The 288,358-nt window shown below is 38.7% G+C and overlaps 3 protein-coding genes across 5 annotated transcripts; 2 read left to right on the top strand and 1 right to left on the bottom strand.

Annotated features, from left to right (window-relative positions):
• The first annotated feature begins 49,024 nt into the window (after nt 1–49,024).
• SSBP2 (single stranded DNA binding protein 2) lies at nt 49,025–238,517 on the top strand. Of its 3 annotated transcripts, XM_030466777.1 has the most exons (17): nt 49,025–49,114; nt 92,732–92,804; nt 97,678–97,739; nt 99,412–99,496; nt 172,951–173,040; nt 190,003–190,062; nt 193,781–193,847; nt 194,038–194,108; nt 197,932–197,999; nt 204,087–204,135; nt 206,074–206,109; nt 210,337–210,391; nt 213,278–213,348; nt 214,642–214,720; nt 217,541–217,569; nt 223,241–223,339; nt 226,011–238,517. In XM_030466777.1, the coding sequence occupies exons 1-17, from the start codon at nt 49,056–49,058 to the stop codon at nt 226,038–226,040; spliced, it is 1,083 nt and encodes a 360-aa protein (XP_030322637.1). In that variant the 5' UTR covers nt 49,025–49,055; the 3' UTR covers nt 226,041–238,517. The 3 variants fall into 3 exon arrangements, with proteins under 3 accessions (XP_030322637.1, XP_030322639.1, XP_030322638.1); XM_030466779.1 differs by lacking the exon at nt 172,951–173,040; XM_030466778.1 differs by lacking the exon at nt 206,074–206,109.
• Nucleotides 238,518–242,362: 3,845 nt separating this feature from the next.
• ACOT12 (acyl-CoA thioesterase 12) lies at nt 242,363–269,235 on the top strand. Its single transcript, XM_030467629.1, has 15 exons — nt 242,363–242,498; nt 244,950–245,019; nt 250,066–250,126; nt 251,137–251,238; nt 253,412–253,544; nt 255,402–255,552; nt 258,942–259,061; nt 260,564–260,714; nt 262,404–262,459; nt 262,867–262,927; nt 264,450–264,533; nt 265,403–265,536; nt 266,923–267,051; nt 268,128–268,254; nt 269,086–269,235. The coding sequence occupies exons 1-15, from the start codon at nt 242,363–242,365 to the stop codon at nt 269,233–269,235; spliced, it is 1,665 nt and encodes a 554-aa protein (XP_030323489.1).
• A 4,872-nt stretch (nt 269,236–274,107) lies between these two features.
• On the bottom strand, nt 274,108–280,220 carry ZCCHC9 (zinc finger CCHC-type containing 9). Its single transcript, XM_030467239.1, has 5 exons — nt 279,709–280,220; nt 278,484–278,634; nt 278,136–278,228; nt 276,969–277,037; nt 274,108–274,894 (listed from the first exon to the last, which is right to left on the bottom strand). The coding sequence occupies exons 1-5, from the start codon at nt 280,192–280,194 to the stop codon at nt 274,779–274,781; spliced, it is 915 nt and encodes a 304-aa protein (XP_030323099.1). The 5' UTR covers nt 280,195–280,220; the 3' UTR covers nt 274,108–274,778.
• Between the last annotated feature and the right edge of the window lie 8,138 nt (nt 280,221–288,358).

Below are 288,358 nucleotides of genomic sequence, written 5' to 3'. Positions count from 1 at the left end.
TTCCAGTTATTTTCCTTCAATCCATGTATTAAATTGTTATGCCAGCTAATTGTGGCCTGTGTGTAGTGAAAAAACACTGTTTATCTTAGCTGTATCTACAGCACCACCGTATTTCTTTCCTCCACAGCAATACTGCAGTAGATTTATCTTTCTACTCTCATGCAACACGTTCTCTACATCTACCTTATTATTAAATACATAATGACATAATGCATTCAATACATATAAAAAACATGCAGGGCATGGTAATATAAATACACCTGAATGTTTGTCATAAGGAGAGTAAAGAAGTAACAGCGTGAAAATACTTAACACTGGATTGAAGACCAAGACACTGCAATCATTCCAGAGATCACTTCAACATTTAAACTCTGGTTTTGAAGGGAAAACTAAATAAATGTATAAAAGAAAAAGTGTGCACTTAAATGCTAACTATTGAACAGGATAAGAAAGCCATGTTTACTGTCTTCTGGTCCACCTTGTGTGAACTTGATCTCAGTTGGAGCTGATGACCTGCTTGTGTGTATGAGCAGCAAAGTTTATGTGCCCTGAAAAAAAATGGTAGCAAGTGGGTGGAGTAAGACTATAGGCATTAATTTGCCACTTTCAAATAAATACGTATAGGCAGCCTCCAACATGCCTCAGCAAAATTAGATGAATGAATGGGTCATCTTAGCAATCACTGACATTATGTAAGTCCACATGAAACCACAGAATCTAGTCATTAATTTTCAGTTATCAAAATGCTTCTGTAAGTGCAGAGCAGAGAAGGAAACCCTTAAAAGTCTCAGAAGGAAATTTCTCCCAATGATGAACATGTACCTTGTAAGACCTCATTCAGGAACAGCTTTGATAAACAGCTTGATCGAATAATTTGTGCCTCTCCAAGAAAGATTTAAAAAGTCAAACAAAAATGTCACTGTTTTTCTGAAATGCTAAGGCATTATATTATCCACAGATTTCATCACTGCAGACCCACTGCAGTCAACTGAGGCAACAGCCTTAGGAGAGCCCAGGGCCCAATCCATCAAGGTGCTAACCACCTGGTGTAAAAAGAGCCCTATTGCTCCCAGCAAAAGTCCAAGAACTGGAAATATCAGCTTTGCCAGAGGCCAGAACAGCTCACAGGGTGAGGTATTTAAATGGACCAGTAGTCTCATTAGAGTAACATAAAATCAAATTCATCTCAAGGATCATACAGCACAATCTCTTAGTTGAGGTTCGTGTGGGAATCCCCAGTTCCAACAGGAAGGAACATATTAAGATCCCAAAGCCAAACAATTTCCTTATCGGTTCCGTGAGCCAAGGGTTGTATCCATAGGATGTTGTTTTAAAATACGCCTTAAAATAAACCTTTTTTGGAACAAAATCATCTTTAATTTGGAAAAAAAAATCGTATAACTATAACCTATAATTAACATGAGACAAAAAGTTCCAGGAAAATATCAAGTTAATAATATATCTTCATTATTCTCAGCAGCCATCTTCACAGACCTGTACTTGGATGTCTCACTTGGCCCTAAACTGACTAAGGCATCTGACACCACCATTTTTAATTTATTATTTAATTTACAAGCAATTGAGTCCAAATGAGTACAGTGCTCAGAATTTTCACAGTCTAACACATTTCACTTAAGAGACCAGAGAATAAACGTTGGAGAAAACTGCAATTAACAAGGTTAAAGTAAGACAAAAGTGCAAAACCATGCATATTTCAAATGTGTAGAGCCATACTGTCATCCATTATTTTCCTGAGTCAGTCAGCAATTTTTTCAGCTTTTAAAGACCAGGCATACTTCTCATTGCTGGTATAGTTTGTTGTGGTTAGAAATAAGGACCAGTGGAAATGTGTCTTGGCTGTGTATCTGGAAATTCATCCTAAAGCACTGTTGCTTATGTCTCATCTGTGCCTTTCAGCTGGCAGAGCCAGAAGCATATACTGAGCAAATTATTATAGGAACTCCAACTCCTTTTCCCCAGAACACAACTGTACTAACTAGAAAGAAAAAAAAAAAAAAAAAAAAAGGAGGAAAAATAGGTCAGTATGACCATTCTGGGCACTAACACAGTATTTTACAGAAACTTTGTAAGATTTTTCTAAAAAAGCACTGAGACAATCTCTGCTTTTTGTTCAGGCAGCTCCAGACATTCCGAAAACAATCATCCATCTTCCGTTTGTGTAATCATAGTTTTTATTAAAAAAAAACAAACCACAGCTACTCACCAATTCTAATCAAAGGAATTTTACAGGCTCTTAAAATGTATCTGTGACCATCCCAAAATAAGGAGGAAATAGATTTGAGCAGCCGGAGACAAGTATTCCCTCTCTGCTGATTGGGAAAATTTTTCTTTGCTATTTTAAGATGAACAGCATTCAGGCAATCTATAATATATCAGTTTACAATGTTTTTATAGTTAATACAGAATATACAACTGCTACCCCATTCAAAAAGTTGATCAAGATTAATGTTCTGTCTACAGGGCGCAGAGGAAAGCCGATCAGCCTGATCACTCCCTCAATTAACTGGTTGCCCTCAGCCAGCCCTCGCAGTACTGCTCACACCTTCTTCCCTGACACACAAACACCCATGGGCATGTTCATCTCAATATTAATCTTCTTCTCCTCGTTCTTTTCCCCACATCAGGGATGCCAAGAAGGGCTGAAACACTGCTGCATCCTTATTAGATACCACAAGATCTCTGTGGGACAGATGCTCCACGTGGCTGCAAACAGGCAGAACATTTGGGGCAGTAGGAGCAGAGGGGTTACTACACAAACAGTAGCACAATTCCTCCCTTTCAGGACCATATCCTGCCAAAGCAAGAGGGACTCCCCACTGGGTGAACATCAAACATCTGCTTTAAACACTTCCCTTAGTGTCAGCTGCACTGATGGTCAGCACGTTGCAGGACAAAGCTTTCCAGCTTTTAGGGTTTTTTTCCATAAGGAGGAGGGCACTGGTGCAGGTATGCTTGCATGTTTTCTGCTCACCAACGCTCTGATGTTGTAAAACATAAAAGTAAAAAGGCGGGGGGGGGAGGGAAGAGACATTGCTGGTTGTTTCAAGAGTTACTGCTTCGCCCGCTCTCCTTCCTCCCTTTAGTCATGACCCTCAGGTACCTCAGGTTACAGTGCTGCTGACGAGGCCCCTCATTTTTAAGATGCTGGCGCTGCAAAAGCGCTGTTTTGTGTGGAATGTGCATTTCGAGCCCTGCAAAGAGTTAATCTTCCTTTCACAAAGCCTTCAGAGGACTCGGAGGGCATGAAGCCAACAGAAAACCACCCCCCAGAAACCTCCAAACCCTGAAGATTATGCAGAAGCAACTTCAAGCAGCTTTTGGTCCAGCGTGAGTGGAAGGCATCGACTGAAGTCTTTGGCTTGCCTGACAATAAAGGTGTGGGCATACCTACTGGCACACCATGTGGGGATGTGTGTGTTGACACATTCAGCATTCCTCAGTTCTCCTCGGTGTCGGTAAGCAAGGACAGACATTTTTGGCACCTCTCTTTGTTTGAAGGATGGCCACAGAAGGAGCAGATGCCTACAATCTGAACACCCCCCTACCCCCCAACTTTGCCAAGCTGCCCTCTCCAAGTGACAAAAGGGAAACGCTGGGGAGCACTGTCACCTTCCTCACATATTTAAAAAAAGAAAAATTAAAAAAGAAAAATTAAGCTAAACTTAAACCCAAAAACTGATGGCTAAAACTGGGCTGCCTGCCCTTTTCCCTGCCACCAGGCCACTGTCCTCACAGACCACTGCACCCCACAACTCCCCACATGGTGCACTGCCTCACACCCCACCCAACAGGACACCCCACCGCACCCCATCTCACTAGAACACCCCACAGCACACTGCCTCACACTGCACACCCCACCCAACAGGACACCCCACCGCACACCACCTCACCCCACAGCAAAACCCCTCACACAGGACACTCCACCCCACCCCATAGCATAGCTTGCCTTGCGGGCAACACCACCTCACCCAGGACACTGCACAGGATGCTCCACCCCACCTCACACTGGACACCCCACCCGAGACACCCCACAGCACCCTCACCTCACACCAGACACCCCACCCAAATCACCCCACCCAAATCACTCCACAGGGCACCCACACCTCACACCGGACATTCCACCCAAGACACCCCACAGGGCATCACCACCTCACACCTGCAACACCCAAATCACCCCACAGGGCACCCCCATCTCACTCCAGACACCCCACCCAAGACACCCCCACCTCACACCAGACATCCCACCCAAGACACCCCACAGGGCTCCCCCACCTCACACTGGACACCCCACCCCAATCACCCCACAGGGCACCCTCACCTCACACCAGACACTCCACAGGGCACCCCCACCCCACACCGGACACCCCACCCAAGACACCCCCACAGGGCATCCCCGCCTCACACCGGACACCCCACCCAAGACACCCCACAGGGAACTCCACCTCACACCCCTCACACACACTGCCGGGGGACTCGGGGCGTGGTGGTGAGGGGGGTGAGAGCCCTCTTTGAGGGGCTTTACTCTTCCCCCCACACCCCCGGCACGGAGCCCCACGGGCGGACGGTCGCCCCCTTCCCGCCGGCGGGCGGAGCGCTGTCAGGGCGGGTGCAGCCGCCCGTCTGTGTCAGCACAACTTCCAGCAGCAGAGGCAGCGCCGAGCGGGGCCGGCGGGAGGCGGCCGCCGGGACGGAACAGCAAATGCTATTCAGCCCGAGCAGTTTCAAGCCGCCCATGCTGGGGAATTACTGTAGTCGAGCTACGGCTCCGAGCGCTGACTCTGTGCGTGTGCGAAGAGTGTGAGCGTGTGTGCGTCTGTGTGTGTGTGTATGTGTGTGAGGGTGCGTGTGTGTGAGGGTGTGTGAGTGAGGGGGTGTGCGTGTGTGTGTGTTTGAGGGTGCGTGTGAGTTGAGGGTGTCTGTGAGAGTGTGAGGGTGTGAGCACGTGTGTGTGGATTTTTATATGTGTATGTGTGTTGGACTGTGTGTGCGTGTGTGTGTGCGTGTGTGAGGGGCGGCAGCTCGGGAGTTGCCGGGGGTCTCGCGCCCGCCTGAGGCGAGGGGCGGCAGGAAAGGGGGAGGCGAAGGGGGGAAAGGGAGTTTTGGGGGGGGGGGAGGGACACCCAACTTCCACACATCACCCACACCCTCCACCCAGGACTGCCTTTTTCTCCCGCCCAGTTGGACTCTCCGGTTTTAAATTTTATAAAAAGTAACAATAATTAAAAAGATTAAAAACGAAGCAACCAAAAACAACAAACAAACAACAACAACAACAAAAAAGCAACCCCAAACGTATTCTCGGGCAGACTGACAGCCGGGGTCAAGAAACAGCTGCTGGAGTTAATGTTTCTTCCTCCCACTCCGTCTGATGGCGGTGCCCTGCCAAGACTAAGTGGGAGCGGGAGCGCGGCTCCTGCCTGCCCGGGCTTGGGGCGCGGGTGGCGGTAGCGGAGGGGCACACGGCGTCCCTCAGGGCGGGCAGCGGCCGCCCGCACCGGGCCGGGGTCGAGCCCGGGGAGGCAGAAGGGGTCAGGGGCCATTGGTGGTGCGATCTCCCGGTCTGTGGGGTTTTTCGTTTCCCCACCTTCTCCCTCCTCCGGGAACCCGGCAGGCGCGGGCAAGGCACTGCGTCTGCTGGCGAGGGCTGATTCACGCTGCAGATCGCTGCCCGGAGAAGAGCTGCCGGGCACACAGCCCGAGGAGTTGAGGGATGGAGCCGGGTCCGGCCCGCTGCCAACTTCGGGGGCGGCCGCTTGCCCCCACGGCAGCTCGGCTGACCCAGCGACAGAGCCCGGCTCTCGGCAGGGTATGTACTGGCAGAACGTTCTCCCCGCCGGGCACGGGGTTCTGTCGCCTTCCCCCTCGGATGCTGTCCCCCCCTACTCGGGGTCTGTCTGCCTCCAGAGGTCCGCGGAGAGTACGGGGGGTCCCTGAGGTGCTGATCCCGCTCATGTCATGAGCTCTGTCACCCCGGTTCTGCCCGGGGAACTGAAACCTAGCCACCGGTCTCCAGCTGTTAGGCAGCAAGCGGGTCAGATCTGACTGATGCTGGTGGATCTGGAGGTGGTTGGTGGCCCTCCTTGAAAGCACGGCGTTTCGAATTCCAAAAGTATTTTTTTTCTAGATACATGTTCAGAGGCCCACTTTGAAGTCTAAAAATGTCCAATACCTAACTACCTAACAATTCCCACCCACCCAGCTGCTCGGGGGACCTACCTTTGAGCACCCACACTTAGGGTCAGTATTTCATGTCAGCAATGTTACCTTGCTCTCGTTTTTCCCCACTACAGAGGAGGCTCAGATCTTATGCACATCAGATCAGCCCCACTATCTGCAGAGTTACAGCTGCTGCTAACTGCAGTATCCTGACACTTCATCACCACACCAGCCCCCTCTTAACGTCGTGACACGTTTTGCCCAGCTTCATCCCATCATGGGAAGATGTTGCATTGACTGTTAGGGTTTTGTGTCTTTGGAATATTTATGCGTTCACCATTGCCACAGAGATGTCTGTTCATAAATAAAAGAAATGCAGTGTGAGTACTATTGACATCCTACAAACATGGCTTGCGAGAGACTCATTAAAATGAGAGCTGTCCAGTAAGCCCTGCTGCCTCCTGGCAAGCTGGCCTATTTAATTTCTTCCTTAATTCCCTGTCCAGGATAGTTCACTATTCCAGCCTATTGCTTTATATCATTCTGTGAACTCTGCTCTCTCTGCTGCTTTTTCCGAACTGGTCCACTCTGCTTGCAGCTGTATTCTCCACACAGCTCTTTGCCCAACTCCACTTTATGCTGCTAATCTTTTTGCTAAAAAAGATAGCACTTTGGTTAGACACATATACCAACATTAACTCCTCTCTTTTCAAAGAACAGTTGACATGAAATACAGAATCCTAAATATCAGTTCAAAATTGCCATTGAGTTCAGCAAGCCTGTGATTTCACTTGTGGTACCCAGTGTTCTGTACCTGTAACATCTGCTCATCAAACAGATGGGTGCCCATTGCCCTAATTATTTAATTCTTCCTTCAAATGAAATACTTATTTGGTGGGATTTTTTGGTTGCTTTTTTTTTGCTAAGCAGGGGCTTTTCTGAGCCAAATCCTTGCCACTGCAACCTGCACAAATAATATTTCTTTCTTTTTTCAAATTTTTCTACAACCTCAAAAGAATTAACGTGTTGAGTCTTGCTATCTAGGGACTTATTTCAAGCACTCAAGTTGCAGTTCGTGAGAACTAGCTCCTTTGCTTTTCTCAGCCATCTTCTCCTTCTTACGCAAGTAGCTTCCAAGCATTAGCTGCTCAATGTCTAAATTTTTCTCACACACGAAGAACATGGAAAAATATCTGGAGTTGAGTAAAGAAAGGGTTTGGTCCAGAAGCTCCAAGAAGGTCTGCAAGATCTCCAAAGAACCTGTAAGTCATGGGAAGAAATCATCCACTTCTAAGGCTTAGTGTCACAGCACAGTGATCTAGCACATCGAAAACCTGAGTCTGGGAACTGGGAGTTGGAAATAAGGAGGTATTTTCATTCTCAGGCTGGGCAGAGACAAGCTATGACATGTAGTGTTTCAGTTTTATATTTGGAGGAGCTCTTTGCAGTAGCTTTTTGATAGTGCTGGAAAAAGCCAGATGTCCTACAGGAGCCTGCAGATCAGTGCATGAGCAGGCACCTCATTTGCAGAGTGAGAAGGGTAGACTGATGAGAAATTAATGCCTGAAGCCAAACAATTCTTCATGTTACACCTTTAGCAAATGGCATAGCACATCTGAAAAGTTATGGGGGCAGAGTAGGACCTATTTCAAGTCTTTATTTTTTTGTGGTTTTCTAAATCTCTAAGAGTTATTCATCACTGAAAATCAATCACTTTAAGGTATTGTTTCCAAAAGATATATGATCTTTTTGATGCACCGGCAGTAGCCAGGCAGCATTTTGGACAGTTACGTCTGCATAAAGATCACTCTGTCCTTACTTGCTATGCCAATGCTGATTTCATGGTTTGTTGCAGGGGAAAAAAAAAAAAAAAAAAAAAAAAGATTGAGAGCTTCTGTTCCCACTGTTTGATACATAAGGGCAGTGGAACAGTCTCTGAAAATGGAACTTTACAAATTCACTACCAATGAAAGAAAACATTTTATCAACATTTTATCACATGACTTCAGATGAAGGAACACATTGCCGCAATAGATAACTAGGGTCAAGTAGTTTCCAAGCTACAAAAGAAAGCAATGTTTTTTATGAGTAGCAATAACATTCAAAACCATAATAGATAAACTAAAACAAACATGTACAGAAGGAGATATAAAACCTCAGATTCCAGACGATCACTCAACATGTGAATAAACAAGGGAGATAAAGGCAGATAGTAGGCAGATTACTACCCATCTTTACTGACAGTTCCTTGAACTTTTATTTGAAACATCTGATTCTAGTGACTACTGAAAGAGATTAAAGAATGTAAGAGAACAGGAAAACTAATCCGTAAATGATACACCTATGTTTGTTTTGATCTAAGAAGAAATTGCAAATTAATTACTTGTTCCAAACTGTGTGGTCACTTTCATCATGCTGGAAAATACCTACCACGGAGACATACTCTTTTAATTGCTGTTGTTGGTGTATGTGACTTGGGTTTCTCAAACTGAGATACTAGTATTAACCCATTTTACATCCATCAAAACACTTATTTATGTTGCATGTTCTCATTTTACAAACTTGGTTCTTACTTTGGTGGGATAGAAAGTCATTCATCTCTGTTTCTGGACAGCTGCAGTCTCACTTCCACTGTGAGGCATTGGAAGTCTTGGGATTGTCTTGGGATAAGAACACACAGACAAGTCACTGCACGGTGAGTTCAGGGACTGAATGTGCAAACCAGTGATGGTTGTAGCTACCTTGAACTTCTTCACTTTTGTCCCTGAGGAGAAATGTGCACACAAGCTGTCACTGTGGACTCAGTAGCACACTTTAGATCCAGAGTTTCATTTTTCTCTGTGGTCAAGGCCAGGATGAGATTTTTCCATCCCACTACCTGATGGTAGGGGGATGGGTCTGACTACCACACCTCACTTAAGGCTGCTGGCAAAGGCTGCAAACAACCTGGTTTCATTCCTTCTGCTGCAGGACAGAGCAAATAGCCAATGGCATCAACCCATTGAATCCAGTAAGGAAAATCATGGTAGCCTGAGACAACATTATATCCAACCACTTGCCTGCCCTGGTGCTCAGGTCCACAGCACAGCTGTATCACCAGCTACCCTGTAACACAGCCTGGAATCCACAGTATGTTGCTGATGGGGTGTCCTGGTTTGGGACAGCTGGCTAAAGATCAGGAGTATTTTTGCCCCTGTGCAGCCCACTACCTCCCTCATCCCACTATTGTTTGGCTGTTCCTCTCTCCAACTGGCCCTGCCCACTATAGGTTGTCTTGGGTGTACAGCCTGATGTCATACAGATGAACTACAGTATTATTGAGGAGCAGCTTGTGTACCCTTCCAACTTTTACCCATGTTTACACCAAGTAAAAAACAACAGAGAAGTGAAAACAGCTAAACACAGTGTTTTTCAGTAAATCAGACTATGCTGTCCATTTTTACCCCAATGCAGAAAACCAGAGAGTGCATTTTAGCACTCTTGAAGGAAAGCCTATGAAGGTCACTGTTACAGTGCTCAAGGTTGTTGCTTCTCAAATCCAGGCAGTCGTCATTGAAGTTTTGGCTGTGACTGTGCAGGGTGACAGGGCTACATAACTTCTATTACTCCACTGATGTGGAGTGCACACATGCAGAGAGTGTGCACCACACTCCAGTACATTTCTACCAGCTCAGAGCTTGCTCAGGTGCCCATAGATTTGTCTCCTACTGGCCTTAGTTCTGTAGTTTCACCCAGTGTCTGAACTTTCATCAGTGCACTTAGACACTAATTAGTCCTCAGAGTGGACTGATACGACCCAGAAGTCACAGCTGGCCACAGGTTGTTTTATCCTCCTGTTCTCCTGAATCTGCCCCAAGGAGGGATGGGCAAAAGTGGCAGAACAGTTGAGCTGAAGGAAGGAATGGAGGCGATTTGAAATGCACCTAAGGAGCTTTCAGCATGCATTTCTTCAGCATTCCAAGCATCCCTCCTCATTCCCAGCCCTTGTTCCTGTACCACCCACTGCATTGCGCTGGCACAGCTGTCTCTTTGGCCGTGGGCGGCCCAGGGGTGGGAAGAAGCAGCTGGAGAGGTGGGAGAGCTGCTTGTGTCAGCTTCAGCAAACCCTGCCACTGAAGGTCCCTGGAAGGTGCTCAGGAGCAAAGACCCTCCAGTCTTCAGGTCACATCCTGGTCACCCCTCTATTTTTTGCTCAACATTTGGTAGGCAATGGTTGTGGCACCCCAGGTGACATTGTATGGTAAGTGTTGGTAAATGTTGGCTTATTCTCAGCAGCTGCTATGTATCAGTTTTCTCTACACACATAACATAAACTGGAAGAACTGAAAATCAGCCACAGCAGCAATTAGGCGTGTGATCATCACAGAGTTTGAGAATCATGCTTCAGTAAATCCTAAGTAGAGAGAAAACAAATTCTTCCACATGAATATTATTTGCTTTTGCTTTTGCTAAGTGATGGCAATTATCAGTGGCATTATAATATATTATTTTTATATTTTTCACATTATTTTGCGACAAGGAGGGTTTGCACTTTATAAACAACATCTTCTGCTAGTCTTAAAAACATCGCCATATTGTAGCTCCTAATGTACTGGAAAAGGACCAGAAAATACGAACCTGTCTCTCAAATTGTTAGAAAATTTCCTGAGAAGCTTCCAAGCCCAGGCCCTATAATCTGGAGAAAAAATGAAATTAATTAATAAAAGTTCCTCTTAATATTTGATCCAGAGAAAACGCTTAAGGGGCTTTCAGAAGACGAAGATTGTTTTGCAGCTGATGATTCAATGGAATCAAAATATGCTTTTTTTTTTTCTTTCTTTACAAACATCTGGTAGAACATGTGCTTTCACAAGATGCTGAAAGGCTTTCTTAAATCCCCTCATTTTTTTTCTAATAGCTTCTGTAAGTATTTGTAGAGCTTCAGTAACAGAGAATTTTCATATTATTAAATAGCACAGATTTTCACATTTTTTATTATTTCCTATAAACTGGCCCATGCTTGAAAGGCATTTCAAAAAAACATCTTTCAGTTTAGCCCCTAGTTTAGCCAACTATTTTATATACATTTTTCAATGGGTATCTTGGTGACTTCTGGTAAAATTAGTTTATTTTAAAGGAATCTTTGTGATTACCTCCCTTTGCACATTTCAGAAAAGTGAAAGAAAAAAACAGCACCCATCTTCAAAAAAGTAGAGAAAAGGCACACCAGAATTCATGATCTTTCACACAGCTGGTGCTAGTTGTGGATGGGTCAGAATGCTGCCACTGGCATCCCATTTTGAGTTGATGATGTGGGGCTGCATTCAGAGGTTTAAACAAGACACTTGGGAGCTCACCAGGTCGTGCTGCAGTTTAGTGTGTTTCAATCTTTTTGCCCCTTTCAGTCTACATTTGTATTATTTTCCAGATTTGGTCTAGGTCTATATTAGTCTGCAGCTTAAGCATACCAATCCTTTAGAAAGCCTAAATATCAGCTCAATGCTGTGTGCCTCTAGGTTTGAAGAAAAAAAAAGGATTACTTCTGTGTGCAAAAAGGGTGGAAAATGTCTCAGTCTTGAAGCCTGACTCTGCAGTGAGTTCTGATACATGGCACAGCCTCAATGGGGGACTGACCCCCAAAACCAGGCATGGCAATGGGAGGCAGGACAGTGAAACCCCCAAACATCAGGAGTAATTCTTCAGCCCATCCTGGGGAAATCCCATCTCTCCTTCTCTCAAACATGGCCAATGTATTCGTACCCCAACGAAATGCATGCTTAAAATTTCCCCTTTGCCACTGTAATATGCAGAAACCGGGCAGGAACTGCTCGCTTAGCAGTGGAATAAAGTGTTTGGTGAAGAAAGGCCTCAAAAAAAGTAGTTTACACACCTATTTATCTTATCTAGACCTCTGTCCTTCCTGATTGTAACCCAGACGTTCCTCTGTGTCGCAGCCTGGTTCCCTTGAACAAGTGACTTCCTCCATGGGAAGGCTCAGTTTTAAGCCTGCCAAGTTTACTTGACCTCTTGTTTTAGCCAGCCCTTTCCTCTCCTGATTCCAGCCACCTGCGAGTTAGCTGGAGAGGAGGAAGTGCCTTTAAAATTATTTGGTCTGATTTGTCTGTGTAAATTGGGATGGCATGGGCTTGCAACCCTAGTTACAAGGACATTGAATTAGAAATAATGAGAATTTGTTATAAGAATGCATGCGGCTGTTAGAAAACAAGGAGTTCAGTTCCGAGGCATAAAAATAGAATATCTTGGGATATTCATAATGGGGTTAAAGGAGGAGGACAAGTAGGAAGATGAAGCCATCTACACAGTATCTGGCGATTCTGTACAGCAAAAAGTAGGGGGGATAACCAGGAAGAGCTGAAACTCTCAGTGCATGATCAAAACTGCGAGTTAATTGGCATAGCAGGCACTTGTTCAAGTAATTTACATGACTGGAATATTAATATGGAATATATAACTTGCTCTAGAAGCACAGGGAGGCCAAAAGAGAGGTAGTGTTTTCTGGCATGTTAAGAGTTGTACTAAGGTCCAGCATGGGAAAGATGATAGATGGGTTGTAAGTTTGTGGGTGAAAATAACAGGAAAAAATGAGAGCATTGTCAGAGTATAGGCTTTTGTATGCCACTGAACCGGGAAGATTAAGTGAATGATGCTTTTGTAAACTGATAGAATTGTGTGAAAGCACTGAACTTGGTGAAATGCAGATTTTTAACTAGTCTGGACATCTGGTAGGAAAACAGAAAACTAGGAGACAAACCAGCAAGTTTTAGAAATGTGTTTTATAGACTTACGGGGGAAAAAAAAAAAAGGGAAAGAAGGAAAAAAAGGAAGCTCATCCATGTTTTTCTCAAGATGGTCATTGGGGACTGACTGAGAAAGAGAAGGTGTAAAGCAGCTTGGGTGAGACTGACCATAAAATGTCAGAGTTCCTGGATCTTAAAATGGGAAGACAAAACAAAACCGATGGACATCAAGAAGTTGTTAATCAATAAATATAGAGAACTGGAAGGATTTTCTGGGAAAGAAGTCTGATATATCAGGTACATTTGACAGTTCCTGAGAAAACTTAAAGGCTGAAGCATAGACTCTGCTGATGCTGAAGCATCTAGAAATTAATGTAGCTTAATCATGAGTGTTTCACTGACTTAAAACACAAGACAGGACTTTAGGAAGTTGGACACTAGGTCAGATTACCAAAGAAACAAACAAAAAACCACAGCAGGAGGGTATTCTGAAGGTGTTGTTGTAGTGGGAAGAAGGAAATCAATGGGGAAAGTTTACTTCCCAAAATGAAAAGAAAGATGCTGATACTAAAAATGCCAGGTTTTTAAAATTTTCCATCTTAACAACAACAAAACCCATGATCAGACAACAAAGGTAATTAACAGCAAATATAAAGAAGCAAGAACTGAGGCTACAGTGGGGAGGGAAAAAATCTTGGAAACCTGAAAAACATGAGACATATTAAAATGGGTTGTATCTGGTGAAACTGGCCTGGGTATTATTCAGAGATCTAGCTGTGGCAGCTGCAGCATTATTACTAGTTATTTCTGAAAGTGCATTAAGGATGGTTAAGGTCCCAGGCTACTGAAACAAGACAGGGAAGTGAGAGAGGGGAAACTGTCAAAAGATCAGTCATTTTCACTTCAATCGTGGACCAATTAATTAAACTACTTATGGGCTTCTAAAAGGCAACAAAGAAATAAGTAGCAGCCAACGTGAATTTGCCAAGAGCAAATCATCATGTCAAACCTATCTAGTATTCTTCCATGACAGAGTAACAGACATCAAGAATAGGAAGGAGCAACATACATCATGCATCTCTGACCAGTGGTTTTTGACACTGTGGTGTATAATTCTCATATGTAGTATAGAGAAACATGGCTACATGAAACTACAAAGCAGCTTATAAAAAATGTACTTTGAGAGCATAAGTATCAGAGGCTTGTCTTTGAAGTATAGACACATGTCAGGCAGGGTTCCACAAGGCTCTTTTCTGGTTCAATACTGTAGAGCAGTTTTAATAATGAGTTAGACAATAGAATGGAAAACATTTCTTGAATCTGAATATAACAGCAAGTAAAGGGCAGCTGCAGTCATGTTCAAGGACAGGGTGATAATTAAAAAATGTTTTTAAACATTAGAAAAAATCTGAAAGACAGATTGAAATTCAAAGAGGCTAACTGCAAAATTTCACTCCCAGGAAGTAGTAATCAGCTACACAGGGTAGGGACAGACTTTGTACTGCAAAAACAAATACTAGAGCTGTAGTAAATCCAGGTTTAACAAGACTCAGAAACATAAGACTGTTGCAAAATGACGTGGACATTATTCAGGGATGTATATTTGTGAGTGTCATCCTCAAAGCTTGCAAAGCAATCCTGCTTCCCCAGTGCTGATAGGGACCCATCTGCTGCACTCTGCAAATTGGTACCAGTCTAAAGAGGGTCAAGAGACAAGCAGTGAGAATTAAGACTTAGAAAACTTCATCTGTGAGGGAAGAATGAAGGAACTGGTGTTGCACAGTCTACACAGGAGAAGGCAGAAGAAACATGGTAGGAGACTTCAAATTTCTAAAAAGCAGCTGCCAAAGAAAGTCAATGCGTTCTTGTTTATGCTTGCTAGTGAATTAAATTTCAGTTAGGGAGATATAGGTTAGGTATTAAGAATTTTTTTCTAACAGTAAGCCCAGAGGAACACTGGAATAAATAGCCGAGGATGAAGTCTTCATCTCTGAAGTTAGGCAGATCACTTACACAGAATGATGTGTCCAGAACTGAGTCGGCACTGAGGCAGCAGAATTTACTAGAAGATCGTCCAGATGTTTCCTGTGACTTGTCTCATTGAACAACTTTACATTATTATGAAAGAGGTGGAGCCAGTGAATTCAATTTGTGTTCAGAGGCTTTTTTTTTTTTTTACAGTCACTCTGGTTTGGGTTATACCATGTAATCGAAGATTACTGTGGTAACTGGATTGACATACTGTAGCTATTGCAAACCCCTTCCAAATCTGTCACAGTGCCATGAGTGCTGCAAGTTAATATTCAAGATGTTGTATAGTTATTTTTCCCCATACATGGATTCTGAGGTTTTAATAAATTTACCTGACAAAATGCAACAATTTTATTCAATCCAGTTATATTACTCTCATGTATGAGTGCCACAGGTCTCTACAGCTCCTTCTTCTTAACAGTGGTACATGCACTAGTGAATAAAAAACTGATGAGCTTTAGTCCTTCCCCTTTGGTTCCCTTCCCTTCTCCCATCAATGATTTCACCAATGAACTAATGTAAATTTTGCTGAGAAACAGAAACCTGCTAGTCTTGCTGCAGACAATAGAAACATATGGATAGGCTGAAAAGCTGTATGAGGTGCTGAAAAAAGAATACCCAGGTGCAGGGAATTAACTAATGGACAAAAACATGTTTGCTGTTAAGAAATACAATCTTTAGCACTCAGTAGTTGTGACACCTTATCCAGGTTCAGTGGGAGCCAGTATTAAAATGCATTTGATCACTGGTGTCTGCAAAACAACATGACTCAAATTGTATGTGCAAAGGCATAAGCCACAAATATTTATTCTGTTGCCATTTTTCAGTCAGGTAGTGGTGGAAGTTTATAATCCTGCAAGTTTTGTCAGTGAAGAGAGACGGGTGAAGTTTATTTACCAAGAGAGTACACAAGATGAATGAATTAAAAAAAAAAAGGTATTGTTTCTTCACTTTGCCTTTGCACTGCTGTGCATGCCTCTGATCCTGTGCCTGGTGCTGCCTTGCTTGTAGCTTCCCTGCTATTTTTTGCCCATTGTGTTCATAGGCATGAGAACAAAAATCAGAGATTTCTAACTCAGATAATGCCCAGCCTCCACACCCCCCTTTGCTATAAGTACACAGGCTCCTATGGCCTTATTACACACTTGTGCTCTTCACAGTGGCCTCCATTGTTTAAATTACCTGACTGCACAACAGCAATCAGGTAATTTTAACAGTTTCTTCACATTTGCACCACATGGAAGATGCCTCTTAAACTGATCAGCTGTAACTATGCTTAGATGAACCAGCAGCATCATCTCTGGCCTGTGTTTACATGCACCTCAACAACTGTTTGCAACAGCTATGATAAAAAAGCACTGGGAATTGTGAGGGCTCAGGAAAATACACCTGCACTCTTCACCCTGGGCCTGATCCAAACCTCACTGAAGTCAATGGAGATATCCCACCAATGCCAGTGGGCTTTGGAACAGGACCAAGGCTATTCCAGCCTTTGCTCAGATCTTACTCTGCCAGGTCTTCCATTGAAGTCAATGAGATTATTCCCTGGTATAATAGAGCTCACTGTCAGGAAGATTTTAATGATATTCAACCTACATTTTCCATGTCTTCATATCACCCCATTATTCCTAGTTATGTCTCATTATCCTCTTTCTTTCAGGGACCCAATCCTAACCTCCTTACCCAGGCAAAACTCCCCACTGACTTTGATTAGGAACCAGGATTTCACTGTCATCTTTGCTATTCGGAGGATGTAATGCCCCCCCATGATGTCACCATACAGGCAAGCCATGCATGGCATTTTTGCTTGTAAAGACTGCAATATTGAGCCTGCAGCAGAGCTGAAGAGGAGAGAAAAATGAAAAGATTCGCCAGTACAATTTCAAGACATACAGCAACATGAGTTTTTAAATAACATTTGATCTTATAAAAACATTTTATCATCTTTCCATCGGATGTACATCCTCGCAGCTCTATAAAAATCTGTAGTGAAATTATTGAAAGTAGTTTCTTTGATTAAGAACTCAACATTTGTGGTTCGGAATAGCTTTATAATTTGCAGATCGCGTGATACCTCTTCCTCAACAATCATTTATAATGTATAATTTGGCCTTTCTGGATGGTTGGATTGGAATGTGTCCTAAATTACCAGAAGTTAAATACTTACATATACTAAAAATGGTAATTTCATATAAAACAAGCATATAGACACTTGTGGTTTTTTTAGAATTAAGGCAATACATATCTCCCATGGTCTTCATGCAAATAATTTTCTTTTTTCACATTTAAAATTCTGTTCTCTTAAAAGGTTAAGCCCTGGTAGTGGAATGTCATTATTTTCTCCCCTCTGTCTGTGTTGTGCCAGAAAAGAGTATGCAGAGTCCCATCCCCTCCATCTGGTCATTGGTCAAAAGAGTACCAATACAGGGGGGAAAACCAAGGCAAACTGGTCAAAATGCTGCCTGCAGCTGGTGGGCTTCAACATGTTAGTGTAGAGCAATGCTGAGCTCAAAATGCCCTGGTCAGGTGTCAGGGGTAATTGTACCTCTGCTTGGTTTTAAAGTTCTTGGAACAGGAGGCCTTTTTTTTTTGTCTGTGTTTGCACAGTAATGGGCTCTGGGTGATAGGGACTTATGGTAGCACAGTAACACTAGTGATAATATTGATAGTAAATAAAATAATTATCCTAATTAAAATAAAGGATTTTTGTACAGTACATAACAAATACTCCAAAATATGTTCCCATCTCTGACAGCATATGCTTCAGTACTGTGTTCTAGAGAAACACAACTAATTTCTCCAGCATAGATACATGGGACCCCCTCCTGAGAACTTAATTTTTCCAGTTAGGAAATATATTTATATTTCATTTTTTATATACTTATATTGAATTAGTTTACATGATTACACTTTGCTATTTTTATTTACGTGTTTCTTTATATTTATATATTTATAAAAGACATATTTATAACTATGTATTTGCTAATGTAGATACACATTTTTTTCATGATATATAGAAAAATATTTATATATTTCCTAGTGTATATACCCAGACTGCAAATAACTTTTTTTCTACATGCTAGATATCCACATTATTTTATCATATCCTAGTAATTAATCATTGTAGATTTACGTGGGTATTCCCTTTGCTATTAGTTATATTCCTTTTTCTGTAACTGCCCAGACATCACATACGTTAAGATTTAAAATGTAAAACACCTTGTGCTCATTTCTGTTGTCCTTATCTGCCCTGCCTGCTCTAATGTTATGCTGGTTTACAGCAAATGGAGGTCCAGCTCTCAGGTGACTGTTCAAACATATTTCTTTAATAAGACAAATCAAAACACTCATGTGTGTGCAGTTATGGAATTCTCTAGGAGCACTGCTCTGAAATTCAGCATATTCAAGAAGCATTTACTCACTGACTGAAAAAGCAGGCTTCTTTATACCACCCCATCGTGCCTTTTCAGACATGAGGAAGCACAAATAGTAACTAATATTCAGGAAAATACGCTAAAGAATCGTCTGAAGAGTTGATCTGCCTGATCATAGACCACTTTGCTCTCGAGTGGATCTCCCAATTACCCTAACTCACCATTATTTAGTTTGCATCATGAAGCATGCAAATTAGATTCTTTTCAGATAAAGCTAAATCACAAGACAACCCCTTAGATTCCATCCAATTTGCTTCCATGCAGCATCCTGTCCATGGGATCAGACTTGAGCATATCTTAAGAGACACCTGCCATCATATAGCCTGGGCATCAGGTCCACAGCACCATCTCTGCTACTCCATGGATCCTCACCTTGGCTGCCTGTCTCAGACACAGCCTTGCAGTTGCCTCTTCCACTGTGTCTGTACCTCTTGGTATTTAGCTTGATCCTTCTTTGACCCCATGCTGTTGGTGCAGTTCTTTCAATAGAAAAAATTAGACAAAAAAAAATCAGCAGGTAAGGAGGAATTTTTGTCAACAGGGGATCTAGACAGCCTTCTTGATCTGTTTAGATAAGCAGGAAGAATGAGGATGAGGTTCACCCTCCAAGCTTGGATATGATATGTGAGAAGGGCATTATCAGCTTGGATGTTGAGTCATCTCTAATATTTAATTATAAGTAGTGAAATTAGACAGTAGCCTAAATGCATTGTGTGTATAACTTATTAATATGAAGTTTCAAGTCATATACTACAAAAATATCCAGTTAAATTCAGGCGTGTTTGAAAAGCATCTGATGCTGTAATCGACATGGTATGTGTTCTATTTTTATCTGCTATTACATGGGTTTCAAAGAAAGATAAATGCTGGACTGACAGAATCTCCTATTTTCACTAGCCTACTTTTCCTTATTAATAACTGACCTGGAGCAACAAGATTTACCCATGATTTCAAGCAAATAAGACAATCCACTTCTCTAAACCCAGTGTTTTTTTGCTACATTGAGCCTTAAAAGAGTAGGCAGCAACATATCTGCTGCAAACTGTTTACAACTACACAAACAACAGATTTTTACTGCATTTCTTTGGTTTCACTCATTTAGCCACTCTATCCCTAATATGATAGCCTAATCCATGCATACTAAAAACCCTGTCAGTATTTTGGACCTGAAATATTAGTGAAAAATCCATAGAAGTATAAGCTTCATAGAACACAGATTATTAATGTGTATTTAACATAATGGATCCCCATACCAACATCTCCCATATATTCTTTCCAACTGAGACCAGCTTTGTAAATCTCAACTGTGAGGTTATATCTGTTGAAGCAGTAAAGCTACAGTGAAGAACGATGCCCAGAAAATGGTTGTAATGTAATATGAAAATGCTGCTCAGGATTTTAATACACTGTAATTGACCACACAGAATTTTTCTGTGAAAAGATAATTTGGTTTTAAAATGATGCAGTACTTAAATAATGTAATTTTGATAATGACAGTAAAATACAATTCCTGTAGTGCAAGTGAATCATAAACTTTTTCTCATTCAAATGAAGTATGTAATATCTCTGAATGCTGTCACTGTTTCACATTTTAAGAAGAACTCTGCCATGAACTATTATTGAATGCTATTATATTTCAAATACATAACAAAAACAAATTCATAAACATATTGAAATGCCATGTTGCAATTATTTGGGAAATAATGAATCCTGTGCCAGCAAGTCAAACTTTTTGTTCTAGGCAGTTTTATTACAGCTTTGCTTAAAGAGCTGAAGGTTAGGAACTCTTCACCATGTTAAGTTGAAAACTGAAACTGTAAGAGGGTTTGACCTTCCCAAGATTAACATTATTTCCTGTGGATACTCAGGGTTCCCATCACTTCTTGTGTTGTATCGGGCCTCTGAGATAAATGGTTTTAACCTATTAAGGATCTGACCAAAGTGAAATCAAGGTAATGGTAAAAATGCAACTTTACCTGTGGCGTTCATCTTAAGGTATTTTTGCTGCTGTTGGTGCAAGAAAACAGTGTCTGAGTCATTTCTGCATGTAAATTCAGTTAGTTTTTGAACAAATAACACTCCTGCCTTTTTTCTTCCTTGGGGCTCCTTCCTCCTCTCCTGCAGAGGAGATGAAGGCTCCATCTCTGTGAGCAGAACAGGCTCCAGGATGATGCTGGTGCAGTTTCCTCAGCAGGCCGTGCAACCTGGGGCACCACAAAAGCACACTTTGATGTTTTTAACTTCTGGTGATTTTCTCTTTACAGCTGGCAAGAGGAGTGGTGCACACAAGTCTGCACCACATCACGGGGATCTTTGTGTAAACTGAGGTGAGTGTTGGATAGATTATGAGTTGCATTGCACCCCCTTTGATCTGTGGATGTAGTCACATTTGACCCCTGCAGAACACATCCAGCCATGCACCAGGCAGCTCTCTCCCTCCTTTGTATGAAGCTGCTGGATAGTGCACTGGGCATTCTCTTCTGTTGTCTTGAATGTATGTTTGAAGTGGAATATATATATATATAATGTTCCCGTATGCTGCTATATTTCATTTGCAAAGATATGTTTTATATACTGTGAATTTTACTTCTTACCAAAAATACATTATCCTGGAAGCAAACTGAGTCAAGTGTTCTCAGTGTGCCTGTAATTCCTTTGAAATTGTGTGAGGTGTGAAATCCACTTGACTATTCTTACTGAAAGATCTGAAGGGTGGAAGATAAAAAATTGTTTTACTTCTGCCAAGCAAGCATGGAGAAGTATAGATTATGTATATCATTTCTGATGGAGGAGTTGTCATACCAAAAGACATCCTCAAAAGAGAGAGAAAAGGACCTAGGACAAATATTTTCATTTGATTTCACTGTATATATCATATATGTAAAGACAGAGTATTGGTCTTTTAAAACAAATTGTAAAATAAGTGGTTGATTGAGCTTAATTAAAGCTTGAAGTAGAAAAAGTAGGCAGAATGTCCCTGGTACAAACTTCTTTAAATTGGGGATTTCTGTCACTCATGGTAAAAGACAGAAATGGCCTCTTTGGGGGTAGGTAAAATGGTCTTTTTTGCTGTTGTTAAGTGGGCTTAAGATAATTTCCACTCTATTTGTAAATTATGATCCACTCCAAAAATCAGACATTAAATTCCACAATTAAGAAATTTTCCATAAGTTAAATGCGAGTCTCAAAAGAAAATAATCCAAACTGGTGATCTGGTATTTTGCCTTCTCAGTCATTTCCTTGGCGTGGCACTAGGAGGCAATCTGCTATTAGAGGTGTCATCCAACAGACATCAAAGTCCTTGAATATTGTGATATTTCAGAGTCAAATGGCACTGTTCATGAGGCGTTTTTTTCCATGCCAGATCCCAGCCTGTGTTACTACAGCATCCTCGGTGCCTTCCATAGGCTTCTGGAAAAATGGCAGCTTGGTGACTGAGAATGCCTTCATAAGACTGCCCACAGCCATTCCAATGTCTAATGTGCTAAATGTATGAGGTAGAGTAAAGGAAAAATTCATCTCCAGGTCTTGACAGGGATGTGATAGACAAATTTCCTGTGTTGGCAAGACATACGTGTTTCTTGGTACGCCTAGAAGTAGACCAGCTGAACAAAACTTTAACAATGAATATTTATTTATTTTTCAATTGTGGACATCTTTAGGGTAGAAAGCAGCTAAAAAGGGGTTGGGTTTGGAAATGCATATTCTGGATTCAAGTTCCAGTGGGGTGCATTGAAGCTTTTCATGGATATGAGCATGAAGTTGCTAACTGGTCAGAAGAGAGCACATGGACACTCAAATTTGGCACCAAATGTCTTGATTTTTAATTTCTCTTTGCCTTACTATTTTTATAGTTATTCTGAAAAATAGTTTATTAATAATTTTGTGCTCCTAGGTTTTATAAGCATAACAAAATCCTAGGCAAATGTTGGAGAAATTTAGTAGTTCTGTTTTCATAATAGGGTCAAAAAAGTGTACTATGCTAAACATAAGGCTGTGGTCATATATTGAAAAGTAAGGTCGAATAACTATTCATTAGCTTGTAAATCTATTCCAGGGGTTAAATTAACAAGTGGTTTTTCAAAGAAAAATGTAGCCAAAGTACATGTACTGCAAGATTGCATCAGCATGCACATGGGTGGTAACTAAAGCTTCACAGGCAAAAGTCATGGCAGCTCTTCCTGGATGCTGAATGCCTGACTTTGCTATCTTACATTGTTTTATCTTTATAAAAGTTCTTTTGTTGTTGTTTGGGAGTGAATGCATGTTTATAAAATTTGAAAGTCTGTAAAGAGCAGTATTTATAAGTTTTAAAACAGTTGATGTCTATCACAGAGGGACTCTTGAGAGCTGGAAATATGCTTTTTAAAATGCTTCCTCTAGTGTTTACTAAGACAGAAAGCTGAGTTTGATTTGTCTGTGTCTGTGCTCCTTTTGTTTACTTTTTGTGAATATTTTAGCTAATAGCTTCGGTGTTACCATTGTTTATAGGAACAGCACGTTTTAAGCAAGTATTTCCAAAATGTCGGGGACGATGATTTTAGACTGACAAACATAAATGTTTTCATTAGAAATCTAATTATAAGCTTTACTCTTTCTAATCTATGTTTTATTACGTAATCATTGAGTCAGGAACTGTGTCTGTGCACACATCGTTTTACATTTAGTTGGGAACCTCTAACTCCTGGGTTAAATACCAACTGCATGGAGGGCACTGCAGATCACCTACTTGACTCTCAAGAATTCCAGGTATTAAGCACTTTCAACAATGCACTATAAATCCTCAGACCTTCCCATTCCCTTAGATGCTGCACTTTGCATAAACCAGACTGTATTTCGAGTGCTGGGATGTCTTGTGATATTTTTTTTTGTTGGGTAGATCAAAGGATGCAGGAAAACAGTTACTGCTCAGTTTTCAAAGAAAACACAGAATCTTGAGCTGGGATCGTGACGTGTAACAAAGGGGGAAAATTCTAATAATTTCAGGTTTTAAGTCTGTTTAAATGTAATTCTTTATCTACATGTTCTCGCACAGGTTTGAAACCGTATGTAGAATTTTATCTTCTTTTTTAAAATGTCTCCCTTCACCTTCTAGAAGAATACTCATGTTTGTGTTTCTCTCTGATATAAACATAATTAACATCAGTGGTATATGGAATTAATGCTGCCTCTAAGGAAGGAGGCTCACAATTTAATCAGATCTGCTTTTGTACAGTTTGGAGATGTGAGTTTCACTTACAAGGCAATGAGTTTATACACCATCCTTGTTCCATAGATTCTCATTACGTGCCTTGTGTCAGCAAAATTATGTTAGGCAATCTCACCACTTGCATCAGCTCATATTAATATTATTTGTAAGACAAAATGGTCCTTGATATTATGCTTCTACTCATTATCAGAATTCATTGTGCTCCAGAATGTTAATATTAAAGTTTATATACTATAACATTACTATTTGTTTTAATAATTTCCAATGAAAAACAACTACTGTTTTAGTGACATTTTATTTTTTTGTATTTCCTGGCAAGCAGTACATGCCTTTTTAAGGAACACAAAAACAAGTTGGCTGTAGCACAGCTGAGATCAGGCTGATTCCATGAGCCTTGCTTGCTGCAGGGTTCCATTCAAACCAGAGGTCTGGAGAGGGCATCCAGGACAGGTTCAGCTTTTCAGTTTCACTCTCCTGTACTGAAACACTGTTAAGAAGCATCAAGTAAGACTTCAAATAGAACAGAAAATGCCTAATTACAAAATAAAAGTGAGCCAGGGAAGGAGAAAATGACTGAAAAAAAGAGATAGAATACCATCAATCCCACCTGGGATGTGCCATATCAACATCAGCTCATGGAATGGCAGCTTCTTGGGTAGACAACAGCATCCCAGGCATGCATTGCCTACAAAACTGTTAATCAATAGCTACAGGTGTAGAATACTACTACCAAATGAAGGTCTTTCTCTTTGTTTTGTTTTGTTTTTCTGAAGGAATACCTCATGCAGAATAAAGTGCAAGGTCAGATTGTATTTTGGCATAATCAAACACCCATCAGTTTCAAATTCAAGAACAAATTCACTGCCCATGCATAACCAGATCTCTCAGTGAATATAATGCATATGTATTGACACATCATTCCACATTATGTAATATTTGAAATAGTGAAGCCTACTTATGAAAAGGAAATAATGGAAAATGAAAATGTGTTGCTGTATTTTGCAAAAATACATTAGGTTTAGTTAGTAGTTCAGAGTAAATTGTGAACTCTTGAAATATCAAGGATAATTCAGCAAAAACAAAAAATTGTCAGTCAAACTGTTGTAAATTATTTTTTGGCCAGTTTAGCTTATTTTTTATTGGTGATTGTGATTTAGGACAGTAAATATCTTCACTATTATATCTTTTCAGGAAGAAGCATATGATCCAGACCAAAAATTTAGAGCTGTTCTTATTCTGTTCAGATATTACTGAGAACGATATTTTTAAAAAGTATTTTTATTTATTTCAATGCTCTAATTTGGCCAGTCTGTTTTATATTTCTACCTAAAGTGGACAAATTCTACAGTCACTTAAACCCACCCAACCCTATCGACCTCAACCATACTCTTGTCCTGATTTACAGCCTCATTAGGATTTTAATGATGTAAACGAAAGTAGAAATTTGCTCCTAAATCTTCAGCCTAAATTAGAGTCTATTCACCTCTGAATGTGGGATGTGGGAGTATGTGCCTCAAACAGAGAACACACAGCTGAAACTTGGCAGGCAAGGTCTCAGCTAGAGGCTGGATTTTTTTTTTTTTTTTTTTTTTTTTTTTAATGAGGAGCTCACTTCTTTCCTTAGATAAGCAGGCACACATTCCCATGTATCTTGTAAAATCTTTAACAGTTCTACACATGCATGTACAAGTGTAGTGCTGTTTTTACAAGACAGACAACAATTCTTCCCCACATATCTTTCTGATGAGAGAATCAAGTCATCCGTTTGAATATATTGGGTTTTCCTGAAGTTGCAAGACTATGGAAAGAACAGACACCTACCAGCTCTTGGTACTTCGCTGGAGCACCTCTAGTACAAAAATAGGTCCTCCTGCACCAGAGCGCAGTCCAGTCCTAAAAGTCTCTAAGTGAATGGGAAAGTGTATGGGAATAATCTCTCTTTTGTTGCTGTTGTTGCTGTTATTATTATTACTTAGAAATCTTAGCCTTAAAGCCTGACCCAAAGCTCACAAAAGAAAAAGTCTCTTTAACATCCACGGCCTGAAACAGCTCCTGCAACAGAAAACAACATGTTTCTGTCTCATTATCTTCTAAAAATTTATGCCAAAAAAACCTTTACTGCTTTTAACACACCGTATGTTAAACAGTAGCTATGAAGGACTTAATACTTACACAAATCCCATTGTGTTTAAATACATTTTACAGCACAAATTGGGAAGTGCCATAAGCAGCACGTTTACTCAGCCCTTATGGTCTGTGTAACTTGAATGTAGGTGTAACTCCTAGCAGAGTCCCACATTACATGGAATCATCCTCCTCTTACCCTCAAAACTGCACCCATTGCCAAAGAAGGTCCTTGCCAGTACTTGCTCCTGAAGAGTAATTTCCACACAATCTTCTCTTAAAAAAAAAACAAACCAAAAACAAAACAGTAAAGGGGGAATGATGGGAGATCACAGTGACCCTGAGCAGCTGATCTGATTTTCTGAGGCTGGAGTTCATTCAGCTATTGCCATCCAAATGTCAATAAATTGTAAACAGTGTCATGTACATTATATACCATTAGTGGAGAATGATGGGGTGCGTGGTGACACCAGTACCATGGTTGCAGGGTGCCTGGCCAGGAACACAGAAAGACAATTGCAGCAAGATCACTGGCAAGATCAGGCTGCATGGCATATGGGCAGGTTTGAAAAAAAGATGCACAAAAGGAAGAAGTAAGGAATTTCTTGCTTAAAATAAATCAAGGCTTTTCGGTTTTGACTTCATTTCAAAGCATATTGAAGCTTGATTACTTTTAGTAATAGGTGAAGTGCTGCAGAGTTGAGAAGCAGAAGAATTTTAAAAGACCTTACATAACTCTAGTGATATTTTTAAGCATATTAATTGGCAGGTGCGTCTCACAAATAAGGAGGTGACTTTCTGAAGATGTATCTGCCCCTTGAGTACACCATGGCTTATTTTGTAGCTTTTATCAACAGCAGAATTCATCAGCTGTAAAAATGAAGAAGGTTGCACTCTTTTTTAGAAAGAAGCAATCAGGAGGAAGCTTTCCTCTCCAAAACAAAATGAAGCCATGAATAGACCAGACCAGGAAGGGAACACCATTAAAAACTGGGCAATTTTCAAATTCTTTCCAAGTATTCAGGCTCCTTATGCCTCCATAGACCCCCACCTCAACCTGTCAGTGATTGCCAGTGCTTGGGACCCTATTACCATTCCTTGCTGCATCAGTGGGGATGATGAGCACAAGTGGAGCTTGCAGGATTTGGTCAGTGCCTTCAGGGTACCAGTGGTACCCAGTGAGCCCATGGGTGGGCAGTGGAAAGCCCCATCACTCAGCTGCTTGTGGTCTTCACAGCTGAAGAAGATGGTTTGTGAAAAGATGGGGGAAGAAGAACAAAACAAAGCAAAACAAACAAACAAACAAACCCAAACCAAACAAAAAAAATTAATAATAAAAAAATCCCAAGTGTTTAATAACAGTACTGTCAGTAATTGTTTATATTGTTAAAAATGGTTTATATTAATTTTCTCTCTTTTGCTGGATGCAGCTCCACTTAGCAGCCAGCAGAGAAACACTGGGATCATGCTGCATAGACACAGCTGAGCAGGGGGAAGAATTGGATGCTGTGTACTTCACCTTGAGGGTGACAGACAGGGCATTTTACCACAAATGTTTATGCATTAATACGCAGAAACCTGTCTTGGTAGAGTTTTTTCTGGATATCTTAATTCTGCTGATGCAAAGTGAGATTGAAATTACAGGTGCCAGTTTGCAATGTAGAATGCTGATAAACAACTTGCCATTTTGCAGTGGCTGGTCACATCTGGAGCCTTTTGGGATGCAAAAGTACTGGAGGATTATTGCAAAACTTAGAGACACTTATGTTACCACAACTTTTGTTTTTAACCTAAATTTGTGGGGTCTTTTTTTTTTTTTTTTTTTTTCTTTTGGAGGATTTTAGGAGTTATATTATACTTATTTAGCTAACCAGCTAAGTCAGCAGCAAAGCAAAAAGATTCAGACGGGTAGCTCTTGTCAGAAAACTTTTCTAGTTTGACCTTAGACTGAGACAGGCTGGTATAAAACCACGGATCAGTGGATTGTGTTTCATTAATTCCAGCATATATTAAAACTCCATAATCTACAGTCCCCAGCTCCGAGCTAGCACTCCTGACAAAGTTAGTGCCCAGTGTTTGACAGCATTGTTCTGCTCTGGAAAAAAACCTGCACAATAAATTTCTTTTCCCACCTTTAAGTTATCATAATACATCTGTAACATAGAGGTTCAACAGACACACATACAGAGAGAGATAGATGGATCCATGATACAGACTGTGAAGGCTACTTCAGTTAAGAGTCCCTTGCTCTTGCATTTTGTTATTTTTATAGTTATTCCTGCATGGACTACTTTAATATAACATCCAATCCGATTTTATGTATCACTGCAGTCTTCTGCTGTTTTCAAAGCACTCACTTTCTCTTGAAAACCTCTGCTGAAATTTGAAAGGCTGTTATGAATTAATATCTGTTTATAATACTATTTGTCATTTCCCTTTATGTATGGAAACACAAAAGGGCTTGAGAAAGGTTTCTCTCATCATGTTTCTAGTACACAATAGTATTTTGAAACCCTTGCAAAATTTCCATCAGGTCACTGTAGCAATAATTATGCATGTGTGCAGTTAATGTTCCCTGACTGCTTCTGATCTGCTGTGTCTGTTCCCTTTCTGTGCTCTCCTGTTGAGATCATACAGTCTGACTATAACACACAGCAGACTGGTCAGAACTCCACACCCTAGCAAATTTATAAACTATGATCCTGAAAGAAATATTCCAACCCACACAAAATAAAAACCTAAATGGTAATATACATATTTTTTTCCCCTAAAATCGAGTATATATCTCTTGTGCTACAAATATCTGAAATGGCTTTGATGTATTTTCTGTGATTACCCACCATTTCCTGTTATGTAAGGTATCTCTCAGGAGACCTTATACTCAAGAATAGGTTGCATTGGGAATTATAACTAAGATCTGGCCCAGTCTGGTTTTTTAGCTCACCGAGCATTACTGCTGTGGAGAACACTGTATTTTTCCTATGCTGTTTAGTGTGTTTATATAAAATATTCACTCTGAAACGGAGAATGCTCCAAATTTATTCTCTTGTGGCACATGCAATCTTTCATGAGAATCCAGTTAAATATAGGTTTTCTTGCTTCAGAGAAGACACTGTCAAGTTGGGTCTGGCTTTCTCCCACCTTCTGTTTGAAGGTCAATGGTCATTTAGGACAGTTTTCTATCATGCATTTCAAGTTCTGAGGTGGCATTTGTAGCAGGGCCATGATTTATCAGTGAATCTCAGCTTGTTTTTCAACACCTTTCAGGTAGGATGGTTGCACTGCAGGTCCCACTTGACTGTGAACACCTACGGCCTGTGTGGCTTTATTCTGTGGCAACACCACACGCACTCCTTCTACCCCATCGAGAAGCATTTGGTTGCACATGAGTAGCTGTGGGAAGGGAGATCTGATAGTTCTTCCCCTTGACCATATGTGCTGGCTGCTGGTGTCACCTTTAGTAGCTTTCTTGGGAAGAACAGTGTGGGGGAAGTCATGCTAAAGTTGGACACACGCCTCAGAGCTCAGCAGCCCTGCCACCTCCCCCACCCAAGCACATGATCATCCTTCTTCCACTTTTGTGCATTCGTTGTAGCATCTCTGATCTCAACTTCATGCCCGACAGTGTCCTTGACTCTCAGTGTTTCCCACTTACTGTATTCTAATAGCTGCTGCGTTCACAGCCTGCTCTGCTCCTGGCTTCATCTTATTCTGCTCCTCCAGCACAAACCATCTTTGCAGAAGGAGTGGACGTGTGTATTTGGAACTGTAAGTGCACCCATAAATATAAATATCAGCATGCGCAGGGTTATTTCTGTTGCCTCCTGGACCCAAAGCTGCCCTTTTCCCTTTTTCCCATTCTTGATATTTTCGATGCACAAAACATCATGAGTCAACTCCTTCACAGTCTCATGGCTCAGTGCAGAAATATCTATGGCTCTAAAATTTAGCCAGTAAAATGTTTTAAGAGATATTTAAACTGCTAAATGTGTCAATTATATTCAGTTTTATTAACTGAGCCAGCTAATAACATATGGATTTCCTTCATGGTTTTTGCCCTACCCATCTGCAGACAAGAGGGCCCCAGTTACCCCCCTGCTTTTAGTGCTCTCCTTTTCTCAATGCCTGCATTCCAGCATTCAAAAGGGAACAGAGAAACCCTCAGATTCAGTTAGAATATACTGAAAAGCCTGTACTTGAGACCAAGACATACATCTCGATGCAAACAAAACAAGAATAAGAAGTGTCTGAAAGCCTCGCTGTGCCCGAAGGGGAACCAGGCTCTCGTTTTGTTAGGCTGGTGGCTGGTGTAACACACCTACACACATCATGCACACCCCTTAAACAGCACCACATAACCTCATGTTAGATTTTACTTCACTGAGGAATATTTCTGGACCTGATGGCAGCAGTCCAGAGCTCTCTTAACAAAGCACTGGCTCAACAGTGTGCACAGAACCGCCCCTTTGGATCGCTCGGTACATCATCCTGCACTGTCAGCAGGCAGGGAGCAATAATTATAAGGATTTACAGCTCTCTGAATATTGCTAATTCATTGACAAAACCAGAATTAAATTGTAGGGTATCGGTACTATTCATAACCCTTCCACCCCTGTTGCAGGCTGTAATATTTCTGAAGACCCTGGAACTGGTGACAGAAAATGAAGATCACCTGCGTCACTGTGCCCAGCACTGGATCAGAAATCAATAGCAGCTTCTTAGCTCCAACTTTACACTTCTTTGTAAGTCAGCATTTTGTAAACTGCCTAGAAACATGGCACCTGGGTGACTTGATAAGGAGTATGGCATCCAGATTTATGGATGCATTTAAGAAAAAAAAATATAAAAATTGCTGAGAAGATTATTGTGGTGCAGGAGCAATGTCATCTCAGCCAATTTCTTCCTCTTCACTCAAGCAGATCTAGGGCTGGATACCTGCATGTGTACTTGACCCTCCAGTCTCTCCTGACAGTCAGCTGCAGTACTTCTGCTGCACTGGGAAATGAGAGAATGAATATGGTTACAAGGAGAGGGATAAAATGGTTAAAGAGCTGCTGGCATTTCTCCTTTGCTTTGTGGTCTGCTAAGTGTGCAATGTAATTCCATGCCAAATCCAGCACATTTGGGAATCCTTATCAGAAAGAATCTAAACTTGGGCACAGAAGGTTTATGGTGAAATGGGGAACCCTCTAAGAAACATGGTTGAAAAGAATTCACTGGCACCAACACAGTTCATGCCAAGGGCAAAAAAAAAAAAAAAAAAGCTGTGTGGCTTTTAAGCTCAGTTCCCAGGAGGTGAGCCTGGGATGGGTTGCAAGCCCAGGGGCTGTTGGGTGAATCACAGAGTCCCAGGTGGCAGCCAGGTTGCTGACTGGGGAGACCTTGGGATTGCAGTTAAAAATCTGGGGAACTCCTGAGTTTTGAGCTGTGCCCACAAAACTGTTGTTCTTTCTTGTCTGATGATGGACTAAGATATCAAGCTACAAAAAAATGTCCTGGGAGTAAGGTAAATGCCCTGATCACTAGTCATGTTCATCTATTCTACATAATCCTCCTTGAATCTGGTACATGGGAATCTGGGGAGGGAGGTGTGTGTCTTCCATATAGCCAAATCCCTGTGGTTTGTTGAAAAATTGTGGCTACATCTTTACCACTGGGAGGGTTTGGTCCTTTGTAATATATACTGAAAATATTTACCAGGAGCAACAGGGGGAACCTGACAAGACATGGAGTTTCTATACTGCAGTGGAACTTGAGGCAGGGGATGTCAAACCAGGCTTTGCAGTGCCTGACAAAATGATGAGTCAAAAAGGAAGTGGCCCATGAGCCCACAGCTGTCAGCAGCTGGAATGGGGATATTTTAAACAACAACATTCTGCTTAGAGCTTCAGTTCCAACCAAGCCATCTTTCAAGTACCTGCATATGTCCTGAATTTATTGAATATAGCCCACCTAGTCAACATAAAATTTGAGGAATTAAAATGCTGCACAATTATTATTGATATTGTGATAGCTCAGGCAGGATCAGGGCTGCATTGTACTAAGCTCTTCAAGACAGCTAGATAAAAGTCTCTGATCCATAAAGTAGACAAGGCATTAGTATAAATACAACAGATAAAGCTGAAAAAACAAAGAAAGCTATAGCAACAGCTCACACATTTGCCCACTCCAAACAGTTGACAGTCAATCTCCTATGTCATGGAGAAGGGGACAAGGAAAGGTGGCTCTGCTTGGCATCACAGAGCACTAACTGTTATTACAATCACTATCAAAGTGAGAGGAAATTGCATCCATTTTACTGTTGAAACGTACAAAATGTACAGAGCTCTCCCAGCATCCATAAACAGTTAAATATGTTAGAAAATAGAGGACATGAGCTTGCTGTTGTTCTTTAGTCTCAACTTGTATTGCTTTCAGTGGCCATTTAACCTCGATAAAGACAGAAGTATCCAGGCGCAATGTTTTTAATTACAAGTGGCATTTCTAAGCCTTCTGTGGTCAGCACCTAATCCAAAAAAGTGACATCATTCTGGACACAGGCACTATGGATGCTCTGTGTGAAAGGCAGACTGCAAACTAGTTTCCATCCTGCTTTAATAATAGGTTCACAATCCAAAAAGGAACTTTAAACACTTTATTTTAATATTCAGACTTAAAGCTTTCCTTCTGTAAAGGGGCTTATAACCCAGCAATAAAAGGCTGCCTTTGAAAGTTGACTTATAAGGTCTTAGGAAAGCAGTAGATTTTTAGATATAAGATTCTAATACTTAGAAGAAAAAAAAAAAGAAAGATGAACCACACAACAGAGATAAACAACTTGGTCACTTGTCTGACAAAATCTGCCCTGAGTTAACAGCCTTCTCACAGACAAAGCGTGCAGGATGCTCCAATGAAGAAACAGTTTCAGCAGGGGCTCCTGCAAAGTGAAACTGATAGGGCTTGATGTTGCTGGAGAGAGGTTCTGTGGAGCATATCACCAACCAAGCCCTTCCACAACTGCTGACCTGGCCCTTACCAACGAGGGTGAAGGAAAGTAGAGACAGTATGCAAGAAACATGAAGAACAGAAATGAATGCTAAGGTCTGGTATTTGCATGGCATATGGCCAGAGGAAATATTTTTCTGCTGGGTGGATAAGGGCTTGTCTTCTGCTGAGGTGTAACCAAACCCCACTGAGACTCCTGTGAGATTTCAAGGAATTGGCACGGGCCAGGGGAGTCCATGTGGAAAAAACCAGTTTTGATCCAAATTAGATGTAAATGTTCTGATGGATGAGCTATTTACCATTTCCTTTGAGAACACTGTAGGACGTTCACATTTTTCCTTTTTCAACTACTTATTTCTTTTACTGATTTCAACCCAGTTTGCCTAATGATGCCACTTTCTCCACAGTCAGCTATTCCATACAAATCCCAAGGATCCCTCTTTCCCTCAGGAAGGTCCTACTGGACTCAGTGGCAGTACCCCTGAAATGACTGGTAAAGTCCATTTGTCATTGTTATTCTTATGGCCCCGAAGAGCTGGTGCCTTGCCAAGCCCTCATGGTTGCCTTTTACCCGAGCTACTTATACTACATGCATATATATGTATAAAAACATAAAATTTATCATATCAGCATCTGGACATTTTGTTTCGCTGCTTCTCTGAAATGATCTGTTTGTCAATATTTTTTCTTAAGATGAGATTGTGAAATGGGAAATCCAGCAGAATATCTTATATAATGGAACAACACCTCTTCTCCTTGACAAATCCAGGAACAAATCAAACTCGGGACAGTATGTGTTCTTTAAGGATCTTTGTCTCCTTTGCTTTAGCTGACAGATAATGATCCTTTCAAGGGCTCTCTCACCCTTTTCCCAACACTGCAGGTGGGATTTGCTTTCTTTATTCCCTGCTCCCCAGCACCCTTTGAACAGGAGAACCACAATCTTGTCTCTCAGATATCAGCATCACCAGCTTCTTCCAGGAAAGCAGCACGTGGCTCCCAGCGTGACACACCAAGACCCCATCCCAAGTGGCAGACAGGTCTCACGTTCCCTGATCACATCAGCAGGTGAATTTCCCTTCCTCCACTTTAATCAATATGCCCAGGCAGCCAGACTCAGCAGGAGCCCATGGAGAGCCCTGAGGCTCTGTCTCCTCCTGGAGGTCCAAAGGTGATGTCCTCAGAGCACTGAGGTCAGGGGCACAGGCAAATCTCTGCTGCCTGTTGTCATTGTCCTTTTTTTTTTTTTTTTTTCGTGAGTTTTGAGCTCCTTGTCCCACGTGGCAGTATTCTTCTCACAGCTGATCTGAATTAATTTTTCAAGTAAAATTTCATGAGGCAGTATTAAATGCTTTCCTGAAATCCGAATATATTACATCCGCTGCTTTCCCATCATCTGCTAATTTTGTAATTCCATCAAAAATGCAATCAAGTTTGTCTGGCGAGGTTTATTCTTTATAAATCCCATGATTCAATTTACCTACCAGTGGAGGATGAAGGACTGAGTCAACCTTTGCAAGCTTAATCAAACTCATCCAAACCTCAGTGTTCAATAGATTGAGCTGAAAAGTTTTGCAAGAAGAGGCTTTCTTTCAGCATTTGCCTCACTTTGTGGTTTCTAATGGGATGGAAATACTGGAAGAAAGGGCTTTGGCACTGTATTTCAGTACTTCTCCACTGTTTAGTAGCAGGAAAAAGCAAAAAAATAAAAACCAAAACGTTTCTTTTAAAGTAGACAAGTAGACTGTTTCAGACTGTAAAAAGGGTCTGAAGATGAAAAGGAACAACAAACATCATGGGTCCAACTTTACTCTTAACTAGTTGTTTCCATTACCCTTGCTAACCTTGCCAGAAAGAAAGAAAGAAAGAAACAAACGAACAATAAGACAAATAAAAATCACAGAAAATTTGGGCAGGTTTTTGGCACCTGAGGTTTCACAGATACATCTGGGATCCCCTAGGACCCCAACATAAGAGTCAGAAAGTAGACATAGAATTGCACGACAAACAAAGTCTACCACTTAACTCTTAAATTAGCACAATACCTAAGAATTTTGAGACCTTGCTTAGTATACTTCTCCACACTTCAGAAAAAAAAACCCTACAATTTTCCTTTCTAAAGATTTGTAATTTTTTTTCCTAGACACTCACCTTCCCATATCAAAAACTTTATTCTTTCATTTGCTTTCCACTGTGTTGTGAAAAGCATTTCTGTTTGCATTTTTCTGTTTGTATTCTGTGCTTTTATATTCTCATTTGTTTTTATGTATTTGAATTTGAAAAGGCTCTTTTCAGTGTCTATAATACAAGTATTACTCAGGGAAGGGAATTCTTAGGACTTGTAGGGAACTTGGGCACTGAACCCAAGATTCATTAAAGGCTATTTCTATAGACAAACACTGCAGAATGTAATAGTGGGAAAGAAATAAAAATTGAATTTGAATGAGGTTTTAAAGAGAGTGAGTACATTGGATACTATGGAGTGAAATAGGAGGTACCTTAAAGATGAGTCCAGTGTGCTGCTGCATGTGGTTTGATCAAGTGATCAATAAAATAACAAACAGGAAGGAAGGAAAACAGAAAAGCAGTGTGGCTGATAAAAGTGTAGAATATCTGCTCTTGGAATACTGGCTAAACCACTCACAAATGCTCAGCATCTCAGCTTAACACTGAGGGGTGATTGATGCTCCTGTGAGTCTGAGGATGCCCCGTACCCTCCTGGTCCTGGGGAAGTGCCTTGAGATGCCATTTCACAAACAAGTAGAGTGAGAACATCTGCCCCCAGCTCCTCTCCTGCAGCTGAAATAGCAGCACTGCTTGTGTTATGTTGCATCTATACAGCCTCTGCTACAATTGCAGGATAGCTCACTTTGACTAAAAGGGCTTATGCAGCACGTGCTGAAGCAGCTTGCCTGGCAGACCTGGTAGCACAACCCTCAGAGGGGTTACAGCTATGGGCACCCTGCTACAGTGCCAGTTTCTCCAGCTGGTAAAGCTGTAGCTGGAAGAGGATGAGCCCAGATCCTGCACTGCTATCTCCTTTCTGGAGATCTGACCCATCTCTGGTCAGCCTGGTGGGCAGCTGCTGCTTTCCTGCTAGGTCCTGAGTACTGAAGAGATGGTCTGTTCTTTGCAGTCAGATAATTCCTCAGTGCCTTGGAGAGCCACTGTATCCATACCTAGAAACACAGGCAGTCCTTCTTTGGGAAAACTGGTAAGTAATTGTATAATCATTTCTATGGTGACAACGAGTGAGAACATAACTTCAAGACATTTAGAATAATAATGTGCCTAAGCAAGTGCATATTTTAAAATGTGTTGCTTGGGCATGAAAAGGTCCTAGGCAGCTTCTGGCAGTCAGGAGAGACAGTCTACCATAAACCTCCACACAGCAGGCAGCTACTCAGTCTGAAAATTAATTTCAAGAAACACAACTGACCACCGAGCAATTTCAGCAGTAGTTTTTGCTGAACCTTTTGTGGTAAACAATGTTGTTAGCTGAACGTAGAGTGACTGAGCTTCAGAATTAAGAGCCAGGCCTGTAGGCAAGTACAGAAATGCTGCATTGCCTGTGGTATGCCAGAATATCCCTCGTTACAAGGCACACTCACCCCTGAGTGTATACCCACTTATGTGCATCTGCTTGCCTGAGCTGTCTCTGAAAAAATAATTCCTAAATTAATTGCAATAATTCAGTCAAAGATGGGCTTGAAGACCTCTGTCAAAAGATACTAGTGGTTTGTAAGCAGTAAACAAATGCTCTTACTGACTTGGGTCTGAATGTATGGCTTCTTTGGGAAATGCAGTTGACTGAATTAAAAATCAAATTGCAAGAAAAGAGCAAATATATACATATTCAGGGAAAAAAGCATCATGTTATTCTTAAAAGAATAGGAAAGAATGGAGTAAATCCTGTATTCTCTGAGTACTGTACATTATCCTACACTTTTCTCACAAATCTTGAGAGAAAAGATAGTGTCATGAGGAAACATTTAATAGCTTCAGAAGGTTTAGACTGTCAATTGTATGAAAGAAGTTGGCTATTTCTATGCTTTTTGCTTTGGCTTGGTCATTTTTAGCTCAAGTCTTCACATAGTTGGCTTCTAATGTACATTTAAACAATGAATACAGAACACTTTTTAAACTCTAATATGCTTCTCATTATGTAAGACATTTTCTGTGTTTCAGATAGCTTGGACAATGCCACTAAACTTGTCAGATTCCCCTTCTGCTTCTCATAAACTAACACAATACTTTTGAGCTGGGCTTCATACTCCTGCAGGGAAATATCCAAATCCATCCAAAAGATTGTTTACATTGACATCAGAGGGGATGGAAAACAAATTACAACATTTGTATTTGTGTTAGGAGCCAGATACTGCCAGAACCATGGAAATCAGTGGCAACACTCCGATTGGATGCTAGCCTTTATAAATCCATTTTTTATTTTTAACTAGACCTAATTCAGGGACCTCGAAACTGTTTATTAGTCCCGTACTGTTTTGTCTTACAATTGCCCAAGTACTTCTTGAATGAGGAGATTGCTGGGAAAAGTTGTTGAAGATATATAGATAAGTGGTAGACTCAACAGAAGGGGTTAAGACAAAGATTGTCTTTACTGTTTTGCTCATGTCAATCAAAAAATCTGAAGTTTGTTATTTCCTTACTCTGTAGCAATCATGCATAGTCCAGCAGCATGGTAGGTCCTGGTTTCAATGGGGAACTTACTTGTGAATAGACAACATGATCAGACCTGCTTCATCTGAACTTTAAATCGATTGTTTCCATAGACATGACAAGTACCTGTGGGGGTGAAAGGGAAATTCATAAAAGTGAAAGAGTAAAAAAAAGTCTCTGTGGAAAAAAAAGTGTTTCTTAAAATTGACTTCAAGGAATCAGTAGGCAGGGAGGAAGTGAAGCAGTCTCAGATGGACTCTCTTCACTATTGTGCATTTCTGTGCTGGATTAATTTGTCATTTTCATTAACATTTAAGTTACCTGTAATACTGACAGCTTTCAGAAACAGGTCTGTGTTTGTCAGGATTGAATGTGCTCAATCAGCAGTATCAAATGCAGAATAATTCTCATGAGCAGCCACCGACTGGTGATGGAGAGTGGAGTATGTGAGAAGTCACATCATGTACTTACTCTGCTTCCACTTAAGGCAATGAGAAATCAGGGACAAACTCCTAAAGAATGGTAGTCTCACAAAAGAAACACCAGGGAGAAAGCTAATGTGGAAATAAAGTAATTCCCTGATACCTTAGTATTCTGGGCAATTGAGGTATCTTTTTCTAGTCAAACATTTTTATCCCCACATTCATGAGTGACATATTTTCCATTCTAAGATGGGACACTTCAGGCTTGCCAGAAATTTAAATATATTAAACAGAGAATGCCTAAAATCTAAGATATGATCCAGAGTCTTGTCAAGAATAGATAAAATAAGGTAACTTTTCAGAACCATTAATGAATGTCTTGCTAGTCTGAAATATACTTGTTGAACACAACATGCTGGAAAAGACTTCATATTGGGGATAACTAAGAACAGCATTAGGAGGACCAAGCTATGCAGAGAAATTAAAATGGTGTCTTTCAAAAATGGTTTGTGATAGGACAGACCTATCAGTAGCAGGATTGCTGCAGGGCTTTTGTACTGGGCAAAGAGAGTAATAAGAAACTAAAAAACTTCTGGCATTTCAACTTTATTGAAAAAGGGTACAAAGGAGCCACCCCTGGATATTGTAAAATTCACAAATAAATTCTTTACAGCTGCACAAGGAAAGATAACAATGAGAGCCTGATATTTCATTCCTAGCACAGTAAAAAATCCTATTATAGCCAATGCAGTTATGGGTGCACCAGCTGTATTCTGGGAATTCTATATAACTTGTCTGTTTCTGAACCAACCCCCCTGAGGCCAGCTTCAGAGATTAAAAAGCCCTCCTCTATCACATACATGTCCTTCCACATCCCTATTTGTTTACCAGGGTCTGGAATTAAGTAAGTTGTCATAATTGGACATGATGCCCTTCCAGGCCAGGGAGAGACTTCTCAAGAGCTGCCTTCCTACCCTGTACTCTTGTGTATTAGAAATATACATGTACATAATAGTGCACTTCTTCCTTCCTTACTAAAATATATACCTTGTGATGCACAAGTCAGACATACCTTGTGGTGCTGGAAGAATGTTTTGTTTTGTTTTGGGTTTTTTAAGTGCAGAAAAGAATTTTTAAAAAGAAAAGGAAATGGAAGAAATTAAACCATCTCTGCTTCTGAAGCCCACATTTTAAATCACCAGGGGAAAGAGGCTACCACGGGTCAGGTAAGCATCATGAAGCTGGGCTGTAAATTTTGGCCTTGGGTATGAAAAACTATAAAAGAAAGATATTTAAAATAACATAATTCACCTTAAATTTCAGTCTTCTTACTCAGATATCCTAGGAAACTAACACGGCAGCCAGACTACCAGCAGTAAGTATGTGGAGAACTTCACAGGAGAGAACAGATGGGAGAAGCCACTTGTTTCTAATACACCCCTAAGGCATCTCTGTTCCCTTGTTTGGGACTTCATTTTGTAACCTCCCCTGTTCCAGCTGCTCAGACCAGGAATTGATGCTCCTCACAGACCCACAGTACCACCCTTCATTGGACAGAAAGACCACCTGGGGAGAAAGCAGGTGGCTTCAACCACAAGAACCACTCTGCCTGCATAAACAAATCTCCTATGGGCCAAAACAAGAGTTGGGAACTCATTCAGTTCAGCTTGCTAAGTAATACCCCCAGCCTTAGATGAAGGAAATGTAACTCAAGAAATCAGTGGAGAAGTCTTCATTTTGATTCAAATAGAGCATTCATATCCAGAAGTAGAGAAGTGGGAAACCTTGTGGAGATCTCAGATCAGTCCCATAACTAATGTACTACCCCAATAGGCTCTCACATCCCTTTCTCATGCAAAGAATTCTTTTGTACTAGAACTCCCAGAGAAGGTTAACTTTATGGCTGCTTTAGACTTAGCAGTCCCTGGAGACCCCACTGGGGCTGTCCTCTCATTCATCACACTGGATTTCCAGCAGCTGACTTAAATGAGAAAGAATATGAAAAAGTGTCCTAAAAACCTGTGATGTGCTAAACTTTGGCAATTAACTTCAACTTCTTGATCAGCTTGTTTGAAAGAAAAGCCAGAATGCATCTACAGGTGAAAAGCTGTGGAAGGTGTATTAGGCAGAAACCCTGCCAGATACATCATGAAACTGTGGGAGTTCATGGCATCCTTCAAGGCATTCATGCTGCACAGACAGCACAGGCATGGATGCATTCCCTGTTACAACCACTGTGCTACTGTTTGCTTATATTAAAGTTCAATCACTTGTGCCTACTCATTTTCAATAAACATTTAATATTTTTCTTCTTTTAGAAGCCAGGAGTGATTATTTCCATACCTCCTCCTGGCATGGAGATGGCAAAGTATTTCATGAGTATTTCATAAAGGAAGCCTGCAGATTCAGACTAGTTCCCTAGTTGACTAAGTAATTATAAAACCACCAAAGAATAGGATTTTTTTGATCCTGAATAGTCATAATTTATTGTCATTTGACACTCACAGAAGTTGACAAAAGGGGTTTTGAAAAACTGGTCTCTACTCTTGCTTTATAGTTCATCTTGGACTTCCACAAAGGCACTTTCAGGATAGGGACCTTAGAGAAGAAAATTATGAAGCAGAAGTGCAGAGAAGGAAAGGGAGAGAAAGGAGGAGAGTTTGTTCTTTGCATTAATATTAAACTGTCCGTTTCCCAGCTGCAGGCTCATGAAAAGGAGACTTCTTGGTGATTACCCAGTAATTCAAACCTTACAAACCCTCCTCAGAACACACAAAGACAAGGTAAAAAAGGACTTTTTTTATTGCAGTTTCGAGAAATCTGATCCACAGCAGAGCTCGAAGTATTCACTAAGCTTTTGAACACATATGCAGACTGGTATCAATTTCTTTTTTTATTTCTTCGTTACCAGATGAAAAACATAAATGAACAACATTGTGTATTGTGTGTGTGTGTGGTGTGTGTGTGTGTGTGTGTACACAACTGGAAATGCCAAAGAATATAAGTAATAGTCTGGTTTCTATGGAAGGCTCTGCCTCACAAAACAATCTGCTGTACAAACCCAAAACAAATCTCTGAAACGATTTTCACATGTTAGCATCACAGAGTATGCTTGCCTTTTACCTGTTTCACTGTTCAAAAAGAAACCAAGAAATACTGAATCAAAGATCAGCCTAAGTAGAAAATTATCTTCACAGACCCTCAGTACTATTATCACAGAGGGTATTCAGAGACCAAGGGCTCCCTTCCCGAGCTGTGGCACTGCCTATACCCCTGCTTTACACTTCTTTACCTGTAGAGGACCCAGAATGAGAAGGTTGTCATTTGGTCCCTCTGGTGACACTCTGCCTGTAGCACACAGCTGTAACAAGGACTGGATTTGCTGTAGTTCCTCAAATCTCTGCAACCCATGAAGAGCCAAAGGACACTGGCAAAATAAGTTCTGCATCCACCTTAGGTTCCGTGGAGGCCTGTGTGAGAAATAACCAACATTTTTTTTTTTACCAGTTCCACGTTCTATCAAGAATTTTAAAATAAATTTTCGTATATAATTTTGCTGGATTATTGGGAATGTCCTGTGGATTATATTCCAGTAATGGTTCTGTCCGTTTATTAATCTGTAATGTCTTGGAACTTTTAGAGAAATAAAATATGTAAGTACAAATTAATAAATAATGCTGTGGTTTTGCTTTTTAATTTTAACATTGCTACTGGCCAGCTGTTAAACAATCAGTCCAATCTGATGAAATTGATTTCATTTGGTTTGCTATGTGCCAGTGCTTTTAATCATCACCACCTTCTCCCTGGGCCCCAGGTCCAAAACAGGGCAAAATTTCATCATTTTGGATATATCTGTTCTTACTGAAGAAGAAAACTTCAAATTTAAAAAGCAAAAAAAATCTCAGATATTAGTGTTAAAAGCAAGTGAAGAAATACTTGGCTATAAGAGCCCAGTAGCACATTTTGTACTTGGTGAAAAGAAGAGCTAGCAGCCACCCCAAATAACTATTTTATTTTTTATGATTCTTGATATCCAGAGAAATTAACCCCTTTGAATACTAATTCCACAATACAGGTCACAGTTACCTTCATCTTTCCACAGCTGTACAGATCAAAGAAGGCTGAGAAGTTCCACAAAACTGCTGCACATTTGAATGTGTTGATAGAGCATGGCTGATATAATACACCACCCAGATAATACTTAGTGCACCAACATGTGCTTAGTAAATACGTGTAGAGAGAGACAATTTCATTAATCTTTTGTGTTAGGTATGAACTTCGAATGTAAAGACCTACCTAGAAAATAGAACATCACATGTGTTTGGTTTATAAAACTGTGCAAAGTTTTATGATGATAAACCAGAAGCTGTATGATAGCCAGAGCTGTATGATAGCTCTGGCCATTGATTTTCCCACCTTGATCTTCACCTTGAGTGCTAATGCTTCTGTAAGAATCTTTTTTTAAAAGAACATAATTTAATAAATATTAAAATACTGACAGTTCTGAAGAGCTTATTTGTCCTAATCATCGTTAATGCTGGCTAAAGCATTAAGTCTTTCTGCTGTTACACCTGTGCCACCCCAAGCCTGCAGCTCCAGGCCTAAAGCCCACAGTATGCAGCCTCATTGTTATAATTTTACAGAACTGCATTTTGAGTAATCCTAAAACCCAAAGAAACAAATGTGTTAAATAAGCCTGTTGAACTCCACAGCAATCTGCACATTGCAGACCAACTCAGGAATTATCAGCAACTCCATACTGGGTTCACCTTTTTTCTGTAACACACTGCTGAGTGCAGTGACCCCGAAAATAAAAGCAATTTTGATACTGCTAACAGCAGGTTTTTATTCTGCTAATGTGATTTCTGGGTTTTGGGGTTTTAGCACAGCACTAAATGATAAAAGAGGCAGCTATGGGACCATAGCAGTCAAGTCCTTACCCCTAAATCCCTGCTCCCACATCATGCAAAGACAGATCTATCTATGTGGACCTTTGGATAGGACTGGGGTCCAATTCAGCCTCACATCCACCCACATCCCCAGTTTTCAAGCTGTTTTTCTTGTAGTTACTGACACACGTAGCACAGAGAATCACAATCCTGATGTCACACATCACTGAACCAGCACTGTTGATTTTCAGCTAGCCTTCATTTGATTAATAACTGAGGCTACAAACTATTTCTTTTGTAAGACAGAGTTTCAGTCAGCTTATAACAACCAGGTTTAGGCATGCTACCCCAAAGAAAGAGAGTGATCTCCTGTTTATGCCCAGGTCAGTCATAATTTTAATTCATTACCCAATTATCAACCAAATCTATAAATGTTAAAAAAAAAAAAAAAGCAAAAATTCTAGTTCTGTAAGTGAAAATAAATAAATACATGGCTGGGGAGAAGAGGGAGACCACATCTCAGCTTTTCTACATGAGAGGCAACGTGAGTTCAGTGCTTAGCCAGCACCAGAGAAAGCATTACATGACTGTGTGTGAGAGAGGGAGAAAAAGGTTGTGAAAGCCCCTCCAGTGGAAACAGCATTAGGGAGACCTGAAACAACATAAGAAGACAGAGAACAAAGTCATAAAAGCAAATGTGGAGGAAACCAGCATTTTTTCCCATTGCACGAACTAAGATGCAGACTGTGTGTAACTGTGTGCCCTTTACAGATGATTTCCAATATCCTTAATTGCATGTGTACACAAACCAGACACCAGGGTACTCAGTTACATGTGTGGGCAACTGTATCATCACCAGTGAGAGAAAAAAAAAACTAATTAAATTTTATTCTCACCAAGATTTATTTTTAAGCTGAACATATTCAAGTTCTCCCCAGCCCCTTTATGGAGGAACTGTGCCACAGGAGGCTGCAGAGCATCCTTGCTTCCCTTCCAAAGACAAGGAGGACATTGTGGTTCTGATTGGAAAAAAAAAACCAACAAAAAACTTCCAAGGAGGAAGCTAATTGTTGCAGGTTGCTGGTTTCAGCAGTGCCTCTCCCTGTTCTGCAGCTTGAAGATATTCCCAGCCTCCTTCAGCGAGCTGCTCTGCACCTTACAGGAAAAGTGTTCTTCAGCAGGAAAAGATTCAGGATCCCAAACACTGCAGAGCAGCTTTGGCTCCTAGTGTTGGTGGGGAGTCATTCCAGGAGAACTGCAGAAACACCTTTAAAAGAGGAAAAGAGGAGGAAAAGAAAGAACCCCTGCTAGAAAGAGACCTGGGTGACAAAGAGGTTGTTAGTAAGCCTTTCTTTAAGATTTAGTATCATAGCATTCGTGGACTGTTTTGCAGCTGTGAGCCAGGCATTCCTCCCCATCTTCATTTGGCAGTAATGATTCAGGGCTCATCACCTGAGCAATTCTTACTCATCTGTATGGCACAAGAATGAAAGTCTGAAGAATGAGGTTCCCAGATAGAAACCCCACAGAAAGATTAAACAGCCTACAGAGGGAGGAAGGATTCTTCAGGAAGGCTTGAAAGCTTCTCTGGTCATGTATCTATTGAAAAAAAAAAAAAAAAAAGAAAGAAAGAAAAAAACCCCAAACAAACAAAAACCCAAACAAAAGCCTCTCTTTCCCATGGTGTCTTGTAAAAAAATAAAGCCTTTCCAGCTACACAACAATAACTATATATATAACTAGAATTAAAATAAGGGAGTACCATATATGAACTTAATTTCCTGGCTAGAGCTTTGTTAAAAGCTGTGTGAAACCTTCCAGTTGATTAATTAATGATTCTGAAAATCAACAGAATGGGTACAGCTGGATAGTAATTGTACATATTACTGTAAATACGTGAAGAAAATAATTATTCTGTAATAGAAGTTACCCTGTTCAAGTAATTCTTACAGAGACACAAAAGTAATGTTTCACTGCAGACATTCTAAACGTTAATCCATAATGTAACTAGCTGCAGCAAGAGAGAGAGGGAAAAAAACCCACCCAGTTTGTAGCTACCCTGTATCTCAGACAGGGTGATATAACATAACATATGTTTTAAAATGATAAAGATTTCCAAGAATAAGATGCAGTTTCCAGAAAAATATTCATACACGCCCAAACAAAAGCAAAATCCTGTAATAATTGAATAATTGCATCTTTCTGTATCCAAGAAGTTAGAAAAAAAAACAACAAAAAAAACAAAACACAAGAAAAAGAAAAAAGAAAAAAAAGAAAAATCCAGTCCAAACCAGCCCTTTTCAGTGGCTTAGCTGGTCAACACTCTTATACACAAAGCCCAGTGCTCTTCACTAAAACCTAAGAATTAATCAGCATTATGTAAGAGATTTTTATAACACTCTAAAAATACATTGTGAATTCCTTTCCAGTGTCGGACTGAGAAGCTTCAAAGTACTGCCACCCCTTCATCCCCTCATTTTAACAAACACTGGATCTTCATTTCTGATCCCAGAAACTTCAATATGCCTCAGTATTTGTGCCTCAGATCTCATTAATTACAGTACCAGCCTCATGAGATAAAATTGCTGCTGCTAAGAGCAGTGTTTGTGCTCAAAATGATTGGAGCAAGGGCACAGATGCACAGATATACATGTATATACACTTCAAGAAAGAACCAATGACACACAAAAATTCTTAAGACTTTCTGGATGTTTTTATGTCAGTTTACCTGCTTTCTAAGCAAACTTTTGTATCCACAGAATACAGTTTATTTGCATGGTGCTGATAGATAATACACCATGATAGCATTCCTGCAAAGGCAGTGGTAACATTATCCTGGCAAACCTACAGCTGAGTCCTGTGAGTACCTTATTCCTTTTTGTGCTCTATTTTTCATATGCATAATAAATAAGTACTAGCCCTATTTCTGTATTTTCCACTGAAGGATCTCCAAGCAAAATTACAAAGTCATCACCTGAATGTTAATGGTAGACTGGGAACCAGATCTGTAAAGAAAAGGAGTTTTAACACTGTAACTGGGGAACACAGCCCATCCTGCTCATGTCCCAGCATCCACCCCTGCCCTCTGGAAGCTCATTCCACTCCACCCCAAGTCACAATTTAATCTGTGAACATGCAAGGCATTTGCAGTCCTTCAGACCAAAATAAATCACAAGAATGCAAATAAATTACATGAAGAACAGGAACAAAGCATTTTCAGCTGTGAAAATCTTGTAATGGAATGCATAACCAAGGACATTACAGCAATCTCATTGTTGCATTTTTAGGAAACACCTCAACATTGTCCTTTTCCAGAACAAAACTTTTCCCCATAAAAGGCTGACACAACACTGACACAACCATCTTCTCAAAATAAACCCCAACCCTTCAAACCACAAACAAATCAATCAAAACTATTGAGGCAAACAAAATATTTTACAGGAGGGGGAAAAAAAAACAAAAAGATGAAAAGATGAGTGCCTTGCCCTGAAATTATTTCACCATTGTTACCAGTTTCATGTGAAAGCCCTGCTGATACACTGATACCATGGCTGACATGTTGCAGCACAACATCTTGAGCAGGAGGCTGGTGAATGTATCTGATGGGATGACAGTGGCTGCTCCACAAGGACAACCAAATATTTAGATGAAAACCGCGCTCTGGATGACAGTGCTCCTGTACCAAAGTAAATGGCAACTATCCTTCGTGTGTTTGTCCACGGATATCCACATCCAATCTTTTCCTTCCCTCAGCAACTCTTATTTTTTTGATATTTTACCCACAACCACAGTCCTTCTTTGTTCTCCTTCCTGACCCATTCTCTGCTTTTCTTCCTTTGTACCATTTTCTGCTACCTGCATTCATACTGAATGCAGTCGCATGGACAGCCTCCACCTGAACTCCATGGTACAAGACATGTAAGGATTATTAGGTACAAATAAGGGCAAAATACCTCCCTCTGGTTCACACTTCATTAACATGCCCATCTCAGATTTTCTCCCAACAGTCTTTCCCCGCTTTCATCACCTAAATCCATTACTATTTTTTTTTACAATGTTTCTTTTTGTTGTTCTCACCCATAGTCATTTTCCTCCTTCATTTCCTCCCTTAGCCTCTCCTACTCTTCCCATTCACTGTTTCCTCTCTTTTTTTTTTTTTTTTTTTTTTTTTCTGCTGCCATTTCCCACTTACTTTCTTCTCCCACCATCATCTGCTGTTGCCACCTTGCTCATCATTCTTCCTCTGATTTCACTGGGGTAACTTGGAAGTAAGCACAAGCCCTGGTCCCTGCCACAGTGTGGAGTCTGGGTGCATGGGAAGCCTTGATTTATTTCCTTCACCAGACCCACTACAGCCACTCTCTCCTTTTAACACACACACACACACACACACACACACACACACAAAATCTTGGGGGAGAAAGCCCAAGACAGACAGCCAACCTTGGCATGAAATGGCTTTTGGTGTGGTATGCCTTAATCTGATGGATTATTGCAGCAAGGTGCAGGAGTGCTCATCCCACACAACACCCACTGTGACTGGGAATTGCTGATGTGCAGCTACGAGAACCTCCAACCCTTCAGCCTCTTGCTCATTCCTCTCGTCTCTCTCTGCTATTCCATTGCTAATACGTTCCAGTCACTCATTAATACTTCCTTAAACCCTCCCTCCCCCTCCAAACAATTTCACTTCACCAACCTTTCCTCTTCACTCCAGCAGCTCAACATCCAGAGGATATATTTTGGGTTGTTTTTTGTTTGTTTTTTTTTTTTTTTGCCTGCAGCTCCAACAATGATAAACAGATGCTGGTGGTCTATGCCTTGCACAACTTCCCTCCTCGAATTTTGCGTGGTGCTTATTGTTTGTGACCTTTGCCTGCCAATGCAACGGTGAGATTAGTATATTTACAACCTGACCTGACCAAAAAAAGAGCTCCAAGGCTTGGCATTAAACACTGAAGGCCCCCGTGGGCACAGGTCAGTAGGTTTTCAATATCAGTTGTTAGCTTGTTCAGGTAAGCAGGTACCAAGATCTCCAAAATTTGGGAATACAGCAAAAAGGGCAAAAAGCAACCCAGAGACCACCAGGGTACTTTAAAAAATAATAATAATAAAAAAGGAAAAGCAAGCAATAAACGCAATAAATTGTTGCGTGCCAGTGGTTGCTCTCCTCTATCTCTCAATTATCCGCCATGTACCTTTAAAAAAATCAAAGCATTTCCTTGAATTTTCTTTAGACTTTTTTTTTTTTTTTTTTTTTTTTTTTTTAGGGTTAAAAAGCTTTTCTAAGACACAGTGTTTTGGTTCAGGAAATGTTTTCTCCCAACCAGCCTCCCGATGGCTGCAGCCTGGCCTCGGCTCCAGCCCGTGAGGCCCCAAAGTTCTCCTCCTCCCATGGCACAGCAGCCACGTCCCTGCCCAGGGAGCCTCTTCCACACGGGGATCGCCTTCCCCAGACAAGAGAAGCCCCTCTCGGCCCGACCTTCCCCTCCCCAGCCCCTTACAACATTTTGGGTTGGAAGAGGCTTTACAAGACCCCCTGTTTCCAGCCCCCACCCGCCGTGGGCAAGGAGGCTTTGCCCTTCGGCGCTGAGGAAATGAGGGCGCCAGGAAGGTCTCTGAGGGAGGCGGTGGGACCCGGGGGTGCGGGAGAAGGCGGGTGGGCTCCTGAGAGACACAAGGAGGATGGGGGAAGGGAGAGAGGGCTAAGGCGCGGCGGCCCCTGAGGTGACTTTGGGGGTGGCGGCAACCGAGGAGAGGGCTGAGGAGGGGAGCGAGAACACAGCGGGCAACCCAGGAGGGGGACGAGGGGGGGAGCGGGTATGGGGAGGGAGGCGACGGGGTCGTCCCCTCGCCGTCCCGCGGTGGGGTGGAAGGTGGGAGGTGGGAAGGAGGCGGCAGAGCGCGGCGCGCCCGGCTGAGGGGAGCGAAGGGGCCAGCGCGGGAGGGCGGACAGGCCGCGGTCGGGCTGAGGGAACCCGATGCCGAAGGAATCCGGTCCGCAGTTTGCCGCTCGCCCGCCGCTTCTCTTCCCTCGCCGGCAGCGGCGGCGGGGGGGGTGCCGGTCGCTCGGAACAGCCGGTTGTTTAAAATCCTTCTAGAACCGTTTCTAATTCCCCCTTGCGCCGGGGAAGGGAGAACGCGAGCGGGAGGGGGAAGGAGGAGCCGAGGGGGCGGTGGGGAGAGGGGGGGAGGGAGGAGGGTGCAGCCCGTCCGGGTCTGCGCCTGTCCATCAAGGCGCGGGGGGCGTGGCCGCCCGTCCGGCTGACCAATGGGATGTGTGTGTGGCGGCGTCTCCATGGTGACGGGGCTGTTCCTGGGGAGGCTGTGATGGGTTGACAGGTGCGTGACAGTCGGAGCTCTCTGCAGGCATGTACGGCAAAGGCAAGAGCAACAGCAGCGTCCCGTCCGACAGCCAGGCCAGGGAGAAGTGAGTACAGCCCGACGGGCCGCGCCGACGGGCCGCGCCTGGCCCCCCGCGCACAGCCTGCGCCGAAAGTAACTTTGCTGCCGGTGGTGCGGGGCGGTGCGGGGCGGGAGCAACGAGAGGCCGGACCCACGGACCCACCGAGGGGGTTCGGCGCCGCCCGGGCCGGGCTGAGGGGGCAGGGGACCGCGGCAGAGCTACTCGGACCGCGGAGGAGGGTCCCCGCGGCGGGACAGTGGCGGCTGAGCGAGGGGACCGCAGCGGGCGATCCCCCGCTCCCTTCCGCGGCCGGTCCTCGGCGGGGCAGCCGGCAGAGCGGCGCCGGGCAGCCCCCCACCCCCTCTTTCCCAGCCCCGACCCCCCGCCTTCCCCTGTCCCCGGGGCCCTCCGCGGGGCTCGGGCAGCGCAAGGTGCCGGGACAACTTGGGTAACAAAGAGCCTTGAGACAGGGAGAGGGACATTAAGGACGGGGTGGGGGGCGGGAGCCGCCTCCCGCCGCTTCCCAACTCGCCTCCTCGCAACTTTTCCCCGGGACCGGGCAGCCCGGCGGCACCGGCCCCGCCGCGCATTGTTCTCCGGGGCGCACGGGGGGGGCCCCCGCAGTGCTCCGGCTCCCGCCCCGCCGAACAAAGGTGCTGCTGGCATAGGCAACCCCTCCTGTTTTGTGTGTTTCGTGGGTGCGGGTCCGCGGCGGGGCTCCCTCGCACTCCCACGCCTGAATACGGCTAGTGCCGAAACACCCTGCGAAAACTACTTTTTTTTTTTTTTTTTTTTAGTTTAGGGTTTTTTTCGGTTTTGTTTCGTTTGTTTTGTTGCTTTGTGTTTTTGTTTGGGTTTTTTCTTTTTTTTCCCCGGAAAAAAAAAAAAAAAAAAAAAAAAAGAAAGAAAAGGGACAAAATCTTTATCTAAGCGCCGTGAGTGCTGCTTCAATTTTTTTTTTCTCTCCCCTCCCCGCGGCTCTTTGGACCGGGGAGAGACCGAGGGTGGCCGCGGGAAGCCGAGCGGGGCCCCGGGCAGCGGCTGCTCGGCGGGATGCGGCGGCCCAGGGAGGGCTGGAGAGTGCGGGGGATACCCTCCTTCCAGCCACCTCCTCTGCCGTTAGGGCAAGCGGGAAAGAACTGGGGAGAAAGACGAGTTTTTGGAATGGACGGCGTCTCTCTTAAGTTGTCTGTAGTGGCAACTCCCTGGGGCCGGTTTAGCGCAGGGGAGGAGGCGGTGGGGGAGGAAAAAAGCCTGTGTGAGGAGGAGGAGGTGGCTTCAGCCTGAGGAAGGTCGGGGTGAGGCTGCTGAAGGGGGTTTGGAGGTGGAGACCTCCGGACAGAAACCAGGTTTGCACCTTGATCGGCTGCAAAAATCGCATTGCTCTAGAATTGCACTTCTCAATACTCCGGGCACGGCTGATGAGTTTCCCTTCAGGCAGTTTGTCTTGAACCTTCACCTAAAAGTTGTTGGGTTTTTTTGTTTGTTTGTTGTTGTTTTTTTTTCCCCGAGTGTTTTTTTAATTTTAATTTTTTTTTACTTTTTATTTTTAATTTTTTTTTTTTTTTTTGCTACAGTGTTTTAGAGACTTCCTAATTCCAGAGGCTGGCATGCAAGCTTCCTGGAAAAGCAGCAGGCCAGGCATCTCTGTTGCTACCGGAGAGAGAGATGCTAGGGGAAATTTAAAGTGTTGTTATGTTTGGGAATTTCACCCGTAACTTTGCAGTAGATAGGTAGAGGAAGACAGAGGCAGCACTGATATGAAATGTTAATTGCTAAGATGGAGCGGAAGGGACAACTTGGGCACTAAAAATTTAATCAACTAGTGGCACTTCCTATTCCCAGCGTAGGAATAATTTTTAAAATAATTGCCTAAGTGGGTAGTGAAAGCGTTGTTTATTCGGTGTGGCGAAATTGTTCAATTAAACCATATTCTTGTGCTACATAGTTACTGGTGTTTGTCAGTACACATGGTAAGTTCCTGAAGGGTGCAATAGGGTCGCACTGAGGGACGAGATAAATCAAATCTATGGGGCTGCTGTTTGTTGGCTCAGAAAAAGATCATGTTCTATTAAATCTACTTTGTAGAACTACCCAATACAAACCACAGGCAGTACTACTCTGGTCCGAGGGCTCAGGCTTTAAACTGTTCTTTCAGTTGTCTTCTTTCATTGTAGCTGGTTTTTTATCTCGACCTCTGCTGCCAGAAAGCACAGTATATTTCATGCGGTATGAAAATGCTTAATAATTGTCAGGGCAAGCCTGCCAAGCTGACCTATTGCCAAGTAGCAGCTGCCCTCCTAAGTTATGGGGGGCCTGCTAGATGGTGCTGTTTGATTTAAATACACTTGGTCTCCCACTCACTATAGCTAACAGCTGGAAATGCGGAGCTGGAAATGCGGATTCCTCACGTATAGATTCTTCTCATGCAAAACACTGAAATGGGTTGTTCTTAAAGCGTGGACTTGAACTGATCAGTAACTTCTTGGTAGTGTGTATTTATGGATAAGTACACCTGGAAATGTAGAAACACCCTCTTTCTTTCTCGTCTCCCTCTCCGCACCGTGTCCCATCCCTATCCTCTCCTTTAACAAACAAATAAATAAATAAATACATATCTAAAAACTTAGTTTATGGCTGTGGTGTGCCATTACATAGTCTGCAGTTCAGATTTTTTTTGTATTACATCTCTTCAGGTTTCTTTGTAGTAGATCAGATCATGTCAATTGCCAATTTCATACGCTTTCTGACAGCCAAAAAGCTGTAATTACATCTTTTCCACTTTCTTAAGATGTTTTTTCACAGCCATACAGTGCTTCTCCAAAGGTGATGCATGAGTTTTTGTCCTGGTCAAAAGAAGTTGCCATCAAATGAAATATCTACACAAAAATATAGCTCCAACTTCTACGTGAGATTGTGCAAATTTTAAATCCAAAGTGTATGTGCCTGATATATTAAGTATTTATTTCATAAAGAAGAGCAGGAATATAATTATGTTTAATTTGAAAGTTTTTAGAACATTGCATGTAACTTAATTTCATCATGTCTCTTCAAGGTTTCTCTTCAAGGCCAGAAACAGATCTCTGAAATACACCTGAAATAAGTAAGGATTAAAAAACCAAAAAAACAACAAAACCAAAGCACTGCCTTATATTTGGATGGCCTAAGTATGTGTAATGTGTTTTTTCCCAATGAGGATGTGTGCCAGTGACAGGACTGGAGTGTGAAAAGAGTGTTTATCAAGTGTGGAAAAGATGTGTGTTGTTCAGATGTTGTTTGTAATCAACGATGTGATACATTTTGCAGAGCAATACAGTGCCAAATGTGTTTGTAGTGTGGTATCTTGTTATATGCTGCCTTTCTTATGTCCTTTGAGGTTATGTAATTTCTATTAAAATGAACAAGTTTTGCAAGTCATTTATAGTAGCCCTTGGCAAATTTTCATCCAAAGATGGCATTCGTTTTATGGTCTTCCCCTTTGCCCCTTCTGACTGACCCCTGGGGTAAATTATTTGTATTACGTAGCTTAACAACACATGTGAAGTGTGGAATTTCAAAAAAATAATACCTAATTTTATTCCACAGTACAGGACAGACAGGTAAGACACTGAAAATGAAGCCATCCAATACCTGTGAGACTCAAAGAAGATTAATTGAAAAATCACAAGTGTTGTAGTGCCCCTTCCTCTCATTCTGGAACAGCTGTGACTTAATTTTGGGTTCAGGCCATCCCTATTGTATAAAGGACAGGAAAGATGTATTAGCAGTAGCTCTTACACCAGTAGCTGTGCCAGGCTAAATAAGGCTCATCTACATCGTAAAATGGAAAAGACTGAAAATTTTCAGACATCTTTTGTTGTCTCGTCAGAGAAAATGTATCTTTTTCTTTTTCTCTTTTTCTTATTATTCCTTAAAATTTGATTAATTCAAATTAGAGGTTTGGACATGCTGACATAGCACTGAATGGTGAAACTCAGTAAACTTTTAGTCTTTGAGAAAGAACGACTGGATTATATAAATTTACACAAAATTCAAACAGTATTTCTGTAGACTTTTGCAAATGGAACTCTATCCATTTGTAATGATTTGTGTTGGAAGAACAAATATCCTAACGAAAACTCAATTCTGAAATGTTTTGTGTCCACTTGTCTTGATCTTCCAGAGGTCTTCCAAAGTAGTCTTTCTTCCCAAGATGCCCTCACCTTGTTGGGGCTCAGCAGACACGCAGATTCTGTTAAAAAACTGACCATGCACTTAGAGACTATGATTTACTCAAAGGATGCATGTTCAGAATAACAACATACGAGTAAGCATTACGAGCTTGTTAATGGTTGTTTTTTCAGATTGGTGTGGGAGAGGATGTAGAGAAAGTGAGGGGGCTTGACTGCTGCTGTTGTATTTTTGCTCTGTTTTTTTGCATGACTGTTGCAAATGTCTCCTAAACTTTACCTCGGCCAGTTAGTCACCTGGAGCAAAATGGGCATGTAATTTATTTGGTGTTTTAGTTTTTTTTTCAAATTTGGAAAGACAGCATTGCATGAATTTACAATAGATAGGTAACTTTTTTTTTCCACTGTAATATTTGTAAGCTACATAAAAATAAGGTACATTTTAAAATTAATTAGTTTCCATTGGAAATTTGCTGCTCATCCCTGGGAAACAGCTAGTTTTTCAAATGGTGTAAGATATATTGATTTCTTTTTTGTTTCCCTCTGAAAATAAAATTGGTAGCTTAATTGAGCCTATTTTACAGCATTTAGTTGTGATGTTTTATGCACTGATTTAATCCCTCATGTCTAACTTCTCAAACTTGCAGGTGTGCTGTTCTGGGAGCCTATAAACATACAGTTTTTGCAATTTTAGAGAAAAAGCAAAAAAGAGAAGGTTCTGGAACTATTTCCCAGTATTTATTGTTAATCGCAGTGCTTCGGGTACTTTTTTTTACACCGCTCAGGTGTGTTGGACAGCACAGGAAGGCATTTCAGATAAAGTATATGCTGCAGTTCAGACCATTAAGAATAATTGCTTTTGCAGTGTAGATTTAATAGGTAGTTGGAACAATAGCTGTGGTGGAACATAGAAATGTGCTTCGGTGTAGCAGCATTCTGAAAATCACACCCAACCTTTAAGAGTACTGGTTATGGCCGGGATATTTGTTAGTGAGGCACATACAGTAAGTGCTTTATTGGACTGTCAAGAATCAAGGAAAAAAAAAAAAGATGGTTTAGTTTCTGCATTGTTTCCTCTATGTAACTGGTCTGCTTGCAGAAAGTTTGGGTTTTTCTTTTGATGCTTTTTCTTAGTGATGAACATTGTGAGGTGACTGATCCCAGCTTTGGGTGGCTCTGTAGTGCTCAACAAAGTTTTGCTTCTGAAGAGCACGGACTCCTGGAGCCCACTCAGACCCAGTGGGTACAGCAGATACACTCTTGACTGCAGAGAACTTGGTTTTGCTTTGGCTAAGAGATAATTAAATCTTCCTGGAGAGACAGTAATTAACAGAAATGGGTATATATTAATAATTCATTTTGCTTAAATTATAGGCATCCGATAACGTCACAACTATTAAAGTAGCCAAACAAGATTTTCACAACTTTGCAAAACTTGAACCGTTTGGGTGTAAAATTTATTTCTGATTTATTCTGATTGTTCTGATTTATTTTATCTGATTTTATCTGATTTATTGTTCTGATTTATTTTATTTCTCTGCGTGTAAAATTGCAGTTGAAAGGTTTAGGCTGATTCTGAAAATTCCTCAAGGAAGAAATGTATTTTTCACCAGCGTAAAAGTTGTTGCAACTTTTACCACAGAAGACCAGTAGTACCCCTCTCCTTGTTAACACTTGAAAGCAGGTTGAAAAAAGGAAGAGGGATTTTATTCCAGGAATGTGCCTTTTTCCATTTGCATGACAAAGCATCTGAATTTAGCCAAGATACAAGCCTTTTCAAAAAAAAAGAGCAATTTGCATATGCTTAGGGCTTACTGACTGTAATCTCTGGATACTTCATCTTTGCTGGGAGCACAGCAGATAGTGGGATCAGAGGAGCAGCTTGGGGAGAACAAACGGGACTGGGGCTGGTGTGAAGGAGAGTGTGAGTAGGAGCAGTTGGAGCCTGCAGTGGTGAGATGCCAGGAGGTGAAGATAACAGGGCTGGGTTCTTGACTGACAATGGAGGAAGTTTTGGGTGGAAATGGCCAGTCTGGGAAGATGAGACAAGGGATTGTTCCCTAAGGGACTGACACCCATCAGAGATGGGGGTGGGAGCTGGTGCATTTAGAAAACAGACCTGGTGCAAAGCAGGGAACAGAGCCAGGACAATGATGCCTTCAAGGAGACAGGTCAGGAAGTGGAACATTTTTCTTAAGTTGAAAGGAACATGCTGTCCCTCCAGGTACCACAAAATGACAGCAAGGACCTTTGAAGCTGAGGTGTAAAATGCCTTATCTTCAAGTTAGAATCCACAAACACCTACGAAATGCTGACTTCAGAGTTGTGTGCTGGTATGGAAACCTTGGGTGAGATGTCAGAGGTTTGGGAGGGAAGGATAGGATTTGCTGTTCAAAAGCAGCTGGAGTAGTGTGTCTGGATGTGTCTGAGTGCAGTATCTTCTGTTGTGTGGGAAAGATAATATTCAATATTATCAGTAATAATATTGATAATTATAATTATAATAATATTCTCATAACTCAAGAATATTCTCATAACTTTGAAAACATGGATGTATACTAACTCTTGTTCTTACTTTGTCCTCATTTGCATGTTCACTGGTTTAGTTTTCCTTTTCCTTTGGAAAAACTGGTGTGAGGGTTTTGGTGTTTTGTTGTTTGTTTGTTTTTTGTTTTTGTGTTTTTTTTTTTTTTTGTGCAGAACTGAGCATTGTTTTCATAATGAGTAGCTGTTTGATAATTTGCTATTTTGCTGTCACGCAGTATGTGCCTTATGGCTGACTTGCTGTTTCATAATACGGCTGTTCCTAGAGCAAGAATATGTTGTTTCTTTGGTGTCTAGCACCACATGAGTTTCATGAACCTTTTAAAATATGCATTTAGCCACTGCTGCCTGCATGCCAGTTTTAGACGTGGCAGGAAGGTGCAGAAAGGTGAAAGGCAAAAATACTTGCTCATTATTGTGTGCCCTATTTGAGATGCAGAGCCCTTAATTTTATTTCTTTTTTTGGCTGTTAATATACATCACTCCTATGTATATATAACATATGCATGAAACTTCCAGTGTCTCTTCTGCTGCTGGTTCTAAGTATGAGATGACATTTGATCACATCGTATGTCTGGAAAATGAGGAACAGAGAATCCCCTGGGCAAAGTTTGTTTCAGACAAATGGGTTGCAAGACAGTCATCCCGAGGCAGAACCAGAGGTGGAGGACCATTTCAGGTGGTCTCAGAAAGAAGCACCGGCAGCATGGACTACCCACCCCAGGGTCTGCCATCTCTCCTGGTACAGCACTCTGCTTTTTCCTCAGACAGACTGTGATTCAGGGCAGGATGGAAACAAACAGTCCTGTGAGCAGCAGAATGGGAGAAGCCTGATTTCCTGGACATCTGTCTTCTTGAGGTTATGCTGTGATGTTTCCATGAAAGCAAACAGCTGAAGCAGCTTGTAGAAATGTACTGTTTCTTTGAGACTGCTATCTCTTTTTTGAATACGCATGGAACTGGAAAATTAACTCAAAAAATATTGAGGGTGGACAGTTGCATACTTACACACAGCATGACCTCACAAGTCTGCTTTCCTTAAGGAGTGAGACTCCACATACTACATGGCTGTAAGATTCAGGATGCCATTGTAATTGGGTAGTCACTTCATGATGACCATTCCATGGACCCTCAGGGTGTAGGAAAGGGCATGATCCTGCACAGCCCAGTGTGGTTTACTCTGCAAATATAGGTAATACCCACCTGTTTAAAATGTCTGCTTTTAGGATTTTTTTTTTTTTTTTTGCAAAACCTTCGTTGGGTACCAGCAGGAACACAGTTATATGGTGTTTTTTCTCCATGAATATTCAGCAGATACAACTTGAAGTCTTCCCAGCTGTGTTGCTTGGCATTACAACCCCTTGGTGTCTGCTTTGTTGGGGAACAAATAGGACAGAAAGGAGTGCTGGTTGAGGTTGACTCAAAGTTGAAATTTCTTTTTCTGGTGTCTGCTCAGTTGAGCCCCACAGGTCTCTAGGTCCAGATTTTTTGGGCAGTGGTCAGGTAATGCACATCTGCTGTTTCAGCTGCTAAAAGTAGCTCTTCCTTAGAGAGAAACAAGCATGTGAATTCAGAAATATTGATGACCTCCATGCATTCTCTATGCTTTAGGATACCTGTTCCAGGAAGGGAACAGATGAGAGCATAAAATGTAATTTTCTAAGCAATGGAAAGGTGGCAGTAGTAAAGACCATAGTGTCCTAGTTTCTTTCTTTCCCACTTCATTAAATATAAAGATACAAAATAAAAGAAAAAACAAGGTTTTTTTTGTGGTGGGTCATTTTTTCCCCTTTAAAACCTTATGTGATTCTTGCCTCTGTACTCTTTTGTGTTTTCCCCATATTATTAGTGTGTCTAGATTAAAGCACAGAACTGAGGAAAATGAACTAATTACCTCTTTTGTGAGGTAATATATACAACTTGGGTTTTCTGTATAAAACATTGCTACTTATACTCCCTAGAACATTTGCCTGTTTTGTTTGTTTTTTGCTTGTTTTTTATATGTTTGTTTTTCTGGGTGTTTTGTTGGTTTGGTTGGTTTTTTTTCCCTGCTTGTTTGTTTGGTTTGTTTTTTTGTTACTGTTTGGTGGGTTTTGTTATTTTTGGGTTTATTTTAAATAATGCATTTTGCAGTCCACATGCCCTCTAGGTTCTTTTTACAATGTGCTTCCTAGCCAATTATTACCCATTTTGTATGTGTGTATTTTATTTCTTATTCCTGAGCATAGTACTCTATATTTTTCTGTATTGAATTTTCTCTTATTAACTTTGCTTATTCTGTTTCTGTCCCCAAAAGGGCTTGCAGTATTTTCCAGTCTTTCCCAACTTACCATACTTTTGTATTTCTACATATAACTCATTAATTAAACTGTTTCAATGGAGTTGGCTTAGGATAGCAAGAGGCTTCGTGAAACATTCTCTCATTTGTATAAACATACTGATAATGATATTTCTTTTTTTTTTTCCATGTGAGTGTACACCATTTTTTCATTTAATGAAGACTTTCTACTTATGTAGATGACATGCAATAGTATAATAATCAAAACTCACATCTTAACCTCTAGTGAGCCATCCAAAAGCTCCTCCTTACCCACTGTGCAAGCTCCTTTCCTAGTAAATCAAACTGAGCTCATAGTTAATTTCCTGACATATCTTTTTCTTTCTCATCTTTGAATTCTGAAGGCATTTATAAAATTTCCTTCTTGAATGGTGGTCATTATATTTTTGATAGACAAGCTGAAGTCTGCATTTCCCCCCCCCCCCCCTTTTTTTTTTGGTTTTTGTTTGTTTGTTTGTTTGTTTGTTTGTTGTTATTTTTTTTGTTTGGTTTGGTTTGGTTTTTTGTTTCTCCAGTACTAGACTAATGTAATATGTGTAAACACATGTCACAAATGGTGACTCCTGCTCATCATGTGAGCATTTGACCAGTCAGACAGATGAGCTGGACTGTGCATTTCTGCTCACCCTTACCCCACTTGCTTTTCAGTGCAGTGGCAGAGCCTCACCTTAGACTGTGGTGTGAGTTTGAGTTTAATCTGAAGAGCTAAGCAAGTTCAGATTTTTTTTTTTTAGGTTTGTTTTTTCTTGGGATGTGTCCTAACATTTAGAGTGTTGTGTACCGACGTGACAAACATCTTAGCATCACGGTGTCTACAGTGCCTCCTTACCTCTGGCCCTTTGAAGCCTTTCCTCTTTCCTTTGCGTCTCCATTCCCTGCGCCCAGTGACCTGAGCCTCTGTGTGTGAGCCCTTGGCTCCTTCAGATATCAGCTTGAACACAGCTTTGATATCCACTTATTGTTTCCAGCTTAATTTGTGATAAAAAGAGCCAAAATATAAATAAATATAATTTATGCTGCACATTTACTTTCCGTGGGCTTTTTGAAATCCTTGCAGCCTTTGGGCAAGTGTATTGGAGTTTTGGGTCTTAGTTTTAGGCTGGACCAATCTGTGAGAGAAGAGGGACCAGCTGGATTTTCTCCTTCTAAGTGTTCTGAGAAGTACACTTAGGCTGTACACTTCTCCCCCTCCTTATTTCCTGTACAAATATCAATTAGGAAGTTACCAGTTTATAAAAATCTGAGTGTCAGAAATCACACATCTCATAGAGAGTATTGTAGGTCAGTTGTGGTTGAGGAATGTGAGGGTTGTCTGCCTTTTCAGTGCTCCCTACCACTGGATCCACAGGCTGCTGTGCTCCCACCTCTGTTGGGTTTTGGTTTGTTGTGATGTTCAGTTGTTCAGGTAACATTTACCTGTGAGCTGACCATGATATTAACAATACTTTTTGCTAAGTTTGTATGGGTCTAGTTGAAGTACAATCCTTGTTAACTCCAAACTCTTTACAGTATTGATCAAGCCTAAATTGCCAATGAAAGTACGTGTTTCCTATTCAGGCTATTTTGGCTATTTTGTTTCCTTCCCATCTCCCATTCCTAAATAAAAGACACTTTGAAAGAAGAATTTCAATCTTGAAGAAGAAATCAACCCATGAAGGTGTTATTAATAGTGTCCTGTGTTCTGTTGAAATGCCTCTGGCTTTTAGGAGAGACTTCACCATAAAACAAACCACAGTAATTTTTCTAGAAAGAAGTGTTTTGAAAATACAGAAGCAGTAATTTATCATTATACTTAAATTCCAGTGCATTCAGTATTTTTTTCATACTGATACTGAAAATGGCTTGTTACTAGCATATGTTTTGAAAATTAATTGGAAAGTTCCACTGTTGAAATTAAGTGTTTTTGCAGCTAGTTAGAGGAAGGTAAAATTCTATGTTTTCCGTGGTAATCAATTTAACAAAAAGTGGCAACATTAGTTTTGGAAACTATTTCCATAAGTTAAAAGTTACAGCAAAATCAGTGACAACCTGAGATACCCTGTGTTGTCTCTTTGGCCTTTCCTGGGGAAAGAGCTTTCTGAAGAAAATGCTTGAGTGCAGAAGTGGAACTATAATTCCTTAATAAATACGTTGTTCTTGACAGTCTCAGAGCAAAATGGATCATTTGGCTGGCAGGCTGTATGATTGTGTTGTAAATATTATTTGATTTATGAGGCTGGAAGTAAGGATGCCACCCGATTCTCCTGCTACGGAAGTTGTAGTGCTCTATCAGATCCTTGTAATTGCAGTACCAAGATTTGATAAGCCAAACCCCCTTTGCTTTCTCCATGCTGAAAGTTTTATTTATTTTTCTTCTCTCACGACTAACCCTCAAAGAACGTGGACCAGTTTTGGATGGTTCCTTTTACTACTGTAAGGCTCATCCTTTAAACTAAGGTATTGGTCGTGAGTCAATAGAAGCTTTCACATGTCTGAGACTGGATGAGTTAATAACATTTCATCAAGTGCATCTGAAGCTCTCGTGGTGAATTTGAAACTGCCCTGGAAGTGAAGGTTAGGAATCCAATTGACAGCATCTTGAACTGGTCAGCTCCTTTGCTTGTTTATTATTAAAACCCTTCAAAATTGGGATATATTGTTTAATCTGCCTTGAGATGTTAAATGCAAGTGAAAGGCCTTTGAGTAATATAGGGAAAAGTCCCTGAATTTATTGCATCTTCTGTAAAAGCTTCTTAAACTTTGGTAAACTGCTGCTTGGTAGCTTGTTCCAGCTGTCAGTCATATTCAGTGATGGGCAGCAGACCTGCTGGTGCCTCCTGTCACTGTGCAGATGGGGGCACCATCCCTTCTGCAAGTCAAAGATGTTTCTGTGATGATGTCAGTGTTAGTGAAATATTTACAGAGTATTATACATTCAGAGGATGTTTAAAAAACTTAAAGGCATCTATGCTGGCCTGAGGAAAGTTTGTTTTTCCTGTGTGTTTATATGCATGTTGCAAAATAATATAAATGCAAGTTGATCTTCTGGATTGGAATAGGAAAAGTACATGATCAACAAACACCTCTAGCTTGCATACAGGAAAATACAAAGATAGGAAAGATAAAGGAGAGCTTCTGATCAGAAGATGAAGAGCAGCGTGAGAAAAATGAAAATGTGCCTCTAGTAATGGTAATATGATGAGCAGATCTGAGAAGTACAACAGAATGGTGTTTCTTATTTCTGCTGTAGCTCCTCAAATTCAGTGTCACTCCTAATTTCACTATCTGCACATCTAATTATTTGTAAAAGAAAGATGTCTACTCTTATAGGAACAATATTTGTAGACATGTGTAACTGCAAATCCAGTTAAACATATTTTAAAATATTTTTAGAAATAAAATGAGAGACTATAATGCAGCAGAACACAAAGAAAACTATATTTTACACTTTGAAGAGGCAAGACTCAAATAATTTGTACATCTGTATCTGAGGAACCTATAAATACTGAATGGAACAATTATTTTGAATTATTTCACAGAGCATCTTAAATAGATTATTAAAACCAAAATGAGACTGAAGTATTGGATGCAAATATACTTGTATTAATTCTAGTAATGGAGAAAGTAACTTATAAACCTTTCCTAATGTTCCCCAAACAGTCATGTAAATCTGAAGTTATTATTCAAAATTAGAGAGGAAAAAGAATAAAAAGAAGCTTGGAGTTGCCTGGTGTCAGTCTCCAATTCTGCATGACATTGCTCATTTGAAAAAAAAAATTACAATAAAGAGGAAGATTCATTGTCTTAAATCCATAACAAATTTTCCCCTGTAAAATGATAGAACTGAACTGAGCAGTGTTTCACAGATACTATTATCTAGTCGGGCTCTTACCATATACTTTAGAAGGTTGGAAAAGGACTCTGTGGTTTTAATACTCAGGCTGCCAGCCACACAAACGCATTTGAAAATGTGCAGCCATGCCTACAACAGGCTGTGGGTGAACGGGCTCTGTGTTCCAGGCACTCATAGGAACACTTCTGAGGAGGAGCATCATCTGAGAACTGAGGGCTGTAGCAGGGACAAGGGGAAGATTAGCAGTGCTTCAGCAGTTGCTCTTGTTTCTCCCTTTTTAAATACCATCTTGATCCTCATTAGCCTGAACTTATAAAACACTCCAGACATCATCCAGAGCTAAAAACCTCTATTTCCTGCTTTGTTGGAGCAGCCAGGTTTGCACAGGTGGTGCTGGTTAACAGTTGCTCACTAGTTAAGGGAGGTAATCTTGTAGCAAGGTTCATTTTCACAGCCGAAATAAGTGCTTGAGTGCTCGTAATGCTCGAGTCCTATAGCTGGATGTCCTCTAGCAGGCTTTGAAGGGAATCCTGAGTGTTTGTTAAAAGGTAGCAGGGACAAAACAAGAGAAGGTGGTTCCAAAGGGACGTTCTGCTAATGCAGGTGAGGGTTGATAAAGCACAGCTGAGAGGAAACATAAAACTCATGGAAGTGGTTTGATACTAGTTTCTGTTAAATATCTCTTTGCACAGTGTATACATTCAATAGACAAATGATAATTTAGAAGGGCTTGCTGGTATAGTGCAGAGCCTTGCTTCTACAGAGGATTGTGTGCTTAAGTGAGCATAGTCTTCTATTCAGCACAGACACTGTAAATGCTCTTGAATTCAAGATACAAGTGGAAAACTAATTGAGGAAAATGACAGACCTAACCTGTGACAGTACCATATGCCTCAGCTTTTTAACACCTTATTTTGAAGCATTCCAATGGGGCTGTAAAGGCAAACAAGAATCTAAAGAGACCAACAGGGTTATTTGGCAGTATAGTTCCTGTGTATTCTGCAGCATCAAACTCGAGTTTTCTTTCATATTCTCTTTGCCTTTGTGATTCAATTATGGACTTTGTCTAAACTGAAAACGGGTTCTGTGGCAGTTAACTTCTGGCATGGATGCAACTTTCTTGCAATTTGTTTTTCCAGTCCAATAGCATATTTAAATAATTAACGTAACTGAAGAAAGATAACCATTGAATTCTCTCAGTCTGAAATGGAATGTAGTAATTTTCCATATTGTACTGCCTGTGTATGTGTGTGGGCACAGGTCTTTGCATATATTCAGCTTTGGAGAGCAAGGTTAATATCCTGGCTATCACCTGTGTGTCTTGAATCACAGAAGATTAACTGGAAAAAAAACCCACCAACAAACCATTCTGATTTAAATACAGAGTAAAATTAGAAGAGACATTTTCAGAGTTAATGTACTAGCTGCACTCTTGGTCTGAACTTATTTTGTGTAGTCCTGATATGCTCGTCACATCTCTTGGTTTGGAACCAAGAAATTTACTGTTTCCTAGCTGTGGTCTGCATATGCTCTGTTGTGCAATAACTGCACCTGTTATTTTCAGCACCTGTGATTTACTTCTCTTTGGGAGTAATGGCAGGAGTACCCAACAACCAAACTTCTTAATTAATTTCTTCAAAGCAACGTGAACAAAAGCATCTGAAAACAACAAAAGCTGTCTGTATATGTGTTTTTTTTTCTTCTTAGGAATATACAGCTCCCCTAATGCTTATCTAGTAAAACAAGCTTCAGAAGCTTCCATCAGTGTCTCCCTGGATAGCTCCCCTGGCAACTGACACAAGGTTATCCAGTTTTTACTTCCCTTTTGGCAGCCCAAGTAACCTGAAAAAGCTTTTATGCCCCAAAGGTCTGTCCCTTAGTGTTTACCAATTTTCTTGTGTTTGTTGTAGTTTTAATTCCCAGCTCCATTGATTTGGTTTAGTACTTAAAAATTTGGATTAAGACTGTCACGTCCAGCAAGTGCCACACTGGAGTTCAAAGGAGCACCTTCTGAGAACAGTCCACTTGGTTTGGTGAAATTCTGACAGTAACATGAACAACAGGATGAAGTATGTGGTGCCAATCAGTATTGAGGTTGTGCTTTTGACCCCGGTTTGGTCCACAGCCTTACAGCTGTAAGGACCATAAAATAAAAATACCGTATCTTCTATACTAATACATTATGTGCCCAGTTACTCAGAGATGCTGCTTGGATCTGGCTTCCTCTTTCCATTTCTTTCAACCCTCTTCCCAACATGGGAAGCTTCTCAGCATTTCTCTGCGTGTTTCTTCATTCATCATGTAAAAGATAGAAATTCCTATAGAAAGTCCTATAAATTGGTAGAAATTACCATAACATTCAGTGATGTGATTCAGACCATGAGCTATGCTGTGATATTCCTTCAGTAAAGATGTTGCAGTGTTTTTTTCCTTTACATTCAAAATTTCGAATTCCTTGAACTTTCCAGTTCACAGATGCTCTGCCTCTTAGTATTCTCTTTTTGTTATTAAGGGTCCAAGAATATAATTTCCTGGAGTGGCATTGTTATGATTTTTTATTTTCCCTACTGGCAGAATTTTATTTTTTTTTAATGTCACATAGTTTGTAAAATTAAGTAAATTTCAGTTGTTTCTTGGGGTTTCATGCTAATGATGTTCAACTACAGCATCTGCTGAAGGTCAGCAGATTTGCACTGGTATTCTCTCTGCCTTCTCTCTTAAGTAAGTGGATATGCTAAGTGTACAGAAGTATCCTCTTATGTCAGATGCTGCAAGGAAGAAGGTACATGAGATGGTTATGAAGAATACAACCCCTTTGAGTGTCTCTTCATATAGTACAGTGCAACACATGATGTACAAGTTTCAGCTATGAGATGATGACATGGTAGGACTGTAGGATATGCTTTAGCAAGATTATTTCACATTGTGCAGCTCCTCAAAATGAAGTAATGTGGTACAATTGTAGATTTATTTGCTAGTTTAATTTTCCTAAAACATCACAGTTGCTATGTTTCTTTTATAGTTGATATGAGCCCTTTCTCTTCTGTACTCTTCTGTGTGAAAGGCTCTTAAATAGAGGTGGGCAGTGCCTGAGTGCCCATACCTTGGTTGCTCAAAAAAAATGAGGCAGCTGGGTGACTTACCTGTGCCTGCCTGTGAACCAAAACCAAGCTGGCTCCTCTGGGCCTGGGTTTGCTCATATGCCAGTTTGAGTTTGAAAAATATCTAACAAATGAATAATACACCTCACATCTGAAACTCTTACAGGCTAAGAGGTTTATTTAAAATACTTGTGGACTTTCAGTTCCTGCTGTGGGTGTTAGCAGCACTCCAGAGGAGCATCCTCTTCCTTGTGGGCAGAAGGCTCCAGGAGCAGTCATTTACTCAGTTGGGTTATTTACCTTTCTTTGAGGACCTTCAAGTGCTGCAGGCTCCCCTGAAGGGGCAGAAGAGTATGTGTGTATCACAAAACTTGTGGCAGGAGCTGTGTTGTGTTCCTGTGGTGCAGGGATCAGGAATGGCTCTTCTCCTCCCACCAGGACTTCATGGATGGGTTTGCATCCCTTTTCCCCCACCCAGCCCCTCCTTTGAGTGTGTGTTGTGTATGTTTGTTGGGGTGAGTCACCTGTTTTATTATGTTTTGAATACTTTTCTCCCAAATGTAGTTTATTCTCTGCAGGAAAGGGAAATAATACATGCCATCCTGGTTCCTTATTTTCATCAGAACTCTGCTAACAACTTCCAGTTGAGGGAGTTCTTGATATTTTTAGCCTGAGATACTAAGCTGTTTGAGCCTCTTTACATGTTTCCCCAGATATATATTAACTGGTGGTATGTGGAGTGGTTCTTGTCAGTTAATAAATTCATGAGCATGCTTGCCACATTGCCTGCACGTAGTCCCAAGAATATGAACTCTTCAGAATTGGAGGGGGGACTTTTGAGCCCTGGCATGAAGAATTTGAATCAGCCTCATTACCCTGTTCTCTGACTGATGCTCCTGTAGCTGTGTTCTCACTGAGTCTTCATGTTTATTTGAAGAGGTTGTGTGCAGTGTTAAAAAAGTCTGTAATCGATATTCTGTTTAAAAAGATATTTAAAACACTCAGAAGTAAGTAAGTAAAAAGCAGAGAATGGGAAACTTGCATTATGAAGTATGAATTCTCTGAAATTCCTTTTTTTCAAAATATTTTTAAGCAGCAGAATCTTCTGTCTTATTACTATTGTCACTGTTTTATTGATTGCCTAGCTTACAGTCTGATGAAAACCTTAAATATTCCAAGTACCAAACTTGCTAGCACATCTTCTATATACAGCATTTTCAAGTTACTGAATAACCTCACTGTTCCAGGAAAATTTTCATGAATGTTACCTTGAAAGAAAATGCTAAAAATGCTTCACAGTGATCTTTTGCCTTTAAGAACCACTTTAACTTGATTAACCATAATTTCACAAGGCCTATCATCATCAGTTCTTTTCTCTTTCCTTAACAAAGTTTCAGCTTATAGATGAAAAGCTATCTAGGTATTTTTTGGCAGGGCTCTTCCTGTGTATTGAAAATGATAATCTGTTTGAATAGTTATTATGTTTAAGTCACTGGAATAGTACCATCTTTAGTCAAGTTATTCCTCCTGATTTCTTTGAGAATATTATTATTGTTTTTAAATTTACTGGCCGATATAAATATCTGCCTCTGGGAGCAGGGAGGTGGTGAAAGGGCTGGATGATGGAAAAAATGCTCAATGTAAAATCAGGATTAAACGACATTTGCTGTTGGGTATAAATTGTCCACTACCTTTTTCTTGTTAACCCTTCCAAGGTGTTTTTTGTACAAGATATTATGTTGGTTCCACTTCTATCCACTCAGCTCTCCCAAGCAATTCTGCAGAGTGGGGAGGTGAATTTTGCCATCTATGCAGAGTCTTTGTCTTGAGTCCTCTGCCTGCCAGTCTGGTCTGTGGTGTAAGGCAGACCTGCCTGAAGGCTGTCAAGCACCACAGGGTATATTATTTATTGGGACCAGCTGGATACAAGTATGTATTGGCAAGTCTACAGCAGTTCTCCACCACCCAACTATTATTCCTTTAGGGACCTTGAACCTTCCAGCAGTCTTTTGCACAGCTGAAACCTTAAACCTGGCACCTAAAATAGTACTGGTTTGGATTTAGTTGTTTGTTTTTTTCTTTTTGTTCCTTTTTTAAAAAAAATATTTTTATTTTTTAGTTTGTTGTATTTTTTAAATCATAACTCTCCTGCTGCTCCTTGAGACTGGGCAGTCACCACTTCTTACTTATCTTTAAGTCTCTGATTGAGGGTCCACTTTAATACAGGTGCACCACGTTTGTTTGGGTTTTTTTTCCCCTTTAGAAAAATGTTCTTGCCTATAATTCTGAGGGTACGTTTTTCTTAGTAAGTGTAACCATGCCATTCTCAAGCTGTAAAATGTGGGGCCTTTGAAAGACAGGTTCCTCCTTGTACCCTAGATACCAACTGTTTTTTGTGTTTTTTTGCAAAGAGTCTCTATGCACCTTTCAAAATGTGATTTTAGGTAAGCTGCTGTTGTTTGGCACTGTTGGTCTCTGCTGAGGTAACTGATACTGCTGAAAAGCTGTGGAGCAACACTACCACCTCAAATATGTTGTCTGGTCTATTAGGGCTTCTCAGTGGGACTGTCAGATTAACTAAATAGTAATCTTGAGCTTCTTAACACTTAGTGAGAACAGTCAAAATGTCATTACATTTAATTGTTTTGTAACAGGCTAATATAATTACACCGTTGGCATCTTGGTTGGGAATTTATTAGCTTTTTTTTTTTTTCTCCTTCCTTGCCAATTCAATCCTAAATACATTTTTGTGGGGTTTTCAATTTTTTTTTTTTTTAATTTTGCTGACTGAATTTCCTGTGCAACTTCTTTTAAACTGTCATGTGAGTTACAATAACCCTAAATAAACTTGAACATCTGTCTCCTTATTTGTGCCATTTGTACTGGTTGTTGCAGTGGTCTTTCTTGACCATGAAAAGTAATAGAGTAATATACTTGGAGGAGAGGGAAATACTATTAATTAAAAATTAGTGCAGCAGAGAAGCTGCACTAAATGACATCAACTAAATGTATGAAAAGCTTCATAGGCTTCTTTCAAGCCTATACTTGAAATCTCCTATTCTGATTATGTCTAGGCCAAATCTTGCCTTGCTTATGAGGTCTGACAAGATCACCATCCATTTGATTTCATTTGTTGTATTCATGGCAGCCCTAGGGAGAGAAATAACTAGAGCAGGAACAAAGCTGTGCTTTCCTGCACAGCACAGCAGAGCTCTATGGCAACTTGGCCACTAGGAAAAAAAAAACCATCAGAGATTTAAAATAGATAAATAGATTAAGCTTTGTCTTTCTGTGTAAAGGTAAAATTTGAGGTAAAATGCAGAGTCAGATGGAAGCATGAGCTTCAGTCATTAGTGTGGAATAAATGGGAGAGCACCATGCATCCTGGTACCAGGTGGGTCAAACTGAGATTGTTCCCCAATGTTTGGGGAACTGGAGTGCCTTGTAAAACCAGTGGGTACCAAAAATCTCCTCTTCAGCTTCAATTGCAGTTCACCGGGCTTGAAATTTATTCCTAATGCTGTAAAGTTAGCACCTACCCAGAGAGAAGTTGGTGTGAATTGTTTGCCTTGAAGGAGGTGCAGAAAGCATGATGAGGAGCCAGTCTTCCTTTCTTATCTCTGAGAATGCATATGAAAGAGAAAAACAACAGCCTGCAGAGCTGCCAGTTGGCTCTGGAAAGTTGTTTTTCAGAAATAACAGACAAATATTTGGTATAGAAGCATTAAGAGAACCTGTTCTCTGTTTAGGGTGGTGGGTGCTTACTGGATGTTTACTTACTGGATGTTTACTCTGTTTACTGGATGCTTAAGTTTGGGATTGAAATCAAAAACGCTAATTTGAGAGTTCAAGGACAGAATTTTTTGGTTTGTTTGTGTTTGGGAGGTGTGTGTTTGTTTGTTGTGTTTTTTTCCTGTGTGCTAGCTTGATTTGAGGATTGTGAAACCACTTCAACATGTTATCACCCATGTTATGTTCAAATCCACAGAAGCTTTATAGGTCATCGAGGCATTTGATGCATCATGTATTAGACACATCAAACCTAAGGAATGCAGATATATCAAGTTTCTAACAGAGATTAGTAACCTTCTGAAAAAAACACATAAAAACCTTCACAACATTTTAGGAGGTTAGTCTTCACACATCTTGAAATGAGACATGATAAAATTTTTTCTACTGTCTTGAAGGAAGTTCTTTATAAAGTTTTGAGTGAAAAATACTCTTAAAATAAGTTTCCAAGAGACAGGAAAGATCATTCTGGTATGAGGTGACTAATGACGAATTTCTGCCTCTAGGTAGCAGTCACTCTTGCATTGCCTTAAAATTATTTCAGTAATGCAGTAATGTTGTCTAAGGAGAAATATAAAAAGAAGTAATTGATTCCCCATGTATTTTACTCCCAGAAAAAAAAAGAAAATATTCTGATATTTCAATGGTGCAATAGCATTATCACTGCACAGTTGTGATCAAACTCATAAAAGATTAGCAAATGCAGCCTTCCTTTTGAATTTGATATGAGATTTTCCTGTACAAGCTTTCTGAAAGTCAAAAGGTGGGATTACTAAAACAGGGACAGGTACTGAGAAAAGAGTTTTTTCTGGTTTACTAAGTGGATGTCCCAGTGAAATGAAGAGATGACAATGTTTTGGGTTTTTTTTGCATACTTAGATTTTTAAGTGTTGCACTGAAAATTAAACAAATTAAATATAGGTTTTGGTTTCCTGAGGAATACTTGCAGCTGTTGTGCTGACCAAAAAAGTATTCTCAAGCAATCATAAGAAAACGTCCAGCTTGCCTAGGAGGGGCATGGGGATGAGCCCCAGGGCTGCCAGAATATATAGACCAAACCACCTGCATCAGTGGAGGAGAAAGCTTTATGGGCAGGGAATGAAGTCTTTGGTAGCACTCTGTACAGGAGTGCATAAGTTATGAAAGGAGAGCAAACACAGCAAAAGTACCAGAAGGTCTTGGGTGTGCTTTGTGTGTCTGCAAAACAGAAACTATCTTTCTGGGAAAAAAAAAAAAAAAAAAAAAAAAGGGCTTTATTTTGTAAACACTAGCAACAAACAGGCCAACAAACCAACACCCAGTGGTTGTGAAGCGGCTTGTCCCTGTGTAAGGAGATCTGGAGAGGAAATGAAGCAGGAGCTGCCCAGGGAGTTCCCCTTCTTCACTTTTGAGGGAGCTTGGTCTCAACACCCTGAACTTGGGCAGGACTTGAGATAAATGGAGCATCACAGCTTGGATTTGGGAGATTTGTATTCTGCTGTGAGCAGCTCACACCCAAGCCACAGTCAGGGTTTTCTGCTGGGATTGATCTTCAGGAATAAGGATAGCAATGACTCATGCTTAGGATTTGCTTTCCTTGGTCCCTCATAGCTCTGGATGGACAGCTGGGCTCTACCATGCACCAGATAGCTAGCATGGGACAAACTGCACCTCTCCTTCAAAACTACAGTAGAAGAAATGTGTGATCCTGATAACAGCCAGGATTATCTTTCTGAGCACCAGCAGGGTCTTTGCTGTCTGTAAACAGATGGGGTTTGTGTAGTACAGACTTTGTGAGAAGATCCCTTGTGTTCCTTTGGCTGTAATAGAGCTGGCTGGTAAAAATGTTTGGGGGGTTTTGGTGATTAAAGCTTGTTTTGTTTCGTTTTGTTTGTTTGTTTGTTTTTGTGTGTGTAAAGAAGTCTCTGTAAAAGACCTAGTAGAAAGTAAATACTCAGAAGTAGAGGGTGAAAAGCCCAGTCAGACTTTGCTCATCATCAAATCCCAGTTCTCCCATGAGGGTTAAATCCAGTCTAATGGCTGATACTTTGGAGTAAAATAATTTATTAAGAATTATCTTTCTGTTCCATTCTGTGGCTTTTGCATCTACAGGGAGAGTTAGGGGAAATTGCAGGATTTCCATTAGAAGTGTTTTATAAAGGTAGGCTTATGGGGCCACAGCCGCCTTCTACTTTCATCTAAGGAAGTCTTAAATTCTTCTGTCACCTCCTTCCTCCTCTCCTACTCCTCCCCCCAACACCTTCCCCCCCTTTTAACATTCCTGGGAATGAAGAAAGACTGCATAGTCTGTCAGAAAATAGCGGTAGAGATTACCATGTTTCCAAGTGCATCCCTCCATCTGTTGCAGTTTCTGGATTGATGCAATTACAGGTTTACCTACCACTGGTCTTCCCTTACACTGTTTTCATGGGCTTGTCAGTTTAGGTCTTGGGCCTCTTTAATTTCCTTTGGGGTGGAAGGCAGATGAATCCCTGGGTTTTAGGCTGCAGTCCCTTTACTTTTCGTGGTGATTATCACAGCAAGGCTTGAGCTGTCTTGGAAAGAGAGCAGTGAGGAGCCATTTAGTAGCCATCTTCTAAAAAGCAAGGACATTATTTAGGTCAGAGGCACTGCAAAGGGAACACATTACAAAATAATGAGCAGCTTCATGCTGATCTTGCTGGAGTTCTCTGTGTTTCACATTAGACTTGCCAGATCTTTTTTCTCAAGTTTGCCTATTTAGTTGTTATTCCAGTGCATGCATCTCTTTCCCCACATGTCATTTAATGGTTTTAGGACTTGAGACGTAGTCAGTGCTGACTAACTCCTATCTTCAAAGCACCAGGTAGCTGCATAAACAAGTGCTGGAAAGTTGTATTCATCACTCCGAGGGGTGCTAAAGATCTTTTTTAGTGGCTCACATTCCACCTGGACTTGGCTTGTGACCACACAATAAAAAGATTATATCGCATTTATTGTTATGATCATCTCTGAATATTCCCGAGTGCTCTGCAAAGCTATCTCTGCTCTGCTAGCATGTAATTTGCCTTAGTAGGAGAGTAGATGTTTTAGAGGAAGTTGAAGTTCCTTGCACCCCAGCATCGTCACAAGCCTATGGTCTTTCCTGCTACTTTCTTCCACTGTATCTGCTCTTCAAGCTCCCACGTTATCTCCATCCATATCCAGCTTCGGCTGTCTTGGGCTGCATGATGTTGTGTGTCATCCTGTGTTATTTTATTGAATCATAGACTCATAGAATCATTTTGGGTGCAGAAGACCTATAATCAAGTCCAACCATTAACCTAGCACAATGCCAAGTCCACCACTAAACCATGTCCCTCAGCACCACATCTACGCAGCATTTAAGTATCTCCAGGTATGGTGGTTGGACCACTGCCCTGGGCAGCCTGTTCTGTGCCTGAAAACCCTTTCAGTGAAGAAGTTTCTCAGTGTCTGAACTTTCCTGATATTTTATTTTGCCTGAATGTACATAGTCACTGGTGTTTGCTCAGTTTTTAATTTTCCTTGCCTATCTTCTAAAGCAATCATTAGTCTCTTCATTTATGAACGATAGATTTCTTTTCTCTTTTATTAAGATTACATAGTTGTTCTTTTTTCCAGATTGTCTGTGAACTTCATATGGGCAAGAACTCTTTTTTTTTCAGTTTTGTGGTTTTGTGTTAGGAGAGATGGCACATAGAAGACATAATTTAGGCCTGAAAAGGAAATTTTATTATTTAAGCCTTGACTGTTACTTATATTTTCTAACTGACTTATAATAGATTAATAATGTTAAGCTAATGAATTAATTGTGCAGTGTGAGACTCTGGGGTTTTATTTTATTTTTTTTCCCTAGTAAAATGTCTCTTTCCTGAATGAACTCAGAATGCTGGAAACAAGTAGTTAAGAAGCCATGCTTTTTCTAAACTGTGGTCTTGCAGCTGGTTCTTGCTCTACATCAGAACAATCTTTCAAAGATGGGCAACACAAATGATAGGTGTAGCACCACTGATACTTTGTTTTGATGTGCTACCAATTTGCTTTGGTCATGTTAGATGTCCTAGCATTGTTCAGGAGGGATGTCTTCTGTAAGGAAAATTCTGATTGAATTAAAAAAATATCCCACATGTTTAAGCGTGGTTCCAAGGCTGTGGTTGATTACTTGCTTACTGAGCTGGAGAAAAAACTTAAGAAAGTGATGTTCTTTGTGTCTTGCACCTAAGGAACTTTTCTTGCATTTTGCTATGCTGTTAAGTATATGCTTTAAATTCAGTGTTCTCATATGAAAAGAATAACACTTATAGTAGAAGCAAGCCAGTGCAGGGGTCACAGAATGCCTTACATGTACTAAAACTAATAACTGATCTATTACTAAAAAGGTAAAGACTGTCTGCTACTTTGACAGTGAAGATTTGCATTTGTTCCAAATATGTTTAAAACCTGGCAAAATACAGTTTTTGTTCCCTGTTGAGCAAGAAAGGGGTCCTAGGCAGTCTTGGCTGAGATGATCTAGTTAAAAAAGAGTATTTCTAAGACTCTCCAACGTGCAGAGAAGTAGGAGAGATGTGGTGCAGGCTTTATCTGTGTGGGAAGCACCCTTCCACAGAGCTGCTGGCTCTGGAGATTATTTGTGGTAATGACAAGTTACCCAAGGAAGCAGGAAAGACTTCTCAAACAGCATAGAGGAAAACAAAAGGTGGTGATAGTCCAGTGTTGGGGCAATGAAGGGTGAGTTTTGTAAATAACATCTGGGAATCAACCTGGCATCATAGCTGCCTACCTGAAACAGCTCCACATGACCTGACATATGCAGGTCATGGAGCTCTGAGGAGTGGGATTTTTAGAAGAATTTAGCATATGGGTAAGCTGTAGCCATGAATGTGGGATTCAGACTTGCCTTTGGTCTATTGATACTGAGAGTACCAAGGCAGCCCATCTGAGCAGCACTTCCTTTGCTCACAAAACTGGGTGGTTAGGTGCCAAAGGTGAAAAACTAAATTTACCCACTAGTTGCATGACAGAGGGATAAAATGCATCATTTATTGTACCTAAACATGAGTCTAGTTTCTCTTGCCATTGCATTGTAACCAGTTCACATACATTTTTGGGAAATCCACTGCAGACACTACTGAATTCTGTGATAAATGCTAGGTGATGCTATTTGGTTATACTTTTATATGACAAAATGTGCATCATTCTTTAGTTCTTTGTAAGTAGGGTTTACTTCTTAATGCAGCAGTTAAAATGCTGCAGACTCTTTTGTTGTGGAAGTAAAGGCTATTCTAGTCATGTCTTATAAAGGGTACATTTATAAATTGTTTATAGAGGGCCAATAAATAATTAATGTCTGTTATTAAATAGGTTAACAGGCGTGAAGAGTTTGGATTATATATGGCAGTAGAAGGTGTTAAAGGCAATGTTTTGTCTAACTGCTGCACTAAAATCTGTAACAAATGACTCTTTGTTAAAATGTGTTTTAAACATTTACTTTACATAATACAGATTTATAAATACTTTATATTTAATACAAGATATAGTCCTGGGAGTTGACTCTAGCCCTCTAGTAAAACCCTGCTGAGGAGTAAATGAAGCAGGATTGTTTTTTAGAGGTGTCAGTGAAATCCAGAGCTCTGAATGCCTGGTGCTGGTCTGACAAGATGTCTTCCTGTGGCATACTAATAAAAGGAAAATTTAAAAACTAATTACTGTGTTTTCTTAATAGTCATAGGACCAAGTCAAGCATCAGTAATTTGGAAGATAAAGTAGGGTATTATAACTTGAGCTCAAGATACAGAGTAAAATACTGTTTTGGATCAGGTTGAGAGTAAAAAATGGTATCCCTAATAAAAATTAATTTCCATTTTTACTGGCAGTTATGTTTTGTTTGTTTTGGTTTTTAATGCAGCCAGATGCTGATGCAAATGCTGATCTTACATTTAATACAGATTTGTGTATATGTGTGCTTTTTCTTGTGAGCTCTCTCTAATTTTTCCTGTTCTTTAAAGGAGAGAATCTTCTGCAGATACATTTCATATCATGAATTGACAGAGATATCATGAAGCTTTTTCTTCTGGTCATGGAAGAGGTGGCCTTGGTGGTACCCCCTTTTTATCATTTTTTTATTTCATGGCAACCTGTTGTTTTCATTCATTTCAGGCATAGTCTGTCCTTTTCTCTGGCTTAGTTTGCCTCTGCTAAGTGTGAGACAGGTCTGAAGGATATTCAGCACTTAGCCGCTGGGAAACTTTTCCAGTAGGTGTTTGGGATGAGTTTTCCATCAGTTGTTCAGTGGGAGAGGCGATTTGAGCCTCTTTGATGTAGTCCCAGTGTGTCTCATCTCTTCCTCTGTTGGCTTCTCACGTTGAAACAGCTTTGTAGAGAAACTATGTGTGGTGGAAGGGATTTATAAAGACAGGACTCCACTTCTCTGTGGTGTGGAGGAGCAGTATAGTGAACAAGCTGCATGTGATGAAGGTAGAAGGGAAGATGGTGCAAATGCATTGTTTGAAAAAGTTTCTAAAATGATAGAAATGTTGGTTAGAGGGTGATGCTGGAGCTGAAAGGAGGTTGTAGCCAGGTGGGGGTTGGTGTCTTTTCCCTGGCAACTGGGGAAAGAGACCAACTTCCCTCAGCAAGACAAGAGGGCATGGTCTTAAGTTGTGCAGGGGGTGGTTTAGGTTGGATATTAGAAAGAATTTCTTTACGGAGAGGGTGATCAGGCATTGGAATGGGCTGCCCAGGGAAGTAGTGGATTCTCCATCCCTGGAGATATTTCAAAAGAGACTGGATGTGGCACTCAGTGCCATGGACTGGTAACTGCAGCAGTAGTGGATCAAGGGTTGGACTTGATGATCTCTGAGGTCCCTTCCAACCCAGCCAATTCTATGATTCTATGAAGTAGTTCAGAAATTTTGCTTGAAGTGTGTAGACAGTAGATCAGGTCAGACATGGCTTTATGTGGCTGGTCTTGAAAACCTCCCAAGAATGGAGGTTTCCCAACCTCTACCAATAAAGTGCTCTCTGTTTTGCCTAAAATGCAATATAAATGGAATGCTATACCACTGGAAGAAAACAGAGGTGGCATTCAGCTAACTCACTCCAGAGGTAAACTCTGCAGAGATTTTCAGACTGAACATCTCTTGTGTCAATTGCTGTGTTCAGGCTCAAGTAGATTTGGTTTATACAGGACACAGGATAAAGGACCAGAGATAAGGTGGGCTGTTTTTTGTATGTCGGGTGGAAGATCAGTTTCTGTGCAAGACTTTTTCTGTGGTTTCTGAATCTTAATGAAATTGAAGGGTGAGAAATAAAGCTGTTTTGTTGTTAGCCACACTCTTACGTGACTTGGAGTAACTTCACATCCAAACAGTAAAGGCTTTTTACAGACATTTTACAGAATTATTTGACCACCATTCCATCACATAAATATAGTCATTTTTAAGCCCACAAATGTAAACCATTCTTAGTGAGATGTGTTATTATTATCTTCAAGCAAACAGTTGATAGAGAAACAGGGGAGAAAAAAGAATGTTTTCTTTCTTTTCACTTTAGTGGTATTCATTGCAAGTTTAATAGAGTTGGCTTTGCTCACAGTTTCTGCAGTTACTCAAACTTGATTTAATGTCTGGAGTAAGCATATAAGTGTTAAAGAGTATAGATTAATGCATAATTTAAATTTATCATTTAAAGTGTCATGTAACATAAAATTATACCTATATAATAATTTGATAATTATGCATTGTTAAACTAAAGTATTTGTGTAAAAAAAAAAATTTGATGTGTTGAGCCTGTCTTTTTTATGTCTGAAATTGGGGATCATAAATTTATTCATTAATTTAAGCTGGCAAAAAATATATATAGTTTGCTAGAATAAGTAAAAGAATCTTTTTAGCTTTTTTAAAAATCAGCTTGTACTGAAGGAAGTTATAAAATGTTTTTGGAGAAATTATAAAGCTTTTCCTCTGCTCTCCACCTTTCCCTGCTATTTCTAACATTTTATCACAATTTACTAGAGGGAGTGCTGGTAGACTGAAGAAGTCACAGTCATACAAAATACAAAATTCTTACCTTGGAATCTACTCCTAAGTGTTGCCAGAATAATTCAAGATTAATTTCTTTGTTCTTGGTAGCAAACAGAGAAAAGGAAGAAAGGATGAGGAAGGTAATAACTGAAGCATATCTATTCCAGTGTGTGTGTGTAGCCTTGTGGCTTGAGATCAGATCTATTTAATACCGTACAAATAACTCAAGTCAATTTCAAGTAGTATGTAAACAGCCTCTTAAATACAAATATTTGCTGAATATTAATAGTCATATTTAACTGAGAAATGGAAAACACGTTAAAGTTGTCTTAAATCTTTTTAATCAACATTTCTGTGTTCTCAAACAGTTTGATCAGAAGTCTTTAATGTGTCGCTGAGAAGAAATTGAAAGTGCTGCTCGGGCAGTAGTTTGAACCAAAGCAATAAATAGGCACAGTAGTGTTTATATTTCACAGTACATTTTTTTAGCATATTTTGAAGGTTTTTTGTTTTTTTTTTCCCCCATATAACTGACGAGGGTGTTTAGGTAAAATGCTGTATCACTGGTCATATTTTGGAAAATGTTTTCTTGAACTCTACTTCACTCCCTGCCTGAAGTTCCAGCACAGAGTTCACCAGTGTTTTTAAATTGTAAACCTTTGCGTCCATTAAGACATCTTCACAATCCTTTTCGTTTTGGTCACAAGCTGACAGTTTTAAGTACTTTCTTTTCGATGCGTGATAGGCCACTGATGGTAATCCCCAAGGGTATCAATGATTTGAATTGGGCTGCCATAGCTGGGGTTAGGTGTGGACTCACTCAGCTGCAGTAATAGGTGTGCAGTGTTGGGCACATCGGATTATTGAAGCATAAGCCTTGATTCTACTTTTGGAAGCTTAGGTTGGTTGGCTGCCCAAACCCATCTGGTTTTGGTCCCCCTACTTTCTCCTCCACCCTGCTTCTATCCCCACTTTTCCCTCCACTTTTCCCCCCTTTCCCTCCCTCTCCCCGACTTTTTTCCCCTCTTCCTCCCTCTTTCACTCTCTCCTCCCATTCCCCTCCTCCTCTCTACCCCCTTCTGCTCTCCTCTTTCCCCCCTCCTCTTTCCCCCCTCCTCCTTCCCCTCCTCTTTCCCCTCCTCTTTCCCCTCCTCTTTCCCCTCCTCTTTCCCCTCCTCTTTCCCATCTTTCCCCCCATCTTTCCCACCCTTCTTTCCCATCCTTTTTCCCCACCCTCCTTTCCGCCCCTCTTTCCCACCCCTCTTTCTCATTCCTCCTTTTCTCCCCCCTTCCCTCCTTCCCCCCTTCCTCTCTTCCCCCCTTCCTTCCTTCTCCTCTTCCTCCCTTCCCCTCTTCCTCTTTCCCCCCCCTTTCCCCCCTTTGCTCTCTTTTTCTCCTCTTTTCCCCTTACTCCCCCCCTTCTCCCCCACTTCTTCCCCCTTCTCCTTCCCTCTTCTTTCCTCCCTTTTCCTCCTCCTCCCCCTTCCCCCATCTTCTCTCCCTCTCCTCCCCTTCCCCTTCTTTCTTCTCCCCCTCTTTCTTTTCCTCTTTCCCCCCAGCTCTCTTTTACCCCACTCTAGTACAGATTATAGTATTCTAGTAACACCTATTTAAAAAACTGAGTATATAGAATTTTCTGTTTTCTGAAGTAAGCCATTTTTCTGTATTGAATATATACTGTACATGCTGCCAGTCTGAATTGTGGTAGAGTTGGAGTCCTTTTGATTCTTCTGTCCTTTAAATTTCGATTTAGAAGAAAGAAGTGCTCAACCAGAGGTTGTACAAAAAGTATTTTGCATCTTTTCCCAGTTTTGACTATGAAGAAATACAATACCTTATCAGCTTTTTCACCAAACATAATCTGTTAGTATGGAGTCAGTTACTTTTCATCCCTTTTGTCCATTTTCTTTCTTTCAAAGACCATCAAGTAGAAGCAATCTGGGGAGTTAGCATTAGCATTTTCTAGATTGCTAGGCAAACATTTGGTATGATAGCATCTCAAATGCAAGATTTTATTGTTGCTGGAGTGTGGTGGGGTTTTTTTGTTCTTTTTGTGTGTGTGTGTGGTTTTGTTTATTTGTTTGTTGGTTGGTTGGTTGTGGAACAACTCTTTGTTAGGCAGGTTTTCAAATATTTTCCTTTTGTTGATGAAATTTCTGTTTGATAGGTATTCTCACTATGAAAATTGTGGGAGGATATTTAAACTAGCTTTTTTTTTTTTTTAATTTTTTATGACCTGCATTTCAAAAGAAAATATTTTCAACAACTTCCAGCTTGTTGGAGTCTAAGCAAATTATCTGTAAAGGTGCAAAATACATGTATTTGGGCAGTTTGAGAGGGGGGATTTGAAGCTCAGTCAACTTGTCATGCATGAAGTGCAGCTTGTGGCTGGGTGCTGGAGCTTATCTGGAGTTGTAGCTGGAGAGTAAATGTTGAGTAGGCTGGGGGTCTTGGATAATCCTTCTTGGCTGTGATCCAGTTTGGGGAGTAGCAAGAGAATGCCTCCAGCTGTCTGCTCAGCATGTCTCTATCAGCCAAAGGGAGAAATATCAGGCAAATGCTTAAAGCCTTCTGGCGGGCTAGGCAGATGTGTGAGAATTCAGCAGACAGGTGTGATAGGGCTGAGAAACATATGGCACTTGGTGGGTCTGATAGGACCAGCTCATGTGCAATTGACCTGTGGGTGAGCACTGCAGTGATTTCAGGATCAATACAGTGCACAAAGTGCTGCAGGAGCAGTTAATGTGTGCTGAGGATTTCTGTGCACATGCTTAGACTTATACCTGTGCATATCAAGACTTAAATTTTTGCTTGGGGAAGTTGCTGTTCTGTTATTCTATTTTCTATTTTTATTTTAAATGTATTATATATAGAATAGAATGTATTATAATAGATTATAATATATTTTATTTTCTATCCTATTTTTCACTGAGAGGGTTGTCAGGCATTGGAATGTCCTGCCCAGGACAGTGGTGGAATTACCATCCCTGGAGGCATTTAAAAGGCATTCGGACCTGGTTTTTAGGGATGTGGTTTAGTAATTAGCTTATGGTGCTGGTCAAAGGTTGGACTGGATAATCCTGGGGGTGTTTTCCAACCTAAAATGTTCTGTGATTCTATTTTAAAGAAATGCCTTAAGTTCTTCTACCTAAGTCTCCAGTACAGAACCCATACAGCATCACTAGCAATCTCAAAGCCCGTGGGTGACTATTGCTTGGGACCAGCATCATAGCTGCCCATTTTGGAAGGGAACCTCTGTGGTTCAGGTAGGTGCTTAGTTATCATCTGGATAACTGGACCCTAATTTTTAGGAAGTTGAAACAAATAGCACATCCTTGAAAATCGCTTTTCCTGGTGGCTTCAGCTGTCTGATGTTGCTTAAGCCTGCACCATTCAGTGCACTGTTAAACATTTAAGCCACATTCACAACCTCTGCGGTGAAACTGGCACAGAAGGAGTGAAAGGAACTGCATGAAAGTTCATACTAAAGTTGACATTGTGTCATCAGCAGCTCTGGAACTGCAAATCATTCAAAGGCAGTGAGTGGCCCACCCCCTTCAAATATATACAGAAAAGCTGTTCTGAAGTGGGAAAAAAACTTTAGAAAAAGATGATTATTTCCCCCTCATACCTGCCTTGTTAAGGCATTCAGGAGTACAGGCTCCAGCTTTTGCAGTGCAGGGTCACTGGAAAAGTGATGGATTTACTGCTGACTCCAGGCTGAGACCCACATAGACACCTCCTGATATGAGCTGGTTGGTCACAGCCTCTGCCAGCATTGAAAGGGCTCCACAGTTGCCATCCATACATGGGCAGGACAGACCCTGTCCCCTCTTGATGGGAGGCCAGGATGAGGTCAAGGCTGGCCTTCACCTTTCTGGCAGTGTGTTCTGTCAGAGAAAAGATTTGGGTTTTACTGAGGTAGAATTCGTGCTATCTGTTCTTGAGAAATGGAGCCAATGTTGTGGTCACTGCTTGTCTGGTCCAAAAAAAACTTTGTGGTGGTAAGAATTATTTCTGAGTGCTGTGTAAATCCCTGGGCCCTTTCGGTTTTTCTTTTCAGAAGGCATGTACCAGATTTCTAAGTTCTTCCAAGTTCAGAAAATATTTTATCTCATTGCTTAGCACTCACGAGGCAACGTGCTCCTGCCCTTTCTGCTGTAGTACAGCTGTCTTATTGAGCTGCTCTTTAACCTGCTATTTCCTCCTGCTCTGTGCATTCCTGATGTATTTAAGTAGTAATGCCTTATTCTGCTGTTTTGAGGGGGCAGAAACAAAACACCCACAGAGACTTCAGACTTCTGCCTTCTCTGCACAACTTGCACTGAGTAGTGGAACTCCAATTCTCTTTCATAGGCTTTGTTCTTTCTGCCTTTTTAATGTCGTGTCTTCACTGAAATGCACTTGGCACCTGAGCCTTTCTGCTTTTGTCACCTGCATGGTTTTCTTGTTCGTTAATACTGTTACATGCTTTTACTGTCTTTTGTTGATGTTGCCACTTTTTCTTGGATCAGTCAGGACATTAGGATGCAGCCACAGTGACCTCTTACTATTTCCTGCTTTCCATTAATATTTGTAATTTAGTTTATTTAATATAGCCTGACTTGCCTACTGGTTGTCATGCTCTTTTTTCCTTCAGTGGTGTTTTTTTTTTTTTTTTTTTTTTTTTTTTTTTTTTTTTTTTTTTTTTGAGAAATTCCTTCCACAAGATCCCTGAATTTGTTTAGAAACCCTTTCCACTGATTCTCCAATTTATTTATTTATTTATTTGTTTTTTACTTTTGAGGTCTGTTAGATTTACCCTGATGCCTTCAGAGCTTCTTTTTCCAGAAGAAAATGTTATAATTTCATTATCAGTCATACAAATTATTTCCATGACCACTTTATGGATACACAGTCCGAGAAATTAATCCTCAATTTTCTGATTCCTGTAAGATTCATGAGGTGACAGGTTTCTTCATCCTTGTTTTCTCTCCTTTCCTCTTGAGACTAATTCTCCGTTCATGATTGATTGTGGCTCCAGTAAGTTTCCTGTTCTATTCTTTTGTGATCATGTTCATTATTTCAGCTTGTCATTGAGATAATCTTCCAGCCAGCAGTATTTCTGATAGTCAGTCTTCGACCGGTTCTATCAGGAAACTTGCAATGAGATTCAGAAAAGTGTTTGCTCCTAAGGCTGAGATGCATTTCACCCAAACTAGCCACTGAACTGACAAGTCTTCTCTCCAGAGCCTTGAGCATTTTACAGAAGAACCAACGTGCACTAAAAGTGCTACAGCTGTTTGCTGCTCTCAAGTCCTTCAGAACTTTCATAGAATCATAGAATTGGCTGGGTTGGAAGGGACCTCAGAGATCATCAAGTCCAACCCTTGATCCCTGCAGTTCCCAGTCCATGGCACTGAGTGCCACATCCAGTCTCTTTTTAAATATCTCCAGAGACGGAGAATCCACTACTTCCCTGGGCAGCCCATTCCAATGCCTGATCACCCTCTCGGTGAAGAAATTCTTTCTAATATCCAACCTTCTTATTTATGGGCTGCTATATGGGTGCTTCAAAAGGCTGGGCAGGATCAGCTTGGTGAGTTTCAAAGTAGATGACTAGATTTGTGTCTGTTACGAGCTGGTTGTTCCATCAACCTGTAGATACAGTGCCATGAAGGCTGTCATACTCCTAATGGTAATGGGACAGTTTGTGAAACCTTTAAGGGAGCTCTTCAGAACATTCTACCAACCTCTGAACATGGAGTTTGTTCTTAACAGGGTTTAAAACTCTTAACTAGAGCAGGCAGTCAATGGGAAGGAATAACACCATTTATTTCATTAATTCGCTGCAATTTGGTTTAACCATCATATACTCTGAAAGAAGGAAAAAAAAATAATTATTTTTCCACCATTAAGTGTGACTCTTATGAAGGAGATCAGCAGTGTGATCCTCCAGCTTGACTGTGCTACCTGCCAGGTACATTTTTTCTGCTTTTTCAGTCCGTATTGCCACAAGTGAGGTACTGATCTGGTGTGTTACCTTACATCTTTGAAGGGAGGACTTGAGGTTTCAGTTGCAGTGGTTCCTGGTAATCTTCAGTCTTGTAGACCCACACACCATAATAAATATATTCAACCTATAGTTCCTGAGAAAGCTACTGGTAAAAACATGTGTCCATCTGGGTGACAGATACTCAGAAATAATGTTTTCTTCCTATGAATGAAAATCAAGGTACATGGTGCTTGCTTTGTGGAGCTAATGGGCACTGCATATGTGGTTCTGGTCTGAGTCTGGTAGAGATGGCTCTGTGCATCACAGTGCCACCTTCTTCTCTGTGTTCTCCTGGTGTTGCTGTAGACAGGGACAAATTCCTTCTGCTCCAGAGTAGGCAGTTGCTTTAGGAATGGCTGTAATGTTTTAAGGTAATGTTACTTCAGTGCTTTGAGCTATTACTACAGCCATGGCTAATTCCTCACTGTGCAAGGTAAGCCATTGGGGTTGCAGTGGCTGCCGAACCTGATCAGAGGTGACTTGGCTGCAGTGAGCAGGCTGGCAGCACTTCCAGGACTCTTCTGGAGAAACTCCCCCATCTGAGCCCTCAGTGAAGTGTTGAAGGTGGTAGCCTTTCATGCTGTTGTAGCTGGAGAAGTTGTCACCTGCCTGTGCTGTAGGCAAGTTGTGCTGAAGCACAAGTTGTACAGCATCAGTGTTCTCAACAGCCTGTGCATGCTACAAAGGCATTGGCTAGAAGCCAGGCACTGTTTTTCTGTTGGTGAATAAATGCAACTGTACCTTTTCTTCATAGATGATTTTAAAACGTGTAAGTCACTGGCAGATTCTGCAAATTAACTTTTCCTTTGAGTACAGCAGTTGGCAAGTGATGAGCAGTGCAACCCGGTGCTTGAAGTCTTCATGGGTCAGTGTGAGCCTTGGTTTCTGCTGATAGATCTTAAAGCAATTTTCTGTCACATATAATGAGCTGTTTTAACTCTACAAAGAAATGTCATGTACTGGCTGCTCAGCTGAGTATCACTGACTGGAAATCCCCTTGAACGTGTAAAGCTTTAAAGTTTATATTTTGCCAAGGATTGCACCTGTGCTTTGCTCTCTGCCTGTGATTCTCCTTACCACAGCTCCATGCTTCCAGCTTTGCTTACTGCCAGGGCAGGATGCATTGCACTAAACTCACTAACTGTAGCAAATTACATACCAAGGGAAAAATAACATGTAAAAACTGATTACTCTCCCATTGAAAGCAGCAGGGAAGACCAAGGTTAGTACCTGTATTATCAAGAAGAGGTGGAACCTCATGTATTTTTATAAAAGTCTCACCTTGCACTTAAATATGTGTATCGTCTGGTGGTTTTTTTCATTGCCATTTAGGAGATTTTGTAGTTGTATTAAGTTGAATAGTTTGTGTGGTTTAAGCCCAAGAAACTACTTAGAGGTTACCTTAAAAATATATATCTTTTCACAAAAAGCCAAGTTCGGGATTCCAGCCAGGAGAAGGAATAAAAAGTGTGGGCAGACCTGCATTGGCATTCCAGGACTCTTAAAATGAGCATTCCTGCTTGTTGCTGCTCCTGTGTGTCTGCTCTGGCCCTTGGCAGAATGATTGAGCTCACTCATCAAGAAGTAAATTCTTAGACTTTTTTGTCTGGGTTAATTTTCTAAGCCCATAGCTGGGAAAGAAGGCAGAAACTGAGGAGAGGATGTTTTTGGTCGTCAGTGTTTTTGGGTGGTTGGATAAACTCAGCCTTATTTTCTGTGTGTATGGGAAGAAATTGGGCAATTTCACTGTGAATAGCTTGCTGTCCCTGAGGAGAAACCGAAAGGGCAAAGACTACCTGAGCAGCAGGCTGGCTTCAAGAATTATGTGATAAAGGCATTTTACTGCTTGTGGTCTCTGTAAGTCACCAGAGCACCCAAAGGTCTTTGTCTTGCTTCCCATGCTACAACAAACTCATCTCTGGTGACAAAAAATTGCCAGAGATCAACATCAGTTCAGCCAGCCTGGAGTAATCCTCTGCATCCCAGCCCTCGAGTGCAGAGTAGAAGGAAGGGGCAAAGAACTGTAAGGAATGTTACTTCAGGTATATCTAAAGGATTTAGCTTTCTAGGCTGTAACATTGAGGGAGGCAAGACAGTGGGAGAGGAGACTGGGGAAATGCAACCTGTTAAACACAGGTAAGTGGCATCTAAGCAAACTGGAAGCACAGAGGGCAGGCAAGTTAAATAGACACCGAAAATACAAAGCCAGTTTTAGCATGTTTCACTCCCCTTGGCCCCTCTCATTTGCAAATAAAAGCAAAAGGTAGTCTTATTCCTGAGGATTGTGGCTGCAGATGGACTTGAAGTGTTCACACAGAAGTATTGTGGTAATAATGCTGTAGCTCTGGTGGCTCAGGAGAACTAGGTTTGCAAGATATGTTGCTTTGCTACACCAGCAAATACAGCTGGGAGAGAAACAGGCAAACTTTTAAGTCCATAAGCCTTGTTTCCTAGCCATGGATTAGGGAGCCTGAGAATCACAGAATGTCTTTGGTTGGGAGAGACCCTCAAGATCATCCAGTCCAACAGGATGAAAATTGAAATTCTACTGGAAAACTTCTGAAGAATAGAGGTGCACATAGGTGCAAAATTATAAGGATTTTTATTTTAATCTTTAGAGGTCATCAACAGAATCTTTTTTTTTTTTTTTCCTGGAGTATTAGGGGTTTGGAAATCAAGGGAACTCAGAAGAGTGTTTTAACATTGCCATACTTTGGGTACTTAGTAACATTTACAAGCTGATACTCGAGACAAAAACGAGTATGAAACACAATCAGAGTCAGATGAAAGTGGAGAACACTGCCCTGCAACATCTTTAACACAAAGCAAGACATCCTCAGCCAATAAGAATATGTAAACCCATGCAATTAAGTGCTTTCGGGAGAGCCTGCAGACATCACAACATGTATCTGATTTTTTCCAGAAGATCAATGGATACTAGAGAATTAAATGTTTAGTTATTACTGCACAAGTTAATGTGTTGCTGAAAATAGTTGCCTGAAGGGTGTGGAAGGTTAAGTAGTAAGCACATGTGAAATCAGAATGTGAAAACAATTTGTGAACTGCAAGTGTATGGGTAAACTGAAAAAACCTGCTGTTAGGGGTAGTCCTGTTAGACAAAGAGGATACTTAGTGGGTTACAACTGTTTTTAAAATTTGAAATTTAAAATCAAGCGGAGGGTGACCAGACTGAAAGAGACATATTTTCAGGACATCTTGCAAGCAATCAAGTGGAAAAGAGGCTAGAGGTGAATCTACTTACCCAGAACCATGGTAGGAGAAAGCTTCCTCATTCTGCAAAACCGGAGTGAGAAAAAGGATCAGCTTATTCAGAAAGTTCCATCAGCTTTATGCAAGGCATGGAGGCTGCTAGTCATTATAGCACTGGGGATAAGCCCTAAACATTTTGATGCATACAAGGAGAATGTTTCCTGGTATCTACAGAGAGAGGAAAAAATAAATGGATATGAATAATGTTAAATACATACACTTTTATGCCGCCTGTGTTTGCTTGGCTTTGATAGGAGCTCTTGGAAAAGGCAGTGCACATAGCTGAACAAACATTGAGGATCTCCTTTGGGACATACTGTTTCCTCAGAGCAGTGTTTGGGTTTCATTTAATACCCAGGTGTTTCTAAGAAAAATGATCACATTGTTGATAGTATACAGAGTGCTAACATTAACATAGATCATGTTTTGAAGGGAAAAAAAACAGTAGACAGGCATGATTAGAGGCACTTGAAAAGAGCAGTCTGCTTGCCTCAAGCTAAAAAAACCAAAATAAACTGTTAACTGTAGGTGAAATTGCATGCCTAGGAGAGCTGATGTGCTAAGGGTGTGTGTGCAGATAAATCACTGTAATGTCAAGGCCATTGTGAACCTGCCTGCCTTAGCTAACTAAAAGGGCTAACTAATTTTTGGTATAGCTCAAGTTTGATGCTGCATCTGAGTGGACCTTCCCACTGCTCAGGGAAGAATCAGTGACTCTGTGGTCCCAGTTCCCTTGTTTATAGATCATTGACAGCAGAGTGGATCACTGAAGTGCCAGGTGAGATGCCTAGGAAAAGACCAGATGTATATAAGTATGAAAAAACCCCAAAACAAACATGAAAAAATAAATAGGGACACATTATAGTAGTATATAAATATATGGGGGGAGAGAGGAGGAAATTATGATCACTGTGATCAGATAGGGGAAGAAGAATGGCTTTAGCATATAGCCCTTTAAAAAATATGAAACCTTCTAAAAGAAGTGTTTGCCTTTGTTACTTGAAAGATGTCAAACCAGCTCAGCACCATGAACTTCAGAGCAGTTTTAAAAGTACTGGAATTGAAGAAAATCTGTTAAAGAAACCTCAAATCTGAGAAGTTTTTAGCTGCTGTATTGTATAAAAAATACAGATTCTGAGCTACTTTATCTTATTTTAGAGAATGAGGTTTGTATTTTAGATAATAAATGTGTGGGATTCCTAGGAGTCTCTGGATTCAGAATGAAGTCTATATACCTTTTTGGAAAAGATATAAAGCGTCTTCTCTGTATAGGTCAGAGTGGTGATTTTGTAATACTATAGGTTTTCTTAAACACGCAGAAAGATTTCAGATCCTTTCTATGGATCTACTTTTTACATATTGCTCAGCTGCTTCACACAAATTAAATATTATGTATATGTTGATTTGCATATGCTTTCACAATGAAAATTGCTTTTATTGCGTTTTCTTTTATTACTGTTTTAAAGGCTCAGAAGTTAAATGTGTTTCATATGCAGAACTTCCTGTACATGACCAGTTTTAAAAAACAAAGTCTTTACAATCCAAAACTGCTAGATCTATCGTGGTGATGTTCAGATCTTACTGGTGGAGGAGATGGTAGCATCCAGGGATGTTTCTGTGAAGAGGCAGCTGTTGCATATCACAGCAGTATGGTGCCTGTCCGTGCTGCAGAAGGCAGGTAAAATACCTGAACTATGCTTAGACACACTGCCAGAGCTGGGGAGCCTGCAGGCTCTTGCTCCATCACATTGATTTCGTGACTTTCTGGATAAAGATTATACACCAGTGTACAATCACTTAAATTACTTCAATTTTTAGTCATGACGTGTCTAAGAAAACAGTGCAATCAACTGCACTTTTTTTCTCAGCTGCGTGAAGCTGTGTCTAATAGCTGCTTGCTTCTGGCTGGCTTACTGTGCAGGTTTAAAGAGAAAGCAGAAGCTAATTTCTTGGAATTCCTTACTCTTCTAAGCTCAGCTTTTGAACTTCATGGAAAAATGTGGCTGTTCTCCATTTGTTCTTTGTCTCCTTAGAGGTAACAATAAACCAAACTCAGTGCTTGAAGTTCAGACTTGACAGAGAGCAAGAGACCAGAAGGTTGTACACAACTTCTTATGGAATGAAAAAAAGTTACTACTGTTTTACCTTTTATGGACAAAATATGTTCTGAAAGACTTTGTGAAAATAACTTTTAACACATCTTCTGTAGACATTTACTACACACAGTCAATGAAGCTTTCTGGTGCTGTAAAGAGAGTGTGACTTGAAGCACTTAAGTACTTGAGGTTCCAAAACCAGAGGAAGTGAACATCCTTGTGGTGCTTTCAGTTTTTCATTTCATTCTGTGGAGATTTAGGTGTTAATCTTTCGACTTGGAACTGGGAGAGGTGACTATTTAGTTCACATCAATGGATCTACTGCAGCAAGGCTTTGGTTCAAAGTTCTCATTAAGTTCATTGTGTCTTCCACCCTTAAAATGTAAGAAGGTCATTTCCACAGCCCAGATGGAGTGATTGCCCCTTATTTCCCGGTCATATTCTTGGAAATGGTCAACTAGACCCACTTAAATGATTCTTCTCTTTGGAACTCAGCAGATACTATTTAGGATGTATGCCTTGTCCTATTAGAGCAGAGACTTCAAGCAAAAGACACCAGCTTAGCTTAGCAAAATGTGTCTATTTCTTACTGCTGCAGTGCTCTAGACAATAATTTTTTCTTTTTCTTCTTTTTTTTTTTTTTTTTTTTTTTTAATGGAGTAAATGTATCATTAAGTCATAGATGAATGTGTGATCTAATTGTCTTCACAGGGAAGGAAGAACTCTGGCCTATGGCATGTTTCTAACAAAAATTACTTCAGCTTCCAATTACTTCCAATTGATTGGAAATATTTTTTCCTCACATTACTCATGGAATGTCAACAAGTATGCAAAAATTTAACATATGTCTCCTTGCTGCTTTAACAAGGGTTCTCACACCAGTTTAATGAGTAAAAACTGTTTTTTAAAATGTCACTTCAAATCCAGGCCCTTTGTTATTGAAGATGATAATCTCAGTGTTATTTTACCTGTTCCTATTATTTTAGTTTATTCATTAGTTAGCCATATGTACTCGGATTGAAGTTACTTCTATTCTGGTGCTACACTGTATAGCTGGTAATTCTTCTTGTTACACCTTGTTGCATCTTTTGGGGGTTTCTTTGCTGTTTTTCCTAAGGGCATCAGTTTCCATTGACATTTTTGCTGCAACTAACACGGTAAAGCATTAATATCTTTCTTTTGATCTCTGTGGTAAATGCATTTATTTCTGAACGAGGTATAATGTTGTTAACTTTTGTAAAGACTTCCCGACAGCATAATAGCTAGGGTTGGACCAACAATTTAGATCTGATAAGACCAAATCACATTGTTTTGTGTTATGCCTTCTGTCTCACATCTGTTTGGGGAAGGTGGTCCCAGCTTTCCTGTCACAGGAGGCTGGCAGTCCCCTTGCCTGTTGGTCTTGGCTCTTTAATTTGCTACAGGTCAGTCATCTTGGAAGCCTAAAACATGCAATATTTATTGTTTTCCTGAATTTGCCATGTTTATCCACCACACTTAATGCATACAGGTGTTTCACCTCTTTATTTTGGAGCTAGAATGCTTAGACAAAGATACAATAAACCACGTCAAGTGTTGAGGTCAGAGTATGGTTTGGAAGGGGCCTTAAAATGTCTCCTAGACCAACCTCTCTGCAGTGAGCAGGGACATCTTCACCTAGGTCAGGTTTCTTATAGCTCCATCCAACTTCATCTTGAATGTTTCCTGGGATGGGGCATTTTACCACTTTCTCTGTGCAACCTGTGCCAGTGTTTCATGACTCTCATTGTAAAAAATTTCTTCCTAATATCAAGTCTGAATCTCTCCCCTCTCAATTTAAAACCATTACCCCATGTCCAATAAATTGCAGGCCCTGCTAAGAAGTCTCTCCCATCTTTCTCCCACTTCAGTTACTGGAAGGCAGTTTTAAGGTCTCCCAGACCTACCTTCTCCTGGCTGAACCCCAGGTCTTACTGTTTCTTCTTAGGAAAGGTGTTATCTCCCTCTGATAGTTTTTGTGGCTCTCCCCTGCACCTGCTTCAACAGCTCCAAGTCCTTTTTGTACTGGGGGCTCCAGAATGAGATATAGTACTGCAGGTGGAGTCTCACCAGAGCAGAGGGGTCGAATCACCTCCCTCTACCTTCTGGTCACACTGCTTTTGATATGTTGATTATGTCTAATCATCACATTAGTCTAATCATCACACAGTTTTAGAGTGGTCTTTTTTTTTCAGGGTTGAAATATCCTGGATTTTTTTGACCAGTAAATATGAGCTCAGGGTAGTGATGTTAACCTGTGTTGGAGCACAGCTGCAGCATCCTCAGTTTGCAGGTAGACTCTTTGAGTCCTAAACTGAGACTCACAAATCTTTCTCAATATTAAAGTTTTGCTCTGTCAGCTTGGGTTTCATTGTGCAGTATTTGCTAAAGCTTTCAAAAGATGGCAGACTTATGAAAGTGGTGTACCTGCAATAAATTCCAGGGGTTTTTGTTGTTTTGCTTTTTTCTTTGCAGGGTGGAAAGGATAAGATCACGCAAATCCTTTTATCTGGACTGTGGGCTTCACATTTTTATAAGAACAAAATAGGGAATCTCAGATGACAAATGAGGTGCTTTAAAGCATGACTGGGTATTCAAATCATTGTGGCTGCTGTAGGATGTGACTCCTCTCTGTCTCTCACATCTTTTTTAGATCTTAAAATTTGTTTGCAATTTTTATCACTTAAAAACTGAATGGTAGTTGAACTGGGAAGAATTAGGTGGAGAAGGTGTGATTATTTTAATTTATTTTATTTTTTTTTACCAGAGGCTGTTATGCTTTTGGAATGAGAGGCCAAAGGGTGTATGATCTCCTGCCTCTCCACAGAAGCAAATCACTGTGCCCTCTCTGAGCTACTTAGCAGTTGGCACTGGATCATGCTGTGCTCCACCAGAAGAACCAAGTGCTTCCTGTGTAGCTCACTGAGCTCTGCATTTGTTGACCCAGCACAATACAAAAAGATGATTGCTTTGTAAAATACTAAAATCTAAGAAGTGGGCATGGCCCTTCTCAAGGTGCAAACTAAGAAGTTGCATGTTTGAATATAATTTTTTATTTTTTTCAATTTGAGAAAAATGTACATTTTTGCTTCTGAAGCTGGAGAGAGAATAAAGTAATGTGTGTGTGTGTGTGTGTGTGTTAGTTCCATTAGTGCAAACAACTAATGAAAACAGTTTTTTATGGAATGACTCTCCTAGATTTTAATATTTCACACTTTATAGGTTACTGCAGTAATTACTACTCTGTCAGTGTGGTGATGACAGTTATCTAATATTGCATAATGTGTCAAAGAGTAACAGCAAAATAGATATTCTATGCCTCTCTACCTTAGTGAAAGTACATATTTTGGAATATGAATAGAAAAATGTTTCAAATAAGAACAGTGTATCACGAAGTGCTTTAGTTTCTTCAAAGCAGTTAATCTAGCAAATTTTAAAGACTTGCATCCTGACTTTCCTTTCTTGAACTGAGATGTTTTCTAGACAATTTCCAAGCATTATTGTTAAACCATTCTTTGAAATGAGATTTCATTTTAAAAGATTTGAAATGTGCAGACAGTCCGGAGCCTCTCTGGAGAATCAGCTGAAGAATAGGAAGTATGACTTCTTTGGTTTTCTAATTCACATCTAGCCTACATAACCTCTATCAATAGATACTGGTCATTATTACAGCTCTCCTTTTTTGGGTTGCTGCACAGGCTTCCCATCCCAAGTTGTGGTGGATAGTCACCTAGCAAATGAGTCCTCCTTCTGCAGTGAGATCCTTATTTTATTCTAGCTCATTGGACTTAGTTGGATATGTACTTGGGTACTGGAGAGCACTACTTGGGAAGCTCCTCTGGGTGCTGTGAGAGTTGTTTCTACCTCTCTTGCCACTGGAACTTCTAAATGCACAAGTCTGAATAAACCTAAAACTCTGTACTTCACTTGAGATGTGGTTGTACTGCATACCAGGGATGGAAGGTGGGATTACTTTTTCTGGTACAGCCAAAGTTTGCATTCTTTTTGAATAAACATGGGTTTAGGTGTCGTAACAGCTTGACACTTGTCCTGTAAAAAAAAATTATCTGGAAAAATAATAGGTAGTGTGCTCTATTTGTGTATCATATCTACAAGTAAGCATGGTTCAGTGTGGGCAAATGCAGAGCAGCATTAGGTCAGCTGTTTTCTCACTAGACTTTTGTCTCAATGGCATTAAAAAATGTTGACAATTAGTAATTTGGGAAGTTAATGATACTTGATTAATTACTGTTTAAACATCTGTGCTCAGGTTGACCAGCATGCCTAGTTTAAAATTTCTGGTGCAGATAATAGATTTGAGATGTATAGTTGTCAATGAAAGGTTTGTGAATGGAGTGCGCTCCAAACTTTGGATTATCATTTGTTTCTAAAGAAAGAGGAACAAACAACTACACAATACTAAATATTGTCATTTTTGTTTATTTTTCAGATTAGCACTGTACGTATATGAATATCTGCTCCATGTAGGAGCACAGAAATCAGCCCAGACGTTTTTATCAGAGGTACGTTTCCCCATCCCTTTTTCCCTTACACAACTTCGCAGTGTTTGCAAGAGAAATAAATATGCAGCAGTCTAGAATGAACTGCAGTGACAGGCTTGAATTTCTGTTTACACTGATTGGCATAGATTTCTGATTCTGCAGCAGCCAGTTTGCCATGTCATTTAACATGCCTTTGCATAACTATTTTTGCTGTAATTTATCTCTGTTCTGTGACTTTCTGCTACGTTGGGAAAAGATTAATCTGTTTTCTGTAACACATGCATGTTAGAGAGTACAACTACAATATTCTTTTTTTGTAGACCTTCAGACTTTACAATTAGATATATCAATGTGATATGTTAGATACACCCTTCCAAAATACACAGGAACCATGTAACTGTCACACACTTGCATTTCTCATTCTTTTAAGCACTGCTGATACCTCTGTATTCTTATGATGCTTCACTTCTTTTCATCTGCTGAAATCAATTACAACTACAACCATTTAGGGCCTGTTTCCTGATCACTTTCAACTGCTAATGGAATTCATACCTTTACACAATAGGTTTTATTTTTCAGAGTTTTTCAAAGACTTTGTATTTGCCTTTTGAAGATTGAAATAAATTATGTCTCCTTAGCATTTTACATTTACTCTGGGATACAAAAATAGCTGTATGCCAAACATGTTGAGGTCTTTTGGATGCATTATTGTTGTTAATTTTCCTTTGATGAGAACATTTAACTTAAAATAGTCACTGAATAGTGAGCAGAAGTGAAGAAAAAAGTAGTCAAGAAGTTTTACTAGGAAAATTTGCTGCTTCAACTGATACTCCTTCAAAAGCTACTAATTTTGGAGGTGGGACAGGGAAGCATGAGAGTCCGGAGCATTGCTTTGGGGCATCTAGAGAAAATTCATATAGCAGAGAGAAGGAGTAGAATTGTGGTAGGATCAGATTATGTTTGTAGTAAAGTATATTTCTGACAATTGTATTTTTGTCTTTTGTAAAGCAGTGGAAAAATAAGAGAAAAAATAATGGATACTATCATCCTGGCTTTCTCAAAACAACTGTCACTTGTAAATACTACACAGCAGAAGATTCATTTTTCTAATTTTGTTTTTATGATGTACTTGCAAAGTGAGCCATTGACTGAAGTATAACTGGTATGATATTTGGATTTCTAGAAACAATTCAATACTGTGCCTTGAAATTCATTCAGTCTTGTGCTATAGAAAACATCTCAGGTCTGAATGAATGTAATGTGATAATACATCAGATCTTTCAAGTAAAGACTGGTAATAGCCAAAGGAAAGTGAACATGGGGCAGGGACAAATCATAATGTATAGAGTTGGTATGAGGTGTCTGTTAGACTTAACACAGATCTGTGACTTAATTTTCTTTATTAGCACAACAGCAGTTAACATGATGGTAACAGTACTTGGAATGGTTGTCATTCAAATGGAGAAACTAAAAACTTATATTTTGGCAGACAGGTTCAGATTCAGAAAAGTGTACACTAATGTGGCTTGAAGAGAATGAACTGAAATGCAGAAGTTAAACAGCAAGTTGTAAATGTAGCAGAAAAATTACAGTAGTTGGTTGTGTAGTAAAACAGTCTTAACATTTTAATGCCCATTCAGTCTTTGCTGTTAACCACAAGTACCCTGACTCAGCAGTTTCTTAGAGAGCAAGTATTGTCATGTGGGGTGGAAGCAAAAGAACATCAGCTGACAGGTGCAAAGAAGTCTTTAGTGAATTTATGATGTAATGAAAGTTACAGTATTCCCTGTGTTTTTATCCTTGTCTGTCTCATGACTGTTGAGAAGCAACTCCCTTGCTGTGGTGAGCTTCTGAGAATACTTCAGATGTAGAGGACAGCCAGGTGCCACTGAAGGAAGTTTGGATTGGTTTGGGTTCAGTGCCCTCTCTGCTCTGGCAGTCTGCATCTGTCAGAATAGTATGGGTGGACTTCATTAAAGGTAACAAAGGTCAAAGTAGCTCTAGCACTGAATGTTAGGGCATAAAAGAAGATGTCATACATAGACTGGCTGAGCCATATGGCAGATGGTAACATCTGCATGTGTATAAGGGACAGAAGTTAAGAGCCTTCCTTAGTGATCTACCAGGGAATAAAGCTAATAGTACTGGAAGGAAATTCAGAAAAGGAAAATGGAATCCACTCTGCTGCTAGATAACTTAATGTCTTAAGCATTCCTTTATTTTTATAATGTTTTGTTTCCAGTTTAAATTTCATAGAACTGACCCACAGATAAAGGGCTGGAGAACCTGCCCCATAAGGAAAGAATGAAGGAGTTAGGTCTCTTCTCCCTTAGGAGAAGAAAGCTCATCACAGTGTCCCAATCCTTAAAGGGTTACAACGAAGAGGACAGAGACTTTCCCATCTTAAGGAAGCATGTGGGGAATACAAAGGACAATGGGTACAAGTTGTACAGGGAGGGGTTTCATCTTGACATGAGGAAGAGATCTTAGTGAGAATAGTGAGAAAAATCATCACAGGAACAGTCTCCTCAGGGATCTAGTGGAATCCCCATCACCGGAGGTTTTCAAGATGCATCTAGACAAGGTGCTAGGTAATATCCAGGCTCTTTCCCATAAAGGGCTGCACCACATGATCTTTCAAGGTACCTTCCAACCTGAGCTCTTCTATCATTCTGTGATTCCAGGAGACAGTAAGTTTCTGCTGATCTTTTAGTTAGAAGGTGAACTGTACTTCTTGATTCTTGTTGAGTACAGCCTTCAAAGCTTTCCTGTCTTCCTCTCTAAATTGTAGGACCTCAACCTCATCTAGCATTTTCCTGGATCTCTAAGTAGCACAGATGTTTTCAGTTTATTCATGCTCGTGAAACTGATAACTTGGTCTGCAAATTTGCTTCCTTTTAGGAGACATGGCATGAAGTACTGGGTTGAAATAACTCAGCAGCTGTTTCAAACCCTGCTCTGAAGAGCTTATATACTGCTGAGACGTAGTGAGAGCTTTCTACACAGACATGATTTTTACACTTAACTGAATAATTTTCAAGTTCACAAATACTTTGGTATTTGTCTTTCTATTCCTGGTAGTTAATGCAAATCCTTCCAAGCTATTCCCAGTGCATGTAAGGTGGAATCACACCTCAGAGGAGTGTATAGGAAGTGTTGTACCTTCATATTATATACACGTGTATATATACATACATATACATATACCTTCATATACCTTATACCAGTTATACCTTTTTATCTGCCAGCACTTAAGCAGGAGCTTTTATAGACAAATACATTAATTATATATTGACGAGGTAGTGGTGGGGTTAAGTGCCATGAAGTTGTTTCAGTCTTCCAACTTTATGAACAGAGGTGATAGTGCCTCAAGGCTACCTTTTAAAAATAATTTTTAAATAGCATAATTATTTTTGAATAGTGGTATTCATATAATGTATCAGAATTTTGCTAGGTTACATCATATGAGTGTGAAGAACACTCTTAGGTGTACAAATTACATATTCTCGTGCAAGCTACTGGCAGAACTTATATGAGTTTAAATTTCTTTAAAATTGGATATGGACATTAAATGGAGGTTAAGAATAAAAGTTTTAGTCTCTTGGAAAATGCTAGTTCCTCTTGCAGTATGAATACTTACATCTACCTAGTATAGCAAGCTTTTTTGTGTATATATATATATATATATATATATCTTTAAATACCTTTCATATTGAGGCTCTTTAAGTATTTCATTAAAATAATTTTCATTTTGTGTACCACTTAGTTTTGTCTCTAGAGCATAATGTGCTTTGTGTTTAAACATTTTTTTTTATAAACCAAATTGGACAGGAAATAATGTTATGAGTCGTTGTAACTGTAGGAATTTGGAGTGCATGCAACGCCCTAGTTTCCACCCAGTTTTAACACAAGACATTCTTGTGTTAGGTGTTGTGTGGATTTCTGCAAGACCTTCAGTTAATTGCAGCAGAGCTCCTTAAGCTGTTATATGGACTTTATTGCTGTTGAAACTATGTAATTTTGTAGTTAAGGACAGAGTAATGACTATGGCCTTACTAAAATGGTTCTGTGATCATAGTTAAGATGCAACATATGGGAAGTATTGCGGAGAGACAGAATTCTCAGCCATGTGCTGAGTTGTCTTACAGATTTGCCAATCAACAAGAGGAGAATGAAGTCAAGGGTAAGGATTCTTAAACAGCATTTCCTCTGGAAAAAGTGTTAAACAAAGCAGGTGTCCTGGGTGCAAAAGAATTCAAAGACAGGGTAGCTGTTCAGGAGGGGATGCCAGTGTAGACAAACAAAGCCAAAGTACCTCTACATTTTCACTGAGTGGTGGAAGATTGGGTTATAGCTGATGCTGCTTGTATTTGCCACGTTACTTCAAACAGTAAAGCACTCCTTGAGGATTACAAAACACTGGCTGGTGTATATGTGGAGGGAAGACTGCCACCTGCTGAATCAGTAACACTAGTTCTGATGTGTCTTGTATGTTTTCCTTCATGAAAACTGGAAAATATTTTAGATAATTTTAAGGGTACTTTTTAAGACCTTTTTTTATTTTTTCATCATGAATTTAAATAATGCATATCTCAGTGGTGCAGTAATACAAATTATTAGTAAATAATTTTACTAATAATACAATAATACAGTAATACAATTATTAGTAAAATTGTATGCAGAATCTAAAAATAGCCTTCTAAAATATTCTTGTCTGAAGTAATGAAGTGTGATAAAATAAGCAATATGACTATCTGAACTGATCATGATAAAGCCTTTCATAACTCCAAAATCTTTTCTTCTTCCTCATTTTGCTATCTGCATGAATTATGTAATGCTTTTTAGTCACGACGATCAAAAAAGGAACACATCTGTTTTTATTGTTTTCTTTTAGATAAGATGGGAAAAAAACATCACACTGGGGGAGCCCCCAGGATTCTTGCACTCCTGGTGGTGGTAAGTATCACTTCTCTTCTGATTTTTACAGTATGTCAATTGCTAGTTCCAGGAGCTGGCAGCAAGAAATTTCAGCATTGTAAATGTGATTCTGAACATTTCTTGTTCAGAAAGGACAGAACAGAAAATTAGATCCAGGAAAAGGTACAGATATTAGAAACTGGTAAAGGAATATTACATCTTGCATTGATGAGACCATATCTTGGAAAGATGGTGGCCTGCAGTTCTTTCTTCACCACGTCGAAGAGAATTTTGTACATTTAAGAGATTGTTCTACAAATCCTAAATAACTGCATTTGAAAATAACCAGTATATACAGAGACTCTGCAGATAGATGAGACCTTCCTCAGTCTTTAGTCCACAGGAATAGCACATGAAAATAATTACCTGAACGCATGCCTACCAGCCTTTTCAAGAGGCAGTGTATAAGCATAGGCTTGGTGCTGCTGTGTCTCCATTTGCTGTTTCTCTCAGCACAGGATACAGGTAGGCACAAGGCTGACTTGTAATTTTTTAATGCATGGTACCATTTGCTTATATATAGTAATGTGCAGAGACATATTTGTGTAGAACTCCCAAGGTGAAAAGAATGCTCATAGTCACCATTAGTTGTCACATGGTATCAATATGCCCCTGTTTGAAAGAATGCAAACTACAGAGCTTAGTTCCAACTGTCAGGAATACAAGAATTTAAACACTTCAAAGTGGCCCCGTTTGAACACGGGTGATTTGTATAGCTGCATGGAAGGTAGCCTTTCCTTCATTGACCTTTCTTGTGTGACCTTTCTTCAGTGACCTTTCTTTTTAGTGATGTGATGAAAGCCTGGCAAGAACACATTGCGTGTATGTCTGAAGTTTTCATTATCCTTAATTTTGGTCATCTGCAGCAGTCCTCAAATTTTGCACAATTCTTACGATGGTTCTGACCTAAATTATAGAGGAATAAGTTAAAACAAAAAAAGAAATACTGTCAAAGTCTAGGCAAAATGTATTCTTTAATTGTTCTAACATACACTTAATTTCATTTCAGAAGTGTTAAAACTGTGCGTAACTCCATTTGAAGAGGGTTGGAGGGGAAGACTGATGGGAGTATTATAATTCTTCCACTCTTTATAACTCAACATACCCACCTATTTCCTACTCTTGTTTCTCTGGAACTTCTGTTTAAAGCATGGCATTGGACCCTGGGAGAATCATATGTTGGATTGGAAGGGACTTTAAAGGTCATCTAGTCCAACCCCCTGTTGAAAACTGGGGGGAACTCCCAGTTTTCTCTCCATCTTACTGCCTTTTAGTCTCATTACAGATCTATCCCTTCCCATGCCTTGTGAAAGTTAATTGCAGCAGTCCACAGAGGGATAAGGCTTAAGGCAAGAGTGTTGGTAATATACTTTATACCCACAGACCTTGTACGTGGGAGTAGTTTCTTGGTCTGTACTACAGCAGTACTAAAGGAATAAGCACTGCTTGCCCTGGAGGGTCAGCAGGACTTGATTCCTCAGAGATGTTTCACACATCTAAATTGTTTCCCAGAGGTGTTTTCATCCTTTGGCAAGGAAGTGAGTGTTCTGTTCCTGTGTATGAACATGCATGTATGGTGTATGTACACCATAAAATCTTCACAAGTATTACAGCTACTTTCTCACCACCTCTGTAACTTCTTAACTTGCAGTGTATTTTGGGATCTCTACTGTGCAGCTCCAGAAAGACGAGAAACATGTGAACATTCAAGTGAAGCAAAAGCGTTTCATGACTATGTAAGTTGTGTCTGTCTTTACCACACTTTTAATGATTGAGTGTATAAATGTGATAGAGAAGTATTTCTGCATTAATGTGACTTGAAAATGCAAGTGTCTGTCAAATATAAATCAGACTTCTGGGTGTGCCTTAGAATTAGGATTAACCAACATGGTGATTACCAAGGACCGTGTGAAAAGCTCCTGGAAGCCATCTCAGAGATCAAAGCTGTGACATGTGTTAATGCAGATTGTCATCATGTCACTACCCCACAAACCCATCAGGCTGGTCACAAAGGTGCAGAGCAAATGGAAGTGCAGCCAAGTTGAAGTAGCCATGCTCTGTCAGTGCTAAAGGAAAGGTTATTCAGTAGATGGAATTGGTCACCTGGCTTCTGCCTGGACTACACTGACTTCAGGTGTATTGTTCTTGAGGTATTTTTGTATCCTGAAGTAGATATTTTTCATCAGTGTATTTAACACTTAAGCATCATAGAACGAGTTAAATGCAAAATCATCTGGTACAGGAGAATGGGGGGAATAAAGGGGAAAAACATTACACCAGTTTTGATTCCTTTGAGACTTAGTTCAAAGCACAGCAGGAAATTTGGTGGTGTTTTGCCTGCAAGACTAGTAACAATACTTTTAGAAACTAGGGTTGAAAATACAGCAACAGTTACATTCCTGTTTCTCTTATTTTAGTGGTGTAAATTAAGTACCCCAGTAATGTAGAGCTGCATTCCAGAATTGGGATGGAATTTGGGTTCCCTCTAAATCTGGTGATTTAATTTTTACTGATGAAATTCTTAGGATGCTGACCACTTCTGAGTTTGTCATTGCTTTAGGCCAGTATAGTCTAAAGACAGAATATAACTTGCTCAGAATGCAACTTAGAAACCACTTTCTTTGAGTGTTTTCTATCTTAGAAATACTATTTGCTGCAGAAATGTATTTTTACAGATAAAAGTAAAATTAAACTGCCATAGCCATTTCTGTCTTACAATCACAAATTTGAAAAAATGGAAATTCATTCAGCTAAGTGACCATTTTCCACTTTCTGTTGTCAGTTTCATAATGTCTCTCTAGCCTACAGTACGTGAGCTAGTGGTGATCTTGCTGTGTATTGTTCATAATTACTTGTTTTATAAATATGCTATAAACACAGTTAGAACTGTCCATAATATTTTTCTTGCAGACTTGTGCCACCTTAATACCTAATCTAACCTTGGTGATTAGATTCTGAAGCTAAGTGATAAAGAAGCTTAAACAACTTTGCACAGTCATATGTGGGCTACATTGAACTAGTCATAATTTATTAAAAACAAAACAAAACAAAACGGGTCAGGGAGAGGGACCAAGTCATATAGAAGTTTTCCATCCACAGAGAAGTTAAGGTCAACCAACTTTGTAAGGCATATTCCTCAAATTAAAAATAAAGTAACTCTTTCAAGAACAGTTGCTGCAGTTTTCTTATCTATTCTGGTTAAAACATAGAATTATTGTAAAAATACAATATTTTGCTGTTGGGAATGATATTAGTGAATTAAATTTATGAAGATCAGAATCTACAGTATGACTTCAGTGTAGGACATTGTGCTCTCAAAATACATTGTGTATAACAAAAGCCAAAAACCTGAAACATGTAAATGTTATGAAAACATTTTGAAAGAAAGTCATCAGTGAGAGGAAATTTTCAATGAGAAATCACTTGGAAATCTAAAAAGTATGGAGTCTTCATTAGTTTAAAGGTATGAGAGTTCCATTAATGAGTAAGCTCAAAATTTTGAAGTATACTGAGAGTTTGAGTAAGTGAACCAAAATAGTGTAAAATCAAAAAAATGTTGTTGTCTTAGCATCAGCCTTCTAGTATTTCTAACTTCTGCAGGTCTTCAAATATTACCTGGCTTTATTGCTCAGTTATGTCAACATAATGGTGATTATTGCCATAATTCAAAAAACCTGACAAAAAACTTGAGATGTGTATGGTACAATTCTGTGATTGTCAGAATGTTTACATTACAGTATAAAATGATCTTTGATGAAGGAAAAACAAAATCATGGTATGCTTCCATATGCACATCAGTCTGTATTACGACAGGATGTTAATGCTTGCATTATTTTAGACAGTTTAGAAATTAATAAGAAATTAATTCACTATGTATTTCTAAACCACATTCTCTCTTAAATCTTTACAGATGACAGGAAAAGCTAGCTTTTGCATTATTTTTGTGACAGTTGAGATAAACTCTTCTACTGTACAGCAAGACTCATGGTATTTTGTGACATCCTTAGTTTTTTGCTTAGTAAGACAGTCTGCATCACGACAGAGTGCATGCTTTTGAAATCTAACATGTATTTAATATTTCATGATGGTATTGTATGTCCATAGTAAAGCACATTAATAGTTAAAGTTATTTTATAAAAAGAACTTTTATAGACAAACATATTTCACAGCAGTGGAAGATTAACAATTAACAAAGTGAAATCCTGCTCCGTGCAGTGTTTTGCTATTAACTCTGGAGGAGTAAAAAGCCTCAAGAGGGGTTAAGAACCTCTTGCTGGATTCTGGATTTTTGGGCTGAGGTGTCTAGTAAGTAAAAACACTGCTGCCACAATGCAGGTCAAGCAGTAGGGCATTTGCAGCTGTAGTGTCATATCTGAAAACTGTAATTGTTGAGTACAAAAAGTGCAGAAGGCTTGTTTATTAATTCATACTAGCAATTCAGAATTCTTTCATAGGTATGGGTTGTCTGGTTACTCAAGAGCTGTCTGGTTTCACCAGATGTTTAACACTGAGTAGACTGAATTAGTAGACAGTATCTTGTCTGTCTGCTTTTGTCAGGTTTTAAGAGTGCTTGATAGTGAAGGAAAGCACCTGTGGATGACTTAATGACTTGTGAAATACTGCTGTTGAGTCAACATAGTTGGGAGCCAGTCTGGAGCACACACAGGTTGACTCATAAAATGAGTCGATACACAAAGATTTGGGTTTTTAAGTTAACCTGAAGTTTTAGAGTATCTTAATTGCAGTTGCAAAAACAATGCCATTTAATTTTCCCTTGGACAATGTTTTTGTGAGAGATGATGTTTATTTCATTATTTATTCTGCCATAATATTTCAGCATGTGCTTTGCTTGTTACCAAATGCAATTAAATATCTGTAGCTGGGCTGTGAATGGCTGCTGTATCCTTGGGTGGGAAGACTGCCAGCACCCTTCTTGGGCTGTGTGTAGCACTGTCCTGAAAAAGAGTGCATACAGAATTTACTTGAGCATCATCTCTACCTACTCAAGCAAACTGAGTCTTAACCTGTATGTGCCTATCTGCCTGAACTACTGAGTCTGTTCTTCAGTATTTGTGTAAAAAAACAGTAAAATAAAATTATTTTAGGGATCTATTATTTAATTTTTTATACCTATACACCTGTGTACAGGTTTCTTTATGTAGTTGCATCCCAGTTTGTTCTGCAGACAAACTTGTCGGAAGTACTATTTTGTTGTGTTCAGATTGTAGCAATATAACTTTTGATTTTTATTGATCTAGTGAGAGGAGAAAAATCTTTTGTGTCTGACAGCAGGAACATGAAGTAACTCTCAAGGTGGAGGCTGTAACTGCTTGCACTACTAAAAAACTTATCTTAGAAAAACTTCAATAAGTAGAAAACCAAAGGACTATTCTTGTTTTAAAAAGATTTTCTTTGCTTATCTTTAGGCTAAGTATTTGCAGCTCGTCCATATGATCTAAAGGAATTCTGTTGTTATTTTCTACTGAGATTTGCAATTGAAAATATTTTCTTTTGAGTAAACAAGGTTCTGAAGTAATTTATATTATATATTTTAGGCCTGTAGACAGATGTATATCATGCAAGTGTTTCTGCTGAATCAGGGAGATAAGTTCTGACATGGAATTTCTAACACAAATTGTTTAGAATTAGAAATTTTCACCATCTCAGGTAACTCAGGAAAAAAAACCTGGTCAACTCTCGGTTAACCTGGTAATATTGCTGCATTATGGTAGGAGCAGTTTATTTGTATCAAAAAGCCCCCATGTTTCTTTTCTAGGTACCTGTAACTTCCATGCTTTGAAGTCTGCTGAAAAATCAGATATATGGATGCTCTGCAACAACGAGCTCTGCAGTGTAGAACTGATTTTTCTTTGTGCCCAGTGTCTTAGGGAGATCTCTACATTTCTCTAGTTAAGATCTCATTTCTCTGAATCTTGGTTCTGCCTTCCTTATGCTTTACAAGCTGATAATGCACTGAGTCAAAGGAGAAATAAAATGTAAATTTTAGGATTCCTCAGAAAAGAATGGATTTTTATCAGCAGTTCCACCAGTGAACTTTTGACTTCCAGGAGTGAACACCCTCTTGTTAGGCTTGGCCATCCGTTCATCTTTCGGGATTCTTGGCTTGGCAGAGAGTTACCTGAAAATGTCTTGCAAGATTATTTCTTTACATATTGGTTAAGATCTTTTTACAGTCCAGAAGTTCCTGTGCCTTTCACCTGCTATGCAATGCAAGTTCTTCCATGTGGTGTTGGTACAAAGAGGGATCTGTCAGTGCTCACAAGCCACTATAGTAAAATCTTGATTATTTTCCAGGTAAGGTTTCATTAGTGTCTTATTCACAGCTCTTGAAAGATGACTTCTAGTATGAGACACGGTCTCTTGTTTAATTTTTATTTCTGAAACTTTCCTTTAAGGTGCAAATTTTTGTGGATCTGAACACCTGGGAGCTTATTTTGTTTCAGGATAGTTTTTGAAAATGTTTTTTCTTGTTTCATTCCCCAGGTGGGTCTGAGTTCATGCTTATCAGCCGTCACAATATTTTCTAGGCAGTCTATCACAGAACCAACTTTTCTGTCTTTTTGGAATGGAAAAGCTTGCTTCCATTCCATTCCATTCCATTAGGAATGGAAAAGCTTGCTTTAGCTATTGACTTTCTTGCCCTTGCTAGCTCTTGTTCCTGTGGTCTTCTGCAATCAGCCTGGCTAGGGCAGCTTGTGTTTCTAAGTTCTCCCAGTTTTCTTGCCAAAATTGACTTATACATCTGATTTCCAGCTGTCTGTCTCCATGGAGAATGAATGTTAGCTCCTTCTGCTTGAAATAAAAATGAAAATAAAAGCTCTCCATCATCCTGGATAGTGGAAGAGAGGACAAATACCAGTAGTGGGTGGCATTCAGAGATAATTTACAAAATGCTGAATTCAGTGTCACTCATGGGATGAATACCAAATTGTATTGCCATGGAATAATTAAATGTGTCAGTCCACCAATGTGATCAACATAGTTCACATCTCAGAGGAACAAGCCTTCCTGCAAACATAGGAGAACCTCTGGCTATTTCTTTCTTCTCTGTTTTTGACATTCTCCAGGGTACAATGGGCTGTCCTTATAAGCAGAGGTTCCCAGGGACAGTTCTGTGGGTAGCTGTGATTCCAGTGACTGTGATTTCCAATGACCTGCTTAGTTTGTGCTTGCCCTGCTTTGTTTGGTAATTATCAAGGACTTTGGTACCAAAATTAATCTTCTTACATGTCAATTCCTTACATGAATTCTGCAGACTTGTGGAAGGCCTTTTACATGTTTACTGGTCACTATTATATCTGTAATTTCACCTTCAGAATATGGCCTTGAGACATGTGGTGTTCTTCCTACCATATAAATGCTACCTTTGGCCACCTGGAGGACAGGTTATTTCTTAAAACTAGAAAAAAATTAAGTGGCCATGGAATTCTTTTCATAAATAACATGGAAATTAAAAGCATCTCCTTCCATACAGTTGTTGTTGAAACAATATCCTTTGTTTTCTATGTAAATGGCATTCATTTTTAAATATGAATGAAATGCCTTTCTTTACCGCTCTTCCCATTTTGTATAGATGATTTCTAACTTCCCGGTGTTCAGGCATATGTATAGTAAAATGTATTCTTAAATATGAAAACCAGAAGGAGATTAAGGAAATGTGGCATTTGTTTTGAGATTATGTATCTGAACACATGAAGTAAATCCATATGGTTAAAGATTGCACTGGTTTATTAGAAAAATAAAACAAACAATAAATTGTGTTTTGTGTGGAACACTGTTGTTGTCTCACAAGGTGGTAGGTCCTTGGCTTTCTCATATTTGCAACCCAGAAAGTGTAAATCTGAAAAAAAAAAGATAAATATTTAGAATTCTTACTTTTCCTCAGTTGTCAGTTTTTGGGAGCACTACTGTAAACGGAGGTGAATGTCTTCATGGGAGGACAGTACCACTGGGAGGTTCAGAGGCAGCAGTATGGTTGCTGTTCACAAACTGAGAATCTTGTACAGGGGTATTGGCAGAATTGCACACAGCCAAGCTTAACTTTTCCAGTGTCTTCAGTTCCTTAATTTTATTGCTTAGTAGATGTTCTTTAATGCAATTATGTGGAAAGGATTAGTTAAAAGCATGCCCCAGCCCCCAGTCATTGAAGAAGGTATAAGGCCTTCTGCAAAACTGCCTTGACTTATATCTGGATTCAGTCCACCTGTTTCAAGGTGTATCTCAAAATGTTCCACTGTTATCTCCAAAGCTGTGAAACTGGATTTGTTTCCTCCTGAATTTTTGAAAGTTGAGAAACCAGTACTTTCCTTGGATTATAGAGATCTCTTTTTCAGGAAGACAGAGATTTTGTTTTCTTCTTTATTCCTATTGAAAAATCTCCTAAGAGAATTCCCAGTCTTACATTTCCATGAAGAAGGAAAATGTACTCGTTCTGCTAACATCTTCCATCATTCATTTCTGTAACATATTGGTAATATATGGCTTGGATCTGAACTATGCTTGTGTCACAGATGTCAGTTGTAAGCTCTGATACAGAAATGCATAATTGTTTTACACTGGACACATTTTTTTCCATTTATAGAGGTAATTTAACTGGTAAATTTGTTCTCTGCAACTCTTCTAATGTGAGATATACACCTTTTTTTTTTTTCTTCTTCTTCAGAGAGAAAAAGCAGCACTTGCTCACCAAAATTTCAACATTTATCCTTTGAGTAGAAATTTAATTTTCTGAGAATCTAGAAGTAAAATGGTTAATTAGTTTGAGTTAAGTGGAAGCCTCTGACAGTACAAGGAACCACCATCTCCCCTGAAGGCAGTTTAACTCCTCTTTCATGGTTCCCAGAGGGAGGCAGTGGACATGTTGAAAGAGTTCCTCTTTTCTAAGAACCATTTCACGCTTCATTTTCACGGAAAACAATAGGAGATAACAGCTTTTCTAATGAGGGGAGGCTTTCCGGGAACATTCTGTGCAAAAAATAGTATTTATTCAGAATAGAGCTCTAAAGAGATTTATATTCACTTATGTAAAACAAAACCAAATTTACGTAAAGGGACAAAACTTTATTTTCTTTTGGTTGGTGGAATGATGGAGTATGTGAGGATTCAACAGCTTAAGGGAGAAGTCAGTGGTTTAAGAGAGAATATGGAATCCACAAGGTGAGGTAGAGGTCAAAAGATTCAGGGAAGCAGCTGGAATGCTGAGACTGCTTTGCAGTCTTCCAGGTTAGCCTAGTTTTTACAATGTACAGGTAAATTCTAGTTGCAAGCTCTTTTTTTCAATGTTTATAGACACACTGTTAAATTATTGAATGCTTTAGTCCATAATAGATTCTCAGTGGGTTCACTTCTCTGTGTTCTGGAGTCTAAGGCTTTCTGTGTAATTAAAATAAACCCATGACACTTTTTTTTGCTGTAAACTTTTCAAAAATGTTACTGCCTGGAAGTAGGTTCCACTGGTAGTTTTTGACCAGTTCCAAAAAATCCCAAGATGCTGCAAGTTTTTTTTAGTTTGTTGTTATTATTATTATTATTATTATTATTATTATTATTATTATTATTATTATTATTATGCTACCATAATATTGTTGTTTAATGTAAGTAGAGCTTATGTAGGTTTATGTATTATAGTTTAAGTTTTAAAGTTCACAATTTGGAGTGAACTCAAAACGAAGCTTCAGTGGAGAGAAAATATTTTTTCTTTTACAAATGGAAGCACGTAATATGCATAAACACATTTAATGATCTGTGTTTAATAATATAATAATTTAATATATAAAAGTGTTAATATTGTTGATTTTAGATGTGCCATAAAAAAGTTGTAGGAAATTTGCTTCTTTTGAAATTATTTTACTTGCAGATATATCATACTGTGGGTTTAAGTACCCTGCATTGAGAAGTGTCCCGTTTCTAAGTTTTTTTTAATACTTGTATAAAAAACTTATATATACCACTGCTGACAAACAGATTCTTCTTCTTATTATTCTTATTCTTATTCTTATTCTTATTCTTATTCTTATTCTTATTCTTATTCTTATTCTTATTCTTATTCTTATTCTTATTCTTATTCTTATTCTTATTCTTATTCTTATTCTTATTCTTTGCATGATGTATGCAGGATGTTTTTACAGTGCTCCAGAAAGTTATTAAAGGAAGTTAACTTGCAGCTTAGTAACACTGGGAATATTAAATTGACTAACAAACACACTGAGTTTAGAGTCAGAGATATTCTGGCATTAATATTTAACACTGATTGTGTGTAATGCTTGACATCAATAAAGTTTTGAACAAACATTTGATCAATAGAGAGCAAATGTTGGATTAAAGCCTTGCAACAGGCCACTTCCTCTGCACGCTCTTCCTCCCTCTCGGTATTCTTTCTTCTTGTGCTTCATTTTCCATTTCAGTATTTTATCTGATGTTTATACTTTTAAATGATCTAGGTAGTCTTCTCTTAAATGTTTGCATTTAGCAATTCCAGTTTAGATAGTGAAATTTCTCTCTGAGTGAATTACGAGAAGGCACTGTCAGAATTCTGCAGAGGTCTGCATAAGCTTGTCTTCACCAGGAGAGAACAGTGTAAGCCAGTACTACATATATGAAGCACTTTTTTCTGATAGGAGTATTTAGCTAGATTTGAGACACTTTACCTAAGTGTATTTTTCTTTAGCCTCATGAAAAGTGAAAGTGAAAACGAAAGTTTTATTTTTCTGCTGCATGCCAAACAGGGGTTTTGCAATAAGCTTGACTGCTCTGTTAATACATCTAAGTGACTCATTTCAGACTTGCTTAACACATGCCTGGAAAAAACCAAAGACTTATAACTTCCATCTGCTCCCTAATATGATGAAAGATGAATCTTGAAGATCGCAAATTGTGGGAGACATGCAGCTCTTAATAAGAACAGCTGAACAGCAAATGCTGTGTGAGAGGTGGTGAAAAATGAAGTAATAAGGAGGAAAGGCAGGCAGGCCTCTTGAGGGAACATGGATAATCATGTCTGACTAGAACTGTCACATCCAAACATTATACTAAATATGAAATGCACATTATATAACAGAAGTCACAGGGAACAGATAACAGTCTTTCTGAATTTTCTAGCAAATTAATATCTTGGTGTTACGTGCAGTTGTGCTAACATGACTCCTGACTTTGCACAGAATATTTTACTTGAGAAGAAATGTTGTGCAGGTCTCCATGTTAAATTCTGAAATCTTGTTTTTCTTTTTTGAAATCCTTGCATTCTAAACCAACTGAGAATACCTAAATCTTCAATGTATACAAATAGAGAATTTAATTTCCCCTGTATAGCATTGCAGAAAAAAAAACATTTCTTGCATACGTGTGTACCGAGAGAAAAAAATGAGATTATGGCATAATCAAGGAGTATCAAAATTAAGCTTAAGGTGAAAATCTGCTTTGCCATTGTCATTGTAGGCTGTTTTATTATGATCCCTCCTTAACTTAAGTGGGCATCTCCATAGTGCTGTCACAGTAACATCCTCAAAACAGATTTATGACAGTTAGTGAGGATACCTATAGCAAAACTCAAATGTAGCAGTCTGCAACCCATCAGAGGGTAATTTACCCTGCCAAGAGAGCAGTACTCTGCATAATTCACACCAGGAGGGGTGCATGACCTGTCGAGTTTGTTCTGATGTAGGAAGACAAAGCTGATTACAAGGTTTGTGATAAATATTATGTGCTGAGCCATAAAAAATATGGAAAACATTTTCCAGTTCTGCTTTCAGATCCAGTTTCTATTGCAATATATTGCAAAACTGAAATTTAGCCTATGAAATGTACAAAGTTCTTAACCATTAAAATATAGTTAAGGCAATATAATCCATGAGATGAGTTTTAATGTCTTTTCTGCTTTAAGAGTGAGGCAGAAAGGTATACAGGCAGTGTATATGCATATAGTGGAGTATGATGTTACACTTCATAAATCAATTTTACATGAGTCAGATTTGCAGTGTGGTTTGTAAAGGCAGACACTTGAATCCCTGTGGAGCATGGCCTCACTGACTTTATCACAGATCTACATGGCTGTTGTGATCTGCCTGTACAGATCTGATGGCAGGAGCAGGGACTTTGGCCCTAATCTTGCAAACAATTTAATGGTTGAGTAGCATTGTATGTGTGAATACTCTCATTAAATTCACATACGTGTTTTCAGTGTCAGGATCACAGGAAACAGTATGAACACAGCAGGTTGTTCCTCTTTACTGTCCAATTTTAGAGTGTTTTCTCAATATGGAAACCAGGAACTTTATTTAACATACATGTACAAAAAGACCCTTTTTCATTGCCTCTGTTGTGAAGAAAACCTCAAAATCTCTTGCTTGGGTTCCCTGGACAGCTAATATGTCACGGCAGAAGGCTTTTTATGACATCCTAGCTGTTAATTTATATTTCATTTATTTTCCCACTATTTTAATGGGTTTGCATTATTCTATGTACAGCAACATAGTATTTTCTGATTCCCATTGCCAATTACTTTATTCTTCTTGCTTCGGTTGCTTTCTCCTTGTTATTGGGTACTGATGGATCACAAGAGTATAGGTTCTACCACTCCTGAGACAGCTGCTGCCCTGGCTTTCTCTCATTTAGAACCATTTACTTTCTTCCCTTTGGATAGTCTAATTTAACTTTTCCAGTAACTGCCCTTCTCCCTTGAAAGATAAACAAAATTAAAAATAAACAGCCTCCAAACAACTGTACTTCTGATGTCCATCTCTTGACGGTTTGTGTGATCTCTTGTGCTCCCTGATGGAGAGAAAGACTTCATCTCACTGTTTTCAGGGGAAGCTTTTCCTGTTGTATTGAAAAGGAAGTTTATAGATCCATCAACTTGCAGGTTTCTTTGTTCCCTGTGTCAGTAGCCTTTCTTGATGCTTAGTTGTGGTGGTCTCTTGGAGCTTGCTACTTGCACTAGCTAGCTGAAAACTGTTTATTCATGGATAATTAATAAGATGCATTCTTTGTATCATCCTGAAGATTCACTCTGGGCATTGATATAAAACTTATTCCTTCTTTCTTAAATTAGAGGTCTAATCCCACTTTTCAAGAGTGAGACACATAGGGAAAATTGCTATTTTTTTCCCCCTCTCAATAGGAACAAAGGGAACTCCTTTATGTCCCCGCTGTCTTTTCCTGATGATTTGCAGAGTCTTCCTGGAAGAAATTTGGTATTGCTAATTGTTTTTGCAGCACTACAGTTTGTTGTAGCTTATGTTCCCTAAATCATGTATCTTAAATCGTACAAGAAACTAGGCTTTCACTGTATTTTTAAAAAACATCTTTTTTAGCCTGCTTGATTGCTCAGAAAACATGATTAGGTGCCAAAAAAAGAAATTTCCTCAGTAAAATTGACACTGCTTATATTCAATTTCCTGAAATCCAAATTATCACAAGAAAATGGCAATGAAAGCACATCCAAGAAGGTAATTTTGAAAGAAGTTGTAACAGTTTTTTAATGTACTACCCTTTTACAATATGTCTTCTCATCCCACAGTTTATAGAACGTTTATAATTAATAAATGTACAATTTTTTTAATTGCCACTAAGATGCACAAATGAGTGAAACTTTCAGTTTCCTTATAGTATGTATAAAAATTTTATGAAGGTGAACCTGTAGTCACAGATTATTTTACGAGCCTACTTCTAGTTACTAAAAATTATTAGAGCCTCATTATTAGAGGCTCTAATCAGTTGCACATCACTGTTTTGTAAGTAGCCTAAATATTGTATTTGTAAATGTTGCCCTTGCATGCAGTATGCATCTCTATTGCCAGTTTCTTGTGCTACAAGATGAAGTTGTAGGAACTTCAGCCTGGACTGTCTGTGAAGAGAACCCTGTAAGTACTGATGTAGGTAACAAGGAACTCACCATGCTCACAGGCAGATTGTAAAGGGAGAAAAGATTTTACATTCCCAGCAGTCATTAGAGGTAAATGATGGTCACCACAACCCTCCCCATGAAGCAGAGTACAGGTGTTTGTCTAGAGCAATTCTGGGAACACGTTTCTGGAGCTGTACTGAGAGAAAATGCAGCCTGAGCACCAAGATGCAGAGGTGCTAAAAATAGGTGTTTTAGGAACTAAAAAGCTAATTAAACAGCTAAGTTGGGTTTAAAAAAAGGAGTCTGTGATAGCAGTTAGAAATCTCTCAAGCTATGTGGCGGCATAGCTGGGTTTTTTTCTAGAAGGGATTTTAAAATAAAATCCCTGTGTTTAGCTATGGTCTATTTAAATCCCCTCATGGACACACAAAGAATTTTGAACGGAACCTTCACATCCTTCCAGAACACCCTCTTCGACTCTACTGTGGCCAATGTCTGTCAATAACATTTTGTATTAGTCCGTGTGTCTGTGGATTAGACATCCTCTACAAGCCTCATAAAAACTTCAAAATAAATGGAGTAGAATTATTATATTGGTATGTTGCTTTTGTACTTCCTTCTGTATTTGTCATCTACTTAAAACACAAAATGAGACAATCTTAAAAAAATAAATTGGAGGATATTTAAATGACAACATGCACATTGGAGTGGGTTTTGGCTACCCCAACCTTCGTATTCTTGTGGTCCACTGGGGACTGGTGCTGATGAGGTTCCTATCTCCTGCTCTCTGGGAGTGGGTTTTTTGTGAAACTCGGGTCCTCACTAGTTCAAAAAGACTATTGGCAGAAAGAGCAGAGGATGATTTGTTAATAGCATTAACTGGAAATGGCCCAGTTAATATTACTAATGTTATTATCATTTAGCTTAGGTTTGAATGATTCTTAAAACCTCTATTTTTGTTGTATGCCTTAAAAGTATGTTTAAACAGAGCAGGAAATGAAAAAGATAGTAATTTCGGCTCTTATGCTTTTGACAGTATGAATTAAGTCTCAGCTATGCATGCCTTAAGATTGGCTACAAGTTCTTGCTCATAAAGGTAGATTTTGTTGTTGTTGTTTTTCTCTTCTTTCCCTTCAAAATCTCTTTGAGTATAGAGCAGCTTTTGTTGATGTGAGAGATAAGTCCAGAGGTGCTCCAGCTGTCATGAATCAGGCTGCCTATGTAGGAGGCTGAGGGCATGTATAGGCATTAGGATACTTATCCCTGTAAATCTCAGGGTTTATTATTTTAAGCTATGGCTCAGTTCATACATGTGTCTGTAGTAATACCTTTATTCTTAACAAATAGGCATTTTTTTTTCGGCTACAGAGGTAGCACCAGATGAACCAAAGGGACTCCGTAAACTGGTCACATAATATATCCTCATTTTGTAAGGAACTTCTAGTCTGAAAAAATATATTGTAAAACTTAGTATTTTGAATACTTAGTATTTTGAATACCTGTTCTTTCCTATTTTTAGATTGCTCACAGTTTTCAGCATTTCAGGGTGAGATCAAAGGAAATATTTCAAGAAGCAGATCATAAAACATTTACATAATAGATTTCCTATTTATCAGTGACTGTAAGCTGTATCAGAAATTCTGTTCCAACTTTATTAAAAGTGAACTGGCAAATGCTGCAGTTGTTGACAATAGCAGAAAATGAATTATTTTTTCTGCTTGTGTTGTTAAGCAATTCTAGACAGCCATTACCTAGATGTGTATATTACTCATACTCCTGGAAAGAGGATTCATTCAGAGAAAACTGCATTTTTTATTGTAATTTCTGTGTTATGTTTTTGCTAAATAAGCAAATTATGGGACTATTGAAGCTGCAGAGCTGTAAAGTGTGTCCATTTTTGTGTGGTGGGCAATGGATCTTACTTGAGCTTTTCAGCACATGCAGTTGCACAGCTGTGGTGCTGCTCTCCAGGCTGGGCGCTTGATTGATTTCCGATGACACTGAATCTCTGTATCCCTAAAGCTTTCTTTTGGATGAACTGTATCTCTCTCCTTGGCCTAATGATTGTCTGCTCTTTCCTTGATATTAGGCCTTAGAAGACCTTTTGCTCTCAGGCTAAAAATGTCTGTTTCCACTGTTTTCACTGTCAGAAACACAGCTGTTTTTTTGTTTATGATTTGTCTCTTCAGGGATAGTAGCTTGATGATTGGTTCTGGAAAGCAAACTCTTTTGGCTTACCCAGGAGTATCTAGAAAAAAAAAAAATCAGCTTGCATGCTCCCAGCTCAGCATCCTCCTGTTGTGAAGTTGTGTGAGTTACAGAGGAACGATAGTTGCGGGATAATGTTTTAAAAGTGCTGTTTGTGACTGTCTTGATTTCAAGTCACCAATATGTAGTAAATAAAAGCTAATTTTTTTTTTTTTAATTTTTAGTTTATTTGAAATGTGCCAGAAGTATTTCGTGAGAATAAAAAATGGTAGGACTTCTTAAAAGATATTTTTCTATCAAAGTAGATGTATCCTAAAGTTCAATGTTCCTTTCCTTTCTTCTTTGTGCTACTGAGCATATGGCCCTATTATTTAACCCCTGAATTCCTTCCTGACATAGCAGTTCTTTGGCTGCTAGACTTTTCTACTGCAGCCCAGTGTACAACTACCTGACAACTACTCTCCTTTGGATAGAACTGTTAATTTTTGGGAAATGAGTCCTGTCTGTAGAGCCATTGTTTTTATTCATTCATGGACCAAGCACCAGGAGATGCTAGAAATTGCCTCTTACCTTTATGCTTATGAAATACTCCATTTCCAGTAACATAGGATCTGCCTGCTTCTGATGTCTACATTTGTGAAGAAAGGACATGCATTATTTGGAAATTATTTGGACCATAGTTTTCCACTAGCTACTAACTTCAGCTTGGCCCAATTTTTCAATATGTAACTTACAGAAAAAAAAAAAATTATGTGATACACAACATTTTGCTTGTAAGCATGCAAGCACATTTTGTTCTATAAAAATGTTGAGAAGACTGATGGACTGAACAGAAGTTTTCTTTCGTGTTTGTACACAAGTAGTTCCAAACTTTAGCAGTCCTGTCTTAGGTCTGTTTTACTTTAAAAGATTGACTTTCACTGAAATGTCCTTTCAAATGTAGTGGAGGAATACAGAAGAAGGCCAACCCCCACTATTTTTCCTTTTATATTTTATGTGTTTGAAAAGGAAATAGAAAGTGATGAGTAACACAGAGTTACACTTGCTTAGTAGTAATGCTACTGTGAAAAAAACTAGTGCTAGGGTTTATGAAAGAAACGTAGTGAAACTCAAGAATTAATAAGTTGATACTGTGATCTAACTCAAGCATATTACATGATTTGCCTTTTGTGCCTCCTCCCCTCCCCAATTCCAGTGAAGTACTGAAACATTATGATTTCCTCTACAAATCAGTGAAAAAGACATTTTAAATAATGCTTCGTTATATGAAAATGAGGTGATACCCTTGAGCACTCTTCTTTGTGTGTTCATGTAATAAAGTTGAGGCAGAGATTCTTCTTTTACCCATTTTTTCCCTGCATGTTTAGCAGTGCTAGATCTTTGCATTTATTTACCTTTGTTTGAGATCTTATCTTTTCTGAAACTGTTTTAAGGTAAGTTAATTAATAGTTTTTTTCCAGCTTTGTTGTGTGCAGAGAGATGTCTCATGGTATCTTTGAGTGACTTTACAACATCTTTTTGAAAAGTCATCTTGTATCAGCCAAGCAATACAAGCTTGCAGGCACAAGCACTGCATTTTCTCTCAGGACTGTCCACAAGAGAATAAATAAATGTAATAAATAAATAAATCTCTTAAGCTCACTGATTCTGTTTATAAAATTGTATTTTCACTTTCTATACAGGCATTTTGTGTCTTGTATAAAAATGGTAAAGAGAAAACTGAAATATTTGGCTCTCAAGTATTATCAAATATTTGTCTCAAAACTGGCTACCAGCTTTGACAAAATATGCACATTTTTCTTGCTAGTCTCTTCTCCTCCTCCTTTTTTTAACCCACTATCACCATGGTTCTGTTATCCTCCACTGCTAAGTGATTTATTTTGCTTTTAATTTCTTTTTTCCTTTTTTTTTTCTCCCCTGCCTTTTGATTTTTAATTCTCTTCTTCAGCATTCCTTTTTTATTCACAACTACTAAAACTACTTCATGAGAAGCCTTGTGATACATTATGCTTCCCCTCCAAACTCCTCCTAGCATTAGTGTTTCAGAAAACACTGTGAATTCCTGACACACTGAGACCTCTGCTTTAATTTTTAATCTTGACCTGACAGGCATTCAGATTCATTGCCTGTAGCTACACTAGAATCAACATATTATTGCATATGTTTGATGAACCATAGCATTGGTCTAAGTCTCATTTCCAGTTACTTGGTATCTAAATGTACTCTTTTGGGACCTAAACACTGTTGTCAATATTCTTTATTTTAGCTTCTCAGCAGTTTGCATCTTAATATTGTCGAGGAGCTTCTGTATTGCAGCAGATGCCAAAATTAAACCTTTGTTATATAATAGAAGAAATTTAGAATAGGGCCTCATATCCAGTATCAAACAATGGAAAACATTTTTGTTTTCTTTGTTATGTATATTTTAAGTACAATCATATTCTCATTGCTTGTTTTAATCTGCAGACTCCTTGGTAGCTTTTTAATTAAATAGCACCCACAAAATTAAACAATTCACCCCTATATCCAGAAAGTTATATGTGCTGCTTAAAATTGCTGCCATTTTTTCTGTATTTAAGTTGTTCCAGTGTATTTTTTTCCATTTTATTTCTGAAGCTTCACAGTTGGTAGACACTGTGTACCTATTGTGTTTTTTTTTACATGTAAAGTAGAAGAATGGTGTCAAGTTTTTCAGATGCTGCATTAGTTTTGTACTGAGTTCTGGAACCAAACTTTCAACTACTCTTTAGTCTAAAACTGCCTTTTACATAGGAAGTTGTGCTGCATATGTACACAATCTTAAAATAGTGCTCTTAACATGAAATCTAATATGTAATAATATGTAATTTTAAAATCCATTACTCTCCAGCAAAATCGGATTTCTTGTATTATGGCAAAATTACTGGCAATTTCAGGAGGATTAAGGAGTAAATAAGGGCCTAAGTTTTCAGGATTTGGCTGTTTTTCATGTCTGCGAATTTCGTACCACTGTAGTGGAGATTTGGAGAATCTTTTTCGTAGGATGAGGAAAGGTATTGTATAGTTACCTTAAAAAAAAAAAAAATCAACATTGCTGCTTTCGAACTTAAGTTTTCAAGGTGATTATTTAAAAAGGACTTTATAGAGGTAGTTCTACAGAACCTTATTTATAAAATTTTCAACTCCAGTAAAGAGAGCATTGGCTGTTGGCTGCATTGCAGTGAAACTGGAGTTAAAATTTCAAGATGTATAAACATGGATGTAAATATATTTTACAAATACAGGACTGACAATCTGTATGTCTCAAAATGGAGCTGTCTCTAATTTCACTATTTAATGGGTGATGTAGTGTCAAGCATACATCTCTTAGCAGTACATGTGTTGAAAAACAACTACATGTTGCAGGATTTATATTATATTACTTCTAACAATCACTGAAGGAGGAGGCCTGTATTTAAGCCTGAAACTGTGTGGTTGATATGGGCAGGGACTGCTTGAATGTTGATATGCTGGATGTAAAAATGAAGACTGAAAAGTCTTTAGCCTAGCTGAGAACTTGTTGTAACATGCTTGGAATCAAAACCACTTCTAGATCAAGGGACCAGTTTCTTAAGTTTGCAGAAATATCTCATAAACTTTCTGTACTGCACATATATGCTTTATGCCACGGGGAAGCTGGGTTTCTCCGAATCAAAGGGAAGATTTCCTGTGTAATTAATATTTTAGGATAATTAACATTTAATTTTTCTGCATTCTCAGTCTTAATTTCCTTTTTTTTTTTTTTTCCCCTCTTCCATGTGAAAATAAGACTAAGCCTGTCAAATCCCCTAAAAATTCTGCTCTGCATGAGGAAACACTGCAGGTCCTGACCTCTGTTTTTAATGACTCCTGGGTTTGTCCTCCTTTAACCATATATTTGAACAATGCTCTTAGGTAAACTGTACTTGTCCTCATTTTTCTCTTCCCTATGAACTGCTGGCCCTGGCACTCTCCCAGCATCCGCTTCCTCCAGTCCTGCTCTCATGTAGCACAGAATCTCCAGCGGAAATCCTGTGACCATCACAGCTTCCTTTTGCTATAGATTTATCTCCTTTGTTTTTAATTTTTTTTCTTTCCTCCTCCCTCCCCTCCCCAGCTCTGACATCTTTGTTGCTTTATGCTTGGATGTAATCAGATTCCATCCTTGCCCTCTCAGCTGTCTCTTCTCTGCTTTTGGACCCCTGATCAAGTTTTTGGCTCTTCCCTTCCATCCTTCCCTCTATGTGTGATCTCACTGGCTTCATAAAAATAATAAAATAATAGCATAATAATATGAAGTGCGACCTTTCCCTGTCTTTGGTTTGTCTTTCTATGCTTTCCCTGTTCAGTTTTATTCTGTCCCAGGTTCAGTAAGGAGTTTAGCTCTCTTCCTGCCTGTTACAGTCTTTCAGTCCTTTTCTCTTGTGCATTCTTTGTGCATAATTCTTTGTCTTCTTAATCTCCATTCTCAATTGATTTTTTTCCAGTCACTCACTCATCTTTAAAAACAATAACAACCCGATCCCCTTTTCCTTGAGCCATATTGCTGCCTACCAGCAGCTTTTCATCTCTAACTGATGGGTTACCTCTCCTTCGAAGGCACAAGAGACTTTCTCCTTTCCAGATTTTGCCTGGTACATTAAAGTGAAGTGGAAATCTTGACTTGATTCAATCTGTCTCACCTGCAGTCTTGGCTATGTTCTCACCTCATTCATCATCTGTCAGTGTTTCCTACAATGGCTTTTTCCCATCTCTTTGTCTCTTCTTTCTCCTTTTCACCAGCTTTCTGCCATTTTCCAAACACAAACTGTCTGTGTAACTCTACCTATTTATGTGTTAAAAAACTCACATCTCCCCCAAATCAGCATTCTAGCTTTTCTTGCGTAGGTCACTTTGACTGAAATATGGACTTATGAGTATCCTCTATTTCTCTCTGCCACATTCTTTTTTGTCTGCATGGAGAAACAGACTTTCTCCTTGGCCCTGACGATTGTAAATGTGGTGTCCTCTTTGTCTTCTTGACATAACCAGATATGCTTTGAGATCTGCAAGTGTTTTCCAATTCGTCTGCAAGTATTTCTCTTTCTGTACAGTTAAAACTATTGTCTCTGTGCTTATCCAATATCTTCATTGGATATTGGAATTGTGCTTATGGAATTGTGCTTTTCTCTGGCCTTGGAAAATTCGTGTTTGCTATACCAGAATTCATCTAGAATACTTCTGTAAAGATCATTTTTGTAACTTGTGGCTCCCTTTCTTTGCTACCCACCGCTGGTTGTCAATTTTGTATTTTTTTCCATTCACTTCAGAGAGTACACTCTTCTGTTCCACTTACTAATCAAAAATTCATCACCTGCCATAATACTGGTTTTGCCTTTCCTGCATAGATTTTCAAATAAGCACCCCGGTGTTTTGCCTTTGCGTTGAGGAGAAGCTCTCTGGCTATCCTCAAGCTTGACTTATTACCATTTTTCAGATTAATCTCTAGAATTTTTCTTTACTGGGAGAGCTGGGTTGTGTTTTTTTTTTTTCTTCCTTTGTTGCTTGTTTTGGGTTTTTGTTTATTTGTTTGTGGGGGGGGGGGTTGTGGTTTTTTTGGGGGTTTTTTGTGGGGTTTTTGGTTTTTTTTTTTTGGGGTTTTTTTTTTTGTTTTATTATTTGTTTGCTTGTTTGTTTGTTTGTTTGTTTGAAATTACAAATCTTGGAAGCGTATTACCAATCTGCACTGTGTGCTGGCTAGTTGGTGGTCAGTATTGTCTCATTTTTTTCCTTGAGTCCTCCTGGTTCTCTGTATCCATCTGTGTGTAGTCCTAGCTGTTAGGGCAGCAGAAAAGCTAGTACTAATGGCATTTATCTCACCTTGTAATTGTTTTTGCTTTGTCTTATAGAGACCAATTTTGGACTTGCACTGAAATGATCCTGCTCAGAGTTGTGTAGGAAGATTATTTTCTGTTTGGGGCAGACCTGTCTATATTTGTCATAGCAAAGAAAATTTCTGGTTTTAGCATAACAATATAGAGGAATACATGACATGCAGTTATTCAACAAATTCTTTTCACGGGACTTCCAGTGCAAGTAGATTCTGTTCCACATTAGCTTCTGAGCTGGTGCCACTTTGTTCCCCAGGGACAAACCTTATACAGTCACCTCAACCTACTCTGCTGCCAGAGGCAGTCCTTAAGGTCTAGTTTTGAAACTGAGGTACACATCAAACAAAAATATAAATTGTTGAGATAGAATTAGACAGTTATGGAGAATGATTTGAGAGAATGATGCAAACCCAAATGGAGACCATTTTGGGAGTACTGCCATATGTAATACAACTTGAGTTTGAACAGTTTTAGCTGTTACTCAGTAAGTTGTTTGTGTTAGGAACTTGCTTACAAATTCACTGCTGTATGTTGTGTGGTTTGAATATGATAGGGAAGTTTTTTAAAACTTTGGATTAATTTCTGGATGTGATTTAACCACATCGCTTCTCTGTTATTAATTATGTGATGTATTTTCAAACTTCGTGGAGAAAGTCTTGCTGGGATCATTAGCAATGCAATTATAGAATAAAAAGCTTACTATTAAATGTATTAGGATTATTAAGTTTATTGCATTTGAATGTACCTGTCTTCTCTCAGTTGATTCTCTGCAGCTGCAAGTGCCTTGATTATAAATCAGCCTTACTATAGAGGAACAGACCATCTTTCTTTCTTCTTCTTCTTTCTTCTTCTGACCACCGCTTTCTTCTGAGTTTTTGCAGAGAAAGTGAGGTGATCCTTTGTCTACCAAGAGTGCAAACCAACCCCTAAATCAGCCTCTGTCATCTCTCTTCACTGAACTTCAGTGTGACCAAGTCACTACTGTGTCATAATAAGGAGAGGCACCACAAAACCTTAAAGTTAGTTTTAATTGTTCTCATTTTCCAGCAAGGATATTGATAGGAAGACTAAACCCTCTTATTTAGAAAGGTGAAGTTGGAAAAGAGGTTGTTTTTTTTTAAATTCATAGATGAAATTCCCCTTGCTGGAAGTGCTGAAGGCCAGGTTGGATGGGCTTGAAGCAACATGGTCTGGTGGGAGGTGTCCCTGCCCATAGAGGGGAATTGAAGGGAGATGATCTTTAAGGTCCCTTCCAACCCAAACCATTCTGTGGTCCTGTGAAACTCCTCCTCAAGCAAGTTTGAAGATAAAAGAAGAATAAAAAAGAAAACTTTAAACATGAGGAAGAAAGAGTGTGTGCATCTCTTTCACTGTCATCTGTAGGAGGAAAAGAGTTCTCAGAATTAGATCTGGATAGTTTTTAGGAATAAATTCAGGAAGGATTATTCCCCTAGGGTGTACATGTTTGTTTTTTAAAACAATGATTGAGTTATCTTAATAGCCTGGAAGTTCATCCTCATGTACAGCACAGGAAAAAAAGAATAAACAAATAGAAAATATTTTCCAGTCAGCAATATTTAAAAATCTTACCCCTCTCTGTCCAGATTTGGAAGACCTGGTCTGAGTATAATAGAAACAAAATAATAGCAGAAAAATACAAACTTATATCACAAAAAAGAGAAAAAAATTGTTTGAATGCAGCTCTAACCTCTTCATTTAACCATGATGCAAGCTGAAAATTGTAAATTATGTCTCAGAGTTTCAACTAGTGTATTGTTTTGCCTACAAAAAAATTACTATATCTATGCAAAAACTTCCATATCCTCTTTGATGGTAATTTTATATTGAACAGAAGTTCTCAAGCCAAAGGCATTTGCCTTCAGGAATGGAGACTCGAACATGTATCTTTATTTTATTCTCTCTTTTCTCATGACTCTGTGTGCTCAGTTGCAGTCAGTCTGTTGCAGCCAGTTTTGTGTCCTGGAGTTCAAAGGGACCTCAGGATTTAAAAAGACATCTTTTTGTAAATAGTGCCAAGGCTGAGTTTCTGAGTCCAGGAAGAGAATCCCAAGTGGAATAGATCTGTGGTGTTTCTAAATACCCTTTTGGAGAGCTATGAACTAAGTAATTCTATTAAATAGTAGATGCAGATTGAGGCTTTTATTCTTTTTCCTAAAATGTGAAGGAATGGAAATATAACTTTTTTTAAATGAACAATTTATAAACCATAATATTTTTTGGGCTTTCTATTATCTTGAGAGGTGGTCACATTAGTAAGAGGTTGTGAACAAAAAGTAGGATGCTTTTGTGGTCCCTACAATATGTGTAGCTTAAGCCTTGCCACATCTAAGAACTAGGTAGTCAAATGAAAGGCAGTATCAGCAGTCTAACATAAAAGTATGCTTAATTTAATAAACTAAATAGTAACTCTTGGGTAATACAATAGTATCAAAGTACTTGAGATGAGATATTACCAGATTTTTTTACTTCTTTTGTCATCTTTAGACATCTCTTTCATCTGCAATATCTATAAAAGAGAGTAACAAAACTATAAGGTTTTCTCCTGCTACACTGATGAGGAAAAAACCCTTCTATTTATTGTTCTACAACAGAAAATAAGCAGTGGTAAAGCAACATTTCACTCACTTTGGTGGGATTGAAGTACAATTCTCAGTTGTTACATGAGGCAGCAGTTAACCTCACTAGGGCACAGATTAAAATCTCTCCATCCTGGTGTGCATATACATATAAAAGCTGGAATTTTCACATGTTTTTAGAGTAAAGAGATGGGAATTCCAAATAGCTGAGCTTATATAAATATGCAGATACAAATGAAATGCAGTGTTTTACAGTTATAGCAAAGATTAAAGTAGAACTACTTCAGAAAAGTCAAATTGTTGCTTCTTTTATGACAGTTCATGAGAAGTGTTGGGTACCTGGATTGTACAAAAATTTTTAAAGTCCTCTGTGCAAGTATGACTCACATTGCCAGTGACACAATAATTTCCAATTTCCAAATCAGTGTCTTTGGTGAGTGTGAGTGATTTACATTGTCATGTATGGTCAGACTGTTAAGTATGAACATCCTGTATTTCAATAATATAGAATGAGTATTTGTCAAACAGCATAAAGAACACGAAGTATGTCTGTATTTCAACCTCAAATTCTTTGATTTGCTTAATCAAAGAATGCAGAAATAAATCCAGACAGGAAAAACAGACAGTGGAAGATCCACTGATCTTTCTAAGTTGACTGGATATTGCTTAAAATAGCAATAAAGTAAGTGTTAAAAGCCACAGAGGAGGGTACTCAACTGTTGCTATGTGTTTTCATTTATTTTGCATGCTGGTGAACTCCTTTTCCACCTGCAAATTGATATTTTCACTTCAGTCAAGGTATTGTGCATACCTCTATTCTGTGTGATGATGTGTATTTTTTAATGATGGCTCTTTTTTTCTCTCCAGTATTCCCAGCACATTAACAAAATTAATTAGAAATACCACAAAGAATTGTCACTTGTTTAAGAGAAAAAGTAAACATGCCTAACTTCTGCATACAAGCAATCCAGTTAGACTCCTTCTATCTGACAAGTTACTATTAAGCCACTCAGTACACAAATGGCAGTAGTAGAGGGAGTATTTGCCTTTTATTCCTTTCCTTCCAATCCAGGAAGAAGGGATAATACTGTAGTTAAAAAAACAAACAAAAAGATCTACAGAGATATAAAGCAAGGAGGACTGAGGAAAATGCCCCCCTTTGAGACAGAATTCCCATATGAAGGTCTTTTAATTTCTCTGTTCCCCATTTCCTCATCTGTAAACTGGGCACAATGTCCTGCTTCTATTTAAACTGTAAGCTATTTGTGGTAAGAAATTTTGTTTATAAAATGTCTCCCGTAGTCAAATTCTGAACTTGACTTTTTTATTTAAAGTGCATATGGTAAGTAATAATAGGCTGTCTCACTGCAAAATAAAAGCCAAAAGGCAGGCTGAAATTTCTTAGTCCGTGGAAGCAAAGATTGACAGAGTATGCAGGTTTTTGGTCATATTTTCCAATCTGGTGTGCATTTGTCTGTGTAACTGAAAAGTGAGGTGTGACAGTCAGTCATATTAGCTCAAAGAATATTTATTTTATTCAAATTTTACTTATTTCTTAACACAGGTATTATTAGGTGGTGGATTTAAAGCCACCAGTTTTCAGATTTTCCTCCTCAAATGAAAGAAACTTAATATGCTGCATAATCAGACATAGATCAGGAAAAGGAGGCTGATTTAGCAACAGAAGGCTGAAGAATTTGTACAGTCTTGTCTAAATTATTAAAATATTGCAGGATTTGAGTTAGTCAGAATAAGAGTGGTTGACTGGCACAAAAACTTTAAGTATTTGTCAAACAGATACCAAAGAACTTCCTCAAAACAGTTAGTTGGAAAAACAACATTATTCTCAACTTAATACTAAATACTGAAGTTCATTTGAAATAGAATGGCTGAGACACCAGTTTGATAGTAATTGCGGTATAATTAAATTTGACATCCTAGGGGGAGATACAGAACCAAAAGGCAACACAGAAGGAGACTATAGAGCAAGTGATTTCAATAAAATGAAATAGTTATTCAGGGAGACCCTGAGGTTAACAGTTGTTTGGGTTTTGTTTGTTTTTTAATTTAGACACATGGTCTAGGTGTTATCTATGAGAACACCAAAAGTTTCTGTGTTGAGCAGAAAAGTAAGATGGGGTGCTTAACCAGTAAAGGGTAAAATTCTCTCATTAAAAAAAACACCTGGAAATTTGAAAAATTATCATGAGGTAAGCAGTAAGGAATGAAAATTTCAACAGTCAGGGTTCAAGGAAACATTATAAGGGTGAGAATTAGTTTTCAAGATGATGTGTACAGAAGTAGAAAACTAAAGCAATTCTTTAAGTTTATTAAAAGCAGCCTGCAGAAGAATTAGGAGGATTAAGGAAGATAAGCTGTTAAATATTCTATTGTTTAAAAATTGAGACTAGCCCATAAAATACTTCACTGTCAAAACAAACGATAGAGAAGGAGGTCTGGACCTTGCAGGTAGTACAGTGGGGACCTCTGTGCAGCCTATTGATGTGTAATTGTGATCCAGAACACTGATCAAGGGAAAATTAAAAGCAGAGGGAAGATTAAATAGGTTAAACTGACCTTCTGCTTTCTCACACAATCAAGTGTCACTGAAGATCTCTCTGCCATGTCAAAGCTACCTTCAGAAGAGTGCTACTTGAGAGCAGTGGTCATTAGGACTTTGTCAGAGCCAGTCTCTCCTACTTCAGTGAAGAGGGAAGAACAAAAAGCATGAACAAAGCTTTTGTTCTTAATTCCTTTTGTGCTCTAAAAGGCAACAGAAGCCATTAAGGATGTTATTTTATTATGACTGGTGCCACTGTGCAGGGTTACAAGTATTGCAAGCACATTGAGGGCAGTGCAAGCAACCCATTTCTCTCTAGGGTGAAAGAAGGAAAGAAGCAGAGGAAACTGGGCTTCAGTGCACAAAAGGTATTTTTTTTCCAAAGTGGATAAGAGCATAGTGTTAAAAAAAAGCCATGTTCTCACCTTAATGGCTGCCATCCAGTAGTAAGCTCATGACCTCTCTTGGTGAGTGAGTTCAGATTTTAATAAACCTGACTTCCAGAAAGTAGTATTTAGTGTTGAGTACCTCTTGCTTTTATCCATATAACTTTAGCCTCCAGCTATTGGATCTTGTTATGCTCCAGTAAGACTGGTAAGCCCTTTATCTTAACAAAAATTTCATGCATATGAGTGCCTGTATCCACAGACTGAATAGTTCTAAACATTCTGTGTTACAAGGTGGACATTTAGTATTGTAAATTTTCATTTCCTAACTTGTGTTGTTCAATGTCTCGGTTACTTTTTGCACTCATCCTTGGGAAATTTCAGTATTTCTAGAGCTGAGTGCAGTATTCTATCTGTGGGCATGCTGCTATTTGGTTTGCACATTTATCACTAAAATTTTTATTCCTTCTTCAAGATATAAAATCTGTGTTAATGTAATTGATTCTTAAATTAATACATACACAATTTTTTTTTAAAAAAAAGTTTGACAAAACACACCACCCATGAAAAACACTACTTAATTGTTAACATGATGTGTATATCTAAAGCTCAAACTAACAAGCTTTCTTTTGGTATTTAACATTCCTTAACAGGCATTTTGTATTTAGCATTCAGGTGTTGTTTCCAGTGCTGCTGACTTTGGATGGCTAATTTTGGTCTCAGCTCACAGTATTTGGGAAACTGGAAGTTTACTTCCTAGTGACCCAAAAAAAAAAAAATCCATATTATTTATGACACAGGAAAAAAAAGCTTGCATGAGACCTGCATGATAAACAGGCTGAGAAACAGTATGGAAAATTTTATAACCCCATTATGAAGATGAGTTGGTATGGACTCATCTGGCTTCTGCGTGCAATAATGGCCACCTGAGCTGCAAAAAAGGATGTGACAGACATACACACAAAAAAGTAACATTGAAGAAAAATCTTAAGTTCTACACAGCTAGTTTTATCTCTCTTCTCTACTCCTGATTTCTCCAAAATTGTCCAGTTTTCCTGTATTTGGTTTAGAGAATGAATAGAAAAACTTAGTTCCCTTGCAAAAGTAGTAACTGTGTGGAACAATATGTTGTTTGTGTAATAACTGGAATTAAGGTTTCTTAAAAAATCAAAAACAAGTGGTTAAAAGTAAGTTAGTAAAAGTAAGATTTAGTCTTTTGTTACCACAGTATTTTCACCTACTCACTAGTTAATGATAGGAAAGATAATCTTTTTTGTTCAAAGGCTGTAAATTTGTGGGTGTAGAGATGGGGACGATCATGAAATTGGTCATAAATTATAGTCACTGGCTTTGGATGAGAGAGTTCAGGGCTTCATTGGAGTAGACTAATGCAGAAGTCGATTATTGATTAAAACTGATGATTTTCAAGGCTGTTGACAAGGAAAAAAAAGTACTGAATGAAATTTTAAAACGCTGAGGGTAGAACCCATAAAAGGTTAAAAAATCTCACTGTGCACATTTAGGATGCATTGCCATTTCAACAGTGATAGAGGGCAAGATATTGTAAGGGGTTTGATCTTTTGGAGAAAAAGAGTAACATGCAGAATGTTTGGTATAAGAATATTAGGAAGTTATGTTTAATTTGGATACTTTGGAGATGAGGCAAACATCTGATCAGAAGGAAGCACAGCGCCATGGTCACTTACCTCTCCTCTGCTTTCTGCTTCTTCTCAAGATTTTTGTCTCATTTACAGATAGGATAGGGTTTAAGAAGAATCTCATGTCCCTTTCGTTTCCCCAGCAGTATTAGTAAGCAGCAAAAAACTAACATCTGTCTAAATATGGATTTTTGTCATAATCACAGTGATGGAAACGTTGTGCCCTGTATTTTGTATGTTGAAGGATTCCTTGTGTCTTGGTCCAACTCCTGGGGAGTGGGACTGCTCAGCAGTAAGTAATGAAATGTTACTTTAACCAGATGAGTCTCCTCTCTCTGTCTGTTTTCTCTCTTTTTTTACAGAGATTTAATTCTCCTTTTCCATAATCTCTCTACGTGCTGTTTAGTGCAATGTCATGGCTACACTTTCTGTAATTGCTTTAATTCCAGTCACCTGCATCTCTCTCCCTGTGTAGTCTCACATCTTATCATCAGGCGCCTGATAATCAGCACAATCTCTTTTTGGCTGAAGTCTTTCAACTGCATATCTAAGACAATGTCATGAATACTTTGCTGCTTGAGTAGTTTTTCAGAACTAGTGACGATTTTCTTAAAAAAAATCAAACCAGAATTTTTGAATTGGAATATGGCACTTCAAAAATTAGCATGCACCATGGGGGAGATGTATGGTTTGTATTTCCCATACTGTCCATTACTGTACTTAAATTTTTAAAAAATCTGAATCTACTCAACAGACATTCTATTAGTGTATCTAAGAGTGATTGTACCTTACCTTTTTGTACTGTGGAACCGTCAAGGACTTAAATATTAAGTTGTGGTATAACTGAACTTTTTCTATTTAAAAAAAAAAAAAAAAAAGTCAGGTTATCATCATTACAGTTTTATGTGTGTGGAAAAGCAGTGTTTTCAAACTCTCACTATTGTAGAATTGATTTACTGAAGCTTTTTTATAGTACAGTGAGCTATCACTCTTGAAAATTGCATTTTAAAAAGTGGTACAAAGTAGTGTAATAACTTAAATATATTTATTATTGTATCAAATAATTCAAATGGATTTCAAGATCAAATCCAAGTAATATATTTGGATTGGAAATATTCCTGTGATTGGAATCTGAATTAACAAACATTTGAGGGCTTATTTGATGGCATAATACACTTCCAGTTTATGTTCACTCCAATTTTATTGGAATGAATTTTAAAGGAAAAAGTCAATTAGTTACATGCCAGCATTCACCACCATTGCTGCCAATTTAGATTACTTTTACTCTGGAAGCAGTTCTTTTCAAGCAGAGAAATTATTCACTTTGAAAAAAAACATTGTGATGGGAAAATATACATTCTTAGTAGCATGGTACACTGTAGATATACCACCATTTCTAGGAACTGTACGTGCAGTGATTGATAGTGGTGGTGGCTTCAACTCTCCAGTTTTTAATGGTGGGAGGGCTGGAGTGATCTGCTCCGAGTTCAGGTCAGGTACACACAGTGGGATGCTCTCACCTACACCAAGAGATGGTGTGGAAGGGCTCTGATGCTGCAGGACAGCCATCTCATTTTAGTGTGAGATTTGTTCTTAGTGCCTGATGCAGAAAAATGAATTTTCTGATTCATTTTAATCTAAGCCACTCACTTAAAAGTTGCTTATGCCAGCACTTGATGTATCTTAAAATTCATCTTTCTTAAGATAAGATATGGCAATCTTCTGATCTTAGTCATTCCCTGACATACTTATATATCAGTGCACTGGATTTTTTTTCACTATCCAAAGAAGTATCTGATGATTTTGGTTTTTATATAAAAATGTTTACATTTTACTGTATTTTTGCATTTTGAAATATTCTTTTATATTTAATATTTGCATCTTGCTTTGAATGGAAAAGAAGTAGTGAGATTTCCAGTTAGAGGAAGGACTAATTTTGTTTTTCTTTAAGGCAATATTCATGCAGAAATCCTCAGTATAATTAAAATTTAATATTTAAAGTAACTCCAGACAAGCATCTTTAAGAACAAGTCTTCCAGAACAGGGGTGAGGTGATGCCGTGTGAGTGAATGGGAGAGAAAACATGCTTGGTTATGTTTGGTTGGATCTTTCATGGGAAATTTTGCTTTAGTTCAAGCTCAAACATATTAGTCCACCAAAATTTTAAGTCAGAGATTTTGCTAATTATGTATACATCATACAGTAATTATAGAGTATTATTTTCAGAAAAACTAAAGTTGACATAATTTTGTGCTTTGTGTCTAATCTTTGGGAAAGATCTACTGATTTTACTGAATCTTCTGTATGTAAAATACTCATATTTAACATAGGATCAATTTGTTACTGTCATTAGCCATGACTTTTTATTTTAAAAATAACACAGATTTATATTGAAACTCAAAGACATTATCTGGATTTTGCAACTGCACTGTGCTTTTGAGTGAAACTGAATTTTCCACTTCTCTGTATACAGTTACTGCATGCCTAGGAGACCTTTTCTTCTAAAATACCTCCTGCATTAGGAGCCATCACCCTGAAATGACCAGGTGCCACCTGTGAGCACCCTGGATGAAAGGTGACACAAGATGAATGCATTGTCACTGGGTGATGGCAATGAGCAGCTAGAGAGGAAAGGACCTTGGAGTTTGGATTGACAGGAAGCTGAACATGAGCCAGCAGTGTGCCCAGGTAGCCAAGAAGGCCAATGGCATCCTGGCCTGTATCAGGAACAGCGTGGCCAGCAGGTCCAGGGAAGTGATTCTGCCCCTGATCTCAGCGCTGGTGAGGCCACACCTCGAGTACTGTGTCCAGTTCTGGGCCCCTCAGTTTAGGAAGGAGATTGAGGTCCTGGAGCGGGTCCAAAGGAGGGCAACTGGGCTGGTGAAGGGACTCGAGCACAGACCCTATGAGGAGAGGCTGAGAGAGCTGGGGGTGTTCAGCCTGGAGAAGAGGAGGCTCAGGGGAGACCTCATCGCTCTCTCCAACTCCCTGAAAGGAGGTTGTAGCCAGGGGGGGGTTGGTCTCTTCTCCCAGGCAACTGTCAGCAAGACAAGAAGGCACGGTCTCAAGTTGTGCCAGGGGAGGTCTAGGTTGGATATTAGAAAGAATTTCTTTACCCAGAGGGTGATCCGGCATTGGAATGGGCTGCCCAGGGAAGTAGTGGATTCTCTGTGTCTGGAGATATTTCAAAAGAGACTGGATGTGGCACTCAGTACCATGGGCTGGGAACTGCAGCGGTAGTGGTTCAAGGGTTGAACTTGATGATCTCTGAGGTCCCTTCCAACCCAGCCAATTCTATGATTTTATGGTTCTATGACCCAGTATGTTTTTTCATTCTGTGCACTCTTGTGTTTTGTTGCTGCTTCAGAAGGCACCAGACAGATTTGCACATCTCAGACGGGCTGCTGTGGGCAGTGGCTGTATGGGAGGACCCAGGCCCCTCTGCAATTACCATGTTATGTGGTTTTACCAACTGAATATACGTGGCTGTAGACTGGAGAAATACATATGTGACCATAGGTGTTGATCAGATCACGAGCGTTCAAAATAAAGTAGAAGAATTGTAAGTTGTGTAAATACTATAGCAACACCTGCTTAAAAAATAAAGTCAGGAGACTGGCATCTGCCAGTACCTAATCTAAAGGATGCTTGCATTGTGCTCTCAACACACCATTTCAGAAAGAGGTAATGATGTGCTGGATGGGCGGCCTGAGATTTCTGGGATTCTGTTAGTGCCTTGTCTTGCCATTTTTCTACCCTGTGAACTCTTGTCCTCCAAACTTGCTTTTTTTTTTTTTTTTTTTCTCCTATAAAATGGGGTATTACCACCTCTAAAGGCCCTTAGAATTTTTTATTGATCTTAAACACAAAAGAACATACACTACTAGCATCATATATAAGCACTGGGAGAAAAAATATAATTTGAGTAATAAGTTGCAAGAAAAACTACTTAGATTTTAATTGTCAAAAACCATCTTCCCTCCCTTCTCTTTTGTTTCTTTTCCCCCTGTTTTTCAACTGAAAACTAGGATTTGACATTAATGTTTCAGGGCATCTTTTCAGCCAGGATCACTTGGTGGAGCTTGTAAACCACAGTGTTTACAGTTCTGTTTGTTGGGAATTTATTTGGAGTTATTTTGATGATAAGAGCCTATAATCATATTCCACATAAATATTGAGTAATGGTGTAGTATGTGAACACAAACATTAGCGCCTATAACATTTTTTCCAGCATTTTAGGAAAATGAGCGATAAGATGGAGATAAAATTGCTCATTTTACATTTTATTGCAAAAATATGCTAGCTGAAACAAATCTGTCTATTAATATAATTTTATTTCTTAAAATAAAATTTCTTCTTAATTTACTGATTTTGTAATATGATTTGGGTAAACCTATTGCCAATTCCCTTTAAAAAAACCCCAGCAAACCAAAACCAAAACAAAATAGACTGCATGTGGAAGACTTCCCTGTTTATTTTTGTTGAAATTTATACAAATGTTTTGCTTCAAAAGATGTAAAAGGCATACTCCATCTGAATATGCTCCATCTTATATTGATTCCATCCTAATGTACCTCATGAAAAAAGTTGAAAAAAATGGCTAATAAATGGCTATATAGGTGTGATTTCCAATACCTTTTAATGGTCAAAACTTCTCCCACAGTTATAGGTGTCATAGTAGTGTTTATCTAATTCTATTCCAGATCAACTTAATATGGTAATTTATAATAACAATCATTGTTTTCACAGAGATCCCAACTGGATCTCACCAATTCTTTCTGGATTGACAACAGTGTTCTCCCAAAATTACTTTAAATTTTATATTTATGTTTGCTTTTATGACCTCATAATAACTCCTTATTATTATATTTTTATCTTGCTGTAGATTAACAGCTTTGACTTTTTTTTTTAAAAAATACATTCTATAAATTTTTAGGTGTGCTATTATCATCTATTTTAGACCTGTTAAATTTAATCTCCTTGAAGTTTTTCTTATCCATCTTTAGTTTTTTTCATCACTGATATATTCTGACTGCTCACTACTGAGACCTTTCAGTATGGAAGGCATGAAATTGCCAAATTACTTTTTTTTCCCTTTATTTTGTTTGTTTGGTTGGCTGGTTGGTTTAGTTGTTTGGAAAATTACTTCTTGAGTTATAACTTAAAACATCATGAGCAGCATCTTTTCCAAGTTTAAAGAAAGGTCTCATGAATAAAAGAGAATGTAATTCTGGCAGAGCTTTGTGTCTGCAGGTTCACTGGATCACCAATAATAACTCATGGTGAATTAAAATTGCTCTTCTGCATTAGGGAAGAAGCATCACTGCCCTGTGTGACCAAGAAAAAAAAAAAGTGCAATGAAAGGTGTCCTGAATGAAACTCCTGTCACAATATTGATTTTTCTTTCTCTAAAATTGCTTTTTCTCTAAAATTTCTCCCTTAAAAATATTTGCTATAACATAGGCTGGATCTGTGGTAGGTCAGTAAATGAAGCACTTCAAAGCATGAGGTATGCATTTTATTAATAAGATAATTAATTTCATGTAGTAGGGAAATCTGAACAGTATGGCATTAATAATCGGTATATTTAGATCTGTTGCCAGAAAAAAAAAGTTTATTATTATGAACTGTGGTTTTAATTCAGTTTTCCCTAATGTTTACCCATAAGAACAAAATAAAGGTGCCAAATATAATTCTTTTATTTTGTAGTCTTACTCAAATGGTATCATTTGCAGGGTCTGACATCTGTCTGCATATTTCTATTGAATTTAACTCTAATCTGTTTTATTATGTTGACCTGTAAGATTTTTACTCAAGGTAGATATTAGAACAAAATCAATCTTGGCAAAGCTAATATAAAAATTTCTACTTCTATGAGGTCAGAGTTTGCAAGGGTTTTGTACCGATTTCTTAAATTTGTGTTCTTATGTAATAAAGTCCTTCAGCAAATCTGGTAAAATAAGGTTTTGAAGCTCTTCCTTTTTGATAAATTTTCCTGTCAGGACCATTTAATCAGTTCCTTTCACTTAACAATGCAAAAAGTAAAAAAACCATAAACGTTCCTTTGAAGATGATAAAAAGAAAATTCCACTTAATGCTTGCAGATTGTGGGAGATGTCATGGCTACTGAGATCCCAGTGTCAGATCAGCTGCACTGACAATAGCTGTTGGGGAACAGCTGCCAAAACTGACATATGGGAGGACAAGAGGAATCATTACATGGTATTAAAGCTTTCTGTGAGCACAACCACTGGAGATTTTTGTGTGCGTGTGGCTTTTCTGGATAGTTTTTGTTTTCAACTTCTAAAACTTTTATATAGCTCAGATATTTTTTTTTCACCACTTACAATGGCCAGTAATTTTATTACATTAGGTTTTGGGGGAAAAAAAATAAATTCTTTGGTTCAACAGTAATTTTCCTTGAGAAATCATTAATTGTGAGTTATTTAATTAGGAGATGTAAATCTTAATAGATGTTTTTACCTAGCTTTTTTCTCTTTCCAGTGAAATGGGATTTTAAATTCAGCTAGTAAGCTGAATGAACACCTGGATGGAGTCAGCTGAATTTGAAGTTTTCTGTTAGTTTCATGAAACACTTGAAATATATGAATTAGTTTCTTATATCCTTCCATCTGAAACTGTTCCTCCCCTACCATTGCTTAAATACTAAGTTAAAGACTAAATTACACTGAATAAACAGAGGCAATTGGTTTTCTGCATTCCAGACATTTTTTGCCATTAAAGTGTATATGAAACTTCCTAAATTCTTCATGGTACATGAATGGCTCTGCACTGAGGTACTGCCTCTCAACTTACAGTGCATTCACTGAGTTCAAGATTATATTCATTGACATCATTTTTTTATTAAGTTACAGGAGGAAATTAATGAAATGCACAGAGAATACATTTGTATACTTTCAGGTATTATAAATTGTGAGAACTAAATGGACAAGCTATTTTTAAAAATCATTTCTGCTACGTGAGTTGACTTTAATAAGGTCTGAGTGAAACACAGGAAATTACAGATAGATAAAAGAAAATTTTTTTTTTTTTTTTTTTTTTTACAACAACTGTGATAAAACACAGGCACAGGTTGCCCAGCAAAGCTGTAGTATAATTTTTTGAGTTTGTCTGAACAAGTCACTGCTCTAGTAGAGCCAGTTTTGAGCAAAAGGTTGGTGTAGGTGATTTCCAGAGGTCTCTTCAAAATTAAATTACTTTGTAATACTGTAGTAATCTTAAAATGGGAATATCCTTCTCAATGCCTTTAACACTACTAGCACTGCAAGCATTACTGAAATAAAAAATGTGCAGATTTTAAGGATAAAAAGAAAACTAATTGAAAGAGATTTGTGGCTCAGTTTCAAGCTGTACAAGATTCATGGAAGCAAAAAGAAGTAGTTATGATTATTTTTCTTTAAAGGCAAGGAATCCATGTAATATTAGACTCAATAAAATTTTAGCTTAGGAGAAGATAAAGGTAGATATTACATTTTTTTATTCTACTGTATTTTGTTTACAGAAAAGCTAGGGATGGCCTGCTTAAAAAAGCAAATATGCACGATGTCCCAGTATAGGTTGGGGGCTGACCTGCTGGAGAGCAGTGTAGGTGAAAGAGACCTGGGGGTCCTGGTTGACAAGAAGATGACCATGAGCCAGCAATGTGCCCTTGTGGCCAAGAAGGCCAATGGCATCCTGGGGTGCATTAGAAAGGGTGTGGTTAGTAGGTCAAGAGAGGTTCTCCTCCCCCTCTATTCTGCATTGGTGAGGCCGCACCTGGAGTATTGTGTCCAGTTCTGGGCCCCTCAGTTCAAGAAGGACAGGGAAGTGCTTGAAAGAGTCCAGCGCAGAGCTACTAAGATGTTTAAGGGAGTGGAACATCTCCCTTATGAGGAAAGGCTGAGGGAGCTGGGTCTCTTTAGTTTGGAGAAAAGGAGACTGAGGGGTGACCTCATCAATGTTTTCAAATGTGTAAGGGGTGAGTGTCAGGGAGATGGAGTTAGGCTCTTCTCAGTGGTGACCAGTGATAGGACAAGGGGTAATGGGTGTAAATTGGAGCATAGGAGGTTCAAGATGAATATTCGAAAAAATTTTTTTACTGTAAGGGTGACAGAGCCCTGGAACAGGCTGCCCAGGGGGGTCGTGGAGTCTCCTTCACTGGAGACATTCAAAACCCGCCTGGACACGTTCCTATGCGAAGTGCTCTAGGTGGCCCTGCTCTGGCAGGGGGGGTTGGACTAGATGATCTTTCGAGGTCCCTTCTAACCCCTAGGATTCTATGATTCTATGATACCTGCAGCAGAGATACAGGACACTTTTTGTAACTCTTAGGTCAAAATAAATGTTATCTTTGTTGCTACATGTAGCACAATGAAAAGCAGCCCTGAGGAAGGTACCAATATATCTCAGTAATAGGTATGTCTATGTAATACATGAAAATCCTCAACTCAGTTCCTTTGAGGAAGGTTTATGTGAGGGGAGTCTGAGCTATCTCAGTCCAAGTGACTGAACTGTACTTCCACTTTCTACTGCAGTCAGATAAGGAAGATTCCTGTGGAAAGATTTTTTTTCTGATTTTTTCCTTCAGTGTAACATCTTGAAAGAATGGTATTTAGTGTACTGCATCGTGCTATCTTATTCTCCCAGACTGCCTTGCCAAACCACTGGTTGTGGGCTGACCTGCTTCATTTTAAGGGTTGTACTCATTACAAAAACTCTGGGCAGTAGCAAGAGTTTGTAGTAACATCTTCCAGGGCCTTGAGATTGCACGAGACACTTAAAAGCAGGAGAAAGCATCTTTGTGTTCAACATCCTCCTTTGTTTCCAAACAAATTTGTAATTCCTTTTACTTTGGAGAATCTTGATAAAGAAAATTTTGGGGGTTCGGTGTCTCAGACAGCTCTAATGTCTTTTTTGTTTATTAACTTCCAACCTTTTCTTAATCTCAGACTTTTTTTTTACAGTTTATCTTATGCATTAAAAACAATTAGGATAGCAGTATTTTACCTCTATAGACTTCACAGCCAGTTACTACCTGTTTTAAATGTTGTGTGTGTTACTACAAGTAAAACATATTCTAATATTGAATTGTGTGTATGAGCGTGGGGTTTTATGTATATGTTTTTTTTATCTTATGTGTAAATTTTTAAAAATTTGTTTTGGCTGTGTAAATGTACAGGTATGCATCATAAACACAGCTGGATTAAATGAAAATATGTACATGCAATTCAAATGAACTTTTAATGTCAGAATGACAAATCCTAATCAAGATTGCCAGAAATATTTGAATTATTACTTCCTGCTGTTATCCGTTCATAATCTCCAGCTCTCCTAAATTATTCCACTTTAATTACAATGCTCCTTACCTGTGTTCTACACAGCTATGGTTCTTTGGATTCAACATTTTTGATGTGAAAAATGTAAAATAATAACAATACTATTATGGAAAAACTCCAAACTATTTCAGCAACTCAGAGTAGCTGTTTGTAGAAATTTGAACTTTGGCAAAGGGTGCCAAAAGTATTGGGTTTTACTAAAGATACATGTTTTAAAGTAAAACCAGTGATGGTCCTGCTTCTCAGGTGGCACATTTTAGTAGAAGTATCAGCACGTTGTAGATCTGTAGGACTGTAACAACAAATCTTTCTCTTGTACTCTTGCAAAAATACAGTTCTTTTCCTGAATTTGCAGTGGTAGGATATTTTAGAATCCTCGAAAGTATATGTATCTAGAAGAATCTTACGTGTAGCTAAAAACAAAATTGGAGAATTTTCCCTGTGATTTAAATCCATGGAACTTTACACAACAGAGGCAACCACATCTTCCCTTTTACCTGAGCTACAGGCAGACATTTCTGCTTCTGTACTAAATGCATTGGGGTCCTGCTTGAGTGATTGACCCCTCTGCCATTTGGCTGGTAAAGTTGGGCTGACTAGGTTTGCTCTGAGGTCACACTGAAAAATAGGGTGTTTTCCTGTGAGTTACCAGTTTTCTATAATCCTGGCTAATGTGGATTTGAAGCTCTATGAGGATACCTGCTACACTACACTATTGCACTGAACTGGATTGTTGTGTTTGATGGGAAATCAGTGTGCAGATCAGAAGATCAAGCCCTAAGTGGTTAAAAATATCATCAGGAACCTGTTTGCTTATGCAACCTTGTTGTCATTCTTGTAGAAAACTACTCCCACCATATTTACCTTGAAATAGAATTGTAAATTTTCCAATTTATTACAGAAAAAACCCATAATAATTGAGAACAGCAGTGGTTAAGAGAACTGCTGTAACATTGTATGCAGGTGAAAATGCCATTTGCTGTTATTTGTTCTCCTATTCTGTGTGATTCTTTACCTTTTTTTCATCATATTTTGTCTCTACTTAAAACACTTAGTCTCACTTAAAAGCACGGCACTTGCAGATCAGATGGAACAGAGGATTCCTTTCAACCTTAGAAGCTCTAACAGTGGAATCAATTGGGCATAAATATCACAAATAGAGTTGGATCTAGTGCCTGAGGAGAAGACATTTAGATTCTGGTTTTTTTAAAAAAGCTTATTTTATTTGTTGGATGAAAGCAGAAGAGGGCTTAATTTCAATACTTATGTAAAATAATGAAGTCTTAAAACAGCAGTATTAAATGCTTTCATATATTTTTCGTTGCTGTCACAGATAAAGAAAAGAAACTGTCTAGGTGTAGCAAGAATGAGTTTAACCTAATATCTTCCCTAGATTTTAGTCTTTGTACCTATAAGCTCTGCTGGGCTAGCTCATAAATGCCTTCTTCCATGAGACTGAATGAACAGAAAATGTTTTGCAGCTGATATTTTAGAAATGTGTCCTGCTGATCCTGTTTTTAAGTTCCTCAGCTTGCTCTCTGTTTCTGTTTTATCATATGTATAATTCTTACCCATGCTTCTAGAATCCATCCTGTTTTAACTCGTGCTCTTGCAACGCTGTTCTGTGCAGTCCAATACTTTGCTTACCCCACAGAAATATTTCCTTTTATTACAAACCTAAATAGTTGGCCGTGCTGTAAAACCAACATTTGATAATGTTTCAGAGTCTTCAAAATTAAATTTGCTGTATACAAGCAGCAGTGGTATGCTAGGAAGGTGATTAATGTTCTGAGAATTATTGACACCTGGAAAGTATTGTTAGCATAGATCTGCCACCCCATATTTCAGTCTCCTGTTTCAGATCAGCTGGCTGTAACACATTTTAAACATTTGGACAGTTTGAATTCTGATTCAAGCAGGTAAAGCCTCAAACCAATATTTAAGATTGTATAACACTGATAAAAATGGTTCCCCAAAGAGTGCAAAGATGTAAAAATTCTAAAGATGACACATTTTTCATGGATGGAGGGTTTAGTATGCAGAAGTTTTATGAGGGCAGTAAGAAACACATCTGCCTGATCACCAGAAACAACAGATGATCAGAAATTGTTGATACTGCTAGTATATTTTACTTGAGTTAAACTAGAGGAGACCCCCAAAAATGATGCTGTCGTTGTAGTCTAAATAATTTCAGCTTGAGTTAAAAAAAACTGTACAAAATGGCCTGCTACTCACAAGCTAGCAACCAGCAAAGGAGCAGGAAGCCCTTGTTGTGAAACAGAAAACAGACTCACATCCTTCGTGTTATCTTCATGAGTCCTTTCTACTTTCTCCCCCCCTTCCACTTCATGCTTCCCCAGACATGGGAAAGAACATGTTATAACATACTTAGGGAATGGGGCATACAGGTTTTAGGCAGCATCACATCTCTGCAAAAATACCTAAGCCTTAAGGGACCCAGAGTATCTGGGGATGAGGCTTAGAATCATCACAGATGATTTAGCCTCTAGGACTTCTGGGAACATCACGTGAAGGCCAGGAATGCTTATAATAGTTTGGAATATTGACTAGAACAATTAACTTCTTGAATTAGAAAAGGCTCAAAGTGACTAGATAAGAACAGGTGTGGAAAAAAGAATTTTAAATACATATTCTGCCTCTTCTTATGATAGACGACACACCAGGAGAAAGATCTCTGCTTATTTTGTCTTCTAGTATAAATAACAAGTAGTTTTTTCATTGTCTCCTTGAAGCCGAAAAAGGCCAAGCAAAACTGTTTAGAGACAGAGTTTGAGTCTTTAAACAGCAAAGGTATTTATTTTCGGATCCGGGGAAAACCCCAGCTAACGCTGGACAAGGAGTTCCAAAGGGTTAAGGGAAAGGGTTAGGATATTTATACAGTAAAAGGGTAGGTTACATCATCCTTACATACATATTCATAACAGGTGGAGTCTGGGCGGAGTTGTCTTTTTGGGGACGTGTTCGGGGGTCTTTGGGGGTCTTCAGATGAAGTAACGAAGTCTTCCTCAGGGTTGAACTTTTTACCTTTCTTGCTCTTGATGACTTCATCCCCTTGTTATAGAGGATAATTGGACCCTTGCAATAAAACTTCCCCTTATCTGCTAGTTCTGGCAGCCTCATCCTGCCTTTCGTGCCGGTGTTTGCACTCCCCCAGTGCCCAGCTGTCTCAGTGGTGCCAGGACTTACACTTCTAATTATCTCCAAGACAGAAGTTAATCCCGTTAGGGTCTTGACATGTCTCATCTGCTTTTGGTCACTTCTTTCTTAGTTTATCCCTGAATTCTACTTGTTATGAACACAAATTCATTAACATATATTACAAGTTCTAATTCTACATAAGTAAATTCACACAAACAGTTTGGCCTGATCCACTCTCTTCTTCATCCTCTGTCCTCTTCAGACTTCTCTGGAGCTTCTGAGGTGGTATAAGAGCAGAAATACCCCTCCCTCAGCTTGTTTCTAAGGAAAGCACCATTTAGTCTGGTAATTAACTCACCACAAATGCTTACTGTGGGGGGGTGGGGGAGGGAAGTTGGGAGTTTAATTTTAGTTGCTTCCAAAATGTGAAAGAGCAAATGCAATATGTCTGTTTTCAAATTAAATGCTTCATCTTGAGTACTGAAATGAAAACTACAGAATAAAGGCCAACAGCAAAGTCTACAGGTGTAGAGCAAAGGGAAGGCTGGGGAAAGGGTGGTCCAGCTGCTGAATTGGCCAGTGACTCTGGTGACATTGCAATGGTTGAGGCACTAAATGCCTTCTTCAGCTTGGTCTTCACTAGTGTGGCTTTTCTTTAGGAATCTTCAGACCCATGGGAAGGTCTTAAGCAACCTGGTCTGAAAGACTTTATCTGTGGTGAAGGAGAATCAGGCTGAAGAACATTAGATATACCAGACATAGAGAAATCTACGTGACCTGATGAGGTGCACCCACAAGTGCAGAGTGAGGTGGTGAATGTCATTTCAGTGTCATTTGATTATCTTTGGAAGGCAGTGGTGATTGAGGTAGGTTCCTAAGGACTTAAAGAAAGAAAAGCCTCTTCTGTCTTTGAGATAGACAGTAAGGAGGATCTGGGAATCACCAGGCCTGTCATTCTCAACTCCTGTTTTGGGAGGGTGACGGTGTCATTAGCACCTGGATGATGGAACAGAGTGAACCCTCAGCAAGTATGTAGATTATAAAAAAGCCATAGCAGTGGTGGAGATACATCACGGAGTTGTGCTGCCATTCAGAGAAACTTTGACAAGCCAGAGAAATGGGCCAGCAGGAACCTTAGGAAGATCAACCAAGGGAAATGCAAAGTCCTCGTGGCTGAAAAGGAATAACACCAGGCATGAGTACAGACTCGAGACCAACCAGCTATGGGACAGCTATGGAAAAAAGGACCTGGAAATCCTAGCAGTTAACAGGCTGACCATGGGCTAGCAGTGTGGCATTGCAGCTAGCAGCAGCCAGGGGTGTGTAGGCAGCAGGTTGAGGAAGGTTACCCTTCTCTCCTCAGCCCTGGTGTGACACATGTGGGATGCTTTGTCCAGTTCTGGATTCCACAGTACAAGAGAAGCACTTAACTGGAATGAGTTCATCAACAGATGACAAAGCTGAAGAGCTTGGAGCATCTGTTGAGTGGCTGAAAGCTCTGTGACTCCATCCTGGAGATAAGGAGAAGGGTCAAGAGGTTCTTGTCTGTGTGTATAAATATCTGATGAGAGTAGAGAAGATGGATCCAGACTTTACTCAGTGGTGCACACTGAAAGGACAAGAGGCAAAGAGCATAAATTAAAAACAGGATATCCATTGTGAACATGAAAATACCTCACTGTGAGGGTGGTAATGTAGAAGATTGCCCAGAGGGGATGTAGAATCCATCAGTGAAGATACTAAAAACCCATCTGGACATGGACCTGAGCAGTCTGGCCTTGGTGACCCTGCTGTGAGATCTCCAGATATTCCCTCAACCTCAACCATTCTCTGATTCTGTGAATTTTCTGAACAACTTGAATTCTGACTTAGTTAAGTTGGCACTGAATTTCTCATGTGTTTGTTTGTCTAAATAACACTGGCTATTTTGAAGTTGTGTCAGCAGCTTAAGGAAATATGATAGATAGTGTTCATCACTGATGCTTGAAAAATTCTGCAAAGTGGTGAATGGACTGGCTGTAATCTTCCACTTTACTCAGCATGGGGTAGTATGAAAATATAGCTAGCCTGGGGAAAAAATGCAATACAAACAAACTAGGAAGAAAGCTGAAAATATGGATGGTGTCAAATGCAGAAAACAGAAAAGTAAATGGGAGACAAGAAGTTTCAACCATTTGCATAAGATGATAATATCAGAAGAACCTTAATGTACTAATTGCTATCAGTACTCCCCTCACTCTAGATAATTTGCTGTTTTTCTCACTGTAATTTTCTTTTATTCACTGCTTTCACTTAATTTCTAGGGAAATGGCACAATTTTTCAGTCACTGTTGCTCAATGTTAACTCTGTGTAAGCATTACCTTTGCAGTGATTGGTATAGAATTGTCAAAGACAGGACTATGGAGTATCAGTATTGATCAAACAATGATGCTGGTTTTGCTTTGTCAGCAATATAAAATTGATAGACTAGTGTACTCCCCAAGAATGTATTATGGCTAGGATCTAAAGCACATGTAGAAGCTTAAATATCAGCAAGATGTACACTCTGATCCATGTAATGAGTTCTGCACACTAGTGGAGTTCAAGCCTTGTTAATAAAGGAATAGATTTTCCATATGTAATTAATGGTTTTGCATGCCTCAGATTGTGGCTGCCTAAAATCAGAAAAAATAAATGAGGTAATCTGTCTCTTCCTTCTACAAAAGGCAACAGTAATTTATAACTACTGGGAAGTCCTGAGTTGGAACATTGTTTTCCATAATTTAATAATTTATTTTAATAGACATTAAATTAAACCAGATGAAGGATTATGGGGGAATGTGTAATTTTTAAAAAATACAACCCAAAGAACATCTGATTTGGGTGATTAGCAATAACAAACAAATCACCCAATCATGTTTTGTGAGTTGTAGTTATCAATGAGTTTACTTCAGCTTCTAGGATTGAAATGCCCATCTACTGACTTAAGACAACTCAGTAGATGTCTCAAGTAAAATTTTCCTGTTTCAAGCTGCTCTCTGATAGGCTTGTGAAACTGCAGACTGTATGAAAAGTTAGGTTTTTATTTTTGTTACCTTTGGAGTATTGTGAACAAGGCTGTTAAACAGAATGTGGGGCTTACCTGGGTATGATATATCCTAGAGTTTGAAATTTTTAATAGTCTCACAGTGTTGCCACTGGGCTGTGTCAGGTTTTTATCTTTAATCATATTTAAAATTTCTGTTTGTGTTCTCATCAAGCATCTGTTATAAAAAGAAGAAGCTGAACCATGCCCACTTAAGTATGCCATTACATTTAAAACATCATTTGGGGTTTCTTAAACATTTGTAGAAAGAAAACTGTGGGACAGAAAACCACCATTATGGTTTTTTGTTTTGCTAATTACAGTCATTTTAAGAAAAAAATGTGTACAGAGTGCTTGCATGTAGTGATCACCTTCCATAAATTGTTAGTTTCTCTTGCTTTAGGGTGGTTCTTGTGATCTGATACAAGTTTTAAGCTTTAACACCTGAGTTAGAGGGTTTTTTTGAGCAGCTGGAGGCCCAGTGTGTAAGATGATGTGCTGTTCTTGCTTGTCAGCATAGCTCTGTTCATTGGACTGGGTTGCCCATGGTGGAAGCCACCAGCATCACTTCACTCCCAGCCTTTGTTGACTTTGAAGTTGAGCTACCAGAAACAGAATTTTAAAAGAAGTGGCCTCTCAGAATAACGGAGAGCCTGATGCTTTTAGGCCACTTCAAAATTATTTTGAAAGGAACGCACTTTAAAAAATCACAGACCTGAGTTGTTGGCAAGATATGGCATTTCAGATTTTGAAATGGAGGTTTGCATTAATCCCCATATTAGCATCAACTTCAATAGCACTTTTTTGGTTACTCGTTTCTGGGTAATTGACAGTGTAGCAAAACTACTGTATCACTTTTGGCAGTAATTGCCTAAAGTCTTGTGGAGAAGCAGAGTGAAATATTCATGTCTGAGGCAGGATTTTCTTCACAGTTGTGCTACCTAGTAACTTTATTTTTGTAAAAAGGTAAAATTCTGTGTGACCATGGAAACAGAACTACTGTGAACATCAGATTGATTTTCTCCTTTACATCATTTTTGGCAGAGGTGTTCAAACCATTCTGAAAAGCTCCAGATGCAGCACAGATCATCAAAGGAAATTGCATTAAAATGTTTTAATATAACTGTTGAATAAAACAAAAATAACCCACAACCTTTTTCCAGGGTTGCCTGTCTATATATTGCGCAATTACAAATAGGTATTTTACAAACATAAACTGCAGCCTTTTTCATAAAGCTGTGAACACAGGCATGTGTTGGCATGTGTGAAATGTGTTGACTTGTGTTACTGTTCCTGCCAGAAGTCCCTCCAGTAAAGATGTTTCCAGTGCATCAGGTTGTGGTTCTTTAGACAGTCCTGCATTTATCTGTGTCGTGTGTGATTAAAGGCTTTACATGTCTTATTTCCAGTTAACTCTCCTAATTTATCTTCACACACACTTGCAGCTTTACTTGGGGGGAGAATGTTCCTGCCATTATAATTTATACAAATTCAAGATACATCAGTGGTTCTTCACCAGCTGGATCACCCCTGGGAAGCTGCATAGTGAGTCCTGTGATGTGTGAGATGGGAAAAGGCTGGGGAAGTCTGGGAAGTCTATGGAAGTCTGGGGAAGGCTATGGAAGCCATGTGATGTCTGCAGGCAGCTTGAAGCTGTGCATGCAGTAGCCTGAAAGACAGCAGAGAGAAGCAGCAAAGGCATCAAGAAGCAGAGAGCAGGAACATGGGAAATAGAGGCACGAGGAGGGATGGGAGAGCACTGTGAGAAGTTGGGCAAGAAGAGTTGTGGAGCAGGAGGCAGAAACAAATGTACATACTGCTCTGCAAAGTCTTGCTTCTCTTACCACTCAGCACTTCAGAGATTTGGAAGGCTCTCCAGTCCCATCACCAGTTCTCCTCTACCAGTTCTTCTTGAAATAATTCCTCTGCCTAATTTATGCACTTTTTTTACATGGGTCATGCCATGCTGACATTCGCTAAGTCCAACTGTACTTCTTGAGCCTCCTGGTGTGATTAGCTAAGGTGGTCAATGGCAAGTTGGAAGAACTGGAACTTGGAACTTGTATGCTTCGCTTCTTATTTTACCTTCCTGATTGTTCCACAGCAATTTTATATAGTTCTTGTCCTCCTTTGGGGAGGGAAGCTGAAAGTACTCAACTTTCAGAGGAATATTTTTTGAGATTGTATCTCCTTGAGTTGGAAGTCAAATAAGGAGACATTTTCTATTTTCACCAAGTTCTTAATAAATGCATTGGTGCATGAATATTCTTCAGACTGTCTGTAATTAAAATCTTTGAGAAGCTTCTTTTTATCTATTCAGCAGACAAGTTGGAATTACTTTTCATTAGGCTGTTTTTCTGCATAGCTGTGATTCACCTGGATCCAGAATTCTTTCTCACTTTCTCATTTCTTTGCTACAGTGGTGCATTTAGTGTCAGATGTCTGAAAAAGAATAAATCTCAAGTAGGATGTCATGTGCTGTCCAAGCAGCACTCTTCCATTTAATGTAGAAAAAAGTAAGGATGAAAATTTGGGTGTAGCTGTTTCACTTCAATTGACAGGTAAACTTTCCCATTGAGACTGCTCTGACAGATAATTGATTATATTTCTCTGAGTTAAGGTAATCACCATCCTTACTTCACATATCGGAGTTTTGCATAGTACTTCTTAAACTACAAAGAAAACTTTCTTGTTGACCTAAAGTAGCAGGATTTAAATAACCTTTTGCCATTTTGAATTTATTCATCTTCAGTGGTGTCTGAATGGCCCTAAGGACAGAGTAAGAGTACTCAGCTCTCTTCTAAGTAGATCCTGCAGTGAATACAAAGAGACTTCATCTCAGGCCTTAGACAGATAATTTTAGAAGGCCAAATTAATTTTTTAACTGCAGTATCTGTAAGGATCTGTATCTAATGATTGTTGATTGGACAAGCAAACCATATGTTGCTGAGCTAGATTTATAGATTTGCTTACTGACTCATTTTATGATACTGAGCAAAGCAACTAATTCCACGTGTACAATCAAAACAAAATCAGCCTTTAGATATGAGAAAATATCATTTCACCTCAGTATTCTTGATACCCCTGTGAGACTGAATGGGATTTTAATCTTAAACTTGGGTGTTTCTACATGAGTGTGTCCACATGTCTAAACCATCAGTGGTATTGCTGGGGGGAGAGGGGACAGAGACCCTCCTGTCCTGAGCATTCTTCTGGGCAAATGTGAAACATGATGGGAGTCTGGCAAAGTCATACAAGTGAAGGGAGGGAAGGTCCCTGGTCTGTGGAGGTTGGGAGGCTCAAAGCAGGCTGAGAAGCACACCTGTTGGAGGGATCAGGTGAGGATGGGGTCGGGACATATCAGAAGGTATCTGACATGCATCTTCTAGCATCATCCTGTAGATCTGTGGTGAGTGATCAGGCTGTCTTCACAGGTGAGTTCATGTGGTGGCTGCCAAACTTCCCCTTCTTGTTGCTCTTATTTACATCCCATTTAAAATTTGACTGGAAGTACCATGAAGGTGACGCCCAATTTTGTGCTTATGCAATGAAATCACAATCAAGTACAGTCTGACACAGAGAAACAGTGAACATCTCCTTGCAGAAAGCTTCCTTTATAGAAATACAATTCCTATTAAAACTTTTCATCTTTTGTATCCTTTTATGTAAAGATTTTGAACTTAGTGCAGCAAATGCTTAATATTCTGTGGTAAATATAGAACATTTAGGTCCAGAAATGAATCAGAATAATGTATCCATTTCAAAGTGCTGGAAAACCAGCCAAAGGCTAACATGAACACTCAGATTCTTCTCAAAAAGCATTTTGTGATTTTCAGTAACTTAGAATTTTTGTCGTCTTCTGTGATTTCCCATTCATCATCTGATTGCCTTGAAACATATGAGCAAGATTAATACCTTAAATCTATTTCTTAAAATTTGCAATTTATTTTTTAAGTGGGGCTTTATTTTATCCATGTTGAATGGTGGCCATACTGAGTATGATGTGGTCAAGGGCAAAGAATTGGGATTGTCTGTACTATTAAGGGAAATATGGACACTACTATAATTTGGATCTAGCAAAATGCAGTATGCCTTTGGGATAGACTGGTTTCCATGACAACATTTTCTTTTGTATTTTTGAGGCTAGAAATGATAGGCAGAAGCTGTTCTACAGTAGTGATTAGGTCAGTTTTTGGTTTGGGGGAAGAATACTATTGCACTCTCATCTGAATGCCAAAACAAATGTTAACCCTTTCTGGCTGCACTCACCTGGCATCCTTACAGCTATGCAGCATTATTGCAAATATGTAAATAGAAGCAGAAATGTTTTAAGTTCTTAGAAGTTTTATCTAAGAGCCATTTAAAAAATAGCATTATTTGAATTTCTTAGTAACTCATAGAAAATACTATGCCTAATTAGGGTGCTCAAAATCTATTCTTAAATGGTATTATGCTTTCATGCAATAACCATACTGTGAAATATTCTGTTCACCAGATATCCATGTGCACTTGCTTTGTGTGTCTGATACAGTGCCTTTCTTTTATACTCTTTTAGTAATCCTACCTGTGCTGGAGAACCATAGCTTGTTGGTTTTATAAGTTATCCTGGAGGACTTTGCAGGATGAGAAGTGTAATGTCTGTATGAGAAATACTGTTAGTCAGAATCATCACTATAATAGTCTTTGGCTTTAGCCATTAGCACAGACAGTACAAAGAAAATTCTGAAAAATTTAAAATTGTTTGGCTTATGACTTCTATTTAATCTGGCTGCGGTATACAGATAGATTGGAAGGGTTCAAATTTAAGAGGATTGGTTGGCTATTGGCACTTTTTTTTGCACTTTTTATAATTTAGCTTGGAAACAAATGAATAATATTTCTTTCTCCATTTCTTTGCTTTAAAGGAGTACAATCAATCTTCTCAATGCAATAGTTAAGGTCAAGCGGCATTGGATACTGCAGTTAACTTAAAGTACAGTCTGAGCCTGGACTTTTAATTTCAAAAGTCCTAATGACCATTTATTTTTAATTTTTGCTCATCTACTGAGACCTGTGTTTCTGTAGCCTTTCGAAGGGTGCATTCACGGCTACTGCAAAGTGTAAAAAGGTCACCCAAGAAATTCCTCCAGACCGTTGTGACTTGATATGTTTCTGTGAATGTGAAATTCCCATTGTTAATGAGGTTACCATATATGTATAGAAAAATATATATAGAAATATGTATAGAAAAATGATTGAAATTGCTTATGGAGCTGTAAAATATATACAGTATAATGGTGCAAGTGGCCTCATTTGATGGGAGGATAGTAATTTTTTTTATCAGTTTAGAGGTCATTATCTGCTTTACCATATTACCATATACCAGATTACTTCATATACTTTGGTTTAGTTCCAGATTCATGATTCCTGTAGCTATAGGAAGTGTACACCACTCTGGTTCCACAGAGTGACACTGTGCAATATTACTTCATGTAAAGACCAGTTTTTTTCTTGGGTATACCTCAGCATTGTGGAAGTTCTTGAGATGTTGTATGATTCTTCAGGGGTTGTATGTTTTCAGTTTCTTTCAATTTTTTGATTGTGGAAGATACGATCTGCAGACATGCTTTTAATAATGTTTCTTCAAGTTAAAGTATCTTTTAGAATCAATAGATTCTGTCATTGATTTTTGTACTTGTTCCCATAAAGCCATTAGCACAGCATCTGAGCTGTGAGATGTTTGTTATAGCTCATGTTCTCATGTTTTAGCATCAGATGAGGCCCTCATTTTAGGTATTATTGGGGAGTAATGTCTTTCCACATATGTCTGCAGACTTCAAGGAAAAAGGCAGTAAGCCATAATTGAACGCTCATTTTGAAAATAATCTAAAAAAAAAAAAAAAAAAGTATGAGATTTTATAATTCTATATATAGGAATTGCTTTGCATAACTTCATATTCCTACCTGGTCAGTTAAAGACTTCAGTCTGTCTTTACATTAAACTATTAAATTAAGCTTTATGAATAAAAAGCATATTTGATCTTGCGCATACACCTTTTTTTTTGTCCTTTGTATTTCATACCTTCCAGGAGTTCTTCCTACATTTCTGTCTTTAGAATTAATGGTTAAGAACTTCCTATTCCATCTATTGTACATCTATTTGAAGCTTATGTAATCTTTGTACCTCCACAATACTTTTCTGGAAGATGTTTTTATTCATCAGCTGGTTTCTTTCTTCTCTGTTTGGATCCTCGTAACACGTAATAACATCATAGAATTGGAACTTAGTTCAGTAGGATTATTTAAAAAAAAAAAATGTTTTAAAATTTTTTTAATTATTCAACTCAAGCTATTGTCCTTCCTTTAGTGAACTTCTGTTTTGAACTTTGTTTTTTTTAATATGGCAATATATTGTGATACATATATATTTTGTTTCATACCACACTGAACACACGTTAATAACTTGCATCTATAGCAGCAGTGGATGAGGCATTTCTGGGGTACACTTGTTACTCACCCACCTAAGAGGTCAGAAGTGGCAGGCAAGTTGACCTATCCAAGCTAATTTTGTCTAATTAGCCCTGATCACATCACAATTATGAAGTCTGATTGTAATGCTGTTGCTTACTTAACACAGAATATCTACAAACCTTTTAAAAATTATACCATGAGCAGGTATCATTTTCAAGAGATTTACTCCAATGTAGTGATACAGGTGTGGTGGCTCTATGGCCATGCATGTATCAAACTTGAGTGCTGAGTGTTGATGTATGAATGGTTTGTAAAGTGACAGGGTGCTTGAAGCACAGGCTATACTGCCTTCTTGCTTTGCTTTTGGTGAAATTGTACTGAAAAAACTAGGTTCTGCAGTTTGCCTGATGAAAGGAACTTCTCTTTCCTGGTCATGGAAATATCCAGCTTTTGAGTTTTTGAGCCCAGGTTACCGTGGTAGTCTTCAAAGTTTGAAGTGAGTGGAGCTTCAGTGAATTCCTTTGAAAAAGAAATGCAAAAAAACCAACAAAAAAATCACACCAGACTCTTCAGGAAGCAATTTAAAAAATAATCTTATCAAGCAAACAGGCTCAGCTGGAATTCAGACTTGTGAGCTTGTCAACCAGCCCTGGAATGTCTTTGTGAGGTCAACAATTGTGATTTTACTCATGGGCCTATTTGATACATTTGTAGTTGAATTTTGGTGAAAAATAATCTCTTTTCAAATCTCTACTTAAATTATACCTATTACCCAAGGAAACTCTTTAAGTGCTATTTCTTTGACTTGCATTGACCACATTTTTTCTCTTCTGCATAAAATGACAGCCATTCATGTAGCACTGACATAGCTAACCACATGCTAAGTTTGAGATACTTTTCAAAACTAGCAGGAGTTGTTGTGCAGTGTTTAGTTCATTTTAGTACATGGTTGTTGTAACTTGAATATTGAGCACAGATGAGATGGACACAAATTGAAATACAGGAAATACCATTTAGACATCTCCAAAAAGTGTTTTACTGGGGTGGTAGTCAGACACTGGAATGTATACCCCAGAGGGATTGGAGCCTTCATTCTTGGTGATAGGCAAAACCTGTTCTGCCATAGTCAGTTCTGCTGTGAGTAAAGGGATTGGACTAGATTTAGTAATAATCCAGTTTAGATTGTTGTAGAGGTTCATGAAACTACAGTAGTCATTGTCCACTGGCCATATTCCCTTCTTCGCCAGTTTTTTCTGTCCTCTTTTTTGAGGTAATGACTGTTGCCATCTTGTACTTTGTCCTGTGAATTATCTGCTCATATGTGTGTTTCATCTTCATTTGCTTTCATGGACATCTGTAAAAATTAGGTGTGACCTAAGGGCTGATTGCCTCCACCAAGTTAGGCTGAATAGCAACATGTTCATTGGTTCCTCTGTATTCTCAGCTGAACTGCAAGTTAGCTGACTGCCTCTTCCAAAAAAAAAAAAAAAAAAAAGGTGTATGTTGAGTGATCAACCAGAGTGAAGTTTTGGCAGAATCCTGCTTTGCCTTCCTATCTTTTTATCAAAACCCTTGAGGTTTAGCCCTTAATCTTCTCAAAGGAATCTACTTCCAAGTTTCTTGAACAAGCATCTGGAGAAGCCTCTGTGGGGTGTGCAGTATCTACTAAGGCTCACGAAGACCTTCATGTCCTCATTGATTCTGCAGAGAGAACCCTTAAGGGCTGATGGTGCTCAAAGCTAAGAATGGCTACAGGTATCAGCCTATCCAGCTGAAGGTACCTTTTATGATGTAAAGATACATGGTACAGCGATTTTATTCTTTCAATGAACAAAGACTTCAAGCAAATCTTTGAAACAAATACTATCTTTAAAGCTCTCTTGAAACCCAGGAGCCTATTGTGAAAGGAAATCTCTCTGAATGTGTTACGAAACCACCACAGGCAAGAGCTACTGCTTAGGGGCCTGTGGAGATCTGTCACAGGCAGATTAGTGTTGTTTAAACTGGAAGAAAAGTTGCACCAAGATATGAACCTGCTGAACTGAAAATTTGTCTCTAAAGACACTGTAGAGTCCCTCCTTGGACCTTTCTGAAATGACCTCATAGGCTCTTAATTCCATTCATTGACTTCACTGAAAATAAATAACACTGTGGATTGGTTGTTCTCTTTTGTCAGTTTTGTCTGCATAGGACTTGCAGCCTCAGGAGCTAAGGGACTTGGAAATCAGAAATGAAATAATCCTAGATTAGGAAGTTCCATTTTCCAATATAACTTAATTTTGAATTAAATTGAGTGAAATATCATTAAGCAAGGTTTAGCTGGCACAAATGTAAGCACTGTGGATGACCATAAGCTCATTCTCTTCCCTCAAAAGCTCAGAAAATTTTGAAGATTTTTGCTCCGTTTCTTCAGAAAACAATAACTTAAGGGTTTCCCACCCTCATCCTCTCCTCCCCCCATGTCCCCCGTTATGAGGCAGTACAAGAAGTCCAACCATACATATTTGTCTTTACATGGTGTGTGCCTTTACTCCACTTCTCTCCTCTTGTGTAGGCTAGCAAGATGGTAAGTAATGGGCTTTTATTTTCCATTTTAATGGGCTTTTATTTTCTGAAGAAAAGCAACTTATTTCTGTTCATGGTGTGGATATTTTTCCTGTCATGATCCCTAGCATTTTTTGGTAAGAAATGTAGGTAATGTCCCACCCTCAATGCTTCCTTTCCTGCTGCTAAGGGAAGAGGAAGGAGTTGACAGTTTACACACAAGGCCTCCTCGGTCCCCAGAGAAGTTATATCCTGCTCAGTCTAGATTTTTTTTCCAAGTACAGGCTGCTGATTTATACTAAGATACTCCTCATTGTTACTGCTACACCAGAGAAATTGTTATTTGTTTAGGTACATAATGGATGTGTGAGGTTGTAGCTGTTAGAAACCATTTAACTACAAAGTGACTTCTCAGGGGAGCTTGGTTCACTGTTTTTGAAGATGTACGTCAAGAAAAGCTTTAATTTAACTTTTACAAAGGTTTGGTTGGTCTTTTTTATTTTAAATCTTGGGTAGCCATTGTGAGAAGAGCCATCTCTATAAAGCTGTGATTATCATTACTCGTACATGCCACTGCTTCACATAATTTTTGTGGATTTAGCTTTGACATAACTCTGTTAAAACAGGCTGTATTAATTTTTGATTTTAGGATTTTTTGTTTCAGTTATATTATTTGAAGTCTTAACTGCAGTAGTTAAGCTCAATTTGGCTCAATTTTTCAGGACTGTTGGATATCTTAGTTCTAGAAATCAAGCTTAAAAGGTCTTTGCTTTATCATACGAGCCTGAAATGATGATGTAGAGCTACAGATTAGGTGGGTGTCCCCCTGAGATGGAGTAAGAATGATGAGGGCAAAATATACATGATTTTAAATAAGGTTTAAAAATATTTCCCAAGCTTTGATGAAATCCTTGTTCAGTTTTTTCTGTCTTCTGAAGTAAAAACAGTGCACTCAGAAATTCACAAATCCCAAGCTGCCAGCTCTGTAGTTCAAAATATACAATGGGAATGAAACATTACTATCTTTAGGCTTGCTGTGGGAGGCATTCTTTGAATATTTGCATCTCAATTTCAGAGATATTGAATACCTTAAAGATAAACAGATTTCTGTGCCCAGCACTTTGGAGACCTCCAGGTGAAAATAGACTTGCTCTTCATATGGATATTAAGTATCAGTATAATAGGCCAAAAATGAAACTTCTTGCTGAATTCTAACAAATTTTGAAGCAGTTTTAATTTTTTTAGCACACTGGTGCAATTTTCTCAACAAAAAGCATGTCAGTGCTGTGAAATGAACGATAACACAAGGGTGTGAGAGTAATTACTGCTTCATTACTTCATTATTAGGAAGTCCTCTCCTTCCAGGGAAGGAAAAAAAAAATCAGAATAAGTCCTCATCTTAAAAAAAAAAAAAAAAAATCTGTATCTGCATATTGAGAGTTTATGTTAGAGACCCAGAGTTTATGTTTGCTCTCTGTAGCAGAGAACCAAGTGCCAAGTGCTTTGGATTGGGGCTAGCAGGCTCAGAGCATCATCTGCAGGAAAGGTAGAGCTCAGTTCCCTGAAGAATACAGTGGTTTTAAAATGCTTAAAGAGTTTTCCAATCTCTAGTCCCGTTTGCTGGCCTTGCAACATGTTTTCAGGAAAAAGACACAAACAGAAAAAGGAAGTGGTTCAGTCCATTCATGTTTCACTGTAATGTTTATTGGCTTTTAAGTGAAGAAGAAGTGGTTGCTGAGTAGTGGGGGTAATGATTCAGGGGGTTGTGTGAGGCTTAGATTTTGTTTTGCTGTAACTGATAAAAAAAAAAACCCTGGCAAAACGTTATGTGTGCTTACAGTTTACACTGATGTAAGGTGAGAAACCACAGATGTAGAGTCTCTGTGATCTAAGAAGCTGCATGGATGTTTGGCAGGTGATTAATGACAAGCTTTGTGAGGAGTGTGAAAAAACATGCTCAACTAGGTATATTTGTGCACAAAGTTAGGGTATGTAGTGGTCTGAGTGTTGCAAACATCATCAGTCCTGGGGAAAAAGTAACAATTTTTTTTGTTAGTTAATATTAATTACGTGCAGACTTATTCTGTTTTTCTGTGAAATTACTGAGTGTTAAAAATTAACCATTCCCAACATTTAATTTTTGGATACAAGGTTTTATGCATGTGTGTGTTTTTTATTATGCTGGGAGTGATTTATCGATTCTTTCTTTCCACACTGCAGTATCTGAAGGCATTCTGTGTCTGCTGTGCTCCAGCTTGGTAGGGTCACTGTCAACAAAACCTGGTTAAGCTGACTAGTAGTGTTGGCCTCAGTCCACATTGCCCTTCCACTTCGATGAATTCTCTTCAATAATTTAAACTTGCTTTCTTGCTTTCTTGTTTAAAACACTGTTCACGTATGTTCATAATTGCTGTAGCCAAAGGCTGATAGTTCAGGATGGAAATAATATCTGTTCCTATTGAATTCAGTGAAAAAAACTACAAAGGAAGATTTTTTTTTTTCCTTCTTTTTGAACGTTAACATCACCAATACAATATTTATCTGCAATGATTAGCAAAGGAATTTAATCTGTACAGATTAAATAATACTTTTTTTTGTGGTTGTCTTAAACATGGTATAAGGACCTCTGTCATTTTGCTTTTAAAAATAAGATCCTGTAATTAAATCTTGAGACTCATCAGGCACTGTGTCATGTTGGCATATTGCCATGTCTTAATTTTTTTGCAAGACGAATAGCCAAGTGTCTCAGCTACAGATGAAATGTTAAGAGCCCAGCATGAGACACACTCTAAAATGTCTTAGTGTGATTATGAAATGGCCCTGTTTTATAATATAAGTACAATGCACATATTGTAACACTTGGAAAAGGATGTGTAAAATTAAAATTATTTAAGGTATGCTCTTAATTATTTTGTTTTCTCTTTTTTAGGTGTTGTTTGAAGTTAAAACTAACTAAATGTCATGTAAAATAATTCTGAGCTAGTGTTTAGATACAGAAGTCACAGAGATACAAATATTGGAAGAAAATATGTCAAGCAGTTGCACTCTCTTCATTAGCTTTACATTTTTTTCATATGAGAACTATGTGCTGCTGTGTGTGTGTCCCAGGGTACCAGGAGTGATATTTTTATTCCCCATTAATTCTTGCCAGTAAGAGCTAAAGTCCACAGTTTGGTTAGGTTTTTTAGCATCATATTAAATTCCAGCAAGTAATGTAAATCTGAAGAACTAAAGGGACTAGTGGATCAAGGAACTGAGAGGAATGAAAACAAAGCAAAGAAACAAAAATCAACTGAAGAGAAAAGAAAAAGAAGTGAGAACAAGTTTAGCCAAAGGAGAAAAAAATGCATTTTTGCAGGTGTCTTTAAAATATCAGAGAAGAAGGGACAAGGTGCTGTTCTAGATGGGCCCTAACCAGAAGGTCACTGTAGACGCATGTTAAACTGTTAATGGAACTGAACTTCTCTACAGGAGAAGGTTTGTTCCAGTGAAGATTTTAAGCAGGTGAACTCCACTCTGTTGTGTTTTATTCTCATTAGATAGCACTTTCTTACATTCTTGCAGCATCACCCTTCAGATCACCCTTAGAGTAACTTGATTTTAAAATAAAACTAACACCCCAAGAATGAACTAAAGTAACTGGAGCCCAAAATTCATTATGCAGGTTGACTACATGGAAAACTTGATGATTTTGACTGAAGTCTTAATATAATTTCTTTAACGCAGATCAATACAAAAATGTGTATGTTCTGTTAACTGAAAAAGGAATTGCATTTTTTAAAGCTGGATAATGCTGAATGTTAATAATAGGGCAGGGTCAGTCACTGAGCCTCCATAAATCTAGTGTTTAGTATTTTGTTTATTTTTCAGGCTTTTGATATTTCCCAGATTGGGAAATCCCCCAGTTCTAAAGAACATCCAAAACCTACAAAACAAAATAAACAATAAAAGCCTGGATTTGGAGTTTTATTAAGCAGCCCTTAAAAACAATAAAGCAAACGAGCCGGGTAACTTGTAAGTGAGTGCATGGAAAACACTCCTTACAAGGAGTTGTTTGATCGCCTGGCATAATCTCCCAGAGGAAGTGATGAAAGCATTGCTGTTTGTGAGTCATTTAAAAGCAAAACAGACAAAACAGTCAGTCACAAACATTTTAACACAGTGTAGTAGTGGTGGTGTGTTAGAGAAGGTGACCTGATATTCCTTCTCCATGCAGAAATTGCATGTACCTTTAACCATCAGCTTCGGGTTACTGATGTACCTCTGTTCTTCATATCAATGTGCTTCTCCTTTATTCAGGAAGTGTCTAATGGCATTTGGGGGAGGGGAAACTCATTAACTTCCTTCCTGAGTAATATAATTTTTATTTCCTGTTGTAACAGCAGTCCCAGCCAAAAGCAACAGCCTAAGAAGTGTGGGGTGGGGGTAGGGCTGCCTGTGCCGAACATTTTTGTCTCTGAAGTGGAATGTTGGTTACAAGACCGTTTTGAGACACAAAAGCAGTTTTTGCAGGGATATTTTGAACTTTCTGTCCTGCCTTGCAATATTCTTTTTCATTACCTACAAACAAGGAGATTTGCCTTGTAACTTCCCCCTCCATCAGACCTGGGCTGCTTTGCCATCTTCTGCTCTCCTCCTTTGACCTCTGAAAGCTGACTCAAGACAGACCCCTTCCCAGTCCCCCCAGTTGTGGTTTCTGCAGCTGCTGGTGGGTGCAGAGATGTTGCTTCCCACTGCCTGGCTCCTGGCAACACCCTTCCACAGCCAGAGGGGAACTCTGCTGATGCCAGCAAAGAATACCCCATATTTTGGGTCTTGAACAGGCCCTGAGACTTCCTGCAGGCACAGATCTTTATGTGCCAACTTCGGCCCAACTTACGTTTGACGACGCCTTTGTCACACTATACTGTGACAAAACAGCTGTTAATTCAACTTTTAAAACCTTTCTATTCCCCAAAATAACCCATACACTCATAACTAGAGTGCCTGACAAATATCACAGGAACAGGCACTGGTCAAGTTGAGGGTTGTTGAGAATGAGAAGGATTTACCAATGGTTAAAGCAAGTGAAGTGATAAAATGTGAACTTCTTATTTATGGTGTCTTATCAAGTGCATATATATCATTGTAAAATAAAATTGTATGCTGTTCCTGTGAATAAAGGGTGATTTTTAAAAACAGTGGGAAAACTGTGTAAGTTTACGGCTGTGGGTGAAAAAATTGTGACAATACTACATCAGCTGAGAGGTTAACAATTTGTCTAAGCTTCATTTAGTATATATTTAAGCCCAGATATTTGTCACCTTTTCACACAGTTTCTACTATGTTTTGGACTGCTTTTGACCCCAGGAATTATAAAGTGTTTCATTCAGTCTAGCTATAGCTGGACGTTCACTGACCTGAAGCAGTTGTGCTAGATGCTATATGTATAGTACACATATCAAAACCAGTATATAATATGCCACAAACACAAGTCTTTACAAGAGCTGGGACCACTAAGAGAAAAAAAAAGCAACTTTCAGTTATCCTTTTTCTGTACAAATTCCACCCCTTTCTCCTGGATTTCAGGGCTGGACTGGTACTATTTATGAGACAGCAGAATAAATATACCTGAGTAGGAATCATATATTCCTGACATTCAGAACTTTAGTATCTCTTGAACATGCATCTTATCAAGTTATCAAAAAAAAAAAAAAAAAAAAAAAAGGAAAATCCATATTGTGTCTTTTGTCCAGCTTATCTATTCTGGTGGTGTTTTAGTATTTCTGATGTTGTGGTGTAACCTGTTTCCATAACTCTTTGCAGTTATGAGGGAACTAATAGGAAAATGGGAGTGAGAAAAAAACCTTTAAGCAAAACTTTTTTTGTTGCTTCCAAACTGTGTGTGAAGCATTTTCTGTACAATATGGGATGTTTTGGGAAGGTAGCAAATTTTGTGCTTAGAAAGTAAGAAGGTGAGCCTCTCTTTATTGTATGTGATTTTGATTAGCAAAATATTGATGTGAATGGTGATCTCAAGGAATAAGGAAACAGACTATTTTCTAGCAAATAGACCCTAGAAAGTCACTTCCATGAAGAGAAGAGGTAGTAGTGCCCTGCATTGTTATGGGGTGATACTCACAAGGAAAATGAAATGTGATAGCTGTTCGTTTCATGTGACCTTGGGGCCATAAATGACATGAAGCATGCAGGTTATCAGGTTTAAGCTTTGCTGAAGTAATTTGCAAAAGAACCAACCAATAACCATTCCTGAAATCTGTGTCTTTTTCCTTTTGTCAGCTCTTGCCATGTCAAGGCTACTAGTGTAGGCAAATGAAGAACAACTTAATTATCCATGGTTACCTGACATTACATTGGTTTTGTCAGCTTTTGTACTAAACTTTCATATCCCCCCCCATGGGACCCTCTGCTTGCAGAAACCAGGTCATTTTTGCAAGATGGACTGAAGTCCCCTGAGAGCAAAAACCCTGGAGTTGTTTCTAGGGATTGTGAGGCTTAGAAGTGGAAGTGAAACGTCAGAAATTATGGCATAGATGAGCTCTAAAATTCTGTGCCTTGGCTGTTGCTCAGAGGAAATCCCAATAAACACTGCATTGCTCTCATTCTCTTAACACCACCTGGATGTCAACCCTCTCTCTTGCAGCTCAGCCACTTTCTTTAACAGGTGGGGCTTATTTTGTCAAAACTTTCCCCTGTTTGAGATTGAAGGAAGAGTGTCAGTTCTCCATCACTTACTGATGTGATTCCTATCAGCAGATTGTGAGAGCTATGTAATTTCCCATCAAAAGTCTGTATCACTACTGCCAGCTTCCTCAACATAATACAGGCTATTTCCCTGGCAGGAGGGGGCACCACTGGGGTGATGGTTTTCTCCACCAATTTGTAGCTTGTTTTATCACCGGGAAGCACAGCACTTGGGACCAGCCAGCTCTCTGTAATTATTCATCCTGGCTGAGAAATAGTCAGGTTTTCTCTGTCAAAGAGAGGAGAAATAATATTATAGAAAGATGGAGAGGGGAATGTCTCTGGCTATCACAGTTTAGGATGGGGATCAGAAATTGAGAGAAACCATTTTTTTCAATTCTTATTTTCTCATGTTACAGGCTTGTACATTTCACAGTTCTTCATGTGCTGTGTGGTTTAACCTGAGCTTAAACTAACTTCTAAAAGCACTAAGGACTAGGAGATGTTAAAGAGGCACATGTGTGTCAAGCTGCTCTCCTCCACTTTATTTTCTACTATGAACAGAATTAAAATGGATCTATCTGTATTACAGTACTTTCTGTACTTCACTGCAAGCCTTTTTGTGTTAGCCAAGAGGTGTAAGACAGCTTTTTATGTGCAGTGAAATAGAGATTACTGCAACTAGTAGATACTAACATTTACTTCTAGTCTTTTAGGTCATCTTGAACACTGTTGAAGCAAAGGTGACTATGACAGCTGGGTTTGCACTCCCACACTTTGTTAGGAAGCTTGGGAAAATGAACTTGCTTTTATTTGGATTGGTGTTAAATGATCTGGCTTATTTATATAGATAATTTTTTTTATACCTGCTTTACTTTATAGAGTTTTCTCCTCCTTAGTATGTGAAGATAAAGATACTCATAATACACATTTCAAGCCAGTTTCTATTTATATGCAACCTATGCATGTATAAATGCTTATTACAGACAAGGTTGAATAGTAGCATTCTTTATTAAAGGTGTCTGACTTGTTTCTCACAGCTTATAATTTTGTCAGTTTGTGAAAGGATCTTGCCATATTTCTGGCTTTAGCTGTTTTGTTCTGGGTTTGTTTTTTTTTTTTCATGGGGTGCAATGAAGACCTTAATGGCTTTGATAATCAGATTTAAAACATCTGTATTTTGTCTCTTGTTCCCAGTATTTAAGAATAGACTGGCAATATTGGCATTTGGGGGACCTAGTAGCCTGCAGAAGGATGGGACCAGCATGGTGAGATAGCTGGCTGCCAAAGTGGAGGGTGAGTTAGCATCCCTGCAGGAATGGAGATGCCTTGACTCCCCTCCCCATGTCAGGGCTTGCTGGCAGGAGGGAGGAGGGACCATGCCAGGGTCTGTGTGTGCATCACTTACATACAGTAATGAAATAAGCAAAAGAGTAATGTTTTAAAAGTGTATTTAAAAGCTGCGGGAGCTGGTTAACCCTGAAAGGCTTGAGTTCTCATTATCACTGCCACTTCCCACGGATTTTCACACCACAGGGTGTAAAATAATTGGTTCCCTGAGGAGAAGCAACCTGAGACGACCACTCGGGTTTTGCCAGGTTTGCCGTGTGACCTGGGGACCCAGGGAGTTTTCTCCTGGCTGAAGCTGGGGCTTTTCCCAGCAAAGCTGTTTGTTCCTGGCTCAAGTCCTCAGCAAGCCACAGAGTGTGTGTAAGCCACTCACAGATCCTGGTTTTTTTGTGAGGCACTGTATATTTGACTCTAGGGAGACTGCTGTTCTGCCTTGCTTCATTGGTGGGGCTGCAGAAGAACTGCTGGATTCCAAATGCTATTTACTAGCTGTTGTTTTGGTTTGGTTCTGGGTTTTGTTGTTGGTTTTTTTCTTTTTGTGTTTATTTGTTTTTACCCATATCCTAATTTTAAATAAAAATTTCAGACATGTGCATCAGCCTCCCGTTACCGATAGAAAGCCTTTGAGAGATAGTGGCAGAATTTTTCAGGTACTGAAACATTTAGAACAATATATAAAAAGTTTTACGTAGGCAGGTCCTTGTAGGACTGAGTTCTCGACCTCTGCTGTGCATGGATGCTTCGTTCTTGGATTCTGGTACCCCAGGGGGTAGTGTGTCAGGGTCCTGTTGCTGACTGCCCAAGATTACTTTATAGCAAACTGTCACCAGGATAGAAATGTTAGGTCTTCATAGGCACAGTACTTTATTCTGTTTTAGTACTTAAAGATGTCAACTCAGTGCTCAACACGTTCCATCTATCCAAAGATAGATATTCAGACAACTTGAGAAAAATCAGACACCATACAGGGTAGCTTTCCACAAGTTTTAATTTGATCATATTTCATATTTTTAAATCAAACTCTAATATTAAAAATTAAACATTTTAGCTGTTCTTGAAATTCCAGGTTACAGTCACGTCTTATAATTCTTGCCTAGTGGACTGTATTTTATAAATACTGCAAACTGTACATTGCATGCAATGCTTCAGTTAAACTAAAAATACTCAAGTAATGTAGAGGGTTTTCACAAAGTTGAACCTTGATCTTGGTAAGGCTGCACCTCCTCAGGAGGTGGTAGGAAAGGATTCACTCCTCCGTGGGGTATCTCAGAAGGACTTTCTCTTTGAGTTGACTGTAGAGGGAATCTGAGGAGATAAGCCTCACTGGGCTACTTGGTCTTCTTCATAAAGGTAGACAGAAAAGCTTTATTTGGTGCTATGTATAGAAACTGAGATATTGCTGCATATATCTGCAATTTTCAGATGCTTGTTTTTTTTCCTGAAAATTTTGGCCTCATGCTGACATTTCTGCCCATGAAATTAACTTCAGGACATTTAGTCTTGCTCTTAGAAAAACAGGAAAATCTCTTAAAAAGAATAATAATATTGTGTGGTAGTTTTTTAATTTTAGTCTCGCAGGGTCTTAAAATGGATACATACTTGTTATGGAATTAAACATTCATTTTTCAGCACCCCTATACACAAGAAATACTGATCTTAAAATAATGAAATTCAGGCTAGAGACTCTAAAGAGTCTATATATTGTGTTGCATACCAGTAACTTGATGCAGAAAGGAGTTAACAATCAAGAAATCCAAATGGCTGTGTTAGTATCTTTTGTTTATGAAAATTTGCAGTCAATATTGTATTATCTGTGAAGCCAGGTGTTTTCAGGTTTAAAGGAAGAGAAATAATATTTACAGCACAGCCTTGAAAAAACCAGACATATATCTATAGTTAGTATCTCAGTAATAGTTATTAAGGATTAATTTAATGATACAAATTCCAAACAAGAACACCCAAATAGGCTGTTTCTTGAGCAGAGAAGCAGCTTCATCGTGATGTAAATTCTCCCTCTCAGGTTCTTCTTAAATAGCATTTTGTTTTCTGTGCACATGCTTTCTTTTCTAGCCAGCTCCATGTGGAGTCAAAAATCCATTTTAAGGAGAGAATTATTGAGTTTTCTGTTTGTTTGTTGCTTTTTTTCTCTTTTTCTGGAGGTGTGCACATATTTCCAAGATTGCTGAATCACTTCCAGGTGACCCGAGAATAACCCTAAACCAGTCTACTTTGCATTTCATAATCAGAATTCTGTCTTTCAGCACACAACATATTTGTTCATTTCTGTTTCATAACTTGGAGAAGACTGAGAGGTGCAGAGAAACTTTAATCTTAGTGTTATTTATGGTTACATTTGTGAAATGGGAAAGACAACTGGTGTGGAGTGCAGTAGCTTGGGAATCTGAATATAATCCTATAGCAGTCTGAATAGCTTTGGAAAACAACATGGATTTAACAGTTACGTTAATTAAATTATTTAAAGACCCTGTGCTAGCCAGTTTAATGGCTAGAGAAAGTTAGGATGAATCCTACTAGCTCAACTAGGACAACTGTACCATTTTTGAATATTTTGTAGAACTTTAGCAGAACGAAATGGAGCATGTTTAGGGCAGGAAAAAAAGATTGGCAGTGATCAGCCCACTTTGTACTGCATGTTTTGCCTTAAGCACAGTGATCATCTGAGTATTGCTCAAAATAATTTCTAAAAATTATCTTTAGGTGTACCTAAATTTAAAATAGTTTGGTATAATGATTTCAGAAAGTAGCCATATTTTATTGAGTATATTTAAACACTGCAGCAATTTTAATTTTTTTTTTCCAGTCCTGTTGTCATGACCCCAACAAGTGTTGAGTAATCTCTGAGAAAATACAGCAAATGCAATATTGTATTTCAAGGATTTTAAATGTAAAAGCAATGCTTCAATCTGATAAAACAAACAAAAAATTCAAATGAGATAAATGTAATGCTTCACAGTTGTGTAAAGTAATCAATTTTCTATTGAAACTAAGTTAGTTTCCTGCTAACTCCATTTTAACAGAAGTGTCTTTGCACATCTTGAGTCAAATTCCTTGTGGTGAGGATGGCAGTGGGTTAAACCTGTGGTCTGCAGTGTCACTTATTCAACGAAGATGTGGACTGGAGGTGCAGCTCAGAAAAAAACCAGCACATTGAGTATTTTGTGGTTGTTAAGCTACCAGACCGAAGCAGCCTCAGTCTCCAGGGAATCTGGAGGAGGAGTGTAAGTGTCACTTCTGGAGAGAAGTAATTTCACTGAAATATGACTGTAACTCAGCTCCAAGCTGCAACAACAGTGTTTTGTGTCCTCAAGTGCCTTTAACTTGTCAGCAGCATGGTTATTGCTGATGAATCTGATAATAGTGTTGCATTTTATCAAAACTGTAACATCAGGCAGTTGGCTAGTTCTGTGGTTCGATTTTGTACATAGGTATCCATAGTACCCATGACTAAGTAACACAGGGCTTGGATCTAAGCTGAAATAAATGCCCTTTCCTTGACAATTGTGTGGAAACATTATTTGAAATATTACTCTGATTTTTTTTGCAACTTCCTAAATAAATAGGAATAGCCGAGTAGTCAGTTCTGTTCAGTTCTGAAAAAGAAGGTCAGAAATTTGATTCTCTAATTCCATATTTTAATCAAAAATTTTTTTCACAATTATTTTTTTTGAAGTGAACATCCTGTTGGTACCTGTGAATAGTAGTGATTTTAGTAACTTCCAGCAAATAATAAACATACATTCTTTATAACCATTAGAGAAATCTTAGCCTGGGAATTGTGTTCTAAATACAAAAAGAAGAGGTAAGAGACAGGGCTGAAATACTGTCTTTTGACAAGACTTTGAAATCCTTTTATTCATTGATAGCAAAACTTTTCTTAAAAGTAATTTCTGATTCCCTTAACATTCTACTTCCAACATCTTACTTGGGTTTCAGTTCTGTAAAGGAATTTCACTATCTCAGCTAAGTAGAATGCAAAACACAGATTGGGTACTGGGGTACAGTAAAACAAACTGTAATCCTAGGGCAAGCTTTGCTTACAGTGAGGTTGGTTTGGGGGTTGATTTATATATATGTGGAGGGAAGAATGGATGGAGTCCTGGAGCATTTCCTCCTTATCAACAGGTCTGCTCTTGTAAAGTGAAGAAGTCTGCTCATGACAATTGAGGAAACCAATTTTTTCCTCAAACCCCTGTATTAAATGTGGCTTTTTATCTGGTACAGGTATACAATTTGGCTGCTTATAATAGACTAACTGTATATGCCATTATATATTCTTCATAATTCATAATAACATATAAGATGAAGAGAAATGCAATGACAGCAACCATATCAAAGTACAAGGAGCTGCAGTTTGAGTGAAACTGCAAAGTTACAAGGAGCAGCACTATTACCTTCTAGAATTACACTTTTCAAACTTCTACTGTCACATGAATGCCTTCCCATTACGGAACAGAAATTAAACATTTTAGACATACATATAGATGGAACTTAAACCTGGAATTCAGTAGGTTTTGTGAACCACCTCTTTCAAATGGCTTGCTTCTAGCAGTCTGATGAATCTACCATTTAGGGAAGATTGTAAACTCTTGTGAGTAAACCACTCTACTGGCTTATTTTCCTTTTGTGTACAGATGACCATTCAAGGCTCTACAGGAGGAAATAATAGCTTATTGACAGTCAGTTTTTTTTAAAAAAATTGTACAGAGTGGTGAGTAATTTCATGTTCTGACTTGGAAAAAATGAGAAGGTTTCTAGTGGTTAATCAATGTAGTTCCTCTTAGCATTTCTTTCTCTGATTTGTGGTAGGTAAAAAATAATGAAGCACTATTACAGTAAGTAGCTCATGTCCTAGAAATTCTTGATAGTTACAAGTTGAAGTGTCTCCAAATGGAAATTTGCTAGTCTTGTAAATAATACTTCCTTCAAAGTTATCAATGACCAGAAATCAAGCAGATGGTGTATTTGAATTCCCTAATTCCCATAATTTCCTATATCCATCATGTTCAGGAAAAACAATTTTTAAAGTGTTCTCGTACAGAAGGCAACAGAGTTGTATCAAAAATAGTCAGTAATATGTGATAAAATGCACATTTTTTCATGTCTGTCTGCTCAGTTAGTTTGTTTTTTGTTTAGTAAGCTGGAGAAGGTATGAAATATGTTGTATTAGAAGGTATTCTTTAACATAATAACTAATAGATAAGTGATAAGTAGTTAGCTTTTTGGTGCATTATACGTATCCATGCCTTTATGGGAAAGCAACCAGAATGCTGTTCTTACTGTTGCAAAATTCCTGGGAAAAAGAGTGCATGAGAATATGACAGAAATAGACAATTGGGTTTTAGATTATTTTTCTCTTGCTATTGTGCTTTTGTTGCAACAGGGACTGGTCACAGCTAAACACAGTAGCCCCAGTGTCAACTGTTCTTGTGTTTATTTACAGTTTTCTTTAATGGCATCACTGGGTGTGATGAATTAAGCAATACTGCTTTGGAAAGGTGTTTGACTTTCACATGAACTTACTTGTATATTCATCTCAGACCTGTCAACTCTCCTAGCAGAGTCTTATTTATGCTGAGCATCAGTGTGAGTTTTCAGTATGGGTTTCAAGGAGATACCTACCAAAATTTAAGCATTTTCTGGTTTTCCTGCCAACAGTATGCTGCTGTCATCAGTATTTGAAATGTGGTACCAACAATGGTGGGAGTTTCCTTGTGTTGTCCTTCATGTCCATCCTTACACATTTCCTGTTCACTTTGTGTGAAATACCTGTGCATTAATACCATATGAACATCTACAAAACTAACCTGAGATGCCTAGCACTTTTGTTCTTATTTTGATTAAACTCATTTTGTTAGTATTCTCCATGACAGAATATTTTTATCTGGTTACTGTATAGTTTTTTTTTGTATGTGTGCATATATGGAAACATTCTATTAATTCTTAAACCATAATTTAAAAAAAAAAACATATGCATTCACTTACGTAGGAAAGCTCTATTATTTTAAAGTAAATAATAATTTGTTTATTGGTTACAGGATCAAAATTATCCTTAACATGTTAAGTGCCAGTTTGATTATTTAAAGTTGAGGAGTGAATAGATCTTAGTCATGTTAAGGTTTAGATGAAATGTAAAGTGATACTGCATATATAGTACAGCTGGTTCTCCAAATTGCTCTCAAGTAGCTTTATTATGAAAATGCCACTCTTGATGAAAAACCTGTATTTCAGAGAAAGTGACTTAGGTGTTATTTCTGTAGATCTTGCCAAAATTCTCACGACCTAACATCTCTGAAGCAGAATTTAAAAGGAAGAATGAAAGCTAAAGTATTGTCTGCCATTGCTTACAATAGTTCAGAGTATGCTAGAAGTTTTCATCTGGATAACACTCAAAATCAGATACGGGATTTTTTAATAATCAAAAGCAAAACTTCCAGTTGTAACGTTAAAGTAATAGAGTCTCAGTAAAAAGAGTATGAGTGGTAGGTCATGTACTTTCAGCAAGTGCTGCTTAGGATTTGGACTTATGAGATCTAGCATAAACACAGAGATTACTGGGGTTTTTGATTGTTTCAGGTTCTTTTCTTGACCTTGAACCTAAAAAAATCATGCATACAACATGCACGTGCAATAATGGGCAGTCAGTTTTGCAGTCAGATGGTCTTGCTCAGACTGTGTAGCTTGTAGGACTCATGAAGGCAGGCTGGAAGTTTGTTCTCACCAGAATGCACTCAGCACACGTTTGTGCTGCTAAATTTTACGAGCATGAAAATTGTCAACTAATCATACTGGGATGCTGCTGCATCCCTGGGCTGCTACATTCACTGTGCATCACTCTCACTGTGCATCAAGGCATGCAGCAAAAATGTGTGAACCTTCAAGATAGGCATTGCAGTGCCCCTCCAGAGAGCAGCCAGCCTTACTTGAATATTCGTAGAGAAAGGCCATCTTTCAGAGGCTCTGGTAGCGTGGAGACTACATCTGAAAGCATCGACAGGCTGTCTTCCAGCAGCATGTGGAAGAGTCACAGCTCGGGGCAAGGGTAAAGTGTTCTCAGGCACACATCACTGTCCTGTGCTGTGTCATGGGAGGTGTTGTAGAGAATGGGAAAGCATCTACTGCAGTCAGAGGAAACATCTTTACAAGGGAAAATCAAGTTTTTAAGTGTTTCAGATTCTACCTATAGAAACAATTTATTTTCAAGAGAGAGCCAGCAGTGTGCCCAGGTGGCCAGGAAGGCCAACAGCATCCTGGCTTGTATCAGGAATAGTGTGGCCAGCAGGAGAAGGGAGCTGATTGTTCAGCTGCACCTCAAGTACTGTGTTCAGTTCTGGGCCCCTTGCTACAAGAAGGGCATGGAGTTGTTGAAGTGTCCAGAGAAGGGCAACCAAGTAAGGGGTCTGTAGCACAAGCTTTATGGAGAAATGAAACCGTTAAGCCTGGAGAAATGGAGAGACCTTATAGCTTTCTTTCAGCTAGATGAAACGAGGTGGTACTGAGGGATGGGGGCACTGGGGTCCAGTCTCTTCTCCCAGGTAACTGGTGATAGGATTAAAGGAAATAGCCTGAAGTTGTATCAGGGGGTGTTTAGGTTGGACATTAGGGAAAAAAAATTACAGAAAGAGTGGTCAGGCATTGAAACAGGCTGCCCAGGGAAGTGATATAGTTACTATCCTGGAAGTGCTCAAAAAAACATGTGGATATGGCACTTCAGGACATGGTTTAGTTGTCGTGGTGCTGTTGGGTATATGGTTGGACTTGATGATCTTAGAGGTCTTTCCCAGCCTTAATGATTCTGTTACTATGCGACTTAGGCAAGCAAGCAAGCAGACTTGGCAGCACTGGCAAGCATCTGTGCCTTACTTGCTCTGCTCCACACCTTCTGCAGAATCAGTTGTTAATGCAGCATCTCCTTCATCCTAACACTGTTGCTACACTCTTAAGTGAATGTTGCTCCCTCTTGCTCTTTGATGCCAGTTTTAACGTCATTATATCCCAAGGTAGGGCTTAAAAGTTGCTTGTGTCGTGGACACCAGTGCCAGTGAGTTCAGCATCATCTAGAGGCATTAACTGGAGTCCAGGAGGAACTTGTAGTTTCCTCATCTTCACAGCACAGCACACCAATACATGCTCATGCTTTGCCAGAGAAGACAGAACACAAGGGCATTGCCCTTGAGTAAGCTGGCAGCAGGAGAGATCATCTTGATGGAGCAGAAGAACTGGGTCCCCACCACCTCTGGCGATACATCAGGAACGAGATCTCACCAGCTAACTCTCCGGATTTAGGGCTGATGTGGAGGAGGTTGATGGAGGAGGCTTGGGTGATGGAGTGGCCAAGAGTGGCCATAGATCTGTCTTTTATGTGAGGTCCAGCTTCTCTCATCTGTCATCAAGTAGATTTCATCATGCATGAAAATAGATCTAAAAAATAGGTCTGCTTTTTGCAGAAAAATATACCAATGTGATAGATTTCCTACTTTGAATAAGAATAAGGATGTCTTACTCTGAGCAAAATACCTGAAATTAAATCCCAGATTAGTGAATGAGCCAGATGAGGACTTTTATATCGGTAAAGTCAAATCCTTCCTTTATAAAATTATTTTGATTTCAAATTAACTTCCTCTGCAAGCTTCCATTATAAAACAGTTCTTGTGACAACCTCAGAAAATTATCTATATGCTGCTGGCTTCTCTCTGTTTTGTTATATTTCAGGTACTGAAGTAATGGAGTAGCTAACCTATTGTATTTTTTATTTACTTTGTGATTCCCTTACTATAAAAAACAGCTGAAACCTAGTGACAAGTTTTAGGGTTTTTTAAGTTGTTGAGAGTAAATTGGGTAGAGCAAATAATGACCACATTTTTTTCATTTTTTTCAATGACCACAGTTTTATTCAATTACACCTTTTAAATTAATAATTGTAAAGAGATAAAATAAAGTCAGTATTTAGCTACAAAAGCAAATAGTTTTCCATTTTTAAGGATGTAAGATACTGTACAAAAAGATCAGACCATTTAAGTTTTCCTATTTCATCTTTTATGAAAAGCAGGAAAAGCAAATTGCAAATATTTAAAATGTCAAAGCAATGGAAGTGTAAATGATGAACTACTTGTAATGCATGCAAAAAGGAAGCCACGCTTTGCTGTGGGATTGTGAAAAAAGAACTCAATAATTTATTGGAAATGGCCTCAAGTTGTGCCAGGGAAGGTTTAGATTATATATCAGGAAAAATTTCTTTACTGAAAGGGTTGTCAAGCACTGGAACATGCTGCCCACTGAAGTGATGGAGTTACCATCCCTGGAGGGATTTACAAGATGTGTAGATGTGCTGCTTTGGATAAAAATAGGGATGTATTACTCTAAGCAAGATACCTGGAACTAAATGTCCAGGCTGAATGAACTGGTTGAGATTTAGTGGTAAACTTGGCAGTGCTGGGTTGGTGGTTGGACTTGATGTTCCTAAAGGTCTTTTCCAACTGAAATGTTTTTATGATTAGGGAAGAATAAATTAGAATACTCCATTGTGGCGGCTGCAAGTTTGTTTATTGATCTATCTGGTTTTCTTAAAATATTCATTGGGTAGCACAAGCTAGAAAATGTAATATACCTAAAACACAGAAAATGTGCTTTTTTTGTGGTTTTGGAAGTTCATGGCCCATGAAGGGAGAAAACTCCAAACAAATAAACTTTAATACATAGAAAAATAAGCTAGTACATTGCATATTGAAAGTCAGAAATTGAAGTTTCTGTAACACATAAGACTGGACTATTGCAGAATGCCTATAATTACAATAGTCTTAGAATTGTTAAGTGTTATTCAGATGTCAATAAAACTGACCTACTGTTATAGCCACACAGACTTCTCAGTGTTCTGTCATCCTTTCCACTCAGAAATACAAAAGAGAGGTGGTTTTGCATAAGTGTCTGTAAACTCCACAGTGTAATCAAGTCTCAAGTAATTAGACCAATCAAAATTAACACACTGAATGCCTTTTGAAATATCACAGTCCAGAGTAAAAAATTTGCCAACTTTAGTAAATGGATTTAATTTTGAGTAACTAGCATGGAGCAAATACTTTTTTCCTTTTAGTTAAGATCTTTTTTCTCCAGAAACCACAGGAATCAAGACTGAGTAAATCAGGCTGGACCACTTTTTGTGTGATCCCTCCACAAGACTTGTTTTTCTTCTTCCTTCCTCACCAGTGATCAAATGACCATTCACAAATGATTCCTCTGTTCCATCCAGTAGCACTGCTCAGATATTTTGGCCACCCTTATGGCAGCTTCCCAGGCTTCAGTGAAGCACAAGGTTTTTTGAGGAGGCTGTAGCAGCTCTCCAGTCTCATGTGTTGGTTCCATCCCACTCCTTTCTATATTTCTTCTTCACCAGCAAAGTTGTACAAAGCACACTCATCCTAAAAAAAGGGTGACTTTGGAGCCATATTCCTTTCACAGAGTGTGAAGGTTATGTGTTCATTACATGTGTGAGGTAAATTTGTGGCCATTCACTGCCCCAAAGTCAAAGACTTGCCCTGTGCCAATTTTAGCAGCCCTGGAGAGTTGTGTGCTTATTTCCAAGGTTCACTGAGGAGCCAAGATGGGCTCCTGTGGTACTGGTGCTAAGTCAGATTCAATAATAACAGAGAAAAAAAATTGCTTAAAAACCCTACTTTTGAGACAGTTAAGGAAATCTTTAGGCATATTTCTCATAAAGCCTTGTTAGGAAGTTAAATGGCTAACATACATCTTAACAGATAAAATTTTAGTCCTTTTCTTCCCCCTTGAAATAAATACTATTTCCTTCTCTTAAAAAAAAAAATTCTGTTAGGTATATTTTACCATTTTTCTTTTTTAAAGTGATTTTCAAAGTGTGGGAGACAACATGAACTCAGGAGGGGCTAATCCCTATAGGAACATTGGAACCTTAGAAGCTGTTCCCTCTTTCTCTTTACAAGCATCCCCTTGTAACCTGGGGGCTCTGCCAGAGGCTGCAGTTGAGGAGGACAAATAAGACCCACTGCTTGCATTAATGCACTCTGGCATGTTTTAATGCCTGGTATAGTTTAGCCTAAATAACATAACAGGAACAAGAGAGCCTTCCAAACGTCAGACTTCTAAAAATTGGTGGTGTACCAGAGGAGCTGCTGCTTAGCTTTTCTTCTGAGATCTCACAATTTAAAAGTATTTTGCTTGTCTGGGTTCATACTGTTGAGATGCATTTGTCCAGTGATTTGTCACTGTGAAGATTGACACACCTAAGGCAGCATAGAAACAATTGGGAATTAGTATGCTAGGAGGGTGGATATTGCAATAAAGTTCATCATTATTAGCGCCCCTTTAATGGGCTAGTCCTTTTTAGTTAGAGACTGCAATGCAGGCTACTTTGAACATTTTAAGATGCTCAGGCTTTTAACATCATTGATTTTCTCCATCCTTGATACAACTGTTGTCATTCTTCATGTAGAAAGCCTGTACATATGGAACTAAGATCCAACATGCTACACTCAAAGTGTGTCTGCAACTGTTCATGAATTTACTTGGCTTTCCTACCTGATAGTAATTTTAAACAGACCATTTTTAGCTTAAAAGAAAAACTAAAATGCTTGTCTTCCTCTGGAAATGTCTGAAAGTCATTAGAGGACATTCACAGAAGCCATGTGAAAGAAAAAGAAGGATAAGAAAATTAATTTTTTTCTTCAGGAGCTATTTCTGTGCATTCACTCCTGTTTGCTTATTACTCCCTCTCTCTGGGAGCCCAAGAGACTGTGCAGACCTGAGACAAAGACCTGAGGCCTTCCAGGGAGCTGCATGATTTTTCATGCATCTAAGCAACATCACGCTCCAGTCCCATGAACCTCAGGACAGCATTGGCTCATGGGGAAGCATCTGGGCTTCAGCTTTACAGATTCCTTTGGTTGGTTTGGTAGCCTTGCAGAAGAGAGTATTTTACTACATCCAACTCACCTGATTGTTTCTGCAAGTTACAATTATGTAGTGTTTTAACACTGGTCCTGCAGATCAGGTTCTTGCTTACATAAGACCCTTTTATTTTACTGGGTTTTGAGTGAATCAAAGGCTTGCACTCAGTTCCGAAACCAGCACTTTCTGTAGTCTTTGTATTTTAATGATATATTCTGGACTTTTGTTTGCAAAGAACATACAGCTTACATGTTAAATATGCTACTGCTACTTGTTCAGAAATTTGATTCTAAAGCACAGCTTAAGCCATTGAAAAGTCTGCAGTAATTAGCTGCGTATTTCCTTTCTGCTTAGTTTAAAAAGGTCACCCTTTCTTTGTGCCAGTTTTCAAATCTGTCCACCATTATTCTTTAATTTCCTAGATAGTGTGCCAAACACCTGGAAATACAATTTTCAGATCTACATCTTTGGGATATCTTGTGAGCATACAATAGAGTGATAAGTTAATAAACATAAGCCATTCATATTCTGTAGGGCAGATACTGGGAGGTCATTAGTAATCTGCAAGTGGTTCTCAATGCATTGTGTGTGCATGAGTACTTCCACAGAAGATTGTAAACCTTTATAGGTGTGATTCAGCCTTATACCCTACAGAAACATATTGCAGGAAGGAAGACTGTTAGAAATTAAAGTAATTAAGGTTCCAATACATGACAACAATAACCATTTGGCTTCCCTTTTTGTGAGCATCTCCTGTTTGTAAATTGCCAGAAGCAGTATTCTTTACTTGCTTGTTCCAAGTGAAATACTTGCATAGGTAACTAATTTCATCGTCCAGTTCACTCCTTAGAAATCCCTTCTTTCTTTCGCTTTCTAAAACTCTAACCTGAATTCTTTTAATTTGTCACGGTGGTTATTTTTGGGGTTAGTAAAATTATAAGCATTACCAGCAGAATCGTGAGCATTCCTACTTGTACTGTTTGTAACAGAATCGTGGTTTGATTCTTTCTATAGTTCTGAAAGAATGTTACAGTCTGATGAAATTATCTTTAAAGATAAAATATGCTGATAAAATACATTAACAACTTTATGCTACATGTATCTCCTTCTGCATGTGTTAAGATGTTTATAGACATAATTGAAGAAAAAGTATGTGAGTTGCAGTCATATTTTTATATATATAGGCATATTCAGATGCAATATTTTAAAAAAATCTAGTCAATCTTTATCTAATTGACGCATATTTGAATATCTATGCAATCTCTAGCATCCTGCCCCTCAACATAAATTAGCTTTTTGATACTTGTGTAAAAGAAGATTAAACACTCTAGAATTTTAATTTACCTTCAGATAAAACAATGACATAATGACATATCCAGAGAATTACTTTCTGCATTTTGATCAGGTTTTGGGGCTTTTTGCATTTTTTGGGGTTTTTTGTTTGGTTTTGATTTGGCTTTGGTTGTTTTTTGGGGGTTTAATGGCTACCATGCAATGACAAAGGTTTATTCTCCCTTTGTTCTTTTCAGAGTGCTGCAGCAGCTCCCAGTCCAGTGCTAGGAAACATTCCCCCAGGAGATGGCATGCCAGTAGGTCCTGTACCACCGGGTTTTTTTCAGGTATTCAGAAAAAATATGATTATAGGAATTTTAGGATAGAAAATCCTTCGTAATACTGTTTGTAAATCTGTAGAAAAGGTCCTGTTCTAAGTTATGTCTCACTATATGGTGCAATAACTGAGAGTTTTTAATGGAATTTTTTTAACCGAAGTGAATAGGTGGGAAGGAAGGGATCTCTGTGACTGACAAGTATTTCATCTATAAGACAGTACAGTTCAACTCATTCCAAAATTTCAAGGATAAGAAATGGTGCCAGCATGCAAGCAGAGACTGAAAATGCTTGGGTATAATTTTAAAACAATTTCTGATTATAATACACATGCATTACATTGTAGATATAAAATAAGAACATCATTGTTTGTGTTTAACTCTTTAGTAAAGCCACAGGCCAGATTCTGAGGAAGTTCAGGTTTCAGTGGGAATTAGACCTCATCAGTTATCCCAATTGAGCACCTTCTTGGACAATGAAGATCTCAACCCTAATGCCAAAAAAACCAAGCCAAGTATTTTGACTGTGTGTTGTTTCCATTAAGTTTTGTTATAATGATACTAAATATCCTGTTATCCCTTTTGACATGAGCAGTACAGAATGCTATGGTGGACTTCTAGTCCAAAGCCATTCTGAACAGTTATAATCCAATATTGAACTTCTCCTATGAGTGGGCTTGCATCTCCTTTTTGCTAAGGCTGATTTGTTTTTCCAAACTGTGGCTGTGCAGCAGGAGCAAAAAGTAGCAGCATCTCTAGCAATGAAATAGCTCTTTAGGAAGAGCATCAGTTTCTGCTTAGCATACTCGATGTCATGATGTGAAAGAAAAAAAACCTGCATTTCCAGGACTGTGATATAGGCAGAACATTGGTATAAAACAACTGCTGAGTTGCAGGTAGAGACCAGTGGCTTTTTCCTTCTTCCCTGAGTTACACAGGCAAGAACAAAGCATATTACATCGGCAATAAAAAGAAGAAATGTTTTAGTTATTCTTTTAGCCAAATGGTGGTTGTACAAAAATGGCAGGGTATTGACAGTCTTTATTTACACAGTATGTAAGTGACAACATTATTTGTTTAGTGTTCATTTTCTCACAGTTACATAGGGAAAAAATACTAACTGCAATGTTGATACTTACGTAAAGAAATCCTGTACCTGGTGTGTTGTTTCCTTGATCAACTCAAAAAACAGGAATGGTGTCTAATGTGTGAATGAAAAGATTCTTGAAAGTGAAGTAGAAAATACCTTCCTGTTGCTAGTCATCAGATCCTCAGGAGATGGCAGAACTGATTAATTATTTTATTTCTGCTTTTCCTGTTTTCAGCAGCTGATTAAATAGATTTTTTTTAAAACACAATTTTAGCTTAACTTTTAGATTGGATAAATATTTCAAGTTTTCTCCAATTGTACACTCCAATTGTAATGTCAAAGGAATCAATGCTTAAAGTTTTTTTAATTCCATTTTGAGAACAATTAAGAGGGGAAGGGAGCACAGATAGGACAAGTATATGAAGTGTAGAGGTTAGAGTAACTATTTTAAAGGTTTTGAGGGAGGCCAGTGTGGGAGTTTTGTTTTTAAAAGTGTGAAAAGACTTCCAGCCATTATATATCTTTCAAAATGTAGGGAAGACAAGATGATAGAAAGTTAAGTACAGTAAACTTCCCTTGTCTGTCAGAATCTGACTACAGTCTTCCTTGAATCCGCCTCGTCACCCTGCTCTTTTTGCAAGAACTGGGACTGAAAATAAACTGAGGAAAGCCCATTATCAGTAGAGCACAGTTTGTGAAATTAATCAAAGCTATCATCGACTCAAGAGCAGAGCCAAAGATTCTTCTACAGGAAAGGATCCAAAAACTGATCTGCACAGTCTGGTCTGGACTCCTCCGGACATCACCCTTCACCTCTCCTTGAAACTGCAGGGTCTGTGTCATTGTCTCTGTAGCACAGAATACTCAAGATTAGTTTCTTTCAGTTGTAGCTTATAGAGATCTACTTACCTCAGCTGAATAGCCTTGTCAACAGAACAAACATTTTTCAAGAGATTATTTAGTTTTCCATGTAGTCATCAGCTGAAGAATATATGTAAAGAAATAACATGCTAGTTAGCAAATCCAGCTGCAAGCTTGATGGTGGTTACACTGATATGGTCAGGAGCAGTTCCAGCAACGGGAGCTGAGCCAAAACCCAGTCAGTGACATAGCAGTGTGCTGAAACTGCAAGGTGTGTAGAAAGCAAATATGTGCAGACAGAAGGTACAATGTGTTATGGTGTTGGAATGACAGTTGCCAAGGAGGAGTTAGTATCTGGATTTAATACAGACATAGATGACTCTTTACTGATGTCAATTTATCTTGAGGGGAAAATATATTAGCAGACACAGCCATTTATGTGAAAATTCAGGAGCATCATCTGCTGCTGTAAAAAGCAGGTGAAAAGACAAGAAAGCCATGCTCAAAACTTCTTATTCCCTTCATGGCTTCTTTCTTCCTAGTACACCTTTAACTAGGCAGTTGGTTTCTGCGTGCTGTTCTGTAACTCCTCTGATCCCAACTAATCACAAGACTAAAACAAAACCAGCACAGAAGTCATCTGCCTTAATCTGAACACTGACAAACATACATGAACTGCTTGTCTTCTGTGAGAGGTATTTAGACCTGCAACTCATTCACTGGTTATGAAGATAGACAATTTTATTTTTTAAGAGCTGGAAGATGATAGAAAGAGTGGGACAATGGTGCTTATACCTATATTTAGTTCACTTTGCACTGTGAGAACATTGTAACATTTCAACTTTCTTCAGCCTAAGATTTATCTAGAAAAGGTCATCTTGGAATGATGAATCTGCCTTTGTTGCTTCATGAAATGTTTTGATTGGCCTAAGCCAAATCTGTTGACAGCCACCACCTTCAAGCTCTGCTTGGCTAATTTAGAAGAACAACTTAAAGTAATTTCTTTCCTCATTTCTAGTACTCTTGGTTTCGCACTGCAGCTCTTCTTGCAGTGAAATGGATGATGTTACTGATGCAATTGCTTCTTGATCAGGGGAACATAGCAGCTGAGGTGGGGACTGTGGTGAGAACCAAGAAACATTACATGGATCCCAGTGTTATTGGCAATGCTGACCACTAGTATTATTTCTGTGACCTTTAGAAATATTTTAGAAAGAAAAATTAATTTCTTTTAATTTTTTATAAAAGAAAATGCAGCACGCTAGTATAGCTCATGGTGGTAGATGAACATGGAAGAATGTGGTTTCACAGACAGTATCTTGTAAAACTGTGCCCTTTCTAAAATGAGATTTTCATGTATAGGCCACCAGTTAATTAGCAGTTTCTGGCATTTCATAACTAGTCCATGAAAGTGGAGTTCTGAAGCCAATGGCTGGATTTGTCTTGCATATCTGTACATGTACTTTTATAATTCAATTCAGATGATGGGTTATGAGAACTGCAGTGCTGAGGGTCCAGGTTTCCAACCTTTCCAACCTTAAAATGGTTCAGTGAAAAGAGGGTGCACAGCTATTATCACCCACTAAATGGCTTTTTTTCTCCAAAAAAAAGAAAAAATTGTTTATGGTTTCAAAAGTGAAATTTGTAAAGAAAATAGGTTTTTGTGGAGTTAGAATGTGCCTCAATTTCATATGTTGTGTATATATTTTAAAATCACTTTACATTTCATAACTTTTTTTAAATTTATTTTGGTCCTCATCTTCCTTCAGTACATGGAATAGATGATTCTCTGGAAATAAGTTTATACACTAAGTGAATCTACTCTTGGTTCATTAGCAGCAGAACTGAATATCTGGGACTATAAGATGAGTGAAGGGAATAGTTTTGTAATTTTGTCATACAAGACTCAAACTTCAAATAGGAGAATGCAGTCAAGTTGCAGAGTTGATTTTGTCTAAGGCTGAAGTAACAAGTCAAGTGCAGTTCAGTGAGGGTGCTGTCTAGTGTGTCAGGACTTCTGGTGAGTTGCTTTCTTAAATATGGAGCCTCAGGGAAGGGTAATGATTTGTAATCAGACTGTGAGGCTGGATGCAAAAAAATCCTGCAATTGATTCCTAAGTTTCCTGTGGTCTTCCTGAATAAACAAAAAATAGCCAATTTAAATTCTCCTTTTTTCATATTTCTCCGCAAGTAAAAAAGGAATGTTATACTGGTTGATCCATTTAAAAGATTATTCATTGCTTGGGCAATAAACATCATAAACCACTATTAAAGTTTATAGGTGGCTGTGTACATTTCTGAGGCATTCATCTCACCCCAGTCTGAGTCTGGAAATTCACCATCAGGTTGCCAGTTTTCTTGTCTAGACCACATCTTGTACTTTGAGCTAAGGTGTAAGAATGGCACTTAGGTAGTGTGTTGATAAAATAATTCATGGCATAGTCTGTGCCATTTTTTAACACCAGGGTTACTCAATTGTTAGTTTCTTGGTATGGTCATCCACAAAGATGAATCTTACCCAGTCTTTGACCTTCTCTGTGGATAGCCCAAAATAATAGAGCAACTGTAGAACTCAATAAGATAGTAGCAGTTATTGTCCTTCAGGGCTAAATGAAATCATATAATCATTAAGGTTGGAAAAGACCTCTAAGGTCATCAAGTTCAGCCATCAACCCACTAGACCATGTCCTCAAGTGATACATGCACACATTTTCTGAATACCTCCAGGGGTGATGGCTCTGCCACTTCCTTCACAGCCTGTTGCAATGCTTGAGCACTCTATCAGTAAAGAATTTTTTCCTAATATCAAGTCTAAACCTCATGTGGTGCAATCTGAGACCATTTGGTACTGGTAGGGAATGTCTGTAATGCCAGCAGGCAAATATTTACACAAGGTTATAACAAACTAATTTATGGTGAGTTAAATTCACCCACTCATGATCAAAGAGTCAGTTGTGATTAGGTCACAGAATTCAAAGACACTCAGATTTTCACATGCAATGTTATCTTTCTGGCCTGAGGACAGTATTTTTTCACTAGGGTTGGTTCTGTGCAGTGTTACTTGAGCAAAGTCTTCAAAGACTGCAGTCCTAGCCTCAGTCTCTTCGTCTTGAGGACAATGAGATTGGAAAAAAAAAATCAAATTTTAAATTGCATGTTATGGTACAGTTTGCAATTAGAGAAAACACACCATGAACATTTAAAAATAATGGTCATGGAAATTTTGAAGCCTGGATACTCTTCTGTTACACAGCAGTGTACCCATGTGAATCATGAATGTTGAGATGAGGTACAAAACAATGCTTTTCAGGTTGTGAAGTGCTGGCCCATTTTCATCCATCTCTTCACTGATTTTAAATAGGCTAAAAAATTTTAGATACATTACATTTGTATAATTGCAGACTACTTACTTATCTTTGTGGACAGTAACACCGTTAGTAAGCAAATAAACAAATGACAGAGGGAAGTTTTGTGTTCATTGAAATATTTTGATTTTTTAAGCAGAATGAGAAGTATTGATTTTCACCAGATTTTATTAGCCTTTTAGTTGCTTTTCCAGTTCTTAACAGACTGAATTAGAGTTCTAATACAGTGGATTTTATCATGTTTCTCCAAGTTAGTGACAACTACCACTGCTGAATAGCTGACCCTGATTGCTTATTTTTGAACATGCCAATGCATATTTAATTAAACCCCAGTTATATTAATCTATTATATTACATGGTTGACCAAATTTTGCCATGTCTGCATCTGTGCAAGGAACCTTCCTGACTTTTTAAACCTTATTTCCATAGTGCATGTATATTCTAAAGGAGCTGTCGAGTAGTTTTCCTTCATTCACTGATTAGTGATCATCATATATACTTGGAATGCATGGGAAGGATGTGTCAACACCATGTATGAAATACAAATATTACACATTCCTCTTTATATAAAGCAAAAAAAAACCCAAACCAAACCAAACCCAACCCATCAAAGTAAGGTAAGGCTGTTCTGCCACCTTGTGGTAGTTGTTTATTCGCAGTTTAGCTCAACCCATATTATTCTAAAGTATTATTTTTAGCATAGCTGTGCTTTAGTAGCACTGATCAAATGCTTTAGGAGAGCATCATTATAGCAAGACATAAGAGCAGAAAGAACTTTCCATTTTTCTTACTGACCAGCATTACTATTTGACATTAAAAAAATGAGATTAATTAGCATTTGAGTAGTGAAAATAAACAAAATAAGATAGTGAGATAAAGTTTAATAGCAATGCACACCTCTGGCATTTTGGAACAGAAATAGTGACCTATTTATATATAGAAAGAAAATGGATTTGTAGACTTCTGTGTGAGGTTGTAAAATATTTTCTTCTTAAAAGTCACTGGTTTATGCCTCCCAACCAAATACAGATGGCACCTTTACATCTCCTCTAATTCCACAGCAGCTGGGATTAAATCACCCCACATAGGGTTTGACTCTGTCCTTGCACTCACTTTAGTCTAGCTCACATGTATTGGTTTCCCAGAATCTATTGTCTTGGCCAGGGATCTACTGGGTACATGATCCCCTGCTTCAGCCCCTTCACACTTGCAGAACAAGCTCCCAGACCGCTCATTTGAAGAAGCATCCTGCAGCAAGGAAGATGAGAAGGGAGAAATCTTCTAGCATCCCTGTGAAGCTGTTTTGGAATGACTGTGTTGCTTCTATGAATTGTCCACAGAGGGGTCGTTGTTCGCACAGCAAATAAGGATTCCTAATTCCAGATGGAGATGCAGACATGTCTCAGACTGGTCTTTGCCAGACAAAAATACGTATCTTACACCAATTTAAAATCTTTTTGCTTCTTTTTAAATGCTTTTGAACTGTTTCAGCTGTGGTCTTTCCTTAACACTCACAGGGCTTTACCATTTTTTAACCCCCCTCTGAATTTTCACACAAGCAGCTACATTTCACTGTGGTAGCATCCTGCTTCCTCACTTCCCTTTCACTGCCCTTCCTTGTGTTTTCCCCACTTCTGCAACATTGCCTGTACTTTTTTTTTTCCGTAAAAAAACCCAAAAAACCCAAATCAAACAACAAAAAAGCCAACACCAGCATTCTAACAAAAACATACAAACAAAAAACCACCCAAAACAAAAACAAACGACCAACCAACAAAAAAAATGCACAAATCATTGAAAAGGAATTGGAGCATAACTGCAACATTAGCTGGATTTGCTTCCTGTTTACACCCTATCTAAATTCCAGTGGAGCAAATGAGATAATTGCAAATGAAGGATAGAAAAGCTATAGAACTAGGCACAGGGAAAAGCAGATAGAGTGACGTCCTAGAAGCTTGAAAAACACCATAGACTGTTAAAACACTACTGTAAGTGGGTGCAATGCTACCAAAGGTGCAAATACATCTTGTGAGTAAAGCTAGCAGGTTCAGTAGGCCTGGAAAAGCTTTGAAAATAGATTTTAAAAGTGGTATCTTTTCCGCTTGGATTTATATATTAGTGTTAGAAGAATTTCATTGTATTTTTGAAATCTCTGTTGTTTGTAAATGTATACATATCAAGCAGACATCCATTGGGAGTACTCGAGTGCATGAAAAAATGCATGTCTGCTGCTTTGCAGAACTGGGATCTCTGCATTTTTGCTTTTTCCAGCACCGTGCTGTATTTTAAAACATTTCTGTTTTTAGAATTATTTTTATGTTTTAGACTAATGAGAAGTGATTAGTATCTAGGAAGACCCGCTAGTAGTTTGTGTTTGTTCCTCTCTGTTTTCTCTGAATACCAAGAATGAAGTCAACTTTAAAAAGATAAAGGTATCTGACATCTGCTGGCTTTGATAATTCTACCCTGCAGTTGTGGTAATGGTTTTACTACTCGTAACTGTTAGAACAAATTAAAACTGCTCAGCTTGAGTAGCTAAATCAGCTCTGAGCCCACACGTCCCTCCCTCCCCTTCTACAAGTGCATCTCAAGCAGCCACAGACCTACGGCTGGCTGTGGAGTGCTCCAAGGGGAAGGGGTGGATCTGGGCACAAGTCATTTAGCTTGGACATCTGTTATCAACTTGATAATCTTACCCTGAAAATTCAAGTTCTCTGTGAGATAAACCTCAGAAATTTCAGGGGTACTGACCATATACCAAAAGTGGCATTGACTTTGCTGCTGAAGTGATACAAAGGAGTAGGTTTTCATTTATATATGATATATAAATCCTTCCTTCCACTGAGTTTAATTCAGTTCCTGTCATAACCTGGCTTCTGCTTTTTACATGAGCCACAAGTGCTTGGGTTTGAAACCAAAAGCCTTGGTGATTATAATGCATGTAGTTTTGAAATAATTTCTCTGTGAAATGTAACAGCAGGAATAACAAACTCCAGCTTGGAGTATCCGCATACTTCTTGATGTTTTTGTTTTAGCTTGTCAGGTTTAAAATACTCCCATTTTCCGTAGTATTTGCATTGAATAAAAATTATATTAAAAGTAAAAACTATTAACCTGGTTTAAATTGCATATGGAAAACAGCCTTTCCAAAACTGCATTTATTTCAAAATTTCCATTAAATATCATGTGCAGAACTTAAACCCCTTTCTTGCTAAAACTTCTTGCTCATGAGATAGTATTTCCCACAAAGACAGACATGTGTAATAACAGTACAATTAGTAAAGATCATCTGTTATGAAGTGCCTGCTACTTCCTTTCTTAGGTTTTGGAGACGTGGAGATGTAGCCAGGGGAGTTAACCAGTCCTGCTTTTAGCATCACAGAGAAATGCTTAGCTAAGGACAAAAGGCATCTGGGTTATTTTTAAAGAGGTTTTGTTTCTTCATTTTTCTGTGCAGAGTGTGCAAGTTAGGTGTTGCTTATTCTGAATTTCTTGACCAGGGGTACAGAATTTATCTGAAATGCTGGTGTTGTTGTAACTTTGGGAATTTTAGATATGGAAAGACAGATGTCTGTGAAAGGCTTTTTAATTATTTTTTTTTTAACTTTTTTTAGTTTTGCTCTATACTCTAAATTAAAATACCTCTTGCTGTTGCTATTTATAAGTTGCCAGAGCGTGTCAAGCTGCTCTTAGAACACCATAATTAAAGTTATTTTTTCAGGGATCTTCACATGATGCACAGAGAAGAACCTGCTGATGGATATAGGTTTGTCTGCCAGGAAAGGCCAACATAGAGAGAAACCCAATCTTAGTGCTGAGAGTCTAAAACAGTTTTACATGAAATAGTGGAGATATATATATATCTCTATAGTGGAGCTAGTTTGATTTACACCTGTAGATTATAGAATGTGTAGTGTGTAACCCAAATCCCATTTCTGAAATACTTCAGCAAAATATGAAACAAAGACCTCTAATGTTGTGAGTGACCATCTGGGGGGCAAAGGAGGAGAAGGGTTGTGTAATAAACAGTAAAATGCAATTGAATAGGAAAACAATTTTTTGTTAAGAATTGATAATAGCCTGGCTAAGCTTTGCAGAGGGAAAGTTAAATGACTGTGCTTATCAGCAGGCTCTGCCAACACAAGAGTGTCATTTTGAGAGCTAATTTAGTTTAGTCCTGGTTAGAATTAAAATGTGTTAATGAAGAGTGTCTTATACACTGTGGTGACTGTTATTACTGATGGAAATGTCCACAAAAGAAGCAGAGGAAACTAAACAAATAAAAGTGTATTAATTGTAAACTAAGTTGGATAAATTCAATTCACACATATTTTGTGTGAATTTAATTGGTGGGTCATCACTGGTGCTCTTCAAGAGTACAAACCCCCATTTCATTGCAAATTGAAGCACACACATCAGTGGTATTCGTAAAGCATCTCTAAAACATTTTATAAAATACAGTAGTGTTAAGGAATTATATTAAATTGTTAGCTCCTAGTCATTTTTGAGTAGTGCTACCATAGTAAGAAAATTCAATAAAACTATAAACCAGTCTTATTTCTCACAATTTGGATTATAACTAGTGTAGTGATGTCAGTCCTTTTAACCAGAAACAGAGTTTGAAAACAAAAAGATGAATATGAGTTGTGTTTTCAGAGACAGAATATGTAACTTGGCAGTTGAATTCAGTCTTTTAATGGAGAAGAGAACCAAGATTTTTTTGTTTATTTCACTTCTTATAATTTAGAACTTTAAAAAAAATACATTATTTCATCATAAGAATTCCTGCTTGGCTTATGACCTTGATGTTGGCAGCTTGGATGCTTACAATACCTGCTCTTCAAGTAACAGTATAATGAATTTAAAATAATTTGCCATAGCATGTACAAATTAACTCTGTGGATACATTTTCAGTATCTAAGTGTAAGTAGTTTAGAATTTGTGCTTATTATGGTGACTAAATTATATAAAACAATGAGTGTTGCTTTAGTCCCTTTCTATATGGAATGCCAAAACTGTATTTCACCTTGCATTTTTTAATTTGTGGTGTGCTCTTGATTTTCCCCTAAGAAACATTCTGCAGCTAGGAGCATCATCCACCTCTCAGGGTGCTGAGACATCCAATTTACAATTACACTGAATTTGATAATGCAGGTACAAAAATAATAATTAAAAAGGCATGATGAAAAATAGTTATCACCTGGTTTTGCTTCCTTCTAAAACCATGAATTTAAAGATGGCTTTGCATGGCCCTGGAGAGCATTGTCTGGCACAAGCAAAAGCCATTCCTCTGCCTTCCCAAGCTATGTAAAATGCAGTAAGAAAATGGCATGGGCATCCCCTTCCATGTCTGGATGAATCTGTTGTTAGAGATGGATTCTCTCTTCCCACTGCCCATCACTGTCCCTTGGCTGGTGGCAGTGCCCCAGGCTGAGGTGGAGAAGAGGACCCTGCCAGACAGAGGTGTCCAGGTGAGTCCACTTACTGGTGACTCTGTGGAAGTACCCAAGATATGTAAAACACATTCCTGAGATTTCCTTCAGGAACCCTCATCTTGGACATCGCATATTGGTGGTGTGCAATAAAACATACCTTCTGTCCCACTTTGACCAGGCAAACACATACTGAGCTGAAAAAGCCCTTCAGTACACCTGGCTGGGAAGATACTGATGTGAATCAAGGGCAATGTTGGAATTTAAGCTACCCTGACTCCTGAGAAAAGTGAAGTTTTTTCCATTCCTGTAGACAGAGTTGTCCTGTTCAAGAAATTTTTATTCCAGTTTATTCTCCTCAGACTGAGCTTTGTCCACTGGCATTTTGGCTCTTGGTATTTTTACAGTTAGGGCATTTATTCATGCCCAGTTCCTGCAGCAATTCTTTTTTGAACTACCTTTTATTTATTTTCCTAGTGTGTGTGTGTGTGTGTTTATTACATGAGGTTGATACATCCAGTAAGACAAGTTACAGGGTGTCACTTTGTATGTATGTACTGGATATTTATGATAACTTCAATTGCTATAGAGAAAAAATGTCAATAGAATTTTATGTGAAAGCACTACTCAGGATGAGCTAGTTGACTGTGGGTTATTGTAAATTTTACGGTTTATGTGGGATGAAACGTGTTCAATAAATGTAATAGTATGACTTACAAGGATTAAAATGTCAGTGTGAAATTCCAATATTCCTATATTTGGAAGCAGGTAAATTATAATCTGAGATTTTGGAAAGGAAGCACATCTAAAGAAAATTACATTTATTGCAATCTCTATACTTTGTAGAACACCATCTTTTAAATGCTTTTATTCCACCAGAGTTAGGTACAAGAAAACTAAACCACACCATATTCTAGACTCTCACAAACAAGTGAAAAAAGACAGATTAAAAATTACACAACTGGCAGAGGGATGTGCCAGCTTCTGTGGTTTTATGTCATCAGCTTTCTGATGCATATCATTTTTCCTGAATACTGGAACAAAAATGTAGGTTGTGAGAATACTCTGCTTCAATGTTGCTTTGTGAAAGACTTCCTCACTGAAAAACTTATGCCCTCATGTTCCCAGGAATTAAGTAAAATAGTTTTTTATAAGATTTTTATATTGTACATGCACACATGCACATACAACTCACAAATTTGTATTAAATACAAAGTTTATGAGATACCATTTACTCTCCCTGGACATAGTTTGATTCTTTCTTTAGTAGGAAGATACCAAAAAGTACTAGAATGTGAAGACCCATAATTCAAGTTCTTGAACTACTTCACTGTGAAATATTTTTAACAAAATTGTTGGAGATGCTTGATAGGATGCTAAAAGTAAGAGCAGGGAACTTACATTTAACATTTCGCATCTTGGTTTTATTTTGTGTACTCTCACTTCTTTTAGTATCGTTCAGTATTAATTTCCTTTTTAGAAATTTTCTCCTTCTACATGTTTTTTTTCACTTCTAAGTTGATGAATGGTTACGTTCTGCAGTGACTGCACAAAAGGTTTTTCCTCTCTTGGCTTATTTTCCACTCAGTTTAGAAGAAGCTTCTGCTTATATTCAGCTTCTGCTTATATTCCTGTGGTCCCAGCTGCGTGACAGCACTCTTCAAGATGCCTTCTGTGATACCAAATTACTGAATTTTATACCTGAAGGCAGTAATTGCAATATATTGGTGCTGGCAGATGTGTTTAGTTGGCTTTTCTCCAGAACAGTTACCAGAATCTTCTACTATTGTTGCAGTTTGCGTGACAAATGTTTTCAAAAGCTGGTGACATCTCAGGCTGGGCTTAGGTATGGCATTATTGCCCATTACTTTGTTTGCTTCGTGTTCTTTTCTTTTGTTATTAATTTTTAGTTTCGTTTGTTCTTTTGTTTGGGGTTTTGTTTTTTTTCTTTTTCTTTTCTTACTGCGTTAGTGTATGTGCCAGTTCCTGAACTCTATTTGAGGAGTTAATTGTAGCTTAGGGTAGTGTGCAATAGAGTTGTTTACACCTCCTTGTACTGCACATAATGTTCCTGTTGCAGATTAGAGGGACTTGAAGGCTGCAGTAGTGATTAGAAACCTTTTGAGAGCCACTTAAGCACCTGGAAAATTACTGTGGGATGGAGCCACTCTGGTCATAGCCTTCTCAGTCAGATCAGCTTTGAGAGATTGTTCTCCTGTAGACAGGCTTTGCAACAACTTGGGCAAAATCTGAAGCTGAAATTCTAGTTATATTACTTGAAGAGTATCCTACATAATTTCTCACAGAAAAGGCTTTAGGAGATAATTTCTTTTGCCCCTCTTGTCTTCTTCCTGCTCAGTTACTTAAGTTACTGGTACATTATTAAATCACATTACCTATCTCTTTGGCGTATTTTTCCAGCTTAATTATTCCTTTCTATTTTTACCTTGACTATGTTTTGAATAATCAAATGTCTGCAGTCCTTAAGTGGAAGGAGTGTTTGTGTGCTCCATGCATTGCTGACAGCCCTCTCCCTCCCTGCTAGCTGGAGTAAGCAAGGAAGTATTGAGTCATTGCTGTGGCAATGAACCATCAGCCCTGCTGAACTTTGATACAAATAAGAAGTCTGTCTGTCTGAGAATTTAGTGCAGATCCATTAAGGGTTTCCAGTGTCAAGATGGTGAATTTTGACTTGACATAAGGCTGAGGTAGCAGGCAGAAATGTCTGAGTCTTCAACACATGGGGAATGTATTTCTTGCGTACTACACTGACCAGTTCAAAATCTGTGAGCACCATTTTAATTTGGGGTCCATATTCTGAACCCATTACTTTCTGTTATCTCTGTGCTGCAATGTAGAATCACAGAATGGTTTGGGTTGGAAGGGACCTTAAAGATCATCTTGTTCCAGGGACACCTCCCACCAGACCAGGTTGTTCAAAGCCCCATCCAACCTGGCCTTGAACACTGTCAGGGAGGGGGCAGCCACAGCTTCCCTGGGCAAAATTCATCAAATATCGTTTAGAGAAGGAGAAGAAAATTTTCCAAGTCAAGGAAAGAGAGCCATAAAAAATGTCAGTCCACCATTGTTCTTCCCACAGCCATGGTCATCTCAGCAGCTCTTTAACAACAGAGTAAAACTAAATTGGAGACTAAATGACAGCTGCCTTTAGTAATTACGAGCAAAGCAACATCTGACAAGAAGTTCCTACTTCTGAGTTCATGTGTTTGAGAGTGCCTGGTTCATGACAATGTGTATGTGTGGGACTTGAAAAAATGCTCCCCATGTAGTGAAAAGGTGCTCATATTTAATTTCTTTTCTTTAAAACATTTGACAGAATTTCTTTGTTGCCTTGATTCATCTTGATAGAACTTCTTGTGGACAAATATGACCTTAGTGATGGAGAGGAAGAAGTGTCGTAGTGGGAACATGAAAATATTTGAGTTTTTGTTTTTAATGGTAGAATTTTTGTGTTAAACTTAACTACTAAACTTCGGTCCAAAATAGCACACAATCTTTTAGAATTGTCCTTGAAAATCATTATCTCACCATTTAATGGTACTTGTCTTCATGAAAACATTATTTGTCCTTCCCAGCTCTTTATATATTTTCCTGTCTCTAGGACCAAGAACCATAAGAACTATTTGAAATTTATTGGATGAAGTAATTCTCTGCAGTTCCACTTAGGTTCAGCTGCTTAAAGAATAGGTGAAGGTTTAAATTCTTCCACTAATACATTTAAGGGAAATACACAGAAATATAAATGCAGACAATATGTGAACCTTCTTGTAGGACAGAATTATCCTGAAGAGGTTCCTGTAGTTATTCACTGCAGTGAAATATCAAGTCATGAAAGGATAGTTTTACTGGTTCTCAAAGTCTGCTTTGATGCCTACTTAGGAAGCAGTGTTTCAAAAAAAAAAAGTGCATTACTTATATGCCATTTCGGAGAAGAATCTTAGACTTACTCTGTGGGGCTTTTATTGAGTAAACTTGAGACCTACCTAGACACAGAACCTTCTCAAAAATCTGAAGTAGCTACCACCCTCAGAGTCACAGCAACCCACAAAATAGATTCTTTATTTTCAGGCAATGTGAGTCATATTTTTGAAAGGTGAAACTGCACCTTTGTATGAGTAAGAATCTTTCTTTCCTTAATGCAGTAGGGTATTTGTTTCAGCTTTTAAAATAAAATTTCGATTTTATACAAGAGAATAGGGGTTTTAGGTACCTTTATAAACTGAGTAAGAAGGGGGCACCCCTTGGGAAGAGAGGGGGCAATCAGTTTTCCATCCTGCTTGAAAGGAGTAGGTGTTCTGCCAATAATGCACCATTACACAGTAATATCAGTGCCATGAATCTATGTTAAGGTATGGTTGACTTGAGAGACTGCTGATTTCCCTTTTATGAGCTGTACCACTGTAAATGAAGTTAAGGTTTCATTTGCTGTATGAAGTAAGCCAAATCCAAGGTACTCACTAGAGTGTGCAGTGCTCCATTCAGTGCATTTCGTTGACCTTTCTGGAAATAGTTGAAATTCTTACTTCCTCACACTTTTACTGCTTTACAAGGGTCTGCATCTTTAAAGCTGTCATCACATGCATGACCCTTTGTTTCTTTCTTATCAGTGAATCTTGCCATCAGAGGAAGGATATCAGAAAGCCCCCCCTCTTCCATAGCACAGAATTTCAAATGCCTATTTTTATAAAAGCAACCTATTTCCCATTGTCACTGAACTTTCTTCTCCAGTTTGTAAACTATGTTTTAAATTGCTTTCTAGTTCATATTTTAAACAAGTGTTTTTGTAGGTTGCATTATTTTAGGTTAATCTAATTCTGAGATGTGAAAGGGTCTGTTAATTTTTTTAAATTTTTTTTTTGCCAAATTGTAGAAAAAATTCCATTACTATTTATTGGTAACATAAATCTTTTGCTAGCTGTTTCTACTATTAATACATGCATTACTAGTGTTGATGATCAATGGCATTTTAGTTCATAACACGGTGTTCTGATGGAGTTGAAATATCCCATTCATTTATTAAAAACAATCTTTATCATAGACTTCTAGTGACCTGTCAGTGGTGCTTAGCCACAGCTGACGCGGCAGTGCCAGTGTAGGGATATTTGGTTTTTCTTGAAGAGATACCAAAGAGTGGATTTAAACATGCAGCAGCTCATTTATTATGAGATTGCCCCTGGGAAGTCCCAGCAGACTGCTTTCCTTCATGTCTCCCTTGCTTCCCATGGTGGTGTCATGAAAACACCTCTTTCATGATATAAAATCTCAGTATTTAATTTTTTGTCCCTGTATTCACAGTCAAAGCATACTTTCAGCTCTTCATTTTCTGAAGCTTCATTTTCATATTGGAGCTATAGGTGCATTTGCTTGCCAAAATGATCCTCTTCATCATCTGTTTAGTCAGATGTTTGTGCCTTTTCCTTGTCATTCTCACACTTGCCACTAATCTCCCTGCTTTCTAGATGTCTAGATGCCTGTCACATTTTGAGATGGAATAAGTAAAGGTGCTTAATCTATTTGTTGGTGCTGTCCTTTGTTTATCATAAGGGACTACGAAGTAGTATAGTAGAAGCCAAGAGCCACTCTTGGGTGGTGTAGGATGGTACAACAGATTTGGGTGTATATTTGGTTTTGAGGTAGAAAATGTACTGAGTAAGCATGGAGGTGTGTGTGCAGTGATGGGAAGAGTAACTCTGAATTAGTATGGTTAATTTAAAACATCTAGATTTTATATATATATGGTACAAACTTGAATTCTGTTCCCTTACATGTTATATCTTGTATTGAATTTTACTGTATTATTATGAAAAGGTGAATGGAAAGTATTTGCAATTTGTTCTTCTGTTACTCACCTCCCAAAGCATTTTTCTTCTATGTTTCATGGTTTCTGTCTTTCCCTTCTCCAGTGGAAAGTACAGATGTGTAATATAAACAGCTTGTTATTCTTCTCAGCTAATGTATGAAAGTTGTATGTGTCCTGCATTTGCCATAGCTGTAACGGAGTTTTAAAAAATGTACCATAGTGGATGCATTTTCTAAGAACCTCTAAATTTATTTGGTTCTGCTAAATATTGAGGAATAATACACTGGATGCTCTGTGAGAGTATTTAAAAAGCTGGATGCCTGAAGTGTGAGTCTGGCACAGCCCATACTCACTGTATTTACAAGCTAAGTTGAATTATTGAACAGTATTTCTTTTTTTTCATAGCCTTTCATGTCCCCTCGGTACCCTGGAGGTCCAAGGCCACCTTTAAGAATACCCAATCAGGTAAGAATTTATCACTGATACACTGATGTGGTCCAAGGAGATGGTGCAGTCCTGGGAACAGAGAATGTTGTCTCCTTCACTACTTTTGGCTCACTGACTGCAAGAGTTGCTCAGTTCCTCTCCACCCATTTTGTCTGACCATTAAACAGTTATTTATATGCCATGCTACTCCCTGCTCAATTTTCTATGCCTGATCAGTGCTCACACCTGAAAATCTTCATGTATGTGAGGGAGGATGTGGTTTCCTTGCATGGTGCTGCATGAACCCCATCCAGCCAATGCTGCCTGCTCTGAGATGAGGAAGAATATCCCCATGGCTGTTACACTCTATGAACTTACATAACCACATCAAGCACTTAGCTATGAGAATTTTTTGTTTAATTCTACGTGAAATGCATTACTTCGTTCTATTCTTTGTTGTATTTAGTATTTCACAATAAATATGGGGATAATTGGTGAGAAGCAAATGTCATAAAGTGCTCTATGTCTCTTACAGACACTCTGAGGGCTTTAGGAAAGCATCAATTCCCAATTTTCTCTCATCTCCATCAAAGGATATGCCTGCCAGTGTAAGATGAATGAGTAATGAGCTGCTGTTCGTCAGCAGAGACCTTTATTGGCCCATCTGTGAAAAGATGGTTCTGGAAGCAGATAGCATTTTTGGTTTTAAGTTCTACTTCATGCAGATAGACAAGAAGAAAGTGGTTGTCAGTAGATGAAAAGTTGGAGATAAGCAGACAGAAAAATGTCAGTAGAGCTCTGAAAGAAGAACCGGGTCATTTACAGTACTGAGAAAGGTTGACAGGTCAGATGAAACGGCTTTTTTTGGAGCAGCTTAGACTACCCGGGCTTCTTTTCTTGTTGTCACAGCCTGATGAAGCGACATTTCTGCTCCAACCTCAGTTCTGGCTATTTTTTTATATCTGTATAACATAATGTCAACAAATTTGTCTTCAGCACTCACTCAATATTGCCAGAAATTTGAAGTTTGAAATGTGGTGAGCTGCATGTGTCAGGTCACAAGACTTCTTCAAGTGTTCCTCCAAATAAGATGTGGTGGTCTTTGGGACCTGGTAAAGTTGTCTGTACCATAGCTGCTTAATTTCGAGGGAAATGTAATTAACCTTGTTGAAGGAATCATCAAGAGACAATTAAGAGTGTAATGTCATTAACACTTTAGTGAAGTATTTTCTATAAACATACTGTAACTCGGTACAAAATATCTTCCTGATTTTCGCACCTTTCAGTCCTCTTTGTGCCAAAGATTCTGCACTGTTTGGGTTTCACATATTACTTTGTTTTCCTTCCTGTGCTTCAGACACTGTAAATACTGGCAGGTAGAAACTGGGTGTGGTGAATGCTGTGAAAGTTCAGACGGCAGTTTTAGTTTCAGAAGCATTTTTTGCCTGCACATTATGGTATTTTCAGTTCAGATCTGTAGCATAATAACATAATCTTGGTGAATTACAGCTCTTGGAATTAGTGTAAGTTATGCTGCATTCATAAATTACTGCTTTGAACAACGCTGCCATTATTTAAGTTACAGTATAGATGGGCAGTGTGTGGAAGTAATAAACTATTGTAGTGCAGCTTTAAGGCTGCAATTTTGATTAGGCAGAAGTCAGTAAAAATCAGAGTAAAAATTCCCACTGTAGCTATAACTCTATACTTCAGTGCCTGGCAAGGAAGAGTAACACCAGGGCATGTGTATGCAGCATAGTCCAGTGATGAATAAGGTTCTCTAAGTGAGGTTTAGGCTTTGCATCAAGCAAAACTGGTACGTAGCAAATGCCCCTAAGTTGCCTCAATTGCTCCATCATGTCCTGCGAGATCAAGCCCCACAAGGGTGTTTGCTGCTGGAATGCCTGGTGCTGCATGGGAACACTTATTTTTCCTTGAGAAGTAGTATGATGTGTTATAAAGGAACCACAGTCCCTTGTGTAGTGATCTGTGGTGTCCTGACTGCAGGACTAAAGTCATCAGTCATGGGTGGTGCAGCAAATGGCTCTGTGCCCTTACCTGTCACCTGCCACCTTTGGCAGAAGTGACCAGTTCCTGCTTTGCTGGTACTTGACATTCCTCCATGCATTTCATGTGATTGTTCTCATGTCTTGTCCAGACTTCAAGCCACTGAAGTAAAGGTAAAACTGTGATTTAAATGATGTCGTCTCAAACTATTTGTTGTCTTCATTAATCAGTGGAGTGCCTATTGATTGCATTACCTTTGAAGTAATATTGTTCAACTTAATTTTTAATTCCCTACTTCTTGTGGAAAAAAACCTGGGTAATATTTGTAGGCAGTTTTTCCTTCCTATGCATCTAAGACTACTACAGTATTTCCAAGTCAAGAGTATTTTACCCATTCTGTCAGTAAGCAATAACCTATGTTGCCTGAGTAGATTACTTTCAAAATAACAGATTGATCTCCCTGGATACATTTTTACTGAAAATGTGATGTTATTTTGAAATGCTAAATATCAGCCACCTGGTGGATCAGCTACAAATCCATTCATAAAGAATTTTCTACTTGACTAAACTATCATAGAATCATAGAATCATAGAATCCTAGGGGTTGGAAGGGACCTCAAAAGATCATCTAGTCCAACCCCCCCTGCCAGAGCAGGGCCACCTAGAGCACTTCGCATAGGAACGTGTCCAGGCGGGTTTTGAATGTCTCCAGTGAAGGAGACTCCACGACCCCCCTGGGCAGCCTGTTCCAGGGCTCTGTCACCCTTACAGTAAAAAAATTTTTTCGAATATTCAACTTGAACCTCCTGTGCTCCAATTTACACCCATTACCCCTTGTCCTATCACTGGTCACTACTGAGAAGAGCCCAACTCCATCTCCCTGACACTCACCCCTTACATATTTGAAAACATTGATGAGGTCACCCCTCAGTCTCCTTTTCTCCAAACTAAAGAGACCCAGCTCCCTCAGCCTTTCCTCATAAGGGAGATGTTCCACTCCCTTAATCATCTTAGTAGCTATAGGTAAGAGGCTTCAGGAAATTGCCTTAAATCTAATTCAGTTACTATAAACTCAAAGGGCAGATTAAAATGTGGGGACATAAATACAAAGCATCTGATTTGGACCAAAGGTGAAATAACAACAAAATGTACCTTCCTGCTTGAAGGCTAGATCTAGGAGCAAGTTCTGTGGCTGTTGTTATGAATAATAAGCTTATCCTTCAAGAGCAAGACAGAGAGGAAAATGAAGTGTCCTCCACTTTGGAACTCTAATAAGCTGTGTCTTGTAGAATGCTCTGTGGTTGGCTCAGTTAGGGATCACTCTCAGAGAATATCAGAGTCAACATCCTGACATCTGAAAGGAAATGTTAAAATATTAAAAGAGTATGGCTAACAGAGAAAAGTATCAATATAAGCCTTGGATAAATTGCCTCATGAAACTGAGACAGTGCTTGTATATTAAATAAAGTGAAAGAAGTGTTACAGAGGGGTAAGCAAATTGGACAATTATATTTTGGACATTATTTATATGTAATTCTTCACAAATCCAAGAGTTTGTCTGTGCAAAACCATAATCAAGTTCATAAGACATTCATGACATTAAGTTAGGACATTTAAGAAAGTAAGCTCTTCAACATAACTCTTGACGTAGAAAGAACATTGAGAATTAAAACCAAAATACTTGCATTATGTCTTTAACATAAATTTAAAAGCATGAAATGCATTTAACACGTGGTTTCTCTGCCTGCAGGCACTTGGGGGTGTGCCAGGAAGCCAGCCATTATTGCCTAGTGGGATGGACCCAACACGGCAGCAAGGTGAATGAAATAATTGTTTGGACCATTCAGAAGTACTCTTTCCTCAAACTCTCATCTTTCTTTCTGTGTTTCAAGGCTTACTGCAGTTTTTAAAGCTTTTTGTTAATTAAAAAGAAATGATTTTTTAAAGTTGTTTTAGAAGGTGCTTGTGTATTCCATAGTTTTTAAAGTTACATCATTTTATTTTCAGGGCATCCAAACATGGGTGGGCCAATGCAGAGAATGACTCCTCCAAGAGGAATGGTTCCATTAGGACCACAGGTACCTTCCACAGATAGATACCAGTTTTTATTGATATATCTATACTTATACAATATCAGTCTGGCTTTCCATAGCTTGAAGATGGCCAGGACTTGCTCTTCTAATCCCATTTAAAAATAAACTTTATTTTACAAAAATTAGCTATAGCTGTACAAAGTCTAAAATGAAAATGGCAATCATTTCAGTTGATTTGAAATTAAAAGAGTAATCTCTTAACTTGCTTGTTTCACAAAAGTTACATTTGTCTTACAGCCAGTATATATTGTAACCAAAGGCTGACATTTGTAAAAGAAACTGAGGACTGAGTAGGTGTTTCCTCATCGCCCCAACCTCATTAATTATGCTACTTAGAAGGAGCTCTTTGTATCAGAAACACCCTCCAAATTCTGTAAAATTTTACTTTCATCCACAATTGATCTAGATTTTGAGTAAGAGCTAGAGAAATTTTAGTGTAAATCAGAAGTTCATTGTGCCATTTCTCCCCCTTATCAATCACGAGCATCTCTCTAGCTCTGTTTTCAAGGAGAGAAGCAAGGAGAGAAGCAACTGTGGTTTGCAAGAGTCAGCATTCTCCATGCTGCTGGCCTGGTGACAGCTGTTCACAGGCTCTTCTAAAGTGTGAAAAAATGAGTGGGCATTTGTCAGTACTACATTTCGAAAGTAAGGTAGAAAAAAAAATTAATTCTGATGCATACCTGAAATATGAATCCAAAAAGATTATCCAGTATTTTGTTTGTGTTCTCCGAGAGGCAATAAAAGTTTAGGTGGTGGTGCTTCATATCAGTGTTGCCAGTATTTTGTTTTACAGTGTGCTTGTAGTGCCCACACTGCACTTTTACTACCCCATTTCAGGTAACTCCCTATTGACTTTTGTTGCTGGAATAGCAACTGGATTTTAAATTATGAAACAGCTTTGCCTTTCAAAACTGCTAATAACTAACTTCACATTTTGGGGTCTTCTTGGTAGAAACCAGTTGTGTTCTACACAACATCTGCTTTGTGACCAACAAACCACTATTAAATATATTTATTTTTCTGTAGCACTGAAGTATATTTACTGTTTGCCTTTTGGAGGCAGAAAGAGAAGCTTTGCCATGCTGCCATATGAGATTGAGCTGACACTTTATGCTGCACCATTAGTCACAGCAGACAACTCTCATGCCAGTTTTTATAAGGATGATTTTTCCATTTTTGCTGTCTCTTAAAATCCAATGTTTTTGTAAGGTTCTTTCTCTTACTGAACATCCTTTTAAAATGTGAAAAAAATGTAGCTAATCTACACAATATTTAAGTTTGCAAATCAATCTTTTGTATAAATTATTCATAATTTATCTTTGTATCTGGCATTTGTGATCTTCTCATTAGGCAGTTCTAAAATCAGATGTGATTAATCTTCCACACCTACTTTTAGTATTCTCTTGTTACAGTGCTGTAAAGTTGAATTCAGTGTGCCCATCATGGGAGATACTTGCTTCACAGGCTGTCAACTTGCAGAATACTTAATGGCTGACACAGAAATACTTATGTCCAGCGTATCAAGTATAGCATGCATATGGAAGAAAACTTACAGAAAATTTACCTCAGTTTTCAATTTTATGATTCTAGGCTGATTAAAACTAAATAACATGAAGCAAAAAGCACTGGATGGTTGTAAATGCTTGAACCTGTGAAATGGTAAAAAAATTAGGCTAAGGCTTTTTTTCCCAAGCCTGTAATTATGGTAGGTGAACAGGTACCACCTCCAGTCTGTGACCACTGATTTGCCCCATCCTCCCACATACTCCCTAGTGCTTTCTAGTTAAAAATAATATAGGTCATCTTACATATTTTTTAAAAAAACCTTTGCTGATCTTGCTCATTTTGGCCACGTTATTTTAGGGAGCACTTTTATGAACAGCTCAACTACCAGATCAGCAGTAATGGTGATGGCTTTGAGCAGAAACCTTTAAGGAACAAGCAGGGTCACTATCGTCTGCAGAGAGCAGAGCTGCAACTGAAGAAATGTGTCTATTGGTAGCTTTAATGAAAGCACTCTTATTTTAGGATGAAGGAGTACATTTGATTAGAATTAGCAGTAATTAGAGTTAGAAGTACATTTGATTAGGATTCTTATAATCCTGCAGGATTCCACTGAGATCTTTAAGCCCCGTCCTCACAAATGATGCCTGAATTAAAATAGATACCAGACAGACCAAAGAGGGAGAATGGCTCAGTTCTCCATATCAGGATGGAAAAATTAAATAAACCAGATACAAAACTGCTGTTCTGTTACTGTCAGTTCTCCTCCAAATCCAGTAGTGCCAGCTGGGGAGGATACTGTGCCCAGATGCTTTGGCTGCCCACCAGTTAACTGCCCCAGAGTTCTGAAAGAAGAGTTGCTCAGGCAAAATCCTCTGAGATAACCTAGGTTAAACAGGAGGTTTGAGTTAATCTGTCTGACTTTCCTGGCTGCACTTGAAAAGGCAGAAACCATCAATGATGGGTGACCAGCAGCTGGGGGTAAGATGTCTTTAGATGGCACTGCTGGGCCTGGAAGAAAACATCTCTCTGCAGCCTCAGGTTGAATCCTTGCAAAGCACCTGTTGATGGCACAGTTTTAGGATTGTTAGCAATGAAAATAAATAGATTAATTTAGGGTTTTGTTCTTTGCAGCAACAAACCCTCCTCTCTTCGTTCTACACCAGTTCTAGATAACTGGTCTGTCATATCAATCAAGGTATAAACAGCACCAGACACATGTTTATGAATATATCTGTTGGATTTCATCCCTGTATTCATGACTTCATTTTTACATGGATTTGTGAATCAGACAAATATAGAGAGCACCCACAGGCCTGTCACATAGTTTATGCAGTTTCTAGTGTACTATCCATGAGTGTACTAGTTTTATTAGAAAACAAACAGCAACAATGACCTAGTTGTTTTTTTTTTTTAAAGTAAACTGCTCCTTTTTGTCCTCCTCCTTCCAAAATGCACAGCTATTAATTTTAGCAATTTTTCTATTATCTATCCATTTGAAATATCAGAAAAATGTAGCAGAATTAATGCAGGTTAGGGAATCGATTATGTTTGTGAGGTAAGATAAATCTGCTTCTGTTCCTCTGAATAAATTAAGTCTAATTTAGTCTACAATGTAAACAGTACACTTAAATTTTTTTTCATAATATCAAAGCATAAATTCAGATTTTATGGGCAATGAGCAATTCAGTGTTTGGCATAGCTGTGACATTCATTATTATGTTAAGTGCTTTTCATATTAGTTACTGTAGACTTATTAGAACTGACTGATTAGAAGAGAAATGTAATGGTTATGCTTTATGTTGTAAAACTAATATCATATAATGTAATTTCATACAGGCATTTATTTACAAATGCCTGTATGTCTAGCAAAATATAATTTTAAATTATTATATTTACATTCAATGTAAAAATCTTCGTAATTTTACATTCCATGTAAATTTGAATCTAAGTCCAGGTTTCTGAGTTTTAGTGAAATCCTTTGGTACAAAAGCTGAATACATTATAAAGCCTGACCCTTGCTGATCATTGAATTGACCTCTAAATTTGTAAATAGTTCCTCCTGAAATAATTGACATTTTAACTACTCCTAGTCTATTTCTGTTGTTTGTAATTCTCTCTTCTTGAGGCTAACAATATTATTTTTTTACGTGAACAATGGAAACACCTGAAAGATTGAATTACATTGGCCTATCCAGTCAGCAGTTATGTAGAGATATCATTAACCTCCTGTCCTTTCTTTCCCCCTCCTCTTTGGTTTTGTTTTTTTGTTTTGTGGTAGTCTGACCCTTGGTTATCATTGCAGAACTATGGAGGTGCAATGAGACCCCCACTGAATGCTTTAGGTGGCCCGGGGATGCCTGGAATGAACATGTAAGCACAATAATAAAATCTTATAATATGTAGAAAAATCGTTATTTCATTGTAGAAGTAACATTTGGGATACATAAGAGAAAGGGAACATGCTTTGATAAGTAACATGCTTTGATGACTAATAACTGAAATTTTAAAAAGTGAACCCACAGCTGTTTCCTTCTATATGCATCTCTTACAGGTGCCTGTACTATCCCTGCAGTTTTCTAGAAATACTCAAGTTTCTTTCACAGTTCAAAGTTCAAATACTGGGAATAGTTTGTCAGGACGGTCACTGCTATTTTCTTGTATGCATTTTTTTAAAAATGAAATTATTTATACTTGTGTTTTTAATGAATAAAGAGGTTTTTTAAAGCATGGTACAATTATGGTTCTTATCCACAAATCGATACTTTGAGGAAAATAACACCTTTTTATTGTCATAAAAAAACCACTCTCTTTAGAAAAGAAATGTGGATATTTTCTCTGTTTCTGTTTTTATTTCTATAACTACATTTATTTGCACTTTAAACAGATAGGAGGGTATTAGAAGTATGAGTCTAAGGTTTTCAGTGTTCCTGTGTACTTCTGGGACTGTATCATCGTTTGGTAAAATTAATACAGACTTGAGTTTGATTAAGCTATACTGATTTATTCCAGACATTCATTTAGTGTATTTTGTTTTATAGCTGTAGACAACCCCCCTTTCTAAGTGTGTAGAAAAAATTCAGGTGTAAAATTGCTGCATCTAGAGTAAGCTAGATATAAATGGAGCATTTTAGCATAGCAAGGGGCCCAACATGAAAAATTTTCTGCACTTCAGGTAAATTGCTTGCTTGGAGTTGCTTTCTTACATGATCATTAAGCCTGGAAAAAGAATGTGTTTCATGTGTTACTTAGATTTCACTCTTCAGAATTCACAGGTTTTAAGTGATAGCTATAGTTGCCTTTGGCACACCAGAGACCAGAAATTATCCAGTCATTATTGTATTATGGCCTTGCCTCTACTGAATTTAGTACAGTTTTTCATAACCAGCATTTTGCAGACCCCAGGGTGGTGAAACGAGGTCCAGATATCAAGGCACTAGAATGATTTTACAACCCAAAGCAGAAAACATGTTATTTTTCATTCCTTTTATGCCTTTGTCCTTCAAGAATGAGTTTTCAGCAGATGTACACAGAAAACACAGTGAAGATTAATATATACTTGTTTTCATGGTATCATAGATACCCATTTTTACTCTTTATTTTTAGAGGAAATGTAAGAGTTTGTAATTTTCATTACAAGCGAAGAGTTGCCAACCTAAAAAAGTAGAAGAAGTATTGAGATAGATAATACTGTTACATAAAATATCTAATCCATCATATCCTTAATTCCTGTGGTTATCCAGACAGCCTTGAGTTCTCAAAGCAAATATAATAAAATCTGAAGTTGGGTGTTACTCTATCATAGACATCATATATCGGACTGAAGACAATTGTAAGAACCCTCTCAAGGGCAGTACTTTCTTCTTTTAAATAAAATTGATGTAGATATTTGGAATTCAGTGTGAGTGTACTATAAGCTCTGCAGAAATTGTCCTCTGGAGGAAATGAATTACAAGAAAAAAAAGATTGACTTTCTAAAGAAATGTTGTAGAGGTAAAATTGAGGGTAGGTAAGATATTTTGAGGCTCCTTATACACACAAAGGAGAGTTTACACAGGAAAAAGAAGAAAGCAGGCTTCTGGATGATAAAAAGAATTACTGGTCTGCCAGAAAGAAATGGGTTGAAATACTAATATTTTCGTATTGCAGCACTTAACATTTCATCTTATGTTGAGCCAGTAAACTCACATATATCCTGTTCTTTTAATTCAGTGATTGTAGAAAGTACATTTTTCTTTGAACTTTTATGTCCTCTTGAAGGAAACACTGAATTGGCATTCTTTACTTGGGAAATTAATTATCTTTGATACTGTATATGACCTTAGAAGGACAAGATGTGAAGTAGTAATTATGAAGTAGGCACTGTAGCTGCCTCAATGCCTCACCAGGCATGTATTGCATTTCTTTACCTTTCTTACAAACTCATCTTTACTCCATCTCAGGTCAAGAATATTCTTTCTTGGTTTTGAACACTTCATACTGTCCCTTTGCTTGTTACAATTCATTTTCACAGTGTAAGAGAGTACAATGTGTTGGTGCTGGAATACTGTGCTATGGCAAACCATGGCTTGTGTTACACGCTGAACCACAGACAGCTCCATTATTTCATGCTTGACTACATGAGTATAAATTTTTTACCACCAAACTGAGTGTTGGCTTTTGTTTTTTCTTTGCCAAATGAAGTGACAAAATGCTGATCAAAGGCAAAAAAAGTGTTACTGTGGCCTGGGTTTCTTTTAATTGTATTTCCAGGACATCAGGTTTTTTTCTTACTGTAAAGTTACTGCTGTTAAAGCTGTCCTTATAATATATTAGACTTATTGTCTGGTCAATTCCAGCATTCAGGATCAGTCAGAGTGCATCCAAGGATAACCTACAGACAGAGGCAATAGCTGGGATCAACTGTATTAAATGTATTGTTTGTATTATGCCTTATAACTTATATAAAGCATAATGCTAAGGAATAACAGTGTAAATGATAAGTGTACTTCTGTTTCTAGCAGACAGGGTAGCTACACACAAGGCTCTTGCTTTACAGTAACATCCATTCTTCATGTAGACAAATCTTTTTCGTACATGAAAAGCTTCCAGTGTCCTATTCAATATTTTTGGATTCTTGGCAGTGTTGGAATATAAAAATATGTGTTTTACAGAAGAAGAAGAAAGAAAGAAAGAAAGAAAAAAATATATATATATTTAAAATTCAGCATTTCTTCTTGGAAAGCACAAAAGGAAGGAAGCTCTTTTGGTTAAGATTAGAATATATGCCAAATATAGTTTTACATTTTTTCGGATTAAAAATATTGTTTTTTGTAAAAAATTGCAACAACCAACTTGGGTGCTTGTGGAAAGTATTCCAGTCCTGGAACATTTGCTGCACAGATATAGAACCAGTAAAATATCTGCTTGCTCCATTATAGCTAATGCCTATCAGGTTACTTTTTGAAACAGCTGACACACATCCTATGTGCTTCTGCAAAATAACTTTCTCATAAATGTAAGGTTTTAAGTTGAAGCTTGCAGCCATTTTTAGTAAAATTTTTCTTTCCTTGTGGTAAAATGCCTTCTTTGGAACAAAATGGCAAATTTCAGGGAGCAGTGCAACATTTCACTAGCACTTTTTTAATGACCTGCAGTGCTGTCTCAAGTGCTAAGAATATCTCAGTCATGCCTGAAAAGAAAGAAAATGTGATTTTGTTTCTAACTTCAATTCACAAAGTTGTGTCTAGATGTTTAATTTCCTGATTGAATATGATTACCCCTTGGGAAACTGAAATTCTAGACTTTATTTTTTCAACTATTAGGATCAACACTATAGAACTGACTTTATGGATAAAATACAACCGTAATTAGTCATAGCTCTAAATACTTCATCAGTACCTCCCTGTTGGACTTGGTACATTCATAATAATGTTTTATGACTTTGTTGATGCTTCCAAAATAAACGTTTAATAAAGGGCAAAAAAGCCTGCTTGCATTGCATCAAAAAAAAAATTGCAGGTAACTTTTTTTTTTTTTCATACCTTTTTGACAAGCTAACAACATTTGGCTCCACAGAAACCATATGGCTTCCCAACAGAATCTGTGGCAGTGTTTTCTGTGTCTATACTTAAGCTTCCAGTAAATTTGGTCATTCCAGCAGCTTTTTAGTTAAAAGGTAATATCTCTGAAGTCCAGAGCAAGCTGACATGTTGTCACAGCTATTTTCCATTTGATGCTTTTTGCCTGATATATTTGTGCCACTTAATGTCATATAAACAAGTGTAGGGTAAAAACAGTATTAGAAATATTAGAAAAATGTCTCAGATTTCTCTGAGAAAGAGCATCCAATAAATGAACTATGATACATAGAAAAAAAGATGAAAAAGACAAAAAGAACACCTAATATTTCATCATGTCATCATTAGCAGAGGAGAAATTACTGAATATTTGACCTAAGGAGCATGAGTAGTGTGAGTTGCTTTCTTTGCTTTGCCTCCCTTCTATCTAGTGAATAACACAGAAAAGACCCTCACCTGCATTCTGTTTTCCAACCTTCCAAAAATAATGTCAGGAGAAATAAATCAAATTTTACTCGATTTTTTTCAGCTGAGTGATTTTTTTCAGTTTGAGTGAATTTCTTTATATTTTCACCAAGAATGTAATTTTAAAAAATAAGATTCACTGTTAAATACATTGGGTAACGTATCTACTTAGTAGGTTTTAATTTTGCAAGACTTTAAAATAGCTAAAAAACCTTCCTTATCTCATTACTAACGACTGCTTTCTTCCCTATATTTAAATCACTTTCCTGTGTGTGGTAGGCTGTGGTGGCTAATGTTGCTTTGCTAAAGCTAATGAGGCCAAAATGCCACTTTAAATGAGAAAGTTTTATCAGCTGCTCTGCCTCTCAGTTGTCAGGGCCTTCAAAAAAGTGATTTCATCTTTTTTTTATAAATAACTAGAAGTTCTTAATGCTCCTAGGAATAATTATGGTTATTGAGATGTTATGACTGTAAACACAGAGATTTTACCTCCCATATGGCTTAGTTCTCTTAGGACTGTTACAAGATGAAGCCTAAATAGCAGACTATTTTCCTGAGCTCAGCTAAGAGTGAGAAACTTAAAATAACAGCAAGAGTTGGGAGAAAAACATGGTCTGTCTGGGTGGTTTTCACTTTCTCCTTTCCTCCTGCCCTTCTGCTTTTAGTATCTCCCTGATACCTTTGGGAGTTGCCTTTATCAGGCAGTTTCCTGCCTCTGAAACGTTCTGGTTCCTCCTCCTGGGGAGGTGCTGTGTAATCACACGTGCACCATTCTCACCAAAATGTCTGAAAAGTTTGAAATTTCCCGTTTGCCTGCTGTATGATAAATTTCATGTTTCTGTGGAGGTAAATAGGCTTTAGTTAAGTAGCAGAAAGTTTTTAGATATGTATCTAAACATATGTTTTAAGTGTATGTGTTAAATGGCAGTTTTCCATTTTTTCTTAAACTAGATACTATTGGTAATAATCAAGTATTCACTTAATATTTATTATTTTATATGATTATTATTATTACTGGGTACAGGTTATAGCAATATGTTTTCCATGGCTTGTTCTTTTAATAAATAGATTTTCACAAAAAACTTGTAAGGTACTAGCATCACTTTACCTAGTGAAACCTTACTGTACCTGCAGTATTCTAGATCCATGTTCAGTAAATGCATGTATCCTCACTTCTTCAGGAAGGTACTTAGTTATGTCAGGAAAAGTACTGCTTCTGTGACTGAAATTACCTTTTTTTTTAGTACCTTTCTGCCTTTGTCTGTACTGTAAGTAGACTTATGTGGAATGTATAATACTTTCTCCAAATATTTTTCAAAAAGCCAAGAATCAACAAGGAAAAACACTCCTCATGAGAACTTGAGAACTTATTTTTCACTCAGCAAAAATTCCTGTGCTACATTAAATGTTGCATCTATGTAACACAGAACTAAATTTTCCATGAAAAGAAGGAAGGCACTTCAAGAAAAACAAATTTTCTTTCAAATTGTTCCATTGAAAACATTAAAAGGAGAATGTCTGGCACTTGCTAAATTTGAAAACATTTGGAAAGCAAAAGGGTGCTATCTGGGCTGTAGCGTCTGGCTGTGTGGCTGCTGGGTAAGGACTTCTGGTGCCACCCTGACCTGAAGACTACAGGGACACCAGAATGAATGAGAAACCAAAGTGTCTTAAATGTGGGTGGTAGGGTTGTAATATCAAATGAATTCTCTTTAATCAGCTCATAAAGGGATTAAAAGATAATGGTAGTCCAAGAATGAGAATTTTGCTGTAGCATTATAACTTGGTCGTGGTTTATAAACACGCTTGAATTTGGAAAAAAAAACCCCAAAACTGTCTCATTCTTTACTCTGGAAACAGATTATTTTGATTTGCTTTCTTATAGCAGGTCAGAAAAGAGATTGTTCTTTGTCTTATATTACATCTTCTCTTACAGGGGCCCTGGGGGTGGTAGACCTTGGCCAAACCCAACCAATGCCAATTCTGTAAGTAAATATTTAAAATATATTAGACACCATCATATGTTTACAGACATACTTATCAGCAATACACCAGGGAGAATTCATTCAACAAATAGAGCCCTACATGCTTTATATTTTGCTCCATAACTCTAATTCAGAGCAGGTACCATGAGGAGCACATCTGAAGGTGAGATGGGAGCTCCTCCACAGAGAGCTCATTGACCTGCACATATCCAGCTCTGCTCCTCATCACACAAGAACTCTGCATCTTGACAGGAGTTACAGCATTTCAGTAACACAAAGATTATTCTGGAGTGTATTTAATATACTTTTTAGCTTCCTTTATAGTAAGATGAGTTAGGTCAACACTATCTGGCCAGCAGTCTCTACAGAAATCACAGCATGCTAAGATGCAGCTTAATGTGACCTCACATTATTTACATAACCAAAGCACATTTGCTATTCTGAACTAGGCAATGTGCAATCACAGAATAATTGCTTGTGAGACATTAGACAATTTTCTGTGCTTTTTGTGTAAAAGCAGTGCACTTTATTGAATTGGCAAAACCTACAAAACAAGCTAGTCTGATAGCAGCTTGAAGGAAGGAGGAGGTCGGTGAGACTTCCTGAATGAACAGTGTCTGGTATTTATTCAGAAAACAAAGGTAAATATTTTCATTAAGTGCTCATGCAGCATTAGTATAAAAATCTGTTCTTTTTTAGCACTTGCAGTTTTATAGGAGGAGTCTGGCTTAATGTATTTGCCTATTTCTGTCTTAATTTTAATTTTTTAATTATAGTAGTGAAAATTGAGAGGAAAAAAAAGACCTGAAACTCTTCCTCAGGTTCTTTTTGCATATACTCAACTAAAATGGGTGCTAATATATTTTTCAACTGATAGTTGAAATATTCTCATTCTGTTATATTAACTGAAAAGTCCTCTAAGAAATCAAGTTGTCTGAAATCTTGTAAGATGTTTATGCTGTGAGATAATTTTATATTTTGTCAGTACAGTTGCTTAATTTTTACCCCATCCTCCTATAATAGCTTTGGTCTGTGCTCCTTTAGAGATAATGACTGCAAAGGCTACCATAAAAAAGAAAACCAGGTTATTCACAGACAGGCTGGTTTCTTTAGAATACCCTCTGTAGCAAACACAATTGAATTTAAAGTGAAAATAGAATACTGACCTTTTTTTATTAAAAAAAAAGAAAAAAAAAAAGAAAAATGCAAAGAAATTAAATTATTATCTTCTGGGGCAAAAGAGATAAGAGGGTTGCTCTTCCTTTTATGGCCAAGATTTTAATCAAGATTAAGCATAATAACACACAAATTCAATCTATGCTTGGTGTGCCTCTGAAGTCCTATTGGCTTAAATACAAGTATGTTCTACTTCAGTTTATAAACTTTATAAAGCATATTACCTTAATCATCTTATAGCTGAATCTTTTACTAAGGTCTGCAGATCTTTAAAGAATTTATTGTGGGTCCCACACAAGAAAACACTTGTAGGAGATGGAAGAACAGGACTGGTACTAGATCTTGCAACCTTTATCTTTAAAAAGTGATGCTGGCTGTTAAAAGTGCATACCTTACTATGGACTTACTATGGAACAATGGAGAGCAGATATCAGACCTCAGCCTAAAGACATTTAAATGTGTGAATTATATTATTCAGATTAATTTCAGGGCACGGTAAATGTAAATGTAAATATTTTATTTGAAAAATTCAGTATTAAATTTGGTTTGTGTCTATATTGCTATTTTTTGACTTGAACATACTTCCAACAACAAGTTGTTGAAAAGAAGAGGTGTTTGTTTTGACAACAGTGGCATTTTTCCATAATTCTTAACTGTGTTTTTGAAATAAATTAAATAAGTGTTAACCTACAGCTGTACATAAATGTATGTATGGACAGCATCCAGAAGAAATTACTGGTTTTGTTTCTGTTGACATTACAGATACCTTATTCTTCAGCATCTCCTGGGAACTATGTAGTAAGTACATTTGCTTTTGTGTGTTTCCTTATTAGAACAGATTTTACACTTTATATAGGCAAAGAAATAGCTGTCCAGATGTTAAGGAGAGCCCTTGTGTATTTGTTGAGAATGGAACATCTGATCTGTACTTAGTGGCTTTTTTCTGCCATCTATGTTGCATATGTTGATGTTGATTACTAGAATCATTATCAGTCTGGTCAAAATTGCCCAGAGTACTGTTTTATTTCAGCAACCATTTATATAACCAATACAATATATTGTCTTCAAAAATAAAGGACCAGATTTTCTGGAAACACAGTATTGTGTATGAATTCCTGAACTTCATCAGAAAGCAAGCATTTGAAGAATTAATTCAACCTTTTATCTTCCAAAAGGTATACAAATGGTCTTTATAGTTAACATTTTAAGTAAAATTTTTATTCTTGTAATTACCTTCCAAAGATTTGAAAATTCTTCTTGTTCTCCATAATCTGTTAGGTCAGGTCTTCATTTCACAGACATTTTCATAATTTATTATGGATTAGTTGGTATCATTGTTTATTTGTTAGTCTGTACCTCTGTATGAAATAATTAAAACTTCATAATAGTCCCAGCATTGAGCTGTCATTGAAAAGAACAGAAAGTGCTAACCCTCTCTCTGGACTTTTAACAAATACACTTTACCTATCAACAGTATGTTTTTGTTGGAGTATATACTGCTGGTTTTTGCCTCTATCCTCAGAGAACAACTTTGTTTATCCTTTTAGGCCCTTTATTGCTGTTCTTACTGTTGTGCTTGGATTATTTGTACTTCTGATATCCTCCTATAAGGCACATTGTCTCATCTGTTTTTATCACACACTTATTACTGGAGTCACAGGGTAACAAGGAATAGTTTAGTAAGATTTTAGTCAGATTTTAGTAATTTGTAATTGCATGTTTTATTACCTAAAGATTAGACAACTGTAGGCATTGTTTTTAAAGAGAATAAAATGTGGAGATATTTCAGAATGTGGAAGTAGCAGGTCCTTCACCATACAGACAGTGTACCAGTGGGTTTTCATCTGTTTGTGCTTCTTATAAATTTATCTTACTTTGAGTCTTCATAGGAGAGATGATCCTGCCGAGCTAAAGCTGAAGGATGAGCTCAAGGATAAGCTTGTTTTGTTTAGACAAAAGCAATTTGGTTTGTCCTTTATTTAGACCATTATCTATGAAAAAGGTTACAGTTCTCATAAGCATCCATAACTGTTCAGCTCATTTTGCCACATGTTTAGTGGAAGCAGTCCAAATCTGCTCATCTCCAGACCACTTCTTTGAATACACAACTACATAAATTTCTTTTTGTTGGGAAGAGGGTTTTATTGGTTTTGCCCTAGACATTAGTGATCGGTTATTATTGCAGATTTTGAAGACTTCTTTAAATTATTTGACTTCATAGTTTTGTCGGTTTTTGTTTTTTGTTTCATCAGGTCTTGAGAAACTAGAAAAGGAGATACTATAGAAAATTATTTTAAAGAAACCAACCTAAATAAAATGCAAGTTGTAGTAGCAAACGCTGGTGATATATTTACATTAAACCAAAGGTCAGACAGGATAAATAACTTGGACAGAGGGAGGCATCACCATATTACAGTGTATTTAGAGGAGGAGAAGGAGTAAAGAGGTGACAATGATGAGACTGATGCTGGGGTGTTGCATCTCATTGGCACCACTGAAAGGAAATCAGAAGGTGTGCAAAGATGCAAGAATGAGCTACAAGGCTGAAGTATTCGAGAAAATGCCTGAGCCTCTGAGCAGATTTGCTCTGTCTGTGAACTCCAGCTGTGCTGGTGGGAAGGTTGGCTGCCCAATTCTTTGTCCCCACTCTTCTCTTGAAGGTTAACCCTCCTTCAGGTGTGCCACTGGAGTTTCTTGGATGAGTGACCCACTTGGTCCGCAACAACTGAAGCTGATTGAATCATTTAAAGAGCCAGGCTCTTAGTGAGGCACTTAAGCTTCTTAGCCAAAGGATTTTTTTATCTGCAACTACACCCTCTGGGATCTTAATCTGGTTAACTTATTGGACAGGTTTTGAGAAATAATTCCATTACATAATATATACACAGCTTACATCACATAACATATACATATGTAATATGTATGTAATATATGCAATATATACTCAGGAGTGAAAATAGTTGATACCAAGAGGCTTTCTAAGAGATGAAAATGTAAAAATAATGAGAGTAAATATAAATTTAAAATTAGATGCAATAGTTTGTAGTGAAGATAAGTAGTTTTTCTAATAAGTGACCAGTTAAGGGTTTTACACCTCTTTATGTGATGACAAAAAATGTATATAAACCTAAATCAAGGTAGTGAGCTGAGCTTAGTGCACAACTAAAAGGATAAAAAGTCATAGCCTGTGATGCCTGGGGGGCCATATATGTGATCCAAAGGTCCCTTTGAATTGTCTGTAGCTCTGCAGCAGTGATGGGAAAACTTCTTGTTGCTTTGGGCTGAATAGACCTTTCAGAGGGTTTTGGCAAGCCCCATCCTCACACATTCATTTCTGGTTCAATTGTAATTTGGGAGGGTGCAGAAGCTATGCTGCTGCTGGCACTATGTAGTGAAGTTGTGATTGTGCCTTGGTTTTTATAAGTTTACCTGTAGGTTTCATGGCAGAGCAAGCCTTTGTTCTATCAGGGTCTGTAAAAGGTGCCCAGTGACCTTGCTTAGTTCACAAGCCAGGGGAACCACAAAATTAAGAACTGGTGGGTGGGATTACATCTAAGGGCATAGAGCTGTGTTTGTGTTGACTGATGAAGGGTTGTGCTGCTTCTCCTACTGTGGAAAAGATTTCTGTCTCATCTACAATTAACTGTGAGTTGATCACTGGCTGGCAGACAAAGATGCTTCACCCTGCACATTTTTTACTTGTACAAACCTGCAAGAGAAGTGGCATTAATCAGTAAGCTAATACATTGCTGATTGTTTGGAATTTTTGCTAGTATATTTTTGCTGTTTTGTAAGAAATGTTAATTTAACTCAGCCATTGAGAAATGGTGCCTATTGTTCTAAATCACAACCATCACTGTGCTGCCTTCCAAAATTTCCATCAGCCTCAGTGAATTATAGCTAAACTCAGCAATGTCCTTGTAAGCAGACAGGAACAACCAAACCTTTATTGTCAGAGCTATTTCCTCTCTGAAACTGTGTTATCTGATATTTAAAAATATAATTAAAGATAAAAATAAAATGAGGGTCATATAGCAATGAAAACAATCACCTGTTGTTAGCAGTTGGGGTATTTTTTATTACATAATGTCAATATTTATTGACTTTAATTGACACAGACATTTTTACCAAACTGGAGGCTGATAGTTTTTCATGTTACTTAAAAATATTAATGTATCTGCGAACAAAGAAAGCAAGAATCTATGTTTAATTAAAAAATTGTATATTTAGAATGAAATTATTGGGAAAATTTTTAAAGAACCATAAAAAGCTTGTTTAACAGATAGAGCTGGTTGTGTACATCTTTTTAGTCATAAACAGAGTCGCAGCACAGAAATGCCTGAAAGTACAAAAATTTATGTTCCTTGGTGGAGTGTTTTATTGAGTTGTTTGTCTTTGTTTTAATAGTCTAGGCAAGTGGTACAATTGTACCCAGCATTATGAAGACTTTTAAATCCATTTGTCATTAATTAAAGTAGAAGTTAGGAATACGGATGTTGTTTTTAAAAGTTGTAGCATGTTGTACAGACAGAATTAAGATTACTGTCACATCAAGGTGCCATGTCTACCTACAAAACAAAGCGTTCTTAAGGTGATCAGTCTTTACTGTCCCTGTAGGATACCCCCTTGTTTTGTGCTTAGCAAACATTGTTTACTTAACCACTGGCAGTGTACACAGTACAGCAAAACAGAAATGCCAGCTGGAAAAAAACATGGTAACAAAAGTAGGTTGAGGGAAATAAATATAATTGCCTTAGGCCCCAATCCAAGAATTTCTCTTGTCTGACTCAAAGCATGGCACAGAGCTGTTGACTACTGGATATTCTTGGGTCTCTGCCAGAGCTTACTGACCAACTACGTAGTCTTCTTTGCTACTTTATCAGGAAATGTGCATGTTTTCACCTGAGTTATGACATACTCAATACTTTGTTTTTTTGTTTTCTTTTTTTAATTTGTACTGTGTTTGGTTTTTACTGTGGTATGGTGTTCCATTCCATGCTAACTGACATGTTCTACTCTCCCCAGGGTCCTCCAGGAGGTGGAGGGCCACCAGGAACACCGATCATGCCTAGTCCTGCAGGTATTGAAATAGACTCAGAAATAAAAAAGATAATTGTAATGGGTTCTAGGAAGTGCAGAAATTACTTCTCAGACTTTGAATCTCCAAAAGCATTGGATGATGATGTAGTATTGTTTTTATACTTTACCAGTTTTCTTCCTGTGCTTTCACCCTCTACATGTTGCAGAGACACAAAGAATTGTATCATTGTAACAGTTCAGGCATTTCTCCCATGAATTTTAACACACTTCCAGAAAACCCAGGCTGTATTTGCTTTTGCTGATGTTCTTCAGGTCAGTTCCACCATTTTGGAAATCAGGGGATTTCTGAATCTGGTGTAGCTTCTCTTTTAGAATCCTCTGGGGTGGACCTCTTGAGCCATGTGTTGCATCCCATGGTTATGTTTTCTGACTGACAGCAGGGTCAAACTGGACAGGTTGCTCTTCTCTAAGTTGTAATGGAGGAGGAAGTCTCCAAAGAAACCATCATCATCTCCTCCTATCAGTGATCCATTCCCACAACTCCAGCTGGCCCCCTGTTTCCTCAAGTAACATGGTTTGTCTTGTAACTTGCCTGAAGATGGCCAAATAGATGTATTTCCTTCCATGGATATTTTGCGATGGCAACTGGTATTAAGGCTGAACTGCAGGATATAGAGGATGCTGTCCCCCACCATGAACATCATGAAAATTATGATGATCATCTGCTAAAATGAAACTTAATTATGTCCTATGTAACCCAGTATTTAATAACTTCTCCTTTTGGCCAAGATCTGCCATTGTAGCTTACTTTTACCACTTAAGAGGGACCCATTCACCTCAATGATGATTGCATACTACATACAACATACTCTTGCTCTTGTCAACAGCACAAGTGGGTAGGGATGTTTCCTGACTGAAAAGATTTTGCACCATTATCTTCATTGAATACAATTCCAGGGCTTTTAAAAATGAAAACTGGGATAAAGCATGGGGCTTCCTTGCTCATATCATTAGTGAAAAAGATAATTAGTGCAAGCTGGCATTTAAAATCTAGAGTCTCTTCTAACATAAAACAACTTATGGACAGCTTGCAATTTTAAAAATAGTTAGCACTGCAGTTTTGGCACATTGCAGGACATCTGTGTGCAGCTCAAATAAAGCTTCTGCTTACAGTTGTTACCATTTTCAGTTAGAGACTCAAAGATGTTTCAGTGCTTAAAATGGACACCTCATAGTTTTGAAAAAGTATTCACATGCCTCTGAAACAAACCAGCTCTGAGAGTTCCCATGGCCCAACTAGCCTATATATATTCTCACATGTGCCATCAGAACATGGGAAGGACCAGTGATACGTGTTGCAAAAGCATCTGGTCCCTGAAGAACTCTTGCCTACTTCATCAAACATGAAAAATAATTTTTTATGTCCTAATTTTACTTTGGTAACTTAAGGTTATAAGCTTTTTGTTGCCTCCCATTCTTTACATAGCATACTTGAACGTTGATGTGGTACACAGTGCTCTGCATATAATCAAATTTTTTCCTCACCATAGTTAGCTAATGCTTAGAAAACTGTCTCAGAAAGTTTAAGGAATAGACAAAGACCTTGATTTTAACTGCCCAGTGTTACAGGCACATTCTTGGGGGAGATATGTCCACAATTCCAACACATTTCAGTCTGGTCTTGGCTTTCTCTGACTCAGAAGGCCCCTGTCACCTTGTCTTGGAAAAGGAATTACAGCTGAGCAGTGTTTTTTGCATGTATTGTTAATCTAAAAACTCTGGTTCAACAAGGTGGAATGGTCTTTCGGAGAATTCTTTTTACAGATGCTATAGAAGTACTGATATTCCAGAATGGACAAAAATTTTTTAAATCATGCTGTGCCCTTAGGCATGTATTCAGAATTAGGTCATTCTCCTTTCAGTAGACTTTTTCATGGCGTGGCCTGTGTCCTATCAAGTTCCTTTGGGAAAGCTTTTTGCCAAATTTGTCTACTACTTATCTGCTGCATTTTTTTGCCTTGTATATCTTACAAATATTGATGGAGAGTGTTAAGACTTCATGTGTGATCTGGAGATCAGAATGAATAATTTCTATCTACTAATACTCATTTTGTTCTTCATGTGCATTATGTTCTTCAGTTCAGTCAGAAGTGTAATTTGGGTTGCCTTTTACATGTCTCATTAATTAAATCTTGCATTTCAACTCTGGAGGTTCTCCACCTGAAAGATGATGTGCAGATTGGAGGAAGAGTTCTGAGGTGCAGCAAAGCTGTGACAACATCTGGCAAGGCCACAGTGCCTTAAGCCCCATGCTGTGCCAGTGTGGTTTTGTTGTTTTGGAATCTGGGCTGCTTTGCAGCACTGCAGCACACTATCATAAAGATATACAATTAAAGATGTCCTGAGACAAGAACCTTTGAACATGTTGCACTGAATAATTAGGTGTATCCAAAGTAAAAAACTGACATGAATGAGAATACAAATTTTTCATTCACTATACTAACTTGCAGCCTGTTTAATAAGAAGTTGTTTAGCATTTATTACAGATGGAAAACAAATTACAGGAAGTATTAGTAAGGAAGAAACTCCTGTTTTATATATCATATTGAAGATGAGTACAGTAATTTGGAACTCCAGGAAAAAGGGTGTATGGAATGAAATAGTTACTGATGCTTTTTGATTTATAAATCTTTCAAGAGTCATGCATAAAACTAGAAGTAGACACTTAGGGACCATTGTAATTATTACTTTTCATAGCTTTGTTGTGTGGTCACAATACATAGAAAGGGAATAAAATCTTCCATTTTATTTCCACTGTTTATCAGTGATTCATGCACAGAAATAATAGGAATGTAATTACAGGGAATGTATTAGGTGAGTAGTTTTTATCAAAAGGTATTTACGTAAAAGTAATCTCTTGTTACAGATTCTACCAACTCTGGAGACAACATGTACACTTTAATGAATGCAGTACCACCTGGACCCAACAGACCTAATGTAAATATGAATCTAGTTATATCCTTCCTTGAATTATGCAGTTTCTTTTTAATTTGATGTTGGTTTTTTATCCAAGCACTACATTTTTGTCACATATCATTAATGCTAAGTTTTCCATTTTTATGGATGACTTCCCACCATGTACATCTTAATGTTCCCCAAAACAATCATGCCCATACATGCTAAATAATGATTGGGGTATATTTTTCTGCATGGCAAATGCCCTAGAAGCTTGTGCATGTGGATCTTGAGGACAACTTTGTTTGGGTCACTGGAGTGCAGTAGACTTCTGTGTGATAAGACATCATCCTAGGAGCTGCCTCTAGCATTAGTTTGTTAAAAAAAATATATTCCCCTTGAAAAGGAGGGGGAAATTGCTGAAATTGACCCAGTGCTATGTTGCTGTGCCATTCTGTAAAAAAAATATCAAATTAATACCTATAAGAAGGTATTCTAAATTTTCTAAGTAGAAACAAAAATTCCTGTTTATCTAAATAAGAAGTTAAGAATGAAACCTGTTGTTAACATGTAAGTATTTGCTTAATGGAATAGTTAGCTGGTGACTCTTTTAGCCTCAATTTAAGCAGTTCTACAACCAATAAAAATCTGTATTCTTAGGTACAACCTGTTTTTTCTCTGATCTTTCTTTATGCTTTCAGCCTAGTTGTATTTGTCTGAATACAACCATTTAATTTCTGAGCCATATTTTGGCTCATAAGTACAATTTAAAAAACCATATTTGGATATTGCTGATTTATTATGCAGTGAATCTTAGAAATATTTCTTCAATGTTAATGCCTTCAAGTATTTTAAGAATTAAGAAATTGGACAGAAACTGCACATGCAGAAAAGATAATGTGCAGTAGTGTGACTGTCACCATGGGTAGAGTGGGGTTTGGAAGCTGTTAGTTTATCACTTATCCATTGAAAAGAATTGTAAAATTCCCTGTAACTTCAGTGGCAGTAGAGCTTAGTCAGCACTGGAAGATTTGGAAGTTACACACAAAGTGCTGGAAGTAATTAATAAAATATTGCTAAGTTGTACTCCAGTCTATGGAAGTGATCTCCAAAAATAACTGAAGGTAGCACTGGAAAAAGTGAAGAAATGCCATGAAGTTTCTGCAGTTTTCATATGAAGGACTTTCTCTAGACTTGTCATATTTTGAGCCGGGACTCTGCATTTTAATTACTTTTTGTCATTATTATTTTTTCTTAAGTAGTATTTTTATTACATTTGATTATCTACAAAAATTGTACAGTAATACCAGTTTTTAATGTCTGATCCTTTTTTAGTTTCCAATGGGGCCAGGATCAGATGGACCCATGAGTGGACTGGGTGGAATGGATTCACACCATATGAATGGATCATTAGGTAATGATAGTAAATATTATGAACATTGTGAAGTTTCTATGACTGGTTGTCTGAGTTGTGTGGAAGACTGTATGTAAAATCTTTCAAAAACTGAAGAATATATATATATATATCAATGATAAGTATTAAGATGGCATCTGTAATGCACTTCTGGAAGAAAAATCCTGTATTTTATTTTATTTTATTTTATTTTATTTTATTTTACTTGGAGGCTATAGTTTTAATCCAGTTGATGAAAACAATGAACCATCACCATAGTATAGAGGTGAAGGTTTAAGAACCATTTTTGTTTATTTCTCTTCCTTTCAAAATTTTCCAATGTCTTTCTTTGAAAATTTTGGGAACATTCATACCAATTAGCTGCAAGTGAGTTACTCTTTATTATTGATGTGTATGTTCAATTGTTCATTTTTTTTTTATCCCAGCATTTTATAACCTCATTTATCCTATAATTAACCATATGTTTTTTCAAGTATGAGTACTGTTACTCTGTCCCTATTAGCAGCTTCAGAAAAGTGCCAATTTTTGATGCACCCAAAACATCATGAATTCTTGTCAGGGCACAGGAGGCAGGAAGAAATGTGCACTGTTCAACTTTGGGCACTATGATTTTTTAATGTTTTCTAGGGCAGAAACCTTGCACAATGCTGCAGAACACACACTGCTTTATCTCCAGTCTATCCTAGCAAACTCTTTGCTTTTGCTCTTTGCTGGAAGGACAATAGATACTTGAAAGGGATTTAAGAATCAAGCCACAGCTAAATAAATAGCTCTGAAGCTATAAATAGCTCAGTAGCTCTGAATATGGTTGTTTTCTTGTGTGCATCCCTTCTGTCTGCACCAGAAGTGTGGATCATGCAGGCAACAAGAGAGAACTTCAGGGGCAGTGGGCACCAGCAACATTTTCTGCCCTTATGGGGAGAAAGCCGAATGAGCTGGGTTCAGATGAGGTGTGCAGAAGCCAGGATGACAGTGTTCTTGCTCCTGTCCCAAAGAAAAGCTCTGTCACCCTCCCAGCATATACATTCCATAAGATTTGAGTCCATACTGCCATGGTGGGTAGAGATCTATCAGTCATAGCCCAAAACTTGGAGGTTGTGAGACAAGAAGTTATCAGGTAAGGAGGGAAAAACTCAAAAGAGGCTCTGACAAAATGAGATTGAAACCTAAGCAGACATTGAACCTTATTTGGCAGACATGTTTTGAACAATTAGAATTCAGCAGTAGGCCTCTCTCTTTTAATAGAATTATTTTATAGGAAAGCATGTCCATGAAATTTCTAGCTTACTTTGCATAAGGACACCTTGTGATTTTACATCCTTTCCTTAAATATTACAATCCTAAAATGAATTGTTGCTTTAATTTATAATGATGCATGCTACATTCAATTAATTAAAACTGTGTAAAAGGTAATCACATCTCCTTCTGTCACTTTGCATAGGCTGAAAATTTTTTCTTCGCTAAAAGACAAAATTGAATTGTAACAGTTATGGAAGGAAGGGTTTCACATGTAGCAAGCATTTGGTTAATTATTTTCTCTAGTGAAAATTATGACATGCATAGTCAAATTAATGGTGAATGCTTTGCAGGGTAATTTCATATCTAAACTGAAACCTGAGTTCTTTTAGGAGAGGAGGGTTGGGAGAGATCTGCTGCATTTATTTCCATGCTGCAGTAGGCAGCTTTGTATCATAAACTGATGGATAAATTAGTCAAGGCCTGTCCTGAACTTATCCAACTTTTTTGACCAGAACCCTTCTGCTATGTATTTGTTCTTAGTTCTGATGGTTAGAAAGAAATCTTTTCCTGATTTCCACCAAAGTTTGTCTCTTGGGCCATGACAAAATGACTCTTCGTGGCATTTATGTATCTGATATATTTATAGAGAGAAATTGTATTCCTTCTGAGCCTTAATTTACCTGGCTAAGTATAGTAAGCTATTTTAGTCACCTCCCACAACTCCATTTTCTTGATTTTTTTTATCTTCAAGTTTCATATTCAGTACATTCTAGAATGTCTCTCCTGAAACAAGGAGACCAGAATTCTTTACTGTGAGTTGCTGCTAGAAAAAAAATTATTTTCTTCACATATATATCCCAAGTTATATTTCCTTTTTTCTTGGCTTTACCTGAATGAGAAAAAATTCTTTTCATTAGTCTCGCATTCATTGTATTTAACTTCTTTTCTGCTATTGTCATCCTCAGATCATCTACTTTCTTCTGACACATACTCTCATCATCAGTATTTGCAGTGCATCGAAGCTGATGTCATTTCAGCTGATTTCAGTAGCAGGCTTCTGCTTCTGATAGCAAAAACAAGGACAGAACCCTGCCATATGACCTTAGTGATGATAGAGGTCTTTTCCACCATCAGGAATATCAGCTTTTAGTAGATAGCCATGATTTTGCTAGTTTCCTCAAACTGAAGCAACATTTCCTGTAGATGGATCTACTCCAAATTGATTGTCTTCCCAGTACCCTACCATAACTTAATGAGACAGGGAGGCTGGACATACCATTTCTTGAGTTGTGCTCTGTTGTCCTGATGCCACCCAAGTAACTGATGCAGATAAAAAATGTCTACTTCATTTTTTTTTCTCACTTTTTGCACCACATTGTGTGCAAAGAGGGAGGACCAACATTAGTCAATACTGACTGTGAAGTTGTACTGAGAGAGACATTTGGAAGCGACATGACATGGCTGGTTTTATTTTAAAATACTGCTATTACACTACATATTTCTGATGATAAAATACTGTTAGAATAACTTAGAATGACTTCAGCTCAAAACTAACTGAGTAATTGTCTATTTTAATTTAAGGTTCAGGAGACATGGACAGTATTTCCAAAGTGAGTATCCAATAAAATGTTTGAATTTTTAGAATGTTTCACTCTAAACATATTTTATTTGCCTCTGTTGCAAAGCTTTTGGTTATCTTTCTACATTTTCTGCTTGTCAACTCTTTGGAGGTTATGCTGACAGAATTAGTATTAATTGAAAATTGAAAAATATAATCAATAAGGAGCACGAGTAGACTTATTCCCTGCTGCATAATAATGTATATTAATGAATGTGATTATTTATATCCACTTCATAATCTGATTGATCATGTTATCATCTTCTATACTTTTAAGACAAATTATTATGGTTATAATAATAAATTCTAGTTAAATGTAAATTTGGGTAAATGTCATAAAGATGTTACATCTATGCATGGCATGGTTGATTTTGTCACCTCTGTAAGACTGTGTTAATATCTTAATCATTAGTCTAAGTTCCTAGCAGCTAGATTAAGAAGTAGTTTCAGAGGAAGAACTATTTTATTCTTACAACTTTTAAATAGCTGGCAGTAAATGTGAGTTTAACTTGTAGGGGTTCTGCATGTACAAAAATAAGACCCTGCTTGAATGTGTCATTTCTTCCATAAAAATAACGCTGCTACATATGTGATCATCTTTGAGTTAGGAATTAATGAGCTTGTTTTGTATTGATCAAGTGACATAACTCTGTGCCCTGCAAAACTCTGCTTTGTACTAATTTTGTACTCTCTTCAGATGTAACTGACTGAAACTAGAAAGTATATTACTAGTTCCAGACATTATTACATGCACTCTCATGCTTTTGATTTACAAATACAGAAATTAATGAAGACATTATTTCAGTTAAGACTTTATAGCTCATTCATTTGTAGCAAAATTCTTAACAATATTCCATGAAAGGATTATGAGTTAGATTTCAGCATTACAACTACCCACTTGAGTGCCCTCAGACCAAGTACCCTGATCCCTGATGCTGTTCCCAGATCTCTCCCAGTGCAGCCTTTACCACTGCAGATCTTTGTAACGTTGGTCTGTATGTGCTCTGGTCACAGTAGGGGCCTTGCTGTAGGTCTGCTTTCAAGAGCTATGATGATAACATTTGGGTAACAAAATACTCACTTAAATTACTGCAGATTTGCACAGAAATATGTAGTGGGAATTTGTTGAGAATACTCTTCAAACACTTCCAGGTGTTCAAAAAGCAGGAATCATTCTTCAGTTAATGATATGTATTTCTATATAGAAAGAGGATCAGGAGAACACTGGATGGTCCCTCTCTGGGATCTTCTTGTGATGTGGTATGAGAGAGGGGTAGTCTGTAAAATGTGCTTAGTCTGTGCTGTCCAAGGCCATTACTATTTCCTCACAGGAGCTTCTATAGCAATTCTGTATTTTTGTACATTTTTTAAAAACTCTAACATTTTCAGAGTCAGCAAAGAGTAAAGTAATGGATTGAGCTTATAGTGTTGCCTTGGTTGTACTGTACTGATTCACTAAAAAGCCTCCAATGAGGTAATAAGCATACAGCACTTTTAAAATCAATGCCATATTTTTTTTTCAGTGTTTTTACTGCAAACTGCTGCATTTTTTAAGGGGAAAAAAAAACCCCAAACAAACCAAACCACTTTTAATAGGTTACCATAGGTTTATTTTTAAAAGCTTGTTTTCAAGTCACTGGTATTGTGTGTCAGTATATGTGCTAAGACACTTCAAAAACTTTTATGCAGAAATCTACCTGGAAGTCCTGTAATTTGTTCACTGTTATAAATGACTCACATAAATAATATTTGCTGCTTGTATTTTTCAAATAGCTAAAATTAAAATGATGCTTGCTTTCAAAGTAACAGTGTTGTCCTGTTACATACACCATTGTATCTTTTTCTGGTACCACTGCCCAATATAGCTTTCATTGATAGCAGTAAAAGTGTGTGGGTAACATTGATAATTTTGGGAAGGTGGTAGTCTGTAATGCTTTTGAAACTTTAATGGAAAGGCTGTTCTTGCAAGGAATAGTAGTGGAGTTGATGCATGCAAAATTATTATGTGGCTGCCTTCCAGTTTTGTACAGTTACCAGGATTGTTCTTGCTGAGGCAGCAAACTCCCTTGCACACATCAACAACCAGTCTTGCAGATGGCTTTTTCACAAGCAGATTTCCAGTGGTGGAAATTGTCCACTGAAGTTTAACACAGTTTGGGGTGTGTGATGATCAAGTCCAGGCACAGGACTTCAGTGGAGTAAAATGCACATTACAGAATCATAGAATCATAGAATTGGCTGGGTTGGAAGGGACCTCAGAGATCATCGAGTCCAACCCTTGAACCACCGTTGCAGTTGCTAGACTATGGCACTGAGTGCCACATCCAGTCTCTTTTGAAATATCTCCAGGGATGGAGAATCCACTACTTCCCTGGGCAGCCCATTCCAATGTCTGATCACCCTCTCAGTGAAGAAATTCTTTCTAATATCTAACCTGAACTTCCCCTGGCACAACTTAAGACCATGCCCTCTTGTCTTGCTGAGAGTTGCCTGGGAAAAGAGCCTGACCCCCCCCTCGCTACAACCTCCTTTCAGGGAGTTGTAGAGAGTGATGAGGTCTCCCCTGAGCCTCCTCTTCTCCAGGCTGAACAGCCCCAGCTCCCTCAGCCTCTCCTCATAGGATCTGTGCTCGAGTCCCTTCACCAGCCTGGTTGCCCTCCTTTGGACCCGCTCCAGGACCTCAATATCCTTCCCAAACTGGGGGGCCCAGAACTGGACACAGTACTAGAGCTGTGGCCTCACCAGCACTGAGTACAGGGGCAAGAACAGCAAGTACAGTGCTGAGTACAGAAGCTGATTATCTATACCCAGGAGATGCAGGAAATTGGTAGAATCAGCAGAGCTCACAGAATTCAGAGCTACATTTTCTAGATATTTTGATTTAATTGGCTGAATAGTGAAGCCTAGTAGTTTTTATATAGTAGATTGAGATGCTGGAAGTAAATGAACTGAAATTATGCATATTAAATCAACGTTAATAACCAGTGTTTCTTGCAGTGCCCATGCAATTTGTGCAGGCATCAAAGGCATGCTTGCTTTGGTAAAACTCAACGAGTGCTGCACTGCTAGACCCCATACTGACCATAAAAGCAGCCCAGGGGAGTTGCTGTAAAAGCATTTATGTCAGGAATTTGGACCTTTGGTGCTGGCATGCTGTAGTGATTGCAGAATTTCAAAGCTTTGTGCTACACAGAGCAAGATAAGATGGGGGTGAATCCCCCAGGAAAGAACAACAGTGCAGGAGCATCATAAAAAAATAAACGTGACAAGGCCTTAGGGGTGTTTAAGCTTTGTATTCATAGGTTTTAAGGCCAGAAGGGACTCATGTGGTTGCATAGTGTGACCTCCTCCGTAACACAGACAACAGGACTTCCCTGAATTAATTCCTGCTTAAGCTACAGTAGTTGTTGAACTAAAGCAGTGGTTTTCAACTTTTGTCAAGCTGTGAATAAATAAATATTTGGTACACTAACTTCACTGAATGGCAAACCTAATTGTCTGGTGTTAATAAGATAGTCAGACTCTCAGCTGCTTTTTATGGATTTATTGTCCAGCAAGTCCTGGAGATCAGGGGATCACAGTTTCAGAAGCACTGAATAGACTGAAGAAAGCAAAAGCACTGAGGCAGGGGTTTTGACGCAACTCTGTAAGCTGCATTTCAGATGCTAATAATAATATTCAACCTGTGGCTGAAAATAAATATACCAATCTGGACCCATATACGTATTTTGCCATTCAGACTGAGAACTCTGATTTTCCCCAGGGGACTATGCTGAATATTTAACAGCTGCCTTTTACCAACTGTAAATACATCACAAAGCAGACAGTAGGAACAACTATCAGGTGTTAGCAGTCTGCTAATGTAGTAGCAAAAAGGTGCTGATTTAAGCTGTGGTGAAGGTGAGAACAAAACTTTAGTCTCCTTGGAGGTAAAGTAAATCTGTGGATCAGTGGACTATGTTGCAATATTTAAATTGTGGACAGTAGTCAACATGGAACCTCATGATGACAATGAGGAGCATGCAGAAGTATGCTATGAAGGGGAAGAAATCATAGCTATCCCATCCCATTTTCTGTTCTGGTAACACTCCAGCATATATCTTCAAAGTGCCAGGGTGAGATGATACCCTTTGTACTTCTGAGGAGAGTGCCAAATAATTAAGGGAACTTTCTCTTTTTTTAATTATTCAGATTTTTCATTCTAAGTATGACCTAATGCAGATTTAGTTATACTAAATGAAGACTGCATATGGTATTTTCAAAATAGCATAATACCTGGGGGCTTTTAAGAAAATATCTGTGCCAACAGACATACTGTGTCATGATTGTAATTAGAATAACATAAGAAAAAGCGTACAAAATCCCTTACTATTCTTACAGCCATTACAACTTGGTCATTTTGATCAAGACCTCTACTTAGAGTTGTCTGTTGTTAGCTTGCCAATTGACTACACTATGTTTGTGTTAAATTTCTTGTGACATGCCATATTTACACTTGTGTAAGGAAAACCTCAACAAAAATACTGCATTCAGAAAAACTATCAAGTGAAGAACCATAATAGTTATAAATGTTTTTCAGAATGAAGCTCGTGACTTCATTCCCCCTTTCCCTGACTGTTTCTTTTCCACCACAAATCCTCTGTAATTAGAAGTCTTAGCAGTGATGGAAAAAGAATTGTCCATGCTCTAGGGATGGACAGGTACCACAAATCAGCTTTGTAAAGACAGCTAAATAATTGTAGTGTCTACAATAATCATCTATTGCCCATTGACTCAGAATGATTTTTGGGGCAGTTACCTTGTTTCACTCTTTATGTAAGTAACTGAATCTTGAAAGCATTTTCCAAACATTGCAGAGAGGATTGTGCATGTCTGTTAAAATTAAGGAATTAATTTCCAGAAGCCTTCATATTGTTATTATTTATCAGCATTTCAATTGCACCTTCACACTGAAACAGTAGGTTAAAACACTTTTGCATTATGCTCTGTGCAAGCAAGTAGCAAAAGTACAGATCTTTCTGGAAGTGCTTGTAAGCCCAGTGCAGTAACCAGCTGTGACTCTTGCCAAGTCTTTTACCTGTGAACAGTGTGTGTTGCCTGTGTTTATGGAGGTGGCTTAGCTCCTGAACCACCCTTGTGAAATAGTTGTCAAGCAGTATTTCAGTAAACTGTGAACACTATGAACAAAGACGTGAGGCCCAGGCCCTTGCAAATCTCTTGTGCAGACCTTATCTGTCCATATATCAACTTGTAAGTGCCTGTCTGTAAGTCACATATGTCAAGGCAGACTCTCATAGACTTCACTGGATTTTGTGCACATGATTTTACAGGGTGACAGAGCTCCCTTGTATACCTGCTGCAGTAATTTGTAACTTTTCCTGACTTCAGCAGGAGAAGGTGCTGGCTATAACCTGAAAACAAGAATTACAGGTAACTAATTGTTGCTTCAGGGGAGAAAACATTACAGGCTAAAATTAGTGACTAAATCTTGCAGAACACCAGAGAAGCATATTTTTTTGTCTTTGGAAGCCTCAGAATATGGCACAGTACATCTTAGTGTGCTACATTATTGTGTAAAGCTTGCCTTTGGCACACTTGGTGAAGCTAGGAAATGAACTGAAATCTTCAACACATCATCTGTATTTCAAAATCTTATCCAACAGAACTCTCCCAGTAATATGAGCATGAGTAATCAGCCTGGCACTCCCAGAGATGATGGTGAGATGGGTGGAAACTTCCTAAACCCTTTCCAGAGTGAGAGTGTAAGTATTTCTTTACCTTGCTTGGTTTTTGGTGTTTCTTTGTTTTAGTTTTGGGGCCTTTATATCTGGCATTTTGTTTAAAAGAAGAATAACAGCAAGAACAGTCTTGTAGTGGTACTTGTGATTCAGTACTATGCCTTCTATGTTTTGGCTAGCTTCTAAAATAATAGTACTGATTTGGCAAAAAATTGTGCAAAAGATCTACAAATTGAGCTGAAATTGGAAAATATGTGAAAGTAGGTTTACTGCGGAAACTGTTTTACTGTATTAAGAGGTGAGTTATCAATGAAAGTTAGATCTGTTAAGCAGTAGCAATTATGACACACATGTAATGCACAAGGGGAAAGCACCCTAAATACACATACTTGGGTGTGATTCAATCTGTGATTGCCCAACCTTTGACTCCTAAGCAATGTGTTTTGCAAGGAACGTCTTTCAGAACAAGATTCACACATACAAGTATGTAATTAAAGCAGCAGTAGTAGTTCTCTTGCAAAGATGCAGCGTGCTGTAACAGGCAGAAAAAGCAAAGGTTCCCTCTAGTGTTCATTCTGAGGCAAACAATGCTTGTTTTAAAATGGAGAACGTTTGGGCCAGGATAATACATTGTAAAACAAAATACAAAGCAAGGCTACAGTATTTTCATACTTATGTGTCTGAAGCTGGGTACCTAAATCCAAATTTAGATTCCTAAATAGGATTACCCTGATTTTTCTGAAGTGTTGAGTGACTTCAAGACGTCTGTTCTCACTGGAAATCACTGCTGCCAGAACTGATTGCAACTATGCCAGTGGTGAACTGCAGCTCAGAGTTTTCAATGAGGAAATAGGCTGTGTTAGATCACAAAGTAGTCAAAATGCATGGTAAATTTAATGAGAATCAGATTTGGGCTTTTTTTTACGTTTGCTTCTTTAGTGAAGAGTTTCTGCATGGTACCTGTTGGTGTCTTCTTAAAGAGGGCACATGTCCTGATTATGTGGAATGTTGGAGAAAATTGGTTTGTACAACTTAAAAGACTGATGTTTCAATATCTGCCATAAAAACCAGGAATCACAGACTCTCTATCAGATATAAGCCTTGGTCACAGTAATGCTCAGCTCTCACTCTGGTATCCATTGCTTGTACTCAGGGCAGGCAGCCTGATCAGATCAACAAGTTGACCAAGCTAAGGAGATGAAAAGAAGGATATCAGTTGTACTCAAAAGAAAACCATTTTTCTCAGACAGTTACTGGATTCTGGCTGCTCCTAGATGTTGTTTTCCTATCTAGAAAAAAAATTTCTCAACTTTTTACATGAGATGAGTGCCCTCAAGGCATTAAACATGCCATGAGCGCTCAGGTCTGCTTGTAGGTATTGGTTCCTCTGTAGCACAGGTCACGTTGTTGTCCTTGCAGGCTGTCTTGCTTTCTGGTTCATATTTTGTTACTTTGCTGCTTAGACCAGGCATTATTATGAATTCCTTTCTGAGGCAAATTTGCCATTTAGTTCACCAGGAGTTTTGGTTGAGTGTGAGAACAGAGCTGGGCTAATAATAAGTTAAAAATCAAACAGTTTGAGATAATCTTCTGATTCCTTGTCCAAAGTGGTTACCCAGGTATTTTGGCTCAGATACAGGAAATCACTTGAACAGATGCTTTACTTTAAGCATTTGAGTTAGTCTAATACTGGCAAAAGACAGGCATGTTTTTACTAGCTCTGCTGAGTGGGAATGCTCATCAGGACATGATGGGAACAAGCCCTGAAGCAGACAAACCACTAGAGACATCACTTTTAACACAACAGACTTTACCCAGGTAGTCCATTTCATGCAGGTTACATGACAGGAAAGACCCATCCAAAATGCTTCCTCTAATATGCTGGGCACTTGGAAACAGACAGCTTGAAACTACCTATGGTGGGATTTTTATTGCTTGTCTGGCATTTGTTCTTGCATTTGAAAGGATCTTAGGCCAAATTAAGTGATTCTGCAGTCCATAATTTTCAGTTTAAAAACAAACTGGGCAAATAGATGAGCACTTCTAGGCATTGTGGTATCCCATTGATTAGTGTAATGAAGTACTGTTGACTTGAGGGCATCTACAGCTTGTATAAGGCTGCAGTTCAATTTATGTTACAATTATAATGTAATGTAGTGATTCAGTTTTTGGTTCACATCAAGGAGAATGACCACTGATCCCTGATTCAACTTAGATGCTGTAATTCATAATTCAGAATAATATAGACCAAAAGCCTAATTTCATTCCAGACATACATACCTTTACTCTTTCCTTCTCATAAAGTAATAAATATCTCTACACAATATGTATGTGGTTCAGCTAAACACGAATACAGCTTGGTCTAGGCCAGCTGCCTAGCTGAGTCCCCCCAGTAGCCAACACTGACCAGGAGAAGGTGTGGAAAGCATCACTGAAGTACTCTTTCATCACACCACCCAGGTAGCACTGAAACAGTCCTCCAGGGGTATTTCTTTGTCAGCAGTTGCTGTAATTTTGTATAACAGAAGTCATGGTTTCATAAATTGAACCCACAGCCTTAGCATACAGTAGAAATCCAGGAGGAAGTTTAAAGAGTGTGTTGGGATTTAAACTCATTGCTGTGGTTCAGGAGTGGTTTTTGTTACGTGGGGAGGGGGTAAAATGGTTGTTAAAATGTGGATTCCTCTTTTTTCAGTACTCCCCTAGCATGACAATGAGTGTGTGATCCATTTACAAGTCTCGTCATGAAGAACACAGTGAGTTGGCCCTCTTCAGAGAGCTACTGCAGAAGAAAATTATTTGTCCCAGTGTACAGTTTAACAAAAGGATCTCAGACACAATCAGACCCACCTTTTTTTTTTTTTTTTCTACCATCTCCCCCGTTTTGTCAAGACAGTGGGTCCCAAACATGATTGAGACAACTGTAAAGAGTGGCGTAACAGAACAGCCCAAGATGGAACTGCAAACAATTATTGTGTATGTACATGTGTGAGTTAATGTATATGTATGTGTGTGTGATAGGGAAATACACACATACATATATAGACCCGCAGGACATTGTAAAATATTATCACATGGCATCTTAAGTAGAAATGAGAAGTAGGGAATTTTTTCCATAATTTCTTTTTTTCTCTCCACGTTTACATTTTAATTATTAAAATTTGCTTTCCCTCTCCCCTCCTGAATTGTTTATGTTGCATATATCACTGCTTTATAAGTTATTTTTAAGGTGAACTCAAATGATAAATTCTTCTGATTTTGTAAATGTCTGCCAATATGGATAGGAATAAAATTGCTTATAAGAGCTTTCATTAACTTGTGTTTGATGCCAGTTACCCTGTGAATCACAAACTGTACTGTCTCAAGAAATAGAAGAAAGCTCATCTTAATTTTTTGAAGAAATTTAATAATTTTCACCTAGTTTGGTGATTTTTTTAATACTTTGCCTTTAAAAAAAAAAAAGCACTGAAGGTTATTTTTCTTCTTTAATTGAAGCCTAATATCTGCAATATCTCTTTTGAATGGAAGTCTGAATTTGATACAAGCTTCTTACTTTATATAGAGTACTATAAGGTTACTGCAAGTGAGCTCTGATTGTTATAGAATCTAGCAATAAAGTGTCAGGACTTCTGCCCTTGGAAATGAGTTTTCTATTGAGCATGATCTTCCTTAGAGGGGGTAGTTAGTGCAAATACATTAGAGTCCTCATCACCAAAACCTTTTCTAACAATTTATTCATATATTTCCCATTTTCAGTGATTCTCTACTGAATTGTAACAGTCCATGGTCCTAATTATAAACAGTATTTCCCAAGCCCATTCAGAAAATCAGGTCATCCTGCTACTTGGGTGGTGTCTGTTTTTCACCACGTTTACCAGAAGGAATTCCTTTAAAACTTAGCTGTAAACAATGAGTTTGTGTTTTGGTTTTTTTTTCCTAACCAAAATGTTGGAGTAAACATTTAATGACTACTAGCCTCGTATGGGTCTTACTTTTTGCCATGAACAGGAGAAAAGGCTTAGGCCATTTTCTAAGGAAGCCAATTAGACATGAAAGCTGAGGACAAAAGGGAGAAAAGGCATATAGCCTTAAAGGAAATGCTTCTGAAAGCAATCCATGTCTCTTCAGGGAAAGTCTAAAGTGAAGAATATGGTACATTTAGTTCATAATAACTGCCAGTTCTCCTGAAGGAAAAAAATACATTTTCAGTTGTATAGAGATCAAAAGGTTGATGATTTTTTGCCACAGACAAAAAGCAAAGTCCCTTCCTTGGACTTCTTTTATAGAACAGCCAGTTACAGAGGAGGAGCAGTTCTGAGATGTAGTTATGTCCATAAAGTCTTGCAAGATTTTTTTCATGAATTTGTGATAAAGAAGCATGTGTAATGGACTCATTGTGATGGTAGCTGCCCATAAAGGGATGTGTAAGGAATGCTAATTTTTATTTTCATACATTACTGTAATATATGACTATATTAGTTATTATAATAACGCATGAAAATAAAAATCTGTAACACTTTTAACTCTCTTCTTAGAGCTATTCAAAGGTGAAACTCTTGGAGGCTTAGAAATGTTGAAATGTCAAAGATTTTGGTAGCATTACTTTTTAGTAAATAATACTTTGATTAGCTGTAAACATAAACTACGTAGTCATGGCATGGCTTCCTGGACTTTACTCCAAGTGGTGATGAGAGTAATATCCATTGGTTATCTTTGAAAAACACTTTGCCATTTCAAAAGATGCTCGGATTCCCTACTGTTAACTCTAGCTACAAAAAACACAAAATCAGACCTAATTCCCTCAGACCTTTCACTGTTGTCACTAATAGCATCTCTATTATCCTTAGTAGCCTTCTAAAAGGGGCTTTAGGACTCTTTTCTGCCCAGTTTCAGTCAGTGTCACTGCGTCTGGTCTAAGGTAGATGGATTTGTCTGGACTGTGCACCATGAGCCATGCAACAGGTAAATGTGGCCTCAAGTGAGCTCATAAAAGGTCAAGTGCATCCAGGCTCTGTTGTGCATCTCCAAGGGAAGCCCTGTCCTGTGCCATGCCACCCTGGGCCTTCTGCAGGCAAGCAGAGTGTCCCCTGACCACATCTGTCCTGGCATTCCTGAGGGCTCTCGTACAGGACACAGTACAGGCTCTCCTGAAGCTTCTTACTCTGGCAAAATGAAGCAGAATTTGGGCTTAGTATTAACCAGACTCTTTTTTCTTTTTTTCCTCTCTTTAAATTTGGTATTATCTGCTGTGCTTACAGGCACCTGTTAAGGGTGAAAGTCTGGCCATTGAAGTAAACCCATGTAAAGAAACCCTTAAATGGAACTGCCAACACATTTTGAGTATCATTATCAAAATACATTATCCTAATTTACTTAACAAGAATATAACATCCTTTCAGGCATGTAATTTTTCTCCTGTAGTTCTTTTGAACTCCCTTCTGTACAATTTTTCTTACTGCCAGAATATCTTTTTTCCCCCTTTCAATTACTTTTCTAAAACATTTACATCAAATTTAACATGGTTGCATTGATCCTGCAACATTAATCTCAGTAAATTCCTGGCTTCAAAATTACCAGGATCAGACACTCATAGCAGTCTCTCTGTGCCCTGGTATTGCAAGTTACTACCTATGTCCAGCACTTCTCATACCCCACAGACTGGTGGGACTAAAGATGTGCAAACCTGAAAAAAAATTGTATTTGGGAGATTTGCTTGAGTGCTCAATGCATATCCTACTATTAGAATTTTGATCAGATGTAAGGAAGCCTAATAATCATCTTGCTTTCTGTAGGGAATGCTTACATTCCTTGTGCTTATATACATCAGTACAGCTATTTACACACCCATTGTTAAAATTGGGGGTTTATAACCATATATAGGTTCTGCAGTTGAACCACTGAAGAACAATCCTATGTGCTAAGCTGTCAGTTTTAAAATTACAAGTATCCCGTTGGGTTGTGTTTTGATTTGTTTTTTTATTATTACTATTAAGCATGCCCAGAGCTTTTTGCTTCTTCATTTGTTTTCTTTCTTTTGCTTATAAATCCTCATAGGATTTTCATGGAAAGAAAAACTATTTCCAAGTATTACTCCCACATATGTTTCTAATGCACTAGATATCAACATGTAATATAACTGCAGTTTGTTTCTCTCCTTATGCAACAGCATTGTTGATAATGGCAGAACTTGTCCAGCTCTGAGAGGAATTTTATTTTAAGTGGCACAGGGTAGTTTTCCTCACTCAGTTTTTAAATAGATTTCTCTCTTTATGATATAAATAAATAGATCACGATTCTTTAAATGGGACTTTTGGCCAAAGTGACTTCTCTTTTAAAAAGAGAAGTGATGAAATCTTAAAAGTAGCAGAAATAGGGTGCAATGGATTTTGCATACTGTGAGAACTCTGCCAAATATCAGCTGAAATCAGCTGAAATTGGGAATCACTTGTGAATTGCACAGTATCATCCGTGTTGCATAAACCTATGAAAAGAAGTATTCACACCCAGATTTTCTCTCCATGCCTGAACAGGGATTAGGACAAGGAATAAGCTGTGTGAATCACAAGTAAAGCATGCAGCCTGAGGTATGCATTGAAAATACTTCGATGCTTGCATTTATGGGTTGCATGATTTTCTTCATTGCCTGAGCATTCAGAAGATCTGCAGTCCCACTCTGTCCCAGCCCCTCCACTGCCAAGTGAGATTGTTGGATGTAGAAAAGGTGACAATAACCTTATGTGCTGCCAGTGACACAAATCTGCCTCAGCTTGACTCAGAGGCATCTCAGAGTGACAGTCCAGGGGTCAGGCAGTCATCCATCAGCCTGTGGCTGAGGCCACATTTGCTTTTTTTTTATTTGGAAGCCCTCTGCTCACAGACCACCAGTGAGTCATGTATTCAGAGACAATAACAACTTTCAGCTCTCCCTAGAATAGAAATAAATGCCCCATGTCCCTAGATATCCAGCTGTTGGTTTCCTTTGCAACAGACATGCACAATGAAATCTGTGCAGGCTAATGATTTCCTGTATTTAAATAATCCAGGTTAGGAAGAACTGACTAGAATCATGCTTCTTTATCAGCAGCAATTGATGCATCAGCAGGACAGCTCCTTGAACTGGCTAAAAGTAATGTGACTTTTCCCCTGTTCTGTGGCTAGCAGATGAAATACTATATGTAAAAATGATTTGGAATTAGGTACTTTAATGAGGGACCATTTGTTACAATATTCAGTGTTGTATTCTTTTTTCCCCCTGTACCAGTGAAAATGGGTTTTCAGCTTATGTGCATTGCACCAATTTATATTTCTTAGATCTTAATTTTTGTGTTATATCCTATTGCTAGTCAACTCTGATTCTTTGTTATTTTTGTGGTTTCTAAATATGGACTGGATTCTTTAAGATTTGAGTTCACATTTGGAGAATGTAAAATAGACCTCAGTGATTTAAAAAAATAACATAAACACACACACAAAAAAAATCCTACCACAACATCAGTATAGGTAAATCTGGTTTTCTTTAATTATATTACTGTAAGTGATGTCCCAAACACTCTTCATTTTGATTGAGCCCTAAGGATGGGAATCCTGACAAGGCACATCTTTCAAACAAAACCCCCAAAACCCAACAGTGGTAGCTCATTTCTCTTTACACTTATCACATTAAGGATCTAATTCAGGATTTAATGATAAAAAAAAACCTATAAAAATCAGTACACTCAGAAATAAATTACTGGCTTAGTCTGATGAGCTGCTGCTCATGGCAATTGTCCTGCTCAAATTTTGATGAAACCACTCATATAAGGTAATTTATTTTTTTTTTAGGATTTCACCCTGATCTAGGTGAAATATATAATTTGTCTGAGATGTGATGTTATTTGGCAGATACATAAACTGAGTACATAAAGTAAAATAGAGGGTTTGCTGAAATTACCATATTTTAAGAATATAAGCAGTATCCTTTAAGAAAGTGGTCTGCTAATATGCTAAAACGATGCTTGAGTATGGACAGTTTAGAAGTTCAAATTAAGTCTTCCCTAAATAGCCTTTATTTTTATTACCAGGGCAGGAGCATGTTTATATATCAGTAATAATGATATGTGAAATGGATTTGGCTTTCTTCTGTTTCTTATTTTATTACAGCATTGTTCACTTCCACATTAACTATTTTTGTGAACTTGTCTTTACATCTTGTTTCCAATTTTGCAGCCATAGTTTCCCTCAACATAGCTATCAGCTTTGCAATTTTAGTCCAAACTTCTATTTGGTCACTATTTTCCATCTAAGCTTAAAAAGTGTAAGAGCCTCTCATGTAATGGGAAAACTTGCCATAAAAATGTGTAAAGGTTTTATTTGGTACATGTTTTCACATTTAATAAAAATGCGATTTTCAGTTATAATTTGAAATGGTCACTTTCTAGCCACTATATAATCTCTATGTGCTAAAGAAATTGAGAAAACAAATTACCTTTTTTATATGTACGTTTGAATTCAGCATCATAAGTATTTGCTGAAAGACATGGTTTTGGAGAAATTAGATGAAAATTACTGTGTAGTTGCTATGCTAGACTTAATACTGAAAGCTCCTTCCACATCCCCAAAAGTGAGCGGCCTGACGTCTGATATGAGTGACTTTGTTAAAGCCTAATTCACAAATAGTAATTTAATTTGTTGATTCTGTGTTTTCACTGTATCTCATGGACAATTCAGGGTCCCTCTTACCTGTGCCGGGGTTCTGTTGCTGTATCTCTCAGAGGAGTAACTGTGTGGTCAATCAGTCCTGTTCACCAGGTCTGGTAATTAAAGGGCTGGATAAAATATCCAACCAGGTGTGCACTCAGAAACCAGGTATTTGTATGCTACCTCGCTGTTCTCTTGAGAACTTGTTCATTTCTTCTTGCAGTTAGGCTTGGGGGCTCCCTTGAGATTTTACAGGACTGAGAGAAGAAGTTCATTTTGCCAAGAGAAAATTCTGGCAGTTTAGCACCAGCTTTCATAGGGGATCAGCACAAAACATGGGGATTTTGAAAGGTGATGCATTTTCTCAATACCCTGGGTGTACTAGGAAATAGATCATAAAATTTAGAAGCTTGGTCTGTTACAGAGATACACACAGTCCCTCAGATTAGGGGGGAATTAGGAGAATAAGCATGGCAAAACCTGTGTTTGTCCCTGTAGAGTGAAATCATCAGTAATCACTCTTGATGTGAGGAATTACAGAACAACTGCTCTCATCCTTGAGGAGCCAAATTATCAACTGGATGAACTGGATATTTGTAGGCTTTATTTCTGGTGTTCAGTCTTCATGGTTGCTTCTCTCTTATTTGGATTTTCCTATTAAATGTACTGTGCCAGATCTTTGCACAAAAATAAGAACAATTTGCCCAATAAACACGCAGCAAGTTGTTCACAACTGTAACTAGAGTCCAGTGGTAGAGAGTTTATTTCATTAGAGACACTGAACATAACAACAAATGCGTGGCAGTGCAATATCCTGAGAGCTCTTACTGTTTGAGATAAGGAAAGATAGCATCTCATGGACTCACGCAGTAGACGAGATTATTTCTAACAGTGACATAACATAGTTTGAAACAAAAACTGATGTTTACCATGCAGATTGGAGTTAAAAAAAAAAAACACAACAAAAAAACACAAAGCATAAAACCCAAACAGAGCATGTTTAATTGAAGTAGAAATTTACTAAAGCTATTACTTGCTAGGAGATTTTAAGAAGTATCCTCCTGATAACAGGCATGTTAGCAGCAAAACTGGTAGCTGCTCTCTGCACAGGAGTGGGGCTCCTGCAGAATCTGTAATCCCCAGCAGGGGCTGAGTTTCTTGGTCCAGGCAGCTCATAGATCAGGGACTGCCAACCCACAGACCACACCTTTTATTACAGATGAGTGAAGTGCAGGTGCCCTTCTGGTGGATGCCAAAGTTGACTTCCAGCAGGAGCAGAGTGTCCAGCAGTTTTGTGGAACAGAAAAGAGGTGTTTGCTGAATTGCCACTTGAAAACAAGACATTGAAAAGCAGGTCTAGGGTATTCTCAGGTCTGTTCTCATTTTTCTGATTAACTCTTTAAGTTTGCTTTGGTTTACATTTACATTAATGGCTAAGGAAGAGAATAAAAGTTTCTAAACCAGAGCTAAAATCCAAACATGGAAAAGTGGCATGAATAAAGTGGAAGCTGGAGCTTTCTGTTAGTTAAGAATCTAGTAATTTTTTATTTTCTTTTTTAATTAAAAAAAATTTTTTTTTTGTAGGTCAAAAAGGATCCATAAAATAAACTTCTGTAGCCTTGTAGTGGCGATTTGAGAAGTGTGAATCAAAATGCTGTATATGCTTAGAAACCAATTTTGAGGGCTTGTTTTTTTGTGGCAAGTATCCCCTTGCAAAAAATGTGGTGCATCTCTTTTGTGCATGTTTGCCTAAAACCATGAAAGCAAATCAATTTTTTATGGATTGTTGTTCATGCATCAGGAAAACACTTGTTTCTGGTGGGGAGAGGAGTAAGATTTGAAAGCTGGTGGGCTAGCATATTTATGTGAATTACTTAAAGCATTGGTAAACTATTGTCAACTTTGTTCACATTGCACAAGATACTCTGTGTAGTCTACTGCTGGCATTATAACCTCAGTGATCCATGCATATTCTGTAAATCCTTGCAGGTTTTGTGTAAGAAACCTTGTCACCATTGCTTACTACTGTAAATTTTTGTTCTGAAGCAAGAGGTGGCTTTTGATTGTACAGCCATGTGTATTATATACTACAACAGTACTTGTTCTGTCCTTAAAACTTGCTGTTCACATATAGTTAAAGCTTTTTTGAGCACGCTTAGTGGTTTCAGAATTTGTTTCAGACAGCAGATTTATTTGCCATTTATAGGAGCGTTAAATCAAGTGTAACGTGAAACAATTCAACCTTGTTCACATCCATTTTTCAGAGCTTGGGGGTTGGATAAGGGGCAGCTGCAGGTTACCACATTTCATGGCTCTGTACAAGCTGTATGCTTTCCAGCTACAGGTGCCTGCAAGCCTGAGATCAGACCCTGTGCAGGGAGCTGCACAGCAGAGCAGATCTTTTCTCCTGCTGTCCCCAGGCCAAGGCAGGCTACAAACAAAGATACTAATTTTCCTCTGCTGTCTCTTTCTTTTTTTTCCCCCAAAAAACCTTTTACATCAATGACAGGATAGAAAACCATCTCCAAGGTATGCAGGGGGTAAGGAAGCACTGCATCTGTATTGCATCCTTGTCCCCAGCTACCACAGGCTTTATGTGCAGCAATGTTTTAAGGATAATTTAATTCTTTGCCTGGTTATCAAGATAGAAAAATAATCTGAATTCTTGGGCCCTGGGTTCTTTTTTATTAGTATTACATGATTACAATGAAGACCTGAAAATGTGTATCTGTTCTTTGCTGGTTTCTGAGATCAGAAATTAAAGTCCTGTCTGGACTGAAAAACAATGATGGGAAAAGTAAAAAAGCTAGGAAAGTGGAAGGGGATTCTTACTTGGATTATTTTAAATTCTATGTTTTACTTGTTTTAATTGAGAGTTTAAATGACTAGATTAATCTTTTGAATAAAGGCAGTCTTTGTTAGTGACTTTGCACCTTCACCCTTATATGTAAAATTTTGAGTACTTGCAATAAATCTTCCTCACACCTCCAAGCCACTCTGTAGATAAATTGCCTATATTCCTAAAATAAAAACAAAACAAAACAAAACAAAACCACAATGAAATGTTTCTGCAGATTACTTCAGACCTTTACAGAGAACAACAGGGTAAACTCAATCCCATAATCCCAACTATTTCCAGGTCACATTTAAACAATTAGGCGGGGTATTTTAGACAAAGAATGACTTTGAACATCATAAATGAATGTAATGTTCAAACTCCAGTCTTTGGAAGTAGAGAAAACCTCAGTAATTTTCCAAACCAGCAAGAATTAAATTTGTCAGTAATTATTAGTGTAGAAAATGCATGCAAAACTTGATACTGCCTCTGACCTTAAGCATTAATACTGATAATATTGGGGATCTCACAGAATTTGTGTATTTCAGAACAGCTGTATTTCTTCTCAGTGTGTACTTCATTTTCAACAGCTACAGCAAAGAGCCAGTCCATGCCACATGGAAAGAGTTCAAAAGCATGGCGATACAAAATGCCCATAGCATCATAAACGTGCAGATGTGTGTATGTGTTGTGTTAGGATGAGTAATCACTGCTTCCCCAGACCTTGTGTGTAACTTCTAAAAGCAGCCTCTGGGATGGTTTCAGAAGGGCAGTAATCTGTGCTGGTGAGAGGTCCCGACAGCAATCCCTTTCCAAGTGCTTTAAGGTCTTGATTTGGGGGATTGTAACTATCCCAGCTGCAGCCCTTGGAAAGGGATGGACCAGATCTCTGCAGACAGCGTTACTGTGGTTTAGCAAAGCCCTTTATAGCAGGTTCCACCTCAGGCTTGCACCATACACTTACATTGCTGTAGTTTAACTCGATGTGTTTCTTTGTTAACTGCTGGCACAAAATCAGAACAGCAGCTTTACCAGTTCTTGTTGCAAGCTGAGGAACAGCTGAATTTTTTTTTTTTTAAAAAGAACATTGTAACTCGCACCTTTTCATCTTCATGAAGTGTCCATGTTCTTACAGCTGGGCCTGAGACAGCAGCTGCCTTCCAAGTTGCCATATAACTACATCACATAAAAGTGGTGTAATTTTTTTGTGTTTAATAGGAGCGGTATTGATATATTTCCTTTATCTTCCAAGTTGTGAGTCATTCAGTATTGAGAATTATATATGCATCTTGTGTAGCTATGAGTAGAAAAATTGAGAATAATTTTTTTTTTTTTTAATACGCTAGTACAATCCGTGCTCTGCTGTTCAATATTTTGAGTGCTGAACTTTACCAAAATGTTATCTTCATGAATTCTCTTAGCCTCATCAGCATGAAAGTGAGTATGAATTTCCAGTCACTGCTTCTGGGTTCTCAGTGAATTCTGAGCTGGAGGTAAAACAGTTGCAGTGGGAAAAGATTGCTGTGGCAGCCACTTACTGACAACTTTTCAGATGCATCAAGCCATTCTATCTGTCATCTGACACTTCCAGTTTTCTCAGTGGATCACCATGTTCATTAATATCTTGATAGCTATTGTCAGCCAGTGGAGGGGAGGTGGGCAAGCTCACCACCCAGGAAGGCTAGAAATGTAGCACGTAATGAGATATCTTCCCCAGCAATCATTTATTTTCAGTGCTTACCTTTCAACTAATACTTGTAGCTTCAGTTATTATTTTACCATTCAGTATCTTGAGGTGATATGAGCAGAAATATATGAATATATATAATTTACAAAAATATAGGCTTGTATTGTGCCTTTGTAATTCTCTTCAGCTTCAGTATCTATAAGCTATGAGCAGAAAAACTTCTTTCCTGTTTTGGGGTGTTCCTTACTAGATAGTAGGTGATGGCTTCGTTATAATACTGGCTATTTGAGTCTTCTGAGGCTAATGTTTTATCTTTTCCCAGGTGAAGATGCCATAGTATTCTCACCAGATGTAAGCACAATAACATATCACTGCGGTGCATGCCATCTCTTAGCTTCTCTCTACAGTGCTTGCATGTTGGGAAAAAATTAGAAATAGCTGTATAAATTGCTACATTGTTTACCCAATACAGTTGTTTTTCTGCATCCCTTTTTCTGCTGGAAACTCCCATCAACTTTAAAATTCATGATGGTGTTGAAAGGGGGGTTTGGAAGCACAAAGGATGCAGGCAGCAACTGGTCAGTAGTTTACAGGCTGCTGTAAATTAACGTCTTCTCAGCAAAGAAATGTAGCACTTTAGCAGTAACTTCTTAGTGAAAACACTGAGCGTGCTTATCACTTAAGATTTTAAGAAAAAAAGTGTCAGACCGTGTAATTGTATCTCATCTAATTTTGACATTTAACCAGTAATATTAGGCAAGATATGAACCTCAGTTTTATCTACGTGTTCGTGCAGAACCAACCAATGCAGAACTGGAAGGTGAACAGCCATGTTTTAATATCACAGCTACACAAGAAATCACAGTTTTCAAGAGTTTTGGTTTAGTTTTCTTTATCACTATTGCATTTTTACCATGGAAGTATTTTTCTATCTGAGGCTTCCTTTCAGCAACCAAAATAGTCTGTAGCCTTCTGCACTGTGAAAGGCAAACCCTGTGAAGAAACAGGGGCTTTGCACTTGCCCAGCGAATCAGCAGAAATTTCATCCAAGCCATAAAAGCCTCTTATGTTATTCTGTGTTTATGTAATTAAAGCAATTAAGGATAGAAGCGTCAGGAATAACAAGGCCTCTCTGTCCTCCATTTTACTCTCTTGTCTGTACGTCATAGGGATTTAAGAGTTCTTTTTTCAAGGCTCAGCTGTGTCTCTTTAAACCAGTGCAGTCTAAGCATTGTGTGAGATTCATTTTATGGGGATAGCATTGGAGTGTGAAAGATTTACTTTTGGTAGCAAGGAGTAAGACATGTCCCTGTGGACATGGACACTTGGAAATGAGTCTGATACTGAGAATTAAAAAAAAATAATCAAGATGGTACCAGTATATCAGACTCTGTAGTACAGTGGGTTTTTTTGTTTGCTTTTTTTTTTTTTAGCTTTTGTCATTTGTATTTTATTTCACAGGAGAGGAGTTGGGGAATCTCAGATCACATGGGGAACTTTAGAAGTTTATCACTCAACAATCATTTTATAAAGTCTAACTTCAAAATGCACTATGATTTATTACAAAAATATTTTTTCTTCTGTTTGCTGATATGGTTGTTCCATTTTGTGATAAGTTAAACTAAGCAGTTAATTTGTTGCACTGCCTAGCTGCATGAATTCATCCAGTGTACATATGTACCTGTGCAGCATTACTTTGGGTTTTGTATTTGAATTTGCAGTATTGATTATTATTTTTGTATTTTACTTTGCCTCTGTTATTGGAATTGTAGTAAACATAATTTATACATATGATTTTACAACTGTTTTGCAACTGAAAAGTCTTCTTTAAGTTGTAAAGTTTTATTGATGGATACTCATTAAAATGGTATAAGAATTATATTAACAATTGTTTTGTGTTTTGATGCTCTCTGTACATAAATATATGTCTATTTATCTGTCTAATGGTGCTTGTGTCTTGCAATTTTGGATACATTTTAGAATAAAGTTTCATTTTACAAGAAGCACTTGTATTTTCAAAAGCTGTGTCAAAGAAAACCCCAACCTTTTGCCAGGAATAACTAGAGTTATGAAAGAAACATGAGCTTCTAAAACATTTATCACTTCAGGCAATGATACATTTATTTCAAGAATATATAGAAGTACATAGTCTACAGATGCACAGCTTCAGGTTGTAGTTGATTTACTGACAGTTGGTACCAACATCTATATTTTAAAAACTGCCAAAAAGGTGCATTTTGGTGTTGTGTCCTACAGCTGCCAGCTCCGTTGCTAAGTAAAGGTTTGTGAACATTTTAACCATGTCACAATTATACATTAGTCTGCTACTTACAAGGAACACTAAAGCTATCCAGCCTTGCCTACATCTGTTTAACTTCAGAAAGAATTTTGGTAGAAACCAGGTTCTTAATCAGGCCTCCTTTGCAGCCTCCTTGTTCTACACCATTTCTCAGAATAAATTCTGAAATAAAATGCAGATCTGGAGCAGTTATGCTATTAGTTGAGTGGGCTGCTAGCTGTCTATGTGCTGCATGATTGAATAGTACTTCTTGCTAGCTCTTTACTTTGTAGAAGATTTATACACATCTAATACTGAGCACATCTTTTATTAATAAAATGCCTTACATATTCTGGCACAGTTCCTCTGCAGGCGTTGCACTGTGTCTTGTTCCTCACATTCATGAAATACACTTTTGTGCTACACAAAGCTTTCTAACTTATGATGCTTCAATTACAAATGCATATTATTAGGACATGATAACCTAATAACCATGTGAATTGTTCACTGACAAAAACTTCTTTAAAAAAATGCATCATCAACCAACAGTTCTGAAGGGTGCTGAATTTCTTAGTTAACCAAACTTTTAAAATTGAGCTCAGTTTAGTTCTTCACCAGTTATTATTTCAAAATAATTATTTCACCAAAATTGGTGCCCAGGTGATGTGTGGGTTTGCATGTAAGGTGTCCTCTACCTGCCTTTGACCATTTTTTCCTGTCACCACAGTGAGCATCAAGAAAGAGAAATCTGATGGTTCACGAAAATACCTCCCAAAGACTTCCTGAGCCAGATGGTGTTGGTCCAGGTACCTTCATCTGGTAGTGATGCCAGAGGTACAGGTTGTGCTGTGCCACAAAAGGTCTTTTCAACTGGAAAACTGTTAGAAAACATAAATCTACTCTGTGATCTTCAGCTAGTAACTTAATTTAACAAATTTTCAATCTATGAAACACCAATGATGACCTTGCAGGTGCTTTCTGAGGATAAATAAACTGAGGGCTCTAAAATACTCAGTTTCTCCACTGGAGACCATGTAAGCTACAGGAGTCTAATCAACTGAAGAGAAAGGAGTCAGTGAAGCTAAGTGAAGACAGAAAATATAGTCTGTTACATCAGGAGACAGGGTCCAAGAAGAGGAGCTGAAAGGGGAAATGCAGCTTGTGAAACCAGCAGATATTTTTGGAAAAGGGCATTTTAGCCTGTGATTTCCCTTACCTCACTCTCCAGGGTAGGTCTGCCAGGTGTCAACAGCAGTGGAAGCCACATGCACTGCTCATTTGGATCCGGGGTGGCTGTTCTTGTTCTGGCAGGGCAGCTCCTACTTCCATGGGTATCTTATCAAATTACACCCTTCCCTTAGAGATCAAGAGATGTGTACAGCTCTGATGTGTGTTTTTCAAATACCATCTTTCCCTTACCTCAACAGACATGAGAGAAGGTACATTTTCTGTTTCTCTAAAACACCTCCATACCAGGTGGGGGAAGAAGGGTTGGAGGTCTGCTGACCACTCACCCCAGGCATGTACTCATCCACATACTTCAGAAAGTTTTAGGTGTCAGCAGATTGAGATTTTGCTTTCCCTTCTGTGATAGTAACAGCTTCGTAGCTCATAATCTCACATCAGAAAACAGTGTATTATGGGCCACTGGTGTTATGGAGGTGAAAGCTGCCTGTGAAAGAACAACAAATAAGCATGATCTTAGAAAAAGCATAACGAAGTAAATCTACAATGAAATTTACAGAGGTCGGGGGAAAAAAAAGTTATTTAAGTTACTTTTTTTAATAGAAAAATGTTTAGCTCTGTTTAAAGACTCTTCCTTCTGAGATGCAGGATCCATGTCAGAAGTTGATACTTGAAGTTTTTTCGTCTGAATGGAACAGATGAGGAAGAAAATACCAGCTGCCTACTGTATACAAACCCTCTACAGGTGGCAAGACAGAGCTGTGCCACTGCCACTTCCAAGAATCTGTTTCTTCCCTTCACAGGAGCAGTCAAAGAAGGAAAGAGAAATCTGTACAAACTTTTCTTTTTCTGAAGCAACATAATAGAAATAAATCTATGGATAGCAGAGCACACTGATTTTCAGAGCCGGTATCATCTGGGATGTAACGAGTGTGATGGTACAGCCCTCCTGTTGCTTGCTAGAAGAGTATGTGACAAAGAAGATATCTTGTTATAGGGCAGTGAGAGTAACAGACTGTGAAGGAAGAAAATCCCTACTGCACTGGAAAACTTGTCTTGGTGAGGTAGGCTGGTTAAGACTCAATTTTTCTGGCTGTTATGGGTTAGCTCTGGATCTTTAGCAATGTTGAAATGAACAAGAATTAATGGTATAAATGCACTTATGTACTTACCAAACATGGGAAATCTGTCACTGGAATAACAGGTCACAAGTCATAGCTAGATGATAAAGAAGAAAGGCTGTAAGGAAAGCCTACAGAGAACAGTCTTGCTGCTCTACTGGAAACCATGCCATAAACATTATCTAGGGGGGGTGTGGGCTGTGTGTGTGAGAGGGAGGGAGGGGGGAAATAGCACAGAATACAAAACAAGCTTTGCAGTCTTAATTTAAAGATTATTTGCAGGTTACACACTACTCTGCATGGAAGCAACACATCTTCTGCACTGACCAGCCCTGCCTTAACAGCTGACAAGCCCAGATAGCATCTCCAGACAGCCCTCTTCACGTGGTTGAGCCTTCAGTAATAATAAAGCTGTATTCGTGGCAACAGGAAAACATTCACCTGACTGACTGGCTCAAAAGCCTTGCTCTACCCTTCCTCAGCAGTGCTTGTATTTTCATAGCTTGTGAGGGCAGAAATGTCCTGCACTACCACGATAGCCATGTGAGGAGGAGGAGAAGGCAAGGATGAGGACCTTTTGAGGTCCCTGGTTATTAGCTTCTGTGGAAATATGTGACAAGGGCCATGGCCACTGAGGTAGGTGTCAAAATGTCCATACCATGTCCAGCATCTCCAAAGTGTCCTGCAGAGGTGTTGCCCCACCAAGCCACAACACCTTCATCACTGCCTGGAGATGGGAACGTGCCTGCCCCTCGGACCACCTTGCCAGGCTGCCAAGTGGGTGACAACACAAGCGAGTTAAGACTTAGAAAAATAAAAATACGAGCCGGGTTGTAACAATGAGCACGCCCAAACCCGCCAGTGGCAGCAGCAGCAACAGCTCTCTGTGGCTGTGCCATCGCAGAGTGACTGTGACTGATGATGCCACGATATTCAGACGGCCTCGGAGGCCCCGGGGGATGGAAACGGGCAGACGGGTACAAAAGACCCAGACCCAGACCCGCTGCCGTCCTCCGCTCCCCTGCGCTGCCCCGTCCGCACCGTCCTTGCTCCATCTCTCCCGCCTCCCCGCAGCGGCCCGGCCCCCGCCAGAGGAGGTGTTTCCAGCCTCAGCCCGGGGCATTGGGGCGGGACCGAACCGCCTTATCCCGCCGAGCAGCGGAGAGGCCGGGCCGGGCTTGGGACAGGGCTACCTCCGCGTTGCCCCGAAGGAGCCTCGGCGGCCGCCGCTGCTTCTCCCCCCACCCCAACATCTCCTTCACTCATGAAGCGGCGGGGGGCAGCGGCGTGCGGGGATGTCTGCATGTGCCAGACCATCCTCCCGGCCCACTCCGACCACCGCGGGGAGCTGAGCGCTGGGCAGCTCCTCAAGTGGATGGATGCGACCGCCTGCCTGGCAGGTAAAGGGGAGCAGGAGGGAAGAGGCGGTCCCGGTGCCATTTACCCCGGGGACCGCGCTGAGCTTATCCCCCTTACCCTCCTTTCCCTCCTTCTCCCCCCCGCCCCGTCCCCTCAGAAATGCTCTGTGGGGACAGTGTCTCCTTGCCCGAGAGCCGCCATCCCGATGTTCGCAGATGAGAGGCGAGGAGAAGGCGAATTTTTGCCCCTGATGGCTTGCGGGGAAGTTTCATCCCGGGGGAAGTGCGTAAGGATGGGAGAGGGTATCAAGGAAGCTTGTGGGGGTGTAGAGGGGTGTGAGATCTCGGGGGAGAGTGAGGAAAGGGGAGAGGGGGACGGCTTCCTAGAGGAGAGTTGGAAATGAAAGCAGCGGAGTGAGGACGGGGATGGGGAAAAGAGAAATAACCAGAAGAAAGAAAAGTATTGAATTAAGAACACTGGCGCATGGGCGAATTAAAAACAAAACTATACAAAACAAAAACTAACCACAAACCCAACCAGCATGCAGAGTCCTCTGTGTCTGGTGTAGCTGTGCTTCAAAAAGTATTTTTTTTTTTCAAAAATCTCCCCGGCTGACTTAGGGAGGCAAAAGCGGCATCTCGAGCACCAAAGAAAACCTCTTCTGCCAGTGAACTCCCTTTCCAAGCTCGGCTGCATGCATGAGCAGTCCATTAGCAGTCCATGATGAGCCTTGCAGAGAATAGTGGGTGTGCTGGGATCCTGGAGAGCTTCTCCCACACCATAAATCAGAAAAGTGCCAAGCATGTGGCAGTCTCCCAATATGATCACTTTCATCTCTTCTCCTCTCCTCTCCTCTTTTTTTTCTTCTTTTTTAATGGAGATTTATTCTAGCACGAAGGAGTAATTTGCCCTTCAGTGATTTACCCCATAACAGTGCTTTTTATGCAGAGACTCTGAACTAATCTCAGCCACCCCTGAACTCAAGTCCCTCCTGTCAAGTCGCAGAGCCCCAGCTGCTGTAGCAGCCTGTCCTTGCTCCCTGGACCTTGGTTAAGCTGTGATGATCTTCATCACCTGTGAATCTGCCACCAGAGCTCACTTTCAATCCACCTTTCAGAATTGCTTTTACTTAATTAGGGTAAGGGCAACAGCAGCAATCCATTCCACAGGACTAATCACTTTGCATTTGTGTTGCAGCAGACTCAACTTGCCAGGCAGGGATTTGTTTGGCTTTGCCATTTTTCACCTGCCAGTTGCATGTGCCTGGGCTTTGCAACTTCTTATTTTGTATCCTGCTGCTATAGATGTGAACCCCCTGGCTGGCTGTTTCCTCATTTTGAGGCCCTTTATGACTATATTACCTGTCACAGTGGTGTCTTCAGTGTCTTAGCCATTAGTGACCTCTTCCCTTTTATCACAGTTTGCTGTCTTTCTGGTAGGTGCCTTCATGTGTTTTACCCTCATGTTTTCAAAGGGAACTTCTTGTATAGTCAGTCATCCTCTCTCTGATTCCTCCAAGCTTTCTCTTGTGACGCTAACTGAAAATACTGGTCTGGTTAGGAGTGAAAATGCTTGCTTTTTGGGCAGTGCTATTTTCTAGGTTTCCTGCTTGATTCTCTCTTTTGCCTCTGCCACTCAGGAAACTTTTGGAGATTCCCTGTGTTTATATAGCACTCTTGGTGCTATGGTCAAATAAATAATAAATCACAATAAAAAGATGCCAAGTGTAAAAAGATGACCACTGGGTTACTAAATATTAATAGGAAAGAAGATGTTTACCTTTTCCAGATTAACTTGCGTAATTAATACAAATAAGGTGCATTGCTTTTCATAATCAAGTCCATCCATCATAGGGAGATGAAGAGCACAGTTCAGATTTTGCTAGGAATATTTTACAATAAGTAAACATCTGGAGATGATTTTTCAAATATTGCTTGTACTTGTTTTTCATATAATTCCTGTGGTTTTAGTACAGCAACAAGGACATGAACTTACCTTCTGGCCACTGCTATGACCTGGCTACTAAGCCAAGCAGAACTTTGTCCTGTGTCTGAGAATTCTCAGCTCACAGAAAACTTCTGCACTGGTTTAACATAGCCAGTATTCACAACATCCTGTTTTGAAGGAGGTTGCTGAGTTTTAATGGGGCTTGTTAGTGCTTTGTGACTCTTTCTGTCCAGCAACATGCTTGTTAGGTCTCTTATCAGAATTTCCATTTTAAAAGAAAGCCCTTATGTAAAGCTTTTCAAACTCAGTAGAGTCATTCTCATCATTGCCTAGTCTCCATGCCTCCTGTTGCCTGTGCTTAATGGCAAATATTAACTTTTATCTAACTTCTTTTTTTAAGGGGTCCACTGCACACTTGTTTAGGGTGATCAAAAGAATCAGTGACCTACTCTGCTTCATCTCTGTCTCTCATGCACAAGTATACAGGTGAATAGTGTGCTGCAAATGCCATGTGGTAACTGTGTGTCCATGTGTCTCTTTTGAAGCTGAGAAACATGCTGGTGTGTCTTGTGTGACAGCATCTATGGATGACATACAATTTGAAGAGGCTGCCAGGTACAAAGCCAGCTAACAATTTTTAGCAAAAAACTGAACTTTTTTAGCAAAAAAAAAAAAAGTTTATTTAGCAGAGATAAAAAAAAACCAAAGCAAACAACGCAAAAACTTATTCAGTAAACCGAAGCTTTATAAAATTTGAGATACACAAAATCTGAGTCACACATTTAAGTCTCCAAATTGATCTTTTCTGTCTATGATAGCCTGATCCATGTATAAAACTGGGCAGTTTCACAGGTCAGAAATAAACTGTAGTTATTTTGATTATGCAGCCTTGACGCCAGGTGAGAAACTGATGGCCCAGTCATGTTTGGCATAGTTAAAGTGAATGCTACAGTGAATATATTGCTTATCTCTGTTAAATAAGGAATACATACCTGTAGCAGTATATTAATTTTGTATTGTTGTAAGTGCTCTTTGAGTTTATTTCTAACTGTCTCTTTCATCTCTTTCATCTGTGTTTCTGTGACAAAAAAAATATTTTGTTTTTGCAGTTATCAAATATTGAGTCTACAAGGTAATAGAGGACTTAATTCTTTTTACTGTTTGTCAGGATTTTCTAAGGGGTAAAAGGCACTGTAAGAGGAAATAGCACATTTATTCCTAAACTATATCTTCACAAAAATTTAAATACATTGTTTTGTAACTTTTGTGTGCTTTTATACCTCGCAGTCTGGAAATTCATTGGTGCTAGATGGGATGGGCCTGGTTACACACAGCAATGTACATGCAGTTGTCAAGACTGAACCAAGCAACACTGGCTGTCAGATACCAATTAAAAACTGCTTGCAACATGAGTGTAAAATACTGATCTGCTCCCTGTTCTAACAGCACATTTTTAGTGGCCATTAGGATAAGAACTAGAACAAGTAACACGAAAGTGAACATGGTCATACATGGTCATCTAAAACTCTAACAAAACTTCTTGGTCTGTTTTACAAAATATGTTTTAAAGTGCTTTTCCTGCCTGTAATGGTTCTGGGTTTTTAATTTTGTCCTAAGGAAAAAATCCTCTCTCTGAAAGCTGTAATCAGAGTCCTACAAATGAAGTCAGGGTAATGTTTTTCTTTCAAGCACTGTATTTCAGACTTCAGTAGCTTCAGAGCAATTTTTTCTCTTGTTTCTGAGAGCAGAACAGAGCTTCTAAAATGTAATGAAAATACTTCTTCTTCCAGATTTGTTTCCAAATATGCCTCTAGTTTCCCTTCCACTTCTAGTGCCAATGTTTAATTTTTAACAAGAATTTAGGGTACAAGCCTACTAACAGTGGTTTCAGGATTTTTCATCCTCAGGTCATCCCTAAGATCCTAATTTCCTAAATTTTGTTCTTCTTTTGATCTTGTTGATCATACAAACATCTTGGATAAATAAGAGCTCTTTTACCTCAGCCTAGAAAATGGTAAAAGATGTTTTGTTAGTTACCTGCTATAGGGTTTCATTTACCTAACTCAGGTTACCAAATATTCTGTAAGGACTAACTCTTTTGTGTAGATTTATTTTCAATTGGCATAGAGCAAGATACTTCCACAAATCTGTATATTGCAAAATTCAGTTCTGTGCCATGATAACAAATAAATCCCTCTTCACTCTCTTCTAATATGCAGCAATTCAGTGCTAGTAAGACCACGTGATTACATTTATTTAAATTTTGTTGGTGTTCCGTATGTGAATCATGTTCAGTGCATGCTGATAAATTTCAAAAGCTTTCTGCCTGTTACAAGTGAAACATGTAACCTGCCTGTTACAAGTTCCATGATGTTATCTATTTAAATGCCCAATCTGATCAGCTCTTTTGTCATAAATAAATTGATTTCTCTGAAGTCAGAACACATGATACAATGTAAAACATTTCATTTTAAAATGGCTCCCAAAAGTATGGGAAAAGACATATCCCTATCACAGCATCTAGCCATCCCAGTTCTGACATCTTTCTTTTCTGACATGGCCACTGTCAGAAAAAAAATTAGAGAGGAGAGAAAAGTTGAGGCCAGGAGAGACATATACTGGGTGGTAATATATCTGACTTTATTCATCATGAGTGCTCTTTTATAGTGCAGAGTAAATATGGCATCACAATAAGGTGGATTGTTTTAAAAGCAAGATACAATAAATCAAGACCATGGTCTTCCTAGCTACAGATGTTGCTTATAGCACTTTCCCACAATAGAACATAGTGGGAAAAGCCAGGAATTGGTAGAATACATAATCCCTGTTCAGAGTAGGTGTCCTCCAAATTCCTTGCTATCTTTTCTGGCAGTGAGCCTTGCCTCATCTTCATTTCTCTGGCAGCAGGCCTTGCCTTGCTGCTATCTCTGGTCGGCCTTTGTATCGTGGGATCCTGCTTGTTCACTAGCTCTCAGGTCTCTCAAATTATCAAGGCAGCTGCTTGTACCAGAGGACTACACTTTCCTACAGTGAAATGTGAGTCCAGCTGCTTAGACTGGTTGGAGCACCAGGGAATCATAGAATCATAGAATTGGCTGGGTTGGAAGGGACCTCAGAGATCATCAAGTCCAACCCTTGATCCACTACCGCTGCAGTTACCATACCATGGCACTGAGTGCCACATCCAGTCTCTTTTTAGATATCTCCAGGGATGGAGAATCCACTACTTCCCTGGGCAGCCCATTCCAATGTTTGATCACTCTCTCCGTAAAGAAATTCTTTCTAATATCCAACCTAAACCTCCCCTTGCACAACTTAAGACCATGCCCTCTTGTCTTGCTGAGAGTTGCCTGGGAAAAGAGCCCAACCCCCCCCCGGCTCCAACCTCCTTTCAGGGAGTTGTAGAGAGTGATGAGGTCTCCTCTGAGCCTCCTCTTCTTCAGGCTGAACACCCCCAGCTCCCTCAGCCTCTCCTCATAGGATCTGTGTTTGAGTCCCTTCACCAGCCTGGTTGCCCTCCTTTGGACCTGCTCCAGGACCTCAATATCCTTCCTAAACTGAGGGGCCCAGAACTGGACACAGTACTAGAGGTGTGAAAGGTGACAGTCAGTCAGGGATTCTGATGTCTGTGAAGTCCAAACCCTCCTTTGTGGTGGGACTGGTGCGTCCAGCACTGTTCTGTGGTTCTCACTGTGCATTTTCCACAAAGGTGGGCAAGGCCACATATAGCTCTCTCAACCTCTCTTATTCTGTGTTCACAGACATGTCACTGGCAAAGGTCTTTGTACAGAGGAATATCATCCTGCCAGTAAGCCTCAGGCAGAGACCTCTGCAGTGTCTGCTGGGGCCTCATGGACAATCAGTCCAGCATTATGAAGTTCTTGACAGGGACCATGATGTCCTCTGCAAGCATCTGGAAAGAGGCTGAATTCTCTCTCTTTGACTGAAAGCCTCACACTCATTGTTCAGTCACAGAGGTCATGTAGTGACTGTATTCTGTCTTTCTCTCTTTGTACTCATCACTTCTACTCTCTGTTGCTGAAATCTTCTTGGAAGTTTTATGGCAGATACAGAATCTTCAGAGGTAAATGACTGAGTTCTGTCTCTAAGCTTTCTAAAGCCTTTTTACAAGACTATAAGGTTAACTTCATAGCTCAAATATAACTATTATGTTACTGTTCTGAACACATTCTCCTTTTTGTACATAAGCTGGTCATTCCCTGTGCATAAACCTGTGCAGTTTAAACTGTAATGTCAATGACTGTGCTTTTTCCTTGCAGTGGATGATGGAAGATCTTATGAATACATTCTTCAGAAGCTAATGAGGGCTGTATATATGCAGATGGTCTTACTTCTGTCCTCTAACCATTTTTCTCCCCTGTCTACTCAAAGGCTTCCACTGGTGAACAAGGAAGTTTCTGTGCAGTTAGTTGTTCCTGTCTGGTACTTTAAAGGAGCAGGTTTCCTATTCCCTGCTCTGGTGTTTGTTAGCAATTTGATTGAAGTTCTGGCATCGAGAGAAGCAATTTAATAAAACTCTTACCTTTAAATGCCAAAATGCTATTCATTTAATTAGGAAGAAATGATAAATATGCATTTTTATAAACTAGGGTCTTACCTGTGCCAAGTTCTTAGCTGTAAATGCCTATTTCATAGGTACTCAAGTTGTCTGGGTTATGTTTTGCAGTCTGAGATGTAGCTAGCTGAACTTTGTGGGACTGATCTCTAGCATTTTAAGTCAGCCTAAATTCTCCTAAGGGAGTGGCCTGATGCCCAGTTATTTTGGCTGCAGTTCTGCATATCATGTGCAGAACTTTCAGTGCTCTGCTTACTAAGACAACTTTAGAGGAAACTGTCTTCTTGGCGTTGAGCTCAATGATCTTCAGTGGTACCTTCCAACCCCTGACATTCTGTGATTCTGTAATTCTTTCAAACCCTTTCAGTATTGTCTTTTCTTAGGATATTAGATGTTTGAAAACAGGGGTTATTCTTCCTATTGATACACAACAAGTACTTTAGAAATTCCAGAAAGAAATAAATATTATTTTCATGTGAATTTGATTCTGTGTAGGTAAAAAGATAGTATTTTTTTTAGGTATTCTATATAGATAAATTGGAAACAATGAGTTATTCAGAGGTATGTTATTAGGACAGAAGGGACATGCTACATCACTCGTCTTGGCCAAAACTTGGAAAGTGAGCTCTTTCTCCAACCTTCAAAGATGACAAAGAGCACATTTTGTTCTGGGATTTTTTCCTCATGTGCATGTCTCTGCATCCTAAAGAATCCACAGACTGTATATTTTGTGTGGCTTTGCAGTTAGATGTATGTGGTAATTTGTTGTAACAGCAAAATGCATCTTTGAACAAAAGCAGAATCTAGGTCAAAATTTCTTGGGGGACATTGGGCCTGGAGCACACTTGACTGGCAGACATCAGCAAGGAGACAGAATTTTAGTGCTGAACTTACACAGGATTCTGAGTGACTAAAATTGTTATTGAGCATGAAGGAAGTAACACTGCTAAACCTTTTCTCAGTGCTTTTTCAGTGTAGTTTGGAAGGCACAGACTTGTTGAGATTTTCTTCACTGCTGTTAGGGATAACTAACAACCTCTTATTAAGCTTCATTATCACATACTATCAGATGTTATTCTTAACAGGGTTGGACAAATTATTACCATCAAAGCAAAGGTGAACAGAGCATTCAAAACCAGCATGGAGGTAAGAGGTTGTCGTTCTTATTTTTAATGATATTTAAAGAATAGAAGAGAGGTGGGAGGGGTAGGGGAATGCAACATGAGTCCAGTCTTACTGGTTTCAAAAGGAGCTTTGTGCAGATACCTAAACAATAACACAGCCTCATGGTTTCATAATAACTATTGTAATTGCATGTTTCCTCTAAAATAATCCATGTCAAAATAGAAACTGTACCCTGAAGACTTAAGACTTTTGGCAGGTGTAATGGACAAAATGGGATAGGTCTCCAAAGCAATTGACCTCCAAGCAGTCTTTGGATCAGAGGTAGCATCCACTGAAAATACTTGTAAGTATTTTCAAAACTTCTGATTAAAAAATATTTATCTCAGGTGTATGCATGTTCTTACCCTTCATTTTGTAAGAAGCATGCAGTGCATTGCCCAATTGCTTACTTGAAATCAGAACTTAATCTTAAGAGTTCTCTGCACAGTGCACAAGTCCAATTCTCATTTATATTAATGGAAGTGCTGTATCTCACAGAGACTGTATTCCAAAAAGTTCTAAAAATTAGGAGAAAATCAGAAGCATCAATGCATGTCAGGCCTGTCTCACAGGACCCAATACAGGGTTTCACCCAAAGTGTTTCATTGTGTTTTATAGATCAATGCAGATGTTCTTGCTTTTGCAGATCCTAGAAAGATTCATCTTGGCACACAAATAAATGGAAAGGGTTAATCATAAAATTAAATCTAAGTGTCTTTCCTACTTTTTAGTTGACCCTACAAGTGATGCTAAATGTGCATACACAGGTGTTTTACTAGACAGCTTTTCAGATCTCAGTGAATATTGTGCTGTTCTGTATTCAGAGATGTATCAATGATGGCAGAGTGGGGTTTTTTACATATTTTTCTTTTAAGTTTAAAAGACTGGACATGGTCAGTTTGATAAGCACTGCACCATTTTGTCTCAACTCAGCTGGCAATGATATAAATACTTTTTTTTATCTCCTTCCTCTACTACCTCTTTCCTTGTAGGTTGGCATCAAGGTTACAGTACAGGACGTTTTGACTGATGTTGAAAAAGTTGTGAGTGAGGCATATGCAACATACGTAGCCAAACCAGCTGGTGCTGGAAAGGTATTCTTTTTGTTTTGTTCTGTGCTTGAAGGGACTGGGACTGAGTTTCTGTGAGGTCACCCAACTTTTCTTGTTGTGAAACGTGGGAAAATGTTCATACCTGTGTATTCTGATCAGTTACAGGAAAAAGGGATGAAGTCCAGACTATGTGGAGATGGATTTCTTTTTCCCCACATTTCTCTTTTTTTTCCGTTTGCCTTGCACATTTGCTAACCATAGAACTGGTGTCTTTGTAAGGGCTGCAATATTGACAGAGGAAAGCACTGGAAGAGAGATCCATGTGAATCTCCTTGTTCTCCCTAGTTTGCAGAATCTGATGTATACACACCTTGAACCCTGCAAGGGTGCTGGGGTTGGGGCTTCTTTATTCCTCACTCCCCCTTTTGAGGAGGTTGTTCAGACATCATTATTCAGACAGCAGACATTAATTTTAAGCTAGCTTCCAATCTAAATTAGTTCTTTGCCATTTATGCTAATTAGTTTTCATGCCAGTGTTGATTTTCTCCCTAGTGCTTGGCTGCCTGGAGGTATTTAGAAATCAGTCACAATTTTGTTTGGCTTTCAAGTTGTTATGCCAAGCAGGCACAGTTTTTTTAAAGTTTTCATATGAGAAAGGCCAAATATCCTCAGATCCTCATAGTAAGCACCATTCTCCTTTCTTGAATATAAGTGACTAGAATCATATATATGGCTTTCCTGTCTCATTTAATGTGTTATGACAGTGCACCTGCATTTTAACCCCCACTGCATATTGGCAGAGAGCAGTCATCCCATGAGCAATTAATGTATCCAGTAATTTCTTCTTTCTCTTCTGCAATGAAATATTAGTTTGCAGAATAAATAGATAGCAACAGTTCTACCAAAACTAAAGCTCAGCTTGTCTCTGCAAAGTTAATGGATAAATTGATAAACCTGAAAGCACTAAAATAGTGTAAAGTAAGGATTGTTTATTATTGGTTTGATATATCAATGTCATCGACCCATTCACCTTTTGCTCAGATGAACCAGGGAGATTAATGCAGGATTAAATTGGTGATAACTAATCAAGATTAGGTTTAAGACAGGAATGCTCCAAGCAGAGTTTGGATTTGAAAACAGGTTCTTTAATTCCTGCAAGACTTTATTTTGTCTTAACATGGAACCTGAACTGAAGTCAGTTTTCCAAACAAATAGTGCTAAGGTTGTTCAGAGAGCAATATTATGCATTCACCATTGTAATCTTTTATCTGGTCCATCTGGAAAAAGCTAGGAAGGTCTGAAGGAGGGCCAGAGGAGAGGCAAGGAAGCCACAAGAGTGTTTGAGTGGAGACTGAAAAACTAAGAAGCATTACTGACATCTCTGCAGGACACAAAATGTTGAATTTGCCTGTGGTTTCTGATACTAGACCTTGTAGACAAATCACAGAAGTGACTGTTCAGTCCACCTCTATGGTATTTATATAAATGTAGTAATATTCTCAAGGCAGTAGAGGTTTGGGTTCGGTTAGTCAATGAGCTGGCATACCTTAGAATTTGTACTTCAAGTAGAAGGAAGGATGCTCTTGGCAAGAGAAGTCTGTGTGTCTGGGTATAAGTATCAGTTTGGACATAAATGTGTAGAGTGTGAAGCTGCACCAAGTGCTGAGTTTTCGTATGTTTCTCCTCCACCTGAGAAAATCAGGCGTTCTTTGAAAATAGGTCTTAAGGCAGATGGAACAGGCAATGTATGGAGTTACAGAGTAGTTTGTCAAATAGGCTGCTTGTGTAGGGGCTGGGAGTAGGCTCTGGGATACACTTTACCATAAATTTCACAGCTGATGAATGTGACTGGATTATTTTTCTGATACAAAAATTCAAAACTCAAGCCTTCATATTAAGATCTTTTTATCTTTTTATATTTTTTTCTCATTTCCTTTTGGAGAGTTCTGTTAAACTGTATGTGCTCTCGTGGATATTTAGTTTAAAGGCTAAAAGCAATTTAGTGTTGAATTTTAACAATTTATTCTAAAAGAATAATGCAGAATCTCTTGAACTTTAACTCTGAGCTTGTTTGCATTAATAGAACTTGTCGTCTTGGACAGCTGATGGGAAAAGGCTATGGAAGTGGTGATGCCATTTTAAGTTCAAAGTGCACTTTTTAATGATTATGGCATTCAGAGCCTTTTTTTTTTTTTTTTCTCCTTCATTTGCATAGATTGAATTAGAACCTGTAGTACTTCTGTCTAAGGAAGACCACCTGGAGCATACTCTGGCTATTGAGAGACGAAGAATCCGACTGGGCTATGAACAGGTCTTTAAAAACCTAATGCAGGAGAGTAATAATGAAGGTGATTATTATGGGCATCATAAAAGATGGAGCAAATGAGCTATGGGCAGCTGGAAGGGAGGAAGAAAGCAGATAAACCACCTGAGTAGAGCTCCTTGAGGTTGTAAGACAATACAGAAAAGTGTTTGCTGAGATTTGTGAGGGTGTGTGAGACAGTTATTCTAATAAAGTGGTCTTACTTTGTCTCTCAGAAATTCCAGAATTAAAAATGCAGGATTGAAGGCCAAGTATGCATTAAGTAGATGTGACATGTATATCTTCATATAGGTTGCATGTGGAAGGTTTATCATTTCATAGAGTTTTGCAATATGGTAGTAAAGTCCCGTGACTCTAGTTACAATGTAGATAGAAAAATAAAATTCACTAAGGCTTATGGTTATGTCTTTGCAAGAAAGCACTAAAAACTATGTTTATGTCATGAGATCATTCCCAAGAAGCAGCAGAAACTTCATGACGGGGAGGTCAAAACACATAGAATAAAATTTAAACTCAATTAAAAAAAATCAAGCCAAGAAATAGATTCATCTTTATTTCTGATGGTAATCTCTCTTCTTAAAGCCAGTTATGCTCAGAAGTTGCTGTATTCCTTTGCAATAAAAATTATTCACAACAGTTAAAAAATATGCTGGTGCTAGGAAAATCTGAGCCGTAATTCCATGTATAAACAACAGACTTCACCTGGTTTCACTGAGGAAAGATGAAACCTGTTGTAAATATAAATTCTAGTCTTAACAGTTTGATAAAACTGTGTAGCTACAAGCAAACAAGTTATTTGTCTTCATGGTAACTGTCTCACAGGAGACAGCTTAATACCCTGACAGAAAATCAAGGTTTCCACTACCTTGACTGGAAACTTTGTTGAAGGATCTTACCATTGTTAGCACAAATTCACCTCCTTAAGGAGACAGAACAAGCAAAATAGGGGGAAAAGAGAAGAAGGTATTGCCTGTAAAGGCTTACAGATACCAAAATAAGTATAGAGAACATCCAGAAAGTGAAGTTTGTTTTCTGAGCGGATCTTATGCAACAGCCTAAGAAGGTCCAAAGTGCAAGTTAGTCAAATGTATTAACACATTTATATAATCATAAAGTTAGTTAATCATGGCACAAAGTCAAAAGTACAATTCAGGTCCAGTAGCTTCTAGCACAGATAGGCACTTTTAAAATGACTGATACAATCTCATGCCTAAATCTGTTCTTGATAAATACAGCTAAAAAGCAGTGGAATGAGGATGTTTGCCTAAACATTTTAAAGGGGAATCAAATGCTTGGATAATGAAATGTGGTTACTGATGCATATCTGTATGTGTGTTCTGTATTGTCTCTGAAAAATCACAAGGTTTGTTACAGAAATCATGTTTTACTCCAAACTGGGCTGAACACATTTGCACAAGTGTCATCATGCATGGTGGTCAGAGTCTATGAAAAGTATTTGAATAAGTGATAAAGTGCTCCAACAACCTCTGCTGGAGGTCATGCACAGCAACCATGAATAATCACAAGCACATGCTGAGGCTGCTGGCTGCCTGCATTCACAGCTAGCCAACTTTCAGAGTAACTGCTTCTGACACAGCATCTTTGAAGGATATGATATAGTGAGGGCTGGGAAGGGTCACTGTGCTGTGATAGACTGCAGTGTGCACCATCTCCCAGCTATTATGTCTCTTGGAATAACAGAGGAAATCTTCAACCTCTTGATTCCCTTGCAGAGAACAGGGGTCTTATATGTCTTAGGTTTTTTTCTTCTTCTGTCTGAAGCAAATTGCATTCTTCAGTAGCTTCAGTAACTGGGGTTATTTTTTTCTTTTTGGCTTTCAGAGATGAAATAATTCATTAATACATTGCTGCTGTATTTCAGATATGTTTGAAGTACAAGATGCAGTTTCAACAGACCTTACTCATGTACAGAGTATTGAGCTTGTCCAGCCTCCTCACGCAAACCATCATGGAAACACTTTTGGTGGCCAGATCATGGCTTGGATGGAGACAGTGGCAAGTATTTCAGCAAGGTACTTTCCTACATATAGTTTTAAATGGATGTGGATTTAATACGAAGAGTTTCATGGGGATTTATTATATGAAGAATACACACCTGTCTGACTTCTCTTCTTCATCTGATTGCAGGAAGCCTTTGAACTATTTATGTGGCACAGTTCCCACAGCATGCAACACCACTGTGGGAGTCAAATATTTTTCTCCTTCTGTTTCACATGCAATCCCTAAGGCGAAAGAGGCTACCTTACCCTCCTGAGAATCACTGGAGAAAGTCATCATTGGACACAGGAGTAAAAACTTGGCCTCCTTGTGGTTGGTCAGGTCTTTTAAAACATGGTTAAGTCAAGATAAAACCAATACTGACCCTGAATCAATTAATACCCAAAAATGAACAGTTTTTTAAGTGTTAACTGGCAGATTCTTATGACAGTAGAAACAGTAAGTCAGAGAAGAAGAATCAAAAGAAACAGGTCTGTTCTGTTGGTGCACACAGAATGGATCCATAGCATTCAGCAAGTCACTTAATCTTTCAGTCTTTCTGATTCCCATATCCTATGGGTCGTAATATTTTTAGCAGTTTAAATGGTTCTGATATCTTCAGGTTAGAAGTGTGAAGAGTTTTTGTGACTCTCCTTAGTATTACTTGTCAGTACAGCCTGGACAGCTAATCATTTAATTTCTCTTCCACTGAAACTGTTTTTCTTTCTCCTTGTTCTTGGATGCTGTACAAAGCTCCTTTGTAAGCAACACTTGAGTTTCAGTTTGTATTCTGCTTGCCTATCAAGTGACCTAATTCACTGCAGGGATGTTAGATATGTTTTTGCTTTTTAACTTTTAATAATTAAGTGACTTCCCCATTCATTATTCATATAGTTTTGATTTGTAGCCAGTAGTTGTACTGATAACAACAGATTTTCTGTAGTGGTTGGATAAACAGCATTATTTTAGTAACATTAGAATGCACTGACTGTACCCCAGTGTGTAATTTCATTGGCTTCAAAGGGATTGTTTCAGATTTTCACTCTAATATGGCCCAAAATATTTACCTGTTTCCATTCAATAAGCTTTACCTAATGAGAGTCAAATTTAGGTTTAAAAAGAGAAGGAAGACATCAGCAAACCAAGTGCTGAAAAAATGGTTTTTGAATTAATGAATGCCAAACATGATTTGTCATGTTGAAAGTATCAGGCATAATATCTAGTGACAAAGGTTTGTTAAAAACAGAGATTTTGTAGTTCATGCTTAAGAAAGAGCTAGTCTCACTACAAACGTTTTGTGAGGCCACTCACAATTAGACCTCACCTTTGAATATGCCAATTGCTCTGGGCACAAGCTCTAATGAGGGAACAGAAGTGATAGGTTAGCCCTTAACAAATAAAGTTATAAGGGTGTTCCAAGGGTTACTTGCCCTCCTTCTCCCTTTTCCTCTTGCCCCCAGTTTTTTGACTGAACTATAAATTAAAAATATTGCTTATAACTATTACTGATAGCAATAAAGCCATTTGAATATTAATAATATTAGTTTCAACTGGATTGCTACTTTATTATTTCTTCCAGTTGCAGTAAAGGCATGTAGGCATAGTTTTCCAGGAAAAACTGAATATTTAGAACAAATTTCTTTGTTCCATTCTCATTTTCAATAATACTGTGTTTTCATCTTTTTGGTGAACATTGTTAAGTAAGATCACCATTTCACATTTTTAATCAGAAGAGCAAATTATTCTTAATGAAATTACACAGTCATTTGAATGTATTAGTCTATTAAATAGATGTACCAGTCAATTAATTAGCTACAGATAATTGTGTGCATTTAACATGTACTGGTACATTAGTTTGCAGAGTGCAATTGAGTTAAAAGCTAGCTGTACCTAGCTGTATTTTCAAGTTTTAAAACTGCACAGTGGAAAATCTATTCTCAGATATGCACGTGGGATTTGTACTGACGAGCTATGCACACGTGCATTGAGGACAGAGCATGTTTCTTTCAAAGACTAGAGATAAATTACATTATTGTGTATAGTTTCCTGTTCATGAGAAGCAAAGAATTGTTGGATTTCCCTGTAGTAGATGACACAGTATTGCAAGCTGTCAGCTGTGTAGCTTGGTTTCACCAGGTGTTGAGCTGCTTGTCCATTGTACTGGTCCAAAGAGCAGCTTTGTTGGGATGCTCATGGAAAGGGTACTCACCTGGCACAGATACTGTTCCTTTCTGCACCAGCAAAGTTTTACAAGAGTGGCTACAGCCCATTTCACAAACAGTTGAAAGTGATCCAGTAGAACAACCCAGCTGAACATCTCTTCCTTTAAATGAGCACAGTACAGGATCAGAGCTGAAATTAGGGAAGACAGGTGAGTGGACATACTATGCAACTGGAAGGATAAAGGGAAAAGAATTACTAAGATTTGTGTATTTGTCATACCCTAGTGTGTGGTCAGCTTTTGAAATTTAGCTTTGTGGTTTTGAACTGGTAAGTGATCAGTGCAACATTTTTTTCTCCCTTTTAATGTGCAAAGATGAGTTTCACAGGTTGGCTCCAGTAGAGAGCTGCACATAATTTAGTAAAACAAACCAAATAAAAATAAGAAACCAAACAAACCAACCAAAACCAATTATGCATTTGGCACTTATATAAGGGTTTTTTTTTATTCTTTGTAAAAACACTAGCAGAAAACATTTGACAAGCAAAAAAATACAAATATTAAAAGGGCAGATAGACCAGCATTGCTTGACTGAACACTTTCTGGCTTTCAACCTTTCTGCTCAGGTTTCTTCTGTTTGTTTAAAGGCTTTATGATCTGGCATTTTTACATACCAAGCAATATCCTATTCCCCATGCAGTCATATAGAGATGAATGAAACCCTGTGAAGTAAGTGGTTACTGTGTAGGTAAGGGATTCGTGGTCTGGCTCCAAAAGAATGTAGTATCAAGCAGTGAGAATTAATTAGATGGTGTTTTTAAAGTGTGTTGAAAATGAAACAGCATGACATAAGTGGTATTATTATGTTTGAAGCTCGAATTATATGCTCTCGGAGCTGCACATGGTAACTGTATTTCTATGGGTTATGGAATAAATTAGTGTAATATTGTGATCTTTTAGGTTGTGTAAACCTTGTTACCCTAATCGCTACCTACTTCACAGAATCACAAAATTGCCATGGAAGGAAAAGACCTTTAAGATCACCACATTGAGCCTCCAGGCATGTTGACTACACCACCTCCCTGGGCAGCCCATTCCAGCTCTTGACTACTCTCCCAGTAAAGAAATTCTTCCTAATATCTAGTCTAAACTTCTCCTCGTGCAATTTCAGGCCATTTCCTCTAGCCCTTCTTCAAACCTATCAAAGGATTCTTTGATTTGACTGTGTGTTTTGCTCTCTGTCTCTCTTGTTTTATTTTTCAGCCGCCTGTGTCGTTCGTATCCTGTCTTAAAATCAGTCAATATGTTTAAATTCTGGGGACCATCTGTTGTGGGTGACCGCCTTGTCTTCAATGCAATTGTGAACAATACATTTCAGAATAGGTAAAGCTCCTCATCTGGTTGTCTTCCTTGGTTTCATCAGCCTTATTTTGTGTTTCTGGTTTCAGGTATCACTAGGATTTGTGTTACTGAATAAATTATTTTTCAACTGGAGCTTTGAGAGATATTTTTATGTCTATATATCTGTTTCTATATCTCTGTATAGCTATGCAGTGTGTATCTCTGTCTATGTATTTATCTATCTATAACTACATATTGCAGGTACCTATATAGCTACATCTATATCTACATCTCTATAATCTGAACTACCTATATGTGTTTTCTTCATTTTTTTACTTTTCTCAGAAGTTTTCAAAAATTTATTCTCTGAGTTTCACCCTTAATTTAAAAATAATTTGTAACCAAATTCCAGTTCTGCAAACTCATATCATAAATACCACTCTGAAACTCAGGGATTTTCAAGGGATGATTTGGTCCCACACCTTTATTTTTTCAGAAGACTTCAACTCTTGCTCCCAGGATCTTCTTGTCTTGTCATGTGTTAACAGATCTGATTACTGTTTATTGCTGATTACAGGAAAAATTCATGCTTTGTTTTGCTTGTTTCTTCCCAGTGTTGGTCTTGGTGTAGAGGTGAGGTGCCGTTTGGAATAAATGGCTACAGCCCATGCTGAATTTTTATCTTTAGTTGAGTCAGTGTAACATGGATTCTGGCACATTGAGCACCTGCTCTTGGCATTTAGTGGAGTGGCTGTTGACCAGTCTTGCAGAGATCCTGCATAATAATAATAATAATAATAATAATAATAATAATAATAATAATAATAATAGTAATAATTCTCTCTTTCTCTTTCCCATGCATGTGCTATGTCCTCTGTAGTTTTAGAGCTGCTGTTGTGTTGCCTCACAGAGAATGAGTCTCCTGTGACCTTTGGCAATGGGGTAGCACCTTTTTGCTAGGCTGTTTCCCCACATACAGGATTGATGCTTTGGGCTAGCAGTCCCTCTGGTGATGCCAGAGGTGTCACACAACTGTGTGGAGCCCTGTCCCAGCAGAAGGACATGTTTGGAGGTTTCAAGGAATGTAGCAAGATAAGCTACAAGAAGGCAGAAGCTACAGCAATTTCTTCTCCAAAAATCACACTATTGCTGGTTTTGTATGGCTTTTTTTATTTGTAGGTGTATTTGGTTCCCAAAAACACTACCAAAACATGAATTACCTTCATATTATGCTTCTGCTGAATGTCAAACCAGTATCATCCTGTTCTCTCTGTTGTCTGTTGTCACAGCATGCTTAGTGATGTTCATATTTTGCTACTTAGCACAACTGCCACTCTTTTTATTTATGCTATTTAGCCAGTGACAGCTTTTATTTATGAAATATGTCTGTCCAGACTGAGTGATTTATTTTGTGTGCTACAGAATGTATTGGAGTCAGGCTTCCTGCACATAGGAGAGGGTACAGCAGCTCTTTTTAGTATGTCTCAGGGCTGCTCCTGCATCGCTTGTAGCAGCTCAATAATTAATTTAAACTTTTATTTCAGTGTGGAGGTTGGTGTCCGTGTTGAGGCTTACAACTGTGAAGAATGGATCAAGAACCAAGCACGGCATATTAACAGTGCATTTCTCATTTTTAACAATGTAAATGAGAAAGGAGAGCTACTCACCTTCCCCAGAATCAAACCTACTACAAAGGTCAGCCCTTATCCTCAGGAGCAGGATACATGAGATGATGCAGTCCAGCTCAGTACACTTCTTCTCTAAATTTGCTGGGAAAGCAAGGGCTAAACAGGGCATTGAAATGCATCTTCTTACAGGATAAGACCTCTAAATGGGATGTTTGCCTTTGTGTGAGATTTGTCATTGTTCACTTCAGCCATACAAAACTGAGAAGTGCAGTGGAGGTTATCATTAGATATTCTGTAATTAGTTGATGGAAAGGGGAAAATAATCTGCTTTTTGCAGATTTTTGCACCTGTATCTGTCTGTCTTGTGCAGTCTCCATTGCCTGTCCACAAAACTCTTCAGCGTTCAGTGAATAAAGTTATTTTTATAAGCCCTTAAAGAAAATGAGAAATGGAATTAATAAAGTTTTTAGGAATCAAATCCCATTACATAGGTAGGCTTTCCAGCTCCTTTGATGTGGAGATCTCAGCGTGTGTTACCCTGAAAGTGGTTCACAAAAGACTCGGAGCAGTCTGAAGGCTGTTGCTGAATTATTTGTTGTAATGCTACCTGTCATTAACCTCACTGCTCCAGTTAAGGTGCTTATGGAGAGTGAGCACAGACAGAAATCCAGCTATGATTTAGTATAAGTTCACTCAGTTAAAAACTTATGGGATGGCAACTGGACAGATAACATGGTCTTTGTACTAGCTGAGGCAGTAACAGGCCCATTACAGGCTGTTCCAAGAGGAAAAACTAACTCTTCCTCTAAAATAAAAAAAAATTTTTTAATGACTTTAAAAAAACCATAGTACCTTAGCTTCAGAAAAACAGGGCTTCCCTTAAGGACCTCCCTAGAGAGCCATCCACGAGCTAAGCATCAAGATAAAAACATGTACACCCATTCTTTCAGAGTAAAGCAAACAAATCTGGGAAAATCAATAAGAAAATAAAGAAGTGTAACCTTTAGTGATCATTTGCCTGAAAGTCACAGCTACTATAGCAGTGCTCTACAAAACAGGGAACAGATGTCTTACAAAATATTACTTAGTCCTTGGTTTAAAAAAGACAGATTGATAATAATCTGGAGATTATTCTTGTTCTGGAAACTATGTGTTAACTTTTAAAAACTGAGAAAAAGAACCTTGTCCAAAGTGGCAAATCCTTCAAGTTAACAAGTGCTATTGACCTCTAATGAAAGTTGGTGTGGTGTGTGCTTTTGGGTCACTTTCATGCTTCAAAAAAAATCCACACTGGCAGAGTAATAATAAGGGAAGGGAGAGACCTGCCACCTTGAAGGGGAGATACCATCCATTTGCACAGTGCTTGCTCAGATCCGTGTGCACTAAGATAGGAATTCTTCCTTGCTTCAGTCATACTTTAGACATCAGATGATGATGAACTGGATCAATACTTTATTTGATGGATGGTACATTTAGAAAGAATAGGATGTGCCTGGTGCCCTGCCCAGCTGCCAAAAAGTGCTATAGCAGGATGCTGCTGTGATGCAACTTTTCCATTGGATTGTTTTTGCTAATTTAAGATCAAAAGTAAATGACTGACTCAGGTTAATCTGGAAAGCCAATGTTAGTAAAGTTATTTATTTGTTAAACATCTCTGGCATTTTGCACCTGTAAGAAATAATTTTTAGTTGTCTTTTTTTTTTTGACTGTCCTAAAATCATCAGTTGTGTCTCTGTCTGGTTTATTTTTTATACAGGATAGCATCAGGCGATACCATGGAGCTATTGCCCGAAGGAGAATTCGACTAGCCAGGTATAGTTAGAGTCAAGGAAAACTTGACTTTGAAAACTTCCTTTTTTAATGTATCCTCTAAAAAAAAATTACTGTGTTAAGTAGTCAAAGTCTCCACAAACAGAACTGTCATGTTGCTTAACTTTCCAAATAATTTTGCAGCTTAGCACTGAAATTATTAGAGATTCTTCTCTTAAAACCACTTCACTTTATAGGTTATTTTGTTTCCCCATCATTCCTGAGAAGAAAAATGAGTTACTGTAAACCTGTCTTGCAACCAAAAATTGATAAAATGCCTATAAACTCTTTAGAAGACATGTTAGCCTATAGAAGTGATTGTTTCTAGCATATATAGATGTATATATGTGTATATATAAGGTGGAAAGAACCAATTCATGTTACTGTTTTTCTTTGTAATATTGTTTTAGAAAATGCATGCTGTCTACTAAGGATGACAAACCTTCTGATCCTTGGGAGACAAGCAACCAGGTAATCTGCAGATAGTGTCCTACTGTCTACTTGCATAAAATGGTAATAAAATGGTGTTTCTACACTTCTGGAATGTATAAACAGTTGTACAAGGTATATCAGTTCCCAAGGCGAAGCTTTTTTGACTAAGTTCTATGGTAGTCACGGAAGAATGGATAAACGTGTAGCAAAATTAAAGTGTTGGGTTATTTTTTTTCCTGAAAAATGAGATTAGATGCTTCACTATTGATTGTAGAGTAAGTTTCACAGAAAACATAAACTCATATAACAAGTGTTGCCTTAACCAGCCAATCTGAAAAGTTTCCATCAGATTTACATTGCAGTTTCCCCAGCTTGTAAAAAGCTGTGTTCTCCTGTGGAGGAATTTGTTTTTTTCCCTTTATCCAGCCATTAGCTTGCACAAAAATTGCTGTGAGTAGACCATTTAGTAAATACTAAAGGTGGGGTAAGGGACGTGGTGATACCAACAGCCATATGAACAGTGAAATAGCTTAAACTTTGTTTCTATGGGAAAAAGAAAAGATATGTTCACTCCTAGGTACTCTGATTCATGTGTTCCTTTCTTGGACATGCTAGGCCATAGGATATGCCTATGTCATGAAATGAAAAGTGATGAACCTGAATTTGGGTGGATTTATAGACACCCTAAATGTTTCAGAGTCAATTTTTTGTGGTTAAATTTTCTTTGCATTTAAGATTCAATGGCTGCCAGAAAATTTACTTGATCTCTTTTCATTACATGAAAAAACATATAACTTTACTTATATTCTATAATTTAATTAAATTTAATTATATAATTATATAATTATGTATATATACTTATATACATTATTTAATTTAATTTAATTATATAATTTAATTTAATTATATAAATATATATACATATAACATTAAGTATGATGCAGGTGATTTGCTCTTAACAGTGGCATCACCACTGCAAAACAGTAAATCTAAATATGCATGTAACGATAAAAATAGTTTACTTAAGATTTATTTAATATTAAATTAAAACCTGTCATTAAAGACTCTAATGCTATATTCTCTTTAGACCATGGTGAAATGAGAACTCCATCCCCTGTAGTCAAGCATAAATAATGGATATAGTTGTACTTCCTCTACTCTGAGTCTACAAGAAGAGGTTAATTTTCCATTAGATTTTAATTACTTATGAGGAAGATGGGCAAAACCATTAATTTGCTGGTCTGAGAGGTTACCTGTATTATCTCTCTGGTGGCCACAGTTTTTCTGCACTGCTGCATAATTGGAGAAGCCCAAGGAGTGTTTTCTTGTTGTTTAATTAGGGTTGTTTTGCCAGCAGCCATGTGAGCACATAATCTAACTACTGGAAGTATTTAATTCAGAAACTACTGGGCTGTGTTTTCTGGAAGGAAAGCACTTAGGGGAAAATACACGTTTGTTTGTCAGTGGTGCATAATGATAGAAAACGAGCATCTAATTTCTGAAATGTTTAGTGAAACGTACCTCTACCCCTTCATTTTCAGAAGTGTATCTTGCGTTTCAGGCATACATGAGTTACAGCAATATAGCTGCACTGACACACCTAGCAGCAAAACAGGGATGGGAAATCACCACTTCACTGGATGATGTAAGTGCATAATTGTGAAATAGCTACATTAGCCACTTTAGTTTTGTTTCACCCTAAGAGGAGGGCAGAGAGCAGCGAGGTTTTACACTGGTAAATAATACATCAGTTTGGCAGGGTTTGGTTTTAGTGTGGCTAGGGTTGAAAACCATAACTCCCATGGTTTCCCTGAAATGTTGGCAGTCTCTGATTGTCCGTAGTGCTGCGCAACCTGAAGGTGCCATAGAGGAATTTTAAGATGGTCTAAATGACTGATGGACAAGGGACTTGGAATCCCAGAAGGGCAGAATTGTCAGCAACTGATCAGTTGGGATTGCTGAGCAACACATGAGAGAGCATAAAAAGACAAACAAGCCCCTGTCTCATTTCTTTGAGGCATTTTCTTTGGTGCATTGTGGGTTTGTGAAAGTGCCTGATGCCAGTGAAACACCAGACTTGCATATCGTCCCTGGGGATCAGTACTGGTCCAGTTTTGTTTAATACCTTCATCAACAACCTGGATGAGGAGATGGAGCATGCCCTTAGCAAGACACCTACGTGGTCCAATAGCTCAGTTTTTTGGAAGCACCTACAGTGTAAAAAGTATTTAGAGACTGTACATACATGGTGTGAGAAATTCATTCATAACCACTTGCAAGCTAATTCATCTCTCCCTAACCAGAACAAATTAAAACTGTGTGGTCACTATGCTATGGGTGTATTTGAATTTACATTGTTCTGTATTTTAATGTAAAAATAATCAAGGCATCATCTGCCTTTCTTCTGTCAGATGCAGTTTCAAGCGTACTCTTGAGACAATATGCTCAGGTTTAAGTGTTAAAATATTTACTACATTCATTCTTTTTTTTCAACATGTTACTCACTTTCTTCAGATAAAAATATGGACTCATGAAGAGGGTGATGTGTTGTCACTCAAAGTTGAAATGCAAGTGAAGATACCGTCACATGTGGCTTTTTCCCTTTTGTCTGACTTCACATTACGCCAAGAATGGGACACACATTTCTTGTAAGACCTTACTTTTCTTTAGGACTGTTCACATCCACTGACAATGAATATTTTAATCTACAAATATTTTGAGATGTAAACACTTTTCTACCTAATTTAGAAGAAATTGCTGTAGGAAGTTTAATTAGCTAAAGAAATATGAATTAGGGTTTTTTACCTTAAAAATAAAATCTAATTTCTCCTGAAATAAAAATATCATTGCTCTGAAGCATCAATACAGCTGGAACAGAGCTTACCATTTTCTAAAATTAACAAAACTCAATGTGCAGACAAATGTGTGTTGAAAAGGTTAATTTGACTAGGTTGGATATAACTTCAGGTGGATAATAATGTGTCCTGGCTGTAAGAAGTAAGGCAAAGCTGTGGACTTGGGCATGTTTGTATTGTTTGGGACACTGGTGCTCACCTTCAACATACAGTCAAAGTGAGAAATGAAGAAACTGGGGTCTTAAAAATGAATGTTTTAAGAAAAATAGTATCTCCTAAGGTGTATCTGAATTGGAATGGGTGTCAGAACTGCTGTAAAGATGTTAAAGAGTTTTTTATTTATTTTATGGGGTGTAGAATAAGGACTAGAGACAATTGAATTGATATGATAGTAATTTGTGAATGTAAGAGAAAAGGTGAATATTCTCTTCAAGGGGTAGATTTTTCAGTGAGTCATTGTGGAATGAAAGAAGTTTATCAGAGGGTTAAAGTGGAAGCTTAGGGATATTTGAAAATTTACAGTCTCTGCAAAATATATGGCTTTTAGCAAACGAAATATGAAGATACATTGTGTTGATTTTCCATATGGACATCCAAGTTCTTCAGTTTATTAGGACTATGATTAAGCCTGATTAACTGGTCAAAATGGAACACCAACTTAGCAGTGCTTACTGTGAGGCAGTAGAACCTGAAATTAAATAAATCACTTACTGCCAGTGTAAAGGAAAAATCTGACTCAGAGATGGTGAACAGCACTTTTGAGACCCTGGTGGTCTCATCTGAATGGAGTAGAACACAATTTTGAATAAAATTTTACAAATGTTTCCTAACTGCCTGTCCTGTGGTGTGTCAGATGGACAATTTTTGGTTATTCAGCAAGTGTTATGGTATGCAAGCTAATGTCATTCCAAACAGAAATCAACAGCACACAAAAGATAAACTCTAGGATGTTGCTCCAGAACTTTGCTGCACTTTTTAACAATTCTGTGGGACAGAGGTATCGAAGGAGGTAATGCAGAAAACCTCACTTTTTTTTTTTATTATGTTCCTCTCTCTTCCTTGCTGCCTGAACATGAAACTCATAGGGTTGATGTTAGGATGATATAGCTTTGTAGTGTTTTTTATAAGGGATTATACTGCATACATCAGGGTCTGCATGCATGCTGTATGTATTTGCAGAACTTGTGAGGTCCTACAGGCTGTGAGTGAAGATGAGAAAATATATTATGTTACATCTCCACCCATGACTGGCCATAAACCCAGAGATTTTGTGATTCTTGTGTCTGAAAGGCAATCCTGTAAGCCAAGGTGAGTACACAATCTCAAGTTTTAATTGTGAGCACTTTGGAACCAGAGTTTTGATTACTGTTGATCTGTGTCTGGGTGTGCTGTTGGGTGACAGGGGTGGTGTTTTATGTTTTAAGAAATTAGATCAGTAGATGATCTAAAAAACAGTATGCTGATACCTGAGTTTGCCCAACCAGATGTTTTGCAATGTGAAGGTGTGCAGAGCATCAGGAATTTGTAGAGTAGTTCCATATTGCTTCTGTGAGAGTGACTCTTGAGTTTTCTCTCATGAGGGAAAACAGACCAGAATTCCAAAGAGGCAGTTGGAAAAAAGACATGTCCCAGAGGGCCTGCCAGCATGATGAAGCACATAACTGTGTGTTTGTCTGTTTCAGTGACTTTGTAATACTAGTTAATATAATTCTGGATATATTAAAGGAAGTTCTTGTCTTTTCTTGAAACCTCGTTGTGACACATTGTATCTATAAATTTTGTTGCTGACTTTTAAAAAAGTTTAAAAAGTTCCCTGATCAGTTTAACATACATTTAATGTACACTGGATGTATATAAACACACATTTAATATTTCCCTAGATTTGTTTTTGTTCTTGCATAGTGAAACATGGATTAGTAGGGCCATTTGGTGTATTTTTTAATTCTTGACTCTCAAGTTCTTATATTGAGTAATTCTTCATGTTAATAGAACATTGTTTCTAAAAGGCAGTATTCTTTACTGTGATTTTTTCCCCCCACATTAGTGGACTGAACCATGTCTACTTTTGTTGGGCCACACCCTAAGTTAAGGGTTGCTCCTAGGCTGTAAATGTGGGTCATGAAAAGCAGGGTAAATAAAGGGGGTTGTTATATGTGGGTGATTTTTCTGTGGATTCCCACAGAAGCCCTCTTGAGGGGAGTCTGTGGTAAAGCCTTAATGAGACTCAGCAAAGCTGAATTTTTTTACCCATATCATTAAACACAGAGGAGCTTGTTTACCTTCACATTGGTATAGCTCTGCATACTGTGTAGTTGTTGACATGTATGTTTTTTAATGATTTCTTCTTGTTGAAGAAATGTTTGACTTTTCTCCTTGCCCTGCAGTGAACCCTACATGGTAGCTGTAAAGTCTGTTACCCTCACATCTATGCCACCCTCTCCAGAATACTGCAGAAGTAAAATCCTTTGTGCTGGATTCAACATCTACAGTGACAGCAACAGTTCCTGTACAGTGAGTAGTTCTGCAGACCTCAGCTGTGGCTCCTTTTCTGTAGTATTACATGGGCATATAATCTCATTTCAGTTGACAGTCTAGAACAGTAACAGTAATACAAAAGAGAAATTAATGTCTCCCCAGGGTTCATTGTGGTTATTAAGACATTCTTTATTCTACAAAGTGGAAACTGTCTTGCCCAGTTTTGGCCAAACTGAATGTTAGGAATGAAATCTGAACTAACCACTGGAGATAGTCAAGCACCTCCAGAGAGCTATTCATTTATTCCTAAAATACACTTCTAGAAGACATACATTAAACTGGTCTCTAGTGGTGCCCATCTCTCTTCATGGGCTACAGAGGAAGTCCAAGGAATTAGTTAGGATTAATTTCTCAACCTTACCTTTCATATGTCAGAAATTGTGCCATCTGAATCCCATCTCTAGACCAATGACAATGTTCCTCTTATGTTATTTTCCATTGCAAGGTTATAAGTTTTTTGTTTAAGAAAATATATTTCCAAAACCATTCAGCACTCAGTGGTCTGGGTTCTTTTTCCAGGCAACAGTTTTTGTTCATAAAGAACACACATTTAACAGGTGACATGTTTCTTTCTGCACTGATGAGTGCATTTGTCTATGTATGCTTGAGAATCTGGCAGTAGTGGGGACACTGAGGTCATTAAACTACTGTAAAAAAGGCATGCTCTTTTTGCTAATTATCACCTTCCGTTTCAGAAGCACTGTTTCTATTCACATCCATAAAAGCTTTCATACTTATCTAGGCTCTGAAAAAAATGGCTATTGCAATCCAAAGGCTTTTTTGTTTCATTTATTTTTGTTTAAACAGGTGTGTTACTTTAATCAAGTGACATCAGGTGTTATGCCTTACTTAGCTGCAAATCTTACTGGCTCATCCAAATCCATTGAACACACTGCTTTGGAATGTATAAAGTTTCTGGAGCTGAAAGGCAGCAACTACTTACAAGTGGATTTCTGAAGAAGCCTCTGAAGATTGTCAAGCAGTACTCAACAAGTACTTTCAACTTGCCAGGTTGAAATTCCTGTATGTGTGCTGATAATTCTCCTCCAGTTTAGTTACTTCAGATCATGTAGCCAATATTGGGCTTCAGACTCAAAGTACCCAGTACAAGCATTTTCAATAAAGTGAAAATTAGGCCTTGGGCTCTAAACTAAATTTTTAATTTTAAAGAGCTTAAGGGACAGATTCTGCTCTTGATTGCTTTAACAAATTTTATACAAGTGGAGGCAGAACTTGGCCCAGTAGCACTGTAGCTGATGAGAGCATTTCACTATTCTAATATTATATTGAAGGTAATGGCATACAGTCAGTTTTAAATCAGTAAATTCTGCCCTGTGTAATTTGCAGAGAAGTGGTGCTAAGAAGCTTATCCAGTGCTCTGATCTGCTTGTCAGGATTCTTGCACACTCATTATGTATAATTGATCACATCCCATATAAGTTAGTGTTTGCTAATGTCACTAGTATCTGTCAATACTTGTAATTTATCTGTGACTTCCAATAAATTATTGTATCTGAGGTTGCAAATCCATTGTAAATTTTATTACATTTCTCTGGAAGGGCTTTGAATGCTCTTCTAGAAATACTGCTTTGTACTGATGATGGGGGCTGTTGGCCTCTTAGAGAAAAAAGTGCCATGACCTCCAGCTGGCAAGTTCTATGCAAGACTGTTCTGGCATTGAGTAAATGCATAGCAGTAAGGCTCTTGGATCCACTCCCTCACAGATGAAAAAGCAGAATGGTTTCAGAGGCTTTACTGTGGTGTGTCTACTTAGTTTTATTATCTTATTTTTGTTCAAAGGAGCTTTGTTCAGAAAAATGACTATGATCATCAGCAGTTAGACTATAACATTAATGTGGGGGTGTTAAGAGAACTGATGCATGTGGACTGTACAAGTGCCATTTTATCTCACTGGAGTCTTGTAATTGGTGGACTAAGAACCCTGGTTCATTTCCCACTTACACATATCTTCAGGTTAAGCTACCAACAAATCACAGTTTTTATCAGTGATTTATAGATTACAGCATGCCTGCACATTGTGCAGTCTACCAAGTGCAGCAGATAGGACACCAACTGGAGCCCTGGCTGCAGCCGTACACTGGACCAGGACATAAGGTGAAATAATCCACTGCCTTCTATGTGTATTGAAGGCTGGTCACTGTGTGACCAGGGATGCTTCTCTACTAGTAATAAAAAAAAGGAAAGCAGGTCCTAGTCTTTGGCTCTAAAGAAGAGACTATAAATCGAGGTCTGGATTTTTGAATCACCATTTTTTATCACATAAATAGGGTACAAGACCTCAGTCCCTCAGTAGTGAGGACGTCGAGCTTCAAGCCCTGCTTGCCTCCTCCTTGCTCAGCTGGGTTCAAGCCACTGGGTCCTGCTGCATTCGGAGCTCAGCACTCAAGTCCTGCTCACCCTTTCTGTGTGCAGATGATGACAGGTAAGCTCTTCAGTGGGCAGGTAAGTCTCTGTGGACCTAATTTTTAGTGAACAGAGACACCTAATGTTCAGCTGCGAATACACACTTGACTCACCAGGGAGAAAGAGCCCAAACTGCCTGCACCCACCATTTCCTGCCAGCTTTTTGGGTGGCTTTCTATGCAGCCTTCTATGAGTTCTTCACACATTGAACTCAGCTGTGGGGTCATCACAAGGGCTACCTGGAGAACATTATTCCACATTTTTGAAACATTATAGCATTCTACAGAGCACATGCCTACAGGTTAGGTCCTGCCCTTTTGTCTCCAACACTGGGACCTCTGGCCATTGTATGAAGCACTGCAAAAGTGGGAGATGTTCCAGATGCAGCCACACATCTGGAGGGCTGTAGGAGGAGAGTGTCTTTTTGATATAGACCAAGGACTGTATTTCACAGCCTCTGTGCAACAGCTGTGAAAAGGAGATGCAGGTTTCTGGTGTGCAGCCTTTGCTTAAACTCTTAATTATTTGCTTTAACTTTTATACGAGCTTGTGGACATGGTAGATCTTTATATACAGCACCTTTTGCAGCTGCTTGTAAAATAGCTTTCTTCAACTACACATACTTTAGAAATAACCTAAAAAGAGATTAATTGGTGCATTTAACAAGTAATTCTGTTCAATGGTTACTGAAGACTGCTAACCTGTGCAGCTGTCCTCAGACTGCAGCATTTCAGTGCCTTTTTCCTCAGCAGTCACTAAAGCAGAGGACAAGAGTGAGGCACACACACTTCCAGCCCCATACAAGCACACAATTACCTGACAGAGCCATTTCCTTTGTAGTGAAATGTTTTCCGGGACTGTACCCTGTGGTTTTCTATGTCTGAAGAAGTCTGTTATTTCTCTTCAGAGGACAACAGATGAGTAGCTGGGTGTAGAAACCTGGTAACTTGTTGTAAGATGGTGCAAAGCAACTGGTATGAAACCCAAGGATGGCTTACCCAGTGATGGTTGTTGGCTCAGTGACCCCCAGAGGAGCACTATAAGGCTTGCATCACTGTGCTGAAGGCCAGGCTGGGCTCAGAAGGTTTGAGAACAAAGGTTAATCCACTGCTTCTTGCAGGATTTCTTTCACCACAACTTTTCTCTCAGTCGTCCTGGTTTTAGTCGTCCCTTTGACCAGTCAGAAGTGACAGTGATCAGGACAGGCATGGTGACTTATCTTACTCCAAGTTACATGCCATACACCATGAAACTTGGCAGCTTGTTCTCAGGGAGGTTTCTGCCTTAGGCTGAAGGAGTGCAACTGGGTGACGACGTCTTAAAAACACAGACCCACAGCAGCTGTTTCCTCAGGAAGAGGGACTGCTCTGAGAGCACAGCTCACACACTGCACTGCCTGCACCCACCTCTACCTGTGAAGGATCAGCACAGAGAAGTCAAGGTGCAAAGCCTCAGGTTCCTGTTGGTAAAAGGACATGCTACAACATCCTTGAGTTTTTTAAGTCAGGAAATTACCTAAAAAGACGTTTGGTTTTATGTTGGTTTTTTGTTTCCTTTTTTAAAGTATTCTTACTCATATAATATAAAGGGGGACCTTTTAATGTGAGATGTCTATTGCAAAACATCCAGTTAAAGCGATACTGCTTTCAGCTTTAATCCAATAGTTAATTAAAACTCCCTAATTGATCCCTTAAAGTGTACGCTCTAATTAACGAAAAAGGAATAGACATGCCTTAACTTAATGTGCAGCAGAAACTGGAAACCTAAAATAAGTGCTCTTCCTATTCTAAGGAATACTCCTGTATTCCTTACCAGTGTGTTTTAAAAAATAACTAGCCTACAAATACAAAATATATCCATGCAACTGAATTGCTGTATTTGGTTGGGATTTTTCTGCTGCAAGAAATGGATGTTCCAAACCCCTGCTTTCAGGAGATGGTCCTAAGCACCCCAAATCCAGAGCTCATTTTCTATCTGGTGTTCCTTCCATTTTCTCACCAAGGTGATACACGGACTATAAGGACACATGGAGGATAAATTAATTCTTTAGAAGAAATGGCTTTATCACTGGGTAGCTTTCCCTCAAGGACTGTTTTCCTCAATTACTGCACAACACAAGCTGAAATTTTAAAGGGCACATTTAAGGTTTTTGGGACATGGAAATACCACATCTGTCTGATGGCAGCCCCAGCTGCAGTAGAGGCTGGAGAAGCCAGTGGCAGAGACCCTGCAGAGCACCTGAACATACTGCCAGGTCAGCACAAAGCACCACGTGTTAGAGAGCACAGACAGCAGCCTTGTGGGAAGGGACTTGGGGGTCTTGGTGGGTAACAAGCTCAACATGAGCCATCAGTGTGCTACAGGGCCAAAGAAAACCAACAGGATGCTGGGCTGCATCAACAAGGGCATTGGCAAGCAGAGCTAAGGAAGTCATCATTCCACTCAGCGCTTGTCAGACCACACCTGGAGTACGGTGTTCAGTTTTTGTCCCTCCTGTACAACAAGCATGTGGACAGACTGGAGAAGGTCCAAAGAAGAGCCACGAGGATGATCAGAGGAGCAGAGCACCTGCCATATGAGGAAAGGCTGAAAAAACTGGGTTTGTTCAGCCTTCAAAAGAGAAGGGTTAAGGGAGACCTTATTACAATGTACTTAAAGGGGAGCTACAAAGAAGATGGAGTCTCCCTATTTACAAGGAGTCATGTGGACAAGATAAGGGGGAATGGGCACAAGCTGCTCCTGGGGAGATTCCAACTGAACACAAGTGGACAGTTTTTCCCCATGAGAACAGTCAGATATTCCCCATGGAATGGTCTCCCAGGGGAAGTGGTCAATTCCCCCACTTTGGAAAACTTGAAGTCTCAGCTCGACAAGGTGCTGGGACATATCATATAAACAATAATATCAGAAGGGTTGGACCAGATGATCCTTAAATCCCTTCCAACCTGACATTCTGTGATTCTATGATGGGAGAGGAGCTCAAGGTGCACCTCTCCAGAAACACAGTGCTTCAGTGTTCATCTCAGGGGAAGTGATCAGATGGAAGTGAAGGCCTACCACTGCAGGCTGCACAGGCTGAGCTGCTACAGTATTTTAATTGCAGGGTTTTAAGTTTGTTTTGTAACTTTTAAAATATGTTTTTCAAAGGCTCCAGTTTTTCAGGATGCAGTATCCATTTTAAAATAAATAAATCTGCCCTTAAGGAGGCATGTGTAATGCAAAACAAAATTTACTCCCACTCACCAAGGGACAGAAAAACTGAAGATTTTTAAACATTTTCCATGAAAGAATAAACCAAGCAAGCTGCTCACTTGCTCTTCAACTCTTTTCAGGTGTATTTCAACATGGGGATCAGAGGAAGGCATGAATCTGTTTCTGTCAGTGAACAAATATTCAAACAACCCAAAACATATAAACAACCAGGTTAATGAATGTGTATATTTTACCTGACCTACCATGAGTAGGAAGAATTGCATAACAAAGCTCTACAGGCTGTAAGTTTTACCTGGTAGCTTCACTGCTATAGCTGGTACGTACAGAGAAAGAAATAAATTCTTCCTAAAAGAAGGCAAAACCCAGAAACCAAGACAACCTTTTAGAAAATACCCACAATCCCTTTCAAACAGAGAAACACTCTTAAAGATCAGCATGATTGTGTTCATCTCTGATATGTACAAGCTGCACTTTTAAGGCAACAGTCCCAACCACCATTATCCAGTGGTCATAAACCTCCATGATAAAAAGCACATAACCCTCCTTGGCAACTGCAACCTGATTCTTGTTGAAGCAGCCAATTCCCTCTTCACAGAGCTGGCAGTGAGAAGAAATGTCAATCAGAGGTCATGCAGTATTTTGGCAGAAATATATAAAAATATAATATCCACTTGCTGTATTTCTGTTCTTACCAGCTTTTCATTAAGCTGGGAGAGTCTGGGAAGTAAACTGGAAATATGATGAGAGACAAAAATAATTTAGCAGCATCAGTCTGCTCGACTTTGTGGAACCAGCATTCCACTTCATGTAGTCACTACTCTGGAGTGAAGCACTTTAGAACTGTGGTTTAGAATCAAGAATCTTCAAAAAGTAACAATTTTGGGTACTTTCAGTTTGGGTTTCTGCAGCTTCAGTGTGTCTGTAATTTCTTCATAATCTGCACTCATTCCAGTAGCCCATCGCCCCACTGTCACCTGATCTGCAGGGGGAGAGACAAAAGATTATGGAAAGGTTAAGCTCCACCACTTTATTACACTTTCACTTGAGGTATTAAAGCACCAAATATCTGTCTGGTCTAGCTCTGAAGCCAATTTGCCTTACACAACTTTTTTTCTTTTATCTTGTGTTTTTTAAGGCAGTGTAAACTCCCTTTCTTCCCCCATGGAGATTGTCAGGGTTCAGAAACCATTACTACTTGTTTTCTGCTATTTGACTGTCCAAAGAAATATGCAAAGAGTATGCATTTGATACATTAGCTCTCATGCAAGCCCAAACAACTCTTACAATGAAGATTTCAGAGTAAGACAAGCATGGATACAAATTAAATACCTTCTCAATTATTCAGAATAAAAAACTAAGCCTGAGGAGGAACAGAGCAAAATTTACATTCACCAGCTCATAGCCCTGCATATAATCAGCATCATCCTTTTGCTGATTAAATGCTATTTTGAACAATTTGCACCCCTTTCCTAGAGAAAGCACTGGTTAACCAGCTGGTATTTCTTTTCTGAAGAAAATGACAACCTCATCTTGAGAGCAACAAATCAAATCATTATCATACCAAGAATATGACATAGCTAAATCAGTGTTTACCTGGATTCACTTCTGTACATTAAAGCAGGCCAAATAACTACATCTGAATAAATTATCAACTGTACTGCCTAAGCTTCTTTGCTAGCTGTCACCTATCCTCCTGCAGTTTAAAACAACTATTCATGATGCAGACTGATTCTAAAGAATGACAATGTGTCTTTGTAACATGCTGTCTCTTACCTGGATATTGAGACAATATTGTGACAAAACTGTGGTAATGTTGTCACAGTTCCAATTATTGCAACTGTTTTTAACCCAGCAATACTGGTTTTGAAACATCAGTGTGAAGACCAAGATGCCCCTTAGGAAATTGAACAGCAGTGGTCAAGTCTTCATTTCAGACAAAACTTCTTAAAAAAAAAAAAAACAAAAAACAAGGTGGAAAAAAATTCTAGATCTGCTTCATATGTAATTTAGAGCCCTACTGCCAGGGAGCAGAAAGGCTTGCACTAGACTGCACTGAGAGCTGAGACTGCTATTTCCCAGTTACAGCTTTCAGCAATGCCATTCCCTACAAAAGTTTCTTTTCTCCTACAGCATCTGTACAGGTTTGTGACTTACAAGTGTTAACCAAACAAACATAGTTTGCCATCAACGTGGCATGTGGAAATCCAATGAGGGCTGTGTTACTGGTATCAGCTCCACTGAGGAAGTAGGGGGCACTGCCAAAAAATCTGCTATGGCTGTGTTTGGAGAAATTTTTATTAACGTGTCTTTTTTTTCATTAGAAAATTGTCATGCCAGTTAAGTCTCAATCTCACTTGTTCTAAGCTAGCAAATCAGCATAGATCTAGAAGAATCAACAACATCATATATAAGACCAGATACAGCAAAAGTAGAAAAGTAGAAAATGCAAGACAGAAAAATGCACAAATGCATCACCACTTCAGTAACAGAACCAATGCTGATGATATTGCTTTCCTTAGCACAGGTTTTTTTTGTGTTTTGAGCAGTTTTCCCACCTGCACAGGTAACTGAAGAACATGTAACTAAATAGGTTACTAGCTGGTGAATCTAACAAATAGGTCACCTGTCTCCTTTCTCTCCCATCCTCAACTAATTACCTGCACATGCAGTTTTTACAAGCTGACAGTACCTGCAACATTATATTCAGCTCTACCACTTCACACAGAAGCCCTCAGAGAAGAAACCTGTTTTTTTCTACAGCTGCTAAAGTTGTGAACAGCAGCATGAATACCAACAAATACACATTAAATCATACTATCTTCAGAAACCGACAAACTAGGCTGTTTTGTTTTTTTTTAATGGAAAGTTGAAGTTTTGGATTGCTACTTTATCTCCTCCAAATACCCCATAATTAAGTATTCATACGTTAAGTCACATTTGCTGTTTGTTAGTTCTCTTCTCAAACCCCTTTTTCTTGATAAAAGTCAGGCAAAGCAGTAAATAAACATTACTCAACTCTCTACTCACACTCAGGACACTTCCCTGCATCTTACCTGCATTCTGTTTTTCTGGGCAGTCTTTTCTGAAGTGCTCCACAGAGCCACAAAGTCTGCAGCCACCACCTGTTAAAGAGGGAGTTGTTACAAAACCAAACTAACAGCAAACACCAAACACAAAACAACCCCACTACACTATTTTGCTCTTGTACCTATAATGAAAAATCTTGTTCTGGTTTTCTGTAGTGACAACCTGTCAATGTGATAAGGAAATGTCCTGAAGGACAGGGCTGCTCTCCTATAGACACAATAATGCCACATCTTGGAGTGGATACACCTGGAAGCACAGCTTCCTCTGCCTGTGTGTCTGATGGACTGGAAGAGCTGTTTGTAACCACACTGCTCTGTAAAGCACCACAGAATATAAACTCCAATCACCACATACTGAGTATTTCTGATTTGCCTGAAGCTCTGTTTTTGAGAAAAAAGTTGACTTCTGCTGGAATTCAGTTATTCAAAGGAAGTTTGGAAATTAACAGAAACTGCTGAGAGACAGGTAATGTGGCTGCACTTACTCAGATATGATACAAATACCATTCACAGTCCAAACACTGAAAGCAGAAGTACAATGACTCTGAAGTGATTCTTCTTCCAATTTAATTGTTTAAGACACTCCTTTGAGTTTGCAAGACCTCAAACTTGTGCTGGGAGACAGAATGCTATGTGTTGGTATTTGCTGGTGCCAATGGAGAAAGCAGGGAGAGCAGAATCCGAGTGAAAACTTCAAACTTAGATTTCTCAACAATGTGGTAATCTTCACTTTCCAAGGAAAATATCATATGGACACCTCCCAAGGTCTTTAGTTATAGCATGAGATTATGACTTTACCTCATACTTTGGCATATGTGCATTTAATTACACACTGACTACATATATACAGCCTTTTATGATTTTGTCTACCTCTTGAAATTGCAACAAGGAAGTTCTCTCATTTTGCATCTCATTTAGTTTAACACTAAACTTACATATTAAACAGAAATCCCTATGTAACCAACACTAACACTAAATTTCCAAAATTTCCCCAAATTAATCTGCTTCTGCTAAGAGTAAAAGATATTTAAAAATTCCTATTAATTGGATCCTCATTCAGTTGCAATGTTACTTTTCTCTGTAGCAGGTAGGTATGAAAAATGTGCTTTGTGTTTAGTAAATCAGTACACTCACCTTCAGCATACAGTCCCTTGGGATTATCTGGACATGACCTTGAAAGATGCCCCATCTCACCGCAGATGAAACATTTAGCATATGGAAATGCCCCTGCAAAATCCCACAGAGTTTATGAACCACACTAGGAAACTTCACAAAGTTACAGATGACTGTGAGCACACTCTAACTACAATATAATACCATGCTGCTTTACTATGAACTGTCTCTCACACCATTAGGCTCACTGTTGTAATACTGTAGCCCTTTGAACATATTAGCCTCTCTCCTCTGAACATTCAGATTGCTAAAACACAAAGTGTGTGCTTCAGAAGAAAGCACCTCAAAAAATAAACCTCTGGGACATACCAACAGCTGGGTCTACTTTTGCTTTGCATTTGCTGATGTCATGTTCTGTGGAGCCACACCGGTAACAGATTCCTGTGCCCATTTCTTCACTTGCAAGTACAGCAGGACAATCAGCAACACCATGACCAGGTTCTCTACAGTGGAAGCACACCTTTGAAAATAAAAATTAACTTATAAGCATTTTCATGGGCAGTTCACATAGCAAAACACAGCACTTACAGGTAGTATTACTGAAGAATTCACTTACTCCTGTTATCTGACTGTCACCTCTAGATAACTGCTTCCCTTGGCTAAAACCTTGAGCATGCTATCACTATTTGTCTAGTGTTGACAAATGAAGTCACTGTACCAATAATAAACAAGCAAGCAAACAAAGTTCTGTGAACAGCAGTCAAGAACTTGCAAAATCACAGTCTAATAAGACCTTCCAGCTTTTTAGCAGACGAACATATCAAGAGATTTTCTCCTCAGGGAATAAACAGCTAAATAAAACAGCCTGTCTCAAAGTAGCTGTCAGAGGCTGGCACCACTAAATTGCATTATTACGGGTACTTCTGTGCCTCCACCAACACCACACCATGTGGGATATCCACACACTGACAACTGAGATGAACACTAACAGTTGATTTTTACAACCAGCACAGCCCTGTTCCCCAGGCTCTGTAAGTACTATTGCAATAAGTGCTTGTGTAAATGTAAATGATGTTACACCACTCCTATAATTCACTCATAAAGACCTTGGCTATCTCAAATAAGTTAGCATTGATTCTCTTTACCATGTTCCCAGGATATATTCCACGTAAGTTTATTATGGATACCTAAGTTCGTGCTGAGATAGCAGATTCAGACAGTCTCACTAGAATCTGTTGGGAACCTCAATGCAATTCCCAAGCAGAGACACTGTAGAAAGATGCCTCAAAACAAGAAGCAAGAGCATTGTGGTGATGAATCCCATACACAAATGCAGTGAATTAATTTCACCCAAGAGATAACAGTGACTACAGACTCAAAGGGTAGCAGGAGAACCGTTCAACTGAAAGGCTAAGGCTGAAATTCATTGCTTGTTTCAAAGATGAGATCCTTTAATCCACTTTACTAACTCGCAACGTCTCTTTGCAGGACCCGCAAAGAATAAGGCATCTACCTTTTCCACACAGAGCTTTCCCTGAGTTTTTAAAAGTTACCAGGGACGGACAAAACCTCCATGTCCCGAGGGGAAGCTCACCATGGCGTTTTTCTTCTTCTCTTGCCTCTTCAGCCTCCTGTCCTCTCGCCGCTTCTCCTTCCTCAGGGCTATGGCCACCTCCAGCTCAGCGCTGGCCGCCTCAGATACCTCCCCGCCCCGCGAACTCTGCTGCAGGTACGCCGCGAACCCGTTAACGTCTTCGTTCAGATACTCCTTTTTCTTCTTACTCTTCTTCTTCCTCCTCTCTTCCTCCTTCTTCAGGGAGAGAGCGCCGGACCGGCCCTGAGAACCTTCGGGGCCGCTCACCATCTCCTCCCAAGGGGTGGCATTCAGCGCCTTTTCGCCGGAACCGCCGCTCCGGCGAGCCCACCTGGTCATGGTGGGGCAGCTGCTGGGGAGAGCCCGGCAACTGACCCGGAGAGAGCCCGGCAAAGCCCGGCAACTGACCCGGTTCTGCGGGTCCCGAACTCCACCACCCCGCCTCAGCGGTACCGACCTTTCTCCGCGCGCCGGTAGTGGCGTCATCTCTCGGCGTGCCCACCCCCGGAGTCTCTTCCCCCCGCCGCCATCTTGGGGCGGAGCAGCGGCGGGTGAGGCGGTGCTGAGAGGAGCGGGAGGGGCCGGGCCAGCAGCTGAGGGGTGGGAGAGGGTCAAGCACCTCCCCAGAGAGACGGGAAGGTGGTGGGGACTGGGAGCGGCTCTCGGTCCGCCTTGGGATCCCGGCGAGTCCCGGTGCTCCCGTCCTGAGGGGAGCCGCTGAGGTGCGGTGTTCCCCTGGTGTTCTCACCGGCTGGTTAACAGAGTGATGTGTGTGCGGTTGTTTGCTGCATTGCCTTGCTGAAGTAGTCGTGTCCACAGTGTACGTGTCTGCCGTTTGTGAGCGCACTTCAAAAGGCTCCTTAGCCCTCTTCCGGAGAAATTCTGACTTCAAAGAATCATAGAATTTTTAGGGGTGGAAGGGAACTTCAAGATCACCCAGTTCCAACCCCCTTGCCATGGGCAGGGACACCTCCCACCAGATCAGGTTGCTGAGAGCCCTGTCCAGACTGGCCTTAAAAACTTCCAGGGATGGGGCTTCCACCACCTCTCTGGGCAACCTGTCCCAGTGCCAAATTGTTCTTCACTGAAGGTGTGAAAGGACTGTGTGACGCAGTGGTGCCCAAGGAGCTGCTGGAGGAGCTGTAAGGATCACCAGGGGTGTCAGGAATGCCCTGCAGTCATTCTCGGGGCGCAGCCCGTCTGCCAGCAGCTCCTCGGAGTGACACAGCGCAGCACCCAGTGCCAGCCTGGCTCCTGTGTCACAGTCTGTAGGTTAGTGCTGTCCCCATATACAGCACAGGGTGATATTGCCCGGGTGCCACAGCGCTGCTCAGGCTGTGGCACTGCCACTTCTGGGCTTGCTTCACCGTGCCTGTGTCACGCTCCTCACCTCTTTGCCGGTTCCGTCCTGAGGCAGCTGCTATCTCACATTTCTGACACCAGCACGGTTTGACATGCTCCAAGGTTTTATCCCAGGCCCTCTGCAGATGAGGAGTTGTGCGGGTGCTGCTGCACCAGTTTAGTGCTCCTGTTGCTCAGTAAAGTCAGTCAAGTGTAGATGGAGTTCTCTCTTTCCCCAGGAGTAGTGCTGGGGCACCGAATTAGTCCCTAACTCAGTTACAAAGCAGTGAAGCTGATCCAAATCGTCAGCTGAAATTTTTACATCAGGCTTTCTCAAAGAGGATGGCTTTTTGAAAGATAATTTATGACATGTTTTGCTCTGCTCTCCAAACCATTCCCTTAAGGTTCACAAGCCTCCGGGACTGTGTTGTTAGAGGCCCCTGCTTAGCAATTATATAAATGTTTACAAATCCAGAAAGATTTTATTTTTTTTTTTCTCAAGACAGTCTTATGTTTATTATATTTTTAGCTCCACTAGATCTTCATCTCCTTTCTGGTGATCTCGAGCTGATTTTAAAAGGGCAGCAGGGCACTGTTCCTTCTCTATTAATTATCCTTAATATTTTTGTCCCCTTGGGAAATTTCTTCGCCTTATTTTTCCGAAATTTTTGGGATTTATGTCCACTAGAGGGGGGTATGCACAAAGCGTGCATTGGTTTTTCTGTTGAACTGCATCGTTGCCATCAAGAACAACTAGAGATATAAGAACTATAAGAGTGCATTTGCTGCAGGTAAAAATAATTGATAAATGCCATCTAAGAGCCACTGGTATTAAGCACGGGAATTAAATCAGAGAGTCAGGATTTGATTTATAAATTTGAAAATAAATAACTTGCCAATGTGGTTACATCTCAGCCACAGCATGAGGTCCTGGTTCCTGCAACCCCACAGGTTAGAATAGACAGTCACATCTGATTCATACCACCAGAAAGGGCTACTGGGAGAAACAATGCTGGCCCAAGGGGAGGAGGAAGAAGGCAATTGAGGATCCCATGGCCATCATACATGACATACCTTACAGGTATACGTACTCTGTGTCTTTGTTAGGCTGTGTTTTATGAGTAGCTGTGTGTTGCTGGGTTAGGTTTTTAGATGGTTGTTAAAGGTGTTTTTTTTTAAAGATCTGGGGTGAAATGCTTGCTAATCTATATGCAGTGTATGTGGCCAGATTAATTTTATGTATTACAATGGGTAAGAATTGATTTACCTGTCAAAAGGAAAGAAAATAATACATTTAATTACATCTATATATGTATGTCTGTCTGTCTATCAGCTAATTTTCACTAAGTGGAGACAGCATGCATGCTGCTCACTGGTTTCACTTCAGTGCAGGTTTTTGTTTTGCTGCAGGCTCCTCTTTCCTCCTTGCTGAGCTCACAACAGACAGGTCATCAGTCGCTGTGCTGGACATGGGAATGAGTGCAGGGAAAAGCTAAGAACAGCATAAGCAAGACAAATTAGAGGGGACTTGCTTTGTTTCCTGTTCTCTTGAAGTATAAAATGTGCCAATTTCTTTTAGAGAGCTCAAATTTTGTGTTTGTGTGTCTAGGCAGGATCCACAGCCCTTAGGAGTGGAAAAGGCTGCTTAATACTTTTCTACTAAATCAACAAGACAGTATTTCCTTCACAAATGTGACTTCTGTGAGAGTGACCACGTTTAAATTTGTGCTGGTTTAGTTTGTTCCAATGTGACATTAGTCATCTGGGAGCTCTGCCATTCTCAGCAGCAGTTAAAAAGTGAGCAGGACACCAGTCTTTCAAATCTTTGTAAAATTTGTTGCCTTTTTTTCATATTTTACTAAGAGACACCAAATTGCCTGTCTGCAGCACCATGTTTGTAGAAGCACAGTCTAATGGATCTCTTAATGAGACTTTCTCTCACAAACATAAAATGCATGGAAGATTTGAGACAAGAGAACTAAAAATCTGGACCAGTGGGTTCTGTAGCATCTTCAGTAACTCCAGATGAAATTTCCTGGAATAATTATAGTATGAATCATTTCATGTTAGTAACCAGAGAAAGAGGAACATGTGCGGATCCTTCCCTCTCCTTCAAAGACAGTTCATTTTTATTTCTTTTGTTCACCCATTATTTTAGCATGATCCAAGGACTGACTTGGTGTTCTTCAGCCCCTCTCTGTAGGAGCTGTCTTAGATTGTGACTGCGAATCTGAGAGAAGCACATCTTGGGAAGAGCTGGCACAAAAAATGAGAGTGGTTCAATGCCACACAGGACCTGTGATGGAGGCTCAAAGGAGTGAAAAATCCACAAGGGCAAGAAGGATGTGCTGGTCAGAAATCATGAGGGAATACCAAGTGTAAAAAGTCTGCCTGCAAAACCCAAAAAGAATTTTGCTTGCTGAAGATGTACCAGAGGCTTTAGTTGTACATACATATGACTGATGGAGTCTTCACACTTTTTTGCCTTTGTTGCTTGGATAGTTAATACCACTTGCCAAAGTGTCAGGGTGACATTTGCCTAGTTGTTTTAATTTTTATTTAAGCCTGGGGAGAGAAAGCAAAAACAGTAAGGCCTTTGTCTGCTTAAATTATTTTCTGTCTATGGTATTCTGAGGGCTTCTGTCCGGTGGTCTACTTTGATTTATTCACTGTAAACTGAACAGATTGCCAATCTTTTTTTTTTTTTTTTTTTTTTTTTCCTTTCTTGCTCATATTACACAACTGCGTATACTGTATTTAATATTCAAATATCCATGGATTTTAATGGCTACAGCCAAAGCTGCGTCACCTTCGGTAAATGTGCTCAGCTGACCGTCACTCTGTATTATTTCTGTCAGGCTGTATTGCTTGGGGCTCTAATTCTTTTGCATATTTACCGAGTGCTTAAATCTGTTGCTCCATCTACTGACATATGTTGCTGGATTAACTCACATATTCAAAAGTTTGTATTTAGGCAAGTGCGTATGTGCCTGGATGAGCAAAAGCCATTAAAGGTTACCCTGTGGCCAGCTATTTCATTTGGTTACTTTATATTGCAAAAAAACAATGCTATTTACTATTTCTATATTAAAAAAAATATAGAAAATGTGGCTCAAGCATGGTTTTTAGATACATATTCTTGAGATAGCACAAGAGTTTCCCTTGTTGCTGGTTTTGATGACAGTTCATTAAGAAAACATTGTTTTCTTACAGAACATAATTTTTGGTTTTCCAGAAACACACAGGGAGCAACTGTATGACTTTAAACTTAAATTTCACAGAACTGCACTTTAGCTAGTATCTTAATATCACAGAGCTGAAGATACAAAAGAATGAAGAACGGATTATCCTCTGCAGTTCAGTAGCATACATATGGCTGCAGGGGGCTCTTCCATCTACACTATTGGCTGTATTTTGAATAAACCTGCTGTGTTTCACAGAGTAAAGGAAAATCAACAATCTAAAAATACAAGCAGAAGCAAACATACAAATAGAGGCATGCTAAGCAGCAAGTAAGGGTGCTCCATGCTTCTGATCTTTTTGGTCGTACTCATTTCTTATATTCCAGTACAACATTAAATCTACAAATCCCTCATTTTTACTTAAAAATTCAAAAGTGCCAGTAGTCCAGGCACACAGTTATTTGCTGAATACCAGTCAAATGATCAATACCTTTAATCTCGAAGGCATTTGGATAACAAGATCATGTTTAGGCACCTGGTGTTTGACTCCTGTTTGAGCTAGGCACCTTGACACATTTTCAAGATTTGCTGATCACTTTTGGAATTAGTAATTTATCTTTGCTTTCTTGAATGGTTTGGGGTTAAAAAGGTGCTCTGGCTTGGAGGAGGGAAATCCATCTCCAGATATGTGTATATGTAAGTATCTCCATACTTGGTGATACAGATTTAGCTGGGAAGGTACTCTTTTAAACACATGGACCAGTTTAAACTTTAAAAATACAGATAATAATTATTTTTAATGTGGGTATCACAGGTGTCCATGATGCTGATATTTTCCAGATAATTCTGTTCATGCTGCTGTTGCCAAATGACCATCAATATAACTGAAAGGAAATTCTATCCCAGAAAGCAGAGCTATAGAACTAGAATGAGAGCTAAAACATATACTTTAATAAAGGCATAAACAGAAAACTTATGGACAACATTTTCATTTAAAAAAAGAATACATGTATACAAAATGAACTAAAATTAATTAACTCTTCTTGCCCTTTGTCTAAGACACTCCTGGATCCATCTGAGTTCCCAGAAGATTGGCTAGGTGAACAAAATGTATGTTCATTTCCATTTACTAATAAACTTAGTATTATAATATAGCTGGTATTTTCTTATTAGGAGCCCAGTCTTCTATAATAATCTATACTGAATGAGTAAGAAATGTGATATCAACCAGCAACAGTGCAGTAGATGAATGTATGTTTGTACCCTCTTGGAAGACTCAACTTGGCAGGACTTCTGTACTATACATAATGCACCTCTGTATGTCTTATCTTCAGACATCCTTGCAAGCAGAAGAAATTACTATTTCTTTAAAGTCTTTAATCTTTTAATTTAGTTTTAAGTTGAAGGTAAACTGTAAAAGTCATTACAGCAGAAAAATGAAATTGTTAGAGCAGGTCTTAGATTACATTCTGACAAATCTTATTAGTTATATAATTCTGCATGTAAATATTAGGTGTAATTCCTTCTGTGTGTTATCTAATGTCTTTATATATATATATATATTTCCAGAGAAAAATACATCAGGTCTGTTCAGGTAGGCATTCTTATTTTAAGAGTGACAGTTTCCTGAACTCTCAGAGTCTGTCTAGTAATTTTTTGTTAGCAAAAGATTTTTGGGTGTAAGGTGTCAAGAGCAAAATCAATTACAACTGTCTTAGCTACAGGCTTGGGCCTTTAGCTTTTAAATCAGCTTTCAGACAATAAATCAGTTCAGTGCATGGAGACCCACCTGTCAAAATCTTTATTATATGGAACCTTCCTGGCAAGACATGAATTTTGTTTGCTCTTTCCATGAGTTATGTGAACACCAGTGCATGGAATAAAGCCAGATTTTGAAGACATCATAGTAGAACAGTCTCTAGCCACTCTGGTGTTGCTATAGGACAAATTATGTTGTATGTCTCAGGGAAAAAAGACAGTTTTGCATTAAGTCCTCCACCGACTTGCTGCTTTTTTGTACTAACAGCTCATGTTCAGCTGTTAGTACAGGCAGTGCATATACAGAAATTTGTCTTTTGCATGTGTTATCAAGTCTGGTTATCAAGTACAGGAAAGCTTTAAACCTCTTTGTGGATCATGTCCATGTTTTTCTCTTTCTTTGGGTCTGTTGCCCTGAAGCATTCCCTGCATTCTCCCAAGGCAGGTTATCCCCCATACCCTGGGCTCAGATTTCCTGCCTCCCTCACCTTGGTGCAGCCTCCAGTGCCTCTCCTGACTTGACATTTGAGCCTCCCCTGGACTTTCCAGTTTATTGACAGTACTTCTTAGCCAGGCCATGGGCTTGTTGCAAAGAGCTGGCTTTCTCAGGGTGAATCTCTGTATATCTTCCACACAGCTCCAAACGTTCAGGCTTGGCACAAATAATTCCACTTATGTATCCATGCTTTAATCTCCCAGTATATGTAATTATGCTCCTAATTGTCTAAGCATTGCCTAACTTCTGCTTTCCTTGGCTCTTCTCCTCTGTGCTTTCAGCCTGTGTCCCTCTCATCCACTGTTTTGTGTCCCCTTTACCTTGTGTATGCCTTGAAAAAGGTCTGTCGTTAATGTTAACATCTTTGTAATCCACAGATGAAAGGATCTTCAGCTTCCTGAGCACCTTTGGTGCCCTTATGATGCAAATACGAATCAACACAGTTAATTACCATCACTCTGGCCATTTAGACAAGCTGTTTATTGTCAGAGCAGTATTTGTTAGGCAGTTGCAACACCGATGAATGCGTTCCCTGTTCTACAGAGGCCCCTTTTGCAAATTCATTGTCCATTTCTGGTAGAACTGAGAGTACAGTGCCCTTATCCTCTAATGGCTGACTCTTCTCCAGTTCTCACCCTGCATGAGATGCCTGAGGGACCACTGTTAGGCTTTGATGGGGCATTACTTTTTCTGTTCCCTAGTCACTGATGTGTTTGTCAAGATTATAAAAGTACTCCAGGCACAGCATATAGCTCTTCTTGGAGTACTTAATCAATCTAAAGGCTTATAGAAAATCAGGTCAGAATCTATCAGGAAGGAATTTTATTGGCAGAAAAGTATTTCAGCAGAGCAAAATCAGTGGCATGAGAAAACTAAATATGATAAGGCAAGAAGCAAGATCATATTTCTAGGGCTAGTACAGCAACCCAACTTTTATCCCTTAAGATCTACTTATTGAATCATAATCTGTATAATTCTCTTTTTTTTGCCCGATAACCTTTCAGGTTGGTTTTTTGTTTTCTGTGTTTTTTTTTGGTGGTTTGGGGTTTTTTTTTTTTTTTGCTACAGCTGTTCACTAGAGCATATCCTCTGGAAACAGTGCATCTGCAGTGTTGCAACATTTAAGCGTCATGGAAAGTTTACAGGAACAGACTCCCCACACCTTCCAGCCCCAGGTTGTCCTTGGTTTGAAGATAAACACAGAACAAAAAGACAGCAAACAGGTCTGAGGACTGAAATGATGGAGTAGGACTAAGTTAAGATGTCCAGAATAACGTCAATGGAGAGGAGAATGGCCAAGTTTCATTTAAAATATGAAATGGTGAAGCAGAATGAAGAATTCATTCATATTAATCAGCTGAGTTACTTTTCCTGGTAGCATAAAGGTCATGGAGAATGAGAAAGATTGAAGAAGGAAAAAATGTTGAAGGCAAATAACAAGATTTTATGAAAAGCCCACACAAGGAAGGGTATTTTAATTATGAAGGACACACTTGGAAGCCAGCAATGCAGAGAAACCCACAGTTTAATCATAAGAGAGATAAGTTTTATCTTACTTACTTATCTTACTTACCTACTGTAAGTTTACTTACTTTTTGCAGGCCTATGATTCCACGTTTGGTTAAAGCACAGCATGGTTAGAGCATTTCTCTGGTTTATTTACTCATCTGCAGGCATTTTGCAGTATCTGATACAGTCACAGCATCATGGAATTGTGTAGTCTAGAAGTGATCAGGTCCAACACACCCCACACTAAAGAAGCAGATTGGTCATTACCTTGTTCCTTGACTTTTGATTGTCTCCAAGTGGGTTGCAATGTTTGACTACCCTCACAGTCTTCCTAAGCAGAGTCTTCCTAATATCTAACTGTAAT

Source organism: Calypte anna, chromosome Z, assembly GCF_003957555.1.
Source record: "Calypte anna isolate BGI_N300 chromosome Z, bCalAnn1_v1.p, whole genome shotgun sequence".
Taxonomy (NCBI): Eukaryota; Metazoa; Chordata; class Aves; order Apodiformes; family Trochilidae; genus Calypte; species Calypte anna.
The sequence above is the reverse complement of the archived record's forward strand: the minus strand, read 5'-3'. Positions and strand labels throughout refer to the sequence as shown.

Bases quoted from the DNA above. Each gene is read 5' to 3' on its own strand.
- SSBP2 (XM_030466777.1), top strand. From the start codon at position 49,056: ATGTACGGCAAAGGCAAGAGCAACAGCAGCGTCCCGTCCGACAGCCAG. The intron at 210,392-213,277 runs GTATTGAAATAG...CTCTTGTTACAG, and splicing joins GATCATGCCTAGTCCTGCAG to ATTCTACCAACTCTGGAGAC. The intron at 223,340-226,010 runs GTAAGTATTTCT...CTCTTTTTTCAG, and splicing joins ACCCTTTCCAGAGTGAGAGT to TACTCCCCTAGCATGACAAT.
- ACOT12 (XM_030467629.1), top strand. From the start codon at position 242,363: ATGAAGCGGCGGGGGGCAGCGGCGTGCGGGGATGTCTGCATGTGCCAG. The intron at 259,062-260,563 runs GTAAAGCTCCTC...CTTTTATTTCAG, and splicing joins AACAATACATTTCAGAATAG to TGTGGAGGTTGGTGTCCGTG. The intron at 260,715-262,403 runs GTCAGCCCTTAT...TTTTTTATACAG, and splicing joins GAATCAAACCTACTACAAAG to GATAGCATCAGGCGATACCA.
- ZCCHC9 (XM_030467239.1), bottom strand. From the start codon at position 280,194: ATGACGCCACTACCGGCGCGCGGAGAAAGGTCGGTACCGCTGAGGCGG. The intron at 278,229-278,483 runs GTATGTCCCAGA...GGGATTTTGCAG, and splicing joins AAAAGTAGACCCAGCTGTTG to GGGCATTTCCATATGCTAAA. The intron at 274,895-276,968 runs GTAAGATGCAGG...CTCCCCCTGCAG, and splicing joins CCCAGAAAAACAGAATGCAG to ATCAGGTGACAGTGGGGCGA.